The 212,536-nt window shown below is 41.6% G+C and overlaps 2 protein-coding genes across 3 annotated transcripts; both read left to right on the top strand.

The window, feature by feature from the left end:
- The first annotated feature begins 29,544 nt into the window (after positions 1-29,544).
- On the top strand, positions 29,545-126,511 carry UBE2G1 (ubiquitin conjugating enzyme E2 G1). Of its 2 annotated transcripts, none has more exons than XM_081218073.1 (6): positions 29,545-29,944; positions 101,351-101,453; positions 109,012-109,109; positions 114,476-114,654; positions 118,915-119,037; positions 125,417-126,511. In XM_081218073.1, exons 1-5 carry the CDS (start codon positions 29,899-29,901, stop codon positions 118,999-119,001), a joined length of 513 nt encoding a protein of 170 aa, XP_081074199.1. In that variant the 5' UTR covers positions 29,545-29,898; the 3' UTR covers positions 119,002-119,037; positions 125,417-126,511. The 2 variants fall into 2 exon arrangements, with proteins under 2 accessions (XP_081074199.1, XP_081074198.1); XM_081218072.1 differs by lacking the exon at positions 29,545-29,944 and adding an exon at positions 101,193-101,254.
- Positions 126,512-133,602: 7,091 nt separating this feature from the next.
- Positions 133,603-208,650, top strand: ANKFY1 (ankyrin repeat and FYVE domain containing 1). The gene is made up of 25 exons (XM_081219637.1): positions 133,603-133,661; positions 150,415-150,607; positions 154,853-154,971; positions 165,989-166,124; positions 170,312-170,435; positions 171,572-171,721; positions 173,014-173,179; positions 177,766-177,970; positions 179,456-179,524; positions 179,746-179,945; positions 185,078-185,175; positions 188,209-188,440; positions 189,396-189,494; positions 189,735-189,888; positions 190,636-190,804; positions 191,619-191,737; positions 192,530-192,686; positions 193,873-194,073; positions 195,692-195,868; positions 200,443-200,590; positions 201,057-201,147; positions 201,452-201,576; positions 203,059-203,205; positions 205,125-205,215; positions 205,887-208,650. The coding sequence occupies exons 1-25, from the start codon at positions 133,652-133,654 to the stop codon at positions 206,017-206,019; spliced, it is 3,513 nt and encodes a 1,170-aa protein (XP_081075763.1). The 5' UTR covers positions 133,603-133,651; the 3' UTR covers positions 206,020-208,650.
- Positions 208,651-212,536: the final 3,886 nt, after the last annotated feature.

The raw sequence follows: 212,536 nt of genomic DNA, 5'->3' as shown, positions 1-212,536 counted from the left end.
TGTTTTCATATCAAATGTTTCTACCCAGAGGGAATCTTTCCACTAGATTTTTTCAAAGTATCTCCCTTTGCAGAAGATTTGAAATAAAATTTTAACTTGGGGGTGGTCAAACCAATGTATCTTCTCCTGCCCTCTCGTCAGCTTAACACGACTACACTTTGGACACAGCTGCTTAGAGGAGAAAACAAGAAAAAAAAAGGTTATCAAGCCAGAAACTGAGGGGGAGATTATCCTTATCCACACATGTATATCTTCCTTCCTTCCTTCCTCTCCCTCCCTCTTTCTTTTTTCTTTCTTTCTCCCTTTGTAAGCAGATAGGTTGCGGGGGCGGGGCAGGGGGTGTGGTACCTGGAGAAAGAGAACCAGGAATAGCTTTCTTGACATAAGAGAATCCATTTTGGCCTAAGTCATTTTGTAATCTAAGCCTGGACACAATGCTTGCCCTCGAACAGTTCTCAGTAATTAATGATCTTAACGGAGGGAATGCAGAAACAAGGGAGGCTGCCCTGAAACAGTAGTGCAGCCTCGGGGCAGGGTCCTGGTTCCTCAAGGGATATGGGCAATAATGTATCTTGGCGTTCTGCAGGAGCTAACGCCCCACCCAGGGCGAATGATGATATTGACACACCAGACTTCAATCAACTAAGCCTTGGATTCTGCTGCCCTTTGCCCCAATTCTATGCTGAATTCTCCTGTGCTCTAGCGCCCTCATAAATACACATGTACTCTTAGCTTAAAACTTCCCCAATTTTGCTGTTCTTGGAGACACTGCTTTGGGAGAGATCCCCTATGTTTTCCTTACTTGCTGCAAGTAATAAATCCTTCCTTCTCCCGATCTTTGGCTTGGTTGTGACACCCACCAAGAGGTGAACCCAGTTTTCAGGGACCACCTTCCCTTCTCTTCCCTCCCCTCCCCTTCTCTACCCTGCTTTTCTCCTTTCTAGCTTTTCAGAAAGATTCCCTAAGGTTCCTGGCACTCCTTAAGCCCCAGGTGGCCTAAAGCACACCCCTCACCTCTAACCCCACTCCAACCGCGACCCTCCCCCCACCAGCAGCACGTGGCACATAAAAAGAAGAAAAACTCAAAACTCAAGTATCCAGCAGCCTCTGGCAACTGCAGGTGAGAACTTCAGGTGCGATCCAAAAGGATCCTGTGAGTCAAGGGGAAAATAAGGTTTAATTTACATAAGTCTCGTTTTGACAAGACTTTCCCCAACCTCTGTCCACCCACCGCCACCTCCACTCGCCCACCCCACCCCATGTAGTGGTTTCCAGCCCCTCCCCTTCAGCCGTCCCTGACCCACCGTCCCGGACCCACCCTCGGGCCGGGCTCCCAGTCCCCTCCCATCGAAATCCAACCCGGTCACCTTAGCCTCTGGCTGAGCGCACACAAGGTGACAGAGCCCAGCAGGAAGTGTCAGGAACTGATCACCCTCACACGTTCACGCCCACTGGGGCATCGCCAGGCTCTGAGTCCCGCCCAGATCCTCATCCCAAGCCTGGGGCTCCGGGTCTCTAACCCCGGAGTTCCTGGAAGTCGGCCGAGAGGATGCACCCCACCTCCCCTCTCTTCCCTTACCCCCTCCCTTCTTCCCCACGCCACACCCGGACTGAGTTCCGGAAAAGTCCCCGGGCCTGCCGAGGGGTCCTGAAGGCGTTCCCTCTCCCACCTGCTTTCTTTATTATTCTAATCGACTGCTGAGGACACCCTTTGTCAACTGCTGAGAACTATGCAAATGACCGCGGTTGGTATTGTTATTACTAAGAGGCGCTTGGTTTCAAAACCGCTTTGAATATTCTAGCACCAAATCTTGTCTGTTCCGGGCCTGGGGGCTTCCACCGCCTTGGCCTTTTTTCCTCTCTGTGAATTGCAGGGCGGAAGCCCACCCTTAGTCCTTCCTGCTCGGAGAGGAGGTGGTTTGACAAACTGAGTGGGGAGGGCAGATAGCTTGAACTTGGAGTTGGCCGGGCCGGGGCTCGGGTTCTTCCTCTGCGCCTGCGTTACTGTCTGACCTTAGGCAAGTCACTTCGTGTCTCCGAGCCTCAGTTTTCTCACCCAGAGGAGACTGAACGCCCTCCTCAGAGGGTTGTCGTGTGACCATGTGCCTGGCGAATGGAAGTAAAGCCCCTGGTGCCCGCGCACTAAAGGACCTGGGCCAGTGACAGGTCAGGTGGCAGTGGCTGTCTCCACCCGCGGGGGGAGGGCTGGCAGAGTTGCCAGATTTAGCAAAAAAAAAAAGTCTTTTAAAGAAAGTTTTTTTTTTTATAAATAAATAAATAAATAAATTTATGGCTGTGTTGGGTCTTGGTTGCTGTGCACGGGCTTTCTCTAGTTTCAGACGAGCAGGGGCTGCTCTTCACTGCGGTGCACGGGCTTCTCATTGCGATAGCTTGTCTTGTCTTTGCAGAGCATGGGCTCTAGGTGTGCGGGCTCAGTAGTCGTGTCGCACAGGCTTAGTTGCTCTGCCACATGTGGGATCTTCCCCGACCAGTGCTCGAACCCGTGTTCTCTGCATTGGCAGGCAGATTCTTAACCACTGCGCCACCAGGGAAGTCCCTAGATTTAGCAAATTTTTTAAAAAGGATGCCCAGTTAAAGTAGAATTTCAAATGAGAGGTTTTCTGTTTATTTTTGAAGTATATGAGTATGTCCGTCCCATACAATATTTGGGATATACTTATACTAAAAAATTTATTGGGCTTCCCTGGTGGCGCAGTGGTTGAGAGTCCGCCTGCCGATGCAGGGGACGCGGGTTTGTGCCCCGGTCTGGGAAGATCCCACATGCCACGGAGCGGCTGGGCCCGTGAGCCATGGCTGCTGAGCCTGCGCGTCCGGAGCCTGTGCTCCGCAACGGGAGAGGCCACAACAGTGAGAGGCCCGCGTACCACAAAAAAAATAATAATAAAATTTATTTATTATCTGAAATTCAAATTTATCTGCAGACCCTAAAAGAGAGACTAAGGTACTGATAATGGGTTTCTTGCTGCCACCTGAGAGTTTTCATCTGGGACTGAGAACTCTGGGAGACACAGGGCTAGAACCTGTGGAAGAAACATGGGCTGAAGTAGGAGAAGGATCTAGAACACAGGCCTGAAAAGGGCAGTGGTTGACCTTCTGCTCTGGCCAGCAGCCTGGATGGGGGCTGGGGTCGGTGGACCCCTGTCTCCCCCTTCTCCCCACCTCCAGTTTACCTGCTCCTCCTCCAGCTCTTGTTGGTCTGGCCACCAGCCCACTCCCCAACCCACATTCCCTGCACCAGAGGGACAGCAGGAGGCATCACAGAAGAAGCTAGACCCAGGTGGTGAATCAGGAGTAAAGCTAGCTCTGTGTTAATTGTCTTCCAGGAAACCAGACTGTGTCATTGCAGAAAGCCAGCAGCAGGACACGCCCCAGAGTTGGTTTAACCTGTTGTGGCCAGACTGGCTGAATTAACCATCCCTCTGTTGAACACGTGACCACTCCAATCCTATGGCCACTGGGAGGACATTCATCCAACAAAGATTTTTTCATCTCCTTTGTCCATCCCACAGGCAAGCTTCAACTCACTCCTCCTCTGCCATCCTGACTCCACCCCCATCACCATTCTGCCTCTCCCTCCTCCACGGCACCTAGTCAGTCCGTCTGGGTCGTCCCCGGGCCCCACTGCTTAGCTCCAGCTCATCAGTGCTCACCTTGAACTACTGCAGCCTCCTCCCCATCTACCCATATACCCCAGCTCCATTCCCAATAAAAGCAGGTCTCATCTTGCCACTTCTCTGCTGCAACTCCTCTGTTTTGCATCAGAGGCCAAGACCCAGCCCTCAGGGACGGAAAAGCAGGACAAGCCAGGGTGCCTGAATAAAACATGCCTCTTCCAGTCAGTCACCCAGGAGAAACTGTTACTCATCGTAGGTGAGGGGGCGGGGACGACAGCTCTTGGGAGGGCTGGGGCCCAGGCTGCCCTGCCAGCTCTCATCAACTGAGGTGAGGAAGACAGGCACGGTGACTCAGGCTGGGGTAGGGGCCAGACCCCACTCCAGTTACAAACTGTGTCTGGGTTTCTATCTTAGATGCTCAACCTCATTCATAACATAAGAAATGTAGATTAAAACTACAAGATACCATTGTTCACCTATCAGATGAGCAAGACAAAACCAAAAAACCAACCAAAGGGAACTCATGCTGGTCAAGGTGTCTGAAAACACACATCGTTGGTGGGAAAGTCAACTGGCACAACCTCTTTAAAGGGCCAACTCGTAATATCTATCAAAAAATTAAATATAAAAAGACAGATGTAGGGGTTCCCTGGTGGCGCAGTGGTTGAGAGTCCGCCTGCCAATGCAGGGGACACGGGTTCGAGCCCTGGTCCAGGAAGATCCCACATGCCGCAGAGCAGCTAAGGCCATGCGCCACAACTACAGAGCCTGTGCTCTAGAGCCTACGAGCCACAACTACTGAGCCCGTGCGCCTAGAGCCCATGCTCCACAACAAGAGAAGCCACCGCAATGAGAAGCCCGTGCACTGCAACAGAGTAGCCCCCACTCGCCGCAACTAGAGAAAGCCCCTGCACAGCAATGAAGACCCAATACAGCTAAAAAAAATGTATATGTGTGTATACATATATATATATATATATATATATATATATATATATATATATATATATATATATATATATGAATGGCATTAATGAGGGACTTCCCTGGTGGTCCAGTGGTTAAGATTCTGCACTTCCACTGCAAGGGGCCCGGGTTTGATCCCTGGTCGGGGAACTAAGATCCCACATGTTGCAGGGTGTGGCCAAAAATATGAAAAATAAATAAGAAAATGGCATTAATGAAACCAGGAGGCAGTGCCCATCCCTTGATGGACAGGGTCACTCCTCTGGCTCCGGAGCAGGTGATCATGGGAAAGCTGCATCTGCCTGCACTGGGCACCTGTCTCTCCTGCAGACATCTGTTCCCCAGGGCTGGGCAGCTTCTTCCCTCCCATCACCTGTCTGCTTCTCCTCCCATCACCTCTCTGCCCACCTACCTCTACCCCTGAGGCCCTTGGCTGGCCCAGGGGAGGAACTAAAGACAGCAGTGGAACAGGTTCTGTGGGGCAGAGGGAAGGTAGGTGCCTACCTCCTCAGTGACAGAGGTCCTGGCCTCCCTCTGCCTCCCTCCCTGGTGGATCAGGCTCTACCTAGTTTCCTTGCCTATGCACTCCTCCCCACCTTCCTGAGCCCTTTCAAAGGAGGCAGCTCTCATACTTGCTAGAGCTTGACCCACCCAGCTCCTTCCCCCAGCCAGGCCTCCTCCTTTAACAGAAGATGTCTGTGCCTGAGGCTGGGAGACCTGAGATGCCCGCTATGTTGAGCCTCCCTGAGAGGTGAGAGGCGGCAATCTGAGCCTTCAGAGCACACTCAGAGGCCCTAGTTAGAAGGAAGCCACCTCCCTCTAAAGCCTCCTGCTGGGCTCAGCACTGGCCTTTTCTCTTGATATGGGAGCCAGAGGGAAAATACATGGGAGTCCTTGGAGCTGAGGCTGGACACGTTTCCTACCCCTCATTCTCTCTCCCTTCCTCCCTGGGTTTTCTTCCTAGATCAGCCCTGGATCCCTGATGAAGTCACTCTCCTTCTTGGGGCCTCATAGTCAACCTGCAGGAAGAGAGGCTTGGGCCCAGAAAGTTGCCTGTTACCAGACGCCCCCAGGTGGTTCTGATGCAGGTGCTGCGTGGACAGGCTTAAAGAAGTGGCCCTTTTGTACATTTCAGAAAGATTTTGTCTTACGTTCCTCCTGGGTGTACGTGCAGAAGCCAAGAGTCTGAAGTTAGCAAGCAGGAGGCTGGGGCTTCTGGGAACAAGACAGATGATCCTCTTGGTGGGTCTCGACCCTGAAAGCTGCTGCCATCATTGGGCTGCTACCTGAAGCCTGAGAAGGAAGCCAATGAAAAAAGGAGAGCAGAGCCAAGCAGAGAGAGAGAGACAGAGACCTGCCAAGGCCTAGGGACATCACTGGAGCCCTGATTTAGTAGGGAAGCCAGCCCAACTCTTGGAGTCAGGGGACCCAATACATCCTTAGGCAGAAGGGTTAAGTGTTGGGTGATTCTGGTTGTTTGCAATCAAAGAATCCTAACAGACACACCAATTCTATTCACATTTTTAATAGGAAGGTAATGGTGATTAATACAGTAGGGAGAGGGAATTCCCTGGCGGCCAAAAAACAAACAAACAAACCCTCAAATATAATAGGGAGAGTCACATGTAAATTTCTATCAAAACAACTTAGAGAAGAGACCTTCAACAAAGTAATTATCCTCTCTGAGACTCTGTTTCTTCATCAGTAAAATGGGCATGATAATACTTACTTTAAAGAATGTCAGGACTAAATCAGATGACCCAAACAATAAACACTGTGTGTGCAGGGAGTGGGATGGGGATGAAGGTGGTCAAAAGGTACAAACTTCCAGTTATTAGATGAATAAGTTCTGGGGATTAATGTATAGCATGTGACTATAGTTAACAATACTGTATTGTATATTTGAAAGTGGCTAAGAGAGTAGTAAATCTTAAAATTTCTCATCACAAGAAAAAAATTTATAACTATGTGAGGTTATGGATGTTAACTAAACTTATTTTGGTAATCACTTTGCGGTATATACATATATAAAATCATTATGTTGTATACCTTAAACAAATACAATGCTATATGTTAATTATATCTCAGTAAAACTGGGGGAAAAGTTTTAAAAGAGTACATAATAAATAATTGCTGTGATAAATGAACCTTGGCCTTTTCTTCACACCATATAACCAAACTAACTCAGAATGGATCACAGGCCTAAAAAATATAAGAGCTACAACTACAAAATTGCTAATATAAATCTTATGGGAAAATAGTAATGGCCTTGGGTTTGGCAAAGATTTCTTATATATGACACAAAAAATAGAAACTATTAAAAAATGGATAAATTGGACTTCATTAAAATAAATACTTTTGCTCTTCAAAAGACACTTACAGGGCTTCCCTGGTGGCGCAGTGGTTGAGAGTCCGCCTGCCGATGCAGGGGACACGGGTTCGTGCCCCGGTCCGGGAAGATCCCACATGCCGCGGAGCGGCTAGGCCCGTGAGCCATGGCTGCTGAGCCTGCGCGTCCGGAGCCTGTGCTCCACAGCGGGAGAGGCCACAGCAGTGAGAGGCCCGCGTACTGCAAAAAAAAAAAAAAAAAAAAAAAGACACTTACAAAAATGAAAAGGTGAGCCACAGGTTGGGAGAGAGTATTTGCAAAACATGTCTAAGACAGGACTTGAAACTAGAATACATGAAGAACTTCTACAACTCAATAAGAAGACAATATAATTTTTTTTAATGGGCAAAAAATTTGAACAGATATTTCATCAAAGAAGATGCACAGATAGCAAATATTTGAAAAAGATACTCAACATCATTAGTCATTAGGAAAACGCACAGTAAAATCACAATGATGTACTACTGGAATGGCTAGAAACTTTTAAAAAACTGACCTTACTGAGGGTTGGCAAGGGTGTGAAGCAAGTAGAACTTTCATACACTGCTGGTGGGAATGTAAAATAGCAAACACTTTGGAAAGCAGTCTGGCATTTTCTTTAAAAATGAAATACCTACCATACAACCCAGCCATTCTGTCCTTCGATACTTACCCAAGAAAAATGAAAACACATCCATGCAAAGACTTTTTTGTGCCATGGGGCATGTGGGATCTTAGTTCCCAGACCAGGGATCGAAACTGCGCCCCCTGCAATGGAAGTGCGGAGTCCTAACCACTGGACCCAGAGAATTCCCCAACAAAGACTTTACACAAATGTTCATAGAAGCTTTACTGGTAATAACTCCAAACTGGAAACAACCACCATTAGAATGGATAAACAAATTATGGTGTATTCATACAATAGAATGTTACTCAGCAGTTAAAAAGAACAAACTGGGCTTCCCTGGTGGCGTAGTAGTTGAGAGTCCTCCTGCCGATGCAGGGGACGCGGGTTCGTGCCCTGGTCTGGGAGGATCCCACATGCTGTGGAGTGGCTGGGCCCATGAGCCATGGCCACTGAGCCTGCGCGTCTGGAGCCTGTGCTCCGCAACAGTGAGAGGCCCGTGTACCGCAAAAAAAAAAAAAAAAAAAGAACAAACTATTGATTCACACAACATGATGAACCTCAAAATAATTATGCTGAGTGAAAGAAGACCAAAAAGAGTATATTCTGTTTGATTTCATTTATGTAAAATTCTAGAAAGTAACAGAAAAGGAATCAGTGATTGCCTGGGGTTGGGGTGGAAGGAAAGAGGGAGAAATTACAAAAGGGCACAAAGAAACTTTTAGGTATGATGGGTAGGTTCATTGCCTAATTAAGGTGGTGGACTCATGGGTGTTTACATGTGTTGAAACGCAGATGATATACTTCAAATATGTACAGTTTATTGTATGTACATTATATTGTAATTTTTATTTGATTATTTATTTATTTATTTATTTATTGGCTGTGTTGGGTCTTCATTGCGGTGCGCAGGCTTCTCAGGGCTTCTCATTGCGGTGGTTTCTCTTAATGTGGAGCACGGGCTCTAGGCGCGTGGGTTTCAGTAGTTGTGGCTTGTGGGCTCTAGAGTGCAGGCTCAGTAGTTGTGACGCACGGGCTTAGTTGCTCTGAGGCATGTAGGATCTTCCCGGACCAGGGATCAAACCCGTGTCCCCTGCATTGGTAGGCAGATTCTTAACCACTGTGCCACCAGGGAAGTACCTATATTGTAATTTTTAAAAGGTGATTATGAACGAACACGTGTTGAACATATCTAGGTACAACCAGGCACTGAAGGTACACACGGAAATCAATCCAGATGCTTTTAAGCACAAAGAACAGAAAACCCAACTTATATTGGCGTAAACAATAATCAAATGCATTATGCCATCTACCTAGAAGGCCAGAGGCTTCAGGTAGAGTTTGACTTCTCCCTTCCTCATACTAGACACCATATTTAGCAACATCTTGGAATCCGCATAATTGTCAGGGAACTTAGCTGCAAGTAAAAGAATATACTCTGACTGGTTTAAACAGCAAAGGAATGTATTTAAAGATATAAATAGCTCACACAGTCTCTGAGCAGGATAGAGAATTGGGCTTGAAGGCTACATAGCCAGGAACAATATGTCAGTTTTACCCCAGGACTGTTATCAGCAAAGCACCTGTTTTTTGCCACCACTGGGCATTGTCATAAGGGAGACATAAGGGAGAAAGGATCTCCACTCCGAGTGTTCCAAATGCCCCACAAAAGCTCTGAGTTCCTGCCACTCCCTGCAGCATCCTCTTCCTCATATACCTCTCTTCTGAATCAAAGTCAGCTGCATCTCATTGGAAAAGACTGGACCACATACCTATGCCCTAACTACACAGGAGGCTGGATAGAAGAGTCTATCTTTTATTGTACTTTCTATTTTCATAATGGGAAATTGTCTTGGCTTGTGTAGGAGGGGTTTTCAAAAAGATGATGGGTGACCACAAGATAAAAAAGGTCCACTACAGGGACTTCCCTGGCAGTCCAGTGGTTGGGACTCTGCGCTTCTGCTGCAGGGGCCACGGGTTCAATCCCTGGTCAGGGAACTAAGATCCTGCATACCGTGTGGTGTGGCCAAAAAGAGAAAATAATAATAATAATAATAATAATAATAATAATAAAAGGTCCACTGTAAGCCCTATTTGGGAGAGATTATTATTTATCACAGTATACGGTTGAGGAAACTGAGAGTCAAAAGAAGTTAAGCTGCTTATCCATGGTTACCCAGCTGAGCCTTGCCTGAGGATTCAAACAAGGTCTTCCTGTGTCCATAGCTTGAGTCAGGGTACGTAGGAGGAAATCTTGTCCCCTACTCTCACTGGCCCTCTCACATGAAGGCATTGCTCTCCCTTTGACCCCTAGCCATGTCTCAGAATCCCAGAAGGAAAACACTGTAACCATGGGGGACAGGTTAGTTCACACTGCAGAAGAACCTGGGGAATCAGCCACATAAGTTACAAAAGGTAAATCACAATTCTGTTTGTCCCATGGCAGTGTAAACATCACAGTTTTATTGTTGTTTTTAGTCAAGATAGAAACTAGAAAACAGAAAAACCAGACAGATGTACCTTTTTTTTTTTTTTTTTTTTTGCGGTACGTGGGCCTCTCACTGTTGTGGCCTCTCCCGTTGCGGAGCACAGGCTCCGGACGTGCAGGCTCAGTGGCCATGGCTCACGGGCCCAGCCGCTCCGTGGCATGTGGGATCCTCCCGGACCGGGGCACGAACCCGTGTCCCCTGCATCAGCAGGCGGACTCTCAACCACTGCGCCACCAGGGAAGCCCCAGATGTATCTCTTGATGGAAGTCCCTAATACCACATACAAAGGTGGCTTGGAACAAAATGGAATCCAAATCTGATCGGCTCTGGAGATCTGATTACCACTTTACAGAAAATAGAGAAAGCTGGAGAACATGTTAAATGATAGACCGTGTTGATGTGGTCAATAAAAATCCAAATCTCAAGATATCATATAAGAATAAAGAACCAGATTTCTTCAACAAATACACAGCAAGGAAAGACAAATAGAGTTGGCGAGCCGTGTTGATGTGGTCAATAAAAATCCAAATCTCAAGATATCATATAAGAATAAAGAACCAGATTTCTTCAACAAATACATAGCAAGGAAAGACAAATAGAGTTGGCGAGAGGGAACCTACAGATTAAAAAAAAGACTTAAGGGGGTTTCCTTGTGGCGCAGTGGTTAGGATTCAGTGCTGTCACTGCTATGGCCTGGGTTCCCAGGGAACTGAGATCCCACAAGCCACTCAGCCCAGCAAAAAAACAAAACAAAACCGAAAAACTTGAGATATATAACCAATCAGAAAATATGGACTTTTTTTAGATCATAATTCAAACTGTAAACTAGTAAGTAGTCTACAGTTTTAAATAATAATAATAATTTAAAAACTAAATAGTAATAATAACAATAATGTTGAGGCAGTTGGGGATATTTGAACACTGACTGAATATTTGATAATATTAAGGAATTATTAATATTTTAGATATGATAATGATACTATGCTTATGCTTATAAAAAGAGTCCTAAGCTGGGATGAAGTGAGAGAGTGGCATGGACATATATACACTACCAAATGTAGAAGGGATAGTTAGTGGGAAGCAGCCACATAGCACAGGGATATCAGCTCGGTGCTTTGTGACCACCTAGAGGGGTGGGAAAAGGAGGGTGGGAGGGAGGGAGACGCAAGAGGGAAGAGATATGGGAACATATGTATATGTATAGCTGATTCACTTTGTTATAAAGCAGAAACTAACACACCATTGTAAAGCAATTATACTCCAATAAAGACGTTAAAAAAAAAAGAGTCCGGATGTTTTAGAGATACTGAATATTACAGGTGAAATAATATATATGGGTTTTACTCTTTTTTTGGCCACGGGGTTTGCGGGGTTCTTAGTTCCCCAGCCAGGGGTTGAACCTGGGCCCTCCGCAGTGAAAGCATTGAGTCCTAACCACTGGACCGCCAGGGAATTCCCTCCCTACAGGCTTCACTTTAAAATAATTGGGGGTGGGGCTTCCCTGATGGCTCAGCAGTTAAGAATCCGCCTGCCAATGCAGGGGCCACGGATTCAAGCCCTGGTCCGTGAAGATCCCACATGCCGGGGAGCAACTAAGCCTGCGCACCACTACTACTGAGCCTGCGCTCTAGAGCCTCTGAGGCACAACGACTGAGCCCACGTGCCACAACTACTGAAGCCCGCGCGCCTAGAGCCTGTGCTCTGCAGCAAGAAAAGCCACCGCAATGAGAAGCCCACACACCGCAACAAAGAGTAGCCCCTGCTCGCCGCAACTAGAGAAAGCCCACGTGCAGCAACAAAGACACAACGCAGCCAAACATTTAAAAAAATACATAATAAAAGACAAAAATAATAATAATTGGGGGTGGAGTGGGGAGATATTGACTATAAGTTGGTAGTTGTCTAATCTGATGACTGATACACAGGGGTTCATTATTCTATTCTCTCTACTTTTGTGTATGTTTGAGATTTTCTGTACTAAGAAGCTATAAACCAACAATGAACTTCATGCTGTGAAGAATAGCCCCACTACCCTGCCAGGTTGTACCCACTCCTCACTAACCCCTCCTTAGATGTCACACTCTGCCTCAGCCTAAAAGAGTTAAAACTAAGTGAAAGAAGTTATAAAACATGCACTAAGTTTGCCCTGCAGTCCCCTTTCCTCCCATGAGATTCATTATGAGTGAGTCAAAAACTCTTCTGAGAGTGCTGCGAAGCTAAATTATTTTATGGGGTAAGAGAGAGACTGCCTCTGATAATGAGTATCAGTTGGGTTTCCAAGGGCCTTTGTTCATACTTGGCAACGTTCCCCTGTCTTAGTTTGGATTCTCCCAGAAGCAGATCCTGAGACAAAGATTTGAATGCAAGAGGTTTCTTTGGCAGGTGATCCCAGGAACACCTGTAGAGGAGTGGGGACGTGAAGCAAGCAAGGGGAAAAGGAAGTAAAAAGCACTGTTAGGGGCTTCCCTGGCGGTGCAGTGGTTAAGGATCCGCCTGGCAACGCAGAGGACACAGGTTCGATCCCTGGTCCGGGAAGATCCCACATGCTGCGGAGCAACTAAGCCCGTGCGCCACAACTACTGAGCCTGAGCTCTAGAGCCCGCGAGCCACAACTACTGAAGCCCGCATGCCTAGAGCCATGCTCAGCAACAAGAGAAGCCACCGCAATGAGAAAACCATGAACCACAAGGGAGAGCAGCCCCCGCTCGCCACAACTAGAGAAATCCCGCATGCAGCAAGGAAGACCCAACGCAGCCAAAAATAAATTAAAAAAAAAAAAAAGCACTGTCGGGACTGGTGGTCCAGTGGTTAAGACTCTGCACTCCCAATGCAGGGAGCCCAGGTTCGATCCCTAGTCAGGGAACTAGATCCCACATGCCACAACTAAAAGATCCCGCATGCCGCAACTAAGACCTGGCACAACGAAATAAATAAATGTTTAAATAAATAAAAGCACAGTCAGGTAGGTGACCTCTGTGGGCAACAGTGCCCGATTCTGCAGGGGACCTCTGGGATCAGCGCAGAACACGCCTCTCAGAATTTTCCCACCTGAGGGGTGATGAGCTGGAGTAAATACCAACTCCCATCAGATCAGTCGCCCATTGAGGACAGCTGGGGGTGAGAAGGGCATGTTAGTTCTCCCACACTTTTGGCTACCATGCTGGCAGAGTCAACTCCAGCCAGAGAAAGAGATCCTTCCACAAATAGATGCAGACGGTGGCATCCACAATTCCCCACCTTGGTAATCCCAGCAGGGCCTTGTATCATTAGCTGCAGTTCCTTTGGAAGAATTACTGTTGGCGTTTTGATCATCTAATTATATCAACATACACATTGCCTAAGTATAGCTAAATAAGGTGACCAAGTGTAGTTATGCTTTTTGGGGGGGAGACAGGCGGGTGTTTCAGTACACTGTTTATGGGACTTTGTCAAAGATAAATGGGTGTGAACTTGCCCTTGTGCAAATCACCATGTGCTGTCCAGAGCCCTGGGGGACATCACCATTCAAGGTCAGCCCTGCTGAAGAACCAAAGTATAATTCCATCTCAGAATGGAAGCAGAATCTTTAAGGCATCGGGTTAAATGCTTTGATTTTCTTTGGGAATGATAAGCTCTTAAGGGTGAGATTTATGTCTGTGTGGAGGGTAGGAATTAAGTCCTAAATGACACAAGATCGCCTTTCAACTCCAGACTTTTCTCACGTGCACCCATCTGCTGAATGGATGTGTGAAAAACCAGCGAACAAGCGATTGTGAGAAGGAGTGAATAAGTGCATTTTTAACTGTGTCAGGAGTATAACAGGGTCATCATCTATCAGCCTCCTTTGATTCCCTGAAGTAAACAATTTTTTAAAAATAGACCCTGTTGTTTAGAAATGTTAACTTTAGCAGTTACAGCCCTAAGTATTTGAACCACTAAGAAATCAGCTCACAGCCTCTTCCTAGTCATCAAACTATGTGTTTCCTTAGTTTATGTGTGTGTGTGTGTGTGTGTGCATGTGTACACAGAGCCACTCTTTCTTTTTTTTTTATACTCTTCTTTTTAAAAATATTTATTTATTTTTGGTCGCATCACGTCTTAGTTGCTGCATGCACGATCTTTCATTGTGGTACGCAGGCTCTTGGTTGCAGTATGAGGGCGAGAGCCCGCGGGCCACAACTACCAGACCCAAGGCAGCCAAAAATAAATAAATAAATTTATTAAAACTAATAATAATAATAAAAAAACTTTGTCTGAGCTTTTCCATGAACCTGGAAAAATGGTGCCAATAAAACACATTCTTCTGAGGATAGTTGTTTTTTCAGTAATAGGAGTCTCTGGTCCATCATGTCAACCCTTTCACCAATATCCTCAACTCTCTTCCACACTTGTCTTCGTGTCATACCAGCCCTAAATCGTTCCAAATCCCCATCTGCTCTGTGTCTACATCTGGGCAAGTGAACAAGGCTGAAAAAAAAAATCACATATCTGGGCAGGTTGGTGCTGCTATAAATGTATTCCAGCAGCAACTGGGCTCTCAAGGTTGCCTGGTCATTCTTCCCTGTTTCCCTAGTCAATTCTCTACCCTTCTCCACAGTGGCTATTTCTTAAACCTCCACACCCCTTTGTCCCCTTGCTCCTCCTGCCTCCCCCATGGCCTCCTGCCCCCTCCCCCCCAAACTCACCTTCATCCACGTTAGTTCCTTCCTCCTTCTCTCTAGTTTCAAAGAGAGAATTCCCCTCCCTGTTTGGAGTTCTCCACCTGTGCTGTGGAGCACACCTCCTCCCCTTCTTGGGGACCCTGCTCAATTTGTTACCCTCTTGTTTTCCTGAATCTTTTTTTTTCCCTTCGGTCATGCCATGCAGCTTGTGGGATTTTAGTTCCCCGAACAGAGATCGAACCCAGGACCTCAGCCCTGAAAGCACGGAGTCCTAACCACTGGACCGAAAGGGGATTCCCTCTCCTGAATCTTCATCATCCTTCTTTTCACTGACTCATTGTCAGCATTCCAGCTTATTCTCAACTCCCTCATCCTAAAAGGCAAGCACAACCGAAACCCAATGACAAAAACTTCTCTTTTGGTCCCACTTTTTAGCCACTGCCTTCTATCTTTCGACTCCTTCCTTGATAGTCGTATTTCTTGGAAAAGTCACCCAGAGTCAGTACTTCCATACTCTCCTCTGGCTCATCCTGCTGTAACTCCATTATCAACGTACTTGTTGAGATCAACAGCAGCTTCCTTATTGCTAAGGCTGGCAAACACCCAGACAGGTGAGGGGACCTGGGCTCAGAGATGGGTGGCACGTGGGGCAGATAAGGACTTCTGGGAGTCCTAAATACCCAGGACAGGTGAGGAGAGGTGAGGTTTTCAGGGGAATTAGATCTTAGCACTTTCTGAGTCTCAAGTTCACTGTTTCTGGCCACAGTGTGCTTCGTGAGAACAACAGGAAATGAGACCTGAGGCCTGGGCTCTGTCTCTGGATTGATCTCTGCCTCCCTTGGGACCTTGGGCAGTCCACTTCCCCTCTCTGGGCCTCAGTCTCTCTGATGGGACCCTCAGGGTTGCTGTGAGGCACCCAGCAAGCACTGAGGGTGGGTGGGCTGCTATGGAGCCTGCAGGAAGCTTGGTGTCCTAGCAAACATTTCCTCTGAGGGACCCAAAGGCCTTACACTCAACACATTCTGGAGACCCATCCCATTTTTCCGACGGCATAACCGAGGCACCAAAGTATGAAGAAGCTAATTATCATTTAAGGGGAATTGCAGGCACCTATGCACGCACTGTTACTCCACCATGATCCAAAAAGGAACAGGTTTGGGACTTCCCTGGTGGTCCAGTGGTTGGGACTTCGCTTTCCAATGCAGGGGGTGTGGGTTCGGTCCCTGGTCGGGGAGGTAAGATCCCACATGCCTCGTGGCCAAAAATCCAAAACATATAAGGGACAAAAAGGAACAGGTTTGCTGCTCAAATCTGTGAGAACAGCTGGGAGGGGAGGGTATAAGGAAGGAACATTAATAAAAAAGACTAAGTCATTGTCTTCTTCTGGGCTGTGCATACATATCCCTCCCCTGAGCTACTGCCCCACCTCTTCTCTCCTTCATAGTTAAACATCTTGAAAGAGGAGAGACTACTTCAAACTTTACAATGACTTCCCACTGCAAATAGAATAAAATCCACTCCTCATTCTGGTCCAGGAAGCCTAGTACCTCTGACGTCACAGCCTGCCATCCTCTCCCCTCATACCTTTCGCCCCAGCCCCACAAGGCTTCCTTATGCTTTTACACCAGCCTCAAATTGGACATGATGTGCTATTTTTTTACATATTGTGGGATTCAATTTGCTAATGTTTTCTTTTAAGAATTTTGCATCAGGACTTTCCTGGTGGTTAAGACTGCGCTCGCAATGCGGGGGGCCCAGATTCAATCCCTGGTCAGGGAACTAGATCCCACATGCCACAAGTAAGAGCCTGCAAGCCACCACTAATACCCACTGCAGCCAAATAAATAAATAAATTTTTTTTTTTTTTTTAAAAAGGAGGGATTTCCCTAGTGGCACAGTGGTTAAGAATCCACCTGCACATGCAGGGGACATGCGTTTGAGCCCTGGTAGGGGAAGATCCCACATGTCGTGGAGCAACTAAGCCCGTGTGCCACAACTACTGAGCCTGCGTTCTAGAGCCCATGAGTCACAACTACTGAGCTCATGTGCCACGACTACTGTACTGAAGTCCATGCGCCTGGAGCCGGTGTTCCACAACAAGGGAAGCCACTGCAATGAAAAGCCTGCACACCGCAAGGAAGAGCAGCCCCCGCTCGCTGCAACTAGAGAAAGCCTGCACACAGCAACGACCCAATGCAGCCAAAAATAAATAAATAAATTTATTTAAAAAAAAAAAAAAGATTATGCTAGTCCTGGGTCTTCCCTGATGGTCCAGTGGTAAAGAATCTGCTTTCTAATGCAAGGGAGGTGGGTTCGATCCCTGGTTGGGGGACTAAGATCTCACATGCCGAGGGGCAACTAAGCCCTCGTACCACAACTACTAAGCTTTCCCGCCTCAACGAGAGAGCCTGTGTGCTGCAAATTACAGAGCCCACGTGCTCTGGAGCCTGCATGCAACAACTAGAGAGAGAAAACCTGAACGCCACAACTAAGAGAGCGCCTCAGCGAAGAGACCACCAGCTGCAACTAAGACCTGATGCAGCCAAGAAAGAAAGAAAGAAAGGAAGGAAGAAAGGAAGGAAGGAAAGAAGGAAGGATGGAAGGAAGGAAGGAAGGAAGAAGGAAAGAAAGAAAGAAAGTAAAAAACAAAACCAAAAACATCTGAGCCTGTAGTTTTCTTTGTAGGAAGACATTTAATTACCAATTCCATTTATTTAATAGCAATGGAATTATTTAGGCTTTTCATTACTTCTTTTTAAAAATGTATTATTTGTTTTTTCTTTTTTAAAATTTATTTTATTGAAGTATAGTTGATTTACATTCTGTTACTTGTTAAGTCTTTCACTAAATTATATTTTTCTAGGAAGTTATCCACTTAATCTAAGTTTTCAAATTTTGGCACAGAATTGTTCATAATCCTCTTATTATCTTTTTAATCCATGTGGTTTTGCTTCTTTTCACCCTTAATTTTATTTGTGCTTTCTCTTTAGTTTGCCAGAGTTTGTCAACTTTATTAGACTTTTCAAATTACCAATTTTTGGCCTTGTTGTTCCTCTTTACTGGTTTTCCTGTTTGTTGTTTATATTCTCAATCTTGTGCTCTTGCTTTTATTATTTTCTTATTTCTTTGGGTATATTTATTATTTTTTATAACATGTTTACTAAGATATAATTTGTATACCACGAAATTCACCCATATAGAGTATACACATTTCAATGGTTATTAGTATATTCACAGAGTTGAACAACCATTACCACAACATTTTCATCACTCCAAAAAGAATTCTGTATCCATTATATGTTCCTCTCCATTTCCTTCCCTACAACCCCATCCCTAGACAACAACTAATTTACCTTCTGTCTCTACAGATTTGCCTATTCTGGGCATTTCACATAAATAGAATCATATAATATGTGGGGTTTAGTGTCTGGCTTCTTTCTGTTAGAATAATGTTTTCAACATTCAACCACGTTGTAGCAGGTAACAGTACATCATTTCTTTTTATGGTTGAATAATATTCCATTGTATGGATATACCACATTTGGTTACCTCTTCATTAGTTGATGGACATTTGTGTTGTTTCCACTTTTTTGCTCTTATGAATAATGATGCTGCAAAGGTTTCTGGGCAAGTTTTTGTGTGAACATGTTTCCAATTCTATTGAGTACATACCTAGGAGTAGAACTGCTGAATCATGTAGTATTCTATATATATTTTTAAATACATTAACTCAGTCCTCACCACAACTTAAGAGGTAAGTACTATTATTATTATTATTTATTTATTTATTATTATTATTTTTTTTGCGGTACGCGGGCCTTTCACTGTTGTAGCCTCTCCCGTTGCGGAGCACAGGCCCCGGACACACAGGCTCAGGGGCCATGGCTCACGGGCCCAGCCACTCCACGGCATGTGGTATCCTCCCGGACTGGGGCACGAACCCGTGTCCCCTGCATCGGCAGGCGGACTCTCAACCACTGCGCCACCAGGGAAGCCCCTATTATTATTATTTTTAAATTTATTTTATTTGGTTGCCCTGGGTGTTAGTAGCAGCAGGCAGGCTCCTTAGTTGTGGCATGCATGTGGGATCTAGTTCTGCAACCAGAGATCGAACCCGAGCCCCCTGCATTGGGAGTGCGGAGTCCTATCCACTGTGCCTCCAGGGAAGTCCCTAGTATTCTATATTTAACTTTTTTGAGAAACTACCAGACTTTTCCACAGTGGCTGCACCATTTTACAATTCCACCAAACATGTATGAAGTTTCCAATTTCTTTATGTCCTCCCCAACACTTTTATTATCTGTCTTTTGTATTCTATCCATTCTAGTGGTTGTGAGGTAATATCTCATTGTGGTTTTGACTGCATTTTTGTGATGCCTAATGATATTGATATCTTTTCATGTGCTTATTGGCCATTAGTATATCTCCTTAGGAGAAATGTCCATTCAGATCCTTTGCTCAATTTAACATTGGGTTGTCTTTTTATTATTGAGTTGTAGGAGTTCTTCATATATTATGAATGGATATCCTTTATCAGATACATGATTTGTAAAACTTTTCTCCCTTTGTTTTTGTTTTCTTTTAATTTTCTCAACAATGTCCTTTAAAGCACAAAAGTTCTTAATTTTGATGATGTCCAATTTAACTATTTTTTCTTTTGTTGCATGTGCTTTTGTTGTCTTAGCTAAGAAACCATTGCCTAATCCAAGGTCACAAAGATTTATGCTTGGGCTTCCCTGGTGGCGCAGTGGTTGAGAGTCCGCCTGCCGATGCAGGGGACATGGGTTCATGCCCTGGTCCAGGAAGATCCCACATGCCGCGGAGCACCTGGGCCCGTGAGCCGTGGCGGCTGAGCCTGCGCCACCGGAGCCTGTGCTCCACAACGGGAAACAACAGTGAGAGGCCTGCATACCGCAAAAAAAAAAAAAAAAAAAAAGATTTATGCTTATGTGTTCTTCTTCTTTTTTTAAAATTTATTTAATTTATTTATTTTTGGCTGCTTTGGGTCTTCATTGCTATGCGTGGGCTTTCTCTAGTTGCAGCAAGTGGGGGCTGTTCTCCTTGCGGTGTGTGGGCTTCTCATTGCGGTGGCTTCTCTTGTTGCGGAGCATGGGCTCTAGGTGCACGTGCTTCAGTAGTTGTGGCACGTGGGCTCAGTAGTTGTGACTAGTGGCTCCAGAGTGCAGGCTCAGTAGTTGTGGCACTTGGGTTTTGTTGCTCTGCGGCATGTGGGATCTTCCTGGACCAGGGCTCAAATCCGTGTCCCTTGCATTAGCAGGCGGATTCTTTTTTTAAAAAATAAATTTGTTTATTTATTTATTTCGGCTGTGTTGGGTCTTCATTTCTGTGCGAGGGCTTTCTCTAGTTTCAGCGAGCGGGGGCCACTCTTCATTGCGGTGTGCAGGCCACTCACTGTCGTGGCCTCTCTTGTTGCAGAGCACAAGCTCCAGACACGCAGGCTCAGTAGCTGTGGCTCACGGGCCCAGTTGCTCCACGGCATGTGGGATCTTCCCAGACCAGGGCTCAAACCCGTGTCCCCTGCATTGGCAGGCAGATTCTCAACCACAGTGCCACCGGGCAAGCCCAGCAGGTGGATTCTTAACCACCGCGCCACCAGGGAAGTCCCTATGTGTTCTTCTAAAAACTTTAGTTTTAGTTCTTATACTTAGAATTTGATCCATTTTGAGTTAATTTTTGTATATGGTGTGAGGGAGGGATCCAATATCATTCTCTTGTATATGGATATCCAGTTGTCCCAGTACCATTCTTTGGGTTTATTTTGCTATTCTGTTTCTAACTTTTACAATAAGTGTTTAGCTCATGAAGTTCTCAGTCTTTCTTCTCTTCTAAAATAAGCATTTAAAGTTACACATTTTCCTTTAATTATTTTTTACTTTTTAATCTCAAAAAAATTAGTAAAATTAACAATCCTAAAGAAGTTTATTCTGAGGCTTCAAGAACACCTTGGCATACCACTCTGTACCATCCTCTGCCAGGTATACAAACCCAAATTTAATAAGTGTAGGCTTATACTGGTCTTGAAAGACTATCTTATTATTAATTTAATAGGATTGACTCATGCATTCAACAGATATTTGTTGAGTGTCTACTGCATAGCATCATTATATTAAGTTCTGAGAACAGAGAAGTAAAATAGAGTCCCGCCATCCCAAAGCTTACTGACAATTGAAAGGAAAAAAAACTGAAATACTGCATGATAAATGTTAGGATAGGATATGTAATACATGTTGGAAATAGGAAACTTAGGAGTAAGATTAATTTTGAGATTGTGAAAGGTTTTCTGGAGGAAATTGCTTCCTTCAAGGACCTGAAAGATGAATTGGTAGGAGCTTGCCAAGTACACAGCAGAAAAGAGTGTGCTGGGCCATTGGAGCAGCAAGTGGAAAGATCCAGAGGTATAAAAAAAAACCTTGACCTTTTAGAGGAAGGAAAGGAAGTGTACTGTGCCAGGAGCAGAGAGTGTCAGAGAAAGGTACAGGATGAGAGGTACAGGATAAACCTGGAGAGGTCTACAGAGACTAGACTGTAAAGGACAATTAAACCATATTGGGGGGCTTCCCTGGTGGTGCAGTGGTTGGGAGTCTGCCTGCCGATGCAGGGGACACGGGTTCGTGCCCCGGTCCGGGAGGATTCCGCATGCTGCGGAGCGGCTGGGCCCGTGAGCCGTGGCCGCTGGGCCTGCGCGTCCGGAGCCTGTGCTCCGCGACGGGAGAGGCCGTGGCGGTGAGAGGCCCGCGTACCGCAAAAAAAAAAAAAAAGTATATCTATTTTTTTTCAGATTCTTTTCCATTATAAGTTATTATAAGGTATTAAGTATAGTTCCCTATGCCATACAGTAGGTCGTTGTTGTTTCTCTATTTTATAGGTAGTAGTGTATATATGTTAATCCCACACTCCTGATTTATCTCCCCACCCCCACCCTGACAGCGTGTTCTGATCACAGTAGCTTGAGGTGCTTATGGGACACTTCTTCACCTCCTGGCCTTAATTGAACCCGGCTCTCTTCTAAGGACTCAGGTTCCTCAGCCCTCTCAAGGGAAGGCTGTCTTCTCTCACATTTCATGGATCTCAGGGCCAGTAGGCTTAGCATAGTCTCCTGGTTCCTCACTGCTGCTTCCCAGTCTTTCTTGTTTACTTTCCCAAACCCGAGCTCTTTGAGGTTAATGCCATCTCCGCTGTACCACTTATTACTCTCTCTTATTTTTTTGGCCGTGCCACTCCGCCTGTGGGATTTTAGTTCCCTGACCAGTGATCAAACCCTTGCCCCCTGCAGTGGAAGCGTGGAGTCTTAACAACTGGACCGCCAGGGAGGTCCCACTTATTACTCTTTTTATTGCTATTATCTGTGGACCCATTTACCAATAACTTTGTCTCCTGGTTCACGGCCTTTCCCTTCGTTCTACTCTACCTCTTGTCCTTGGGCACTTAATTACTCACGTGGAAGACCTATCCAGTACTCCTGCCTGTCACCTCCTTGACTTCCTCCCCTCCCCTCCCCACCCACCAGCCTCTCCTACGTTCACAGGAGACCAACTCACCACCCATTACCATACCTCAGCTGAATTCTGGATTTCAAACCACCCACCCTGACCACCGTTTCCTATCCTTCCAGTCAATTTGCTTTAGTGTCTACACCACACAACTCTTCAAACTCATCAAGACCCCATTATTTGTATCACTTTTTCACTACCAGCTCCCTTGCATTTTCACTTCCTTCTCTACTCAGCTTAGAGAAGAGTCCGTTACTACAGGCACTCTCTTCATACAACGTCAACAAACTTGCCTGTCTGTCTCCATCTCAATCTCCAGTTACCTGACTGGCTAGCCCCCAACCCTAAATGTACCCCAGCTATCAGAGTTTTTCATGCCTACACCCGAGCAACTGAAAATTGCCAGAAAAAAAAAATTACCGGGCTGGACCTATTGGTTCCTTTTGCAGTTCAGGACCACAAACCTCAAATAAGCACACGACACTGAGATCTCTATTTTTCCATCTTGCATTTAGCCTTCAACCCACTTTGCTCTGCCTGCTGTCAACATTGCTCCATCAAAATCCTTCTATCGGGCCTCCCTGGTGGCGCAGTGGTTGAGAGTCCGCCTGCCGATGCAGGGGATACGGGTTCGTGCCCCGGTCTGGGAGGATCCCATATGCCGCGGAGCGGCTGGGCCCGTGAGCCATGGCCGCTGGGCCTGCGCATCCGGAGCCTGTGCTCCGCAACGGGAGAGGCCACAACAGTGAGAGGCCCGCATACCGCAAAAAAAAAAAAAAAAAAAAAAAAAAAAAAAAAAAAATCCTTCTATCAAGGTCAAAAACAGCTTCTCAGTTTCAAAATTCAGTGCGTGGTGGGGGAGGGGGAGTGTGAAAGGAATCAAAATGTACAAACTTCCAGTTATAAAACAAGTCACGGGGATGTAATGTGTATCATGGCGACTATAGTTAATAATACTGTATTGAATAGTTGAAAGTTGCTAAGAGAGTACATCTTAAAAGTCTCATTGTAAGAAAAAAATTTTTTGTTAATTATGTATGGTGATGGATGGTAACTAGACTTATTGTGGTGACCTCAGTGTATACAAACATGGAATCATTATGCTGTACACCTGAAACTAATATGTCAATTATACCTCAAGAAAAAAAATTCCAAAAGCAGAATACATTATATAAAGATTTCTCTGAATAGAATAGTGTTAATAATGAGACCAACTGCAGTTTAATGCTAGAAACTTCTTCATTGAATATTTTCCTAGAAGATTTTGAAGGCAAAGTGCACAAACATCCAGGTGTGAAATGTTACTAAATTCTTTCAGGTAGTGAAATGTGAAACAGGTAGTATGGTCATGCCTGGGTGAGTTGTTAAGTAACTTAATATATTAAGGAGACAGAATGCAACCTCTTACACCTGCTGTTACAGGAGGCTGTACAGTACAGTGGGTAATAGCTCAGGTTTTGGCAACAGACAGTTGGGGTTTCAATCCCAATTCCACCATTTACTATGTTTTAAGAGGATTTGATATTTGAGCAGACCACTGAATCTAAGCCTCAGTTTCCTCATCTGTAGAATGGAAATAATAGGGTTAATGTATGTAATCTGTGAGGTAATGCATCAAAGTGGTTATTCAGTTACTTTGTACATAGCGAATGTCCAATAAATGCCAGTTGTCTTAATTAAAAAAAAAATTCAGTGCATCCTTCTCAGTCTTCATCTTTCTCTACCTCTCAATAGCCTGTTGCAGTTGAACGTTCCTTCCTCCTGGGAACATTTGCTCCTGTCTTGGCTTTTGTAACACCCCACACTGGTTTTTCTCCTTTGTGTTCATTCCTGGTTGGGGAACTAAGATCCTGCAAGCCACATGGTACAGCCAAAAAAAAAAAAAATTTCTGTTCACTCTCTCCCTAGGAAACCTGATCTCTCCAAATTTGTATCTATAGATCTATAATCTATAGTCTTGGCCTCTCCTCTGAGCTCGTCTTATGTATGCATATGCTAATTTGACATCTCTGCTTGGATGTCTAATAAAGAGCTAAAATATAACTCATCCAAAATAGATCTCTTTATATCACCCACTTGAACCTGTTGTTCCTGTCTTCCTTTTTGAAATAAAGCCAGTTCTTCCAGGGGTCATAAACCTAGGAGTCGTCTTTCCCCTTCACCCACATTCAATCCATCAGCATGCCCTTCCTATTTTACTTCCAAAATTTATCTCAAATCCATTCCCAGTCTCCCCACCCCACACCTACTTTACTATCCTTGCCCCCATTCTGGTTCAAGTTACCACCATCTTTTGCCTCATCTTCTGCAATAACCTTCTTACTGATCTTCCAGTAAAGTCTTCTCTTTTGTATAAGTGCCAAAGGGAGTTTTAAACAATGTAAATCACCAGTCTCAAGGTTTCCACTGTAACTAAACTAAAATCCAGACTCTTTCCTGTGGTCAACAAGGCCTCCTTTGTAAGATGACCCCTGTCTGTCTCTCCAACCTGCTCTTAGCACCCTTTTCATCAGGTTCCAGTAGGGCCGCCACACCCATGCTGACCCCCTTTCTATCTAGTCTTTGGACAAGCCGAGCTCTTTCTCCTTTTTAAAAAATTTTATTTATTTATTTATTTCTAAATTGATATTCAGGGTTTACTTTTTTCAGGATTTACATTCTTTTTTTTAAGCTTTTTTTTGATTTATTTATTTTATTTTATTTATTTTTATCTGTGTTTGGTCTTCATTGCTGTGCGTGGGCTTTCTCTAGTTGTGGCGAGCAGGGGCTACTCTTCGTTGTGGTGCGCAGGCTTCTCATTGCTGTGGCTTTTCTTGTTGTGGAACATGGGCTCTAGGCATGCGGGCTTTGGTAGTTGTGGCTCGCGGGCTCAGTAGTTGTGGCTCGCAGGCTCTAGAGCTCAGGCTCAGTAGTTGAGGCGCACGGGCTTGGTTGCTCTGCAGCATGTGGGATCTTCCTGGATCAGGGCTCGAACCCATGTCCCCTGCATTGGTAGGCAGATTCTTAACCACTGCGTCACCAGGGAAGTCCCAAGCCAAGGTCTTTCTTACCATAGGGTCTTAGAAGTAGCTTTTCCTCGCCTGGAAATCTCTTCCCCAGAATCCTCAAATGGCATCTCCTACTTGTAATTCAGAACTCAGCTCAAATATAATCTCTTGAGAGAGGACTTCCCTGACTACCTTATCTAAACTTTACTCTTTTCCTTACCTTTTTTATTTCTATCATATCACTTGTTATAATGATGACTTGTTTAATATTTGTTTACCTTTTTAACTGATTGTCCTCTCTCACTGGATGTCTGTGCCATGTGGGCAGGAACTTGGTCTGTCTAGTTTACTCCCGGACCCTAGGTCTTAGAATCACCTCTAGCTCACAGCAGATGTTCAATGAACATTTGTTAGGTCAGTGAACACAGAGTTAGACAGTTAGATGCACTGACATGAACTAGTGAAAGATCTGGGCTGGAGATAAAGATTTGGGGATTATTTTAAAAATAAATCTTAGGGCTTCCCTGGTGGTGCAGTGGTTAAGAATCTGCCTGCCAATGCAGGGGACATGGGTTTGAACCCTGGTCTGGGAAGTCTCCACATGCCGTGGAGCAACGAAGCCCATGCGCCACAGCTAGTGAGCTTGCGCTCTAGAGCCCACGAGCCACAACTGCTGAAGCCTGCATGCCTAGAGCCCATGCTCTGCAACAAGAGAAGCCACCACATTGAGAAGCCTGTGCACCGCAACGAAGAGTAGCCCCTGCTCGCCACAACTAGAGAAAGCCCGCATGCAGCAACGAAAACCCAACGCAGCCAAAAATAAATAAATAAAATAAATTAATTAATTAAAAAAATCTTAATAAGCAAGGAATTTTAACCTGTTAAAATGATCTACAAAAAAAATCTACAGCATGAAAAAAATAATGAAACATCAAAATAACCCTTTAAGAATGGAAAAAAACAAGGGTGCCCACTACTACTTCTACACAACTCTGCTGGAGGTCCTAGCCAGCACAGTGAGGCAAAAAGAGAAACAATGTATCAAAAGAAAGAAATAGAAACACCATTATTTGCACTTACATTATTTACATAGAAAATAAAAATAATCTATAAATTGTTAATTTAGAGTTTAGTGAGGTTGCAGGATCAACATACAAAAATCAACTGCTTTTTAAAATAATTTTTTGTATACCAGAAAAATGCAGACTATCTCATTATTCTAAGCTTATTTCTGTATGTAAATGAAAACAACCATTCTGTCACTACAAAACTCACTGTGAACCCAGTGAATTAAAAAAAGAAAACATCCTATAGACAACAAAAGCATATGATCATGATACTTTAAAATACAAAAAAAGGACTTTCCTGGTAGCACAGTGGTTAAGAATCCACCTGCCAATGCAGGGCACATGGGTTCAAGCCCTAGTCCGGGAAGATCCCACATGCAGTGGAGCAACTAAGCCCATGAGCCACAACTACTGAAGCCTGTGCTCCACAACAAGAAAAGCCACTGCAATGAGAAGCTCACACACCGCAAGGAAGAGTAGCCCCTGCTTGCTGCAACTAGAGAAAGCCTGCGTGCAGCAACAAAGACCCAACACAGCCAAAAAAAAGAAAAAAAAATCCTAAGACTATCCAGAGAAGAAGAAAAAGTAGGTCACTGAGGTCACTGACAATGGCATAAGAATCAACAGCAACACTGGATGCTAAAAGACAATGGACCAATGCTTTCACATTTTTGAAGAAAAAATATTTGATCTTAAACATAAAATTCTATACCCAGCTAAACTGGCACTTAATTATAGCTGTTTAAAATAATGCCATTTTCAGCTGTTATTATAAGGACTTGGAAAATTTGCCTCATGTATACTCATCAGAAGTTATCTGATAATATGCTCCAGCAAAAGAAGGGAGTAACAAAAAGTAATTAGACTTGATCTAGGATGCAGTAGACTCAGCCCAGGAGAGCAGCCAAGGGGAGTCCTAAGAAGACTTCTATGTAGGAAGCATAGCCCAAAGCAACCAGCCCAGGTTAGAGGGTAACATAGAGACTTCTAGGAGGGAGAGTTTCAAGAAAAAGGGCTTGATAGGATAAGTGGTACAATAGCACTGGGGTGGGATAGGGAAGGGAAGGATATTAATTATAATCAAGATACTGCAAGAAAAAAAAGTATAATTAGAAACACTGGGCCTCCAAAAAAAAATCTGTGTAAGGAATGAATATAATCCATTATAGTATTTGACTCTCCTATTCAACATTTACAAAGTCACAATAGTGTAAAAACCATTTATTGCTATAACTAGATATGATAATTTAACAATTTAGGAGAATAAAAGATGGAAAGTAGCATGACAGTTAAATCCTTCAGTTACAATAAGAATAAATATATAAGGTCTAAAATGGATAAATCAAGAAAAAGCATTATATCATTTAGAATAAATGGAGGTAACTACGAGAAGAAACTGCTAAAAGAGTTAAAAGGGATTGCCTTTGGTAAGCAGGATTTAGGAATGGTGAAGGGCACACGTGAGAAATACGTTTGTTTTTCACTATAATCCTTAATACACTGGTTATGAACTATGTGTATTTACTACTTTGATAAAACTAAAAATTTACTTAAATAGAAAGATTTTTGGTCCAGAAAAGAGGGATAGTGTCAGAAACGGATTTTTTTTCTGGTAAAGCTTAGGAAGCTTTAGAGCTCCCCAGAAGGCTGGAATTTGTTTTAGGTGAGAGAGGAAACCATGTTGCAATCAAGCAGAATTTCTGATAACCTGCCTCAAGAGATGTCAGAGAAAGGGAACAATTTTCCAAGCATACAGTTATTTGTGGTTTATTTTCTCATTCTAAATAGACAATCATATTCAAACGCAATTAAAAAAATTTTTTTCCCTAAAGAGAGTCCTTCAAACGGGGTAAATTTTAGGCTTCACAAAACCTGGGTTAGCTCCAGAGAGTTGTTTCCCAATGGAGTCCAAATTCACCTTTTTTTTAAAATGGTAGATTTATGTTTTTATGCAGATTCACTTTTTTTTTTTTTTTTCCCCTGCACGTGGGCTTTCTCTAGTTGCGGCGAGGGGGGCTACTCTTTGTTGTGGTGCGTGGGCTTCTCATTGTGGTGGCTTCTCTTGTTGCAGAGCACCAGCTCTAGGCGCACGGGCTTCAGTAGTTGTGGCACGCGGGCTCAGTAGCTGTGGCTCCCGGGCTCTAGAGCACAGGCTCAGTCGTTGTGGCGGGCAGGCTTAGCTGCTCCGCGGCATGTGGGATCTTCCCGAACCAGGGCTCGAACCGTGTCCCCTGCATTGGCAGGCGGATTCTTAACCACTGCGCTACCAGGGAAGCCCTGCAAATTCACTCTTAATGTTTATTTGTTCCTTTTAATTCTTGTTTTAGGGGGAGAGTGAGGACAATTTTTTCAGTAATTTTTGGAATCAAGAAACTGTATTAGAACCTGGTCCTCCTCTGGCTACCCTACCTGGAGCTCACAGAGACTGTAAGATCTTTGAGGATAGGAACAGAGCTGTGTCCTCTGTGTCTTCTACAGTTCAGGTACAAAGTTAATGCAGGTTCAGTAAATATTTTTGAAGGAACAGATACATTTGAGTGCCATTAGGTATCATTTTTCCTTCTGCTCCGTCTCTTTATTAAGACTCTGTTATGCAAGGCAGAAAGCTGTGGGAATGAGGATGAGAAGAGGTAGAGCGGTGTAAGGTTGCTTTTTCCAAACCCTAGATCCCACACTTAGACTTTACATAGTAGATGCCTTTCTGGATATTTGGTACCATGTATATCAGATTTTGCTAATCTCAACTCACTTTACACATAGAGATTATTAACGATGTTTAAACATTTTATGCTATGAGATGCAGAACATTTTACTTATTTCAAGAATCATTTTGTGCAACTTTCTGTAAAGTGAATTACCAGCAAATCTGAAGTCTATTTTGGGGGTGTGCTTAAAATGGGGCACACCAGTACTAAGTTCGCCTTTAACAATGACTAATTCGTACACCATGTGTGGAGTGTTAGATAGCTGTTGGGCGCTCGCCAACAACTAGGCATCTACCACTTCTTTTGGCCCCTTCACTCTCAGACCACCTGCTTCGACCCGGAGGTGCTGTCTTGACCCCCGCGACCTCTTTGTCATGACGTCCGCGGGGCGTCTCCCGCCGAGGCCCCGGCACCCGGCCAGGAGGCGACCTTCCCAAGATGGCGGCGTGAGGGGCCACTGCGCGGAGGGGGCGGGGTTCCGCCTCCGGAGGCGGGGCAGGGAGCCAGAGGGGTCGGCCTAGCGGGAGGGCAGCTTCCGAAGTAGGCAGCCCCGGCGCGCCTGCGTGGAGCGACCCTGCGCGCAGTGAGGCAGTGGCGGGGGAAGGCACCGGTGGGGCCGACTGGCGGGTTGAAGGAGGGAAGCGGGCGAGCGAAGTCCCAGTGCGCGCCGCGGCGGCACGGGTACCCTCCCCTTCCGGGCGTGAGGCGCTGTGAGGAAAGCTGAAGCGAGCGGACTCGCACCGGCAGCGAGACGCCGATACCGCCGCCCCAGCCCAGCCTCCGTCGGCTTCGGCGCTCCCGTCGTGGGGGCCCGAGTTCCTCAGCACACCCAGCTCCAGCAGCCTCAGAGCCTGTCCCCAGTCCTTCGAAAGCCCCGGCGCCAGCCCGGGCCCTTGGCGGGGAGGATGACGGAGCTGCAGTCGGCACTGCTACTGCGAAGACAGCTGGCAGGTGAGCGGGCGGGCGGAGGGGCGCCGGCCCGGGCCGCGATCGCGGAGAGTAGCTGCCCGCTCCTCCTCTCCTGGGCGCTCCCGGGCGGGCGGCCGGACGGGCGAGGGGAAGCGGCAGCCCCCGGCGAGGCCGGGCGCGGGCCTGCGAGGTTGGGGAGCCAGGGCGCCAGTCCCGGCCGGGCCCATCACTTCTTTCCCTGCTTTCTTAGGGCATTTGGGGCGGGGACGCGCCCCAGCCTCGGCCCCGGGACTGGGCCTGCCGCCCCGGGGGAAGGAGGGGAGATTGCCCCCTCCCCCACTGTTCGGTGGGACATTGCGGGGGAGGGGCTGTAGGTCCCCAGCCCCGGCGGACCCTCCCTGGAGGGGCGGGTCCGGGCTCAGGTGCGGCAGAGGCCGCCGGACCCCCGAGGCAGGAAGAGCGTCTGGGCCGGGCCGGCTGCGCGTCCCGGCCTCGGCTGTCGGAGCCGCGGGCGGACAGCCGGGGGCAGGGTGGGCGAGGGGAACTGACCCCCGGGCGGATAGGTGAGGCGCGCCAAACTTCTGCCCAGACAGCGCCGGGTCCGCGGAGTTGTGGCGGACAACAAAAGCCCCGGCCTCCGGGGCCTCGTCGCGGGCGCGCGGGGTCTGAGAACCCTGCGGGGCGCGGGACGCCGCCTCGCCTGCCTCCGCCTGGCACGGGCTCCGGTTGCGCCGCCCGGCTGGGGGAGGGTAGGAGCGGGCCGAGCCGGGAGCCGCTCGCTGGCCGGCTCGGGGCTTTGTGCTCCGAGCGACCCAGGCTCCTGAGCAGGCCTGCAGGTCCCCGGGGCTGAGGCCCGCGGGCTCTGGCTTGGGGCGGTGGCCGGCCTACCTCCCCAGAGGTGCCTGCGTCCCCCCTCCCCCATTGTCCCGGCCTCCGGCCGTTTGCGGCTTCCAGGTTGACTTTTTAGGGGGTTGGCTCCGACTCTGCTAGGACTGTGTGAGCGGAGCATGCGCAGTGGGGACGGGGACGTACGTGTGCGGAGTGGAAGGGGGGAGGCGGGTCGGTGGCTTCACAATGCCGCCCCACGTGCTGCCAGATTTAAAGAGAAATGAACCAGCAGTTACCACTGCTGCCCCACGCCCAGCCTGTGTCATTCTCAGTTCTGACGGATCTTCACCTCCCCACTCCACAGACAGCGGCCCTGAGCCCTCGGCAGAACCCAGAGGCAGGAATGAAGACATCTATTTTTGAAATAGGTTTACTAAGACTTAGGTTGAGGTGTTAGTTAAATCACCTTTATGGCTTATTAAGGAAAAGGTTGTCAGGGGCTGTTACAGGTTGTATAATTAGGTTTGTTATTAGAGCATGAGCAAGCAGGTTTGGACAAGTACTAAAGTTCTAAATGCTCAGGGGGAGTGACGGAGTGAATGGAGAATTTCTAGTGATACCTGTGTCCATCGCAAATGTATTGGGCAAGCAGTGAAAGAGTAACTTCATTGCATCTTATATTTGCAAACACACGTTACTCTTCTGTGTATTTTTCTGGTTTGTTTTGTTTTGGAGGAAGGAATCAAGATGTTCTTTTTTCTCCCTAAGAATACTTTAAATCAGAGTAAGTTTTAATTATGTGGTGGACTGTTAAACAGTATTAAAATACTAAATCAGTATTAAAACAGTACTCAACTCTTTCATAATGGGAAAGATACATATTTTAAAGGTGTAAAAGAAGTTAAGCAGTTACTAAGACTGTAAAGTATGACTAATAACAGTGTTACCAGTAGCAGTATTTCAAAATTCTTTCCATCCTATTTGTGAACAGGCTGTAAATTTTGATAGCCACTTGGTTCAGTTTTGCACTCTTTTACAAGATTAATCCCAAATATTGATAAGATATTTCCCAAAGCTCTTTCTTAATGGTTGACTTTTTGATAAGGCACACCAAGATATGCTTTAAGTTTGGAGGACAGAATGATTTAGTTTGTAATTTTTCATGCCTCATTATAAAGTTACTTAGCTGCTGATTAATTTTCTTGTCTTTTTGATCAGACACAATGGACTGTTGTTAATCTTTTCTCAAATTTTTGAAGTTTATTAACATGCTCAAAATGTATAAAACAGGTCAAGGCCAGTGTATTAAGGAAAATGTGAAAATATCAAGTTTATTGGGAAGACTTGATAAAACTACATACTGAAATAAAGGCCCTGTTGTATTTTAGTCATTAGTAGTACATTGTTTAAGCTTTTTGGTTTTTCACATATCATTTGAAAACAGGAAAGAATGGTAAACTGTAGTCTGTTGAAATAATTTAGAGTGAACTTTTGGAAGGCTTGATAATAAATGCTTTGAAAATCTTGAAATGTATTGAACTGAGTAGACACACAAACCTAAGCCATTCTAGCTGCTAGAATTTCAGAAACTTAACAACAACAGTGGCTAACAATAGTTACATTTATTGAGCCCCTAGTCTGCCAGTCCTGAAGGATTTTACTTCATTATTTGAGGGGAGAATTTATTGTGTGTGTGTTGTGTTTTGTTGGTAACTGTAATGAAGAACCTGGTTACTTTCTGAGTGAAGCAGAATGGTTCCTTGGGTTGCAGAGTTTCTCAGCCTCAGCACCACTGATATTTTGGGCTGATTATTGTTGTAAAGGCCTATACTATGCATAATAGAATGTTTAGCAGTATTCTTGGCCCCTACCCACCAGATGCCAGTAGTACACCTCCTCAGTTGTGACAACCAAAAATGTCTCTGTTGCCAGATGTCCCCTGAGGGACATAGTCATGCGAGGTTGAAAACTCTGGTTTAAGGTGTTTTAGTTAAGACCATAATGGCCAATGTGAAGCAAGTAAGAACACCTGACAGATTCATGAAATCAGATAGGTTGTGTATTTCTTTGTGGGTATTATTAGACTATGACTTATTTCTTTGCGAATTCAGCAGTCACAGTTCAGTTTTTGCAGTGCATAATGCTAAACACTAAGAAATCCCACAGCACAAGAGATAATTTAATTTTTTTTGAAAAGGTGTTGTAAGCAGTGGTTAAAAATACAAAGAGTATAAAAAAGTTTTAGTCTTTCCATCCCGACCCAGGCTGCTTTTCTTGGAAGCAGCCATCATCGATAATTTCTTGTGTGGCTTCTTATACTGTATATGTTTATATGGCTATATATGTTTACATATATGTTTATGGGCTAACGTTTCCTAAGGACTAGCATAGCATCTACCAAGCATTTCGCTGAGAGCTTTACATATATTATCTCATTTAATCCTCCTAATAAGGAAATTGAGGCTAAGAGAGTATCAGTAACTTGCCCAAGGTCACACAGGTAGTAAGTGGTGCTGCTAGATTCATATTCAGGACCTTCTTATTAGAGACTTCATTGTTTCTAATTGGCTATATTGTCTTCCAGGGAGCAACAGTTTAACACAATTGTGAAATATGGTTTTATAAATTTAAATATTCGAGCTTAATTTATCCAGTACCTACCAAAATGATCGGGGAATGTTCTCATCTTAATAAAATTTTATGTACGAAATAATGCACATTAAAATCTAAGTGATATTCTTAAGGTAATCATAAAAAGGTGTTTTAGCCATTGTCACTTTACGACCAACGTTCTGCAGAATGTCATAGATTGAAAGTAGCGCTAAGCTTTTTTGTGTTAGCATTTAACTCTGAGAAAATAAATTGGACTAATTGGACTTATTCCCTACTCTAACCATACTAACTTTTACTTTATGACAAACATTTATAAAGAATGAGGATTTTTTTTTTTTTTTTTTGCGGTACGCGGGCTTCTCACTGCCGTGGCCTCTCCCGTTGCGGAGCACAGGCTCCGGACGCGCAGGCTCAGCGGCCATGGCTCACACGCCCAGCCGCTCCGCGGCATGTGGGATCCTCCCGGACCGGGGCACGAACCCGTGTCCCCTGCATCAGCAGGCGGACTCTCAACCACTGCGCCACCAGGGAAGCCCGAGGAATTTTTTTTTAAGATCACTTGAGTTTTTTTAACATTGACAACACAGTAGTTGCTTTCTCATAGGTACCTGTCATCCCAGAACTAGCAAGAAGAATCTCTTAAGCAGTAACAATAAAACAATTGAACTCCTTTCACTGTAGAAATTTTGATTGCATTTTTTTTTTTTTTTTTTTTTTTTGCGGTACGTGGGCCTCTCACTGTTGTGGCCTCTCCCGTTGCGGAGCACAGGCTCCGGATGCGCAGGCTCAGCCGCCATGGCTCACGGGCCCAGCCGCTCTGCGGCATGTGGGATCTTCCCGGACCGGGGCACGAGCCCGTGTCCCCTGCATCGGCAGGCGGACTCTCAACCACTACACCACCAGGGAAGCCCTTGACTGCATATTTTAAAGTAATCTGCAACATTCCCAAATCTTTGTCTCCTTGTCTACCCATGTAAGTAGGTTGTGATGAGTTAGTTATGTGTGTTTCTCAGATTTATGTGCAATAAAATCACTTGGGAGTATGTTAAAAATACAGATTCCTGGCCTCACCTTCACAGAGTATTAGTCTACATGTCCAGATGGGGCCAAAGAAAGCCCAATTTTTAATATTTCTCATTGGCCTTTCTAGAATGTATTGGCATTCTGACATAAAATTTCATTAATAATCTTAAAGTAGCAGAAATAGAGTAATTGATTATTGACAGGGATACCCTAGTGGTAGAAGATTCTAGGTGATGAGCAGAGTATTAATATTTGTATATTAATGTTGTTTACCCACATATTTAGAAATGGAAGAAAAGTCTAAAAGTAAGTTTATATTTCATCAAACTACTAATTGTTTAATAGAGTTTGGGAATTTTTATATCCAGAAATCATTACACTGTTATAGAAATAATGCAGCTACTATATGCTGTCAGAAAAAAAGTATAAATGAAACAGACATTGTGGTTAAGAGAGGGGTGTTGGGTGATTTGTAATCCCTGTAGTGGAGGAAGCATCAAGGAATTATGCATCTGATGTTATGTTACAGAATCTTATTTAAAAATATGTACATATATTGAATCATGTGTATACCTTAAACACATGCAATGTTATATGTCAATTTTATCTCGGTAAAGCTGGGAAAAAAGTCTTTAATTTTTTAGTAAGTGAATTTTCTTAACATTAGGGAGTCAATGTTTTAAGTTATAATTTGTGTTACTGTGAATATTTTTGATATATAATGAAATTTAGTTGTTTATAAGTAATGGTAGTTTAATCTTGTATAAAGTCAAAATGAAACGTACTCGTCTTTTGTAATGGAAGACCTCACTTTCTCAAGTACTGCTTAATATATTAAAATACTGAAGTAAACTCTAATTTGTACATATTAGTATATTAGTATAATCTGTACTTACTGTAAAGTAGTGCCAAAGTATATGGTTTTATTATATAGCTTATGAGTTAATACACATTATATTTGGTGATATGTGTGCATATAAATGTGACATTAGATGCCTTCATTATTAGTAGAGTGATATCGAGTGAGGAAAATCTGAAAATCCATTCACTACTACTATATTATTGTCGCTTTTTGACTTTTCAGGTGAAGAGTGTATATATCAAGAAGACTTTCAATCCTTGGGTTATTTGATCTTGTTTAGTGCAAGTTTCTTTGAGGAGGTCATGCTAATTTATTGTAAATTGTAGTGTGGATGCACTCTTGCTTCAAGCAAGTAAAATGCTAAGCATTCTTTTATTTTAATGGACTCACTTCAATTTAGGATGAAGGATTTTTGCATTTCTAAATTATTGAGAAATATTTTTGTTAGAATTTAAAACACTAGATGACCTGCAAAAGTCTGTTTAATGCCATCCTTGACTGGTTTATAGGAAATAACTTTTCAGAGAGGAAAGCATAGTATATGCTATGGAACCAGTCTGGCCAAGTAAACATAGTATAGTTATATTTGTGTTTTGTTTTCTTTTGTTTTGTTTTTGTGGTACGCGGGCCTCTCACTGTTGTGGCCTCTCCCGTTGCGGAGCCTGACGTGCAGTCTCAGCGGCCATGGCTCACGGGCCCAGCCGCTCCGCGGCATGTGGGATCTTCCCAGACTGGGGCACGAACCCGTGTCCCCTGCATCGGCAGGCGGACTCTCTACCGTTGCGCCACCAGGGAAGCCCAGTATAGTTATATTTGGTTGAAGGCATTTCAGCCACAGAAAAGTACAAATAAAAAAAGCAAATATTTTGCAAATTTTGGTAACGAACATGAATTATTGGTATGAACAGATAAATGAGGGAATAAGAATAAAATGGGTCTTTAGGATATAAGATATATACATGTTAAAACAGAATTAAAATTTTTTTCACCTAGTGCAAGATAGTATTAGGCTAATTCAAGTAAATCAGAATTTTTTTTTTTGGCTGTGCCACGCGGCTTGCGGGATCTTACTTCCCTGACCAGAGGTTGAATCTGCGCCCTCGCAGTGAAAGTGTGGATGCTAACCACTGGACAGCCAGGGAATTCCCTAAATCAGAAATTTTTATCAGTGCTGTTCCATTGATAGATTCTGGCCCTCAAAGAAACAGCTAGGAAAAAATTCTGTAGTTTATTGCAGTTGCTGTAGAGATGTGTACTTCTCTTTATGATGTTCTAGAATATTTTTGAAAAGTTAATTTTTGTAAGTGGAAATGTTTACCTTTTATTGATGTTCTATATTAATGTCTAATAACTTAGAAAAACTGCTACTCTTCCTTCTCTGCTTTTCTTCGCTTTTCTTGTCCATTGGTTAGGGATCTGTTAAAAGTATAAACAACAAAACCTAAAAATGTCCTTTATATTAGAAGACACTTTTGATTTGCTTTTGAATGTACTTACACTTTAATTATATTATCAATTTCTTATATAAGGTGTATTTTAATTAGAGTTTCTATTTCAAGACAAAGTAATTCTAGGCAAAGTAGACATGGCGCCAAAAGCATGATCTATAAAAGGAAATATTGGTAAACTGGACATCATCAAAATAAAAAACTTTTGTATCTGAAAGGCAAATGAAAAGACAAGCTGCAAACTGGAAGAACAAAATTGCAAACTACCTGACAAAAGACTGATCTAGAAAATATAAAGAACTCTTCAAAACTCGACAGTAAAAGAAAACAGCCTGCTTAGAAAATGAGCAAAAGACATGAATGACATTTCAGATAGCAAATAAGCAAATAAAAAGTTGTTCAACACCATTAAACACCAGGGAAATGAAAATTGAAACCACAGTAAGATATCACCACATACCTATATAGAATAGTTAAATTAAAAGAAATTAATACCAGATGCTGGCCAGGGGAGGCAGAAAAACTTCATCTCATACATTGCTGGTAGGAATGTAAAATGGTACAGCCAGTGTGGAAGCAGTTTGCAGTTTCTTGTTAAACTAAATATACACTTACCATACAACCCATCAAGTACACATTTGGGCATTTATTTTAGAGAAATGAAAACTTATATCCTCATAAAAACTTACATGCAAATGTTCATAGTAGCTTTATTAGTAATAACTGCAAACTGGAAACAACCCAGATGTCCTTCAATGGGTGAGTAAACTGTGGTACATCCATACCATGGAATATACTACTCAGCAATAAAAAGAAATATACCATTGATACACAGAACAACTTAGATGATATCAAGGGAATTAATGCTGAATGAAAAGTTAATCTCAAAATGTTGCATGTTCTGTGATTCCATTTATATAAAATTCTTTTTTCTGTGTGGTAAAAAACATAAAATTGACCATCTTAACCATTTTTAAGTATATGGTTCAGTAGCGTTAAGTATATTCACATTGTTGTGAAACAAATCTCCAACTCTTTCATCTTGAAAAACTGAAGCTCTATACCCATTAAACAACTCTCCCTTTCCCCCTTGACCTAGCTGCTGCTAACAACTGTTTTACTGTTTCTCTGCATTTGATTCATATAAGTAAATGCATACAGTATTTTGTCTTTTTATGACTGGCTCATTAGTGTAACGTATGTTGTAGCATATGACAGGATTTCCTTCCTTTTAAGGCTAAATAATACCCCATTGTCTGTATATACCACAGTTTGTTAATCCATTCATCTGTAGATGCATTTGGGTTGCTTTCACCTGTTAGCTATTGTGATTATTGCTGCTATGAACATGGATGTGCAGATATCTCTTCAAAATCCTGCTTTCAATTCTTTTGAGTATATACCCAGAAGTGGGATTACTGGGTCATATGGTAGTTCTGTTTTTTAAAAATAAACCTTAGGGCTTCCCTGGTGGCGCAGTGGTTGAGAGTCTGCCTGCTAATGCAGGGGACACGGGTTCGAGCCCTGGTCTGGGAGGATCCCACATGCCACGGAGCAACTAGGCCCGTGAGCCACAGCTACTGAGCCTGCGCGTCTGGAGCCTGTGCTCCGCAACAAGAGAGGCCGCGATAGTGAAAGGCCCGCGCACCGCGATGAAGAGTGGCCCCCGCTTGCCACAACTAGAGAAAGCCCTCGCACAGAAACGAAGACCCAACACAGCAAAAATAAATAAATAAATTACTAAAAAAAATAAAGAGCCCTTTTCCAGCACGTTTCTAATGCCTAGTCATTAAAAAAATAAATAAATAAATAAACCTTATTTTTAGAGCCGTTTTATTTTTTATTTTATTATTTTATTTTATTATTTGGCCACACGGCATGGCTTGTGGGATCTTAGTTCCTTGACCAGGCATTGAACCTGGGCCCCAGCAGTGAAAGTGCCAAGTCCTAACCATTGAACCCACCTGGGAATTCCCTTTAGAGCAGTTTTAAATTCACAGCAAAACTGAGTGAAAGATACAGAGATTTCCCATAGTACCCCCTGCCCCCACACAAGCTTAGCTTCCCCCAGTATCAACATCCTCCACCAGAGTAGTGCATCTGTATTGAGAAGTTTTATTTTTAATGTTTTTGAGCGACCTCCACACTGTTTTCCATAGCAGTAGCACCATTTTACAATCCCACCGACAGTGTACAGGGCTCCAGTTTCTCCACTTGTTCTCCAACACTTGTTTTTTTAATTGTAGCCATCCTGATTGATGTGAGGTGATATGGTTTTGATTTGCATTTCTCTGATTATTACTGACATTAAGCAACATTTCCCATCTTCGTTGGCCTTGGTAGATCACCTTTGGCAAAATGTTGATTCAAGTCCTTTACCTATTTTTAAAATCAGGTTATTTGATTTTTTGTTGTTAAGTTGTATACATTCTTTATATACTATGGATATTAACCTTTTATCTGATACATAATTTGCAAATATTTTCTCCCTTTCCATAGGTTGCCTTTTAACTCTGATTATGCCCTTTGCATAAAAGTTTTTAAGTTTGATGTAGTTCCAGGTGTCTGTTTTTGCTTTTGCTGCCTGTGCTTTTGGTGTCACATCCAAGAAATCAGTGCTAAGTCCAATATCACAAAGCTTCTCTAGTAGTTTTATAGTTTAGGTCTCACGTTAGGTCTTTAATCCGTTGTGGGTAAATTTTTGTATGTCGTGTAAGATAAGGGTTCAACTTCATTCTTTTCTGTATGAATACCCAGTTTTCCCAACACAATTTGTTGAAGAGACTTCCCTTTCCCCATTGAATGGTCTTAACACCCTTATAAAATTCTTGAAATGACAAAATTGTAGAGATGGAGAATAGATTAGTGGTTTTTAGGGATTAAGGATGGTAATAGTGTGTTGCTATAAGGCAGCTGCATAAAGGATCTTTGTGGTTATGGAACTGTTTCTTTCTTATAGTGGTTGCACAAATCTGCAAATGTGATAAAATTTCATAGAGCTATACACACACACAAATAAGAGTGATACAATAAGAATAAAGTGTGTGGATTGTACCAATGTCAATTTCTTGGGTTCGCTATTATACGATGCAGGCAGGATGTTAGCATTGAGAGAAACTGGGTAAAGGGTATAGGAGATCTTTCTGTTCTATTTTTTCCATTGCCCTATAAATCTGTGTATTAAAATAAAAAGTTTTTAAAAATCACTTGTAACCAGAGCATTTTTATCAGTCTTTTTTCATGTAGAGAACTCCTTTTTAAACTTACTATTCATAATTACAAACATAGCAACATAATTGCCATAACAACACTTTCAAGGAATAGGAAGTTGGAATTGAGAAATCTGTAGTTTGAGGTAGAAATTCCATCTTAATTTTAAATAATCCTCCTGTAAACTTCTTGTGTTGTCCTTTGGAAAATGGAAGAGAGGATCAGTATAAAAGCTCATTTATTGGGCTCTTCAGTTGCATTGAGAAATGCTGGGGGAATGCAAAGATAATTGATATGGTATTCCTGCCTTGAGGTGCTACATTTTGTAGGCGTTGATGGACATGTAAACAAAGTTATAATGCAACATAAGTACATATTGCAGTATAAGTATAATGCAGTATAAGTATAAAACATACATGTGGAAGGAGCAGAAGGTAGCACTGAGGAAGGAGTGATTAATTATGGGAGAGTACAGTGAAGTCAGGGAAGGCTTCATAGGAAAAGGACTGTTTTGGATACAGCAGAATCAAGATGTCAGTTCTTTTTTTGTTTGTTTTGCGGTACGCGGGCCTCTCACTGTTGTGGCCTCTCCCGCTGCAGAGCACAGGCTCCGTACACGCAGGCTCAGCAGCCATGGCTCACATGCCGCTCCGCGACATGTGGGATCCTCCCGGACCGGGGCACGAACCCGTGTCCCCTGCATCGGCAGGCAGACTCTCAACCACTGCGCCACCAGGGAAGCTCAAGATGTCAGTTCTTTTAAGAGCATTAACTTATATATTAAAAAAAAAACTTTGCATTTAGCAGTGTAGAAAAAACAGTAATTAGAATTACTTAGCATGACAGAAGTCTAAAGTTGACAGATTTAAAACAAATAGGTATTTATGAAAGACAAATAACCCTGTTGAAGATTTCCAAGAAAGTAGTCTGGGCACAACTTTCAAGGGATGGCAGTAATTTGTAATTTAAAAAATTCTGTAAAGAACTTAAGTCTGCTTACTTCACTAACATGTAAAAGAGGGAAGAGGGCAGGAAGGAAACAGGTTACTCTTCCTGATCCTAGACTTTCCATATGTGGTCACATTCAGTTCTTACAGCAAATGTTTGGAGTAAATATTATCACCTTTTTGAGATAAGGAAATTAAGGTTTATATTATATCTGGTATTTCGCCAAGCTAACCCTGATGGAGCTGGCTGGCAGAAATATATCTGTCTGCCAATGAAACCCAAGCCCTTTCCATATCAGTAGTTTCTTTAACATTTGGGGGCTTCTTAGACTCCTTTGAGAATTTAGTAAGCATTAAAGACCTTCTCCTGAGAAAAATGCATACAGTTTTGGGTATAATTTTGGAGGTTTTTCTGATCTCTTGAGTGAAGCTCATTTATGCACATATAATACTGTCTCTTACATCATTCAGCAAATTTGATGCCTGTTTTGTATAGTATATAGGGATGCCAAATGAATAAGTTATTCTTGTATTCTAGGAACTCGGTAGTCTGTAGAAAATCCTCAGAGGGCTGCTTTAAAATACTGTATCAGAAAGTCAGGGAAAGCTTGCTTCTACCTGGAGGGCTTTTGAGGAGTTGGTGGCATTTGTGCTTGACTTTTAAAGGATATGTAAAATTTGATCACATAAAATAGGAAAGTATTTAAGGCTGAGGGAGAAGAACAAGCAAGACAGAAAGCTTGTTCTGAAAACAATTCAATGTGGTTGGAGTATATGATAAACTGAACTAGTGGGAAAATAATATTTGGAAAGGTTGGTTTTATTTGTGGAATACCATAAAGATACTGAAGAATAGAGTCACTGAGGAGGGGGGAAGTGATGTGATCCAAAGTATGTGGGACCAGTGCTTCTCATTATCTGTGGTGAAAGACCAATTTAAAAAAATTTTCCAGGGACTTCCCTGGTGGTCCAGTGGCTAAGACTCCATGCTCCCAATGTAGGGGGCCTGGGTTCGATTCCCTGGTCAGGGAACTGGATCCCACATGCCATAACTAAGAGTTTGAATGCCGCAACTAAAAGATCCCATGTGCGGCAATGAAGACCCGACACAGCCAAATAAATAAATATTTTAAAAAGTTCAATTCATTATATAATATTTTTTAAAGCAATAAAAATGAATTATTAGAAAAATGAAATACAGATTCGAGCCCATATTTATAATATTAGGTTCATCATATAAAATGACTATCAAATTGCTATCTGAGTTTCGAAATGCTTCCTTTGGCTGGTGATTACGGACCATTAACAGTTTGGTGGATTGGCACCAGTTAAGGGACCACACTTCAGCATTGCTTTGGGCAGAGTGGAGAATGATATTTGACTACGGTCTCTCCATAAGGACAGAGATTTTTGGTTTTGTTTATTAACTGACATATCACAGATGCCTAGAAGGGTGGCTGAAACAGCAAGCAACCAGTAAATGCTTATTGAATGGATTAAAATTACCATTCTAGACCCCCCCCACAGGATTTAAGCACATGTGAACTGAACCTTTTAAGGTAGAAAGTGAAACAATTAGAATACTTGCATTCAGTAAACATTTAATTCCTTCTATATGCCAGCCCCTGGGGATAACAAAGATTCATGATACAATTCCTGGCTTCCCCTTCTAGTGGGGAGCGTAGACTTTTATAAATAAATATTGGTTGATAATTCGAATATATATACTTCATCACAGTAGTGTAGACATTCTTGCCCTTATACCACACCCCCCTTCACTTATTTACAGTATAGCTGGCCAAATGATACTTGTTGGGCACCTTCAGTGTCTCAGCAAGGTCCTTATTTTTCTCTCAAAGCAGTTTCTCTAATGGACAACTTTACTATGACTAGTTAACTCTTTATAAATTACCTCAAAAATTAAAGGTTTTCTCCCCCCACCTTTTAAAGCTTTTTCTACTTAAAAAAATAAATTAATTTATTTTTGGCTGCATCAGGTCTTCATTGCTGCGTGTGGGCTTTTCTCTAGTTGTGGTGAGTGGGGGCTGCTCTTCGTTGTGGTATGCGGGCTTCTCATTGCAGCGGCTTCTCTTGTTGCAGAGCATGGGCTCTAGGTGTGTGGGCTTCAGTAGTTGTGGCACATGGGCTCAGTAGTTGTGGCTCATGGGTTCTAGAGCGCAGGCTCAGTAGTTGTGGCGCATGGGCTTAGTTGCTCCACGGCATGTGGGATCTTTCCGGACCAGGGCTCGAACCCGTGTCCCCTGCATTGGCAGGCAGATTCTTAACCACTGCACCACCAGGGAAGTCCCTTTTTTTAACTTTTTTTTCTTTCTTTCTTTCTTTTTTTTTTAAATGTCTTCAAAGTTTCTTTCTGGTCCTCAACCTTAGCTATCTTAGGTTTCCTACCAAGGTGGTTAACCACATTTTTCACAGGAGGAAACTCAGTTTGGCTTATTCACAATAGCAGAACCAAGACAGCTAGATTTCATTACTCTCTGAGCCTGTTCTTTAACAGTATTTAAATTAGGTCTGTATAGAGACTATAAAAGTGTGTCAATCCAATTATTCCTTTCCTACTTGGGTCCTAGGGTGTCTGTGGGGTCATATGTTCTTTGGTTTTCTTATGTTTGTTGTTGTTGTTGTTGTTGTTTTTTCTTATGTTTTTGAGGGTGAGTTAAAAGTTCTTAAAATAGATGTCAGGTAACCCTAAATCAAGGTATTCTAAAGGAAAATGGAATGTGTATGTTTTAAAATACAACTTTCCTAATTACAAATGAACATGTTTATTGTAGATTTGGAAAAGATAAAACATGATACAAACATCAGCCATCCCTTTGTAGCTTCTTAACATTTGATTATTTTTTTCATTGCATTTTGCCTTTTTTGTAAATTGAAATTCTGAAAGGAAGAACGCTTTTTTTTTTCTGACGTGGACCACTTTTAAAGTCTTTATTGAATTTATTACAAATTTTTTTAAGCTTTTAAAAATTATTTTTTTGGCTGTGTTGGGTCTTCGTTGCTGTGCGCAGGCTTTTTCTAGTTGCGGCGAGCGGGGGCTACTCTTCATTGCGGTGCGCGGGCTTCTCACTGTGGTGGCTTCTCTTGTTGCGGAGCACGGGCTCTAGGCTTGTGGGTTCAGTAGTTGTGGCTTGCGGGCTCTAGAGCACAGGCTCAGTAGTTGTGGCGCACGGGCTTAGTTGCTCTGAGGCATGTGGGATCTTCCTGGACCAGAGCTCGAACTGGTATCCCTTGTGTTGGCAGACGGATTCTTAACCACTGTGCCACCAGGGAAGCCCTTAAACTTGATTTTAAACTCAGGTCATCTTATTACCAAAACTACTGCTTTTTATACAATAGTACACTGTTAAATTCTGAAAACTTTGTGACTTTTGGAAGGGTAAAACTACTATTGCTTGTGGCCTCACCTGATATTTTGAATTTGTCTATTTCTCATCTTCTACCTGTAGGATTCTTAAAGTAAAATATCTGTCTATTTCAAGGCTTATGTAGAGAAGGTTGTTACTCTGAGACTTCCCTTAATACTCTTTTACCTAGTAGGATAATATTTATTTTTTGTATTTAGTAGTGCATAGGGTGGTTTATATTGTCATCATTAGCAGTCTAGGACTTTGGACTGTGCTTTATTCAAACTGTTGTGGACCTCTGTGGTGTGGTAATTCCCCAGGGAAATACTGTATCTTCAGTGTCTCTTCTGGTTGTTTTTACATCTCTCCCTTAGGATTATACCTTTGCTGCAACTTCTGCCCTTAGCATTTGCCTGGTGGAAAAAGAACAAAACTGTCATTAACCAGTTTGGTTTATACTTAACTCTTGCAGGTGCAGCAGTGGCACAGTGAGGGTGCTGTGCTTCCCGCTGCCCTCTTCAGAGTCTAAGGCATATGGTATGGCTGTTGGGGGAAGCAGTGCCACTGTGATAGGTCTTTTTTTCTTTAAATAAACTTAATTTTTAAAAAGTTTTAGATTTACAGAAAAATTCTGAAGACAGTAGAATTCCTATATTCCCCTCACCCAGTTTCCCCATTATTGTACTAACATCTTACATTAGTATGGTTCATTTGTCACAATTAATGAATCAGTATTTTTTTTTTTTTTGAATCTTTTTTTTTTAACTTATTTTTTTTGGCTGCATTGGGCCTTCGTTATTGTACGTGGGCTTTCTCTAGTTGCGGCGAGTGGGAGCTACTCTTCGTTGCAGTGTGCGGGCTTCTCATTGCAGTGGCTTCTCTTGTTGTGGAGCACAGGCTCTAAGGCACACAGGCTTCAGTAGTTGCAGAACGTGGGCTCAGTAGTTGTGGCACACGGGCTTAGTTGCTTCGTGGCATATGGAATCTTCCTGGACCAGGGCTCGAACCCGTGTCCCCTGTATTGGCAGGCGGATTCTTAACCACTGCGCCACCAGGGAAGTCCCGATAGATTATTATTAACTAAAGTCCATACTTTATTCAGATTTCCATATTTATTTATTTATTTATTGGCTGTGCCGCATGGCATGTGGAATCTTAGTTCCCCAACCAGGGATCGAACCCACACCCCTTGCAGTGGAAGCTCGGAGTCTTAACCACTGGACCGCCAGGGAAGTCCCAGATTTCCATAGTTTTTACCTAATGTCCATTTTTCTGTTCCAGGTGCCCATCTGGGATATCACATTGCATTTAGTTGTCCTAAGTCTTGTCTGTTCTTGGAGAATTTCTCAAGAGTTTCCTTGTTTTTTGTGTCTTACAATTTTGGGGAATACCTCTCAGGTATTTCGTGGGATGTCTCTCAAATTGGGGTTGTCTAATGTTTTTCTCTTGATTAGACTGCGGTTTTCAGAAAGAATACCACAGAGGTGAAGTGCCCTTCTTATCACATGCCAGTCGATAACCACACCACAACACTGGTGATGTGAACCTTGATCCCTTGGTTAAGGCAGTGGTGATCAGGTTTCTCCACTGTAAAGTTACTGTTTTTCTCTTCTCCTACCCTTATCTTTGTAAGCTACTCACTTAACCAAGTCCAGCCCATACTCATGTGGGAAGGAGGGACTAGGCCCCACCTATTGAAGGGGACACTACCTACAGCATTTGGAATTCATCTGTAAGGAAGACTTGTCACTTCTCCCATTTATTTGTTAATTCAATCATTTACTCAGTATGGGCTTATATATTTTATATTTGGGGGGTTAAAATCTGTATTGGGCAGGGTTCTGAAGAGAAACAGAACCAATAGGATGGATGTACAGATATATCTATATGTCATGTGATTGTAGGGGCTGGCTAGTCCAAATTCTGCAGGGTAGCCTGGCACCCTAGAGATGAGTCAGTGTTGTAGTACAATTCCTAAGGCAGTGTGCTGGCAGAATTTCCTCTTGCGGGGGAGGTCAGTCTTTTTAAAAATTAAGGCCTTCAGCTGATTGAATGAGGCCCACTCACATTATGGAGGGTGATCTGCTTTACTAAAAGTCTGCTGATTTAAATTGTAATCTCATTAAAAAAAAAAATCCCTTCACAGGGCTTCCCTGGTGGCGTGGTGGTTGGGAGTCCGCCTGCCGATGCAGGGGACACGGGTTCGTGCCCTGGTCTGGGAGGATCCCGCATGCCGCGGAGCGGCTGGGCCCGTGAGCCATGGCCGCTGGGACTGCGCGTCCAGAGCCTGTGGTCCGCAAAGGGAGAGGCCACAGCAGTGAGAGGCCCGCGTACCAAAAAAAAAAAAAAAAAAAATCCCGTCACAGAAACATCTGGAGTAATGTTTGATGACATATCTGGGTACTGTGGCCCAGCAAAGTTGACATAAATTAATCATCATATATTTATTTTGTTCCTTATGTCATTCATTTTGTCCCTAAATTGTTCCAGCTTTGGTCATTGAGAGTTCTTTCAACTTGGCTCTGATGTTGCTTTGACATGCAGTCAACCTTTTAGTTTTTAAGCACTTCCTTATTTTCTGATGACTACAGGATGTGTCAGACCTATCTTGTATTTTCTCTATCTCAGCCCTGGAGTCAGCTGTTTCTCCAAGAATAGTATCTAGAAACCAAGATCTGAGCATTGAAAGTAGTCGTTGCTACTGGAGTGTCATTACCTTATAGGACAGCAGTAGGCAATATGTGTATTTTAACTTAGGTATATACATATCTATAATGTTTCTGTATATCCATCTGTATATGTATTAAGCTACCCCTAGGTTCATACTGATGTTTCTGACTCTAATCAAGTAGCAGAATGTTCATTCTAGTCTTCCCTTCTTGTTTTCTTGTAACTTCCCTCTCTGACAGTGAGAAACCTGGCCCCTACCAGTTGTTTAAAAGCAGTTTTAGAATTTTTAACTCATACCCTTGTGGGAAACAAGTTTACAACTAGAATACAGTGTTTATATACAGTTCTTTGTCCTTATCTTTTCAGTTTACAAATATTGATTTCCAACCTTACTTAAGTCAGCGTCCCACCCCCCCAACCCCTTCAGTGAGGTTATGTCATACATTTGTAATACAGTTAGATTCATTTGTCATAGTCTTCATTCCATCCTTGTCGATTTTTTTTTTTTTTTTTTTTCCTTTTTTTGCGATACGCGGACCTCTCACTGTTGTGGCCTTTCCCGTTGCGGAGCACAGGCTCTGGACGCACAGGCTCAGCAGCCATGGCTCACGGGCCCAGCCGCTCCGCGGCATGTGGGATCTTCCCGGACTGGGGCACGAACCCGTGTCCCCTGCATCGGCAGGCAGACTCTCAACCACTGCGCCACCAGGGAAGCCCCAATCCTTGTCGATTTTTAATTCCCCTGTGTGTCCCCCTTGCAGTTGACCACTCCCTCCTCCACCAGTCCCTGCAACCACTGATCTATTTTCTGTCTCTGCAATTTTGCCTTCTCCCTAAATTTGTCATATGTAGCTTTTAGGGTCTGGCTTCTTTCATTTAGCAATATGCATTTAAAATTCATCTACATTTGTTACATGAATCAGTAGCCTGTTCCTTTTTATCACTGAATAGTATTCCACTGTATACTTTCCAGTGTATACATTCCATTGTACCACAGTTTACTTATCTGTTCCTATGTTAAAGGATATCTTGGAGGGGGCTTCCCTGGTGGCGCAGTGGTTGAGAGTCTGCCTGCCGATGCAGGGGACGCGGGTTCGTGACCTGGTCTGGGAGGATCCCACATGCCGCAGAGCGGCTGGGCCCGTGAGCCATGGCCGCTGAGCCTGTGCATCCGGAGCCTGTGCTCCGCAACGGGAGAGGCCACAACAGTGAGAGGCCCGCATACCGCAAAAAAAAAAAAAGGATATCTTGGTTGTTTCCTATTTTTAGTGATTATGAGTAAAGCTGCTGCAAACATTTGTATACAGGTTTTTGTGTGAAAGTAAAGTTTTCAGTTACCTTGAATAAATACCTAGTAGTATGATTGCCGATTGTATGGCAAGACTGTGTTTAACTTGATAAGAAACTGCCAAATTGTCTTTCACGGTGGCTGTACCACACATTTTATTGTAAACATAGTACCATCCTAATGCATTGTTCTGCATCTCGATTTTTCACTTAATATAGTGTAGACATCTTTATGTATTCGTATGTAGAAACTTATTTTGTTCTTTTCAAACACAGTATTCCATTGTATAGCTAAAGCAAAATTCAATTTTTATTAAAACACTTCTTTAAATTATAAAAATATTGCATATTCATGGCAAATATATAAGTTCTACCAAAGAGAATAAAATGAAAAGTAAGTCTCCCATCCATTCACTCCTCTCCTTTTCCATCTCCAGAAGGGAATTTATAGTTCATGCTTATGGTTACCGTTATAATTTGTATGATAGCTCTTAATTCATGACTTTAACTTCTCACTGTGAAAGATGAAGACTTTCATAACACTAATTCCCTTTCCTGATTTTTGTTATATATTTGTAGCTCTTCTAATGGTTGGCTTAATTATTAAAATGATTTATCAACCTTACATAGGAGTTTTTGCTATGAAAGTTAAAAAAATTAGATCACTTACTGTTCAGTGATTCCCCCCCCATGCAGCTTTTGTTAATTGTTTTTATATTATCAGGGTTTATAACATTTATATTCTTTTTTATAACTGAAATGTTTTGTCTTGTCTCAAGAGCCAGAAAACACCATTTATATAATTATGTTAATGTATTCATTGTATACCAAATAACGATTTTGTACCTAAATAGGCCGTGTAGTTCTCATCATTGAAACTGTGTCTATTGAAGGAGAATCTTTAAGTATCAAACAAAGTCTTACTTCCTTCACCTTCACTTAGTTATTCTGGCTCATATGCAACTATTTTCTCATAACCCATGTTGTCCTATTTCTAGTATTTCTTAAATTTTATAAAGAGTGTGTGGGTGGTAAATTTTGAGTCCTTGCATATTGAAAAATGCCTTTATTTTGTCCTCACATTTGATTGTTAGCTTTTCTGAGAATTGAATTCTGTCTGGGTTGAAAATCTTTTCCCCATGAAACTTTGATGTCATTGTTTCATTGTCTATCGTGTCCAGAATTCCTTATGAGAAGACAGTGAAGGAGAATTACTCATGTCAGTCTAATTTTACTTCCTGTGTAGACACATTTTTGAAGTTCTAAAGGATATTCTTCATACTCAGTTATAAAATTTTACCCATATATGTCTCAAGTGTAAACTTTTTTTATTCGTTGTTTTAGACTCTCAATGGGCTCTTTTAGGCTGAAGGCTTAGGTCTGTCTTTAGCTCAGAAATTTCCTTCTTTTATTATTTTGTCATCTTCTTCATTCCCCTACATTGTGTTTGGAACTTCTACTAGTCATGTATTTGATCACTTTTCTTTCTCTCCTTATCTCCATTGTCCATTTTCTGTCTTCTGTTACGATATTGTGGAGATTTCCTACACTTTTTTTTTCCATATTAGTGACTTGGTCTTCAGCCATGCCTGTTTTTTTTTTGTTTGTTTAGACTGGCCATTTTAGTTTTCATCTTGGCAATTTTCTGTATTTTTTTTTTTAAAGAAACGATATGATGATTTTTTAAATTAATTATTTTTGGCTGCGTTGGGTCTTCGTTGCTGTGCACAGGCTTTCTCTAGTTGTGGCGAGCGGGGGCTACTCTTTGTTGTGGTGCACAGGCTTCTCATTGTGGTGGCTTCTCTTGTTGCGGAGCACAGGCCCTAGGCATTCGGGCTTCAGTAGTTGTGGCACGCGCGCTCAGTAGTCGTGGCTCACGGGCTTAGTTGCTCCGTGGCATGTGGGATCTTCCCAGACCAGGGCTCGAACCCGTGTCCCCTGCATTGGCAGGGGGATTCTTAACCACTGCACCACCAGGGAAGTCCCAGCAATTTTATTTCTAATTTCCAAGAACTTAGTCTCTGCTTTTCCTCCCCCCCGATATGAAAGTATATATATATATTTTTTTTTTTTTTTTTTTTTTTTTTTTGCGGTATGTGGGCCTCTCACTGTTGTGGCCTCTCCCGTTGCGGAGCACAGGCTCCGGACGCACAGGCCCAGCGGCCATGGCTCACGGGCCCAGCCGCTCCGCGGCATGTGGGATCTTCCCGGACCGGGGCACGAACCCGTGTCCCCTGCATCGGCAGGCGGACTCTCAACCACTGCGCCACCAGGGAAGCCCTGAAAGTATATTTTTTATGGCAGATTTATTGAGGCTTAATTTGCATATCATAAAACCTACTCATTTTAGGTGTACAGTCAGTATGTTTAGAGTTATGCAGCCATCATCATAGTGTAATTTAATTTTTTTAATAATTAAAAAATTTTGTTTATTTGGTTGTGCTGGGTGTTAGTGGCAGCAAGTGGGCTTTTTAGTTGCAGCTTGCTGGCTCCTTAGTTGTGGCATGTGAACTCTTAATTGCACATGCATGTGGGATCTAGATCCCTGACCAGGGATCAAATCCTGTACCCCTGCATTGGGAGTACAGAGTCTTATCCACTGTGCCACCAGGGAAGTCCCCCATAGTGTAATTTTAGAACATTTCCATCACCTCAGCAAGAAATCTTGTGCCCATTAGGAGACACTCCCCTTTACCCAGGCAACTACTAATCTGCTTTCTGTCCCTATGAACTTGCCTTTTCTGGACATTTCATGAAAATGAGATAATACAATATGTGTTCTTTTGTTATGGCTTTTTTCACTTGGCATAATGTTTTTAAGAGTGATCTGGGTTGGGCTTCCTTGGTGGTGCAGTGGTTAAGAATCTGCCTGCCAACGCAGGGGACATGGGTTCGAGCTCTGGTCCCGGAAGATCCCATATGCCATGGAGCAACTAAGCCCATGAGCCACAACTACTGAAGCCCATGTGCCTAGAGCCCATGCTCCACGACAAGAGAAGCCACCGCAATGAGAAGCCCTCACACCGCAACAAAGAGTAGCCCCCACTCGCCGCAACTAGAGAAAGCCTGCGTGCAGCAATGAAGACCCAATACAGCCAAAAATAAATTTAAAATAAGGTTGATCTGGGTTGTAGCATATTGTTCCAGCATCATTTGCTGAAGACACTAAACTTTTTCTACTGAATTACTTTGGAACTTCTGTTGAAAATCTGTTGACCAACCTATTGTAGGTATCTTTGGGGACTCTGTATTCAGTTACATTGATCTATATGTGTACCTTATGCTGATATCACAGTTTGATTATTGCTGTATAGTAAGTCCTAAAATCATGCAGTGTAAGTCTTCTAACTTTGTTTTTCTTTTAAAAATTGTGTAGGCTTTTTGAGGTCTTTTTAAGTCAGTTTGACACAGTTTCTACAAAAAAGCCTACTGTGATTTTGAGTGGAATTACAGTGAATATATAGATTAATTTGAGGAGAAATGATATCTTAATACTGAGTCTTCCATTAATATGGTATATTTCTCCATTTATTTAAGTCTTTTTATTATTTATTTAAAAATATTTACATATTTATTTATTTGGTTGCGCTGGGTCTTAGTTGCAGCATGCGGAATCTTTAGTTGTGACATGCTGGATCTTTTAGTTGTGGCATGTGAACTCTTAGTTGTGGCATGTGGGATCTAGTTCCCTGACCGGGGGTCGAACATGGTCCCCTGCATTGGGAGCATGGAGTCTTAGCCCTGGACCACCAGGGAAGTCCCTATTTAGGTCTTTTTAAATTTTAGCAAGTTTGTAGTTTTTACTGTATAGATTTTGTATCTGCTTTGTTAAGTGTATCCCGAAGTATTTGATGTAGAAATACAATTGATTTTTTTTCTTTTCTTTCTTTTAAATTTTTATTGGAATGTAGTTGATTTACAATGTTGTGTTTCAGGTGTACAGCAAAGTGAATCAGTTATACATATACATATATCCACTCTTTTTTAGATTCTTTTCCCATATAGTCATTACAGAGCAGTGAGTAGAGTAGCCTGTGCTATACAGTAGGTTGTTATTAGTTATCTATTTTATATATAGTAGTGTGTATATATATAGTCAATCCCAGTCTCCCAGTTCCCAACCACCCCCTTCCCCTGGCAACCAAAAGTTTGTTTTCTACATCTGTGACTCTATTTCTCTTTTGTAAGTAAGTTCATTTGTACCATTTTTTCTTTTTAGATTCCACATATAAGCGATATCATATATTTGTCTTTGTCTGACTTCAGTTAGTATGACAATCTCTAGGTCCATCCATGTTGCTGCAAATGGCATTATTTTGTTCTTTTTTATGGCTGAGTAATATTTCACTGTATATATGTACCACATCTTCTTTATCCATTCCTCTGTTGATGGACATTTAACAATTGATGTTTTTGGTATTTTGACCTTGTACTGTGCAGCCTTGCTGAATTACTAGATCTAGTAGCCTTTTTATATTTTCCTTAGTATTTTTTACATACACAGCTATAGTCTGCAAATAAACACAGTTTTATTTCTTTAATCTATATGCTTTTAAATTAATTTTCTTACTACACTCGCCATGATTTGCCATACAATGTTGCATAGAAGTGATGTAGTGATTTCTCCTTGATTTCATGTTCTGAATCTGGATCACTGTTGCCGTACTCTTCTTGAACTCTTGGCTCCAGGGTTGCTGGTAGATTAGTTCTGTATCTCTCTGGTTGTCATACTGGAAGTTCTTTCCCTAACTCATTCTTTTAGCCATTTGAATAACTTTGTAAGCACCTAATTTCTCATTAAATTCCTTCTCATTAAAATACTGAATGTATTTTCTGTTTTCTGCACCCTGAACCTTGACTGATAACACTTCCATTTACCATATGGGTCATTCTTAGGGTCCTTGGAGACTATTTCTTTATGGGTTAGGTAATAATTAACATTGGAGTAAAAAAATTAATGTCTGGCCAGTCTCCTTTTTTTTTTTTTTTTTTTTTTTTTTTTGCAGTACGCGGGCCTCTCACTGTTGTGGCCTCTCCCGTTGCGGAGCACAGGCTCCGGACGCGCAGGCTCAACGGCCATGGCTCACGGGCCCAGCCGCTCTGTGGCATGTGGGATTTTCCCGGACTGGGGCACGAACCCGTGTCCCCTGCATCGGCAGGCGGACTCTCAACCACTGCACCACCAGGGAAGCCCCAGTCTCCTTTTTAATGGTTCCTTCATGATCTGATTCCACTTCTCAGTGAGCTACATAGAAACGTTTTCTTTATAGAGATTGAGAAGGCAGTATTATCTTGAAGATGATATGGTTATATTATCTAAGAGTGGTTTAAATAAATAACAGTGGCCCTGCCATTTAATTATAAGTTGCTTCTTTCAATCCCTGGGTGCACATTTTTACAAATAGTTTAATCTGGGGAGTACAGCAGGAAGTACTGCTCAAAACCAGACATTCTGTAAATGCTTTGTTATTCATTTTGAAGTGTTGAAGGTGGTGCCTTGACAGTGTTCTTAGGTAATTAGCTGAGCCATACTATATGGGATAGAAATTTGCTCATTTGTGTATAAGAAAGGAGATCGAAAAACTTCTAAGGCTAATTTGCTTTTCATCAGAGGTAGTCTTGTCCTAAAGGTAAACATTTAAATGCTGACTTTAAATATTACTGGGTTTGGAGACACTGGAGAAATTGCTTCTGAAAGGAAGTACATTTTTTATTTTTTTAATTTTTGGCTGTGTTGGGTCTTTGTTGCTGTGCACGGGCTTTCTCTAGTTGTGGCGAGCAGGGCTACTCGATGTTGCAGTGCACGGGCTTATCATTGTGGTGGCTCCTCTTGTTGCAGATCACGGGCTCTAGGCACGCGGGCTTCAGTAGTTGTGGCTCACAGGCTCTAGAGGGTAGGCTCAGTAGTTGTGGCGCATGGGCTCTAGAGTGCACGCTCAGTAGTTGCGGCGCACGGGCTTAGTTGCTCCGCGGCATGTGGGATCTTCCTGGACCAGGGCTTGAACTTGTGTCCCCTGCATTGGCAGACGGATTCTTAACTACTGCGCCACCAGGGAAGCCCAGTACATTTGTTTAGCAGGGAAGACAGTCAGTTATATTTGTAATTGCCATAAGATATGAGGCTCATATAGTAGGAAGAGTTGGTGAGAGGATCATTTAGGAAGTGATATCTAAGCTAAGACTAAAGGATAATTATAGGAACTAGCCAGATGTTTGAAAAGGCCAGGACATTTGGGGAAAGAAACTAAGAGATCTAGAAGGGCTAGGGGTGATGGTGGCATGAGTCAGTGAAGAGTATTAAGCCATTTTAATTATCCATTGGAATAGTCTTCTCTTCAGTAGTAAGACCTCATTAAGGCTTTCTGGAAGATGTGTGCTCTGCACTAGGTGTTTATTCTCTGTTGGCCACATAGAGTATATGTATCTGCATTATAGGTAACTGGTCAGTGAGTATAGTCTGATATTTGCTGCTACCATATTCAGTTAAGATTACCAAGATTAAATTACATTTTTTGAGAATTGACTAAAGATTCTGGGGTCAATCCCTTCCTCTCGGGTTCTTAAATGGATATTGTAGTCTGGAATCCTCTGAACTTTTTTTTTTTTTTTTTTTTTTTTTTTGCTGTACGCGGGCCTCTCACTGCTGTGGCCTCTCCCGTTGCGGAGCACAGGCTCCGGACACACAGGCTCCGCGGCATGCGGGATCCTCCGGGACAGGGGCACGAACCCGTGTCCCCTGCATCGGCAGGCGGACCCTCAACCACTGCGCCACCAGGGAAGCCCTGAACTTTTCTATTCAAAATTAACTGTGCATTTAGTGGAGGGAGAGGAAGATCTGTCTCTTAATTTAGATTCTGAGTTTTGAAACCACCTGCCTGCTGATCTCCCTTTATTCCCTCTCCCCCTCAACAAATTAAATATCATTGTTATGGATACCCTTAAATGCTTCCTCAGACTCTGTAGAGTGCTGTGCACCTACCCTGCCGCACACCGCCCTCCACAGAGGTGTCTTTACTGAAATGGGCTTTGGGTGAAATCACTGCTGTCTCCACCTGTGGAGAGAGTGCTGTCAGCAGCAGCCTTGTGAAATTCATTCTGGGTGTTGTGAAGATAGTATATAACAGTGTCCTTTTTAAGGGGACCTTCAAGGAGTAAGTTCATTCTTTTTGTTAGCAATGCAAATAATTCTTTTTAATTAGAAAAATAATTTTTTCAACTTTAGTGGTACTTAGTTGTGTGGCTTTCTGATCATAGTTTTTTTTCATATCAGCTGCTAGAAATCTTGAGTTAACTGAACTAGTCATTCATCAAAAAGAGACAGTAGCCTTAATGACTACTACATTATATTAGTAGCACATAAAACAGTACTTTGCTTGACATATATTAGGCATTCAGTAAATATATGTTGAATGGATGGCATTGTTCAAGTAGCTGCTAAGTTTAAATCTCTGGAAGGGATGTTAGAAAAGAAATTGCTGGAAGATTATATTAGAAGAGCTAAGCAGTCTTTTTCTTGGATTTCTACAGTTGTATTACTTCCTCTTTAGTATCTTTTTCTGAAGCATATTTCTTCTTTTCTCTGTTCCTCCTTTCTAGACTCCTGTGGAAAGTATAGGTTACCTAGATGAGACTGCAGTATCTTACCTACTTCGAAGGACCATAAAAACTGAGTTCATTGGCTATGTAATCTGTATATTTAGGATTAGTTCAGTTGAGGTCTGGCTACAATGTTCATACTTATTTTTTAAAAATTATTTATTTATTTATTTTTGGTGACACCAGGTCTTAGTTGTGGCTAGTGGGATCTTTGTTGCAGCATGCGGACTTCTTAGTTGGTGCATATGGACTTCTTAGTTGTGGCATGTGAACTCTTAGTTGCAGCACGTGAACTCTTAGTTGCAGCACGCATGCGGGATCTAGTTCCCCAAACAGGGATCAGACACCGTGCCCACTGCATTGGGAGCATGGACTCTTACCCACTGGACCACTGGGGAAGTCCCTATACTTACTGTTGACTTGCATTGATATTCGATATTTATTGGATTAGTAAAAAGAATGATCTACATGTAAAGACTTCTTTCAGTAGGTAGAAAATATACCTAAGATGAGAATTAAAATTGGTCTTCATATTAATGGCAGTAAATGATATTTGTATTTTAAGGATGGTCATTTTTATAAAAAGAAGTTGTAAGTTGTGTAGCAGTTCTGAATACTGTATTGTTGAAACATGGATGGCAGATATGAGCATCCTATTAGTAATCGTAATGTGAAAATAGTTTGAAAAGTGCAGTTGTGAATTATTCAACACTTCTATTTCATATTATGGGAAATACCTATTATGATTTTGAATAGAACCATAGGTTGTTTACTTAAAAAAGGATGGCTGTGTTCTTCCTCTCCCTTCTCAGTTTGAGTCTCTGGAATCTGTTCTATTTTTACTTGTGGATCTACATACTGAAGCTGTCTCTGATTTCATGTTCTGAAGATCAACAAGAGATCTTCTCTTGTAAGATGAGAGTTGTATAATAGGTGACTATTAGAAGAGTAAACAAGTCTTAGTAAGTCAGTAAACATTAATTGAGGGTTTTTTTCAGTAAAAACAATGCTGTACCAAATGTCTCTTGGTACTATGACTAAAGATAATTCAGTAATTCAGTGGCTGGCTTTATGCCTGATAAATAATTGCTAGAAGTAATTTTTTTGGTAGTATTGTTGAAGCTTTATTTTCTTTATGCTTAATTTTTAAACTCTTTTTAAGTGATCAGTGAAAGTAATACATATGAAATATTTACAAATTGTTGGAAATTAGCCAGGATTATTGAATTTGAAAAAAGTCTGGCAAATCAAATTTAATCTTCGTTCTTATTATAAACTGAAAGTGAAGCAGTACTGTTTAAAATTCAAATTGAGCAACATTATACTTTTTAAGGCGTTAGAATCTGCTTAGGGCTTGGTTTGAAAAGATTTTGGGGGAGGGGGCTGTGCTGTGCGGCTTGCAGGATCTTAGTTCCCCCACCAGGGACTGAACCCCGGCCCTGGCAGTGACAGCGTCGAGTCCTAACCACTGGACTGTCAGGGAATTCCCTGAAAAGATTTTTGATTCTTAGAAGATTACCTTTGCTAAACACTGCAGAGAAGACCTAATGACAGTCCTCCCTCCCCCCAAAAAGTAACGAACATTAGGTTGTTGTTACGAGGCTGGGGCCTGTGTTTCTCACTTGCCCAGTTGGTGCTATCGTTCTGCTTGTTCTTTCTGGATCTCTGGCCTAACATGGCATCATATCAGACTTTAATTATGCATCAATTTATTTTGCAAAGCTGATTTAAAGTTTTCAGATAATTATGTTTTCAAGTTGAAGTTTGATCTTTTATTTCATTGGCACATGAATACATATAATAAGCAAAACTTGTTTGAATTTTGAATTGTAGGAAATTTCTAAAGACGGGAAATTTGTAGTGTTTTCCCACCCTTAACGCTCATCACTTTTAAAATTCTGGTGTTGTCTGTATATTCATGGTTTGTTCTTTGAAATTGGTATGTTCCATTCTTTATTTTTACCTAAAGTTTCTTCTTAAGGTTATGGCATCCTTTGCCCTCCCCCGCCGCCCCCCGAATTTTGCCTGCTCCTCACCCATTTTTTATTTCCCCTTAATCTGTGGCAGGGTAGACCTAGGGGCAGATAGCCATATGGAACTTGTCTATTAGTTAAATAGACAGTCGGGCATACTTTTTTTTTAAAAAAAGAATTTTATTGGGGCTTCCCTGGTGGCGCAGTGGTTGAGAGTCCGCCTGCCGATGCAGGGGACACGGGTTTGTGCCCCGGTCCGGGAAGATTCCACATGCCGCGGAGCTGCTGGGCCCGTGAGCCATGGCCGTTGAGCCTGCGCGTCTGGAGCCTGTGCTCCACGATGGGAGAGGCCACAACAGTGAGAGGCCCGCGTACCGCAAAAAAAAAAAATACCAAAGAATTTTATTTTTTAATTTATTTATCTATTTATTTATTTATTTGGCTGCATTGGGTCTGTTGCTGCACGCAGGCTTTCTCTGCTTGCGGCGAGCCGAGGCTACTCTTTTGTTGCAGTGCACAGGCTTCTCATTGTGGTGGCTTCTCTTGTTGGGGAGCACGCGTTCTAGGTGTGCAGGCTTCAGTAGTTGTGGCACACGGGCTCAGTAGTTGTGGCTCACAGGCTCTAGAGTGCAGGCTCAATAGTTGTGGTGCACGGACTTTGTTCGTCTGCAGCATGTGGGATCTTCCTGGACCAGCGTTCAAACCTGTGTCCCTGCATTGGCAGGTGGATTCTTAACCACTGCACCACCAGGGAAGCCCCAGCTGTGAAATTTTCTTGCAAAAAATTCGCATCTGAATCTGATCAAGCTTCTGGATCTACCAATTTATAGGAAACACAGGGTACAGAAAACATGTTCAAAGACACCACAGGAGGATACAATCAGTAAAATCTAGAAGGAAATTCTATAGAACAAGTGTCTTTTTTTTTTTTTTTAACAAATAAGTGACAGGAAAAGAAAAAGGCTCAGGAAACCTACAAATTATTAACTAAATACAGTGTAGGGATCTTGTTTGGATGGACCCTGATTCTAACCAACTAACTGTAAAAATAGTCTTTATGGAGGAAGAGTGAAAATTTGAGCACTGGGTATCTGATACTAATAAATTGTTCATTTTTCTTAGGCTGTGATAATAATATTGTGGTTATGTTTTAGAACTTTTAATTTTAGTATGACAGGTGGAATTTAAAATCCAGGTTGAGAGGGTATGGGTAGGGAAATAGATAAACAAGATGGGCCATGTATTGATAATTGAACCTGGATCATGGGTACATGGTAAACCGTTTTACTATTCTACTCTGCTGATAATTTGGTAAGTTTAAAAAGGGACATATATGCTTATGCTTTGGTCTTATCTGAATTGCATGAAATCCAGTTTTTATATATGAGGCAAATGAGTTTTCTCAATTGTTAAATTTTTTTCTTGAGTTGTCTTCTCAGACTAAGACCAGTAGAACTTTTGGGGGATAGTATTTATCATATGAATTATCTGTGAGACTTAAATTCATGCCTCATCATGTTTTGTGTGTTTCATGGTTGGGCTAAAGATTTTTTTTTTTTTTTAAAGAAATAAGATTAAAATAACTTCTGAGACCCATTCCTTTTGACATTTGCTTCAGTACTAGGGCAAGCTGTATAGAGAACCTTTTTCCATATTATTGATTGGGCTTCTTATTCGGAGATCCTTTGAAGTACAGACTGCTATGTTGTGTGCTCTAGTGTTAATAGCAATAATTAGCTATTCTTTGGTTGCTTTTTGTTATGCTATTTATTCCTCATTAACTTGATTTACTGTTGAGGATAACTTTGGCTCTGCCTTCAATAAATGAAGGACATAGTGCTGTTTTAGAAACCTGCTGGAGCACCAGTGTATTTGTTTGCCTCAATTTTTTCTTTTGGCTAATAGTCATTGCTGTTTTTTTCCAGAGACATCCCTGGAGCTTCAGTCTCCAGAGTTTACATCTGTTGCAACCAAAGAGAAATTTACCAATCATATGTATTTTTCACCTTCTTGAAAAAAGGTTTGAAGAAGAGTGTAGTGAAATCTCTCACCCTCTTATATAGGAAAAGAGGACTTGGCCTTGTTTTAAAGCTTTATAGCTTTTAAGTGATTGGATCATGTAAAAACTATCTCACATAGCACTTTCAACTCAGAGTGCTGACATAGCAAATTTAATCTCTAAATTTAATTCTATAGTCATTTAGCAAATATTGAGTGCCTACTTTTATAAGCATTGTAGTACTTTAAAGAACAGAATATAAAAGTCTTGCTGGCACAGAATTTACATTTAGTGTGGGAAGACAGATAATAAACTAGATAATTAAGTTAAAATGTGATGTGTTAGTGATAAGTTACCTGAAGGGAAAATAAGTGGGGAAAGAGGATGGAAAGTTGAGGGTGGAGCATCGGTGTCTGGGGGCCAAGCTTTCCAGGCAGTGAGGCTCTGAGGTGGGAGGAGGGGCCTGGTTGTCAGCAGACAGCAAGGTGAGGGTTGATAGTGTGGTCTTTATAGGGAAGAACTTTAGCTTTTATGCTGAGACAAACCATTAGAAGGTTTTCAGCATAGGAGTTGACATGATTTGATTTACATTTTAACAGGATCACGCTTGACTTGTGATGCTGAGTGTATAGACTGCAGGGAGAGAAGGGCAGAAACAAATAGACTATGAAACTTTAGCATAAGCCAGAAGAGATATGACATTGGCCTGGACCAGAATGGTGGCAGTGGAGATGATAAATGGTTGAATTTTTGGTTATATTTGATAAATCGAGTGGTCAGGATTTACTGATGAGCCAGATTTTGGGGGGGGGAGGGGAGAGAGAGAGAGAGAGAGAGAGAGAGAGAGAGAGAGAGAGAGAGAGAGAGAGAGAGAGAGAGTGTGTGTGTGTGTGTGTGTGTGTGTGTGTGTGTGTGTGTGTGTGTGTGTGTGTGTGTGTGTGTGTGTGTGTGTGTGTGTGTGTGTGTGTGTGTGTGTGTGTGTGTGTGTGTGTGTGTGTGTGTGTGTGTGTGTGTGTGTGTGTGTGTGTGTGTGTGTGTGTGTGTGTGTGTGTGTGTGTGTGTGTGTGTGTGTGTGTGTAGAGAGAGGGAGAGAATGTGTCCAGGATGCCTTCAAGGTTTTTGGCCTGAGCAACTGAAAGGAGGGAGTTGGCATTAACTGCGATGGAAAAGATTGCAGGACCAGGTAGAGGGATTACCAGGGGCTGAGTTCTGAATACACTGATTTTTTTTTTTTTTTTTTGGCGGTACACGGGCCTCTCACTGTTGTGGCCTCTCCCGTTGCAGAGCACAGGCTCCGGACGCGCAGGCTCAGCGGCCATGGCTAACAGGCCCAGCCACTCCGTGGCATGTGGGATCTTCCCAGATCGGGGCACGAACCTGTGTCCCCTGCATCGGCAGGCGGACTCTCAACCACTGCGCCACCAGGGAAGCCCTGGATACACTGATTTTGAACAGCCTATTAGACATTGAAGTAGAAAAGCCTTATAGTCAGTTTATCATATATGATCAGGAAGTCAGTGAAAAGGTATGGCTTAGAGACATAAACTGGGGAATTGTTAGTGTATAGATTGTAAGTAAACCATGAGACTGGTTGGGGTCAGTAAGAGAAGAGAATTAAGGACCAAATCTTGGGACACACCAGCATTAAGAAGTCAGAGAAATTATCAGAAACTACAAAAGGAGTGTGAGAGGGCATGGTCAGGGAGGTAAGTGGAAAACCAAAATATGGTGGGTGGCCTGTAAGCCAAGTGAAGAAATTTCAGGGAGGGAGGGAGATCAGCTGTGTCAAATAAGAGGTCAGGTAAGACAAGGACAGATAAATGATTACTTGAGGTGAGTGGAGACTTTGAAAAGGACAGTTTTAAGTGCCACTGGTGGGGGCAGAAGCCAGGTTGGTGTGAGCTTAAGTGAATAGAAGGAAAGGAACTGGAGAAAGGGAATGCAGGTGACTCCTAGAAGTTGTGCTTTTAAAGTAGGGCAGCAGAGAAATGGGACAGTAACTGGAGCAAGTGTGGGCTTCATTTTTGTGTTTGTAAAGGTTGGAAAATGATAGCATGTATGTTGATGGGATTGAATTCAGTAGAGATGGAAGAATTGATGACACAGGAGAGGGTAGGAATTTCTGGAGCAATGTCTGAGTGAGGAAATTAGATGGGATCTAATTACTGCCCAGTTTGGAAGCCTTAGCTCGGAGCATGGGCAGCTAGCTCATCTAGAGTAACATGCGAGAAGGTGGAGTAATGAGTCTATGGGCAGAGATTCAGGGAAGACATTGGATTTGTATACAGTGTGGAAAATTTTAGTACTTACCTCATAGGATTTTTGTGAGTATTAAATAGGTTAATACTTGTAAAGGGATGATTATAGAATATAGCAAAGCACTCAGTAAGTGTTGACTGTTATCATCACTTGTAGAGGTAACTATAAACAATTTGGTGTATGAAATTGTTAAGGTGGTAATATTTGTTTATAAACTCACAGTGTTACTTACATGACCAGTTAAATCTTTTGTGTGTGTAATTCTGTGGAAATACTGGGTTTTCACTTTACTGAATTGATCCACCTGGCTCAAATTCAGTAATTTCTGGTTATGCTATCGTTTCTTTGCAAAGATGCTGGTGGCCACTAGAGGTGCTACTCACACAGAATATTAACTTAAAGCGTATCACAGAAGACAAGATATTCATAGATCTAATCAGAAACATTGTAATTTTATGTTATGGCTTTGAAGGTGGTCCGTTTTCTTTAATATGTGGGTAAAAGTCTCTTTACCAAAATTGTAGCATTGCTTAATGGAAAATAGAATTCTTTTTATACTTTGCTTAGGATAGACGTAGCAGAGAAATAATACATATCTATATAAACTGTAATTGCAATTTTAGGACCAGTTTTAAAGCTGGGGCAGTTAATACAGGAGTATTAGAGGGAGAGTTGGAAACTGGAGATGCTTGGGAAATCTGCTCAGACTCTCACCTGGCTTTAGGTATATTCATATTTTGAAAATGAGATAGAGAATATTTAAAATTGATAAGTACATCAGTGTCATTTTAGGGTGATATGGGGGGGGGTGAAAGCTGAAAAAGAGAAATGTGGAGAAGTCTGATCAGAGAACGCAGAGCTTCTGTTAGAGGCAGGGTTTCTCTGGCAGAGAATCAGATCTTGGCATACAGAATCGCAGGTTCTGACTGGGTTGTTGTGTAAGAAGTAATAGGACTAAGGTATGTAGATTTGGTAAGACAAGACCTAGGATGTAAAAACCTTTAGGAGGCTTTTAAATGATCTGGGAAAGTTGGAAACTAGACAGAGGAAGGTTAAAGAGGAGTTGATTTGAATCAGGGGCCGATAATTGATAGAATTTAAAATTTACTGTTTGAAATACCTTTGGACCTAAATTATTTTTATATTTATAAAGCATAAAAACGTTTATAAAATTATGTTTTCGAGCACCCATCATTTGCTAACTGAATGTTCAACACTGGACAATATTCTGAGATATAAAATAAATATTTAGACATGGATCCTGTAGTCGTCAAAACCATATCAAACTAAGGGGAGTAATATACCATAAGAAAGATAAAAGTTGTGATGCTGTAGGTTTTTATAAGAGGTGGAGACTACCTTCAGTTAAAAAGGGTTCATGGAGGAAGCAGCATTGTGGGATGGCCCTTGAAAATGGAAGATAGAAATGTTTGTGAGGATAATTTAGATAACAGCATGCATTACGAGGTAGGAAAGAGTAGGTAGTGTGTTAGGTAGGAAAGAGTAGTGCTATAAATAGTTCAGGTTAAAATTAAATCCAAATAAATGTCTCAGAGCAGGGATTTTCCCCCCCTTCCTTTTCTTTCTTTTTGTCCACCAGTGAATCCTTTGGAAGTTTGTGGGTGAGGTGGGTAGGAAGTGGAAAAGGGTGAGAGGGTGAAGCAGAAAGCTATGGTAACCAACCATATAAACAAATTACTTTTTTTAATTATGAAAGAGAATATGCTTAAAAAGCATAGGAATATAGAAGTGAAGAAAAAGCTGTTAAGCAGAGAGAAAAATACTGTGAACAATTTATGTTCTTAGTTTTAATTAATTAATTAATTTTTAAATTTAAAAATCTTTCTTTCTTTCTTCCTTCCTTTCTTCCTTTCTTTCTTGGCTGCGTTGGGTCTTTGTTGCTGCGTGCAGGCTAAGCAGCAAGCGGGGACTACTCTTCGTTTTGGTGCCTGGGCTTCTCATTGGGTGGCTTCTCTTGTTGCAGAACACAGGCTCTAGGCACACAGGCTTCACTAGGTGTGGCACTTGGGCTCAGTAGTTGTGGCTTGCAGGCTCTGGAGCGCAGTCTCAGTAGTTGTGCCACATGGGCTTAGTTGCTCCATGGCATGTGGGATCTTCCCGGAGCAGGGCTCTAACCCATGTCCCCTGCCTTGGCAGGCAGATTCGTAACCACTGTGCCACCAGGGAAGCCCTGTTCTTAGTTTTTAAAATTAAAATTAATTTTGTTAAGAATTACCAGACAGGTAAAGTCAAATTATCTTGAAATAAAATCTTAAAATAAATTTCTTAAAAATAAATGAGCACAAGGATCCACTAGATAAAAAGGACAAGGGCATGAACAGTCTATTTATGGAAAATTAGAGATGACTTTGAAAAATATTGGAGGTGCTAGACTTCATAGAAGCACAAATTAAAGCTACATTGAGATACTCTTTTTCACCCAGACACAAGCCAGAGCATCTTACAGTACACGAAGCTGTCAATCCTTACCTCCTACCCATGTGCTCAGTTTCCAGTCCGCCTGTTCATTTTAGTCGTCTACTCTTAAATATGGAGAGTCAAGTTTTATCAGATAAGTAAAATAATGTTTCCTCATATGAAAGAAGTCAGTGGAGATAGAAAACAACTAGGAGGAAATATACCTCAGACATGGAGATGGAAACATTTAAAAAAGAGAAAAAGTTAATAACGAAGATTAAGTTTGTAAATAGGAGCAGAATTCTGTAAAGAAGGAAAGGAGCTCTTAGAAGATAAAATTGAAGATATCTTCTAGAAAGTACAACAAATAGGAAGTCGTAAAAGAGGAGCAAATATTTTTGAGAGGCTAATACTGTAAAAGTATGTGTGAATATGACTGATAAGAAATTTTTTAAAACTTTAGAAGTATGATACATTAGGAGAAATTAAGTGATAATTTTCTCAATGGTGCCAGTTTTTCTGTAGAACAAATTCCTAAAAATGGAATTTAAATGAAAGAGTGAAAAGTGTGGTTTAATAATACCAAGTTGCTTTCTATAAAAATTAAATTGTGACATTTCTACCTACTGCTTATTGGCTCACATCTCGGCCAATTCTGGTTATAACTGAGACTCACTTTACAATCTTAAGATATAAGTGATATCTACAATTTTGAAATAGGTTAAACAGTTGTTCATGTATTTATTGGACATTTGTATTTACTCCACTGTGCACTTGTTGGATCTCATCTTATTTTTTTTGTCAGTGCCCTGTACTTATTTAGGGATTACCTCTGTCATGCGTGCAAATGTTTGCTTCTTAGTTTGTCTTAACGGATTCCTCCTCTTCTCCCTCTTAAACCTTTCAGAAGTTTAGAGTTTTTGTATTGTATTTAAAGTTTTCATTTGTGGCTTCTGGGTTCTGTATCTGATTTAAGACTTTTTCTTTCTTTTTTTTAAATTTTTTTGATGTGGACCATTTTTAAAGTCTTTATTGAATTTGTTACAGTATTTCTTCTGTTTTATGTTTTGGTGTTTTGGCCATGAGGTGTGTGGGATCCGAGCTCCCCAACCAGGGATCGAACCTGCAACCCCTGTGTTGAAAGGCAAAGTCCCAACCTCTGGATCGCCAGGGAAGTCCCTAAGAATTTTTTTGGGTTTAAAAAAAATTAATTAATTGATTTTTGGCTGCGTTGTGTCTTTGTTGCTGCCTGTGGGCTTTCTTTAGTTGTGGCGAGCGGGGGCTACTTTTCAGTAGTTGTGGAGTGTGGGCTCAGTAGTTGTGGTGAGTGGGCTCTAGAGCACAGGCTCAGTAGTTGTGGTGCACAGGCTTAGTTGCTTCATGGCATGTGGGATCTTCCCGGACCAGGGATCGAACCCATTTCCCCTGCACTGGCAGGTGGATTCTTAACCACTACGCCACCAGGGAAGTCCCCCTAAGACTTTTTCTAAACCAGGATTTAAAAAATGTTGCTCATTCGCCCATATTTTCTTTCTGTACTTTAATGGTTTTATTTTCTACAGTAAATTTTTTTATCCATCTTGACTTTTTTTGTTGTTGTAAGGAATTTGGTAGAGATTGACTTTTTTCTTTAATGAATCAGTTGTCCTAACACACCATTTTTGACTTATTCATTTTCCTCTCTCCTGATTTGAACTGCTATCAAATTTATCATATACCAAATTTCCATGTGTATTTTGGTTCATTTCTGGACACTTCTCTAGATCTCCAAGTCTGTTCTTAGTCCAGATTATACTATGTTAGTTATTGTAATTTTAGAAAGTTTTTCATTTATACATCATCTTATTTTTATCAGTTATAAACAAAGAGAATTTAAAAAATCAGTTGTAAAGAGATTATAACAACAGCTGCCTGTGTCTCTTCTCATTTGGAAAGTTCAAGACTAATGTTGAAGTTTTGATTAGAAAAAAAAAGTCAACTGTTTTTCTGTCTGGAAGCTGTTAGGATTTGGTGTTCTGAAATTTTATTTTGCTCTTAGTGTGAGCCTTTCTGTTAATGTTTTGTGCATTTTGAGGGCCCTATTATCAATTTTATGTCTTGCAGTTCTGGGAAAATTGTGTGTATGTATGTATGTATCCATTCCTCTTTCTGTTTTCTGTTATCTCTTTTTGGAACTTCTGTTAATGGGATGCTAGACTTGTTGATGTGGGAAGATTAAGGTGAGCAGTGGGAAAAGAGGTAGGAGATGGGGTCAGACAGCTAAAGGGAAAGATGTGTGCCAGGTCCTGTTGGGCATCGTGGGCCATTATAAGGACGTGGGCTTTCGCTCTAAGTGAGGTGGAGAGCCGACACGTGTGTTCAGCAGAGGAGAGAGATGATCTGACTCTTATTTTAGTAGGCTCACTCTTTGAGACAAAAACTGCAGCTCTCAGCCTCTCTGAATAAGAGATGGGATTATTCAAAGTTGTAGTTAGAATAGTTTTAGCACCTATAAAAATTTGTCTCTGAATATTTACAATTCAAATGATATTTTAGCTGTATTTTTTTAGCTCAATCTTGAAATATTTTTCTTTCTATGTGTATTTTAAGTAAATTTTTAATTAATGTTTTAGTTTTGAATAGCTTAGTTTTATCAGTTAATATTGGATTGTATGTTTAACATTTATTTTAATAAGTTTACATTTTCTTGGTATTTCACAACTTTTTTTGCATTGAGATGATTATTTTTACAAATTCTACGAATTGTTAAAAATTCTTAACACTTCAATTAAAATACAAATATTAATGCTGTTATTTTGATAATACTGGCATCTTTTTGCTCCAGAGTTTGTCAAGTTTTACTCACCGCTATCCCTCACCCTGCCCCCCAATACTTTGCAGTTTTGATCAAGTGCACTGCATTGAATTTATAGATTGATTAAGGGTGATTTGACATCTTTACAGTGTTGGTATCTTTTCCAAGAACGAAATCTGGCTTCCTATGTATTCCTAGCTTTCAGTGGGCATTTTAATTATTTATGTTTAAAACAGGCTCTACATTTTTCTGTTAGACTTGAATTGCTTTGGGTACAGGATTATTTTTTCACTTTTTTTTTTTGATTAGCTAGTATTTATGTATACGAAAGCTGTTAATTTGTTTAATTTTGTAATTGCCCGCTTTGTTTAGTTTTTCATTTGGTTTTGTTAGCTTTCCTAGCTATGCAATAATCACATTCATATCTCCTCTTGAAATATTTTTTTAAACCGGAGTACATTGCTTAATTTTTCTAAAACATTGTTAAATGTTTTACTATTATTTATTATTATTATTAGTTTTTTAAATCTATTCGTGTTATATGCTTTCGTTTTTCTTTCCTCAAAGAACATTAGTTTTATGATTGCTCATCTTCATTTCCTTTCTTTCATAATGGTTGTCATGGAGGGGAATCCTTGTTTTGTTTTGTTACCTGACTTCAATGGGAATACTTCTAGTTTTTGCCTTACTGGCTTAATGTATTATTTGTGTACATAAAATCTTTTTGAATATACACAGTATACAGCTGCATGTGTATTATATGGTATGTCTTTCTTAAAAATATTGGTGCTATATCCACCTCTATTTTATTAGGATTCTCTTTCCTTTTAATATTGGGAATGTATATTGCTGTTTTCTTTAATACCTGCATTTCTTTTTTTTTTCTTTTTTTTTTTTGCGGTACACGGGCCTCTCACTGCTGTGGCCTCTCCTGTTGCAGAGCACAGGCTCCGGACGCGCAGGCCCAGCGGCCATGGCTCACGGGCCCAGCCGCTCCGCGGCATGTGGAATGTGGGGTCTTCCCGGACCGGGGCACGAACCCGTGTCCCCTGCATCGGCAGGCGGACTCTCAACCACTGCGCCACCAGGGAAGCCCTAATACCTGCATTTCTTTTAGCTTTTTATTTTTAAAAGTTTTTTGGCTTTGCTGTGCGGCATGTGGGATTTTAGTACCCTGACCAGGGATCGAAACCACACCCCCTGCCGTGGAAGCATGGAGTCTTAACCACCAGACAGCCAGGGAAGTCCTTATATTGCCATTTTATGAAAAGTTGTCAACAGTAAAAACAAATGCCTTTTCTCATTTGATCTTAATATGATGTTAGCTCAAAAGATTGAGCCTCCCTTAAATTTGTGGAAGATTGATACCTTTTAAATTTACTGTTGGATTATATTTACTAGTATTTTTTATTTTAGAAAGGCAGTATAGCTTAGAGGTTAAGTGTCCTAGCCTCTCTGTTATCTAACTTTTCTGTTTCTGTTTCCTCAGCTGTAAAGTGGAGATAACAGATAGTTCTCAGCTCATAAGCAGGTAGTGGTAATCAGTCAGTAGGCACTAGCACTAATGTGATGTACAGGTTGTTAAGCTACTTGCTCCCTTCCTTGGCTGTTACCCTTCCTCCTTGTGATCTAGCCACTAAAGGGGTATTGTGTGGCAAAAAAAGAGGGCCTCTGGGATGGCCCTTCCAGCATAGCCTAGTTCTGGCATGCTTCTGATGGGTTGGTGACTGTTCTGTACCTGCTGTTAAATATTTTGGTTCTCCAGCTTGTCAGATTGTTTTGAGAGTAAATGAGTTGATGTTACATACATTGCCTATCTAGACCAGTGTCTGGAATATAGTAAATACTATATATTAGTGTTTGCTGTTATTTAGAATTTTTGTCAAAGAGTATCCTCTGTGCTGTCTGTGCACGATTGGCTCCATGAAATGTAGAAGACTTTTGTTTCTGGATATACTTTAATAAAGGAACTACCTTTTGAATTTACTATGAACATGTCCAGGACTGGTGTTCGGAGTTGTTGGAGAGATAACTCTTTGGCAGCTTGGTTCTTTGGAGGTTATTGAGGTGTTTGCTTTCTAATTCTACTTGATTCCACTTGACAGTTTGTATTTTCCTAGAAAACCATTTATTTTATCTACATTTAAAAATTTAGTAACTTAAAATTTACTGGAAACTTATTTTGGTTTCCTCTGTATCATCTTACTGCTTCTTTTTCAGTTCTAATTTTATATAATTGTTTTTTTAGTCTAGCTAATGGTTTATCTGTTAGAGTTTTTCCCCTTCCCTTCAAAATGCAGCTCGTAGGTTTTAGAATTAAATCTACTAGCTTCTGATTTCTAATTGAGTAACTTATGAATTTCTTTAATTCCTTTATTCTGCTTTTTAAAATTGAAGCATAGTTGATTTACAGTGTTAATTTCTGCTGTAAGCAGTGACTGAGTTACACACACACACACACACACACTTATATTCTTTTCCATTATGGTTTATCCCAGGACCCATTGAATATAGTTCCCTGTGCTATACAGTAGGACCTTCTTGTCCATCCATTCTATATGTTGTTGGTTGCATCTGCTAACCCCAAACCTCCCAGTACATATCCCCCCTCCCTATTCTGCTTGCTTTTTTAGTTCTATTTATTTTCTAACCTTGAGTTGAACGCTTAATATTTAATTTTAATTCTTGATCAGTTGATACTATTTAGGCTGTGGATCTTCCTCTGAGTATAGCTTTATTTATGTATCAAAGGTTTTTTTATATAGGTAGTTTTTATAATTGTTATTTATTAATCTGTATTAATTTTGATTTCCATCTTTGAATGGAGTAGTTTAGGGAGAGATAGTACGTAAATGGTCAAGTCTCTTCCACTAAGGGGAGTAGTTTGTTTCATTTTCAGATGGTGGTCTCTTATTATTTCTGCTTTCTTAAATTTTTAGGTGTTATGGCCTAAATAGACAATCAGTTTTTCTAAACTGTTCCATAGGGATTTTATCTCATCTCATTATATGTTGTTCAGCTGTTTTATCGTTTTATCTGTTTGGTCTTTAAAGACTGAAATGGTGATTGCCTTCTACTTTTATTTCTGCCCAGTTTTCTCGTATTTCTTTAAAGTTTGGGCTCCAAATATATATATGGAGAGAGGGAGAAGGTTTTGGTGTACATAGTTTTATATACATTATATCTTCTTTATGGATTGTAATCTTGAGCATTCTGAAAAGTGACCCTTTTTGCCACCTTTAATGCTCTTCTACTTTGCTTTTTTTTTTTTTTTTTTTTTTTGCGGTACGCGGGCCTCTCACTCGGCCGTGGCTCACGGGCCCAGCCGCTCCATGGCATGTGGGATCTTCCCGGACCGGGACACGAACTCGCGTCCCCTGCATCGGCAGGCGGACTCTCAACCACTGCGCCACCAGGGAAGCCCCTCTACTTTGAATTCAACTGATAAGAGTGATAAGAGTGTTTATACTTGCTTGCTTATACTTATGTCTAACCTTTTATTGTTAACCTCTCAAAGTCTTTGTTTTAGGTTTGTCTCATGTAGACCCCATATAGTTGGATAAAGAAAGGTTAGTCTTTTTGGACCCAATCTGAGATGCTTTTAATCATTTACATTAATATTGTATGTTTGGTTTTGCTTCTGTAATACTGTTCTTTTCATTGCCTGTCTTTTTGTTCGGTTTTCTTTTTTCTGTGTTAAACTACATGGTTTAGTGCCTTTATTTTCTCTCCCTTCTCTCATTTTGGAAGTTTATACTGTATTTCATTATGTCTTAAGTACCATTGATTGTAAGATTGTATGACAACCACTAACATGGTTAAGTTCTGTCAAAGAAACTGTGACATGCCATTAATTGTAACATGCATGCTAATTTCAGATATACTAAAATGTGAAAAAAAAGTGCATCTTAGAATAGATGGAATATGGTAGTTTATAGTTCTGTGGCTATTATTATAAAGGTATAGCTTTAATATTCTTAAATCTATTATGTTTAGCAAGTAGATTTTTCTATTTGAGGAGTGGTTGTTTGCTCTATTCTCAGGAATCTAGTATGTTTAAAAATGTTGGAGGATTTCACAAGTGAAGTTATATTTTGGCTGGTTATAGAATTTTTGAGCTATGTTGCCTTCCCCTTAATACCCAGTAGACATTTCTCCATTATCTTCTGGCATCTAGGGTTATTCTAGAGAAGTCTGGGGCCAGCCTGACATTTTTTTTCCCTTTGTAGGTGACCTACTTCTGCCTGGGTATTGGTAGAATTCTTTCTTTATCCTTGAAGTTCAGTAACTTCATCAGGATATATCTCGGTCTTGCTGTGATTCTCTATTACATTTTCCTGTTACATGGTAAGCCGTTTCAATCTGTGATTCAGGAATATTTTCTTAGATATCTTGTAATATGCTTTCATCTTTATTTTTCCTCAAAAGACATCAGTTTTATGATTGTTCATCTTCATTTCCTGTCTTCATTTTATTTTTCTAAATGCTTCCTTCATTCTCTTCTGCTGTGTTCTAGGTAATTTTCTTGAGGTTCTCTTTCATTTCATAAATTTTTTTTCATCAACATCAGGTCTGCTACTTCCTTTATGCTGTGTAGTTTTCATTGTGCCAGTGGCTTGAGTACTTCATTCAGTTTTATTTATTTATGTCTGTGAGCTGCCCTTTCAGCTTGTCTCGTTTATTTCCCTCTTTAAAAAAGCCTTTACTTCTTGTGGTAAAAACAGGTAAAGCCACATTGTTTTTGGATGGGTAGAACCAGTTGCAAAGCAGCTAATATCAAAATTTATTCTCCAGGAACACAAAAAACAAGTGATTAGTGAAACTTTTTTGTCAAGTCATGCTGTTAAGTGTGCTTATTTATTTAGTTTGTTTGTTTGTTTTTGGCCGTACACGGGCCTCTCACTGTTGTGGCCTCTCCCTTTGCGGAGCACAGGCTCCAGACGCGCAGGCTCAGCGGCCATGGCTCACGGGCCCAGCCGCTCCGCGGCATGTGGGATCTTCCCGGACCAGGGCACGAACCTGTGTCCCCTGCATCGATAGGCGGACTCTCAACCACTGTGCCACCAGGGAATACCAAGTGTGCTTTATTAATGGCACGAAATATGGAAAAAATGTTATTCATTTGCAGGTTTAAAGACTTTTCTTTTCTTTTTGCAGTTGGATAAGCTTCTTTTTTTTTTTGCGGTACGCGGGCTTCTCACTGTTGTGGCCTCTCCCTTTGCGGAGCACAGGCTCCGGACGCGCAGGCTCAGCGGCCATGGCTCACGGGCCCAGCCGCTCTGCAGCATGTGGGATCTTCCCGGACCAGGGCACGAACCTGTGTCCCCTGCATCAGCAGGCGGACTCTCAACCACTGCGCCACCAGGGAAGCCCTAAGCTGCTTCTTTTTAACTCAGTAGAAATCTGTTTTGCCATGTGTGCTTCTGTGTGTATGAGGGAGAAGTGTTCAAGGATTTTTCTTATTAATCATTGAAAATCTGTTGAAGATTTCTTTTTTTATCCAGTGAGTTGTAATGTAGACTAGAAAAAAATTCATTGAAAAAAAATCATGACTGACAGAGGCTCTGTCATCCGTATGTGCCACAGTAAAAGACCTGCTATGTGAATTTCACAGGAATGCTAACTTGCTCTTTGTTTTATTCTGAAGAAATGAAGGTGATCAACAGCGTGCCCCTTGATCTCCATTCGGGGTTGAAGGAAATAGTGAAAATTGTGAATGTGTGCAAATTGTGGTTACTGAGCATGAGACTTTCACTGTGACATATTTAAAAAGGTATAAGACTTCTGTACTTTAAAGTATCTTAGCTCTGTAGGGGATAGGTTCTCCCATTTTTTTAAATGGTGGCAGAAATACCAGTATTTAAAATTTTACTTTTGATGTTAAGAAAGGTTGTTTTAATTATTTCAACAGACTTGCACATTCATTATGGTCCAGTATGCCAGCAACATACTCAGTATTGTGAATAACCTGAATTTACCACTCCAGAGTCTGAGTCATAGCTTATCCTTAAAATTGAAATCACCAGAATTTCTTAAAGGTTCCAAACTGTTGTGCTTGATTGCCAATAATCTGGCAATTCCTAAGATGATACATATGTTTTATCTAATCTGTTAATTCAGCAGATACTTACAGAGGGCCTGCTGCATGCCAGGGACTGTAACAGGTGCTGGACTACATCAGCAAACAAACAAAAATCCATGTTCTTTTAGAGCTTGCATTCTAGTGGGGGTAGGGGAGATAAACAAAATTAATAGAAAGTTGTATGCTGTGGGGGAAGTATCCATAAAATGGAATAAAATAGGGACTAGGAAGACTAATAAGGAGTAAGGGGATAAAATAGGGAGTAAAGCGTAAGAGTATGAGGGTTATGATTTAAAATAGGGTGACATTTAAATAATTGAATTAGCTGAGGAAGGGAATCATGCAGAGGGTACAGCAAACACAAAGGCCCTGAAGTGGAGATAGTCTTGAATGTCAGAGGAAGATGAGGGAGAGCAATTAGCTGAAGCCAAGTGTACAAGGTAGCAAGTAGAAGGTTGAAGATACTGGTTGATTCTAAAGGACCTTTTAGGCAATTATGCAGGCTGTTCATTACTGTGAGGCAGAACTCAAAGCCATTGGAGTAGTAACATGATCTGAATTCACAGTTTGACAGGATTGTTCTGGGTGCTGGGTTGAGAATAGACACACGAGAAAGAGATGTTTCATAGTACCCCAGTACACACATTTAAGTAAACATTTATAATTGAAATGAAAGCTTCACCAACAATATCTCTATTTTATTTTTCCTTTTATTAGGAAAAAGAAATGCTGTTTATATCCCACTAGATCTGTTTCATGACTGCATAACTTATAGTTGAAAAACACCACTAAATGAGGTGCATACAGCCTCTGCCTTGGTGGGAAGGAAGTAGAACGTAGGAGGTTGTGTATTAAAAGGAAAATGAGCAAAGTATAAAATAAAAAAAGATGAAAACTTAAAATCAATATTATACACATACTTAGCTTAAAAAATCAAGTAATCAAATATCAGTGATACAAAAGGCCTAATAATGAAGAGCCCCACTCTCCACAGGCAACTACTTTGCAAAAAACCTTTTTGGTTCAGATTTCCTGGGGCTTAACTCCATGTTCTAAATAATATGCTTATAGTGTTTATTTTTTGGTTTATCAACTTTAGACATTCTCTGTTGACTTCTTGCTATGACAGATGTTTTCAGTCCCACTTCTCACTACGACGGTCACTGAACTGGCGCCTCTCTGGGGTTCTGCCCAGAAGATTAGCCTTCCTCGCCCGCTGCACCCCCTCTGTGAGTATTCTGCTCTTCTCCCTCCACTGTGCCTAATCAATTCACATTCCTCCATCCGTTTTCCATCTTTTCAGAACCATGGGCAATCTACCTAGGCTTTTTAAAAAATATTTTTAATTAAAAAGTTATTTTAAAATTTCTTTAGAAAAGCTTATTTAATAAAGTTATTAGGAAGGAGAAGAGATAAACACATGTGCTCATGCTGGCACCTTGAACTGGAAGATAGATTAGAGGTTTAGGCCAAATTTTTTGGTTTCACTTTTTAAGAATACATGTAGTGTATGTGTTTTTAAGAGTTAGATATATTTACAATATTTTATCTTTTAAAAACAAATTGTAAATATTTTTCCATGTCATTAAATACTCTCAAAGTATTTTACATTGATACATAGCATTCTTTCATATGCAAATATTGATACCATAGGATTCCCCCAATTTTTGACTTCAGGTTGTTTTTATATTACAAATTATTTAAATTATAGCTAATGCTTCTGTGGATTTTCCTATGAAAAATATTTACACATAATCTTTTATTATTTCTCTTAGGATAAATCTCTAGGAGTGGTTATTGTTGAATCAAAGAAGATAAAACATTTTTTGAGGTTCTTTTTTTTCTTTCAGTTTTATTGAGATGTAACTGATATACAGGACTAAGTTTAAGGTATACAGTATAATGACTTACATATATTGTGAAATGCTTACTACAGTAAAAATAGTTTACAGTCATTGTGTTATATAGTTACTCCAAAAAAAAGAAAAATAAAGACTTTTTTTTCCATGTGATGAGAACTTTTAGGATCTGCTCTCTTAGCAACTTGCAAGTATACCATACAGCAGTCTTAGCTATAGTCATCATGTTGTACATTACACCCCCAGCACTTACGTATCTTATAACTGGAAGTTTGTACCCTTTTGAGCTTCCTAACAACTATCACCAGTTACCTGCTAGGAAGGTTATAGTCCCACTATCACTGTATTAAAATTCCATTTTTTATTACATGCTTACTATCAGGGACTTCTAAAAATGTTTGATTCTGCAAGGTAAAAAGAAATAATTTTAGGGACTTCCTTGGTGGTCCAGTGGTTAGACTCCGCGCTCCCAGTGCAGGGGGGCCCTGGTTCCATCCCTGGTCAGGAACTAGATCCCGCACGCCACAACTAAAGATCCCGTATGCCACAAGGAAGATCCTGCGTGCCACAACTAAGTGCCGGCGCAGCCAAATAAATGAATAAATAAATATTAAAAGAAAAAGACAGATATAATTTTATTTTAAAAATTCCCAATAAAATTGAACACTTCTTGACAATTTTGAATTGTGTGGGTTGCGGGGTGGGGGGCTTGTTTTAAAGGTTTATAAGAGTATTTGTTTGCCTTTTAATTTTTGCTTGGCCGCACCGAGCAGCTTGTGGGATTCCCTGACCAGGGATTGAACCCGGGCCTGGGCAGTGAAAGCACCAAGTCCTAACCACTGGACCACCAGGGAATTCCCAATGCCTTTTAAATTTGTATGGTGATTTTTGACATGGAAAAATTTTTTTCAGTTATCCAATTACTTAGTCTTCGCTGTGTTTTCTTTCTTTCTTTTTTTTTTAAATTTATTTTATTTATTTATTTTTTGCTGTGTTGGGTCTTTGCTACTGTGCGCAGGCTTTCTCTAGTTGTGGCGAGTGGGGGCTTCTCATTGTGGTGGCTTCTGTTGTTGCGGAACATGGGCTGTAGGTGCGTGGGCTTCAGTAGTTGTGGCACGTGGGCTCAGTAGTTGTGGCTTGCAGGCTCTAGAGCACAGGCTCAGTAGCTGTGGTGCACGGGCTTAGTTGCTCCGTGGCATGTGGGATCTTCCTGGACCGGGGCTCGAACCCGTGTCCCCTGCATTGGCAGGCAGATTCTTTTTTTTTTTTTTTTTTGCAGTACGTGGGCCTCTCACTGCTGTGGCCTCTCCCGTTGCGGAGCACAGGCTCCAGACGCGCAGGCTCAGCGGCCATGGCTCACGGGCCCAGCCGCTCCGCGGCATATGGGATCCTCCCGGACCAGGGCACGAACCCGTGTCCCCTGCATCGGCAGGCGGACTCTCAACCACTGCGCCACCAGGGAGGCCCGGCAGGCGGACTCTCAACCACTGCGCCACCAGGGAGGCCTGGCAGGCAGATTCTTAACCACTGTGACACCAGGGAAGCTCCTGCTGTGTTTTCTTTAACAGAATATTTCCTATTCCTAAGATCAGATAAGACTGTGGAAAATTTGAAGATAGCTTTGAAATGCGTGGGGTGGGGAGAAACTTTTGACAACAGTTGATTTAGAAACACTTGGCCTTTGGCTTGTATTGAGAAAAATCTATCATGATAATTTAGATTTTGGATTGTTGTTGCTGCTTCTAAATATGATCATTTGCCTTGTGTTAGAGTGTTAAATTACTAAACACTTCCATCAAAGTACAATGTACAAAGTTTTTTTTTTTTTTTAAGGTATATGAGATGTTATTAGTACTAGTAACTCTGTGCTTGGGTAATCTGGCTAAACTAGTCTTTCCACCCAAAGGGCATGATACTTATTCTTTCTTTTAATGAGTCATGGAATGTCACCAGGGAATTTGTCACTATTTGGCATAATTCCATTAGGAACTTCTACTGGTGATAGTTTAGTACTTTTGGGGAAAAATTAACTTCATTTTAGACTAAGAGAACTTTACTGAAATTTTAAGCTACTTTTAAGTAGCAGCATTTTATAAAAATGTTTAAAAAAATACCTTTGAAAAAGCCTAAATGGCAAGGAACGAGGCTTCATAGTAAAAGTTATACTGGGAAGAGAAAGATTGGTAAGCTATAGAAATAAATTCCTATTCGTGAACTGTGGATTAATTGGAGAGAGAGAGAGAGAGATATCTCTGGTTTTGGTCTATTATTTTCTTCCACCCTTTTTACTGTATTTTGTAATCATATGTGTTACTCTACTTAGTAATATAAACATTTTTTGCTACACTGTTGTCTTCACTTTCATTTTCAATGTGGCACAAGGGCTCACCAAGTGGCAGTCACACAATTTTTTGTTCAGACTCTTTTTTTGAAAAAGTTTACTTAAATTCCAATTTTCCATGTAGGTGCTTAGCTTTCCTTTATAAGTTTGAGTAAATATATAAGTGATTTCAGGATTGTCTCATGGATTCTAGGGGGGAGGGGAGGAACTGATGTAGAGGAATGAAAATGGAAGCAAAGAAGCAAAAGCACAGCAGCATCCTTTTATTTTGTTTCACCATTCCCCGCACACACACACCCCCCCAGTAGTCTGGGTGCAAGGCAGTGAATTTGGACCAAAATCTTAAGCTTTACTGTGTCTCTTGTTAGCTAAAATATTTGTGAATTCACTTGATGTTTATTATGCCCATCAGAGCTGGTATGCATAAGGTACTAAAGTGCTTTTGCAAAATAAAAGAAAATCAGTATGTCAGTATTTTGAAGAACATAAAATAATTGCAGCTTGTACATTTACTTAAATAATTAATTTGTGAAAAGTATTTCTAGCTGTGTGTGTTTTGGTTTTTTAAATCAAGACTAATTTATCTTCATGTTCTGGTTCTCAGCTGGGAGAACCAGACTAGCCATTCTTTTTCTAGTCCAGGCTTTGAGTTCCCACTCCATAAAAATGATGACTGGCAGCTTGGTGGAATTTGATATCCCTCACAAACCTAAGAAGTCTGTTAGGTGGTCCACTTGGAGCTGTTTTTTATATATACGTCATTAACAATGAGAATGAGAGTGTTGGCTTACTTGAACCTCACACAGACTAAAATAGCCCTTTCATTTAGGAGAAGCTCCACAGAAAACAAGGGAGAAAGGGTTCCCACATAGGAAGAGAAGGGCAGATTTGTTTTCAAAGGTCACATATTAAGCTAAGGGTAGCAAATGTCTCATCATGTGTTCATTTGGCTGGAGTGGCTCCTGAGTACTACATTGAGAAATTTTGAGCTCCATGATTGTTTTTTAAAAAATATTTATTTATTTATTTATTTGGCTGCACAGGGTCTCAGTTGTGGCCTGGGAGATTTTTTAGTTGCAGCATGCATGCGGGATCTAGTTCCCTGACCAGGGCTCGAACCTGGGCCCCCTGTATTGGGAGTGCAGAGTCTTAGCCACTCACTGGACCACCAGGAAGTCCCCCATGATTGAATATTAATGGTGCCTTCCTTGAGTGTGGACCACATCAGGAGTGTGAGAGTGATTAAGAGCAATGATATCCTCAATCTATACTTCAGGATCTGTCACACAAAGCAGTAGGAAGATGACTGGGTTCTATTTGAGGTGCTCCACATTTATCTAATTTGTATGTTTGGACTGTTTGTTGTTGTGATAAAATACACATACATAAAATTCATCATTTTAACCATTTTTAAGTGTATAGTTCAGTGGCATTAAGTACATTCACACTGTTTTGTAACCATTACCACTATTTCCAAAACTTTTTCATCATCTCAAATTGAAAAACTCTGTACCCACTAAACAATTTAACCCATTCTTGCCTTTCACTGGCCCCTAATAACCACCATTCTACTTTCTGTCTCTATGAGTTTGACTACTCTAGAGACCTCATATAAGGATCACAAAGTATTTGTCCTTTTGTGTCTGACTTGTTTCACTTACCATAATGTTTTCAATTTTCATCCATGTTGTAGCATGTTTTCGTGCTACAGTGTATGTATGTTGTTTACCCATTCATCTACCAGTGAACACTTGGTTGTTTCCACATTGTTTGGCTATAAATAATGCTGTGCTTAACGTGGGTATACAAGTATCTGTTTGAGTCCTTGCTTTTAAGTTCTTTTGGGTATATACCCAAAAATAGAGTTGCTGGATCATATGGTAATTCAATTTTTAATTTTTTGAGGAAATGCTATACTGTCTTCTACAGTGGCTGCACTACTAAACATTCCCACCAGCAGTGCACAAGGCCTCCAGTTTCTCTGTCCTTGTTAACACTTGCTATTTTGATTTGTTTTGATTTTTTAAAAAACAAGAGCCAACCTAACAGTTATGAAGTGGTATCTTGTAGTTTTGATTCATTTGATTTCTCTGATGAATAGTGATACTGAGCACCTTTTCATGTTTTTCTTTTTTTAAAAAAAAATTATCTTGGCTGCATTGGGTCTTCGTTGCTGCATGCAGGCTTTTCTCTAGTTGTGGAGAGCGGGGGCCACCCTTTGTTGGGTGCGCGGGCTTCCCACTGTGGTGGCTTCTCTTGTTGTGGAGTACGGGCTCTAGAGCGCAGGCTCAGTAGTTGTGGCGCACAGGCTTAGTTGCTCCGCGGCATGTGGGATCTTCCCGGACTAGGGGTCGAACCTGTGTCCCCTGCGTTGGCAGGCAGATTCTCAACCACTGTGCCACCAGGGCAGTCCTGTGTAAAGTTTTAAAACCACTGAACTAGAGCATGGACAATCAAGTGATTCTGTCAGATGAAGTAAGAAAACAGAACCATGTTTCTCAGGATGCACTGGGAAGAATACTGTATTGCAGATGTGTTATTAGTTAGGGGATTGGAGCCCTGGGGACACAGGAGGACAGGATTTCCTAGAGCCTGGTGGTGTAGCTAGAGTAGGGAACCTTTTCTAAACCTGAAAATACTTTGCTCTGGAGACGAGTCAGTTAGCAACTAAATTTGTAGTCTGTTTTGGCCAGGATTAAGAGAGGATAGGTTAAGAGTAATGTAGCTAGAAAGCAGTGCCTATTAAAGCTGAGTCATAATGTAATAAGAATTGAAGCTATTTTGAAACCCAAAGTAAGTTGATCTCATTGTTTCTAATCACTACTGTCAAAACCCCAAGCTCTTTACATAATTATAGTCAAGTGTGATTGTGTATCCAGTTGGATTGCCTAGATTTAAATGTCATTTTGGCAAAATATAATGGTAGGTACTTAATAATTATTAAATATGTTTAGCATGGTTCTTATATAAAACTAAAGGGTTTATACTTAGTGTTCATACGTTATATCAGTCAGGTGAGTTTTTGTATCTTCCCTCCCCCAAATAAATGGCTCCCTTTGAGCCTCTTAAAATATAGTTGAGTTATAAGGACAAACATAATTCATACAGCTAGAATGTGGCAAATTCACTAATACAAAATAGCAGGGAGCACAGGTGAGAAGGTTAATTTACATTCCTGGTTTGGGAAGGTTTATAGGAGGATCTGACATTTGAACCAGCCCGTTAAGATTTGGTAGACTTTCGGGAGCTCCCTGGCAGTCCAGTGGTTAGGACTTGGTGCTTTCATTTCTGTGGCCCAGGTTCAGTCCCTGGTGGGGGAACTAAGGTCCTGCAAGCCTTGCAGTGTGGCCAAAAAAAAAAAAAAAAAAAAAGTTTGGTAGAAGTATGAATTACTGTTTAAGCATAGGGGATTGGCATTAGTAAAAAGAGGGAGGGGATATGATTTAGGAGTATGAGCATGACGGTGTGTATATTCAAAGGAGGGGAGGGTGTAAAGTAAGAGATAAAGACGGAAAGCTTTCTTTTGAGGTCAGATCATAGAGGAACATGAGTGCTGGGTTAATGACCAAACTTTTGTCCAAGAAAGATCAATCTGGTGACAGTTTGTAAGTCAGATTATTGGGGAAGGTACTGGAAGTTAGGGTCATTTAGTAGGCTAGTTGGATGTAATGGGTGAAGAAGAGGGAGGAATAGGGAATGATTGCCAGGTTTCAAGGTTGGATGACTAAGGGGAAATAATGAAAGTGAGGTGGATGAACAGGTTTGGGGGGGAGGATGAGCTTAGGTTGAGGTCCTGTTGGGAAGTGGATTCTGAAGCTCATGAGAGGTAAATTTGGAGGTAACACTCCACACAGGGTAGTACTTGAAGCTTTTGGTGTGTGCAAGTACCTAAGAGTAGATTGTTGAACAAATAGAAAAGGGCATATGATGGGTTACTCTGGGAAGGCTGTGTTTGGGGGGCAGGTGGAGGAAAAGGAGCCATTAAAATGCTGAGAAGTGGTGTTCAGAGCGGGAGGAGAACACTAGGAAAGAAAGAGGGGAGTCATCAAAGCCTGAGGGAGCAAAGTCTGAGGGGAAGTGGGAGTGTAAATCACAGGCTCAGGTTGTATTTGGAGTGTCAGTGATTCAGGGAAGTAGAGGATGAGAAAGGATTGAGACGGAGCTAAATTTTAGAGGGAGAGTTTGTCTAAGAAATTTGGTTATATACCATGAGAGAGTGAGAGGATCAGAAAGCCTTTTCAAAAATTGTGGTAAAATATATATAACATAAAACTTACCATTTTAACCATTTTGAAGTGTATGGTTTAGAGGCACCAAGTACATTGATGTTGTTGTACAGTGTTAAGAGTAGGGAAAATGATGAGGTAAAACATTGCTTAAATATTTTTTGGTTTGATAAGTTGTCAGACTGTTGTCTTTCCCATCTTGCTCAAAAAGTAGTTTACGGTGGCTTATCACCATTTGATGTACTATAGTTTATCTTTCCCCATCAGCATGAAAGATCCTTGAGACCCTTTTGTCTCAAGAGCAAAGAGAACAGGAACTATTTTGTTCATTGTTATATCCCCAAACGCCTAGCACATACTTAAATAAATATTTGAATGAATGAATAAATTCCAACAAGTTGACATCAGTTAGAAGTGAGAGTGAAAGGAAAACAATGGATACAGGCATAAAGTATTCATTAGAATTAGCTTTACTAAAAATACATGCGAAATAATTCTTTGTACTTACCGCTGGTGTAAACTGGCTCTTAAGTTTCTCACAGCAAGTGTAAAGGCAGATATGATCAGTTACACAATTCATGGTATAGATAAGATAAAAATAAAGCACACACTCTGAAGAGGCCTAAGTATTACTGAGATCAGAAAATTATTTCTCCTGAATTCCTTTTCTCATAAGAAAGGAATATAATATAATATACAACATCCTCAAAAAACATCCTTACCGTTAATACAGAAAAAAATAACCTTCAGTATGGGTGGAAAACAGTTGGGATAATTTTAATTATATTTTAAGATTAAACCTAGACTTGATGTTGACAGTAGCAATGCTAAAAGTAGATGGTCACTAGAGACATTTAAGAAACATCAGGGATGATGAATAGATGGAGTAAATGAAAAGAGTAGGGCATGGTTGTGAATATGATAAGTCTGGAACCTGCACAGTTGAGTCAGAAAATGGGGAAGTTGAGAACAAAAGAATGTATAGGATGAAAATAAACTCAGTGCTCCTCCTGCCTTGGAAATAGCTTTATTTTCTGATTACAAAAAGATTGTATGCGAGAATTCCCTGGTGGTCCAGTGGTTAGGACTCCGTGCTTCCACTGATCAGGGAACTAAGATCCCACAAACTGAGCTGCGTTCCCTGCGCCCCCCCAAAAAAGTATGCTTTACAAAAAGTGCCCCCCTCCAGACTTTTTCAGAAAATACTAAAAAAGTACATAGAAAAAAACATTACAGGGCTTCCCTGGTGGCGCAGTGGTTGAGAGTCTGCCTGCTGGTGTGGGGGACACGGGTTCGTGCCCCAATCCCTCATGCCAGGGAGCGGCTGGACCCGTGAGCCATGGCCGCTGAGCCTGCGTGTCCGGAGCCTGTGCTCCACAACGGGAGAGGCACAGTGAGAGGCCCGCGTACCACAAACACACACAAAAAATCCACATTTTAGGTATTGTATTTTCAGAGTATACCAACAAAGAATTTAGGTTAACATCCCCTTCAGTTTTTCTTTATAAAAGCAATGTTCGTCTGACAAATTTTTCTTGTTTTATGAAATGGAAGTATAAGATGGCTTTCATTTCCCAGAAAAGATCTGTTTTCATTGAGATTACAAATGTACTCTTCAGCACTACCATATTTATTAATAGCTTTCCACAATTCACTGGGGGAAATTTGTTGTAGCCTTGCTATCAGAAACTGTTTTACCAATGATATTTAAATTTGTGCATTCTTGCACTGTTCTTAAACCTCTGAAACAATTCAGGACTTGCTTTGCAATGTAATAACTCTTCTACCGAATTCTCTTCTTCCTCCACTTCTACCTTCTTCATAATTTTGAAGATACAAAATCCTACTGCTATATCCACATAGTGCTTAGTGGCATACATGCCGATTATGGTTATAAATCTATGGTACAAAGTATTTCTCGGCTTTTCATAAAAGCACCATGCTATGCCCAAGTCAATGTTACCTTCATTTTCCTTTCTCTTGCATAGAAATAAACACTGTCTTTTATGTGGTGGAGGGGGAATGTGGTCATAGTCAAGCTCTTGTGTTATGGTTTTCTTCCCTTAATAAGCTTTATCACTTCCAACTTTTTTGTTTGACTGTATGTCCTTTTCTAGGCCTCTTATGCTCACCTGTATTTTTTACAGGGCATCCCATTTTCTAGAAGCCATTTTTACTCAATATGGAGAAAATCACTATTATGCCCAGTATGCCTTTCAGTAAAGGTGTATTGCATGTACTCCATTTCTCATCAGGCAGCAGGGTTCTCTCCTTTTGCTAATGTGATTATACATACAAATAAAGTAAATAAATTGTGATTAGAATTAGAGAAACATATCAGTAGTACCAACTTAAGGAAAGGTTTGAGGAGGAGTTTAAGGCATGATGGTGAGATATACCAGAAAGTGAATTAATAGCAATATATCACTGCTGTTTTCACATAGTCATGTGTGTTACTCTCCTCTCTGGAAGAAATCTTGTATTGGAACTGGAATGGCCTGCTGCTTAGATTTATTTTTTTCTCCCTATGGCATGAGGGGGATTGGGCCTACTTAGAGGAAATAGTAGAAGAACCAGAAATCACATTGTTTTAATATGCATTTGAGTTAGAACATCTTACATTTATATTACCCATTCCAGTTTTTACTTTGTGCATTGCCTTTTTTGTCTTTGTAATATGAATCCACTTATGTGCACTCAGAGAAGATTAAGGCTTGGTCATATGTTAATAATTTTCCCCTGTCATTCAAGTGGTTACATTTCTATGTAGACAAAGCTGTCATTCTGATTTATGGACCCCCTTTTCCTTTTTTTTTGGCTGCACTGTGTGGCAGGCGAGTTCCCTGACCAGGGATGGAACCTGTGCCCCCTGCAGTGGAAGCTCAGAGTCTTAACCACTGGACCGCCAGGAAAGTCACCTGACTTACGACTTTTGTGATTCATGTCTTGCTTAGTCCAGCCAAAAAATATTTTAACTAAGTTATTTTGGTAAAATGTATATTATATACAAATGTGATATAACTTTTGGATTTATTCCCCTCTCCCCCAATGGACAATTCTATAAATTCCCAAAGAGCCTGCTTTTGTCTAGCATGTTCCAATAATCTGTTTATCCTGGTTCCCACTTTATTTTAATTATGCTACTGTAAAAATTGTAAAGCTTCCTGTTTCATTTTGAGTCTGAGTCCAATATCAACATCTGACAGAGCGCACAGAAACCCTCTGGACCAATCCCAGTTATAGATACCAGTGTCTTCAGTAAAAGCAAGTTGAAATCAACAAAATAGTATCGATAAATGACTAATGGGATTCTACTTAGGACTGCTAAGATAATGTTTTCCTGTTACTACTGGTACTATATATTAATACATTAAGGAAGAAACAGTCCCATGATTGTGATCAGTAATAATATACACATATGTTGAGAAGGCATTTGAAAAAATCTGGCTTCCATTCTTTACCTTAAAAAACAAAGCACTGGGGACTTCCCTGGTGGTCCAGTGGCTAAGATTCCACACTCCCAATGCAGGGGGCCTGGGTACGATCCCTGGTCAGGGAACTAGGTCCCACACATCGCACCTCAAGATCCTGGATGCTGCAACGAAGATCCTGCATGTGGCAACGAAGATCCTAGGTGCTGCAGCTAAGACCCGGCGCAGCCAAATAAGTAAATAAAAACCCAAAACAAATAAACCAGGATTTCCCTGGCGGTCCAGTGGTTAAGACTCCCCACTTCCAGTGCAGGGGACATGGGTTTGATCCCTGGTTTGGGAAGTAAGATCCCACATGCCATGGGTGGTGCGGCCAAAAAAATTTTTTTTAAATAAAGATGAACCAAAGCACCCGCCTCCCCAAAACAGACAAACAAACAAAAACAAAAAAAAACCCCAAAACAACCCCAAAGCAAAAAAATAACTTAGGACTTGCTTTAATGTATAAATAATAGTTGTTGGAAATTATCGGTAATTACATGTATTTTAAAAGTGAGGAATAATAAAAAGATGTATATAACTACTGTTGTTCATATTTTTTGGTACTGTTCTAGCCCTTGTAGGAAAACAAGACAAAGGCAAAACACAAATAATGGAAACAAAGATACCAAATATGTTGCCAAATGATGAATCTGCTTTAAAAATCCAGAAGAATCAACTGAAAGTTAGAAACAAGAGCAAAGGTAGATGTCTAAATATAATACTTAAAATTGATAATTTTATTTAATAAAAGAATTAAGAAAAAGATGAAAATCTAAAAAAAAAAAGGTAAATGACAAGAATAGCATGGCATTTCCTTGTAATTAGCATATAAAATAAAACTCACGGGCTTCCCTGGTGGCGCAGTGGTTGAGAGTCCGCCTGCCGATGCAGGGGACACGGGTTCGTGCCCCGGTCCGGGAAGATCCCACATGCCGCGGAGCGGCTGGGCCCGTGAACCATGGCCTCTGAGCCTGCGCGTCCAGAGCCTGTGCTCCACAATGGGAGAGGCCACAACAGTGAGAGGCCCGCGTAATGCAAAAAAATAAATAAATAAATAAAATAAAATAAAGTAAAACTCACCCCATTAGTAAAGTAAGTTATATTCTTGCCTACCAGATTAGAATACAAAATACTATTTGTAGCTGTAGTAAATTTAAAACAACTATAAACAGGGAATTTACTAATTAAAATTTAGCGCATATCCACTGTGAAATATTTTAAACTCTGGGATATATTTTACTTTATTTTTTTTTTTTTTTTTTTTTTTTTTTTTTTGTGGTAGGCGGGCCTCTCACTGTTGTGGCCTCTCCCCCTGCAGAGCACAGGCTCCGGACGCGCAGGCTCAGCAGCCATGGCTCACGGGCCCAGCCGCTCTGCGGCATGTGGGATCTTCCCAGACCGGGGCACGAACCCGCGTCCCCTGCATCGGCAGGCGGACTCTCAACCACTGCGCCACCAGGGAAGCCCTACTTTATTTTTTAAATTAATTTTTATTGGAGTATAGTTGCTTTACAACGTTGTGTTAGTTTCTGCTGTACAGCAGCAAAGTGAATCAGTTACACGTATACATAATATCCCCTCTTTTTTAGATTTCCTTCCCATTTAGGTCACCACAGAGCATTGAGTAGAGTTCCCTGTGCTATACAGTAGGTTCTCATTAGTTAATCTATTTTATACATAGTAGCATACATATGTCAATCCCATGGGATATATTTAAATTTATATAAACAATTAAAAAATATGTGCTTACCTGTTCTTCATTTATGAGGAAGACTATGAAAGGACTTTCTGCTTGGAGTGCAAGTAAGCACAGGATGGATATGAATTTTCATAATTAAAAACTAAATTTGGGGCTTCCCTGGTGGCACAGTGGTTGAGAGTCCGCCTGCCGATGCAGGGGACACGGGTTCGTGCCCTGGTCCGGGAAGATCCCACATGCCGCGGAGCGGCTGGGCCCGTGAGCCATGGCCGCTGAGCCTGCGCATCTGGAGCCTGCGCGTCCGGAGTCTGTGCTCCGCAACGGGAGAGGCCACAACAGTGAGAGGCCCGCGTACTGCAAAAAAAACCCCTAAATTTGACTAAGCTGTCATTCAGATTGATAATGCACTAACACGTAGCTTTTCTTTTCTTTTTTTTTTTAATATGAAAGAGTTAAGGACACAGCAAGAGAATTTTGACTTTTGCCTGCTAGTATATAAGTCAGATTTGTATAATGAATCATTGGCTGCTGTCTTAAGTAAATGATGAGAGTTTGGGTGTTGTAAATATCAGGTGCATTTGGCCCTAAATATCACAGAGTCTTGTAACTTTGTGTTTAGAGTTTATCAAGGAAATGAGATTGGAAGGGGACCTCACATGGTTCAATCAGTGTGTTACCCTAACCTTCATCTGATGGCATATATTACTGCATCTCATTTCTTTATGAAATTGTTTTCTTTCATTCTTTTAGAGCCAGTGGAATGCAGTTAAGCCAAACTACTAGTTAGCATAGGAAACATTTTCTGAAGCCAGCTCCTTCCTTCGATTGCCTTAAGAACTACTTAAACTTTCCATCTAGATGGTCAGTGACCATCTACCTCTAGCCTCAGTGCGTCTTTATTTTTCATTTTCTGGGTTTAAGTCCAGTTTTCTCATGTACTGTTTTAGGGATCTGTCCTTCCCTTCAGTTGGAAATAGTCTAATATTTTTGACTGTCTATCAGTCGTTTTATCTGGGCTATGTGTAATTTTTGTTTTAAGTTTCTATCATAGCTATAGATACACTGTAAAGCTTCTGGAGACTTTGAAATACTTGTGTGTGTGTACAGGCAAAATCAACTTTTATTAAAAAAAGACTCACTGTCAGTAACCTCGTCTTTCATTTCTCTTTACCTAAAACAAGCATTTCCCAATCGTAAAAACAAGGCTGTGTTGGGTCTTTGTTGCTGTGCATGGGCTTTCTCTATTTGCGGCGAGCTGGGGCTACTCTTCGTTGTGGTGCGCGGGCTTCTCATTGCGGTGGCTTCTCTTGTTGTGGAGCACGGGCTCTAGGCGCACGGGCTTCAGTAGTTGTGGTACGTGGGCTCAGTAGTTGTGTCACGTGGGTTCAGTAGTTGTGGCTCGCGGGCTCTAGAGCACAGGCTCAGTAGTTGTGCACGGGCTTAGTTGCTCCGCAGCATGTGGGATCTTCCCGGACCAGGGCTCGAACCCCTGTCCCCTGCATTGGCAGGAGGGTTCTTAACCTCTGCGCCACCAGGGAAGTCCCTAGGGAGTTTTTTAATTATTTGGGATGCTTTCTTTCTAGGTGCTCTGTATCCAATTTAGAAATTTATATATGTGTACAACAAGTGAGAGAATGGGATTATCAGTTTGAGTTATTTTCTTTTCTTGCTAGATTTTAAGGTAAGTCAAACATTTTAAAAGGAGATGCTGTTATAGGCAAATATGAAACCAAAGCCAGAATTCAGCGCCATAGTGGAAAGAAGTAGTGAATTTAGAGTTCAGTGACCTTCAAGTCCAGGATCTACCAATGGCTGGCTTTCAACTCTTGGGGAAAAGGTGGATTATTTAATAAAATGCCTTGGAACAACTGGCTTATCATACTGGCGATAGGTGGAGGGGAGCTAGATTTATGTCTTTATGTTTACATAAGTTATGAAAGGATCGTGATAGTTACTGATTGCTTACAATGTGCCAGCTGCTGGGTTAGACACTCTAGGTGCATGAATGTGTTCCTCAAACAGACCTTATGAAGTAGACAGTTATCCTCACTTTACAGATGGAGGGACCTGCCCATGGTCAACAATTAGCCAATGGTTAAGATAAAACAAAAAATAAGATCATTAAAAGAGAGTAATCAAGAATGTTTTAGTCTGGGCTTGAGGGAGAGAGGTTTTTTCTATGCACGACAAACCAAAGAGCTGTGAAAAAAGATTGACTTTTTTTTTTTTTTTTTTACTTTTTCGTTACGCGGGCCTCTCACTGTTGTGGCCTCTCCCGTTGCGGGGCACAGGCTCCGGACGCGCAGGCTCAGCAGCCATGGCTCACGGGCCCAGCCGCTCCACGGCATGTGGGATCTTCCCGGACTGGGGCACGAACCCGTGTCCCCTGCATCAGCAGGCGGACCCTCAACCACTGCGCCACCAGGGAAGCCCAAAAGATTGACTTTTAAAAAAAACTTATACTCCTTGAACTTCTCTGTTTAGCAAAAAATTAAAAATTAACACAAATCAAGAACATTTTAAAACAAAAATGGCAGTTATAAAGAGCCATACAGCTTATAAAGCTCACCCAGGGCTTTGTGGTGGCGCAGTGGTTGAGAGTCCGCCTGCCGATGCGGGGGACATGGGTTTGTGTCCCGGTCCGGGAAGATCCCACATGCTGCAGAGCAGCTAGGCCCGTGAGCCATGGCCGCTGAACCTGCGCGTCCGGAGCCTGTGCTGCGCAACGGGAGAGGCCACAACGGTGAGAAGCCCGCGTACCGCAAAAAAAAAAGCTCACCCAAATCAATAAGAAAAGGCTGAATCACTTAATGTAAAAAAGGGCAAAAAATACAAATAGGTAATGCATGTAGGAAGTATAAATTATCAGTTGTCAGCGGGAAAAGGATAACACCCAAGGCTGTAGAGAAATAGATACCTACAGTGTTTCTGGGACTATAAATTGAATTGAAATTTTGGTAGATGATATACCTGTTCCTTTGACTCACAATTCAACTTATACATTCTAGGTATGCTTCCACAGATGTACAGGACAGTACAAAAAATTTTATGGCAGTATTATAAACGAATGAAGAGGGGGAGAAAGTAATGTTCATACCATACTTAAGTGACTAAGGTATAAAATGATATGATCTTACTTTCTGTACTATGTGGTAATATACTTAAAATCTGAAAGAATATAGAACTGATTATTAATAATGGTTATTTTTGAAGGATGAGGAGGTAGAGTGACTGCTTACAATTTATTTTCCTGTGTTATTTTAGAATAAATGGCTTTTTTCATAACTTAAAGAAAAAGTTAAAAAGAAACCAAGCACTTAGTAATAACTATCACCTACGTTTGATGAACATCATTCCAGATATTTTTAATGCATATATAATGAATGTAGAAATAGGGAGTTATAATATGCATGCCGTTTATAAATTTTTAATTAAATTGGTTGCATTTGACTGAAAAAAAGAAACTAAGATACTATTACAGACATGATTGATGTTTGTTACTAAAAACAGATGTTTGTTACTACAAGAAGGAATGAATTCCTAAAATAGTCCTAAAGCGGAGAGAAGAAAATTACAAAAACCTCTAAATAGTTTTGAGTCTCTTTTAGTACAACCCATCGACTTACTGATAAACCAGGATAAGGGAATAAACACATGCATATATTCTTTCTTCCCTTTCTTCCTTTCTCCTGACTACCTACCTATCTATTTTTATTTCATTTTATGTTATGTTATTTATTTTTTGGTTAGACCTATTTTAACATTATCAGGATTTATAATATGTTTTTAAAAGCTTATAACCATTCATGGTTGTTTAGTTTTAGTCATGTATTTAAACGGTCAGTAAGTACATTGGTCTTTTCACCTTGGTTTTTCTATTACAGCATTCTTTATTTTAATTTCCCAGCAGTTATTTCAAGAAGTGATTTAACTTAAGTCCTTAAGTTCACAATACTTGTGAGAGCTTAATGCCATCCTGTTTCTACCCCTTCTTTATGTTTCACATTTTTTGTATCACACTTTTCCTCAGAATTCTGTGATTATTCATTCAGTATTCCTGAATTCCCTGTTGTGGAAGAATCTGAGGCCAGCCAGATTCTACCTGCCCGCCTACATTTGACTTGATTTTTTTCTGTCCAGATGCTCATGATACTGTTTTGCTTTAAAGCTCAGTACCTATCATTTGACAGATGTTTTGGTGGTGGTTATTTTGTATCCGTTTTTTTGTGGGTTGTAGAGTATGTTTTCAGCCTGCATATTTAGTTGTTTATTACAGGAGAGTTTCATATATTTATTTATGACATTTTAATATTATAATCTCTTCAAGAGTATCAACTTAACTTTAAATATATCTGCTTAATCTATTATCTTTACTCTGTTCAACATGTTATTGTTTACCTTTGCATTTAAGGTGTATTTCTTTTTTGGGGGGGAGATGCTGCTGCCCTCCCAGGGACTATGGTGGGTGGGGGTGGAGCAGCAGGTGTGCCTCATCTTTGTTTCTGGGAACACTCTCAGTTCTGGCTTCTGACACCGGGATCCTTATAGGCAGCAGCTTTTTAAAAATTTATTTTTAAAGATTTATTATTTGTTTATTTCATTTATTTTTTTGGATGTGTTGGGTCTTAGTTGCGGCATGCAGGATCTTTGCGGCGCACGGGCTCTTTGTTGTGGTGCGTGGGTTTTCTCTTCTCTAGCTGTGATGCACAGGTTCTAGAAATCCTCCCCGACCAGGGCTCAAACCCTTGTCCCCTGCATTGGCGGGCGGATTCCCAACCACTGTGCCACCAGGGAAGTCCCTCTATTCATTTTATAGCCTGTAGTCTAATGAGCAATTTCAAAGGAGGAAAATGGACAATTGACATTTATTGTACTCTAAGATGGACAGTGTTTTGCATATTACAGAATTGCTCATCTGTCCTGCAACACTGCCATGGGTATTTTTACTGTGCTTTACAGATGAGGAAAGTGACACTCAAAAAAAGAGAAATGACTTGTTGAAGGTGCTAAGGGTAGTGAGAAAGGTTGGCATTCAAACCCAGGTTTGACTGACATAATACCATACTCTGTGCCAAACTATGGTCCATATTTTCTCTTGTGAGATGAAATTCACAACTGTTGTGTCTGCACCCCCCCCAACGCATCGTGTCTTTATCAAATTATTTCTAAAAAATAAGTGAGAAGTTTATATAAAACCGTAGACTATAGTGTCAAGGTGTACCATTTTATGTACTGTGGGGAATTCCTGCCACAGCAAATCTTTTCAGAGATATGAGCTGCTGCTGCTGCTGCTGTATTTAAGCACAAGCAACAACATACTCAGGACTTACTGTTGAAGAGCCCTTAGGTAATAAGTGTTTGAAGAGGATGTAAGCAAGGTGAAACATTACAGGCAGCAGAACTTCCTTAAGTGCTATTTTAGGAATGTGGTCTGGAATTCTGCCAAGCAAATCCTTTCAGAAGCATATTGGCAAAATCTTTGCAAGATACTATCTCTGACCCCTTCTGCTTGTCTGTTCCATTTTCCTTATGTTTTTGAAGCACAGTGAAAGAAATTCATCTAGGTTGAAAATGTTTTGGATTAGGAAATCAGCTAGCCCTGGCTTATGACATAGTGTAAAGAAAAAAATTCTGATTTTAAGCAAACTTTTAAAGTTCACCAGAAATCTGTAAAGGTGATTTAATTGATACATTTAAAAGACCTTTAGAGGAAATATGAACAAACCTTTGGTTGTTTGCTGATACATTGCTTTTTTCGATATTGATTAGTTAATGGACCTTTGCAAGACAGGAATATTTTCCCAGTTAATTTTGGCGACTTGGTTTCTGGCAATGTGTGTTTTAAAGTAATATGGCAATTTATTCCTCTGATAATAAGGTCAGAATTATTTTGACAAACCATCTCAATACTTAGGAAGAGTAATTAGATAGTGTCTGGATAAAAGGTTCTATCTGAGATTTCAGCAGTTCAAAATGAAGCCAGCATAAAAATAGTCACTTTACAGAAATGCACCTTACAGCCAGCTGTGTGTTACATAAATAAACTTGACAGGAATGCACATTCCCCAGAGCAGGAGACTACAACCACTGAGGCATAAAGGAACATCATTTCTAGACTATAAATAACAGTTTGTATTTAGCTTTGTAGCTGTTAGACTTAGTCAACTCTTGGTCTTGGCAAAGGGTATTTACAGTTAAAGTAGCTTATTTTCTTAATAGCCAAGTGTAAAATGACATACTTGGGTCGTTGAATGTTGTTATTTTGAGACACCGTGTATTTTTGCTAAGGCTTAGTAAAGGTTTATTTTCACATGATCAACAAAATATTGTAAACCATTATTTTAGACTACATTAAAACTGGTTTTTTTTTGCATTTAAAAAAACTTTCATGGAGAAAAAAAATTAAACATATAATAATACCAAAGTAGACTGACTGTACAGCGAACCTCCATGTGCTCACTTAGCCTCAACAGTTATTAGGTCACAACCACCCTTGATTGATCTGTCTCTGCCCCGTCCCTTGTGATTTTGAAGCACATCCGCAAACATCATCATTGTTTGTAAATATTTCAGTAACTCTAAAGATTCATGTATCTCTAAAAAAAAAAAAGGGAGTAAAAACCCAACACATTATCATTACCACACTTGAAAAAATTAACAATAATTTCATATTGTTAGATCTAGTCAGCCTCTAAATTTGTGCACGTGTCATACATTATTTAAAAGTTTGAATTCAGTCCGCTCTGTTGTTTCCTGTTGCAGTATATTTATTGGGGATTCTAGGCCTTGCTTTTTAGAATTTTCCAAAGTATAGATTTTGCTAATTGTGTCTCGGGAATGTTCTTAAACATATTTCTCTGTATTTTCTTTAAATTGGGAATTGTGTCTAGGGATTCTGGTGAGATCAGGTGAGATCACTTCATAAGTGGTGGTTTATTTATCAGGAGACGTTAATGTCTGGTTGTCCTTTCTAAAATGCCTAGGTTAAAATGAAAAAATGGCAGTGTTTCAATAATTTTTCTTTTTTTTAAACATCTTTATTGGAGTATAATTGCTTTACAATGTTGTGTTAGTTTCTGCTGTATAACAAAGTGAATCAACTATGTGTATACATATATCCCCATATCCCCTCCCTCTTGAGCCTCCCTCCCATAATTTTTCTTTTTCTTTTTTTTTCTTCCTGCGGCACGCGGGCCCCTCACCGCTGCGGCCCCTCCCGTTGCGGAGCACAGGCTCCGGACGCGCAGGCTCACCGGCCATGGCCCACGGGCCCAGCCGCGCCGTGGCATGTGGGATCCTCCCGGACTGAGGCACGAACCCGCGTCCCCTGCACCGGCAGGCGGACTCTCAACCACTGCGCCACCAGGGAAGCCCTAATTTTTCATTTTTTAACTGCACCATTTCTATAGAGAGATAACTCATTTGATCAAATAGTAGTTACTGTTTGATTTCCTGACAATACCATTTGTATAGAAAAGGAAGAATAAATCTTGATTCTTTGCCTTTTTTTAAAAATTTGTTTTCAAAATAACAAAATGGTTTATTAGCATCCTGTAATGGGACCAATTAGTTTGTTGTTTTTTAAGTCACTGTTTTTCAACTCATGGGTTGAAACATATGTTTCAATCCTTTGTGGTTATTAACTGTTGATACTCAAATTGTCCCATATTGAGCCAGTGGGAATCTCTTCGAGTTGGCTGAGTACTTTTAACAAGACCATAGTATTATTTGATAGCTTCCTTTTTATCTGGTATGAGATGATCCTAGAACATTTCCTACCCCAGACCTGGAATCAGCCATTTTTCTGAAGAGCCCTGCTCCCTTTAAGTATAACTCATAGTTGGAGACCATATTCTGGGCACTAGGGATGCCCATTGCTACAGAGATGGTCATTTTTCTCCACCTTTTTAGTGGACAGAGCTCAGCATTTTTAAAGCTATATCGTGAATTCACATCAATACTTCTGATTCAGATTCAGGACTGTGGAGTTTTTACTTTTCATATGTGCTCCCCATTCTCTTTTAGTCTTATTCTTAAATAATGACTCTATCATAGCAAGCCTGCTCATGCATTATTTTCCATTACTTACACCTATCTAAATCATTATTCTCAAGGACATTACCTTGCCCTTGGTTTCTTTTTTAATTCATGGTTTGTAGACCATTTTGGCCCACAGTGATTTCCAGATTCACAGCATGCATACATAACTTTCATTTAACAATCACTGGCACTTCGGGATTTACTGAGTTTTAAAAATTGAAGTATTATATACACAAAGAAAAATGCATAAATATTATGTACAGCGTGCCATTACTAGCATCCCAGAAGTCTCTTTCATTCTTCATCCCATATACCACTCCCATTCACCACTCTGAAAGAAAAAGAAGAAAAAATGATATCGTTCTGATTTCTAATATTACTGATTAGTTTTGTGTGCTTTAGAACTTTAAAATTTAGTTTTAGCATTCGTGATATGAGGGAAAGAGAGCTCTTTCTAGCTCTTTCCAACTCTACTTGTGTCCAGGTAGCATTCAGAAAAAAATGTATCTTTATCTTTGTCACATTCAAAACTTCTCTGTAATACCTTAGGAATCTAAGAAGAAACCCAAGCATAGGACTTCTTGGTTTAAATATTTATCTTAAGTAGCCTAGATTTTTGTGTTTGTTAGCAATTTCCATTTTCCCCCATTATGTTTGTACCCTTTGCATGTTTACTCTTTCTTTTGATTTACAGTAACTCTATTTGTATTAGGGATATTAGACTTTTACCTATTGTGCTGCAAATATTCTCTCCCAGTCTCTCATTTGTATTTAAACTTTATTGCTATAGTGGATTTAAAATATGCTGTGTAGTATAATCTGCCTGTTGAGTTTTGTGTTCTGCTTAGGAAGGCCACCTCCACCCAAGAGTATGTTAAAAAATAAATCTGCATTTTTTTCCAGCTAAATTTTATTGTTTGTTTATATTTGGATTCAAATATAGTATGAGGTATCTCTGTTAACATTTAAATGTCATAGGATGTTTAAACATCTTTTGTTGGCCTTTCCCATTAAAAAAAAAACCTGCTCGAATTTCATCTACTTACGGCTACTGTACTTTTCCATCACAAACTTCTAGAAAAAGTTTCCACCTGTATTTTTCTGCTTCACCTTCTTTTTGTCAATTCAGTGTTGCCTGCGTGGCCTGTCTGTGCCTTACCATTGCACTGAAACTAAATACTTAGGCCTAGGACAGCCTTGCCCTTCTTTTAACTGAACCCAGTAGACTGAATTTAGACCCCCTCTTTCTTGAGCAGCCTGTAATTGTCGTTGTTGGTAACTTTCTCCTTGGAATGCATCTCCTTTGGCTTCTTTGATCTAGCTTTTTCCTGGTTTTCTTCCTACTTCTGTCACTTTTGTAGCCACTTCTTTTTTTTAATCCCCCCAATATTGGTATTCTCTAGAATTCCTTCAGTTAGATTCTGTACAGTTCACACTTCAGTCTCTTCCTTGGGTGATGCCATCAACCACTCTTATGGCTTCAATTATCAGCAATATTCTGATAACCCCAAGTCTCTATCTTTAGCTCAAATTTCTTTTTAAAACAATGTATTTAACGGTACTGATGAACCTAGTGGCAGGGCAGGAATAAAGATGCAGACGTAGAGAACAGACTTGAGGACACAGAGGGGGAGGGGGAAGCTGGGACGAAGTGAGAGAGTGGCATGGAAATATATACACTACCAAATGTAAAATAGATAGCTAGTGAGAAGCTGCCGCATAGCACAGGGAGATCAGCTAGGTGCTTTGTGACGACCTTAGAGGGGTGGGATAGGGAGGGTGGGAGGGAGGCTCAAGAGGGAGGGATGGGGATATATGTATACATATAGCTGATTCACTTTGTTGTACTAGCAGAAACTAACACAACATTGTAAAGCAATTATACTCCAGTAAAGATATTAAAAAAACCACCCCAAAACAATGTGTTTATGCCCCATAGGTACTTAAAACCAAACCTATCATTATTTCTTTCCCTCACCCCTAAAATCAGCACATCTTTATTATAATTCCAATTTCAGAGAATAAAACAGACTCCTACCCAGTTGCCCTATGTAGAAACCTATTTATCATTTTAAAAAATTGAGTTGAAATTCAGATAACATAAAACTAACCTTTTTTTTTTAAACTAGCCTTGTTAAAGTGTACAGTTCAGTGGTATTAAGTGTATTCACAATGTTGTGCAACCACCATCTCTTTTCAGTTTTGAAACGTTTTCATCACCCCACCAAAAACTCCCATACTCATTTATCATACTCTGTCTCCATCCCATCCCACCCCCCCACCCTCACCCCCCATTTTGCTTTCTGTCTCTGGATTTGTGGATATAAAAGGAGTCATACAATATGTTACCTTATGTGTCTGGTTTCTTTCACTTAGCCTGATGTTTTTGAGGTTCATCTAAGTTGTAGCATGTATCAGCACTTAAATTCCTTTTTTAATGGCTGAATAATATTCTATTGTATGTATATATCATAATTTATTCATTCATTGATGGACATTTGGGTTGTTTCCACTTTTTGCCTGTTATGGATAGTGCTGCAGTATAAACATTTGGGTACAAATTCCTATGTGGGTAGATGTTTTCATTTCTCTTGGGTATATACCTAGGAGTGTATTACTGGGCTGTATGGTAACTCTGTGTTTATAAACTTTTTGAGGAAATGTGTGTCAATTTTGGCTTATTATCTAAAACCCCCCACATCACCAAGCTTGGTTGATTGATTCTATCTCCTGTGTATCCTTGTTTATTATTCCCACTACCATATACTAAAGGTACACTTTTCAGGATTACTTTAATAGCTTCCTTTCTGGTTTCTTTGTCATCACATGGCCTTACTCTTTCACATACTTTTTTTCACATATCTTTCATATACTGAGAGATTGGTTTTTGAAAATGTAAATCTATGAGGTCACCTCATTGTTTTAAAAACAAAAACAAACTCTTCAAAGGCTCATCATTTCTCTCTGGATAAAGTCTAAACTAACATGGCTTCTAAAGGCTCTTTGCGGTCCTTCCGACATGCTATCTAGCTTCAGCTGTATGGCGCCCCCCGCCCCCCATATCCTGATCTCCATATTTCAAGTTTTTGTATATGTTCTTCTGTGTAAGCCTTGCACCTTCTCCACCAAAATCCTTTGTCTTATTTCAGATGTCTCTCCTCTTTTTAGACGCCTGTCTGTCTCTTCACGATTATAATGTGCGCTTCTTTGTACCCCTCCAAATTCTTGTACTAATGTTGGAGCATTTAATTGCCTGTTTACTTCTGTGGGAATCAGGAGCTGGTAGTTAAGTGCCGGGTGATGCAGTACAGACTAAAAGTATGATTAATAGGAATTTAGCAGAAGTCAAAAGAAGATATTTGGTAAGTTATTTAGGGAAGGCCCATGGAGGAATTGGACCTTGAAGGAATCATGAAGGTACGGTAACGATGTGCCACTAATAGGTAGATTAAGCCTGTTAAATACCCATGAATCTAGGCTATGAGGATCCACGCTAGGGGCAAAAGCCATGACAAAACTGAGATAGATGGACATCTTGCAGCATTATTTTTGCATTACTTAATGAAACAAGAAATGGACACAATCACTCCTGTAGAAGAAAAGCATGGAAAGAACGTGCAAAAGATTTTTAAAGAACTTATGGTGTATTGACAAAAGTGAGAAGGAATAATTTACCTTATGGAAAGTGTAAGGAAGTTTTCAAGGGTAATTTTGACCATGTATGCTAATGTAAGAATTACCCACCTACATTTATAAAATTCCACTGGACTTCTCATGTAAAATGCACCAATTAGGTGATTTCTAGATAAATTATAGAATCTTCATAAGACTCTTGCATATAGTGTTGGAGAAAATGGTCTAAGTAATATACCAGTGTTTGTCTAGAGAAAGGTTAGAAATGAGGTAACTCAGTGTAGAATTTACCTGCCCAGATTGTAATTGTCTATGCTCCACTCCGCCCCTCAGTTGACAGTAAAAGTGGGGCTTTCAGATCTTTCCCAGTATGTCTGCAGCATATTGGCACTCAGTCAATGTTTGCATTGATAAACAAAATAACAAGATTGAAATACAATTTCTTTGCATTTTCAGTATTTAAAAAATGTCTTAGAATAGCTGTTTAAAAGTAAAAATGCATTTCTTGTGTTTCAAAACACAGTACTGATTTAAAACTATTTATAAAAATCTGTTTTGCCAGTTAGGCAAAAATACTAGACTTATAAATAAAAAAAAAAATCTCCCCTCAAATTTTGAGAAAAGAAGCCATTCATGTTTAAATATAAATAAACTTTCACTTTTGGCTCTCTCTGTGTTTCACTGGCATGTTGGAGTGTTAAATCTGTTGAAATAACCACCTCTGATTCCTCAAAAAATTAATATTTTCTTCTCAGTTACTAACACACTTTGCTCAGTCTTTATAGCACTCTGAGTTGTATTATACTTACTTATCATGAGACTGAGCTCCTTGAGGATGATGGCAGGAATTATATGAGAATTACAAACCTGTTCAGCCTCCCAGCAAGCCCTCTCTCAATTGCTCTCCTGTGCCCTTTGTCCCACTTCTCAATTTGAGCCAACCAGTGCCGTTTGTTGGTGATTCATATGCTTATACACACACACTCACAATCGTGACTGTGGTGATGGCTTCACAGCTGTACACATATATCAGTATGTAAAAAAATTATGTAATTTAAATATGCGCAACTTACCAAATGTCAGTTATATCTCATTAAAGCTGTTTAAAAATTCCTGACATGACACTCACCATGGATTGGTCATTACTTTATTAATCTCTGTGTCTCTAGGAACTCCTCACCTGTCTCCTCTAAGGTGCCCTCATGGCCTGTGTCCCCGCCACCTCACTAGTTCTTTGCCTCTCTTCTCGTCCCCAGCCCCCGTCATTCGCCATCCGTGCTAGAGCACTCTCTCTGGAAGAGGAAACTCTCATGTTGCTACTGCCGTTCCTGTAGGCTCCAGCTATTATTCTTTTTTTTTCCTTGCATATTTCTTTTTTTACATCTTTATTGGAGTATAATTGCTTTACAATGGTGTGTTAGTTTCTGCTTTATAACAAAGTGAACCAGTTATACATATACATATGTTCCCACATCTCTTCCCTCTTGCGTCTCCCTCCCTCCCACCCTCCCTATCCCACCCCCTAGGTGGTCACAAAGCACCTAGCTGATCTCCCTGTGCTATGCGGCTGCTTCCCAGGAGCCATCTGTTTTACGTTTGGTAGTGTATATATGTCCATGCCACTCTCTCACTTTATCACAGCTTACCCTTCCCCCTCCCCATATCCTCAAGTCCATTCTCTAGTAGGTCTGTGTCTTACCCCTAGGTTCTTCATGACATTTTTTTTTAGATTCCATATATTTGTGTTAGCATACGGTATTTGTCTTTCTCTTTCTGACTTACTTCACTCCGTATGACAGACTCTAGGTCCATCCACCTCACTACAAATAACTCAATTTCGTTTCTTTTTATGGCTGAGTAATATTCCATTGTATATATGTGCCACATCTTCTTTATCCATTCATCTGATGATAGACACTTAGGTTGCTTCCATCTCCTGGCTATCCAGCTATTATTCTTCAGCTACTCCTGGGTGCTGGAAACTCTGGTCGGCAAGGGGGTCAACACACATAGGCAGGATGGATGGAGCCTCTGCTCTCTCTGTGCTCAGAGTCTGATGGGCCACACATGGACGCCAACTGTAGTTGTATATCCCCAAGAATACAGAGGACTTACTCATGTAGACATGTAGTTATTAGTACAAATGAAGGTTGGTTAAGCAGGAAATTCCAATGAAAAGGTATCAGGCACTCTGTTGGTGTTTCTGAATATGTATCCTAAAGACCACAGCATAAGAATTACCAGAAATATTGGTTTGATTTCCCTCTGATCCAGAATCTCTAGGGGGTGGGCCTGACACCTGCATTTTATTTTATTTTATTTATTTTTTATTTTTTTTTAAATGTTTATTTATTTATTTGGCTGTTCTGGGTCTTAGTTGTGACGTGTGGGATCTAGTTCCCTGACCAGGGATCAAACCCAGGCCCCCTGCATTGGGAGTGTGGAGTCTTAACCACTGGACCACCAGGGAAGTCCTGACACCTGCATTTTAATAAGCTCTCTGTATGGCTATACCTATATACCACTAGAGAGCTACTAGAATGGTAAGAACCTAGCTGGAAACCAGGGTAGAAGTATAAGGGCACAGTAGAAGTTGATCTTCTGGATAGTTTGCTTTACCCATTGCTTCTTTGTGTTGTAGAAATGGAAATGTTTTGGATATCAGCTAGCATTTTTGCTAATGGATCCAGTTGTGTCCATTTAACAGGTTAGAATTTATAACATGTATATTCAAGTTCTGTAATGAATGTTGGGTGAAGATTATTTACTTAAAATTTTTGATAAACATTTTCTTTTTCCACAGAACTCAACAAAAACCCAGTGGAAGGCTTTTCAGCAGGTTTAATAGATGACAATGATCTCTACCGATGGGAAGTCCTTATTATTGGTCCTCCAGATACACTTTAGTAAGTATAATGGAACTAACATCCAAGTGGAGCTCTTTTAGTAATTGAAGTATAAACTATTTTGATAAACTGAAGTTTCCCAGTTTATAAAAGTGATAAAGTTAATCACTTCTAATTAATCACTATTAACTGATGTAAAGATACACAACAGAATGTGGTGTAATCAAAGAGCAATAGAAAAAGATGGAATTTCTTAAATATGTTATGTAATACATTTTTAGGTTCAAAGACCACAGTCTGATTTTCTGTTCTGTGTTTGCAGACCAACTTAAACTTACTAATATTTAATGTTCTGTAAGATGGATCATGACTATCTGATGTTAGTGACTAGTATAAGTCTCACACTGTTTATAGAGTTGAGGTATTGAAAAACAATGCAGCAACTTTCTCAAAGACATACAACTGAAGGACAGCAGGGACCTTCTTGGGGAGTATACTTGGTCATTCAACTGTGGTCCTTGATGGTACTAAGCAGCAAGGATTTGGATACATCAAATATTTTTTTGATGATGAAATAGTTTTATTTTAGATGTTCTGAGATAGTAACTCCTTTGTCTCCCCTTCGCCCACACCTGATGTAAGAGAAAATTCAGAGCTAGTTCTATACCAGAGCAAACTGGTATATGACATACAGAGTTGAGCTGTAGTATTGATTTGGGGGTTTTCTGAGGTCTGAAAAAAATGATTTATGTTTTATCACAACTATTCCCAATCAAAATTTTTGCTGATTTCCCAGTGGTATGTTTGCATTATTTTTTTTAACGGTATTATTTTTATTTATTTATTTTAAAATATTTATTTGTTTATTTGGTTGCACCAGGTCTTAGTTGCGGCTCGCAGTCCCCTTAGTTGTGACGTGAACTCTTAGTTGTGGCATGCATGTGGGATCCAGGGATCCAGTTCCCTGACCAGGATTGAACCCAGGCCCCCTGCATTGGGAGCTCGGAGTCTTATCCACTGTGCCACCAGGGAAGTCCCTGCATTGGTAATTGTTGCAAACTAAAATAACTCAATTTAGTCATTCTACAATGTTAGTTTGGTAATTAACAGTAGCCAATGAAAGCCATCCTAGAGATATTCCTCCACAACCTTAATATTATTTATTTGAAAGCAAATTTCTTACCAAATTTTGCACACAAAAATCATACATACAGCCTGGCCTATGAACCTGATGAGGTTCTGGTCTTCTAGGTTTTTAAATCAAAACATATTGCATGAAGGTTTACTGAAGGGAGATGCAGCAACATTCAGTGACAGAATCTTGTTAATCTTAAAGTTGATATGTGATAACAAGAGAAATTCTTCTAAACTAATGTCTGTGTAGAAGATTACCTAGGCATCCAGGTTTGACCTCGATCTCTAAGGACCTTGCAAAATTCTTAGACTTTTTTCGTGTGATGGTGGCAAGCATCTCTAAATATTATCAGCTGGTCCATATATATGTTGTGTCCCTTCAGCTTCACCAACGAGAGACACTTTAATACTCATTGCACTAATTAACAGGCCATTCTTGCTGCCAATAAAAATCTATTTCTGGTCTTTCGTACATTTAAAAAGTGCTGGCTGTTGATCTGAGGTGTAGACAGCAGAAGCATTTGTGGCAGCTCCTCTGGAGTTGCTGACGAGACAACCGGCTGCCACTTCTGCACTGTCCCTTCCTGATGAGAGCACTGGCTGCACCTGGGCTGCAGTTTAACCTCAGTGCCACACGTACTTTGAACATCCTGTGAGTAATGAAGCCTTAATGCAATTGACAGACCTTATAATAATCATCCAAAATTACTTTGGTATGATTGCTTTTTATTACTGACCTTTTTTAAAATTCATGTGCTGATAGTTACAAAATTGTTTTTAAAGCTCTCAAAAAAGAGGTTTACGATTTATTGAGTTTAGACCGTCCCTTTTAGTGACTTCCTACTTAGAATGGTTGCAAAAATAAAGCAGTATACTGGCATTTACATTACTCATTCATTTAGTTTACAAATGTTTTTTCAGCACTCTTATGCTAGACGCTAGGAACATGATCTTGAATTAGCTAATAGTCACTGCTCCCAAAGAGGTTACAGTTTAGTCGGCAAGACAGCTCATTGCATAGTTATTTAATACACTTTGAGGACAGCCATGATGGAGGGAGGCATTAGGTGTTGTGAGAACTCGTTGGTAGCATGGCAGGTTATGAGTGTGTCAGGGAATTTTCCCCAGAGGAAGAGATATCTAAAGTGGGAACTGAAGAGTTAGTAACTGTAATAGTTAGTAGGCTTTTGGCTACAAGCAACAGAAATTGGATTTTAGCTGGCTTAGAAAATAAGGAATAAAAAAAAATAAAATTATTTATTTTTGGCTGCATTGGGTCTTCGTTGCTGCATGCGGGCTTTCTCTAGTTGCAGCGAGCGGGGGCTACTCTTCCTTGCGGTGCGCAGGCTTCTCATTGTGGTGGCTTCTCTTGTTTTGGAGCACGGGCTCTTGGCGCGCCAGCTTCAGTAGTTGTGGCACATGGGCTCAGTAGTTGTGGCTCGTGGGCTCTAGAGCACAGGCTCAATAGTTGTGGTGCACGGGCTTAATTGCTCTGCGGCATGTGGGATCTTCTCGGACCAGGGCTTGAACCCGTGTCCCCTGCATTGGCAGGCAGATTCCTAACTGCTGTGCCACCAGGGAAGCCCCCTCTTGAGGCTTTCTTTCTATGAAAAACATTCTGAAACTGGTGTGACATGCCTGCTATTTTCAGACTAATGATTATCAAGTATTATGGCTAGCTGTCCATATCCACGGCAAGAAAAATGTCAGGTAGGATGGCAGTAGGTTTTTACAGAAACTTTAGGAGACATGGGTGGCACCATGTAATCATAAATCTTATAAATTTGTATGAGGGAATGGCGAATGTGTACCTTTCCTGTATCTCTTATTCTCTTTTTCATCACTAATGGCTAGTGTGCTCAAGAAGTATGCTTTATTTTGTTTCCTACCTCTGGCAATGATGTGAAGAATTTGGAGACTCTCAAGATTATATGTATTTTGTAGTATTGCCTGACCTTGAGTGGGTATAGAAAATGAAGAGGTGGCTAACTAAACTCTCTGATTAATATTCTTTTACACTAACAAAATTCTTCCATAGTTCTGTTTAAAACTTAGAGGCGCAAGCTATATATATTCTGTAATGAAATTTTGGAGGGAATGAACCTGCCTGCATGGCTTAAAAATTGATTGATCAATGGCAGTGCCGTGCCACTTATCATTTAGTGCTTAAGAACGTGAGTTTTGGAGACTATCTTTGTTTAGCTCCCCTAGTCTACCACTGTTATCTGTGTGACTTTAAACAGTTATTTAAACTTTGTCTTGTTTCATTTCTAGGGTAAAACCCAATGCCTAGAAAGAGTTCAGCATGTTCAACATTCTGTTGTTTGTAATAGCAAAAGAAATCGGAAGCAAACATTTTGATTGTAATAGAAAAATTGTGGCAGGTAAAAATGAATAAACAGGAGACAGATAGTAACAGGAATGTATAAAAGAATAGTGTTGAGCAAAATTTCAGATGGCAGCATATGGTATATCATTTAAGTAAGTAAATATGGCAGAATGATACGATCTGAAAGTAGAATGATGGGATCTGACACTTGTAAGATTTTTATAATTTTAATACAAAAACAGTAAGGGAAGTCGAACAGAAGAAACTTGAACTAGGCCTAGATTTCTCAGTCTTTTCAAATGTGAAACTATTGGTTTATACCTCTTTTTAACATCATGCTACTAATTATACTAGTAATATCTGTGAAGAGAATGTATAACGGGAGAGAAGGTATTTTTAATTCATTGATGCTTTTCATAAACTTTCATTTTGTTCATCATAGTAGATCTTTCTATATTTGAAAAATAGTGAATATGTGACATTTTAATATTTAGTTTACTATGTTTTGTACTCTCTTTGAGTGTTCTGAGTTTTTTGCTAACTTGGCTGTTCACTGTTCACTAGAAGTTTGTGCCCACAAGTTGGGACTACTGAACTAGGCTTTTAAAAATAACAAGTAGGATTTTCACAGGTATTAGAGAAGTTAAAGATTCCACCTGTAGGAGAAAAACTGTAAGAAACTGCATGATTAGTTTAGAATGGGTGAGGACATTGCAGACAGAGTTAAAATTGTGTACTTTAAACTTTTAAGGATAGTCCTATTAAAATTTAAAGATTGAAAATAATTCAGTAGACTAAGGCAATCTTTCATGATAGGAATTCCAATCAGCTAATATAAAGCTTTTTTTAAAAAATTTACTTATTTATTTTTGGCTGTGTTAGGTCTTTGTTGCGCGGGCTTTCTCTAGTTGCAGCGAGTGAAGGCTACTCCTCGTTGTGGTGCGTGGGCTTCTCATTGCAGTGGCTTCTCTTGTGGAGCACGGGTTCTAGGCACGTGGGGCTTCAGTAGTTGTGCGCAGGCTCAGTAGTTGTGGCTCACGGGCTCTAGAAGGCAGGCTCAGTAGTTGTGGCACACGGGCTTAGTTGTTCTGCATGTGGGATCTTCCCGGACCAGGGCTCGAACCCATGTCCCCTGCATTGGCAGGCGGATTCTTAACCACTACGCCACCAGGTGAGCCCCTAATATAAAGCTTTTAAGTAGATCTGATATCAGTCAGAACTCAGGGACCCAAGAAAGCTAACTTAGTATCAGGGAATAGTCTTACCAGTGGGATAAAGTACATGGGCTTTGTGGTAGCTCTTTTGATGTTGTTTTACATAGATTCTTGGCTATTTTCTGTATTTGTGGCTTTCAAAGTGTTTTTGTTTTTGTTTTTTTTTGCGGTACGCGGGCCTCTCACTGTTGCGGCCTCTCCCATTGCGGAGCACAGGCTCTGGACGCACAGGCTCAATGGCCATGGCTCACGGGCCCAGCCGCTCTGTGGCATGTGGGATCTTCCCAGACCGGGACACGAACCCGTGTCCCCTGCATCGGCAGGCGGACTCTCAACCACTGAGGCACCAGGGAAGCCCTGTTTTTGTTTTTTTAAACCACAACCCATAATCAGAAATATTTTACATCATGACCCAGTGTATACTTAAGACACTTCAATGAATAGAAAGAAACATGCATTTAGATTTTATAACTGGAACAAACTATTTGTGATAAGCGCCCATGTTTTTTTTTCTTGTTTTTTTTTTGCGGTACGCGGGCCTCTCACTGTTGTGACCTCTCCCGTTGCGGAGCACAGGCTCCGGACGCGCAGGCTCAGCGGCCATGGCTCACGGGCCTAGCCGCTCCGTGGCATGTGGGATCTTCCCGGACTGGGGCACGAACCTGTGTCCCCTGCATCGGCAGGCGGACTCTCAACCACTGCGCCACCAGGGAAGCCCTTTTTATTCTATTTTTATTTGTTTATAAAGAAAACTGGTTAGTGACTCACTTAATTAGCTTTGCAGCCCCAGTTTGAAAAACTAGTTCATAGACTTAATATGTCCTAAGGCCCGTTTTGGCACTAATTTATACAGTTGGGGTAACATAGTCTGAGAAGGTAGACTTATCTCTTAACAGTGTAATGCACTCTTTACAACTGCTGTTCTAGTCTCCATTTCCCTCAAGTCTTCATGTTTTTTCCCTTCAATAGATAGTCTCATAAATTATGAAAATTAAGACCATAAGGCAGGCATAAAATTTGTCAGCTTTCTTCCTTTTTACCCCTGGATATCTGTACTACATTCAGTGTGTTTTCTTCCTGTGCAAAATGAAAGGATATTCTTTCTTTTTCTTGGTAAGCCCTTTACTACCCTTATTTTCTTTCTTCTAATTTCTCAGTTACTCTGTTTCGAGGTTTTTAAAATCGAGGTTACTTTTTATACTCAGAATCTAGTGGCCTTTCCTAAGAATTCAGAAGTATTTGGTGTTAATGATCTACCTTTCTTTGTTTAACTCCCCTCACCTTGCTTTTATGATTAGAAAAAGGCAATAAGAATTAATACTTGCTTGTGGTTAAAAATTCATGGTATATCAAAATGTACAAAGCAGAAAGTAAAAACATCTCATAATCTTGTGCTTCAGAGTTAATTAACCATTATTATTATATATTGGTGTCATGTTTCCAAACATTTTTCTATTTGTATACAAACATACCCTCACTTTTTCTTCATAAAGGCAAATGGGCTTATTCTATAGATTAAAAAAAAAAAGAATTTAACAATAGTTTGCTCATATCATTCCAGTATTTATTATGGGTATTTTTCTTGATATTTTCCTCTGACTCTAGAATGGTAAGTGCCATAAATCAGTGATCTCTAATGTCTTGTTCCCTGTTGTATTCTTTTACATACAACAGTGCCTCCCATAGGTAGATAATCATTATCTATTTGTTTAATGAATGAAGACCATTTAATGAGCTGAGGATTCCATTTCTCTATGATCTGAAACAAACACAGTCAGATGACCCTGCTCTGATGGGGTGTACATCTTACAATAAGAGAATCAGAGGTGTGAATTGCTTTTGCAATAAAGAAATGAAAAGAGGTCCATGTGATAGAGGGACACAGTGGCTAGTTAAGATTGGGTAGTCAAGTAAAATCATTCTCAAGAGGTAACATTTAAGCTGAGTTCTGAATATGACCAAGGGAGAACAGTGTTTCAAACAGAGGAAACAGCTAGTACCAAGAACACAAGTCAGGAACTTTGTCATTTTTGCCCCATAAGGCTGACTTTTTTCATTGGTTTTCTTTCACAATGACTTACGTTGTTTTGACAGTTGTTCAGGAACAGTTGCTAAGCAAATGATGGTGCTCTGCACTGCCTTAACACAGCAGTCACAGCCACATGTGCCTATTAGAATTAAACAAGATTAAAAATGCCGTTCCTCAGTTGTATGAGCCATATTATTGATACAAGTGGTTGGTGGCTAACATTGGCCAGCATAACTATAGACCATCTCTAGTGTGTGAAAGTTCTGTTGCACAGCCCTACTTTGGAAAGTCACCAGATTATAAACTCCTTGAGAGACTTTATGCTTTGTTCACTGCTGTACTCCCAGTGTGTGACACGTAAAGCCTGAATAAATATTTGTTAAATGATAAGATGAATAAGTGGATGGATGGATTGAAGGTCAGCACAACTGTTCCCAGAGAGGGAATAAGAAAATGCATAAGCTCTCAGATGAGAAAAAGCTTGTTGTGTTTGAAGAACAGAAAGAAGACTGGCTGGAACGAGAGAGAAGAGTGGAAGATTGAGATCAACGTAGAGACATTGACAACTTGACCCTGATAGGCAATGTTAAACTTAACTTTTAAATTTTGTTTTAAGTGCAGTGGGAAGAGATTAAAAGGCTTGTAGCACAGCAGTCGTGTAATCTGATCTGGATGCCTTTTTTTTAAAGCTGTTTCTTTCGTTTTACTGTTTTTTGAGAGTTTAATAAGGTGGTAGGTATGACAGTTTATTAAACTGGATATTTGAGTAAAGTAAACTGCTTGAAATCCAGATTATTTATTTTCTTTACAGTGTTAGCACTAGCATCCTTGTTTTATGTTTGTTTTAATAATTTTATTATTTATAAGCAGGAACTTATAGGCAAGAACTTGTTTTTGTTTTTGTATTTCCAGTGAAGGTGGTGTTTTTAAGGCTCATCTCACTTTCCCAAAAGATTATCCCCTTCGGCCTCCTAAAATGAAATTCATTACAGAAATCTGGCACCCAAATGGTAAGTTTATCTAGTTTTACTTTTACATTTGCAAGTATGATGGCCTGTCACTGAAGTTTTCAAGGTTAATAAGGAAGATGTAGTTCTCAATGAAATTGCATTGTAATTTTTGTACTAAGTTTGTTGTGTTTGTTATGCACATGGGCTTGGATTTAGATTCCTTAGAAGAGAAGGAGTGACAGAGATCACATGGGGAAAAAAAATCTGCATTTATTTATTTATTTACTCACTTAGTTTTCAGCTCGTTTTGAGACTCATGATGTTCCTAACTAGAGGCAGGGTTGGTGGGTGATATTCAGCATTAATAGAGCTCTTATAATTGAGGAGATAATTTCCAAGGTATTAGGTGACTCATTGGCTATTACAAAGAGCTTAGAATTAACTAAATCTGGATTTTTAATTTCTGTTTTCTCATCTTAGCTCCTAGACTATGGGCAACGCTTAACTTTTAATGTATATTCTTAGCTGTCAAAAAGGAATGTCTTACCTACATCATAAGGTTATTGATAGGATCAAATGAGATACAATACTGTGTGTTTAAACCTTCAAAAGTATCCAGTACTGCTGTGCATAAAATGGTGACATTGACTTTTTTACCCAAAGATGTACTACCATTTAAAATTCACTTTGTGAGCCAAAGGTTAGGCTAGATAAACTGTGTGTATACACAGTCTCCCTGAACTTTTGGCCTTGTTTTGTATGATAGAGCTTGCAAGAATTTCTTTCCTAAGTATTTTGACTATCAGTATTTTGTAATCAAAGTTGTCTTTTTAGACAGTTATACTAATCTGCATTCTACTTCTCATAGTCCAGACTTTCAGTTGCAAGGAAGAGAAACTCTTAAATATTAGTTTAAGCAAAAATCAGTGAGGGTAACGGATGCATGAATAAACCAAGGCTTTGTTTCAAGGAAGTGTAATAGCACCCAGTAACTTGAAAAACAGATGAGTCTTACTTAGGAGAGACTAGACTGGCAAATGGAAAACTATTGGGAACCAAGGAAGCCACCATATTTCATCACATCTAAGATAGCAGTGATCACAAAAGACATAGTTATTTTTTGCACCAGGAAGAAGGGAGAAAAATAATTTCTTTCTGGTAGAACACATTAGCGATAGTCCTACAAGATACATGGAGGCACAAATTGACCACATCTGCCTTGGACGTTTCTTTCATTTCTTCCTAGCCTTTTGGCAGTTTCTCCTGCCTTCTCTTGAATTATTTGATGTGTAATAGTCAATCTTTTTGCACCTATTTCAAAGGAAAATGTAACAAAGTTTCTGAATGTTGTTTCTACCACAAATTAGCTATATTACTGTAGGTAAAGCCTCCTGAACCTTAGTTTCTCTGTCTGTGAGAATTATACGAGAGAATATATGTAAGCAGTACATGGAACCTCTGTTATGAGGAACAATAGCAATGGCCTCCGTAGTTTAAGAGGGCAACTGAAATGAGTGTTTATTTTCTTTGTTTTTTAAGCTTGGAGGGATAGTTGGTTTGCAGGCCATAAGGGAGAAGGCATTAGAGAGTGAAGTAATTAAGACTTGATTTGAGAGAAGGGATGCTTTGTGAAGAAAGGATACCCGAGGAGGCAATGGGCCAGGGATGGCAGGTTCAGAAGGAGCTAGACTTAGAAAGGGGAGTGAGAGTGGTCTGCAGTGGGAATGAGAGGAAAAACCAGCATTTGAGTTTCTGCTAGGTGCTGGAGATACAAAGATGATCGAGTTATGGTCTTTCTGTAAGGATATTATGGTATGTGTAAGGGAAAGATGGGCATAAATTTAATGGTGAAACAGAGACAACAGTGATGTTGTTATAAAGGTGTTTGGTAGCATAGAACAGGGAGTCAGGGAATGATGGAGAATGTGATTCTTAAATAGAATTTTGAATATGTATCTTTAGTCGTGGGGACTCAATAGTTTTAAAGCTGTATATAGTAGGTTCATCATGACTATATTTATGTCTAGAAAGTTTATACTCACGGGGGAAGGTTTGGAAGGGAAAACCAGACAAAAGAGCTAGGAGATAGAGGATTTTATCAATTGCTAATGGGTACGGCATTTCTTTCTGTGGTGATGAATATATTGTAAAATTGATTGTGGTGATGGTTATACAACTCTTTAAACATACTAGAAACCATTAAATTGTATACTTCAAATACATGAATTATATCTCCAAAGCTGTTTTATTAAAAATTATTATATGGTAAAGTCATACAAGTTATTTGTATGACTTAGATGCATTCAATTTGGGACTTGTTTTTCTGGAGGTTCAGTTGCCATAACCACTTAGGTAATTAAAGAAAACTAGTCAAGGCTCAGCAGTGAGTGAGCTTAGGGCCTTGGAAGTTACTGACATCAAGATGACAGGTAACGTATATCAAATCATCATGAGGTATACCTTAAACTTACACAACGTTTTATGTCAATTATATCTTAATAAAGCTGGCAGGGGGGAGATGGTGGGTAACACTGTGATATAATGAATGGTTTAATTTACTTAGGGAAAAGATGATTAATTTTGGAGATTAGGATAACATCAAAAGTCAGACCAAGGAAAAGGAAAAGAAGAAAGTGATTGAGAGAATGGCTTCAAGAACCAGGGAAAGGAAGTGAGCCACGGAAGTAAGAGAGGAAAATGTGTCCAGGAAGGTGTCCTCAACAGTATCAGTTGTTTTGGGCCCAGAAGGGTTGACTTTAAAAATACCCAGGAGAATATGTTCTCCCAATCACTTTGTGAGAATAGTCATAGCATCCTGTTTGGAAGCAGAAGACAGTTTCCCATAAGGCAAAAAAGAGGGTACCCAAGTGTAAATAGAGAAGACGAGGAGAAATCAGATTTTCCTAATTTTATTTTTATTTTTATTTTTATTTTTATTTTTTTTTTTTTCTTTTTGCGGTATGTGGGCCTCTCACTGCTGTGGCCTCTCCCGTTGCGGAGCACAGGCTCTGGACGCGCAGGCCCAGCGGCCATGGCTCACGGGCCCAGCCGCTCCGCGGCATGTGGGATCCTCCCAGACCGGGGCACGAACCCGTATCCCCTGCATCGGCAGGCGGACTCTCAACCACTGCGCCACCAGGGAGGCCCTGATTTTCCTAATTTTAGAGCACAGCTTCAAGAGAAGGGAGATAGCTTAAAGGGTATGCATGGTTCAGGTAGTTTAGTTTCATGATGGAAGAAGAGCTGTGTTTTCTTTTCAGTCATTGATGCTGAGACTGTTGGCTAGCTACTTACGGGGATATTGATTTAGAAATTTTCTTCACACCAAACAGCAAAGTGAATTAAAACTCTAAATGGAATAAAAAGTTTCAAGTGATTTTTAAAAATAGTGAATATTATTTTCTGGGTGTTAGGAACAAGGAATTTCTAGTTTCAAAAGCAAGAAATATTGGAAGACTATAAAGAGGAAAGATAAATGGTAACTAAATTCAATATGGGATTCTTAAATGAATCTTGTGTCAGGTAATAAGGCCAGCTATTAAAAAACATTATTGGGGTATTGAAATGAAAGAAAAAAAATAACAGGCAAAAATTAAACAAGGAAAATTAAGAAGCAGTTTGGCAAGAAGAAAACTAAGCATTGAGTACATAAATGGGTAAAGGATATGAACAGACATTTGACTAAAGAGGAAATACATAAAGTTTCTGTACATGGAAAAATTTAGCCCCTAAAAGTATTTTAAACTAGATTTCAGTTGTGACATTTAAAATTTTTTCAATAAAGAAAAATCTTAGTTTTATTGCCTTGTCACTCAGAATTATCAGCTCATATCTTGCATTTTTAAAGTGTGATTTGGTAATAGATATTAAGCATAAAAACCTCTTTCTAAGAAACTAAACTATATGTTTAAAATGAAATGACACAAGGTTAAAAAATTTTAAAGGTGCTAAATTACGATAATTTTTATAAAAGGAAAATGGGTCTTAAATAGATTCTCTCTGATAGAATTCTATACAAACATTTGATGTTAAATTTTCTCAAAGAAAATGACTTCCTTTTCTCAAAGAAAAAATTTTAAGCGTAAGTGAGGAAAATATCTTAATACTGTGTAAGCATTTTCTGTTCAACTTTATAGCACTGTTACAAGATTTGCTGTTGTTTTTCTTGCCTCTTGATCTAGTTAGTTATTTCATTTTAGTTAAGAGATTTTACTAGGAGGTGTAGGTGAGCTGGGAAAAGGAACCTTAATTGCAGAACAGCTCATCATATACAAGACATTGAAGGCATGAGTCTTGAATGTTGCATTCACTGCCGAACTCCACGTTAGGTGGTGGGCGCCTGGAACACGGCACGCGTTCAAGGAGCATTTATCGTAGAGCCACAGTGCACACGAACTTTGACTCTGGTTACCCAGAGTTTATAACAACAGGGGAGTGCTTGAGTTAGGAGGTGAAAAGTAGGCTTTAACATTACACCTATCATAAATTTGTTGGACTTTAGGTAGGAAGTCAGGGATGAAATATACATAAATGGTGTCATTGGTTATTTACAGGATTTGGAAATTTGGTTAAAAAATTTTTAACCAAAATTTTATACTTCTCTGTCTTTTCTAACATTTCTCCAATAAGTATGCTTTTTGCAATAGGGAAAATTTCACTGTAGAAGATTAGTGAACGTTATGATTCTGATGGTTCCCTAATAGGGACTGTTTGTGTGATGTAAGTGTGGATTAGGACTCCTCTACCCCTTTTAATCAACAGTTAATTTGTGGCTTGGATTTTAAAACTGTTTTATAGATTAGGGGCCTAATGAATATCACGTATGTTGATGAATTTTCACTAGCAATATGACATGTTCCTTTTGTGGGTTGGAGTATACTTTTTCCCTGAAAATATAATTTTGCCTTTATGTGATTTTAGAAGTATATTATCATGTTACCTTTTATTTTTTTCTTAGGAAAGTCTCTAGACCTTTGACTATTAACAATTTCAATCAGTAAGTTAGTGGGGAAACTAGGAATTCATTATCCAGAAACTCACTTCTGGTGTTTGGACCATATACTTTCTACAAATGAAGAACAGATTCAACAGATGCCACTTCTTCATTTCATTGTATTTATTACATGTAAATGCTAGGCACCATCTACATACTATGTGTCTTGAAATTTTGCACAAACGAAAAAGGTAGCTTACATTCCTTTTGGGTTTGTCAGGTGGATCCTACTTGGTAAAATCTTTGGTCTTCCTAAAAGGTTAACAGGTTCCATTTTGGAAATTAACTTCTGTATCTTTTCAATGGTACAGTGGTATTGAATTTTATACAGATGCCATGGGAATCGGGACCATGTTTATTATAATATGTATTTTATGTATAGCCAAATTATTTTAAATATTTAAAACAGTAATCTTATTCTCTAATTCTGCAGTTGATAAAAATGGTGATGTATGCATTTCTATTCTTCACGAGCCCGGGGAAGATAAATATGGTTATGAAAAGCCAGAGGAACGCTGGCTGCCTATTCACACCGTGGAAACCATCATGATTAGTGTCATTTCTATGCTGGCCGACCCTAATGGAGACTCACCTGCTAATGTTGATGCTGCGGTAAGGTGGTCACATGCACACATCTCCCCTCCCGTTTAATTAAACTTGATTAGAACTATAGTAGCTTTATAAGTATATATGTCTGGGTGTGTATCGATATATGTTTTTATTCATTTAATTTTTTCATGAATCTGTACAAAGATAAGTAAGACGTAACTAAGCTTTACCCCTAAATATTTGTACCTGCATCTTTTAAGAATAAGGACACTAGGGACTTCCCTGGAGGCGCAGTGGTTACGAATCCTCCCGCCAATGCAGGGGACATGGGTTCGATCCCTGGTCCAGGAAGATCCTACATGCTGCGGACCAGCTAAGCTCATGTGCCACAACTACTGGGCCTGTGCTCTACAGCCCACGAGCCACAGCTACTGAAGCCCGCGCGCCTAGAGCCCATGCTCCACAACAAGAGAAGCCACCTCAGTGAGAAGCCCGCGCACCACAATGAAGAGTAGCTCGTGCTCGTCGCGACTAGAGAAAGCCTGTGAGCAGCAACAAAGACCCAACGCAGCCCCCCCCAAAAAATAAATTTAAAAAAAAAAGGAATAAGGACACTATCCTATATAACTATAAAACAGCTGTCATACCTATGAGAACTTATTATCAAGTCCTTAGTAGGTCCATATTATTATTCCCAAGCTTTTATTTTTAAAACTTTCAGACCTACAAAATGTTGCATTAGTTAAATAAACACCCTTAAACACCCCTATACCCTACACATATAGGTTCACAAATGTGGAGATTTTACAATGTTGTTATTATCATTATTATTATTTGCTAAACTGAGAAAACTTTATAGTCTTTATGTTTAAGTATATACTTAAATACTTCAGCATGTATCTCCTAAGAATGAAATGGGTGGGGCGGCAGAATCCAGAATTTTAGGAACCCACATTACTTTTTAAAAATTAGTTAATTTTGGCTGTGTTGGGCCTTCGTTGCTGCACGAGGGCTTTCTCTAGTTGTGTTGAGTGGGGGCTACTCTTCATTGTAGTGCTCGGGCTTCTCATTGCGTTGGCGTCTGTTGTTGTGGAGCACAGGCTCTAGGCGCATGGGCATCAGTAGTTGTGGCACTCGGGCTCAGTAGTTGTGGCACACGGGCTTAGTTGCTCTGCGGCATCTGGGATCTTCTGGCCCAGGGCTTGAACCCATGTCCCCTGCATTGGCAGGCGGTTTCTTTTTTTTTTTTTTTTTTTTTTTGCTGTACGTGGGCCTCTCACTGCTGTGGCCTCTCCCGTTGCGGAGCACAGGCTCCGGACACACAGGCTCCACGGCCATGGCTCGCGGGCCCAGCCGCTGCGCGGCATGTGGGATCTTCCGGGATAGGGGCACGAACCCGTGTCCCCTGCATCGGCAGGCGGACTCTCAACCACTGCGCCACCAGGGAAGCCCGTAGGCGGTTTCTTAACCAGTGTGTCACCAGGGAAGTCCTCACGTTACATTTTGTATTCGTTTTATTTATTTATTTTTTACTTTTTTTTTTTTTTGTAAAGGGTGGTGTTTCTTACCATTTTATTTTAGGTTTCTCATTTTTACATTACTGTTTTTATTTTCATTTTTTTGGTCTTCTCTTCCTTCTCCTTTTCTTTTTTTTAAAAATTATTTTATTTATTTGTTAATTTTTTTTGGCTGCACTGCACTCCACCGCATGTGGGATCTTAGTTCCCTGACCAGGGATCGAACCCATGCCCCCTGCAGTGGAAGCGTGCAGTCTTAACCACTGGACCGCCACAGAAGTCCTGTATTCATGTTTTATTAGTCTCCTTTAATCTAGAATAGTCCTAGTTCCTCAGCCGTCTATCCTTTAACAGTCCTTTTGTTCTAATTCTTATTCTTGGAAACTTTGTTAGTATATGTGAAAGCTGGGAGGTTAAATTCACCTTTTTTCCTTGTTATTTCAAACCTACATAAAAACTTGGGTGAAATCTTACATGTAGAAAAACACTACATCTAATAACCCCCTTTCAAATCTCTGGCTTTGAATTTTTGAATTTAGTAATTGAATTGAAGTAAACACTGACAGAAAATCATTCTAACTTCTAGTAAGTGAAGTATCAGTCCAAACAACATAAGGGGTGCATGTGTGCAGAATTGGTTTCACTCAAGAGTGTGTGAGTAATAAGCCAGATGTTAAACTAAGAGTGAAAAAAAAATAAACTAAGAGTGAGTTGGAGGAAGAGGGGTAGCATTTAAATGCCAAAGTGAAGAAGTAATTACTTTCGGTACCAGTACCTACACTAGCAGCTCTAATTCTAGTGGTCTTCAGTATATTTATATAAAATCTATATATCATCATTATTATTTTAGGAAGGTATTAAAATTTTGGGTGTAGGTAGGAGTAAAGGCCAAACTATTGAGTCATACAGACTTTCTGTCAATCTCTTTTCAGCCCCACTTCATTTATTTATTTGTTTGTTTGGCTGCTCCGGGTCTTAGTTGTGGTATGCGAGATCTTAAGTTTCAGCATGCGGGATCTTTAGTTGTGGCATTTGGGCTCTTAGTTGCAGCATGCAGTCTCTAGTTTCATGACCAGGGATCTAACCCGAGCCCCCTGCATTGAGAGCATGAAGTCTTAACCACTGGACCACCAGGGAAGTCCCTCAGCCCCACATCTTTTTTTTTTCTTTTTTTTTTTTATATTTATTTATTTGGCTGCACTCGGTCTTCTTTAGCTGTGGCATGCACCTCAACCCCACTTCTTACTGACTTCTCAGAGCTGTCATTTCCAAACTTTAACTTCAGAGTTCTATTCAATAGATCCTTTTCCCTCCTTTGCTGGGGTTCCATTGAGACTCCTGTAGGCTACTACTTTCTCTCCTCTAATGCGTGTTTCATTGTTCTTCCATCTACTTTTGGTCTTCCAGAAAAAATTTCTCCCCATTATTAGATGATTTTAATGCCAGCTTCTTTGATAGTGAGCATTTATACCTTAAAAAAATAATTCCAGTATGATCATTTTAATAGGATCTTAGGAGAGCTAAGAGATAAACATATTTGCTTTTTGGTCTGTTGATTCCATAGGTTCTTCACATGTAAAATGCAGATGATAACACCACCCATCTGGTCATCCACAGTGTGTGGCATAGTGGATTCAACAAATGGCGACTCTGTTATTAGCTAGCTCCTGCTTTGAACCATCATCTACCAATCTATCTTCTACCTAGAAGTCATCCTTGCCCAGTCTTGTGTGTCACCAGAGAATGTCAGTCAAATTATATATCTAAATTCCTTTCCACCCCTCTGCCATTGATTTGAGTCCTTTTAACTTCTTACCTACATTATTGTAATAGCTTTCTATCTGATTTCCCTGCTCTCAGTCTTACTTCTCTCTGCTAAGTGCTCTTTTTAGGTGATTTTTTTTTTCTTTTCTTGAGATTGACCTTCCTTCTTTTCTGGAATTGACCCTTTCTCCTTAAAATTTCTTAAATATGATAATGAGGTAATTACAGACAATAACATTTTATCCATAAATACTTCATCAAACGTCTCCAAATCTCTGTAGATGTTAGCATTATAGTTTACCTCATAATTTATTATAATGATTGGCTTTCTGGGGTGCCTTGCTTTGAGGGCAAAAATTGTTGTTCAAATCTCTTCCTCTGCACAGGCAAGTATTGAAGATTTCTGTAGTCTTTGCTGTCCCTAAGTAGATGATATAGGGGGGGAAAAAAGGGCTGGGCATTTTTGTGAGAATTTCCTGGTATTTACGTGCTAAGTAGAATCAGCTCTATTCTCCTGTGAAACTATGCTGGTGCTGTTTTGTGTTCCATTTTCATGGGCCAGGCAGTGATAGTGATATTGTCACTGTCATGTGTCCCAACCCCTCATCCCCCCACCCCCACTAGAAATAGTACTCAGTATCATCTCCGTATGATGCATTACACCCATATACTTGATATTGGAGGCACAGTTACGTCTACTTTATTTTCTGGTTGCTACCAGTAGGGAGAGTTGGTGATCCTTCAGATAGCCTGGATATCTTATTTTAAGTCGTAGCTTTCTTTTTAGCATGATACAAAACTGCTAATGATCTTCAGGGCCTTTTCCTTTTTTAAAAAGACTTTTGCCTGTAGAGGTCATTTGCATGTATCCTAGCAGAGTGCCTTGCAGAAGTGTTTCTTGACTACTTTTCTACCTTGTCAACTTCTTAACATTTTAAAAGTGTTCACATTGCCAAAGCATTACATTCAAAATTAAAATTAGTATTTGAGATTGTAAGATGAGCTTACATAAAATCAGTTGCTGTTACTTTTGTACTTATAGAAAGAATGGAGGGAAGACAGAAATGGAGAATTCAAAAGGAAAGTTGCCCGCTGTGTAAGAAAAAGCCAAGAGACTGCTTTTGAGTGACATTTATTCAACAGCTGTAACTTCACTTATTTCAGGGTAAGTTCATTTAAAAAATCATCCTGTTCTTTTGCATTTTTATACACGTCATAAATGTTTTTAGAAATTGTGTGATTTGGGTATTTGAATTGCTTGTTTTCATTGGCCTCATTTTTTAGTGGTAGTATCCAGTAGTCTCCTATTTCTCGGCAGAAATAGTGTCATCCGCTTGCTTTTTCCTTCAGTAAATGCAGCTGTTTTTTACTAGATATTCTGTGTTAAACTGGTTGTTAGTATGGTAGCAGTCTGTTTCTTTTCACTGATGGTAAAATTTCTCATTATAGAGTTCTGTTTTTTATTTAAAGCTAAGTTTCCTCCGTTTTACCTTTTGGTTTACCATCTTTGACTAAGCTAGGCATTGAAGTTTCTTGTATCTTCTCATACTGTGCTATATGAATAAAGAATGACTTAAATTTTTGTTTCCCAGTTTTTTTAAAATAAGGATCATATTTTATATTAAACATCTACCTTTCTTGTTTTAATTGGTCTTTATCTCCTTGTTTATTACTTACAGGGCCAGTAGGAAAATTTTCCCTTTTATTGTACACCATCTGTGCACAAGTCTGTTTTAAGTCTAGCAAGGAGCCAAAGATAGCAGCCACCCATCTGGCTTAGAAGAGGACATGGTGTAGATGAATTGACCAAATGTGTGATATTTCAGTTATTCGGTTTCCCTTTTTAAAATCAAGTATCGAGGTGATAAAACCTGTTTATGAAACGTAGCATCTAAAAAATCAGAATACATGATACATCCCTGTACCTGACCACCTATTTTAAGCAAAAGAACTTTAGGAATTCCCAGGTGGTCCAGTCAGTGGTTAGGACTCCGTGTTCTCACTGCCGAGGGCCCGGATTCAATCACTGGTGGGGAACTAAGATCCCACAAGCTGTGTGGTTTGGCCAATCAATCAGTCAATCAATATTAAAAAAGAAAAAGAGGGCTTCCCTGGTGGCGCAGTGGTTGAAAGTCCGCCTGCCGATGCAGGGAACGCGGGTTTGTGTCGCGGTCCAGGAAGATCCCACATGCCGCGGAGTGGCTGGGCCCATGAGCCATGGCCACTGAGCCTGTGCTCCACAATGGGAGAGGCCACAACAGTGAGAGGCCCACGTACCGCAAAAAAAAAAAAAGAAAGAAAGAAAAAGAACTTTATTACTACCTGTTACATCTCCTATATTCCCCTCCTACCCCATCCTTTTTTCATATTCCCAATTCTTTGTTTACCATTGCTTTTCTTCACAATTTCATCAAGTTTGTATTCCTAACAACATATTCCATGCTTTTGAACTGAATATATGTGGAATTATAATGTATGCATTCTTTTGTGACTTTTAGCTCATCGTTATATTCTTGAAATTGATCTTTGTTATGTGCAGTTATATTTCTTCTATTTTCACTGCTAAGTAGTATTTCATTAGATAAATTACTCTTGATTCTCATTGCATTATTTCTCTATTTTGGGAGGGGTTCTTTTGTTTGTTTTGTTTTGTTTGTTGTTGTTTTGTTTTTGCTTGGTGTTTTTTTGTTTTTTGTTCTTTTGGGTTTTTTTGGTCATGCCTCCTGGCTTGCAGGATCTTAGTTCCCCAATCAGGGATTGAACCTGGGCCCAGGGCAGTGAAAGCACAGAGTCCTAACCACTGGACCACCAGGGAGTTCCCCTATTTTGCTCTGCTTTTGCTATTACAGAGAATGTGGCTATCCTTGTTTCTTGTTGCAGAGATACTACTACAAGAGTTTCTTGGGTGTATACCTAGAGGTGGCATTAAATTAAAGGTATATGCACATCACTTTGAGTAGATAATGCCAAATTGTCTTCCAAAATGTTACATCTATTTATATTCCTTTTGGCAAGGACAAGGATTCCATTTGTTCCATATTCTCTTTAACATTTGATATTATCAGACTTCTTCAAAGTTTGTTTTCCCAAAGTTTTTGATCTGGTGTAAAATGATATGTCATTATGGACTTAATGTGTATTGCTTTAGTTACCAATGCAATTGCGTATTGTAACGTGTTTGACCATTGACACTTGAAATGCTTATTCTGGTCTTTCTTGTTTTTCAGTTAGGTTATTGATTTGTATCCTTGTCAGTTCACTTTTTCATGGTGTCTTTGGATGAACAGAGGTGCTTAATTTTTTTTTTTTTGAGGTGCTTAATTTTAATGTAGTTTAATGTAGTTTAATTTTTTAGTTCTTTCCTGTATGCATTTTACTTTTTGTGTCTTAGTTTCTTCCCTGCCATCAGAAAGCTACTATTGTATACTGTCTTCTAAAAGTTATTATGGTTTTGCCTCTCACAAATGTGTTGAGTTCACTGAAATTGGTTGATGTATGGTGTGAGTTGGAGTTCAACTTTACCCTTTGATTCCCCCTAATATATAACTGTTGACTGCATCGTTTATTGACAAGTCCATCCTTTCACCACTGATACGCAGTGTTGGTTATGTTGTAAAACTACATTCCAGGTATGTGTTGATTTGTTTCTGACCTTTCTAGGTTTCCTTGGTTGGCTTGTCTATCCTTGAACCGGTATCACACTGTCTTAATTTTTATTTATGATTTTTATGATTAAACGTATCAAATGCAAAGGTAAATCAGAAGTTAAGCTAAAGTCTACCCACTTTTCATTCTGTTTTCATGTTTGATTATCTCTAAGTTTCTGAAAAGACTCATATCTACTTTTAGATCTTGTTATAATAACCTAAAATGCTGAAAATTAACCTTACTTCTCTTTGTTCCCAACAGATGTAGCAATAACCTTGCAGTCTTCAAACTATTTCTGTTTTTCACCATCTTATTTATGTCTGTTTTATTTTTGCTAATAGTCCTGTCCTGATTTCATTATCATTACATCTAATACCTCCCGCACGTCTAGTCAGTGATCCTCATCTTTTCTTTTGACTCTTGCTTTCCACCACCTTAGGTCAAGTTCTTGTTACTAGTTGAACATCTTTTGTGTCGGCCTGCACTTCATCCTAGATATTTGTCCTGGATACAACTGCCATGTTAGTCTTCACAAAGCTCAGCTCATTCATTGCATTGGTTCTTTTATGGGTCGGACAATATCTTAGGAACAACAAACACTTCAGGGCTTGTTTTCCTTACCCATACTGTTTTCCAGTCAGAAAAGAGCTTGGCGACAACAACGAATTGAGAGGAAGGAAATAATAGGTTGAAGCCTAAGCTTATGCGTGATTTTACCTTATAAACAGTACTTTATAAATTTAGGAAATAATCAAGAATTTTATTTACCTTGATAGTATATTGCAAATAAAATAAATAAGTATGAATGAAGTGTCACAAACCAATTTTGTAAGGGATTATATATTATCTTCTTTGTTGGTGGGATTAGAGTTAATTTATACTTGATCATAACATACACGTCTTTAAAGTATACTTATCAAGATTAAGGTTCACGTAAAAAGAAGATGGAGGCAAATAATAATGTTGAATCAAAATACCTCCTTGCATAGAATAGGTTAATTGAAAAATAGTATAATATACTGTTAATGATGAAACTAAACTGAGAACTTACAATTAAAGGTGTAGGAAGCAATAACTGGAAATCTTGGCAAACAGGTCAGCACTGCTTACACATCCTTCTTTAAAGTTGCAAGTCCTACATATAAATTCATTCGTGCATTGTAAAGGCTGTACACTGTTGTAGAAGGGTGTGTGTGGCAGCTGGACATTAAATAGGACAGAATTTTTAATTAAATTAATGCACTAGTACTTTATTGGTTAATTTTAGTTACTATTCCTAACTTACTGTGTTACTGTTAAGCTCAGGCTTCTGTGTAAAAAATTATAGTCTTTGAACTGTGTGTTTTTCATCGGTAAGAACTGAGTAAATGATTTTGCATTTTGTTTTCAGTCTGAAGCTCATCCTCATCACGAGGATCCTTTGGCCCACCTATGGCCAAAGACAAACATTCTTTGGGAAACACTGATTAATAAGTAATTAAGGGGAGTTTCCTGGTGGTATAGTGGTTAAGATTTCACTGCCGTGGCACAGGTTCAATTTCCTGGTTGGGGAACTGAGATCCCACAAGCTGTGTGGTGCCGCCAAAACAAACAAACAAACAAAAAAGTAATTAAAGCAGATGTACTTAATTAACTAGCATTCAGGGACCCAATCTTGTCTATTGTATGTTGATTAAAAATTACTAGTAGCTTCCCTCTTATGCTCATATAGTCCCCCTCTTTCTGAAATGTATCTCGTCATTCATTCAACTCAAATACTCAACCCACTTCCCGTGCCAAGGGTCTGGAATGTGTGTTCTGTTTCTTTTGCCACTTGAGATGAGGTCCATTTCAAATTTCCCTTCTTTCATGAAGTTATTGCTCTTCATCCCCAAGCAAATTCTTCCCTTTCTGAAGCACTGTAGCACCTAGAGTCTTAACTTTTAGCCATTTATGAATTGGTCTTACTGCTCTTGTTATGTATGATATGATGCAGTTGGGAAATAATGCCTCAGTAAGTACCCAATTCCAGTCATCTGTTTGGATTGCACTAAAAGTGAAATCATTTGAAAATTAAATTAGGAAATCACATCAGACTCCATGACTTAATATCTTCTAAAAAAGGGTCTATGTTTTACTCATCTACCTAATGCACAGAACAAGATAGGCTGTAGGGTTGAGGTGACCACATAATCTTTATTTTTTTATTATTATTTTTTATAAAGTTATTTATTTTTACTTATTTATTTTTGGCTGCGTTGGGTCTTCGTTGTTGCGCGTGGGCTTTCTCTAGTTGCAGCAAGTGGGGGGGCTACTCTTCGTTGTGGTGTGCGGCCTTCTCATCGTGGTGGCTTCTCTTGTTGCGGAGCACAGGCTCTAGGCATGCGGGCTTCAGTAATTGTGGCACCGCGGGCTCAGTAGTTTTGGCGCACAGGCTTAGTTGCTCCGCGGCATGTGGGATCCTCCCAGACCAGGGCTCGAACCCGTGTCCCCTGCATTAGCAGGCAGATTCTCAACCACTGTGCCCCCAGGGAAGCCCTAAAACAGCATTTCTTATCTCATTGTTTCCATAGGCCAGGGTTCCATGTATGGCTCGGTTGACTCTTCTGGCTCTGGGCTCCTTATAATGCTGCAGTCAAGGTGTTGGTTGGCACTGCAGCCATCTCAGGGCTCAGCTGTGATTGCTGGTGAAGGTGGTATATTCATATTTGGTGGATTCAGTGTTTTGCTGGGGACCATTTACATTGATTGGTATGAGCCCTTTGGAGAGAAATTTAGCAGTCATTCTACTTCTCAGGAGCTGTCTTAGGGAGGTAGTCTAAATTCGGGAAATAGACACATGTTTGGCCATAGATAAACCCACAGCTTTCTTTCTGCCCACATCAGACCTGGTATGGTTGAATTCGGGTGATTGTAATATTGATAAATTCATTCGGGGATTTAGAAGACACTGAATTTTTCACACGTCTGGTGTGAGTTAAATATTTGCCATGGCTCTTAAGTACATTTGGCTTCATTGTTAGGAGTTTAAAATTATATCCCTTGGATTCCCAGTCATCTTCTATTGGACTTCTTTGTGACCAGCATTGGCTTGGCAGGTGATAACAGACTTCTGTGTTTCTGGAGTACTTGATCCGATGTAATAGTAATAGGTATTCTCCTCCCCTGCCCCCTTCTCCTGCTCCCCCTACATACTCAAAGGACACATTCATATAATAAAAGCTCTGAAAAGTCCAGTCATTTAATTAGACTTTTTATTAATTGAACTAGTGTTTTCCTAACCTTTGGAACAGGAAACTCTGCCACTTATTAATTAGCTCTGTGACCTTGTCTCTCTTTTCTCTGTAAAATGGGGGAAACCCCTTCATATGGTGATTATGAGCATTACATGAGATAAGTTTGTATAGCACTTTGTATACTGCTTGGCACATAATAAGTACTCGATAAGGTGGTAGTTGTTTTTATTTAGCTGTGGTTCTTCTAGTCTAAGTGAACACATGAGATCAGCAGATACAAAACAATAGGGAACTAATTGGGAGAGAAGGTCAGCTGTCGGAAGCTTCATGGATAAAATAGGTTTGGACTGAACCTAGAGAAGTCTAAGTTAAGGCTTAGTAATAGAACTTTATACACTGATGAAAATAATCTATATTTGCAGTGTCCAACATGGTAGTTACTGAGCACTCGATATGTGGGTAGTGTGACTGAGGAACTAAATTTAAAATTTTATTAACAATTATTTGAATTTAAAATGAAATGGTTGTATGTGGCTATCATATTGGAAAAGCACAAAAGTGAGCTTAAAGTGAAATGAAAAATTTGTTTCCCAAGAAATGGAATACAAATAAAAATTTCTAATCAATTAATTCTTTTGTAATTTATAAAATCATTATATAATGCTGTTTGCTTTCTTGTAGGTCTCCAATTGAGAAACATGGCACTGTTTTTCCTGCACTCTACCCACCTATTGCTGGACTTCTGTTGTAACAAGTTGGCAAACACTGGCTGGAACTGGGCTGCAATAAAACATGCCAGTATCAATGCTGACAAGAGCCTAACAAGTGCCAACTTACAGATGATTACGCATTTTGAATTCTAATGAACTGTTTTAACCTTCAGGAAGAATTGTAAAGACCTGTACATAGCACAACATGATCCGGATAATATATATACTGTTCATGTACATCCACAAACACACGTTGTACCAAATAATGCTTTCTTGTAGTAGAATAAGAATCGTGTAAATTCTAAAAGATTTTAGCAGGTTTTCTTTCCCTATTCAATGTTTCTTATCAGTTTTAAAAGACTCCTTAAAGCATGTCAGATAAAAAGCAATTAGGATTAAAAGTTTCCATTTAATTTCCTTTAAACCATTGAGGCTTCATTAAACTCTTTTCACTTACTAAACTTTGTATCTTCTTTGTTTTGACACACTCCCCTTTGCTTTTATCTCTTCTGTCTGCCAGGATCATTTAGTTCAAATACTGAAACACTCAATAAGCAACTACTTGATTTTTAATGATGACTTCAGAGGAATGGTCATCACTAGGTGCTTCATCCCTTTTGTATTATACTTGCACCCATCTCTTGGATTGGATATAGCAATAACATTTTTTCATTGTTGAGAGCTCTTGAATTCAGTCATTATCCCCAAGAACTAAAAAGAGTTGGTTCTGAATTCAATTCAGAAATTATTGAAATTTACCCCAAACAATACAAAATTCTGATTTGGTTTTATTTTTGCCCTCAGTTACCTAATGTGAAGGTTGGATGAATAAAGCATGCACAGCTGCAGGCTTTCTACTTAACTTCTGGGTTTGCTATTAAAAATGCTGTTTACCCACACCCTTGCTCCTTAGCTCTTCATATTTCTTTGCCTCTATTCTCTATACTGCAGATTTTTCTCACCTATTGTACAAAGAAATTGCGATGTATATTTTCATGTAATTTGATTTTGGAATTCTGTCACCTTATGTAGTGAGTTCTTCCAAAATATAATTTTTTTCCAATAATTGTCAAGTTGTTGGCTTTTATTGTATTGAATGAAGGTTATAATACTGAGTGCCAGAGAAGTGCAGTTTAGAAAAATCTCAGGTTGTTTCCTTATGCAAACAAATTTAATACTTGAAAATCACATGGCCATGGCAGTATATGTATTGGGTTGTGTATAGATTCTTATGTGAATCTCAAAGCATTACAGGGATGTAAAGGCTTTGTTATTTGACATATACAGATTTTGCCACTGACATACTGCACTTGGATTTTATTACTGTTTGAGCATAAGTATATTTCATATCATAAGTTTTCAAAAATAATTTCAGGAAGTGTAAAATGAGCATGTGCAGTGTTAAAGGTGGGCCCAGGTTCCTCTGTGTTCAGTGTGAGGCTGGGACTTGGAGGTAGTCTTTGGCATATAAGGGATAGAACTTGAGACAGCACCTGATGGGACATGGTGTTTAATTGTGAGAATCAGTGAGAATTGGTGCATCTCTGCTCTGGGGGGTTTGGAGAAATGCTTGGGCAGAAGGGTGAAAGGATTCCTGCAAGGAGCCAGTCCTTTACGAACTTTGCATGTCTTTTTTAAAGCAGAAGTAAAATAATTGAGGATGTAGTCACAGTAGAGAGTGATTTTTCTAAATTTCAGTCTCTTCTTCACTCTGAAGCATTTAAAAAGCCCATAAATGTGTAATGGCTGAATGTGAGATTGTTTGATTCATTGCAGCCCTATTTTCTTCAAGAACTGGGTGTGTGACTTTACTTTTTCAAGGACTCTGTAAACATTGTTGCCCCAAAGTGCCAGTACTGCATGCCTACGTGGGACTTTGAATGCAATCCCTTTTTATTCTTAAATCAGAAATTGTTCACATGGTGCTTGCTTGTGGCAAGATGGAGTGTGAATTTTGTTCTCCTATTGCTGTAATTCTGCTAGCAATCTCTTGAGTTAAAACCTGGGATTTGACTCTTCAGAGAGGAGCAAATGACCTAGTAACTCAGGGACAACTATTCTTGAACTTTAAGTGCCACATTAATGCAGTTACTTTGGTGTAACCATGTGTTCTTTAGGGCTAGATCTTGGGGGGGGGTAGAAGGAGAGCCAGGAATGAGTGCACGTCTCATGACACCCCTTTCCATCTGGTGCCCTGAGCGTGCTACATATAGAAACACAGGCCTCGAGAGATGTTTTGGCTTCTTTTCCTCTGTCAGATGTGTCATCTGTGCCTTTCCCAGTGTTCATCTGACTGTGAATCTAAATGCCTCTACGTGTGATGTCAAACCACCCTCAGGTGACACTGATCCAGGTGGCTTTTGTCCCAGCAGTGCCTCATCATTAGTGTGAGTTTTGTCTGCTTTAGGAAAAGGATTTTTCTCCCTGACCTCGTGCCAACTATCAACACCACCTGCATAGTCTTATGGATTGTAGAACCATTGCCTGTTTCCTAAATTTATTCCAAGTTCTTGTAAAGGCTTATCGATCTCAGTCTGTGCTCATAATGGGATGGATGATCTCAGTGGCTTTCTGGCCTCTTGTGAGTTTAAAATCCAAATGAGGTTGGTTTTCTTGTCATTACAAGGTAATATTTTTGTGAGGTTATTCCGCTAGTTCTGTGATTACTTGGGTGTCATAGTGTCTTTAATGGCCTTCATTCTTGGTTGTGAAATTTTATTTTATATGCTCATTCACCCTCTACAAATCTGCCCGTTTGGGGTTGTGGTGCCTGTGTATCTTTGCCTGTCTGGTCCCCAGTTGGTGGAATTACCTTTTGTGTACTGCCACTTCTCAGCATCTTTGAAATAATGTTGCTTCATTCCAGGTTTTTGTTTGTTTGTTTTTTTTTTTTAGTTCTGTAATTTGTTGATTGTATTTAACTATGTGAGTTCTGTTGTGATGTTTACTGTATTGTAAAGCACCTCGATCATGTGATGGGTGCTCTATAAATCAATAAATGATGACTTAGAGGCTGTATCATGAGCTATTTTGGTTTCAGGATGCAGGTCTCCAAAGCAAGTTACGGGATTCTTTCTATATAAACAGCACATGATAGCAAAAGAGTCCACAGGTGAATCTAGATAAAAAAATTTTTAAACCTTATTTAAAGAAGGAACCAGCAAGTAGGAAGTTCACTTTACTTCCAACCTGATATAATGGTCTTAAAATTTCCAGTACGTGGCCAACCACCATTCTTAATCAGAATTTTGTGCATGCTGATTTAGAACCTTATATAAAATAAAATGAGCACATGTTAGAGCATTATTTGGGATTTTGTCTTTGGCTTAGACTGGTTCTACCATGAAGATAAGCCAAAAGGTTGAAGAACCCAGTCTCAAACGTCAGCTGGAAGAGAACACAGGCACCATCTCAATCCCCATCTTCCCTCCTCTAAGCAGATGGGCAGACTTGGCCCCAATACCTGCCCAGTACCACTCAGTAAGTTAGTGGCAAATGCAGCAAGAACTGAGTACTTTTTCCCCCTGTTCTTTCCCCCTTAACAAATTTTTTCCTTTTTCTGGAGGACTGCAAACTGCAACAGGATTCAGGATGTGAATATTAGCTTTTCACCCTGCATCTTTATATATAGTTTATATGGATTTACAGTGTTAGGTGTTGAAAGCTTGTCTGTCTTGATAGAAGTTGCCAGTGGTTTTAAGGCCTCTTCCTTACAAACTCTGAGAAAAGAACATGGAGCCTGATTTCTTTTATTTTTTTTTTTATTTTTATTTTTTTTGGTACACGGGCCTCTCACTGCTGTGGCCTCTCCCGTTGCGGAGCACAGGCTCCGGACGCGCAGGCTCAGCAGCCATGGCTCACGGGCCCAGCCGCTCCGCGGCATGTGGGATCTTCCTGGACCGGGGCACGAACCCGTATCCCCTGCATCGGCAGGCGGACTCTCAACCACTGCGCCACCAGGGAAGCCCTGATTTCTTAATCACAAGAAGAAAATCCTCCTTGAGAGCAGTTTGGGGAAAACGGGGGCTCATTATTCAGGGTTTAATTTTTCTGAAAAATATATCTGAAATAAAACTATTATAGAAAGGTCTAGATGATGTCCCTAAACTTTAAATATCAGTTTTAAGCATAATTATCTACTCAAGGTATATAGCAAAAAGGTTTTATTCCCATGCTGTCCAATGCAAATGAACAGCTTTTGACTTTGTCTACTGTGTGCAAGGCCGTAGGCTTTGAGGAAGGATCAGTTGATTTTCTCCCTCCCTCTCATAAAGATAGAGTTGGTAACACCTCACCAAATTAAAATTGTTCATTTTCTGGAGGACTGCAAACCCCAACGGGATTCAGGTATTTTTGATTGCTCAGTTTCAGATGGTGTAACCTGGCTGTCTCGGTAGGACTAGGCTTCTTTGTCTCTTGGAGTCTGCACACCCCACTGGGCTGCAGTGAAGGAGAAGGGAAAGGCTTTAAAAAAAGGCAGCCAGACACATCTTAGACATAGCTGCACAGAAAGTCATAGATAAGGTACTTGGTTTTCCCTTGCCAGCAGTCTCCATTAAGAACAAGTGCAGTATAATAGTACTGTGTGTGTTAGCACTGTGACCTCTCCTTTAACCCTCATGAGCACCAGCAATCAAGTTCCTATTTATTGAGCCTCTACTTTGTGGCAGGCTTGTGCTAGATGTGTTTCGTAAAGGATCTAGTCAAATTCTTACAAGGATCCTCATGCAGAATCAGGTTCAGATTAATTTCTCAAGACTGTACAGCAAGTAGGTTTCATGGCCTGGATTCAGTTTCATGACCTCCCTTACATACTGCGTGCCGTTATTTCTTACCTCTGGGATATTTTTTCCCAGGTCACGTAGAGACTGAGGCGTGTTGAGGCTTGTACTTGAACCCAATTCATTGGACTACCAGTCTAGTGATTCCCTCCCTATCCCCTTCTATCATGATATGACACTACCTCCCCTGAAAGAGCCTGTTCCCCTATGCTCTTAAGGCAGGCGGCATTTTTCCCTTCCTGTACTTAATGCTCCCTGTCCGAGACAACTTCATACAAAGTTCCTCTAAATCAGACAACAAAACATGAATTGGGTCTAAAATGAATCATGTTTCAGTGCTCAGATTTCTCAGGTCATATCTAATACTGTAGCTCCGTCCAACCCTGCTGGGTATTGTAATTCACTGAGTACTGTAGATGCTTTATTTTACAGGGTGTATTAAGTAGTCCTGTAGCTCAGGGGTTTCAAGCCAGTAAGAGTCTAAGAAGAGTGCTTGCACCTCTGCTAGAGGGCTGCTTTTTTGTTTTTTTTTTTTGCGGTACGCGGGCCTCTCACTGCTGTGGCCTCTCCCGTCGCGGAGCACAGGCTCCGGACGCGCAGGCCCAGCGGCCACGGCTCACGGGGCCCAGCCGCTCCGCAGCATGTGGGATCCTCCCGGACCGGGGCACGAACCCGCGTCCCCTGCATCGGCAGGCGGACTCTCAACCACTGTGCCACCAGGAAAGCCCTAGAGGGCTTCTTGAAGGTAGTTCGTGATGAGGAGGTAGTGAAGCTCTTGAGTTGATTAAATCCCTTATGATGAGTTCTTGTTTGACTGTGGGCATGTAGGCCAAGCAAACTGAAAGGGCACATTTGTTTATTGCTACATGTGTGCTGCTCTAAGGGAGAGGGTCCCTGGTTTTCATCAGATTCTCCAAGGTCATGATCCCCTAAGTTATTAAGAACCATGGATTCTAGAATGTCCAACTCCCTCTTGAAACTGATAGAGCATCTGAGATGGCAGCATAGCTCGTGCAGGGACTTGACCATGATCGACACAACAAATCAGTTGCAGAGCCAAATCTGAACCCAGTTCCCCTGACTCCCGGTATAGCTCACAGCAACAGCTCATCAAACATTTTGAGGGCTTACCTGGTGGCGCAGAGGTTAAGCACCCGCCTGCCAATGCAGGGGCCACGGATTCGAGCCCTGGTCCGGGAAGATCCCACATGTCATGGAGCAGCTAAGTCTGTGCACCACAACTACTGAGCTTGCGCTCTGGAGCCTGCATGCCACAACTGCTGAAGCCCGCGTGCCTAGAGCCCGTGCTCCACAATAAGAGAAGCCACCACACTGAGAACCCCATGCACCGCAACTAGAGAAAGCCCGCGCACAGCAACGAAGACCCAATAGACCCAATGCAACTAAAAATGAATAATAATTAATTTAAAAAGAACGTATTAAAAAAATATTGTGAGCACCTGCTGTATGCCAGACACTAGGCTGGTGCTGGTGAAGAGGCAAAGATAAGTCATATGATGCAAAACCAGGCATCAGCTATGACAGGACTTCTTGATCACATTTATGTTATGACCCAGGAAATATTTGTAGGGCACTCTGAGATAAAACAAGATGAGGCTGCCTGTGGCCAGAGGAGACTGTCTTGCCTGGCTACCCTAGTGGCTCCAAGGGCTCACCATTTAGCACACCTATAAACCATTCTTGACAGGGAAGCTTTGAGCTACAACACCTCCATTGAGCCTGGCAAATGCTCTCCTGCCCTCTAAGCTCTGCTTGCTTGATGCAGCTGCTGTACGCACCTCCCTGCCCACACCTCCTCCACATCTTTAGTCTCTTGCCACAACTGGAATGCTATTTCCCTGAGCACACCACTGTTCTTAAACATTTCAATACCCTCTCCCCTTTCATCTCCCAGGTGTCCCTCCCCCAGAATTCCTCCTCCTTCCTCAACATTTTAACCCCATGACTATGTTTACCATGATCTAAACTCCAAATTCCTTCTCCACTCCACCTCAGTACCCACTAAATGGTTAACCTTGGCAGCACCTAAAATCTCTCCCCTTTCAAATCCTCCCTTTTCTGTTCTGACACCCTCATCCCGTTCTCAGATCCTTCCTTCAACCTGTCATCTCTTATTCTTGGCTCTTCTCCAGGGCCACCACTTCCTCCGCAGTCCTTAACTGTGGATGCTTCTAGGAATGGGTGCAATCCACATTCTTTTGATTGTCCTTTGGGTAAAAATCTGTTTTGACAGGTTTCACACTATTCAGTTATATTACTCGTTAGCCCTCCTTTTTGCTATTAGTCATCCCCATATTGACTAAAGATTTTAGCACCTGGTTTATGGTCTCCTACCTTCTCTACCTCTGAATTCCAATATCTGATTTTTCTAGCTTCCCACTTCCACTTCAGCTACCATATTCCATGGCTCTGTCCTGGAGTTTACTGTCCCCTAGTACTGTTTAACTTATGAACTTCAGTTCGCCACCCTAACACAGGGCTCTTGCAACCTTGTTCACACTGCATTGGTCTTCAATATTATAGAGACCTGCAGTTTTATGACTCGTACATCAGCCTCTACCCAGTCTGCACCAGAGTTATATTCTCACAGCACTCTCAATTTATTTTTGGCAATGAATCCCAAGCCCTGGGCAAATGCTACAATCCATATTCTCTGCTTCTGCAGCCAGGTGGCTGAGTTCTGCTAGAAAAAAGTGACCCATCCACACACTCAGAAGACACGTGCAACCAGGCCTTCCAAATTCAGGTTCCTCTCCCAGATTTTCTTCACTCTTTTTTGGTCCCCTTGCCTATGAACTTCAACCATAAAAATGATGTCACCAAGCAATCTCCCTGATATCTCTTCCTTCCACATCCATCTGCATGCATGTTCTTGTTTCCTAATGTTTTAGTAGAAAACAATTGACTTGCCTGTAGTCTACAGTTAATCCCTTCCCCTTAAATTTCCTTCTGCATTCGCCTGCAGGGCATCCCGCCTCCCCAGGCTAGTGAACCTTCATTAGCCTTTCCCTCTCCTTTGGCTCTTTTCTCTCAGCCTCTCACATCTTTACAAACAAACCTAAAAACCACGAAAACCCCTTTCTCGACCCTCTCGTGGCCACATTTTCCCAAAGAGTAGTCAATGCTCGCTGCGGCCATCCTTTTCAGTCCCCTGTCTAGGGCGTGTAATATGATAGCGCACAGTCAGTGCTTGATAAGTCCAGAGCCTCGAAAGTATAGGTGAAGAGAGCTAGGTTCCTCCCGGTCCAGCTACCTCCTCCACTTTCATTCACTGCTCTTACCTAGTCTCGATCCCTCCCTCTCCCTGGCCCCCATGACTCTCGCGAGACTTGGGAACCTCCGTTACGCACCGCCCAAGTAGAGCGGCGCACTTCTCGCGAGGCTGAGGCAGGGCTGGGCCCGACATGGCGGAAGGTAGGTTTTTTGTGGAGCAACGCGGGAAGGCGCGGAGCTGTGGGGGCGCTGCTGGCTGGGCGAAGCAGCCCTGTGAGGGAACGGCCGGGCGTGTTCGCTTGGGGCACAGCGGGTCTCGCGAGCCTTCCTCTCCAGCCTCTGCCAGGCGCCTCGGGCCGGGGTACTGAGCGCTATTCCTATGGCAACGCCCCTCCCGGCGTCTCCGACCCCGCGGGACCTTGGCAGGGTGCTGGGCCGGTCGTGAGGTCCCGTGCCGGCACTGAGTGCAGCCTCGGGTATCCCGAGGGCCGCCGGGGAGGCTCCCTTGATTACCGGCGGTGCTGGGACGGCGGGGGACGTAACCCTTCTCCTTAGGAAATCGAAACTGCTGTCCTGGCAGGTCCCGCATCCGGAAGGGGTACATCCCTCCCCTGCGAAAGAGCTTAGGACTCTTCCCAGGGTGAGGGGTGGGGGTGAGCCAGGGCTGTCACGGGCCAACGAGCCAAACAGGAGGGGGCTGTAGGCTCTGGGCTCCCCAGCAGCCTCGGGATTCGGGGCGGCTGGGATTCTTTCTCCAGGTTGAGATGTGGACGGAAGGAGGGGGTTTGCTTGGTAGGGGAGTTGGCCAAGGTCACGCTGCTCCTAAGAGATGTGCTAAACCAGACCTCGACTCCTTTGCCTCTCAGTCCTGTCTTTACCCGCTTTTCTGGCGCTTTCTTTGTGCCCCTGCAGGTGAAGGCAATTTGGCCTCTCGGATTGAGCCGCCCTTAACGTAGCAATAGTAGAAGCCTTCATTGTCAAAGCCTTGTTGTAGAGGTGGCGGGAAAGGAGACCCAGAGATGGGAGTTACCTGCCAGGGACCCTAAAGTGACGCTGTCGGACCTGGCTAGTGTGCTTCTCCTGTTCACCCCATTACTGGAGGAAAATACTCCTTATTTGACTTAATGTTTATTGAGTGACTGCAGTGTGCTGGTCCTCCACCTGTCCGATTGGTTTTGAGCTAAGCTTTGTCTGAACCTATCTTTACTTGGATCTTACTTTTGGGCAGCACCTGACAGTTTGCAGGCTTTTCTCATTTGGATTAGACTTGGCAACAACCTTGTGAAGGAGGTCCGGCATGGGTGTTACTTGCACTTTATAGATAAAGGAATTGAGGCCGAGTTCTAGAGATATCTGGGGCAGGCACCCACTTTTTGTCTGCTCTTTCTACCATGTTAGACCCCCTGAGGGGGAAACATCAGATAAATATTGTATGAAAGCAGAGGAGGATTAAAAGGAACAGAAGAAAGCTGAGGCATCCCCTGAAGCTAGTTATTGGATGAGTCACAGAACGTTGTTTAAGATTTTTTAACACAGTGGGCAACCAGTGAAATGGAGCTTGTTGCCCAGAGCAGTGAGTTGGGGTGGAAAGGTTCAGGAAGGCTTTATGTGAGGTGACGGGTACTCCAGCGCTTTTACACCAGTTAGGGAAGTTAAGGAATGTTTTGGGAATACATTACCAAGATTGAAGTTGTAGAAGGCAGTTGGTTTTTCATTCAGCAGTTTTGCTGAGCACCTGCTGTGCCTCGCAGTTCGGTTCCAGCCTGAAGAGCTCCTACTGGCTGAATATGCTGATGGTTATCCTGCAAGTGCCTTGAGATTTGTGTTAGGATAACCTTGAGAGCCATGCAGCTGGTGGAGAACACACCTTAAACAAAACATCCTTGCAGGGTTAAATTGGCAAGGGAGTACAGATAGGTAAGCATAGTCAGGAGGTTCTGACTCGACAGTTTTTATTTTACTTTTTTTTGTGTGTTCTAATTTCCTAGCCTGTGTTCTGACTTAAGCTTTTTGGAAACAATGTCACAGACTTTGGGAAGAATTGAGTGGAGCATCCTAGTCCAGTTACCTCATTAAACTGAAACTGCTTGTTATGCACAGGAAGGCAAGGTTATCTAAACAGTGTTTTGCTGGGGTGTTACATGACATGTACTTTAAAAAGAATTTATCGGAGCTGGCTATGCTTGTTCAGAAATACTCATTTAAATATAAACAAATAGCAAAAATCTGTGTCATGTAACAATTGGATGATCTGTAAGCATGCTCTGTGGGAATTTCCGTGATAATGGTCTTCATTAGGTGGTGTGAGTGTGAGCATGTGGGAAATTGCGCTTAGGGATAGTAAATAGAACCTGCAGGGGCTGTTATACAGTAACTTCTTAATGCGCCTCGTTTAGAAACCAAGCTTCTTTCTTTCCTTGCATCCATGGGTATTGGTTTGACCATATATATTTAGCTAAAGTCTTTCCTAAAGTTAGTTGCCATTTCCACTCTACATCTCTGTAGCTGTCCTTCATCTAAGCTTCCTTCATCACTCGAACAAGTCACTCCAACTTGGTCTTTCTGCTTTTACTTTTTCTCCTTGATTTTGCTTCCCCACAGCCTGTTTTTACAGTTTCCAGTGTTCCTTTTAAAGCATAAATCAGATCATGTCTCTCCCACTCTTCGCAATACACCTACCCTTCCGCACGCTCTCCACATTCCCCGTGGCTCTCCATGATCTTACATATATTTTATAATTTATGTATTTTATATCTTATATGCATTTGGAATATATTTTTCCGAAGCCTTCCGGTGACCTTTACAGGCCAACAGGATCTGGCCGCTGGTTAACACTGATACTTTATTTCTTCTCCTTCACAAAGCTCTTGCACACTAACTTCCTTGCTATTCTTTGTATTGTACATTCCCAACACACTCCTACCTCTGTATCTTTGTCTTGCAGTTTCCTTGGCCTGGAACAGTCTTCCTCAGTTTCTCCACGCAGCTAATCAACTTTTATTCACTCAGATGTCTGTTCAGTTCTCACCTCTTTAGAGATCGTCCCTAGGTTTTGTTTGTTTTTTAATTCCCTTACTGGAATATAACCCCCTTGAGGGCAGAGACTTTTCCTGTTTTGTTCACTGCCGTATCTTCCAACTTAGAATCGTGCCTATGGTTGAAGGAGTGGATGAATTATTGAGCATCATTTACCAGACATCAAGAAAAGTTGCCAGAAATTGCCTGGCGGTCCAGTGGTTAGGACTCCTCGCTTTCACTGCTGAGGGCACAGGTTCAATCCCTGGTCGGGGAACTAAGATCCTGCAAGCGGTGTGGCCAAAATAAATAAATAAATAAATAAATAAAATTAAAAAAAAAAAAGAAAGAAAGAAAGTTGCCTGGATACATCCTTAGTCTCTTGTCAAGTAAGCTGGCTGGTCCAGCTTTTAAGAAAGAAAGTTGCCTGGATACATCCTTAGTCTGTTGTCAAGTAAGCTGGCTGGTCCAACTTTTAATGTGCTCTGAATAACATCTGCCTGCTGGGAACTGCCTAACCTACTTTTCTTCCAGCCCAGTTTAGTCTTAGCAATTCAAGCATGCTTAAGAGCTCAGTCTCTGCAGGCAGACATGGGTTTGAATCCTAGTTTTACTAAGCTGTGATCACAGGCAAGCCAATTAATTGCTCTCAGTCTCAGTTTCCTCAACTTTGAAAGGGGGATAATCTCTATCTCAAAAGAAATAGTGTATCATGCAGTCTACCTACCATGCAGTCTGTTTCTTAGTCTCTTTTTTTTAAAATATATTTATTATTTATTTATTTGGCTGTGCCAGGTCTTAGTTGCGGCATGTGGGATTTTTTTTTAAGTTATTTTTATTTTATTTATTTATTTTTGGCTGCATTGGGTCTTTGTTGCTGTGTGGGCTTTCTCTATTTGCGGTGAGCGGGGGCTACTCTTCGTTGTGGTGCGCGGGCTTCTCATTGCGGTGGCTTCTCTTGTTGCGGAGCATGGGCTCTAGGGTGCAGGCTCAGTAGTTGTGGTGCATGGGCTCAGTAGTTGTGGCTCACCGGCTCTAGAACACAGGTTCGGTAGTTGTGGTACACAGACTTAGTTGCCTGTGGCATGTGGGATCTTCCTGGACCAGGTCTCGAACCCGTGTTTCCTGCATTGGCAGGCGGATTCTTAACCACTGCAGCACCAGGGAAGCCCCGTGTGGGATTTTTTAGCTGCGGCATGTGGAATCTATTTCCCTGACCAGGGATCGAACCTGGGCTCCCTGCATTGGGAGAGTGGAGTATTAGCCACTGGACCACTGCGGAAGTCCCCTCTCTTAGTCTCCTCTTAAACCACTCTCCCCTCAATAAAATAAAAGTGAAAATTGGAAAAAAACGTGACTTGTTAAACAGAAAAATGATCATGGACTTTTATAAGCTTACTGGAATTTGGTCAGGAAAATACTTTTGACAACAATTCAAGTAACAAGGTGAAGACATTCTGTATTCTGGACAATCCCTGGCCAATACAGTAGCCATTAGCTACATATGGCTTCTTAAATTTAATTAAAATTAAATAAAATTTAAAATGCAGTTCCTTAGTCATGCTAGCCTCATTCCAGGTGTTCAGTAACCGTGTGGTTAGCGGCTCCCATGTTAGCAGACAGCACAGATGAATAGAACACTTGCATCATTCCAGAAGGTGCTGTTGGACAGCAGTGTTCCAGAAAATGCTTGGTCTAGGCTGGTAGAAACAGGGAAAGGAGAAATTTTGCTCCTTCCAGTTTGGAAGTTTATCTCTTCATTTATTATGTTATTCATCCATCAGACGTCCCAGTCTGTTCATAATTATGTATTGTCTGGTGACCCCTCAAGCAGTATCTCTCTATATACCATTCCTTTCTTTTCTCTATCTTCCCTTTCTTTCGTTTCTGTCACCAGCAGAGGCTGTTAGCTTTCTCCTTGAGGATATATATATATTTTTTAAAACAAAGAAACAAAGTTTATCCAATCACTGCAGTGACTGTGGATGTGCCAGAGTAGAGCTACTGATCATGCTAAGATATGTGGGGTTCAGTCACTGGCAAGGTGAGCTTCTGTAGTTGGGACATTATCTTGATTTACAGACATGCCCAACAAAATGAGAAACTATGTCCTCAGGCTCTCTCATTAAATCTGAGTAGGCCAGGGACCTACAGTATTTATTGAACTCCACCTACTAAGGCACTGTAGGGTGGAGGATGGGATGAGCCTGGAGTGGGGGTGGAGGGAGAGGTAGTCGGTGGTTAAAAAAAGAAGAGCCAGACCTAGAGCCTGTTCACAGGGAACACTGCAGTCCAAGAGGGGAGACAAAAGCATGTGTGTTAGAAACTGCGTTGTAGGGACTTCCCTGGTGGCACAGTGGTTAAGAATCTGCCTGCCATTGCAGGGGACACGGGTTCGAGCCCTGGTCCGGGAAGATCCCACATACCGTGGAGCAACTAGGCCTGTGCTCCACAACTACTGAGCCTGGGCTCTAGAGCCCATGAACCACGACTACTGAGCCCACGTGCCACAACTACTGAAGCCCACACGCCTAGAGCCCGTGCTCCGCAACAAGAGAAGCCACCGCAATGAGAAGCCCACACACCACAATGAAGAGTAGCCCCTGCTCACCGCAACTAGAGAAAGCCCGCGCACAACAACGAAGACCCAACGCAGCCAAAAATAAATAAATTACTTTAGAAAAAAAGAAAAAGAAACTGCATTGTAGGGTGGAAGGTGAAAAATGCTTAGGAGTTACTTGGAAAATTCAGAGTAGGAAGAGGTGTCTTAGGGAAGTGGGGAGTATGTTTTGGGTGTCAGGGGAGGCCTTTGCTGCAGGAGATAAGCTGGGCTTATCTGGGCTGGACTTTGGAAAAATAGGGCGCTTTTGGACAAGGGGAGATGTGGGTGGGAGGAGGTCACTATTCTCGGTGGAAGAAATATCAATAGCAGGATGTGAGGTTGGAAAAGTATGTTAAGGGCTAGATTATGAAGGGATTGGCTAAGCATTTGCATTTTGCTCTGTGGACCGTGGGGTGAGGCTACTGAAAGTTATCAGCCAAGGTAGTGACGTGGCTAGAATTGTCTGAGCCCTGTTGAAAAGGCTATATAATGTAGAGGATGGACTTGGGAGGGAACGAGGGAGGGAGGCTGGAGTGGGTGCCATAGCAATTGAAGATGAGTCCTTGGGTAAGGGGCATTGGGGTTGGTGAGGACTGCTGTGAGAGATACTCACTATAGACAGCATAAAAGACAGGACTCTGGAAACCTGTTTGCATGTTGACAAGAGGGCGCTATCAAAGATGACTGAAGGGTTCTAGGCCTGGGTGACTCAGATAATGGCTGGGCTGTTAACAGGAAGAAGAGGAACAGATTTGAGAACAAATATCTTGACCTCAGGTGTGGACAGATTTTGCCATGCCCAATATACCTTTAGGTGGTCATGTCTTAGCAGGCAGTTGGAAGCATTTCCAGTCAGACTGGCGTTTGTGTGAAAATTAGCTAGTGAGCTAATATTTGTTGAGTATCTCCTGTGAAGCCAGCCCTATCTGTGATCAGTGCTACACAGAGTGAGGTTTTTTCTTTTTTTTAATGCTGTGCTTTTTTTAAAAAAATTATTTATTTAGGCTGCACCGGGTCTTAGTTGCGGCATGCGGACTTTAGTTGCAGCATGTGGACTTCTTAGTTGTGTCATGTGAACTTTTAGTTGCTACCTTCATGCAGGATCTAGTTCCCTGGCCAGGGATCAAACCCGGGCCCCCTGCATTGGGAGTGTGCAGTCTTACCCACTGGACCACCAGGGAAGTCCCCAGAGTGAGGTCTTGAAAAACGTATTAAGTCACGCCACTGACCTGCAGACAAGTCTTAACAGAGTTGAATCACAATCAGGAAAAATGTATTTCATTTCTATTAGGTACAAGCAACTATTGCTAGGGATGACAAAGTGAGCAACACACAGTCGCAGCCTTAATGGAAGTGGAACCTAGAGGGGAAGGCAAAGTTTCTCATAAAACATGCATATTGTGCTTTATAGTTGAGTAACTTTTCTCTTTTGCACTGATGCTTAGTGGCACTACTGTCCAGCCGGACTCAAGTCCATAACCTAGTAATCATCCCTGACTTCCCCCTGAGTCTGTAGTCAGTCACCAAATCCTGTGACTCTTACAAAGCTCTCACGTACGTTCTTTCCTTTCTGCTGTCATTCTGGTAGGTCATGCTAATGGTTCTCAACCTGGAGAGCCCTGCATATTAGAATCACCTGGGGAGTTTTTAAAAACTCAGATTTTTGCGTCACTCAGCTTCAGCGAAGATCAGTATATCCCCCAGAACGTTTTTTTCAAACTGAGCCAATATTGAATAAAAGAGGGTTTTACTGAATCATTTTGTAAACAAATATAACTATGTGCTTATACACACATATACATAATTAAATAAGGTCATCTTTCCCAAGAAGTCCTGAGTAATTGGTTTTATTTGTAAACTGGGGTAAAAGGATTTTTTTAAGCAAGCTTTTGTTAAATAATGGCTTTTGGACTTTGTCAATGCATTTGAGTTATGACAGAATTGCTAGACTTTTTGAAGTGTTGAAAAGTCAAAATGTGAAATGTCTCTTAGTACCATTATGTTTTTAGTAATATCCAAACTTTGTGTGAACTGGGAGGGTACAGACTGGCAGGGATATCTTACTATTCCTTTGTAATCTCCTCCCGATGGTATTGCTGTCTTCTTTCCCTTTCCCTTCCTCTTTTTTTTTTTTTTTTGGCCTAGCTGTGCAGCTTGCGGGATCTCAGTTCCCTGACCAGGGATTGAACCCTTGCCACGGCAGTGAAAGCCCAGAATCCTAACCACTAGGCCGCCAGGAATTCCTTCCCTTCCTTTTTTCATTAGGGTATTTTGTGGACTTGAATTCTCAACAGTAAATGTATCCACTTATTTCTTATTCTCCATTACACAATTTTCCCATAGTTAGCACTCTTGGTTAGTGAATATTCAGTAATCCCAGTGAAAGAAAAATGACATCTTTAGTATGACAGGTTTAGGAAAGTAGTAGTGGTAGTAATTCATCACCTGTGAGGAGCTTATCTTTTCTGGTGTCAACAAAGAAGATAGTATTTTCTGGGACTCTGATACATGCTTTAATGAAATATTGTTATGTAGAAGACTCAAATATATGTCTGAAACAAAAATTCTTGTAGTTCTCAAAATGAGATGTTATCACAGCTTTTACGATCATTTTTCTTTTATCTAATGGACATAGTTAAAGCAGAGTAGGGAGAAAGTTGGTAATTAAAGGATTATACAAAGAACACTAATTCACTGCTAAAATTGGGACTAGAAAGTAAGAGCTATAGAAGTGTAGAGAAAGGAAATATCAGGGTTTTGTTAATCTAAAAAGATGTAATGAATACAGAGGGGAGTAGAAATCACATGTAAGGTAGGGAATGGAAAGAACATTTAATTTCTAAATCAGTGAATTAATAATAAATACCTGTTTGATGTCGTGACATTAGAGCTGAAAATAGGTAGCATGGTACAGTGGGATGAGCATGGGCTTTGGCTCAAGATCTTAAATCATGATATAGAACATTTTTATAATCTTAAAAAATTTCCTTGAACTCCTTTGCATTCATTCAATCCCATTCCCTTGACCTCTGGCAACCACTGATCTGCTTTCTACCACAAAGCCTAAACTATTTACTATCTGGCCCTTCACAGAAAAAGTTTGCCAACTCCTGACCTAGAAGGAAGAGTCTTATAAGGATCATTGTTGGTTCCTTTTCTGACTGTCCCATGACTTGCTGATTAAATATATATATATATATATATATATATATATATATATATATATATATATATATATATATATATATATATATATATTGCAGTTGATGTTGGTCTCTTTTTTAGGCTATTAATAGTGAATGTAGATTTTTTTTTGTCTCGGGCATCTTTGGTTAGGTCAAGAGTGATGAATTATAGAGAGCTCATCAAAATGTCTCACCTCCAACTGCGTTGGTGAAGAGAAAATGGGTATTGTTTGGAAAGAAACATGATTAAATTATAATGCAAGTGCTGACATTCTTCACCGATACTTAGCATAGCTCTTTCGGCAAAACTGTAGGTTTATCTATTATTTAAATTTCTAGGCTTATTTTTCAGAAGGAAAGTTGGAGGAAGAGAAAGAAGAAGCCACAGCTGAAAACTAGTCACTTGATAAAGAAGTGGTAGTAAACCTTTAAACTAGACACTGTTCTAAATAATTTAATCTATCTTAACTCAATTACTCCTCGACAGCACTCTGAGACACCATTATTATTGCCACTTCCCACCTGTGAAAATCGAAGCACGGAGAGGAGTAAGTGACTTGCCAAGGTCACACAGCTAATAATGGGTAGGCCGGGGTTTCAGCCCAGTCAAGTGAGGCTCCAGAGTACACTCTTTTTTTTTTTTTTTTTTTTTTGGCCGCTCAGCATGTGGGATCTTAGTTCCCGGACCAGGGATTGAACCCATGTCCCCTGCAGTGGAAGCATGGATTCTTAACCACCGGACCACCAGGGAAGTCCCAGAGTACACTCTCTTAAGGGCTGTATCGTGTTGCCTTTCTAAGCGTTGTAATAATTAACATTTATTGACCACTTACTGCAAGGCAGGTAATCTTCTAAGGTCTTTGTATGTATTAGAATGTTTAATGTTTACAACATACTTAACATATGAGGAGAAGGAGGGCCTTTGCCTGAAGTGTCACAACTAGAAAGTGCTGGGGCTGGGATCTGATCCCAGTCAGTCTGCCTCCAGAGCCTGTGCTCCTCACCACTGTACTGTGCTGTAGATTCTCTCTCCATTATTGCTCAGAATGGTAATTGTATACTTTTTCCTATAAGAACTCTACAGCTTGGTGGTACTTCAAGGACACATTTGTATTGCCATTTGCAAGCAGACACATTGCCCACAGAATAATATCTCAGCCTGGGGTGCTCTCTCCATTATACTATGAAATGGTGTGCAGTTCCAATACCACTGGTAGGTGCTACCTGGGATCAGGGTTTCCTCCTACAAAAGATGCTAGGTGGGGAGCATCTCTGATTTCATGAATGAGAGCCCTATATCCTAAAGCCCTCCTTTCATCTTGCCTCTTTTCTTTGTAATTTATGTCTCGTTAGGGAACTGTTGACGGAAACAACAATGGCAGGGTCGAGGTTGCAGGTAGAAATTTGTGTCAGTAACTCTGGAGAGAGACTAGGGTTATTGCTGTAGATTTTGGGTTCACGTGTGTATAACTGATATCCAAAGAAATTTACAAGGATTCCTTGAGAAGGTGTTTGAAACAGAACTTTTATGATCTTTTCTTTTTTTTTTTTTTTGCGGTATGCGGGCCTCTCACTGTTGTGGCCTCTCCCGTTGCGCAGCACAGGCTGCGCGTCCGGGCCCAGCCGCTCCGCGGCATGTGGGATCTTCCCAGACCAGGGCACGAACCCGTGTCCCCTGCATCGGCAGGCGGACTCTCAACCACTGCGCCACCAGGGAAGCCCTATGATCTTTTCTTTAAGGGTTAAAGGAGTTGGTAACTTTCTACTCTTGAAGGCAAATGTCCTCATAATCCCCCCACATGAATCAGTATCCAGATTCTTTGTGACTGTTAGCTTTGTTCTTTTCCCTCCTGTTTGTGAGTTCCTGTAGATACTACTTTGATTCTATATTTGGTACTCCTTTGGTGCTATCCATACATTATTTGTTTGGAAGAGGTGCAAATTAGACTGCCCTTTTAAAAAACTCTCAAAGAGGCAACTGCTGATCTATCATAATGCTTAGTTCATAGCAGGTGCTTCATAAATACTTGCAGAATGATAGTTTAAGTGAAATGGAAATGCAGAGTATTTACGGATGCTATAGTCTTGATGGATTGGAGCTCTTGAGCAAAAGGTTGGCTAGAATAAGGTGTGATTGAAACCAAGGTTAAAGGATTCAGTTTGCTTCAGGGAAGAAAAATCTGCAGTCGACAGCCACAGGCTATACCCTGTGAAAACTTGGAAGCTATCTCTTGGGCAAGTGGGATGTGACCGTAGCCACTAGTTTGAACTAGCAAGATAAGGTGTCCTCTGGCCATCCATTTAGTTGACTCAGGGAGAGGCAGGTGAGTGGTGCCAGTGACTTTTATGGAGGACAAGACTAGGTCTTGCCTTCTAATTATTTGTATTTCTCCTAGAGCCTAGTATTATGCCTGTTGCACAAACCCATTGACTGATACTAGTTTAAAAGGAAAATCTGGGCTTCCCTGGTGGCGCAGTGGTTGAGAGTCCGCCTGCCGATGCAGGGGACGCGGGTTCGTGCCCCGGTCCGGGAAGATCCCACATGCCGCGGAGCGGCTGGGCCCGTGAGCCATGGCCGCTGAGCCTGCGCGTCCGGAGCCTGTGCTCCGCAACGGGAGAGGCCACGACAGTGAGAGGCCCGCGTGCCGCCAAAAAAAAAAAAAAAAAAAAAAAAAAAAAGGAAAATCTGACCAGGAAAACAAAAGCCTGAAGCCTTTTCCTTACATCTTCTGGGCCCAGTATGCTACAAACAGAGGTTTTATTTAAATCTTTTGGAGTGAGACATCACTTGTCTGGAGTGTCTTTCCTTGTGCTGGCTTAAGCCAGGTGGTCTTGCTCCATGTGCTCTGTGTGCATCCCCTGTCAGAGTGCTGTCAGGTTTTATCAAGTTGTCTTGTTTAATTGCCCATCTTCTCTATTACCCTGTGACTTTGTAAAAAAACATGTGCCAAGATGGTTTTCTTTACTTGGACACTGGCACTGCATAGGTGCTTAATAAATTTTTGATGAATGACTAGGTTATACGGCTGTCTTCCTAAGAGATGAAAACTTTTGAACAAGTCAATGAATGAACAGAAAAATTGCAGTTCAGTCGGTCTTCTATCTAAACAGTAGTATTCCCAGAGCAGTCTTTGTGTGACTTGGGGAGGTACTCGCTGGGGACTGAACTTTTTCCCCAGGCTACTCATCCCCATACCTGGGGTAGTCTTAAAAGTACTATGTTTTTCCTGTGACCCCACTCCCGATCTACTGAATTTGGGCGCACTCTCTCTCTTTAGTTCAAACTGCCTAAGTGATTCTTACGCAGCCAGTTTGGGAGTAATGTCATCAAGCACAGTCTGAGGCAAGAGGTGGGTAGGCTGCTGGTCACGGGCCTGTCCCCTTTCTGCTCCTCGGTTCACTGTCTGGGAATTGAACCCAAAGAGATGATCTTTAGGCTCCTTCCCTTCCTAAAGTTTTGTGATATATAAAAACCCTTACACTTGGGTATTAGAAAATTATTTATTTTTCCTCATACTTGTAATTGTTGTCCATAATCTTTAAAATTTGTGTAAAATAGTATATTTGCTTTGTAAGTGCACGTAAATTTAAAATTCAAATAATATTACAAGACTTACAACAAAAAGTAAATTTGCTACCCCTCAGACCCACTCTGCAGACCACTTTCCACTCTTTGTTTACCTCTAAGTGATAATACTGCCATTTCTAGATTGATCAACTGTAGACATCGACTGCCTTTTTCCTAGGGTGGATTAGGAGTTGCCTCTTTGAGAGCTTTTTTTAAGGTACAGCCTAACTTACACCTCTTTCAAGTGAATAGTAGTGATGATTTTTTAAAGCATGTTAGGCTTTACTTTTTGGTTCGGGAATTGTCACTGCAGACTTGCTATACGAGGTGATGCAGTATTTAAAGTAGCTCGTTCAGTAGTTAGCGGTGTTTCCATTTCTGTTTTTACTTTTGTTCACCTCATCCTTCTGATAATGTCCTGTTGATTTGCCATGATTTTAATGAATCAATCTTAATTCCTAAGTCAGTAAAACATTTGAAACTCATTCTGCGTTTCATGACTCAAAAAAATGTTGTGTAAACAGTTATAATAGCTTAAACTATTTATCCAGTAATTACGTAATTGTGAAATGCAAAGAGGAGGGTGGAGGCAATGCTGACAGTTTTGAGTGCATGTGCAAGTTACAGTAGTTTCATTGAATTTTTACTACAGCACTGAGTAGTAGATTCCTGCCTGCCCCCCATCTTACATATAAAGAAACTGAAGCTCAGAGAAATGAATTGCCCATGGTCCCCATAGCTAGTTACTAACAGGATTTAGATCCCCATCGCGTGGACTCCAGAATCCACTACAGGTGTATATGAATTTTTTAAAAACTGTTTAATTGAAGCATAAGATACATGCAAAGAGCAAAGCATTAGTATAGAGCTCAGTGAATTACCAAAATAAAACAGGAATGTAACCATTACTAAGTTAAACAACAACAAAAAAGGATGTTACCAGCATCCCAGAGGGCACCCCTCATGTGCCCTCCCAATTACCACTCTCCGCCCATTCCTCCAAAGATAACCATTATCGCGACACCATAGATTCATTTTGCTACGAGTGTTAGCAGTTTTTGGAGATAATTTGAAGCTACTCCTAATTCATATGTCCTTTTACATTTTCTGTTACCACAGCTAGAAAATGAGTGCCAGTTTTTCTTTAAAGAGACCCATCAACTCCATTGCTTTCTCTACAGGAAGAGAAAAAGTATAAATTTTGTACAGTCACATGAATTTATTGCTTTGTGTTAAATGTGTCCCCGTTTTAGGTAAATAATTGCAATTTCTTGGCTCTTTAGTCCGAGTAACTATGAAGAACTCTTTAAAACCAGTGATTTGTCGCACCAGGGTAGAAGTGTAGACCTGAGTGCTACTGAAGGAGCTTTGTGTAAATGTAAATGCTAAGATTTGAAAAATATTGCAATAGGATCATTGTAAGTACTGTTTTCCTTTAGCCAATGTTTTTTAAAACAATATTTGGTTTAACAGTTAGTTGGCCAAATAATTGCAGTATTTTGAAAAAAAATTAGTTTTAGGAATTCTCACCTGATATGTAACTCATGAGCACAGTGATCATTTTAGCAGTTGTAAGCAAATTTTCATCTTGCAAGTGCCTTCTCCTTTATTTTCCTAAGAGTACTGATTTATACCTGAGATAGCCAGGTTTTTGACTCCAGGCATTTATTTAATGTGGATTCTCTAGATGAAGGGGAAAAAGTTCCCTACTGTATGTATGAAGAAGATAGGCTATTAGTATTTAAGTATTTAAACACATTTCTCTTTAAATATTTTTTTTATAATTATGAAAAGAGAACACATTTGTTGTAGAATACCTGAAATGTGCAGGAAAGTGCAAAGAAGAGAAAAATCTGCTGGTATTTTGTGGTATTTGTCTTTTTATTCCTCATATGTGAATGTTTTTAATAAAATTGGATTTATAAAATATGTTGTTTCACAGCCTCCTTTTTTCTGTTAATAATATTTATAATTTGAAAATGCATGGTTAGTATTACATACTTCTTTGAAAACATTAATAGTTACATAATAACTTCAAACTCATGTGTCACTTTATTTAACCATTCCTTTTTTTTTTTGCGGTACGCGGGCCCCTCACCACTGTGGCCTCTCCCGTTGCGGAGCACAGGCTCCGGACGCGCAGGCCCAGCGGCCACGGGTCACGGGCCCAGCCGCTCCGCGGCATGTGGGATCTTCCCGGACCGGGGCACGAACCCGCCTCCCCTGCATCGGCAGGCGGACTCCCAACCACCGCGCCACCAGGGAAGCCCCATTCCTTTGTTTTTTAAGTGGGAAGGTCAGTTTTTGAGTTGGGGTAGGGTTAGAGTCATGTGAGTGAACGGGAGACATCCAGGATTCATCCCACATTTCTTCTTCAGGTAACTAGGATAGATGCTGGTGTCATTTATTAATATAGGGACCCTACAAAGGAAGAGCAAATTTGCTCGAAGCTTTGTTTTGGGGATAGAGAATTTGACATGCCTGTGGGCCACTAGGGAGAAATGTCTGTCAGGCAGATGGATAGTTGAAGCGAAGAAGAGAGATCTACACTAGAGAGAGGGATCTACGGATCACTGGCACTAGATTTTGGTATCAACCACAGACCAAAGATCTGCTGCCTTGGGAGATCACACAGTGGAGAAGAGGGCCAAGGATAGACCCCCTGGGTAGTGTCAGTGGTCAGGGTTCGGAGGGATGCAGAGAAGCATGTGAAGGAGACAGCACCAGAGCTGGAGAGAAGGTGGCGTTGTGGTTGCTGAAAGAAGAGAAGAAAAGAGGGCTGGACAGTAGTGTCCTGAGTCATGTCACAGAGGGGTGGGAAGGAGACCCACTGGCAAGTGTCTATTGGGTTTGGCCGTTAGAAGGTCATCAGTGAGAGGAGTTTCAAGGGAGCAGTGGGGACAGAAGGAGGGAGTGGCAGAGGAATAGTGGGTGAGGACATGTGTGTGGTAGATAGAGCTGGAAGGGCGGAGGTGGGTCGGATGTGTGGAAGGAGAGGTTTGTTTTTACCACGTATAGACCTGGACAGCTTTATGTGCTGATGAGGAGGGCCCAGCTGAAAGAGATGGAAGTTGCTGGAGGAGGGGGGGTTGATGGTCACGCAGAGGACCAGAGGAGAGTGATGGGTTTGGAGCAGAGGTGGAGCGATTAAGCTTGGGTAGGAGGGAGATGGCCTCCCTGAGAAAGCGTGGGGTAGACGGGAGTAGTGGCTGGCACGGTGGGGCTCCGTGGCAGTAGCTCAGTTTTCTCAAGACACTGGCCAAGAATGCGGCAGATTGGGTGGGAGATGGGCTTGTGGGCGGTGTCAAGATTTGGAATATCTGTGGTGGGGAGTAGGGGGTGGATGGACCGAAGCCCAGAGAATGACCATAGCAGCACTGTGGTTCCCTAGATACGATGATTTATGCGTGGTTGCATGAATCCCCACCAAGGTTCCAGGTAAAGGAAGAGAGAAGTCTCTTGACTGCTTGCATCCTCAGGGGAGTCTTCCCTGATGTCCGAAGTTAAATTTCTTTATTATAGGTTCTCATAGCTCTGTTCTTTTCTTCTAGTACTCATTCGAGTTGTAGTTTTGCATTTGGTTGTTGGATTGTTATTTTAATTATAAAATTTTACTTTCCCCGGTAACTAAAAGCTCTGAGGAAAGATATGTCTGATTTTGCTTACCACTGCAGTGTCTGGCACCTCGTAGCTACTCGGTAAATGTTTGTTGAATTTAATGAATCAAATACAGTGGTTCTCAACCTTTTAAATCTGCCCCAGCACACCTGTGGAATATTACTTGCTTCCATCTGAACCGTTATTGACTGCCTTGAGGCTTCCTGAGGGAGGGCAGGTGTCAGGCAGTGTGGGGTAGTGGTTAATAGATCACAGGCCCTGGAATGAGAATGCCTGGGCTCATATCCCAGCCCCGCCTCTCACCAGCTTCGTGACCTTGGGCAAATTCTTAATCTGTGGCCCAGTGTCCTCATCTGAAAAGTGTGGCTAGTAATAGTACCTACCCCATGGGGTTGTCATGGATCTAGCATGAGAGTTCACGGAAAGCTTGTAGAGCAGTATGTGATGTGTAGAAGTTACTTATTACTACTAGTGGTTTGAAAAAGCCTCCCAAGTAATTTTGATAATCATTCCTGAGACTCCATATATTAAATATTGATCTTCAGGGAAACTGGGAAGAAATCCCTGGACTGTGATGGCACCCTGAAACAAAACCATTCTTGGTCTTGTAGGAGTATCAATAAGAAATAGTAGGAATGTCACGTGACTACAGTTGACCCTTGAACAACTCCAGGGGCTAGGAACACCTACATTCCGGCACGGTGGAAAATCTTCGTGTAATTTGTAGCCCTCCGTGACCTGGATTCCACCATATCTTCGGATTCAGCCAACTGTGGATGGTGTAGTACTGTATATATTTACTAATGAAACATACCTGTGTGTAAGTAGACCCACGCAGTTCAACCCCGTGTTCAAGGGTCAGCTGTAGTCATTTTGGTAGCCATCCTGGCTGCAGGATGAGGGATGAGTGGATGCTGTCTGCTTTACACCTGCTGTGGTAAACTTGATTTTTTGTCTCCCTTGCAGAGGAGGTGGCCAAGTTGGAGAAGCACTTGATGCTTCTCCGACAGGAGTATGTCAAGCTGCAGAAGAAATTGGCTGAGACAGAGAAGAGATGCACCCTTTTGGCTGCGCAGGCAAACAAGGAAAGCAGCAAAGAGTCCTTCATCAGCCGCCTGCTGACGATTGTGGCCGACCTCTACGAGCAGGAACAGTATAGGTAAGCTCCTGGCACTGGGCCAGTTTGGGGAAGCAAGCCCTTTTGCTTTATTCACAGGCTACATTGCAACTTCTCTCTTATTGACTTTCTTCCCAAGTTTATTTCTCTCTAATAGTTGACCAGCCTTTAGTCTCTGGAATGTAAGCCCCTTGAGGCAAGATTTTGTCTCTTGTTTGCTGCTTATATTCAGTACAGAGTATAGGAGCGATAGTGATAGCATCGCTGGTATAGATAGGAATTGGCTTACAGGTCCAGGGATTCAGAGGGGAGAGGTCACTTTCTCTTGAGCTGGTCAAAGAGGGCATCTTGGAACGAGTGGGTAGTGTAGCATGATGGTTGAGGGTGGACTTTGGAGCCACACAGCCTGTGTTAGAAGCTCAGCTGGCCACTTACTGGCTATGTGACCTGGAGCTATATGACATGCCTCAGCCTCCTAATCTGTAAAATGGGGATAATAATACGACTGTTTACCTTAGGGTTGTTGTGAGGATTAAATTAATAAAATACTGTTTAAGCATTTAGAACAACAGTCTAGCATATAGTAAGTGCTCAGTTTTTAATTGTTATTAAAACGATATTATTAAATGAGTTTTGAGGTAAATGTTAAAGGCTGAGTAGGATTTAATAGATAAAGACAGTGATATTACTAGTAGAGGGAGTGGCTGAGAATAGGCTCAAACATGGGAACATGTGGAGGATTTAGAGGACAGTGAGGGGCCTATTTTAGGGTACATGTCCATGTAAGGGAGCACTGGGAGAGGTGGGTAAGGTAGGGTGGATTGGGGATGCCAAGGTGAGGAATTTGGACTTGATCCTCTAGGAAGTGTGGAACAGTGTTTGAGTTATAGGACTATCATAATCGAAGTGGTGTTTTAGGCAGATTAGTCTGGTAACATCGTATAGATGAAATTATAAAGAGACAAGAGCAGCCATGATGTTGTAAGTAGTCCAGACCGGAAGTGATGAAGGACTGAGCTGGGATATGGATGTGGAAAAGAAACATGGACATGAATGTGTGTGGAAGGAAGGACTTGCCTACTAGGGAGAAGGATGATTGGATTAGATGATTAAGTAAAATTTTGAAATTATGACATTTAAAATAGATCAAAATCCAGAATTGCCATCTACCATCTTAATCATTTCTAAAAGAAAAGAAAAATTTAATACCAAAAAAATAGGAAGTACATACTCTGAGTAAAGGACAGGGCTTTCTTTACATCTAATGGATGTATCTACTTGTAAAATATAGTTCATTGTCTTTTTTTTTGTTTTCCCCCTCCTCTTTTTCCCATGGACAAGTGAAAACTTTGTTTACATTGGCCCCAGGAAGCCTGGCATTTCTATTACAGACATAGCTCTCCCACTGTCCAAGGCTCTTACCCTTCAGAATTCTCATAATTTACTTTCTGTAATATGTAACAGTTGATTGCATTCCTTGTTTAAGGATTTTTATTTAATTAATTAATTTTATTTAATTAATTAATTTTATTTAATTAATTAATTTTTGGCTGCATTGGGTCTTTGTTGCTGTGCACAGGCTTTCTCTAGTTGCAGCAAGGGGGCTGCTCTTCATTGGGGTGCGTGGGCTTCTCCTTGCAGTGGCTTCTCTTATGGAGCACGAGCTCTAGGTGCGCAGGCTTAGTAGTTGCGGCTCGTGGACTCTAGAGTGCAGGCTCAGTAGCTGTGGCGCACAGGCTTAGTTGCTCCACAGCATGTGGGATCTTCCCGGACCAGGGCTCGAACCTGTGTCCCCTGCATTGGCAGGCGGATTCTTAACCACTGCACCACCAGGGAAGTCCCTGATTGCATTCTTATACTGTAGTCCTTCTAGGAGACTGGGACTGAGACTGGGCAGTCTCCTCTTCTGGCCACTTTTTACCTGGTCGGCTATGGTATGATCCCATGGTTCTGGTGGGTCTCTCTTCCTCTTCTAAAACCTGTCCTTTATCAAAAGAAAGCTGAATACCTTTGTTATCTACAATTGATAATCAGATGAGGAATGGAGACTTCAAAGAGGACTTACCTTTTGAGATGGGATAAGTGAAACTGGAATATCAATTCCTGAAGCAGATGCTCTTTTACCAAGATAGGGGGGGAAAAATAAACTTTGTCCCATGAACATGCATTTTGTTGAATTTAAATAGTGTTTTTATGTGTATTTCAGTAATTGGAATAACTGAAGAGTCAGTGTTAAAATTTTTAAATTGAGCGATGTGGAAGAAATTGGTGCATTTCTTTTATTCTTAAGTTCAGGAGGAGGCTTTGGTCCCATAAGACAGTTAAAAATGATGGTTATATGTAGTTATTTACTACCATTCTTTTAGCAAACAAACTTATAACTTTTCCTGTTAAAGTGTTTGATTGAGACACTCTAGCAAGAAGCTCTTTATTTATGTTTCCTCTCCAGTTGTTAAATCCTAGCATCCATATTTTAAAAGGAAATGCCTTTAATTGACTAGGATGAAATTTTTAAAAAACTGCTAGCCTCCTAATTGTTTCTGCATAGAGTCCTCATAGACTTGACCTGTCCAATTTTACATTTTTGAATCATATTTTTAAAAATTATTATTATTAGAGATTAGTGAAATCCTTATACTTATTTCTCTTTGAGATGTTAAGACTACAAAAGAAAAAATTTTGACTTGACATTCATGAATAATAGTAGGAATTTTACAGAAACATTCATTTTTATAATTTTGTGGCTAAAGTCAGATTTGTGGCAGAAACAGTAAACAGTGACTGTTCATTTACATTATTAGAATTTAATATTTTACAAATAAATTTAGAGTGTAAAAATTATTTGTGCTTTGTTTTCATTATATTTTTTAAACCTAATCATAGGATATGATGTGAGACAGTTTTATCTTCCGTTTTAAATAGAATATCAATTTTATTTCTTCTTTATTAGTAGTGTTTTGTGTTAACAGTATTTTCTAATAGTTTGAAATAATAAGTACCCTATTACTCTTTTGATCTAACATAATTAGTTGCAATTAGTTGCAACTTGGTTAGTTCTTTAATAGAAGTAGAATTGATATGCTTACATAATTATAAAGTATGTTCTAGACAGTGCTTTTGTGGGGTAAAATGTGTTTGCATCAAGCGTTATATAGAAGCAGTATTCTGTTTGCATCTCCTTTTAAGTGGATGAGTCAATTCATGTAATAGTTTTTTCTCTCTCTCTCCTCCCTCCTTCCCTTTCTCTCTCTCCCTTTCTTTCTTTCTTTCCTTCCTTTTTTCTTTCTTTTCTTTCTTTCTTTCTCTCTCTCCCCCCTCCCTCTCCCCCTCCCTCTCTCCCTCCCTCCCTCCCCTTCCTCCCTCTCTCTCTCTCTCTCTCTCTATTTAGTTTCTAAAACCTTTCCAACCTAACAAATTATTTTCAATGGGAATATGAAAATAAAAAGACATGCAGATACAAGCGGGATGATGCTGATTCGTGCCTGTGGATTGCTGCCAGCGTTGCCATCTGGCACATGCTTGTGTCAGCCCAGTAGGTCACCCTTAGGTTTTTGTTAACTGCCCAGATGCTTTCCCACCTTGGCATTTGACATTTCAGAGTTAAAAATAAATAACTATTTGGAAAGCTCTTTTCATGTAGTGGTAAGTCATACATATGGAAACATGTTTGAAAAAAAGATTTCTCTCATCCCATTTCTTTATAAATGGTTGAGTAAAAAATGGCCAATAATAGGTCTGAATGCTTCTGGTGAGAACAGGAGTGTAGATATTGGGTTTCATATTCTTGACTGCTTTGTCAAAGCTAATTTGTTCATGGTTTTTGGTTTAACCTTGCTTGAGCATTAATATAGTGTGGAGCATTGCAGCACTGTAGTCTCAGAGCTGTCATCACAATCTTTAATCTTTCTGTCTCTCTCTCCTGATGATTAATCTTGATTTTTTTCCTTCATAAAACCTCTTCTACTCTTTATATGAATATTAATAATCCTATGTATTGATAACTTGTAGGTTCACCATGTTGTGGGTGACATTAGGGAATGTCTTTGAAAGCAGAACATCCCATGCGAACTAAAGCTAGAAGTTAGAAATAGAAAACGTGTCTAGCAACATATTGTAAATATGAGCCATCAGAATTCAGTGGTAGCATAGAGAAATAATTTTGCTGTGATTTTTTTTCTTTTGCAGATGTATGTTGATCAGTCAATACTCATATATTTATCAGCTGTGAATCCTAGCTATACCTAGTTATAATGACATTTTATATCTGTGGGTATTTTTCTTCATCAGTGATCTGAAGATAAAGGTTGGGGGCAGGCACATCAATGCTCACAAGTTTGTCCTGGCGGCCCGCAGTGACAGCTGGAGTCTGGCCAGTTTGTCTTCCACCGAGGAGCTGGACCTGTCAGGTGAGCCTCTGATGGGCTGGGGACTCAAAACTCCCAGCACAAGAGCACTTGGCAGAAGGTTATGGTGTGTAATTTTGAAATATTTGTGGTTTAATGAACGTAGAATACTTTTCTTGTAAATTGATGGCGACCATAAACTAGTTAAATAATTAGTGAATCAGTAGGTTGTACTTTGTGGACACTTCTGTGTCATATCTGGCTAATAAATCATAAATATTTGAGGATTTACAGTGTTCTTAGAATTTATAGAATACGAATATTTATCCAGAAACTCTTTTCATAGAGTAGTATGTTATAAATATGGGAGCATGTGTAGAGAAAAATTTTTCTTCCACTCTAAGAAAAAGTCCTGCTGCTGTTCAGTTGCTTAAAATTTAATCATAGCTGCCAAAAGTACTTTTCCTGGTCTATAAGAACTGAATTCAGAAGTAACATTTATTCCAAAGAATAAGAATATTCTTTCTTTAACATCAAAGGATGACCATCAGTCTTCAGGATTTGAATAAGTGCATTGAGCTGTTTAATGTTATTATTTAATTGTTTTATGCCACAGTATGTTGTGTATAATTTGGGTAAATATGGTGGTTAAGTTAAACTTAAAAACATCGTTTTCAAAAGTTGATTTCAAAATTGCATTTTCACTTAGTACTTGCCTAACAGCTGCTTAAAAAAAAATAAAAAGAGCAAATTTTGAATTTAATTCTGCTATTAATAATCAAGAGAATTATAACATGTGGTAAGGAGCATACCCAGGCATTAAGATATGAGTTACTTGCAGAAGTGATTGACTGTGTGGAAAGTCTGATTTATGTCTTTGTTCAAAAGTTTTGCCAATTCAGAAGGTACTATTTTCCATGTGTGGTGTTAGGAACACTGAGATGATTATAACACCATCCTTGCCATATGGAGCTCATACTCTGTTGGAGGAAATGGGCTGATATCAAATCATTTAAGGCCAGGGCTGTATATACAGTATATGATGGCTTTATGTCTAAGGTACAGAAGAGACTAACTTGGGCTGATAAGGAACGTGTCAGAGGTGGCCAACACCTGAGCAATGTTGCACAGGTTAAATAGGCATTTATCTCAAGAATTTAGGGGGTAAATTGTCTGATGCTTCTCCACTGTGAGTGAACTCTGTCTCATGATCATTTCTAGGATTTAACCTGAGGTCCATAATTCATAGCTGTAAACACACAAATATTCATACATGCATATACATGAGCATATGCATTCATGCCTATAACTAAAACATCTACTTGGGAAACTGTCTTTACTGGAAGGACACCAGTCCACATGATTGAAATCTGAGCAGTTTTTCTTTTTTAAAAGTAAAATCTTTTGAAGCCTTATATGTTTGACCCCATATAACACAATTATGGATAACTTTTAAAACCCATTGGATCATGAGGTGTTCTTCACAGTGCATGATAGGATCTTGATTACATGAACAGGTAGTTTTCAAAGACTAGTAGAGATAATAAAATATTGAAAATATTCAACTTTGTTAGAAAAATGTTTAGAATAAGTTATCACCTTTTGACACCTACAGTATCGAAAATTGATGACCCCAGTAGTTGTGAGGCTCATGAAACTGATATTCTTGCACATTGCCAGTCACATAATAAATGGGTGTGAAGGGTTTAGAAAGCAGTTAGACAGCTGAGCTATAAAATAGTCATACTTTTTTTTTTAACCTCATCATCTGACTTCTGTCAGATGGATTCTATTATAGGTAATTCAGACAGTGTAAATGTTTATCATGGTAAATGTAACTGTGAAATATTGCATACAACCAGAATGAGTGAATGGGAAAAATAAAATGTGACTGCTCCCCAGAACAAAGAAAATTACGTAAGAATACAGAAAATTGCATTAATGTATGAAAAGCTTAAACATTGAACTTAAAATTTTGCTTTTACTTTTTTAGTATGTTAGAACATTTAAGAGCTGCTTTAACACTATCTGTGACTATCTGACCACAAGATTGGATCACTGAGAAGCAGATTTTCTAGAGTTTAGGAAGGTATAATGTTAATGCCTTTAAATGTCCCTGAACATACCTCCTGCTGTAAATAATCAGCATGGTTTGATCCGGGCTACAAGGTTTGCTTTCAGGAGTGAGCGGCTGCAGAGTCAATGTTTCTGGTGGCTTTGGTAAATCAGGCATCTACTAAGATAGCTGTAGTGGAGCTTATGGTATCTTTTCTTTTTTTTTTTTTTTAAGGGTTTTAAAATTTTATTTATTTATTTTTGGCTGCGTTGGGTCTTGCTGCGTGTGGGCTTTCTCTAGTTGCGACGAGCGGGGGCTACTCTTCATTGCAGTGTGCAGGCTTCTCATTGCGGTGGCTTCTCTTGCTGCAGAGCACAGGCTCTAGGCGCCCGGGCTTCAGGGGTTGTGGCTCTCGGGCTCTGCAGCACACGCTCAGTAGTTGTAGTGCACAGGCTTAGTTGCTCCGCGGCATGTGGGATCTTCCCGGATCAGGGCTCGAACCTGTGTCCCCTGCATTGGCAGGCGGATTCCTAACCACTGCGCCACCAGGGAAGCCCATCTTTACTTTTCTTTATAAAGTTTATATTTGAAGCGTATCTTTGAAGGGTTCCAAGGAGGTGGTTGCATTTGTGGACCTGTTCATGTTTGTGTGTCTTGTGCAGAGTCCTGCTGAGTTGCCTGGGTGGGCCTGGGTGTGATTACCTAAATCTGGGCTTGCAGCAACTGAAACTGCCTAAGAATCCTGTTTGTTATACGATACCTGGAAGCACTACTGCCCATGGCTGCCTCTCCCCTGAGGGAGATTGGAAATAGGCTCTTGTAAACAAGTGTATAAATAGCATAAAAGCTGTGTTTTAAATGGTTGAACCTTTTCCACACTCATGAACTTAATAAAATCATTTTATGAATTTATTGGTGTTTTGTTTCTTCAGAATTAGTCCATTAATATCATAAATGCTGAGTGGCAGGCACTTTTTAAGGTACTAGGATTATAGCAGTGAACAAAATTAAATTCTTATTTGCATGGAACTTACATTCTTAGAGAGTGACATCCTAAGTCTCACATTTTCTTTGTAGGTTCTTGTGTAACTGATATTTCTTAAAATTCAAAATAAGCACAACTTTAATTCTATTAATTGTTATAAGAATTTTAGTACATGTTGATGAAGATACAGTAGGCATTATATACTAAGTGTTTAAAATGTATTTGGGTACATGAAAGTTTTCTTAAATCATACCTTGTTCAAAAAAGTAAAATATTGGGCTTCCCTGGTGGTGCAGTGGTTGAGAGTCCGCCTGCCGATACAGGGGGCATGGGTTCGTGCCCCGGTCTGGGAGGATCCTGCGTGCTGCGGAGCAGCTGGGCCTGTGCGTCCGGAGCCTGTGCTCCGCAACGGGAGAGGCCGCAGCGGTGAGAGGCCCGTGTACCACATGATGCAGTGACAAAGGCACAATCACTTCTGTAGGATTCTTGCCATAAATGCATGACCTCAATCTAATTATGGGAAAGCATCAAACTAACCCAAATTGAGGAGCATTCCACAGAATAACTGGCCAGTATTACTCAAATATGTTATGGTCATGAAAGACAAGATTAAGGAACTGTTAGAGATTGGAGGAGACTAAGGAGACATGATAATGCAATGCAGTGTGGTACCTCAGTTGGATTCTGGCCCATGAAAAGGACATTACTGGGATAATTGGCAAAGTTTGTAATTAGTTAATAGTATTGTATCGGTCCTAGTCACCTGGTTTTAATAATTGTGCTATAGTTATGTAAGATGCTAATATTAGGGGAAGATGGGTAGAGGGTATACGGGAATTCTACAACTGTTCTGTTAAGTCTGAAATTGTTTCAAAATATAAAGGTAAAAAGTATAAATTTGCTTTTTATTTATTGGTTATTTTAAGTATAAAGATGTTTATAAAGATACTGACTGATCAACTGGGAAGAGAAAGAATATAACTGTTAGCCCAACACAGTACAACAAATCTTGATGCCCAATATTTACTTCTTTATGAAGTAAAGCAGGTTGCTTCAGGCTAAATGGTTTGTTTATAGCCTCTCTATAGCACTTCAGTAATAGCAGCTGACACTGAACCATTCCAGTGCTGTAGAGTGGCTGTTTTGAAGCTAGAATTTCTTGCATGCTTCCTCCAGCAAAGATCTTATGGTTCCCTGGCATGAGAGTTTATGGTGAGTCATTCAGCTTTCCTGGAATGTGTCCTGTGTCCTGTCAAGCCATTCCAAAAACAGAAAGCATCCTCCTTCCCTCCTTTTCAGTCCAGTTAGGAAAACTACGCACCAAAGCACAGACCTGGGAGGTTGCACTGTGCAGTTCCAGGAGCATCGGGTCCCAGACTCTGTGCTCAGGCACACTAAGGTGCTCCAGCAAACTCACAGGGACAATGGTATCTGTTAGATACCATGTGAACTACTAGTTCTAGGTTGTTCAGTTTCAGTATTTTGAAGATATCCATGGTGGTTTAAAATATGTCCATAAATTATTTGTTATTCCTCCCTTCAAAGGAGGATCCTGATTCCATTCCTCTTAAGTATAGGCTGACTGAGCTTGTAATTGATAACATATTACTGCAGAGATAGGTTCTTTGAAGGCATTGTGACTTCTTCCTTGCTCTGTCCTTTGGATTGCTCACTTTGGAAGAAGTTAGCTGCTGTGTCATGAGGACACTCAAACAGCCTTGTGGCCTCCTGCTAACAGCTGAGACCCCTTCCCAGAGATTCTCTTAGAGCTTCAAATAATCTGTGTTATCTGTGGTCATGTCCCCTTACTCAACCCTAACATGGCTTTTGTGTTTTTCTCTCTCATCTCTGTTTATGCTAAATTTGTCTGTGTGTTGGTTTAAAATAGTCTGTTTTAATAATAATCATAGGAAATTTTTGTATAGCATTAACATGTGGTAGTTTACAGGTATTAACCCATTTATCTTTAGAATAACACTTTGAGGTAAGTACTATTGTTTATTCCCTCTTATAGATGAGGAATACATGGTCATCTACATATTGAGCAATATATGCTTCCATCTATTGGCTAGTTTAAATAAGGTTGCAGTGAATATTGGTGTACAAATCTCTCTTCAGGAGCCTGCTTTCAGTTTTCTTGGGTACATACCCAGAAGTGGAATTGCTGGATCATATAGTAGTTTTATTTTAAATTTCTGAGGAACTGTTTTCTATATGGTCTGCACCATTTTACATTTCCCCCAACAGTGCACAAGGGTTCCAGTTTCTCCACATCCTCACCAGTACTTGTTTACTGTGTTTTGTTTTGTTTTGATAGAGGCTAGTCTACCAGATGTGAAGTGGTAAAGACTTGTTCGTTATATTTAGTTTGCAGTAGTTTGCTGATAATGTATCTAGATATGATTTTCTTCTTGTTTAGGGTACTCTGATCTTGAATCTAAAAATTTAGGTCTGTCACCAAATTAGGAAAGGACCATCATTTCTTCATTATTTTTCTTCCTTGATCTCTTCTCTCTTTCTGGACTCCAGTGACACATATACTAGACCCTTTGTTACTATCCAACAGGTCTCTTTGAGGCTCTCTCTTTTTTATTTTTCTCCCAACCTTTTTTTTTTCTGTTCTTCAGATGGGATAAATTCTACTGATCTATCTTCAAGTTTACTGACTTCTTGCACTGCTGTTTTCATTCTGCTCTTGAGCCCACTGAGTATGTTTTTATTATACATATCATATTTTTCATTTCTATAATTTCTATTTGTTTCTTATAGTTCATATGCTGAAATTTTTTCTTTTAATTTCAAGTGTGTTTTCCTTTACCTCCTGGAGCATAGTTATACTAGATGTCTTCAAGTCTTTCATAAATTCCGTATCTGGGTCATCTTGACGTTAACATCTGTTGGTTATCTTTTCCCTTGAAAAATGGTCATATTTTCCAAATGTTTTTCTTTATCAAATGATTTTGAATTGTATCCTGGACATTGCCATTATGTTATGTAGACTTTGGTCCTGTGTCATCCTTTGGAAAATGCTAAGGCTCCTTAGGTGCAAACTGCAGCTTCTGTTTCACCTTCTGTGGGTGGTGGTTCAAATATCACTTCAGTTCTTAAAGCTGGGCTAGGACTATTCCACGCATCAGTGGCTTAGAGGTGAGCCTGAGGCCTATGTGGCTTCATACACAGAATTAGGAGATCTCCTTCTCTGGTTCTCTTCACTCTGGGACTCTCCCCTGACCCTTCAGCGCCCTGGGGGCTCCTTTTCCTGTTTCATCTGACCAGAAAGGTGGAGTTTTTATTGGAGTTTTAGGCATCCTCGTGATCACTACGGCAGTTTTCCTCCTGGACAGGTCTACCCTCAGGACAAAGCCATAAAGGGAAAAAAAACAATGGAGAAGCTCGTCCAGTGCAATTGCTTCTTCAAGGTTTGCCTCCCCCTACAATTCAGATGCTTTTGTTTACTTTCAGAATCTTCTGGTAGCTGTTTTTGGTACACTGTCTACAGTTTTTAGCTATAATCGGCTAAAATAGCATGGGTTGTCACACTGCCATAACAGAACTAGACCCTCTATCCTTTTATTCCTTTTTGACACTAGGATTATTTAGAAGTACGGTATGGGGTTTATTTTTATTTCCAAGAAGTTATATTTAAGGGTACATCCTTAAACTGACTAAAGAGAGTGTTTATACTGATAAAAGATGTAGTCTATGGGAATCCCCTGGTGGACCAGTGGTTAGGACTCGGCGCTTTCACTGCTGGGGCCTGGGTTCAATCCCTGGTTGGGGAACTAAGATCCTGCAAGTCCTGCCGTGTGGCAAAAAAAACAAAAAAGAGACAGTCTATCATGATTTTTAAATTTTATGAGCTAAAAACTTTTTGTAGAGTGGATGAAGAAAGAAATAGTTGAAAACTCAAAGACAAACCAGAGTCATAGTAGGAGATTCAAAACACCTTTCTCAGATTTGACAGATTGAATAGAGGATTTAAGTAACAAAATTAATTTCCTCAGTATGCTTCATTTAATGGTTACTTGTGTACAGAGAAGTTTATTCCCATTCTTTCCAAATGTCTTATAAAACATTTATTTAAAATCAGACCAAAAAAAAACCCAAAAACCAACTAGGTCACATAGAAAATTTCAAGTTTCCCAAAGCGTGACTATATGCATCGTGGACTACAGTGAAGTCGGAAGGTTGGGTGTTACCTTCTTTTCATCCTTGCAGTCACAGATTTTTACCAGCTTCTGCGCTGGGCCTGATGAGGGGGTGACGGCTTCTAGCAGCAGATATACCAGGCGAGTCATGGATGCAAACTGGTTTCACTTCTCAGAGTCTAATCTTTTTAAAGGTAACTTCTGGTTTATGGGGTCATCTGACTTTTATAGCCACTTGCTTACGTAGATTGGAAGCAGATAGACTGAATCACTTGCCTAAAAGTACACAGTTGGAAGCACATACCCTTCTGGTTCATTGTTCTCTGCTCACCTTATACCACGGGCTGCTTAGTCTGAGTCTCAAAATGGATCTATTCTCAGTTTATTTTGGAGATTAAGGGAAGAGTCAAGGCAGGAGTGGGAAAGTTTGGTGATCACTTGGATCTTATTTTATTTGAAATTTTGAGGGCTTCCAGGACGTCCCTGCTGATGTGGTTTTTAAGAAAACTAGATTTTGGTTTGTCAACCGTACAGGTCAAATTTATTTGTTTGGACAATTGGGGTAAGAGTTATTAAAGGAAACCAGCCAAATTTTAAAACAAAATTAATTAAAGAAACTACCACAGAGAAGATATTTGAGGGTTGTGGTGTTGGGGATGCTCTCATCATTAGGAATAAGCTATCTTTCCAAAATAAGGCTGTATGAGCCGAGTAGTGGTATACGGGCAGACCTCGGAGATATTGCTCGGAGATAAGGTTCAGTCCCAGACCACTGCCATAAAGAGCAAAAATTGTAACAAAGTGAGTCACATGAATTTTTTGTTTTCCCAGTGCATGTAAATGTTATGTTTACACATAGCCTATTAAGTGTGCATTGCCATTATGTCTAAAAAAACAATGTACATACCTTAATTTAAAAATACCTTATGGCTAAAAATTTCTAACCGTCATCTGATAACACAGGGTTACCATAAACCTTCAATTTGTGAAAAAACACTATCTGCAAAGTGTGATAAAGTGAAGTGTAATAAAATGAGGTCTGCCTGTACACAGTTTTGGCATTTTTGGTGACTCTGGACAAATTGCATGGCCTACATATTTTTTCTTTTCATTAAGAGACTACTGAGGCATTAAACCCAGTTTACAAAGCTAGCTTAGAATTTCACTGTTTCAAGATCTACTTTGTGTACCTTAGACAGCTTAGTTGAAGTACTTCTTCAAGTAAATTGTTTAAAGAAATCGAATTAGATTTTCATCTGATTTTAAAATGTTTTTCTCTCAAGACATTTAAAAAAGTATTATTACTACATCGGCAGGTAGGAGAGAAAAGAAAAAAAATAGACCTTAACCTAATCACTGTTAGCATTTTGATGCATTATTTTTCACTGTTTTTTTCCCCGCCAATTACACCTTTTTTTTTTTTTTTTCTCCTTTTACTATCTGGCTACTTAAGCGGGTGATGGTGAATTAATGTGGTTGCAAGTTAATCAGGGGCCTTCAGTTTCACTCACTTGACATTACTCTCTTCAACCCTCTCCTCCCCACTAGAGTTGGAAGAGAAGGGGTTAGTAAGAACCATTCAGTTGTTGCCTAATTACTAAGTTAATGGGATGTTCCTGTTCCACATTCCACCTTTCCTAGGTAATCAAGAATTGAGTATAGTTTCTTAAACCTTAGCAAGCGGGAAAAAAAAAAAAAAAAAAAGAAACCTTAGCAAGCATCAAAGTCACATGAAGGACTTGTTAAAACACAAATGCTGGGCCCCACTCTTATAGTTTTTGACTCAATAGATGAGGGTGGGCCTGAGAATAAGACTTTCTAACACGTTTCCAGATGGTGCTGATTCTGTTAGCCCAGGATCACAGTTGAGACCTATTGGTGTGTAGACCATGATTTTTTTTTTTTTTTTTTTTTTTTTTTTTTTTTTTGTGGTACGTGGGCCTCTCACCGTTGTGTCCTCTCCCGTTGCGGAGCACAGGCTCCGGACGCACAGGCCCAGTGGCCATGGCTCACGGGCCCAGCCGCTCCACGGCATGTGGGATCCTCCCAGACCGGGGCACGAACCAGTGTCCCCTGCATCGGCAGGCGGACTCTCAACCACTGCGCCACCAGGGAAGCCCGACCATGATTTTTTGAGTGATCCTCTGACCATCACTGACCTCCTTCTGATTAACCAAGAGTTGATTTTAGTTGAAATCATAATTTAGATATTTTACATTATGATTTTCATCTCAAGCATTTCCCCAAGTTGCTGTAAAGCATTTTAACTTAAAAAACTACACAAGTAATGCATGTTCATTAAATAAAAATCAGGGAGAAAAGAAGCTAAAAGAAAAATTAGTTACAAATTCCTCCAGGTCAATACTTTTAGTGTATGTCTTTCCAGTCTCTCAATAAATAGACAGACAGACAGATGGACAGTCTCTCTGTGGTCATACCACCCAGAATGTCTTCAGTTTTGTCTGATCTTGGAAGCTAAGTAGGGTCGGACTTGGTTAGTACTTGGATGGAAGACAGACACAAAACTATGTATGTGGTTGTGTGTGTGTGTGTATGTATGTGTATACACATATATACACAGACAAATATATCTAACAAAAAGTGAGATCATTTAATACATGTATTTTTAGTTATGTAGTTTTTTTACTTGCTGTGTAGTGAATATCTTTTTATGTTGAATATAGATCTAAATAATTTTAATTGATGCAACATTTTCCAGTTCATACTCTAATTTATTTAATTAGTTCTCTTAAGAGTTTTGCTCCAGTTTTTCATTATTAAAAATAATACTGGGGCCTCCCTGGTGGCGCAGTGGTTGAGAGTCCGCCTGCCGATGCAGGGGATACGGGTTCGTGCCCCGGTCTGGGAGGATCCCATATGCCGCGGAGCGGCTGGGCCCGTGAGCCATGGCCGCTGGGCCTGCGCATCCGGAGCCTGTGCTCCGCAACGGGAGAGGCCACAAGAGTGAGAGGCCCGCATACCGCAAAAAGAAAAAAAAAAATAATAATAATAATACTGCATTGACTACCTTATGTTTCTCTGTATTTGCTTAGTTATTTTCTTAGGATAATAATCTACATGTATGATTGCTGTGTCAAAGGTTATGCACTTCCCTGGCAGTCCAGTGGTTAAGACTCTGCTCTTCCACTGCAGCACAGCCAAAGGAAAAAAAAAAAAGTTATGCACTCCTAAGAATCTTTGCTAGTCTGAGAAACAAAAAAAGTATTCTAGTTTAAGTTTATATTTAGTTATCAGTAAGGTTTATTGGCCATTTTATTTATCTTTGTGAATTATCCTATTTATATCCATTGCTGATATTTCCATTGAGTGTCCATCTTCTCATTTTTATTTGTAAGATCTTTTTATTAGAATGTAAACTCTTTGCCATATGTTTAAAATAGTTTCCCCCAGTTTATTTGACTTATATCTTTAATAGGTTCATTTCCCCCACCTACTGCCCCGTGCCGAACTTTTAACACTTTTCTGGAGTCAGATGGTACCCAAAATGCTTAATTACCATTTTTTTTTTTTTTTTTTTTTTTGTGGTACGCGGGCCTCTCACTGTTGTGGCCTCTCCCGTTGCGGAGCACAGGCTCCGGATGCGCAGGCCCAGCGGCCATGGCTCACGGGCCCAGCCGCTCCGCGGCATATGGGATCCTCCCAGACCGGGGCACGAACCCGTATCCCCTGCATCGGCAGGCGGACTCTCAACCACTGCGCCACCAGGGAGGCCCCCTTAATTACCATTTTTAATGGCTGTGTGATATTTCTTTGAGTGGGGTCTACCAGAATTTAGTTTATTATCCTCAACTTTTAGGGGTCCTCAAGAAGGCCTGAGTATGTCATCTGTGCTTTGTTTTCAAAGTTTTTCTACTTCCTTTCTTTAACCAGATGCTAACCCTGAGGTGACCATGACAATGCTTCGCTGGATCTATACGGATGAGTTGGAGTTCAGAGAAGATGATGTGTTCCTGACTGAGCTGATGAAACTAGCTAATCGGTTTCAGCTACAGCTCCTTAGGGAGAGGCAAGTCACAGCAGATATATTCAAGCACCTCAGATGGTGGTGGCTGAGCTTTAATTATGCCAAGCTCTGGGAAAACAGCTGCTTCTGCTAATGTAAATAACTTTTGCAAGGTGTTCTTTTAAACGCAATAGTGGGGAGAGAATTTTATCTCCCTTGCTTTGTGTTATCTTGTAAGCTAAATTTTGCCAAAGCTTTTAGGTATTCTCTTTTCTTTCACTGGTTTATTACCTGAGATTACATAGCTGTGTGAACTGATGAACTGAATATGAAATAATATAATCCAATGTCCAACGCCTCAACTTTCCCTCCTATACCATTTCCTTTTGACATTTTATTCTACTTTCTGATATATCTACTTAGAAGGAGTTCTTGGTCATATTCTCTTGTTAGAAACACATTAATGACTAAATTAGTACATGAGAATCTGCCTCAGTAAGTTTCATAGTGTTTCTGAGGTCTCACTTCATTTGTTAACTGCTTTTTAGGTTCCAAGGAGATAGCCTCCTATGGTTTTTATATTGCATTTTCTCTGTTGCTCTCCCGAGTTGGCCTTTATAACAGCAGAAAACAAAACGTTCACCAGACGATATCAAGCAAAATGCCCTTTAGTTTTTGTTGGAGATATGGCCCTTGGTAGTCAGCTTGGTAGATGGAGCGTCTTTTTATGTCACTTAGTAATCTTTTGTATTCTGCATGCGTGAAGGAATGGCTTTTTTCCTGGGTGGGTGGAGAGGTAGTTTCAGCTATCAAGAGGCATCCCACTTGTTGTGTTGCCCTCAGTGAGTCAAGAGAGACCTTACTACTAGAGCTGCTTGTTCTGTTTTCATTATGAGGCTGATGTTTCCCCTGAGATGGCCCACTGTGCCCCACATGTGTCAAGTACACAGGTTGCTCCTGACTATCTGTGATTGATGTGGGCTTGAGTGCATTTTAATACCTAAATCCAATAAGTAAAAAAAAAAACCAAACAAGCAGGTCTAAGGTTTGTAGGTACATATAGTATTAGGTTAGCAAAGATAACTACTGTCAGGGCCTTTCTTTGGGTGAGTTTTTGAATCATCTGAGAGTGAAATGAGAATAATTTTAATTAGATTGAGTGTGATTTATATCTACTTTTTCCCCCCCAGATTTCCTGAGCTTTCTCCCATTGACCTTGTCAAACTTGCTTGTAAATTAAATTGCTTTGATAAAAGTGCCCTGTAGTTTGGAGTAGTTTAGATAATTGTAATCTGTGTAATGGATTCTTTAATTAGAATGTTTGTTGTTTATTGACTGATTAGGCTTCATAACTGTCAACATTACCAGATGCTCAATGTTGTATTGTTGGATGTGGGCATTAAGTTTATCTGTCATGGCTTTGTTAAGGGCTGGGATGGAAGAGACCCAGTAGCGGGTTCAACTGTTGGCTTTTGAAAGGTCACAGAGCGCCCACTGCTGTCTGCAGGAGAAATTACATATTTGAAATAGTAAGTGAAAGGGCCCCAACACAAATGTGTGTAGTTAAATGTGAAGCCGGTGTTGCTCATTTTTGTAATGTAGGGGGTCTTGGTGGTTTGGGAATGCTATCACCAGTTTGATGAAAAGGAAGTTTTGGGCATAAGCATTATCAGGAAAATACTCTTAAAAAAGGAGAGAATTAATGGCGTATGCTAACAACTGACAGTTTATATAATTTTTTCCTGATTATTAACTACATATTCAGTTCATGGTATTTAGAAAGTATAGAATGATATAAAGAAAAAAAGTAAATCGTCTGTAATTCAACCACTGTTAACCTTTTGTTGTTCATTCTTTCAGTAATTTTTCTGCCTTATGTTCACACACGGGATTGATAAAAAACTAGACAGGAGTTTGTGGGATGCTTGAGTATATGCTTGACTTTGTACTTTAAAAATTAGGTTTATCATTTTTGTGCATCTGTGTCCTTCTTGTACTCTAAAATTAAAAATGTGTATTAACAGCAACAAAATCCCTTTAGAGGAAAGTTAGTCTGCCTTGCTACTTTTCAAAGAGAAGATATGAACTGAGAATCTGAGTTTTTAGATATAATTACATGTTCTTCGGATGTGTAAATCATGTCAGTTACTATTTATAGGCTATCCAAATAGTGAATGGCACTCTGGGGATCCCAGCATTTAGTGAAAATGAAGTGTCTGCCAGTTGTAACAAAACATCTGTCTTCATGCAACATAGTTGAGTATCTTGATGTGGTGTATTTTGGCAGTAGTAAGGAGGGGAATAGAATTTTCAGGCTCTCAGCATTTGTCTGTAAAAATGCTTTGTAAAGTCAGTACTCCCTGAGATCACACCATGTTTTAGGACATTAGGATATTTGTCATTGTAAAAGTGGTAAAAGTTTCACATACCTGAAAAGAGGACTTTTCTCCTGGATTGCTCTGATTTCATAGCCTGGGTCAGAATAACTTCAAACATTGCTGTCAGTCTGCTAATAGTTTGGGGAAACTAGTGGTACAGACAGCAGAGGCTCAGAAATAGAACATTGTTATTCATTATTATAGTAACTTATTTAGATATTGTGACAATTTGATTTAGAAGTGCCCTGGGGGAGATGCTTCTTCACACCAAGCTGTGTAGCTTAAAAACAAAGCACTTAAGCACAGGTCTTGGAATAAAATGGGTGCCTGCATTTACTGCCAGATGGAGAAATGACTCCACGATTATTCTTGCTCCTAGCCTAAGGTCTCATTTGTGAGGTTTAGAAAGTTTGTTCCCCGTTCTTCCCAGGCCTTTCTCATGACTTTCTTCCTTTCCTCCCCCATCTCCCACTGCCCACTTGGTATCCAAACCTCACCTGTTAGAATTGGGAGTTATCCGCTAGCCAATCAGTTATTCTTATTTATAGTAGTACTGAAACCCATTCGTATTAGTTATTAAATTATGCAGCTTCCTTGAGAAGGACCTCAGCTTGCAAGCAAGCATACCTCCTGTGTACCTCAGACTGTGCAAGACTTACATAGTTTTCCTTTATCTTGGAAAACACACAGAGATCCCCTAAACCTCTGAGATAGAGTAATGTCTCACAGGGGAGGAGGTGGGGTCACAGGGAGCTTGTATAGTTTGGCCCCTCAAATTCCGTGGGCCTCAACTCAGGTCTTTCTTACCTCACGGTTCACTTTGCGTTCAGCACTGTATGCTGCCTGTGTGATCAGAGCGTGGTTTTTGTGGGAGCTGGGGACAGAAGCAGCGGTGGGGTGTCAGGGGATACCTGATGCCACGTTAGGCCTCTCGACTGCCCTTGGAGGTGAACCTGATTTGTAGGGAGATGCTCAGGCAAAGGAGATGGGAGGGCCATGTCACCTGCCTCCTTCCCCCGGGCCCTGTGCTGTGGAGACCCACCAAGGTTTCCAGGGATTCTGGGGCAGTGGAAGTGTGGGCCTTCCCAGTGCTACATCTTCTAGTCTAGGACATGCATGTGCCTGCTTTGTGCTACCAGAGGCCTACGTGCAGCCCTCTCTTCCCTGATGTAGTTGGGGCTCTTAGTGATTGTGAGAGTCTTGTTATTGTCGCTGTTGTTGTTGTCATGTTGTCACCAGGCTCTATGGGGCATCCGTTGTAGCCAGTTCTTCTCTGTCTGGTGTACTATAGTTTGACTCTTAACTCAATTGTTTCTATACATGATAGATTTTTAAAGTGGGCTTTCTAAAATCAGCTTTATTGAGTTATAATTCACATACCATATAGATCGCCGTTTGGGGAAGACTTTTAAGGAGATATTCATTTATTGAGGCATAGAGCCTCATATTTGAAGTGATTTCTAAGCCACACTGGTTGCATGATAGAGTTGTGCTAGTGGGAACTGCAAACATGTCCCATACAATTAAATATCAAAGGACTGAATTTGATGCATTGCATGTTTGATATTACAATTGCCTGTGTGGTATGATTACCAAGTTTCACGTGATTACTTTCAAGGCAGTTGGGGGGTTATGCTTAACATATTTATTTACAGATTATTTCAGTTCTGACCAGAATGAGCAATATAATAATGAAATTCTAGGACTTATAAAATATAGTACCTCAGCTACAATTCATTCGTAGCTGCTTTGCTTAAACCTTACACTTTAGTGCTATTGGACATGGCCAGGCAGTACACAGATGATTGCTTTGGTTAGTTTATGAATAAATTGGTCCTAATAATACCGTTGATCATTAAAATTGTCTCGTAGATGTGAGAAGGGTGTGATGTCCCTGGTGAATGTCAGGAACTGTATCCGCTTCTATCAGACTGCGGAGGAACTGAATGCCAGCACGCTGATGAACTACTGTGCAGAAATTATTGCAAGTCATTGGGTGAGTGTGAGACTGAGAGGTGTGGAAAAGCACCTTCACTGGAGGTCAGAAGACTGGGCCTTGGGACCTGCTTCCATAGAAAGATAGCTCTCTGGCCCCTCATTTCCTCTTATAACAAAATTGAAGGCTAAGTAGTCACATTAGATGATCTGTGAGATTCTTTTGGGCTCTAAAAGTCTCATAGTTCTGATTTCGCAGTAGAGGAGCAGAAGATAGCTCAGGTCAAGAAGCAGGCTTGGGACGGAGGGACACAGGCCTGCTTTACCCTCCACCGCAGGAGTGGCGGCTGAGCCCCGGGAGCGGGTGCTGCTGTAGGGCCAGCAGACCTGCCGTGCTCGTGCTTGGCAGCACCCCTTCCGGGCTTTCCCTGCCTTCTCATTGTGTGGAGGCCATTGTTAAATTTACGTAGGCCCTTCTTAGGTAGCTTTCATCATAAAGACAGGTTTTGCATTTCTTTGTTGTTGTCTGTTTTGCATTTTTCAGAAAATCATGGCTAGGGCTATGTTTATAACCTAGTTTCTGCAAATTGTTTGGTACTCAACAGCATTATGAGAAAAAGTGTCTTAAAGAACTGGATTTTAAAGAATTGAAACAGGAACGGTAACCTTTCTGCTAAAGTAGGTAGAAACTTAGAGATCTGCAGCAGTAGAGAGCGATGGTGACTCAGTGGACTGAATTGTTTGTGGAAGTTCTGATTAATTCTGTAACTGTCTCCTTTGTGGGGTTGAAGGGGAGGACTCTGTTCTCACGGGGAGGGCTCCTTGTGACTTCGTCCTTGTGGAGTGTCCGTGTTGCCTGTGCTTTACCGTCTCACCCAGAGGCAGGGCAGTGCTGTGGTGAAGACTCCTCGCTCAGCCGGTGGGCCTCTGGGCTCCAGATCCCGGCTTGGCCGTTCACTCATTGTGCGAGCTGGTCACGCTAATTAACCTGTTTATGCTTTACTTTCTTCATCTGTGAATGGGGATAATAATAGTACCTACCTCTTCGGGTTTTCATGAGGATTAAATGAGTTGGAAAATGTTAAGCCCTTTAACATAGGGCCAGACACATTCCAAGGGCTTCTTAAGAAATGTCAGTTGTCGTTATTGTTGATATGTTGAGTCTGTTCTGCTTTTCACTGTCTTTTTCATCCTTAGGATGACTTACGAAAGGAGGACTTCAGCAGCATGAGTGCTCAGTTGTTATACAAAATGATCAAGTCCAAGACTGAGTACCCATTACATAAAGCTATCAAAGTGGAGAGAGAAGATGTGGTCTTCCTTTATCTAATTGAAATGGATTCACAGGTACTATACCTTTTCCCCAAACTATACTTCTCTTGTTCTTCTCTGCAGTGCTCTTCACTTTCTCTGAGCCATTGCTGGCACAGTCTTTAATGTACATATTTCTACTAGTAGTTTGTCCAAAGCAGTCTGAGCTTTTCCTATCATGCTTTCCAGTATTCTTCCAGCCTCTGCCCATTGCCCACTTCCAAAGACACATCCACATTTTTAGATAGTTGTTACAGCAGTACTTAACTTCCAGGTACCAAAATCTGCTTTAGTTTTTCATTTGCTACTGTAAGAAATTACCACAAACCTAGTGGCTTAAAACAACACAAATTTATTATCGTATAGTTTTGTAGCTTGGAAGTCCAGTCCAGGCATCACCCATCTAGCAGTCAAGGTGTTGGCAGGCTGTGTTCCTTTCCGGAGGCTCTAGGGAAGCCTGCTTGTTTGGGTTGTTGGCAGAATTCAGTTCCTTGGGATTATAGGACCAACATCCCCATTTTCTTCTGGCTGTCGGCTGAGTCAGGGCCATTCTCAGCTTCTAGAGGCCACCACATTGCCTTAGCCCGTGGCCCCCTTCCTCTGTCTTCAAAGCCAATAGTGGCAAATCAAGTCTTTCTCGTGTCACAACTGTCTGACCTACTCTTCTGCTTCCCTCTTTCACTTTTAAGGACTCATGGGATTAGATAGATTGGACCCTCCTGGATAGTCCAGGGACACTCTCCCCATCTCAGGGTGCTTAACCGTGATCACATCTGCCAAGTGCCTTTCATTGTGTGAGGTGACATAGTCACAGGTTCGGGGGATCAGGATGTGGACATCTTTGGGGGCTGTTATTCTGCTTACCGCACCGCCTTAGAAGAAATGTAGCTGCTCTTGACAGATGGCTGTGTCGTGTGTTTTATCCTGGGTGTCCAGGGTGTGGGGGAGGCATTAAACTGCTAGGAGGAATTAGATAGTTAAGCCACAGTCTTTTGTGAAAATGTGAGCTGTTTCCCATCAGGCTCTCTGAACTTCTGTCCTGACACTTGTGTTCCTACAGCATTCTCTGCATTTCCCCCTTGTACTGGCTTCCATGGTGTTTGCACCTGCTCTGTGATCCCCGTTAGTCCTGGGCTCCCTGAAAGGCATGAGCCCTGAGGAGGCCAGAGAGAAGTTTGTGAATTCAATTGAATTTGGAGAGTAAGCTATAGTAAGTTATAGGACTAAAAATTGACATTTATGTGAGATGATTTTTAAGAGTCAAGGTGTGAGAGATTTAGTTGTATTCTCTACTGGATGGGTGCTGATTTACAAATTTCTCTGTGCAGCTCCCTGGGAAGCTGAATGAGTTGGATCATAATGGAGATCTTGCTTTAGATCTAGCCCTTTCACGACGACTAGAGAGTATCGCCACCACTCTGGTTAGTCACAAAGCTGACGTGGACATGGTGGACAAGAATGGCTGGAGCTTGTTACATAAAGGCATCCAAAGAGGTAGGAAGAAGCGTATTTTATATTTTTTGCTGTGGGCAATTTTACCTTTATCCAGGTAACTTTTGAAGACTGTCTGACCCTGTTCCTGTTCCACAGATTCTCAAAGGCTTCTTGAGTCTGTACTTGCAGGCTGCATGATTTAGAATTTGTGATCAGTGGGTCAGAAGAGAGATGGAAGAGTTATTGCCTTATACCTTGTTGGTTAGGCTCTTCAGAGTGTCAGCAGGACCCCCAGAAGAAGGCTAGAAAGATGGTATTTATAGAAAAAGTACCTTTTACTTGTAAGCAATTGATGTGTTATTTGCTTATTCAATACATCACTTTCTCCAGAAATTGTGCTAGGAAGACTTTACTTGTATCAGTTACTGTAAGAGTATCAAGAGCACGAATATTTAAACATATTCTTGGATTCAGAGTTTTCACTTTTACAGAGTAGACTTCTTATAGATCATGACAAAGTGATAAAGTTTCATTTTGTTCTTGGGAAGTTATTTGAAATTGTAGCTGTGTTTGAGTACATTGTCATTAGTAGTGGGAAGCTATGTAAGTGATAGAATTACGATCAAAACATTTTCACCTTATTAAATTAAAGGGAAACAAGTACTAGTCTTTTGTTTTTCCCATGGTCTTAATAATTCTTAAGTCCCAAATGGATCCTGCCTGACTCTACTTTGCAGTAGTCATTTTTTTGACAGAGTGAAAAGCTATATATAGGTAGAGTTCCAGTATGGAAAGAAACCTTTCAAAAGCCTTCATTTTGTAGAGGGATAGATGACTTGATTGAAGTACTTGGCTGTGGCCACTTTTTTGTTTACATGTGGACATCAAAAGCAGAATACATGTCATGGTTTCCCCATATCTTAATCATGTATGTTTAACCTTCCAGTTGTGCATTATTACAATGTTATTATCTCTGCTACACTTTTACCATTCACAAGTTGCTCCTAGTTGGTGGAATGTAGTTACTTCAAATAAGGTCCTGTTGCAGCTGTGGCTTTGCCCTTTTTGGGCATAGGTTTTAATATAAATATCCCTCTAAGTCATGTGTTAGAGTGTTAAGCATGCTGGCTGATGGAGAGGAAAATTTTGTTCATCATTGGGAAGGAAATCCTTAGAGTATGTCAGTGTCAAGAGCAGATGCATTTTTCCCAAGCACCACTCCACACTGTGCAAAGCCATTGGATGCTGAGCACTGGCTGTGTGTTCAGTGGGGAAAGTTTCCACCACATCAGGAACTATTCTTTCCCATACTGTTTAGTGTCTGAAATGTTTATTTTGGAAACAAATAAACTTGTTACTAAAAAAACAATCTCAGAATTATGTCTCTTTCCTCTTAAGGACTTAAATTCTTATGTATGATGAAAAAACATCTTTGATGAGTTATTAAATATTTTGATGATTGCTTAGTTACAAGAATTGCCAAGAATTGGTGGTGCATTTATGGTGCTTATTTGCAGTTGATTTAGTCTTCTGCTCTGAATTCATTAGTTGCTTGCAAGCATGTGGGCTGCAGTGTGGGCATGGTAAACTTGATTGTTGAATGTGGCAGTGTGGCCTGGTGTGGAGCACGGAGTATTGGCATTGGAGCCTGGATATACCAAGATGGGAATCCTGGCTCATCCACTTACTCTGTGGCCTTGGACAAGTCACTTAACCATTCTTGAGTCTCCTTTTTCTCACCTGTAAGGTGGGAATCATTTCTGCTTTACTGGTTGTTGGGAGACAGAGAGACAGATTAGTAGCACACCTAGCCCAGTGACTACCATGTGGTAGGGTCAGCCTGCAGCTCTTACCTTGCCCCTGTGTTGCAGTGCCATGACCAGCTTCAATTTCTGTAGGAATTTTTTTCACCTTTCCTTCTTCACCTTGAGCTGTCAGTCTGTTGGCCTGCCCAAATGATTAAATTGAGTAATATACCTGAAATTTAACTGTTAACCTTACTTTAAGTTCATTGTAATATGAGTGAAGATCCTTACTTAGTATATGAGGTTTAGGTCTGGTTGTGGACACACATTAGAATCTCCAACCAGAGGACTCACTAATCATCCTAATAACCAAGTGTACCCATCAGTTTGTATCGAGAGTGCGTCTGTGAGTGCGTCCACAGGAGATATACATGTGACCAGAGGGATGCCATCTCCTCTGATTAGCTGGATCTGGGCAAGAAGATGAATCCTTGCTTTTTAGAACAATCTTCTTGTGTTTATTTTCCTTGATGATCAACCTCAATCAGTGGGTCTCTTAATCAGCATGCTCCTATCTAATTGTTTGTAGGAGGTTTGCAGATGATGCCACCAACTGGAGCACCATGAGATACAGCTTTTGTTAATTAAATAATGAAAGTTACTGCCTGGTGCCTGAATGAAGCTTCGGTCAGGGAGCTTTGTTGAAAGAAAAATTGTGTGTGGATTTTTTTTAAACATTAACTACATTGTTAGGAATATTTTTATGTGGACAAGTCATTATACATTTACTTGGCAGTTTCAGGGAGTGAAGTGATGAAGTAATTGGAACTGTTAAGCACCAAACAGTTTTTGTTTTAACGGTTTTTGATGGAAATCGTTCTAAAATGTATTAGAAGTTTTCTTATTGACAGAAACTTTATAAATGGTGTTTTGGGCATTTTCTGTTCCCTACCTTTGCTCTGCTTTTTTGATGTCAGTTGTCTATTTCCTCTAGGTTGTATATCCATGGGCTGACTTTCTGTTAATGTAAAACATCATCAATTTTCAGTTGCCAATAATTCCTAAATAACTTTTTGTGTAGGGTGCATATATTGTATGTATGTATATATGTGTAAGTTAAAAAAAAAAACTTCGGTGCTTATGAATAAAGTAAATCTAATCTAAAAGCTATGATTCTTTTTTTTTTTTTTTGCGGTATGCGGGCCTCTCACTGTTGTGGCCTCTCCCGTTGCGGAGCACAGGCTCCGGACGCGCAGGCTCAGCGGCAGTGGCTCACGGGCCCAGCCGCTCTGTGGCAGGTGGGATCTTCCCGGACCGGGACACGAGCCCGTGTCCCCTGCATCGGCAGGCGGACTCTCAACCACTGAGCCACCAGGGAAGCCCTATGATTCTTTTTAAGAGGGCTTAAGATATAAAAAGTTTTTTTTATTATGCCTTCCATCTGAATCCAACCATTGATCTGTACCCTTATTTCTGTGTACAGTATTGCCCAGTTTATCTTCTGTGTGTATAGTGTATTATAAGTTTTTCATTGACATATTTTAGCTTTACTATCTGTTTACTACTTAGTTTGGAATATATGCCAAGCTTAAAGATAATGAAACCACATTTCACCTCTCCCCCAGTATGTTACTTATCAGATTTGTCATTTTAAGGCTCTTTGTCCTCATAATTCTAAATTTTCTTTCCACTTCCAGAATGTAAGTGACTTTCTCTAGGGTATTTTATTCTATTGCTAATGTATTGTTTTTACATATTCTCTCCTAGACTGAATCTCTGTGGGGTTTGTTCATATTACACATTAGGGCCCTGCTGAGAACCCTAGTATGTCTTTGTACATATGGACAGCAAAGGCCTGACCCAGGCTAATCTCTGATATGCATGTTACCTGCTGCTTTCAGAGCTCTACCGACATCTTTTTGTAAAGAAATCTAAGCTTCGGTCCTTTGCGCACGATGCTGGTAAAGATTGTATCTTCCCCTTCCCCCCAAGAAAAAAATCGGGGACAGAAGAATGAAAAGATTTCAGAAGGGTCTGGTTAGAGAACTCTTACGTTACCCAAATCATAATTGATTGGAATTAGAGCCAGTCTGTTAAAGTGGAACCTTATATAACTTCAACCAGTCAATCCACTTTCTTCCCAAACATTTCCCTGGTGCCTGTTTTGTATAAGACAGTGGTAGATACAAAAATAAATCAGACATGGACCAGTCAGGATATGAGGGGCCTGTGGTGGCCTAGCCACGTCAGTGCCAGAGCTCACACTCTCCAGCAAGATGGTCCCTTGGAAGAAAGAATAGAGCAGATGGGAAATATTGAAAACCAGTTGATTTTGAAATTCCATGTCTACTGAAGACTAGATGAAACTCATATTATTCAGATGAATAATACAGGAATACAGCTAACAGACTTGAGAGCTTTGCCACTCCTGAAATACTAAGCCCCGTTCTCGATATTCAGGTAGCAGAAGTATAGTTGAAGAAGATGAAACGGTATTGCAAGATATAAAGGAAAACTTCTCATAAGTGCCTTTGTAAGAGCCACTGCAAGTATAGCAGGTTAGAGGTAAGTACTGCTTAGGTATAGACTGTGGTCAAGAATGAGAGAGGGAGATAAATTGTGTTGTGGAGGAATCTCAGAACCCTTTATGAGAGTTAATGACCTTTGAAGGATAGAAGCCTGGTATGCTTAAAATTGTGGAGTGATATTGAAGTGAGGGGTCAGGACAGATGACAGGAGGTAATCAGAAGTTGAATTTGAGTATGTAAGTCCATCATCTCAATGATGAAATCTTCTTTGTCTACGGTTACTGACTGGTACCTTTTTGAGGAAGCATTGGTCAGAAAAGCTTGCCCTGAGTGTTGTCATATGTGACCATTTCTTTTATTGTTTCTTTTCAAGGAGATCTCTTTGCTGCTACTTTCCTCATTAAGAACGGGGCCCTTGTCAATGCTGCTACATTGGGTGCCCAGGAGACACCGTTGCACCTTGTAGCATCATACAGTTCAAAAAAACACTCAGCAGATGTGATGTCCGAGATGGCACAGATTGCAGAGGCCCTCCTGCAGGCTAGCGCCAACCCCAACATGCAGGACAGCAAGGGCAGGTAAGTCGGGGAACAGATCCCCTGCTCTGAGCACAGTTCCCAGAACGTTATTTTATGGTGGCACATAACTGGCAGGTGGGGACTTCATGTAGTTCAGCATTATTCACTCTGAATTTTATGGAAGTTACAAACATCGATTCATTTTGCAAATGAGAGAGACTAAGGCCAGAGGCATTTGGGGAAACCATTTCCATCCTGGGTAACTGAGGTCCTTGGATCTTTAAGCAGTTTCTGTCATCTCCACAAAACTCCATTTCCACCTTCTTGTAAGTACCTCTGCTTTAGACAGCTCTGTCCACACAGCTTGCCATCTTCCACAGCACACGGATAGTAGTTGTCATGTTCCTTTTGCCCCTTCCCAGAGATATTTGGTTGAGGATTCCTTGTGGTTTAGAATCTGAGAATGGGCTGCTTACCTCTGGGACAGCAGTGTGTGAGGCATTGAAGGGAGTTAAGCCACCTGAATCACCAACACTAGGGGGACCCACTTCTTATCATAGCAGCTCAGTATTTTATACCTTTAAAAAACCCTGTCGGGCCTCCCTGGTGGCGCAGTGGTTGAGAGTCCGCCTGCCGATGCAGGGGATACGGGTTCGTGCCCCGGTCTGGGAGGATCCCATATGCCGCGGAGCGGCTGGGCCCGTGAGCCATGGCCGCTGGGCCTGCGCATCCGGAGCCTGTGCTCCGCAACGGGAGAGGCCGCAACAGTGAGAGGCCCGCATACCGCAAAAAGAAAAAAAAAAAAAAACAAAAAAAACAAAACCCTGTCAAAAAATAACTGTGAGGTCGTCAGAATAGGAAAATAGATTTGTGTGATGAGTAAGGTACTTAAATAAGGTGGCTCTCCATGCACTCAGTATAATGTCATAATTACCTTATTTCCCAAAATAATTGCATTCCTTTTTTTCTTCTGGTGATTCCTTAATTTTTTGCCCCCAAGTGTAATAAATTCTGGCATTCTGTACCTCTGAGATAGATACCAGCCTGGGAGTCCCTGTGCTCTGTGGTGGCCATCTTCCTCAGGGCACATGAGGGCTAAATAAAAGCAGTGAAGAGTGGTTAATCAATTCCTACCGTTGCCACTCATAATGTGTTTGAGTATAACAGAGAATTATGGGAAGAAAAAAATTTCTTTTCAAAATTGTGGAGGATACCTAGGGGAAAGTAGGCATACCTATGGCAGAAACTACTGTTTTGTTTTAAAAACGTGAGTACATATACATTCAATGAGGGTCAGTATTTAATTGAAGAGTATTTTATGTCTCTTCCTTTTATTGATTCTTTTTCTTTTGGCTACTGAATAAATTGTAACATATCCGTTTTCATCCTTTGATACTTGGTCATGGTTTTGGAAAACTGTTTGTCAGGATAGAAAAAGAAACTCTGACAGAAATGGGGAATTTCTTGTGGATTCTAGTTGCCTCCTGCTGTGAGTAGTCCTGAACTGGGCCTGTCCTGAATTGACACCTCTTCTTCGTCCTGTAGGTCTCCCTTACACTTGTCCATCATGGCCAGGAATGAATACGTGTTCAACCAGTTGCTGCAGTGTAAACAGTACGTAGGGAGACATGGAGAAATGAAAAAGCAGTTGTGAGGGTGGGATTGTGAGTGAAAAATGATTCTCTTAAAGTGTCTTTTAGCATTATCCATTTTAATAAGTAAAAGTAAAATTAAAAATTGTCATTCATAAAGTACAAAGAGAAAGAATGAGGCTGTTGACAGTACAGTGTCAGAAGATGATAATACTTGCTATTCACATTGCTTCCTCATTCCAGATTAGATTTAGAGCTGAAAGACCATGAGGGCAGCACAGCTCTGTGGCTTGCCGTGCAGTACATCACTGTGTCTTCCGACCAGTCCGTAAATCCCTTTGAAGACCTCCCTGTGGTAAATGGGACTTCATTTGATGAAAATAGCTTTGCAGCCAGACTCATTCAGCGTGGCAGCAACACCAATGCACCTGATACAATAACAGGTAAAACACAGACCCCTAAGAGCTGATGCTCAAGTCTGGAGACCCCATGAAATATTGTGTCAGTGTTTTTACCAAAAATTTAAAAACTGAACGGCATGCTATTATGAGAATTATTTTGTACGTAATTTTAGCCATAGTAAAAAGCCTGATCTTGTGCTTCCAAAGATCTAGCCAGACTCGATAAGTCCATTAAGCTGAAACCCTTCTATTTATTTAATGCAGTGAATTTCAGTCTTTTTGGACTCAGAACTCTTTTCACCCTCTTAAAAATTATTTCCCAAAGAGCTTTTGTTTAAGTGGATATCTTTGGTATTTACCATATTAGAAATTAAAACTGAGAAATTTTTTAAAGATGTATTAATTAATAATCATAACAGCAAACCATTTTATGTTGACATATAACATTTTTTATGAAGAATGACTTTCAGAACAAAATTTAATTGGCAGAGTGACTGGTTTCTAGTATCTGCATCTGTATTCAATCTTTTGAGATACGTTGTTTTGGTTAAAGAAAATACCCTCACACAGTGATGTAGTTAAAAATGAGGCATATTTTAAGAGCCTTTTCAGATAATTGTGGATATATTTCTTTGATACTACAGCAAACAGAATTTATCAAGGGATAATTTTTTTAAGGTTAGTTGCAATATGGAATCTGAAACTATATCAGTGAACTTTCTGTACTCTGTTACATAAAATCCACGGTCTGTGTGTGCTTTGAATGGATTTCTTCATGTGTGATTTTGTAACATCATGCCTTAGTCATTTGGAAAATCTTGTTTCACTGAGTTAGGCAGATCTTCAAAATGCTCATTTATTTTAGAATCACATTTATTAATATCACCACTGATCTCATTGGAAAAGTCTTTCAGTATTGAGAAGCTGTCAAACTTACAGTTGCAGGCAAAAGTTTTCCAAAATTCTAATATTTCACTTGGAAGATCAAATTTTGTCATTTGGTGGAAATATTGCCAGTTGTTTTTCTTACAGAGACAGGCTTACTTTTTAAGAAATTGTCTGTCAAATACTCAGGTTTGAATAACCGTAGTTTGTTAATCAGTCATTCTTTCAAGTAAAAATGGTGTTCCATGAAAAAACTGTTAGTTCAGCTTGCAGTGAAACAATGGCACAAGTGCTTTCCTTTGAGAAAACTTGTGTAATTTGTTACACAACAGATGTAACATACTTTATATACTTTATGCATACTTCTTATTTTGTCACACAGAATTTTAAAGACATGTACTCAATGTTGAGATTTTTTTTTTTTTTTTTTTGCGGTACGCGGGCCTCTCACCACTGTGGCCTCTTCCGTTGCCGAGCACAGGCTCCGGACGCGCAGGCTCAGCGGCCATGGCTCACAGGCCCAGCTGCTCCGCAGCATGTGGGATCCTCCCGCACTGGGGCACGAACCCGTGTCCCCTGCATCGGCAGGCGGACTCTCAACCACTGCGCCACCAGGGAAGCCTGAGATTTATTAAAGTTAGTAATTTTTACTGCTTTGTCAAGGGCCGCCGTAAGTGAAATTGGTTATGTTTTTGACCGAGTGCGTGGCCGTGAGGAGTACAGTGACTACCACTAGTACATTCTGGGGCCCCTGCCTTGGTTTGTGTTAAGGCTCCCCAGTTTGATCCACCATTGCTTTTGTGCCATCAGTGCAAATGTCAGCACAGGGGGAAAAAGCAGATAACATCAAGTATTATTACTATGAAAATAGTTTTGACCTCCTGGACCCCCTGAAAGACTCTGAGGAACCCCTACGAATCCAAAGACCGTACTTGGAGAACCACTGTTTTAATGTGAATATGTCCTTGATCTGACTAAATAAAACATGGGGATATTTTAAGGAGCAGGATTCCATATGGTTCAGTATTGAGTGCTAGCAGTGTATAAAAGCATGGGTAAGTGCCACTAATGAGGGGAATTGGCCAAAAAAAAAGATAGATATTAAATATCCCTTCCCCTAAAAGAAGTTAAAATTTAAATAAAGGTCAAATGAAATCACCCTTTGGGTGACATAAAAGCTAAAGGCAGCAGTACTACAGGATAGGGAGTACAGGCAGAACTGTGTTTTAGCCTAAAGAGTCTCTGGAAATGAGATAGTTACTAAATAGCTTTTAATTTATGAGCGTTTGTTGGTTATTGACCATACTTCCACTGATTTCTGATTTAACTGCATTATAGAAGAGTGTGACATATAAGAGATCGGTTCTTTGGTGTTTCGGACTTGAATGTTAGACTCTTAGAGATACAGTTTTTATGAAAGTCTGACATGTACTTGAAAAGAATTGCATTCTTTAATTGTAGGATGCATGTAGCATTCTCTGTTTACGTCCATTAAATCAAGCTTGTTCATTGTGCTGTTCAGATCTTACTCATTAGCTTACTAACTTTTGGATTCCTTGATCTGTCAGTTTCTGGGAGGTATATCAGAAATGGTCACTGCGATTATGGATTTGTCCATTTTTCTTGCTAGTTCTGTCAATTTTCCACTATATACTTAGAGTTTTCATAGACATATCAGTAATGTTTTAGCAGTTGCAGGTTATCTTTGTTCTGTAGTGAGGTATATGATTTAATTATTGTGTATACTGGCATGACTACAGAAGTGAAAATGGGACTCTTATCAGGAGTCTCTCAATTAGAAAGACTCTCAACTAGGCGTGGAATCACTTTCTCCGAGGGAAAAGATAAAAATGGCATGAAAACAAAGCAGTACTTTGTCCCGTTGCTTTTCCTTGGTTTTAGTCCTGGTATTTAATTTATTTTGAGTTTTCAAATAGCATAGCTGTAGAACGTGAGACTTGTGTTTATCCAAAAAGGAAATGGATTTTAATAGAGAAAACACTGTTCTGGGACTAAAACCATTTCAAGAGGAAAAGAAGAAAAAAAAATTTTTTTAATTGAGTATAATTGCTTTACAATGTTGTGTTAGTTTCTGCTGTACAAGGAAGTGAATCAGCTCTATGTATACCTATATCCCCTCCCTCTTGGACCTCCCTCCCTCCCCCACCCCCATCCCACCCATCTAGGTCATCACAGAGCACCAAGCGGAGCTTCCTGTGCTTTATAGCATGTTCCTGCTAGCTATCTGTTTTATGCATCGTAGTGTATATATGTCAATCCTAATCTCCCAATTCATCCCGCCCTCCCCTTCCCACTTTGTGTCCACATGTCCGTTCTCTACGTCTACGTCTCTATTCCTGCCCTGCAGATAGGTTCATCTGTACCATTTTGCTAGATTCCACATATATGTGTTAATATACGATGTTTGTTTTTCTCTTTCTGGCTTACTTCACTCTGTATGACAGACTCTCGGTCCATCCACATCTCTACAAATGACCCAATTTCATTCCTTTTTGTGACCAAGTAATATTCCATTGTATATATGTACCACATCTTCTTTATCCATTCATCTGTTGTTGGACGTTTAGGTTGTTTCCATGTCCTGACTATTGTAAATAGTGCTGCAATGAACATTGGGATACATGTGTCCTTTTGAATTATGGTTTTTCTCGGGGCATATGCCCAGTAGTGGGATTGCTGGGTTATATGGTAGTTCTATTTTTAGTTTTTTAAGGAACCTCCATACTGTTTTCCACAGTGGCTGTCAGTTTACATTCCCACCAACAGTGCAAAAGGGTTCCCTTTTCTTCACACCCTCTCCAGCATTTATTGTTTGTAGATTTTTTGGTGATGGCCATTCTGTTAGGTGTGAGGTGATACCTCATGGTAGTTTTGATTTGCATTTCTCTAATAATTAGTGATGTTGAGCATCTTTTCATGTGCTTCTTGGCCATCTGTATGTCTTCTTTGGTGAAATGTCTATTTAGGTCTTCCGCTCATTTTAATTGGGTTGTTTGTTTTTTTTGATATTGAGCTCCATGAGCTGTTTGTATGTTTCGGAGATTAATCCTTTGTCTGTTGCTTCCTTTGCAAATATTTTCTCCCATTCTGAGGGTTGTATTTTCATCTGGTTTATGGTTTCCTTTGCTGTGCAAAAGCTTTTAACTTTAATTAGGTCCCATTTGTTTATTTTTGTTTTTATTTTCATTACTCTAGGAGGTGGGTCAAAAAAGATCTTGCTGTGGTTTATGTCAAAGAGAGTTTTTCCTATTGTTTTTTTCTTTCTAAGATTTTTATTTAGAAGAGTGATAGTGCGAAGTAAAACATTTCTAAGCCAAGAACAAACATATTTAAGGCCATAGGAGTAAAACTAAAGTATTTAAGGAGCATTTTCTGGTAGAACCTCAGCTCACAGTGTCTTCAAAATGGTCATCTACCCCAGAGGTTCTCAGAGATGACTTCCCAAGCCTCACCCCCCAAGGGACGTTTGGTAACATCTGTAGACAGTCTTGATTGTCACAATAAGGTTGAGGGTCGTGGTGCAGTGGTTAAGAATCCACTTGCCAATGCAGGGGACACGGGTTCGAGCCCTGGTCTGGGAAGATCCCACATGCTGCAGAGCAACTAAGCCCGCATGCCACAACTACTGAGCCCAAGTGCTGCAACTACTGAATCCCACGCGCCTAGAGCCCATGCTCCGCCACAAGAGAAGCCACCGCAATGAGAAGCCCGTGCACCGCAACGAAGAGTAGCCCCCGCTCGCCACAACTAGAGAAACCCTGCGTGCAGCGAAGAAGACCCAACGCAGCCAAAAATTAATTAATTAATTAATTAATTAATTAAAAAAAAAAGTTTGAGAGTGTTACTGGCATCTGTTGGGCAGAAGCCAGGGATACTGCTAAATACCGCACTGTGTACAGGTCAGACTCCTCACAGCAAAAAATTATCTGGCCCAAAATGTCAGTAGCACTGCTGTTGACAAATTATGCTCTAACCAACCCTGGTAAGGAGACATAGCTTCCCCCTGGTCCTAGGAGGTGGCTAGTGGGAAATCCAGGGAGGAATGAATGTCTTGTGACTTCCAGACCAAGTGTTTTCTCCCCACCTACAGGCTCATTTGAGTCTCTGTGTCCACACACAGGGTGCCTGTGTAGACTTAAATGTCACCTACGTCTGGTGTGGGCTTGTACGTTGTGAAAGGTGGTAGGGAAGGGCAGGGTGTGGTGCAGTGTGGAACTTGCCCTCACTTTTATGCAAATGGGAGGATGAATATGCCCATTTTCTCCTAGGAAATTGCTTACTGCAGCGGGCAGCTGAAGCAGGAAACGAGGCAGCGGCTCTTTTCCTGGCAACCAGTGGTGCCCATGTCAACCACAGAAACAAGTGGGTAAGTGTGACAGGGCGGCCAGGTGAAGCGGCCGTGGCCTGTGGGAGAAACGGCAGTGGTGGATGGGTAGGAAAAAACAGAGTAGATTCTCTTCAATTTTTGTCAAAAAAAAAATACATGGACATTGTTAAAAAACCAGAGTCGAAGAGATGCTTTTATCCTCAAATATTGGTTGATTGATTCATTCAGCAACCACTTCTTAAGCATTTGTGGTATGTCAGGTCCTAAACAATACACTGTGGACTTCATGGTCTACTAGAGATTAGCAAACATGGACACAAAAACCTACCATATTAGCATCTTAATTTTTTGTAACATTTTGCATGTGCTAAAGTTTTCCTGTGTGAATGTTTATTTAGTCTGTATCTCAAGCTAAGGCAAGATGGTGCAGTGTTAAAGGGGGGCCTTTCGGGTTGGACATTTCTGGATTTACTAGGTTTCCCATTTCCCATCCTGCTGTCTGTGGTCTTAGGCAAGTTGCTTAACGTTTCTGAGCTTCAGTTCTCATCTGTAAAGTGGGGTTAATATTGATTTCATAAGGTGTGGTTAAGATAAAAATAAATGATAAATTTAAGTGCTTATTAGCATAACATCTGGGACATTAGAAACTAAATGATAGTTATTTTTACTTTATAATTTTCAGACGGGGAGGATGTGTTTATCTTTAAGATCACATTTATTCTACAGCCACTTTGTGCTAGGAGCTTCAAGGTTATTATCCCTTTCAGTTCTCACAGTGGATCTAGAAGCAACATGTGTTGAAGAGAGATTATCAACATCTGTAAATCCCTCATTTCAGGGTAAAGAACCTTGAGGTTCTGAGTGGTTAAGTGACTCGTAAATAATGGAGCCAGTATTAAGACTCAGGCACTACAACATACAGTTGCATTTTCTCTCAACAGCGCTGGGCAAAGCAGTAAACAGCTTGGTCTATGAGACAAATCAGTGTGTCATAGAAGCACAGCGGGGAGGGCAGCACCATTTTTTCCCACCATTAAATCTACTAATCTGTCTGCACTGGCCTGCTCTCCAGCTAGAATGATGGCGTGGCCCTGAATGCACCAGCGGCTGGTTTCTTGGCTTTGCTCCTGCCATTATGTGTGTCTGCCTCTGTCTGTCTCTCTCCTGTGTCATCAGTGTTGCCCACTGTTCCTTTCTAATAGCATACAGACATGCTCTACTGTCTCTGAACTTAAAAAAAAATTCTCCCTTGAGCCCACATTGTCTACCAACTGTTCCTTCTCTGATACCCTTCAGAGCAAAACTGGGTGAAACCTTAAGATGTAGAGGCACAGAGGAGACTCGACTTGAAAGCAAGTGAGAATGACACTGGAGACGGGTCTGGAATGCTGGTTTAAGGTCTTTGGACTTTATCCTGTGGGAAGAGAAAATCCACAGAAGTAGACAAGCAGTATGATCATTTTCGGGTTGAGAAAGCTTCCTGGGATAGCTGGCGGGATGGATGTACCACTGAGATCCAGGCTGGAGCCAGGTGGGAATCATCTAGACAAGCAATGGCTTGTCCTGACCTCTGATACTAGATTTGGACCCAACGGGATGGGTTTCAGAGGAATTGCAGAATGATAGTCCATGGGACCTACCTCTGTGGCTCTCAGAAGCAAGGGCTGGAGGGGTTGTGTTGGATCCAAGAAGAGAAGCAGGGGACTGGCCAGGGGGAAGAACTGCTGTGGGCAGAGTGAATTCCATTTTGTGATTGTTGAACTCCTTTTTAAACATTCAGGCAGGGATATCCTGCAGGCAGTGGGAAAATTGGATATACAGACAAGGCTGGAGATCCGGGTTTGAGAGTCCCCTGCTTGTGTTCCCTGGTAGAAGTCATGGGCGTAGATAAGCGTACCCAGGGAGGCTGTGTGGGGGGAAGGGCTGGAGCAGAAGACAGCCCCGAGGAGGAGGCTGTAGGGAGAGGGTGGGGTGGGAAGGGGTCCACCGGGGGAAAGAAGTGAAAGAGCCAAATCCTTATCACCCAGTGAGATCACAGTGGCAGGACCCACAGGGAATCCCACACCCGGCAAGTCAAGAGGCGGCAATAAAAACACGTCAGCTAGAAATGAGGAAATTACAAAACCCGCTCAAAGAATTCAAAGTGGTTCCCTCTGGGAAAGGAGAATTTTTTTTAGGGAAAACGAGGTGAGATCTTTCTGTTTTTCACAGCAGTCCTTGTAGGTGAAGTTCTTGGACTCTATAAACAATGAGGATGTGTAGCTTCGGTAGGAGCCGTTGCAGAGCAGTGTGTTCAGTTTGGGTGAAAAGATCCTCTGTGTGTGTGTGTGTGTGTACATGTGTACACGTATATGTATTCACACATATATACACATGTGTATATGTCTTTGTGTGAGTATTCCGTCACTGGAGAGAAACATGAAACTGGTAATAATGGTTCCTTCAGGGGAGGATAATTGGGTAGGTGGTGGGGAAGGCATGAGGGGAAACTTCTTTTCAGTGTATACTCTTGCACCTTTTGAATATTGAATCAGGTACCTCTAATACCAATTAAAATTTTTTTAATTTTAAAAAGTGGGGGAAAGAGCTGTTTCTTGATCAGAGTTCAAGATGAGGTTGATACAAGCTGATGAAAGAATCAGGGCATCCGTGACAGTCGACTGACAGCACCGCTTATCTCTGGGGCTGTGGATGTGAGGCTTTTCTGATTTCTACAGTGTTTATTTTAGTGACGCTCGGAGGTCGTCTGTTGTTTAATAATAATAATAATGTATTATTTTTATACTTAGCAACACAATTCTAAAAACTAAGTGCAGGGTGGAAATGCAGAAGGTGAGGACCCAGGGTGTTTGGAGGGTGTTGGGAGGACACTGGAGGAAGTAAGGATGATTCACAGGAGAAGGGGAGGAGCCCTGAGGGGTGGGCAGCCCCCCTGGAGCTGGTGACAGGGTGAGCCGGGGGCTGCGCCTGGCACTGGGGACCTGAGCTGTGGCACGTAGGCTGTCTTTGTCCCTTTGTGAAGGGGCCTCCTAGGCTGAAGTGCTCTGACTGGGACTGTTCATTTCTGTTCAGGGAGAAACCCCGTTGCACACGGCCTGTCGGCATGGCCTGGCCAACCTCACTGCAGAGCTTCTGCAGCAGGGAGCCAACCCAAACCTGCAGACGGAGGAGGCCCTGCCTTCACCAAAGCAGCCTGCATCCTTGCCCAGCTCAGCGGACAGCAGCGTCTACCTGCAGACACCACTGCACATGGCGATTGCCTATAATCATCCAGATGTGGTGTCTGTCATCCTGGAGCAAAAAGGTAGGTAGTTAGGGATTACTGCCCATCACCGTGACCTTTGCACAGTGGTTTTGAGTAGTTAATGACAGAGTTGATGTTTCTTCCATTGGTGCGTTTTCTTACCCAAAAAATCCTTTGCGGTCAAACCAGATAAGCATATATTCTGGCTCCGGCTACTGTTTTTCCCTGTGTACATTTTCAGGATGGGCCCTGCCCACTTCATCCGTGGGGTTAAGGTTTAGAGTCTCTGGCTGCTCCTCTGTTGTTTTGGGGTGTGGCCCCAGGCCACTTCAGTGCGGGTCAAGCAGAGTTCTGCCTTGGCGTGAGCACTGTCTCTGGAAACTGCCACCGCCGGTCTTCCACGAGCCGGTCAGCTCTCTCGCCCACCTCTGAGCCTCCCTGGCAGGTGAACCATGAAAGAGGAGCCAGAAAGAGGGGCCGAGGGAAGCCCCTGCCACGAAGGAGGCCCGTTTCCCTCAGAAAGTCATCTTCCAGTTTTTCTCTTTCCTGCCTTGAAATTTGTTTTACTCTTTCCTGCGTCCTTGTTAAGGCCAGCACCTTTTAGCACTGAGCTCATGGAAGGAAGTGGGGTGTTAGGCAGGCTGTGCCTTTTTCTTAGCCCACACAGGAGGTGTACGATGGTAGGACTTATGTGTTAGGGAAATGTCACCAGGGCATTGTTTTGATCCTCTTTTCAGTAATCAAGTAATTAATGTGTGTTTCCATAGTGGACGCTGTTTTCCTTTTGTGAAGATTCAGTATTTTAACCTTTAAAACCATTCATTTTTCCTCATAAACTTTGCTCCAAAATATCAAATGTCTTGGCTTCCACTTCCCACAAGAAGATTTATCAGTTCTCTTTGTATAGAAATGATCAGTCACTCAGTTTGAAATTGAGCTGGTATTCTCTTGAATACTTTAAATGTGATCCATGGGATGGTGAAATCAAGTGTTCTTTTTCTTTTAAAAAATTTAGCTAATGCTCTTCATGCCACCAACAACCTGCAAATTATTCCAGACTTCAGCCTCAAGGATTCCCGAGACCAAACTGTGCTGGGCCTGGCATTATGGACTGGTAAGGTGGTGCCAGAGGCTGCAGACAGACATACGCCAGACAGTGAGCGCTAGGGGAAGGGAGGTGGAAGGGTTGGAGCTAATCATTTGTTGTAGGACAGCCTTTCTGTTTGGGTTCAGCCCGTAATATCCAGTGGAGAACTGCTGGCTTTGCAAAGTTGAGAGGGTGTTTGTTGTAGTAAGAGGTTGATGAAGTGGGAGAAGCTGAGCCCACGTTAATCAGGGCTTGTCTGTTTCCCAGGCATGCACACGATCGCAGCCCAGCTGCTGGGCTCCGGGGCTTGCATCAACGACACCATGTCAGACGGGCAGACCTTGCTGCACATGGCCATGCAGCGGCAGGACAGCAAGAGCGCGCTCTTTCTGCTGGAGCACCAGGCGGACATAAACATCAGGTGGGCTGGAACAGCACTCCGCCACAGCACCAGGTCACATTTAGTTGAGATGGTTCATAGCCTTGCTTGTAGAAAAGAGTTTTGTTCCTTGTTAAAGGGAGAGAAACACTGACTCTGAAAAAGTACCGATACAGTGTTGTAATTAAATGTAATCATAGACTCAGAAGGAGAATTGTGTGCTTTGCTCTTATTTGAACCTTTCGAGACCAGGGCACAATATTGCACAAATCTCATTAAAAAGGACAGTCCAAAATCAATTATTTAAGTAGGAATTTCAGTTATAATGAAGAACATTCCAACAGACGAGCTATCAAAAGGCTTGAGGGGCGAAAATACACAGTTAAATTTTTATTATTTTTGTTTTTTCAAAGGAATTTTATCTTTATCTCCAATGTCAACTGACCCAGAATGACTGAGTGGGTGAAAGTGTTTTGTCAAGTGGGTAGTTGGGGTGATATTTTATTCAGATGCTGTTGAAAGCAGCTGTATGCCTGTAAGATTTCAGCATGCTGGGATGTTTGGCAGTTATCTTCTCTGTGCAATAGGATAGCCTGGCTTTATTTTTTAAAAAGACAGGAGGGACAGATGCTATTGACAGGTTAACTTTCTCTGAAAGAATATTAATGAATGTGGGTGAAGTGTGTTTAAGGGATACAGTGGACTCTGGCCTCTAGGATGCCCAGAAGGGCACCCTTTATCATTTGGCCCCAGATACAAACATTGGTTTTGGTGTCCATGTCCCAGCAGGACTCAGGATGGGGAGACAGCTCTTCAGCTGGCCATCAGAAATCAGCTTCCCCTTGTCGTGGATGCCATATGCACCCGAGGAGCTGACATGTCTGTGCCAGATGAGAAGGGGAACCCCCCACTGTGGCTTGCGCTGGCAAATGATCTGGAGGACATCGCATCCACTCTGGTGAGACAAGCTCAACTTCAGCTCCGTTTACACATGGGGTATTCTGTGTCAGAGATGGATTTGGGGCCTCCGTAGCAATCATAAGGAGCATGAGATCTACCAGGTAACAGCTTGGGTCAAGGACAAGCAGTCAAAAGTCATGTTAAAGCAGCTTGCGGTTCAACGTAGCCTTGGCCAACACCTTTTCGTAGGGTGTCTTTATCAAGAAAACTACCAAAGAAGCAAGAGAGCTGAGGCATTTCCTCAGGGGTCTGCTCCGGTGGTGGCTTCACTGGCTGTGGGATGTCCTCACTGTCACCACAGTGATAAGTTCTCAAATCTCAGGTTTGTCCCCCTTATTCAGAAGACAGGCTCCAAAAGTGGAGGTAGCCCCAGAAGCTCATTTAGTTTTCTGAAGGGCCTGAAATGTGACATAAAGGCATTTTAAACCTGGGGGTTTTACCCAACTGTTCTTGAGATTACCTGCTGTTTACAGGTGTGTGTTACTGGGGGCTCATGAGTGTGTGTATGCAGGCATTTGTGTGTGTTTTCTGTCCCTTCTAGGACACAGCTCTAGAGGGCACTAATCAAACACATCTTCCTTTTATTACTCAAATCCCTCCCCCAGGACCTAGTGCAAAAACTTGCACTGAGCAGATTTTAATCAGTGTTTGTAAAACTAATGAATGGTACAGATTAAACTAAATATCAGTTAACGATCTACTGTATCTCGCCTGAAAACTGGGTCTAATGATGTGCGTAGGGCTCACAGATGGTAATAAACGTGTTTACCTTTGCTTGGCAGTGCTTGTGAGTGACCTGTGTTTTCCTGCAGGTCAGACATGGCTGTGACTCCACGTGCTGGGGCCCAGGACCTAGTGGGTGCCTTCAGACACTGCTGCACAGAGCCATTGATGGAAACAACGAGTCTATCGCCTGCTTTCTTATTCGCAGGTCTGAGAGGCCTGAGTATCCCTTCAGATCTTATTCGGCTTATTGCACACTGGCTCTTTTCTCATTTACTCCAACTATAGTCTTGGCCTGCCTGTAGCTAGCTTGACCTTTGTAATGAAGGCTAGAGAGGGTCATTGTTCTTTCTGTCAGATCCAGTCAGCCAGGGAGAGGGGCTTATGTGTCCAGATCAAAGAATCTAAAAGCTAAGCCAGCTTCCTGCTTTGGGAGCCGTATAGGTCCCTGTAGTCACATCAGACCAGTTCACACAGTGAGACCAGGAGGCTGGGGTGGAGGAGACCGAATGGCCTCTGCAGGACTCCACCAAGATGCCTGAGTCATGCCAGCCTCCACGGCCTCAGAGTGCAGGAGGTGTGGGAGGTGAGGTTATTCAGGAGAGCTTTAGAGCAGTAATTCTCACACTTTAAATGCATGCAGGTCGCTTGGGGGAGTTTTTAAGAGTTCTGATACCCAGGTTGCCCCCAGGAGCAATTGCCAAAGAATCTATGGGAGCAGGGGAATTCCCTAGCAGTCCAGTGGTTAGTCTGCGCTTCCAGTGCAGGGGCCTAGGTTCCATCCCTCGTCGGGGAACTAAGATCCTGCAAGACACCTGGCATGGCCAAAAAGAAGAAAATCTATGGGAGCAGGACACACACACCAGTATTCGAGGCCAAGGACCAAGGACTGCAGTCCCTGGTGGTGGCAGCCTTTCTGTTGGGTTGGATAAGGCTTTACACCTGTTAGCATGCCTTCAGGCTCGGTGGAAGCATGCCTTTTACTTCCCCTTCCTTTCAGTGGCTGCGATGTGAATAGTCCCAGACAACCTGGTGCTAATGGAGAAGGAGAGGAAGAGGCCAGAGATGGGCAGACCCCCTTGCATTTGGCAGCCTCCTGGGGGCTGGAAGAGACGATACAGTGTCTTCTGGAGTTTGGTGCCAATGTAAATGCACAGGTAAGGAGAGTGTCTCTTTTCCAGGGAGATGGATGGTAACCCCAGAATCAGGGAAATCTCCTCTTATGGCCAGGGACCTTGCAGAGTCTCTGGTCTCGGGCCTCTGCTTTTCCATGAATGGGCCTAAGGGACGGACACACACGAAGTGGCTGTCTCTTGGGTCATGTAGCCTGTCTAGTAAGTAGTTTTAATGATTTCAGGTTAAGACTTTTCTTCTCTTTGCCTTTGTCCTTTCTACAAAGTGAGGAAGATTCGTTCAATCAACTTTTCTTTGCCTCCTGTCCACATTAGTTACAGATTTCCATTGAGAATTTGTTCCTATCCCAAGCTGAGTACTGTGTTTAGGAAAATGTTCCAGTAACTCAATAGGGCATCCCTGAGTTACGTTCCTTGATGCTTTTCAACGTTCTAGCCTGTAAAGATTTGTGTGCAGCGGACTTCCCTGGCAGTCCAGTGGTTAAGGTTCTTCTAATACAGGGGACGGGTTCGATCCCTCGTTGGGGAACTAAGATCCCACGTGCCGCACGGTGCGGCCAAAAACAGAAAAGATTTATCTGGCCCTGCAGCCAGATAAGTAGTGGTTTAACTTAGAGGTGAGGGTGACTGCAGCTTTTTTTTATATATAAATTTATTTATTTTATTTATTTATATTTGGCTGCGTTAGGTCTTCGTTGCTGCATGTAGGCTTTCTCTAGTTGTGGCGAGCGGGGTCTACTCTTCGTTGCGGTGCGCAGGCTTCTCATTGCAATGGCTTCTCTTGTTGCGGGGCATGGGCTCTAGGTGTGTGGGCTTCAGTAGTTGTGGCTCGCGGGCTCTAGAGCACAGGCTCAGTAGTTGTAGCACACGGGCTTAGCTGCTCCGTGGCATGTGGGATCTTCCCGGACCAGGGCTTGAACCTCTGTGCCCTGCATTGGCAGGTGGATTCCCAACCACTTCACCACCAGGAAAGCCCATATCGCAGCTTTTCTAAACCAAGTGTGTTTGTGCCCCTGGTCACTGGAGCGTGGAGGTAATGGGGAGTGGCTGTCAGTCATCTCTGTGTTTGGCCTCTTGAAAAGCTGATTTCAAATACAGAGTGGCAGTATTGATTCTCAGAACTGAATTCTGTTTACAGGTTATTCCCCTTCATATTTTTCCTGGGTTTTATCTTTGCTTGGACATTGAAGTCTGTGCCTTGTCCCCACAGGATGCAGAAGGAAGAACGCCTGTCCATGTGGCCATCAGCAACCAACACGGCGTCATCATTCAGCTGCTGATTTCCCACCCTGACATCCACCTGAATGTCCGAGACAGGCAGGGCCTGACCCCCTTTGCCTGTGCCATGACCTACAAGAACAACAAGGCGGCCGAGGCCATCCTGAAACGAGAGTCCGGGGCTGCTGAGCAGGTGAGTGACCGGCACCCAACATTCTCCACGGCGCCCCAAGCACTAAACACATGTCACCAACTAAACAGGGCTCTTCTCGTTAAAGACATTTGTACTCCCCTTTCTTAAATTTTGGCCATTCAGATGTCCTGTCAGTGCTGGATGGAATGTGCCTGCTCTGCCCTGCATGCCAGCCACCTGCTGGTGCCATGTGTAGAAGGGAGCTGGCGGAGGCTGGGCCCAGTGACAGGAATTCTGTGCTTGTACGACTGAGGGCATTCTTTGCTTTTGCTGGGTGGTTTACTTGCCCTAGTAATGAATGTCTTAAAAGGGTTAAATTGAACTTGAGCTTTTGGTGTCATGTTGGGTTTTAGAGGAGCTGTCAGCATTCAGCTTAGCAGGCTCAGTTGTCCTTGTTCTGGATGGTGAGCTGTTGACCTGCAACATCAGACTGGGCGGGAAAGGGCAGAGGCAACTGATTTAAGGCAGGAGCTGGGATGGGTTTGTGAAGTCAGTTCTCAGACACTTGAATCTCCATCCAGCACTTTATTTGTCTATTTACGCCAAGATTTATGAGTAGCCATTTATGAAGGTAAATTGGAAACTTGGGACCTGAACAAAAGTACTAACATGGGTGGAGACTTTTGCTTTGTATTTCAGGCTTCCGTACGTCCCTTTTCTTCAGCATTTGCCTCAGTGTGACTGATGGAGTAGGTGTTGACCTCACCCTTGCTCACATGGGGTAAAATGTTCATGAATGGAGATAGTCATTTCACATTTCCTCCCCATCTAGCATGAAACCAGTACTGTTGATCAAAGTCCTTTGCAGATATGTTGCTGTGTGTGTGTGTGTGTGTGTGTGTGTGTGTGTGTGTGTGTGTGTGTGTGTGTGTGAGAGAGAGAGAGAGAGAGAGAGAGAGAGAGAGAGAGAGAGAGAGAGACGGAATGTGGTATGTGTGTAGCATGTGTGTCTCCCTCACTTCCTCCTGAGCCCTCACACTGATATGGCAGCTCTGGTAGCTGTAGTGTCTTGTGTGGTTTGATGTGAGTGAGCTTCTGTCTGCTTTACATCAGTGGTGCAAAGTCTGTGACATACTGTTGGCGGCCTCCCCAACATGTATTATTATCCTGTAGCTCAGTGAAAGAGGAGACTTTCTGGAAATTTCTGAAGGTTTGTTTGGCTGCTCAAGGGTCAGGCTGGCATTGCAGCTGTGGTTTTTAGAATTCTGGGTGCTTGTTTTAGCCAAAGCAGGAAACCCCCAAAGCCGATGTCCACCATTGCCTTTCCCCATGCATCCCAGTATTCTGGTGCTTTCCTTTCCCTGTCCTTCAGGTTGTCTCTTTCTTGGCCTTCCAACTCCACTCCTGCTGCGGGAGGATGCCGGGCAGCTTGGGTTAGCTTCCTTTTTCTGACCACACACATGTGGTCACACACATAAATACACAGTGTGGGTCTATGGTGGGGTGTGGGGCATGGGGTGTAGTGCGACATTTAGTGTTGGTTCTTGGGAGGGAGCTTCTGGAACTGAGGGAAGACTACACCGTGGCCTCTCCAGTGGTCAGTGCAGCTTGCAGGTGCTCAGGAGGCCCTCTTGCAGGGGGAGCCCACTAATATTTTGGTTCCCACTTGTTGCCTTAGGTGGATAACAAGGGCCGGAATTTTCTTCACGTGGCAGTTCAGAACTCTGATATCGAAAGTGTGCTGTTCCTGATCAGTGTCCAGGCTAACGTGAATTCCAGAGTCCAGGATGCTTCCAAGTTGACCCCTTTGCACCTTTCTGTCCAAGCAGGCTCAGAGATTATTGTCCGCAATTTGGTAAGTGTCGCTGAAACATTATCGCATGAAACGTGTGGACAAAGCATGTTGTAGAGTGTGTGCGGACTCTCATCACAGGTGTTTTGCCAGGTATTGTGAAAGGCCAGCAGGAATTTGGGGAGGTAGCCGGTACACTAAGGAAAGCGGGTTTGTCTGTGGGCAGCGTGTCCTGAGTGCCCAGTGGGCAGGCAGATGCTGGAGTGAGGCCACGAGGGAAGGTGGTGTGTGGCTGGCGGCGGCAGGGTGGGAGCATCAAGGGAAGGGAGGTCACTTCCGTTGTTTGCCGGCTCTGTGTCAGGCACTCAGCTGGTGCTTTCCAGCGAGCGCGCGCACTCTCCCTCTCCCTCCCCTCCCTCCCTCCCCCCTCCCCCCACTCTCTTTTTTTCATGAGTTTTTAAATCTTTTTGGGGGCTATAATTGACAAACAACATTAAGTTAGCTTCAGGTATACAACATTGATTCGGTATTTGTATATTTTGCAAAATGATCAACACGAGTCTTGTTAACATCTGTCACCATATGTAGTTAAAACAAATTTTTTTACTGTGATGAGGATTTTTAAATTTACTCTCTTAACAACTCTCAAATATACACTACAGTTTATTCACTGTAGTCACCATGCTGTGCATCACACCCCCATGACTTACTTATTTTGTAACTGGAAGTTTGTGCCTTTTGACCCCCTTTACCCATTTTGCCCAGCCCTCACCCCTGCCTTTGGCAACCACTAGTCTATTCTCTGAATCTGTGAGCTTGGGGGTTTTTTTTGTTGTCTGTTTTATAAACTCCGCATGTGAGGTCATACGGTATTTGTCTTTCTCTTTCTGACTTATTTCACTTAGCATAATGCTCTCAAGGTCCAGCCATGTTGCTGCAAAAGATTCCATTCCTTTTTACGGCTGAATAGTATTCATTGTATATACATAACACAGCTCTTTATCCATCCCTCCGTCACAGATACTTAGGTTGCTTCCATATCTTGGCTGCTGAAAATAATGCTGCAGTTAAACATGGGTGCATATATCTTTTTGAATTAGTGGGGGGTTTTTTTGGAAAAATACCCAGAAGTGGAATTATTAGATCATATGGTAGATGTATTTTGAATTTTTTGAGGAACCTTCATACTTTTTTCCTTAGTGGCTGCACCAATTTACATTCCCACCAGCAATGCACGAGGCTTCCCTTTTCTCCACATCCTTGCCAGCACTTGTTACTGATAATAACCATTCTAACAGGTGTGAGGTGATATCTCATGGGCTTTTAAAAAATATTTATTTATTATTTATTTATTTGTTTGTTTGTTTTGGCTGCATTGGGTCTTAGTTGTGGCATGTGGGATCTTCCTTGTGGCATGTGGGATCTTTTTTTTTTTGGTTGCAGCATGTGGACTTCTTAGTTGGAACATGCACGCGGGATCTAGTTCCCAGACCAGGGATCGAACCCGGGCCCCCTGCATTGGGAGCTCGGAGTCTTACCCCCTGGACCACCAGGGAAGTCCCTCTCGTAGTGGTTTTGCTATACATTTCCCTGATGATTAGTAACGTTGAGCATCTTTTCATGTACCTGTTGGCCATCTGTATGTCTTCTGTGGAAAAATATGTATTCAGATCCTTTGCCCATTTTTAACTGGATTGTTTTTCCTTTGCTGTGCAGAAGCATTTTGGTTTGTAGTCCCAGTTTTTTATTTTTGCTTTTGTTGCATTTGCTTTTGGTGTCAGATCTAAAAAACTATCAGTACTGATGTCAGAGAGCTTACTGCATCTTAATTCTCAAAACTACTCAGAGGGATGTAGGAAATGTTTTACATTTTACAAAGGAGAAAATTTAATCTCAAAGAATTTTCTTCCCTCAAGAATATCAGTGGACTTCCCCAGTGGCACAGTGGTCAAGAATCTGCCTGCCAATGCAGGGAGACATGGGTTCGATCCCTGGTCCGGGAAGATCCCACATGCCGCTGAGCAACTAAGCCCGTGTGCCACAACTACTGAGCCTGTGCTCTAGAGCCTGCGAGCCACAACTACTGAAGCCCGCGTGCTACAATTACTGAAGCCCGTGCGCCTAGAGCCCATGCTCCACAACAAGAGAAGCCACTGCAATGAGAAGCCCCCGCTCGCCACAACTAGAGAAAGCCCACAAGCAGCAATGAATGAATGAATGAATTGATAGATAGATAAGAAAGAAAGAAAGAAAGAAAGAAAGGAGGGAGGAAGGAAGGAAGGAAAAGAAGGAAGGAAGGAAAATCAACTAGTTAGTAGTATAGCTGGGATTTTGGCCATTTCTGTTTGACCCCAAAGCCTGTCTTTTCCAGGACAACTTAATGCCACCCAGGCAGGGGAAGGGTCTGAGCAAAGATGTGGAGACTGGAAAGTGCATGTGGTGTTTCAAGTGTCAAAGTTTGGTTGAAATTTGAGCAGAGAGTAGAAGGAGATGTGGTTGGAGAGGCAGGTAGAAACCAGGTCATGGGGTCTCATATTTCAAACCAAGAACTGTGAGCAGCCTTCATCCTTTCAGTAGAGTGTTTGAGCTGAGAGCGTGGTCCAGAGCCAAGACCAGGGCTCCACGTCACCTGGCTGGCTTACAGAGCCGGCACTTGCAGCTGCCTCCCATCGGAACTGACCGCTGGAGCCCTTGACCCGCCTTTGGTGCCCTGCCATTTTTGTTTTTGAAGAGTTCTTTTTAGGAAAATCTTTATGACTTGACATGTGTTGGAGCTGAGAGAGCATCTGCCTTGGGGGTGGGGTGTGAGGGGGTGGGGGCAGTGTCAGCAGAGAAGAGGCCTAGGGGAGGCAGCCGCAGGGAAGGATGGACTGGTGAGTGATGAGGAGGTGGGTCTGACAGACGCCAGGTGCAGACTGGATGTGGGGAGCAGCGAAGGAGGCAGAGGTGAATAGGGAGTTGCGCCCCGTGTGTGTCAGTCTGCCTGCCACCCTGGGAACCTAGGCGTTTTGAGGGTCAGGGCCCCTTCCTCAAGGTCGTGCCTCTGTCTTACTAAGGCTTGATCTTGCAGGTGATAGGAGTCCCTAGAAACAGCTGATCTTCCAAACAGTGGCCACGTAGTCCTTTGTCTATGAATCGGTATAGCTTAATGTTGGAACCTGTTCACACGGAAACAGTGCCTTTCTCCAAACCTCTCCCCCTGCCCTCAGTTAACCAGCCTTGGGGTTAGCAATGACCCTAGCACAGCACTCATGACCATGAATACCCCTCTATGACATGTCCTATTTGGACCTATGAGTGATTTGACCAGGCACCCAGAGGTCTGGGGGGCTGGGACTTGGAAGTCAAGGTCAGAACCAGAGAAGCTGATCACTGCCTAGATTTTCCCAGAGGCAGAGTGCCTGCACACACAGACAAAGGAACCAAGGGTGGCTGCAGACCTCAGGAGAGGCAAACTGGGCTTTGACTGCAAAGTAGAGGTTCTGTTCTGTTAACAGCAGCTGTCTTTGAAACTTCGTTAGGAAGTGGATAATGAATGAACTTCAGATACTAAATGAATATATAAGACACTATTTAAAGGACCTTCCTGCCTTTGATTCTTTAATTCTTTGTGTTGCTTTCTTTCTTTAAAAAAAATAATTTAAAAAAGTACATTTTTATTATAGATTTATTTATATCCCTTAAAGCATGTAAGGATATAAAGCAGTAAGTAACTCCCTTTCACTCCTGACTCTTCCCTGAGTTTGGCGTGTATGCTTTTAAACACCTTCACAGTTTGTGTATGTTTGTGTGTGTGTATACAGTTCTCTATCTCTGTCTCACCAAATGGAATCACACTATCTTCCTGTCTTCTAACGTGCCTTTTTAAATTAAAATTTTATTTATTTATTTATTTTTAATTTTTTTGCTGTATGCGGGCCTCTCACTGTTGTGGCCTCTCTCGTTGAGGATCACAGGCTCCGGACGTGCAGGCTCAGCGGCCATGGCTCACGGGCCCAGCTGCTCTGCGGCATGTGGGATCTTCCTAGACCGGGGCATGAACCCGTGCCCCCTGCATCGGCAGGCGGACTCTTAACCACTGTGCCACCAGGGAAGCCCTATTTTTTTATTTTTTGTTTTTTTGATAGGTAAGTAGTGGATTTATTTAGAGAGAAACACACTCCACAGACAGAGTGTGGGCCATCTCAGAAAGCAAGAGAGGCCTAACTTGCCTTTTTTTTAGACTTACTATAGCATAGATATCCTTTCATGTTAAACCATAAATTTTTAACATCTTAGTGGCTACCAGTTCTGTTGTTTGTATATATTATAATTTCTATAACTGAATCTTTTCTGCAGTCTGGTTTTACTGTTACATGCAGTGGACATCCTTTATAGTGCACTGCAGTCCTGTGTAGTTTAATATACTGAAGTCTTAGAATTTCTGTGTCCTAGGGAATGGCTTTTTAAACATTTTGATAATTGCCAGTTTGCCTTTGGGATAGGTTTTGCTGGCCTGTGCCGCCCCAGGAGTTTGCTCCCAGCTTTGCCAGCAGGGCAGACTCTGTGGATGCCAGAAGATAGGCAGGCTTTGGTCCCTTACACAGGACCTTGGTTGGTTGTGGTAGAACGGCTGACCATGTAATCAACTTCAACAGCTTCTTGCAGGAGCCAAAGTGAATGAATTAACCAAGCACCGCCAGACCGCCCTCCATCTTGCTGCCCAGCAGGACCTGCCCACCATTTGCTCAGTCCTCTTGGAGAATGGAGTGGACTTTGCTGCTGTGGATGAGAATGGAAATAATGGTAACTTCCAGTCATTCCCCGTGTGCAGTGCTGAGTGCCTCGAGCAGTCCCTCCCTTCTAGGGTTGGAGGGGCACTGCCCCCTTGGGTCTGCTCCCCATCCCGGAGGTTGGCTCTTACAGGGGCAGTGCTGTGACAGGAAATGCTCTGAGCCAGGCATGCACCCTGCTCCTGACCAGGGCCTGAGCAGCCTCCTGATGTGAGTGGTAACCCTAGAAGCCTAAATGGCTTTTTGTGAAACCATTGAATCTCATCTTTGAATAATGGCAGAGGCAGAAAGTGAATCTTAGGAGGTTGCATTTAAGACTCATTCTTGGGGATGGTGAAGCGTGGAAAGGATGGTTCTGTGAGTGGACGGTGGCTGCTCTGGCCGAGTCCCATTTAGAGGGAGGTTTGTGAGGGTGAGGAAGAGTCGAGATTTTCTCTCTGTGCTTCTGGGCTTGCACTGTAAGAGGATTTCCTCCCCAGCTCTTCATCTCGCTGTCATGCATGGCCGGCTCAACAACATCCGGGTCCTCCTGACAGAGTGCACCGTGGATGCTGAAGCCTTTAATCTACGGTGAGTGTGTGTGGTTCAGAGCAGAGGCCAGAGCTCCACATCCCCTGGCCTGCCCCTCCGAGCTGGTGGTCACGGGCACCTTGTATTAGCCCCAGGGGCATGCTGCAGAACTGTCCACTAGGGTCCTTGACCAGCCTTTAGTACCCCAGAATTTTTCTTTCTGAAAATAACTTTTTAGGAAAACTTTTATGATTATTGTGTCCTTTAGATTTATCCAGCATCACAGAGTTCTGAAAATCCCATTTCTCTTGTGCATGATGGCTGTGGCAGATATATCCCTAACTATTCCAACTTGTTTTATCAGAGGCCAGTCGCCACTGCACATTTTGGGACAATATGGCAAGGAGAACGCAGCAGCCATCTTTGATCTCTTCTTAGAGTGCATGCCTGAGTATCCTCTGGATAAACCAGATGCAGAAGGAAACACAGGTATGTAATAAGGTTTTTGTCTGTCCTGTCTCACTGGTGTTCCTTGCTTCTTAGAAAAATAAGAGCCCATGCCGAAAAACAAGGCACCCATGCCGTTACTTAAGGACATTCAGCCCAGTGGGCTGGGCTCTGTGAGAACCTGTCACAGATTCCTGACTTGGAATTTGGCAGTGTCTGATTTTAGGCATAAGCACATCTGAAGTGGGTCTAGTGGGTCAAAGCCATATCCGTGTCCAGACAGGCCTGCCCACCTGTTTTTACTGCCCTCATCTACCTCGTATCCAGTCAACTAGATCCCTACCCAAGCTTCCAAATCCCAAGAGAGAGAGGAAATATAGCCACCTCACAGGTGCTTCAGAAGGAAGAAATGTGCTACAGTGCGTATTTATGTGTTTTGAAAAAGTGGCATGTTATATACAGATGAGGGCTGATGTCTAATTGAGGGGTTTAATAAACAGGCCTCTGTCATGGTAGTGCTCCAGCCACCCACAATCACTATGTTAATTTGTGTAGCTTTCATAGTGTTTTTGATGGACTTTTGCATTCATTTTCTTGTTGAATACTCGCAACAACCTTATAAGGTAAGCAGTGCGTATAGTGTGTCCCCATTTTTCAAGTAAGGAAACAAAGACGAATCCCAAATCTCTTTCTTCCTAGCCCAGGGCTCTCTGAGCTCTTTGCTGCTGCTGTATTCCCATTCATTCGCCATCATGCCAGACAGAACCTCATGGCCTTTGGCAGCAATGCAGTCACCAAAGGGTGTCCCAAACCTTAGCATGGGACCAAATATTTTGTCATCAGTTCTTGGCCTTGGGAAGAGTTCTTGGCCTTGATTCATGAACATGTTTTTTAAGCCAGCAGTGGTGAGCCTGAGCTTCAGAGGAGTCAGCCCTGGGAGTGAGCTGCTGGACCCAGAGCCTACTCCAGTGAGCACCATTGTCCAAGAGCAGGTGAACAGGCAGGCAGGCAGGTGCTTCATGCCCAAGTAGGGAGGGCCAGCAGGATGGCCTGGCCAGAGCCTGGGTGCCCACCAGGCCTGCACCTGCACAGGAGAGAGGCTCCACAGGGTAGAAGAACTTTCTAGAGCAGGTTTACCGCACTAATCTATTGTTTTCTCCACGTGTACACACCTCACGAGTCTTCAGAGTTAGTTACATTGTGTGAAAAGAGCTTTGTCCCCCACCCCCCAGTGTTTTATGCCAGAGGAAGGCAGCTGAAACAATGGTATATTTTCCCTCCAGTGTGTGAACCCTCCTCAGTTCTCTTGTGGCCAGAACTCTGCATGGGCAGGCGTGTGTCTCTGGACCCCCTGGCTCGTGGCCGGGTCCTTGGCTGCAAGATGCTGCGGATCCTCTGTGGAGCTGTCATGAGAGCCCCAGGGCCCTTGCGTGTCAGTGGGGACTTTGCCATCACATGTCCTGCCAGGGTTCTGTCCTGCCCTTGGCTGTGGGAAGTAGCCCTGCTTGTGGTTTTGTTTCCCAGTGCTGCTCTTGGCATACATGAAAGGGAATGCCAACTTGTGCCGTGCCATCGTCCGCTCAGGTGCTCGCCTGGGGGTGAACAACAACCAAGGGGTCAACATCTTCAACTACCAGGTTGCCACCAAGCAGCTGCTGTTTAGACTCTTAGGTGAGTGGCCCACTTTCTGCTCTTCCAGTGCAAGCACAGTGACAGCGTTGATTATCTGGATGTATTGGTGACCTTGAAATCTCATAATGACTTGCTTCACGATCTGAACCAGCAGTTTTCCAGGCACTATATGGTTTAGGACTTTGTGAATGCCACGAAGGGCCTTTGAGCAGGGTGGGAGGGTCACTTTTGGAAGTCTGGTTTACAGGGTGTCCCGCTTTGGGGCTCCTGTCGGTTTCCTGCGTCCCTGGATCCCACCAGAAACCTATCAGCTCCAGGCATTCCCCCTTCCCACGGCTCCCGACTGCGTGTCTGCACACCCTTTGTCCTTCAGCCGATGCCGCTTCTCTGCGTCCTTCAGAATGGCCTTCTGGTTCAGCCCCCCTGACTCTTCCTCCTCTGTGTTCCTTTTGTGGCGAGGAGAGCTTCACGCTTGATGGTGTCACATTGCAAGTCTTTACTTGTCCCCGTCGAGGTGGAGGAAGACGCAGAAGTGCCTCCAGTGCCACTGTGCTGTCACCACCCACAGTGCAGGTGGAACGGGGTTCTCAGCCCCATGGTACGTGCAGAGAAACGAGCTCAGACATACGTAGTAGCTGTGTGATCTTGACGTAGGCGACGTGCCCAAGGTCACAAAGCTGGTTTGTAGCAGAGCCAGCGCCGAAGCTCGGTGTTTCTATATCTAGTCTACTGTCTGCTGTGCTCTTGGTCGACCTTTTAGGAGCTCAGATCAGGAGCCCACACCATCTGCAGTGCTGGCATGTGGAAGGTGCTTGGTGACGGCTGATTCCTCCCCGTGAGCTCAGTCTCCTGTGCGTGGGGCACTCAAAGCAGTGCCGGCAAGTGGTTAGAGAAATACTAGTGGTTGCTGCTGTCGCCGACACTGGTAACTTGCAACCTAAATGCCCCACAGCTTCCACAGACTCAAAACTGAACTCCTCTGCTGCTCTGCTGCTCTCTGGTGTCTCTTCCCTGCCAGTGGTCCCACCGCAGACTCAGTCACTCTGTCCAGAAACCTGGGAATCACCTTCGTCTCCTTCCTGCTCCCTGCCTCCCTCTCACCCCCGACTTCTGTTCAGTCACCAGACCTGACGGATTCTGCCCCCTTCATGTCTCTTGTCTGGTCCCTCCATCCCTGTTCCCCTTACCGTTGGGCCCCTGCCAGTCTTTCCAGCTGTTGGTCTGCCCTCTCCCTGCCATACCATCCCTGACTGCATGTGTTTCCCCCACAGACACTGTGCTGTTTCACTGCCTTAAGGCCGTTTCCTTCTACCCCAGTCTGCCTGGCAGATGCTGGTTCTCCATATTTCCCTGTGTGACACTTTTCCTGACCTAATTAGAATATAGACAGACCTCGGTCAGTTCCCGACCACCACAATAAAGTGAATGTTGCAATAAACTAAGTCACACAAATTTTTTTGGTTTCCCAGCGCATATAAAAGTTCTGTTTACATTGTACTGTAGTCTATTGCGTATGCAATGGCACTGTCTAAAAAACAATGTATATACCTCAATTGAAAAATACTTCATTGTTAAAAAATGCCAAAATAATTAAAATAGTAACATCAGAGATCACTGATCACAGATCATCATAACAAATACAATAATAACGAAAAAGTTTGAAATTTTTGAGAATTACCAAAGTGTGACAGAGACATGAAGTAAGAAAATGCTGTTGGAAAAATGGCACCGCTAGACTTGCTGAATGCAGGGTTGCCACAAACCTTCAATTTGTAAAAAGCACGATATCTGCAAAGCGCAATAAAAGGAAGCGTGCCTATATGTTGCTTTCTTATCCTTCACGTCCCTCTACGACGTGTTGCTTTATTTACTGGGCCATTTCCCTGCTACTTCTGAGCCCCAGGTCTGGCTGGGCACAGTCGGTATCTGACAGGAACTAGTCTTGTGCTGTGTTGCAGATATGCTGTCCAAGGAGCCTCCGTGGTGTGACGGCTCCAATTGCTATGAGTGCACTGCCAAGTTTGGAGTCACAACTCGCAAACATCACTGGTAAGACTCCCCCCACCCCACCCCCACCAATCACTTGCCAGAGGAATAAGGGGATTTCTGCTATACCATTGCTGCTGCCTTTTCCCATGGTAAACTATGAACTTGCCAGGGCCCTGTACTCTCCTGGGCAAAACTTGACCACGTGGAGCAATGAGGTGATGGGACCCTGCACACTTCTAGTGATGTACGGAGGCCAGCGGGCACTCAGACGGATGGCTTTGCTGCTGAATGCTGGGGTTCACAGTGCTAGGTGGCCTGCCAGGCCTCCTGTCATCTTAGCCAGGCTTCCTGCTTGCAGTGAAGCTGAGTTGATCGCTGCGCTCCCAGGACGTGTGCTTCCCAGCCTGAGCACAGGCCACCCTCCTGAGAACTGAGGAGCTGCTCCCATTACAGGGAGACGCTTCTCTGGCTCTTGCTGAGCCTTTCTTGAGCTTTAAAGAAAGAGGCTTCTCCAGGATCACTTTAACTTAATTATTGGCTAGAATTTTGTTTTCATGGACTATAGATTATACATGCGTTGGTATGATTTGGCTGGCGAGGGGCAGAGCTGGCCTCAGAGTGCCAGGCGTGGGCTTGCTTGTCCGATGGGGCACTGCCGTGCTGTGCTCGCGTGCCGGCGGCAGTCTGCTCTCGAGAACCCCTCTCACACTTCCTTTCTTTGCTTCCCACAGTCGTCACTGCGGACGTCTTCTTTGCCATAAATGCTCGACCAAGGAGATTCCTATTATAAAGTTTGATCTGAACAAGCCTGTGCGAGTTTGCAACATTTGCTTTGATGTACTGACTTTGGGTGGGGTCTCTTAGTGAGCCCCCGGGAAGGTCCAGGCCACATCCTCGGTTGCCTCCCCAGCAGCTGCTCTGCTCACCAGCCTGACCCCCCCCCAACCCCCCCACTCCCCAGAGCAGGAGCTGGCAGTTGTCTTCTTGCGGCAATAGACTGGAACAATTAAGGACCATGGTGTGATAGATCCCATCTCAAATGATTCTGTATGATTGTCAGTTTATCAGACTGTGATCAAGGTCACTAGATGTCTCACTAATTGGACCAGGTCTTTTAGCCTATAAGTGGTAAATGTGATAGGAATTAGACCCCATTCTGCTAGCAATGTACAAGGATGCTTCGAAAACCATTTTCCCTTCCAGTAGCTTAGTGTCCATCTCAGAGCATTCATGAAGTCTTCCTGACTGGGCGGACTTCCTAGGCAGAGCCTAACTGTAGGAAGCTGGCATCTGGCTGCACGACAAGAGCTGGCTTTACTCTAGGGTAAGTGGCTGTGGACTTTTCTGCACAGTGTTTTCATAAAGGTAATAGGATCCTCTTGCCCTGAAATCTCGCTCTCTCTCTCTCTCTCTTTTTTTTTTTTTTTTTTTTTTGGGAAAAGCTAAGCTGTATTTTTAGTGAACTACCCCTTTAAAAAAGGTGAAATCTTTCTAAGCAGGGTTCAAAGATGAGAGCTGAAAAATTGTGGCCTTAACAACTGAAAGCTTTACCAGTATTCATGCTACTCGGGTGTCAGGATTGCAGTGTGGCAGCTTGACACCTCCTAGCAGCCGTCTTGTTCTCTCATCTTGCTGTGTCCTGTCTATGGAGTCCTCAGTCACCTGCCACTAGGCAGTGGTGGAGAAAATGCACTTTTATTGTGCTGCACTTTTTATATAGCTGCATTATTGGTGATTCCAATTTAAAAATCCATATTCAAAAGTACCCTCACACGTCCGTGCATCAGCGATTCTCATGATCGGCTTTGACTGGACCTCAGCTCACACTAAGTCTTAAAGGGAAAACTCCTGCGGAGTGTCATTTGGAGCAGGAGAGTGACATGGGCCAAGTGAGGGGAAGGGGAATCTCCAGCCTCAGGCTGGCAGGTCCCATCCCCTTGACATGAGTGCTTCTTGCTGAAACCTTTGCAGTTATGTTGTGAGTGCTTCCGTCCCAGGTCCCTGGTCCCAGGTCCTTGCCCCATAAAAGCCAGCAGCCAAAGGCCCTGGCCAAGCGTATGTGACCCCATCTTGGAAGGCTCGCTCGTGTGCTGAATGAGGCCCCCAGAGCCTACCAGGCCTTAGTCGCTGCTAGTACATGCATTAATCCTAAAGTGTTAAACTTCTTTTCTTTTGAAGGTTTGGCCAGTTTTTTTTTAAATGCACATTTAAAGAGAAAGTTCTACCACTGCTTTAAAAACAAAACAAAACTCTGAGATGAACAATATGTGTTGTACAGCTATACTCAGAGATTAACAATCTCAATCATACATACTGTTTTTTTCAGACATTTAACCACTACATTTTTTTGTATTAATGAAGTATGGATATATGTGTAAAAGGGACTAAATATTTTTTTGCAGCAGCCTGTTGTTTTGTTTGGATAGTGGTATGTCCTCCGTGTTGCTGTAGATTTATACATCCTACTGCCTAAATATGTGTGTAAAATGAGCTGATAAACCAGAGTGCTACTTTTTTTTTTTTACATTTCTGTGGATTTATAAGATATATATGCTGTCTATATTAATATGAGCTTGTGCACAATGTTTCAAAGAAAAAATTAATTAGAAGAGTTCCCCTGTCCCCCAAAGTCTGTGACATATTTCAGATAGAATTTTTATAGGAAAACAGCTAGTCTTGGCAAACACCTGACCACGTGAAGCATGTGGTCAGTTTCCATTTTCTGTTGCCTGAACAGGGCCTGAGGAAGTAGGCCTTAGTTAGGTGGCTTGATTCTTTAATTGGAAAGTAAGATAATTATGCTTCAGATATGAATTGAGGTCGTCGGTACTTTTATACCTGTTCTTTTAACGTTCATGGTAGAGAGAGGAGGACGGGAATTCAATCAGGGATGAGGTTGATTGTCCTGCCCCTGCCCTACTATATCAATTTCAATAACACTCTAATTTCACTTAAAAATCTTAAAATCATGTTTGAAATTGTTGAGTCAAGCTTCTTTTTCTTCACAGAGTCCAGGGATAGCAATGGTACTTAGCTGCCACAAGTTGGGGGAACATTTTGTGAGTTCTGCATTGGCTTCAGGTAGATCTTGTAGATCTAGAAAAAGCACCTTTCCACAGTCTTAGGCTCTCCCTGCCGTGCCGATGCTTACGGGGCTGTGTCTCAGGTTCCCTGAGTGGTGGCTGACCTGGGGGGACTTGACATGCTCCCAGTCCCCTTTGTGCTCTCCAAGCCGTCAAACTTGACTCTAGAACTGCCTGGCTGTTCTTGTTACATTTTAGTCCATAGCTTACATACTAATAGAAAAAGCTCAATTTTATTCATTCAGAAAGTTGCCAACTGTGAATGAGTAGAGCAGGAAGAATAAACTTTATTGAAATATAATTTGCTGAATCAGTCAACATTGTTACGCTAAATTAGCTTTTTAACTGCCTCATGCTCATCACCAGATTTATGATACAGTGTGTTCTTAACAGTCCTTTCTTTTTTTTTTTTTTTAAAGATGAAGGTACAAACCATGTGCTATATATATAAATGGAATGGCTAAAACTAACTTGCTATGATCCTCGAACACAGGAATTTCCCACAAACTTAAGTGCCTACACTTAGGACTTCTTAATTTTCAGTTATCTTTTTAGTGGTGTCTCACTGAATGATGTATTAGAATATGTGTTCCGTTTGGAGTTTGTTGCCTGTGCATTGTCAACCCCAGTTACCAACTTAGTCGAGGCTGGATTAGGTTGTTCAGTTCACCTGCCATATTCTCTCCAGGAGTGGGGTCCACATGACCACTAGTCCTCTACCTCAGAGCCCTGAGTTATGTGTGACCGCCCTGTTTAGCTCTCCTCTCTCCTCTCCCTGAATGGGGTCCCTGCGTGGAACTCAGCGTGCTTGTGGGTTCCCACCACTCCCGGTTCACGTCTCCCACTTGTTGTATTGAACGGTATTGTGCTAATCTTATCTGTAGGCATGAAGTGGAGGAAGAGCCTTGGGACAGGGGAAAACCTTGATCTCCATCTAGGTTTCTTTTTAATCTGGAGAAAAAGCCCTATTGAACTATGTAATGCTTAGATCTGAAAGGCAAACTAACTCCCCAGGTGACAGCATGAGCAAGTAAATATAACGCTTCCATGACAGCCCCGCACGGAGCTTGCAGGTTGAGACTGAGAGAGAGCTCCTGAAACAAGCTTTCTTCCAGGACCTGGGACTGCTTCCCTCAGGACCAGGACCAGCAGAACTGGGCACTGGGCTGCCAAGACCAGCCCCTCCTAATCTGAAGCACCAAAGCTCCCCAGCCCCACTGGGGAGAGGAGGAAGCCAAGGACAAATAACTTTCTAAAGGGTTTGGAAGCCACATTCTCATTTTGTGGAAGTAATTTAGTGCAGAGCTGATTATTTGACTTAAACACTTATTAAATTTCCAGAAGTTATCATAGATGCCTTAAAGATTTTCCTTGGAAGATCATTGCCTGTACGGTTACTTTTTTGTGTGGCATAAATAATATATTAACCTGTTACAACCGACAACGTTGGTTTTCTGTAGCTAGGGAGTCTTGAGTTGGCAGCCTGCTCAGCTTAATGACTTAATGTCCTTTTTTGGCAGATGTGTGGAGTTGGCTGTTACCATGACATACCTGTGTGCTATACCCAGGGGGAGGGCTGGGCTGAAACTGCAGGCACACATTTGGGTTGATCACCTTGGCTTCCAAGCCATTCCGGGTGGTGCTCGGTGTGGGGCAAGAGCATCATATAGGACCATGGCGCTTAGCGGCATTGTTTCTTTGGAGTCCGTGTAATGGAATGTATTTTTCAAATATTGATATTTGCATTTTCTGTAACATTTCCATATAAATAAAATGAGGTAAAATTGTACATTTAAAGTGGAAACCTTAATAACACATTTGTAGTTCCTTTTAATGCAAAAAGTACCAGTAAGCATTAAAAACAAACAAAAATTTTAACACTCCTGACAGGTGAATACATTTCTTTAACAACTACCCTCTAGGAAAATCTGAATTTCCAACGCTTTTCAGAAACACGTGGTTGACAGCAGTGAGAAAGTAGCTGTTTTAGGCATAATGACCAGCTGCCTGGACATCCTGTGCTCTTGGCCCAGACTTCAGCTCATGGTGACGTGTGTGACCACAGCTGCCCAGGCTCAGCCACCTGACCCCACTGCAGCTCTCCCGCGGACCCTGGAAATTCCCTCCCTGACTCCGTTATTTAGGAGCAACTCGAGAAGATCCCCCCATGGTGAGGTTTGTGCTGGCCTTGGTCTGAAGGGAGGACCGGTGCTGTGGGTTTCAGAGAAAACTAAGGAAAGTTTAGGGGTTTGCAACTTAAAATCTAAGTGATCCATAATCCCCCCATACAAACTGCACGAATCTAGTAGCTCACCTGGCCATCATACTTTCCTGAACTAGTGCTCTCCTTTCCCTTACCTGTTTTCCATTTGCTCACTCCTGGTTCGGACCAGCTATGGTGATTGATAAGTCACATTCTCTGGTGGCTTTACTCAGAGTTAATAGGCACTGTTGGGGGCTTCCATGTAACAACCCCAAGTAATCCTAACAGCCGTCCCTGAGGAGAACACTGGTCATATTTTGTCATAATATGTGAGTGCAAACCAGCATGTTTCATAATTTCTGTGCCTTAATTTTTATGTCGGTAAAATAGAAGTGACCACGGTTCGTCCTAGCTCACAGGGTTGCCCTGAGGAAGGAAGGTATCAGTATTCAGTCATATGTCCTTCCTCTCATGCAAGTACATGAATTCTGGTGTGCACAGCGAGGGTCCCCGCCCATGTGGGCTGATGGGAGCAATGTCTGCTGCCTATTTGCAGGAATCTGGGGGCCCAGGGAATAGGAAGTGCTTTCGAGGATGGAAATTCAGATTTCCACAGATTTCTGAACAGATATCCCTAACCTGTCCGTAGGGTCTATCTTTCAGATCACAGTTTGTCCTGGAGCTGAGCAAGCTAGGGATGGCGGCAATGGTCTGATACAGGTCCCTTTGCAAGTTAAAGGGACTGAGCTGTGGCCAAAAAATTCTGGGCTCTTCACTCTTAGTTCTGTGTTTCTAGAAAAACCGGAATCTCAGGATTAAAAGGCAGACGTTATAATTTCCTCCAGCATGTTGGAAGGCAGCTGCCCAGCCTTTGCTTTCACACTGCTCATGGTGTGGCAGAGCAGACCTGGGTAAAAAACTCAGCTCTGTCGTGCGATGACTGTTGTAACCACTAGATGTGGGGTGGGAGAATTTATGCCCCTTTTCTGGACCATGAAAAGACCCTCTCGAGGCTGGCATCGAGGTTCAGTGAGAACAGATAAAGCTCCCTCCCTGCTCAGCATGTTTGCCCAACATGTATTAGTTTCCTTCTCCACTTCCCTCTGTCAGCAAGTCTTAACTGCCCGAGCTGAACTTTCTGTGGCTTCCATCAGGGAGGGACTACCTTCCTCCTCCATAGTCTTGCCCAGGAGAGAGGAAGGAGAGGCATTTCTCCAGTAACCACTAGCTTCTCATGGCTGAGCCTTTTGGATCATTAACATGACAGCCTACTCTTGGCGAATCTGTTGAAGATTCATCCACTGCCCTGGTGTGAGGAGGCTGTTTCCTATAAAGTAAGTGGTCGGCATCAAAAAGGAAACGAGTGCTCATTGAGCAAGGAAGTGAGCAGCCCGCAGGGGCTGGATGAGTGTGTCCTGAAATGTGGGCTCAGGGGTCTTGCATCAGCCAGAGTTCAGGTTTGTACTTGGCTGGGATGATTTTAAGTGCCTTGTTTTGCTCTTTATCAGTTTGTTTTGGAAGGATCTAAACATCTCTGGACCTGGCCTCCACGCTATCCCTGCATTCCTACCCCAGGAATGGAGTGGCCAGAGGCCAGCTCTAACCAGGGCTTTACTCGGCCATACTACAAGCTCCTTGAGGTCAGGAGCCTCACTTCCCCCCAGCCCAACCCCATGGCACACAGATGCTTGGTAAATATCTGTCGAATAACTAAGGACCAAGGAGAGCAGTGGCAGTGACTAGTTCTCAGTTAGCCTGGGGTTGAGTCAGCAGGGGTGCCTCAGGCACTGAGCTCAAGGGCTGTGTGGAACTCAGAATAAGGTCCTCACTTAAGTTCGCCTCCTTACCGTTTGCTCCTGCTCCAGGGAGGGCAGAGACATACCAAGCCGTGGAGGCACGAAGATAGCACTGAGTCAGGACAAGAACCTTGAGTTCTAGGCTCAGCTTCATTGCTGTGTGCCTTTATTAAGTTCTTTGGGCCTTGGTTGCCTCATCTGCAAAAGAGAGCTAATTCTGCACACTTCTCGTGTCCTAGGTATGGTGGATATGGGGGTACAAAGCCAAGTGATCCTTGGTCCCTGTCTCAAAGAGAGTC

The sequence above is a fragment of the Mesoplodon bidens genome (assembly GCF_964165515.1).
Source record: "Mesoplodon bidens genome assembly, chromosome: 19".
Lineage (NCBI taxonomy): Eukaryota > Metazoa > Chordata > Mammalia > Artiodactyla > Ziphiidae > Mesoplodon > Mesoplodon bidens.
Note: the sequence above shows the minus strand (reverse complement) of the source record. Positions and strands in the feature narration are given on the sequence as shown.

Excerpts from the sequence above, each read along its gene's own strand:
- ANKFY1 (XM_081219637.1), top strand. Across the intron at positions 171,722-173,013 it reads TAATTGAAATGGATTCACAG|CTCCCTGGGAAGCTGAATGA; the intron begins GTACTATACCTT and ends TTCTCTGTGCAG. Across the intron at positions 201,577-203,058 it reads AGATGCAGAAGGAAACACAG|TGCTGCTCTTGGCATACATG; the intron begins GTATGTAATAAG and ends TTTGTTTCCCAG.
- UBE2G1 (XM_081218072.1), top strand. The coding sequence starts at position 101,197 with ATGTTTTGGATATCAGCTAGCATTTTTGCTAATGGATCCAGTTGTGTC. Across the intron at positions 101,454-109,011 it reads GGTCCTCCAGATACACTTTA|TGAAGGTGGTGTTTTTAAGG; the intron begins GTAAGTATAATG and ends TTGTATTTCCAG. Across the intron at positions 109,110-114,475 it reads AGAAATCTGGCACCCAAATG|TTGATAAAAATGGTGATGTA; the intron begins GTAAGTTTATCT and ends CTAATTCTGCAG.